The 288,358-nt window shown below is 38.5% G+C and overlaps 1 protein-coding gene and 1 pseudogene across 1 annotated transcript; one reads left to right on the plus strand and one right to left on the minus strand.

Annotated features, from left to right (window-relative positions):
• Positions 1–23,536: 23,536 nt before the first annotated feature.
• Positions 23,537–238,580, plus strand: CCDC192 (coiled-coil domain containing 192). The gene is made up of 7 exons (XM_060094388.1): positions 23,537–23,638; positions 54,636–54,929; positions 57,675–57,782; positions 86,030–86,161; positions 87,537–87,593; positions 173,023–173,155; positions 238,294–238,580. The coding sequence occupies exons 1-7, from the start codon at positions 23,537–23,539 to the stop codon at positions 238,578–238,580; spliced, it is 1,113 nt and encodes a 370-aa protein (XP_059950371.1).
• On the minus strand, positions 76,686–77,106 carry LOC132485390 (large ribosomal subunit protein uL24-like; annotated as a pseudogene).
• Positions 238,581–288,358: the final 49,778 nt, after the last annotated feature.

Below are 288,358 nucleotides of genomic sequence, written 5' to 3' on the forward strand. Positions count from 1 at the left end.
AACTTAAAGGCATGCTACAAATGTTTTAAGAAGAGATGCAATGATAACAAACATATTAGTTTGTGCTACTAAACAACCAATGGATCACTGAAGAAATCAAAAAATAATTAGAGACAAACGAAAATGAAAACACAATGATCCAAAACCTATGGGAGACAGCAAAAGCAGTTCTAATAGGGAAGTTTATAGCAATACAACCTTACCTTAGGGAACAAGAAAAATCTCAAATAAACAACCTAACCTTACACCTAAAGCAACTAGAGAAAGAAGAACAAACAAAACCCAAAGTTAGTAGAAGGAAAGAAATCATAAAGATCAGAGCAGAAATAAATGAAATAGAGATGAAGAAAACAATAGAAAAGATCAATGAAACTAGAGCTGGCTCTTCGAAAAGATGAAGAAAATTGATAAACCTTTAGCCAGACTCATCAAGAAAAAAGGGAGAGGGCTCAAATCAATAAAATTAGAAATGAAAAAGACGTTACAACTGACACCACAGAAATACAAAGGATCATAGAGACTACTACAAGCAACTCTATGCCAATAAAATGGACAACCTAGAAGAAATGGACAAATTCTTAGAAAGGTACAATCTCCTGAGACTGAACCAGGAAGAAATAGAAAATATGAACAGACCAATCACAAGGACTGAAATTGCAACTCCCAATGAACAAAAGGCCAGGACTAGATGGCTTCTCAGGAAAATTCTATTAAACATTTAGAGAAGAGCTAACACCTATCATTCTGAAACTATTTAAAAAAATTACAGAGGAAGGAACATTCCCAAATTCATTCTATGAGGCCACCATCACCCTGATACCAAAACCAAAGATACCACAGAAAGGAAAATTATAGGCCAGTATCACCGATGAACATAGATGTAAAAATCCTCAACAAAATACTAGTAAACAGAATCCAACAACACATTAAAAGGATCATGCACAATGATCAAGCGGGATTTATCCCAGGGATGCAAGGATTCTTCAATATTCACAAATTAATCAGGGTGATACACCACATTAACAAATTAAAGAATAAAAACCATATGATCATCTCAATAGATGCAGGAAAAACTTTCAACACAGTTCAACACCAATTATGATAAAAACTCTCCAGAAAGTGGGCATAGAGAGAAAAATACCTCAACATAATAAAGGCCATACATGGCAAACCCACAGCTAACATCATTCTCAATGGTGAAAAGCTGAAAGCATTTCCTCTAAGATCAGGAATGAGACAAGGATGTTCAGTCATGCCACTTTTATTCAATATAGGTTTGGAAGTCCTAGTGACAGCAATCAGAAGAAAAAGAAATAAAAGGAATCCAAATTGGAAAAGAAGAAGTAAAACGGTCACTGTTTGCAGATGACATGATATTATACAAAGAAAATCGTAAAGGTGCTACCAGAAAACTACTAGAGCTCGTCAATGAATTCAGTAAAGTTGCAGGATATAAAATTAATACATAGAAATCTGTTGTATTTCTGTACACTAAAAACAAAAGATCAGAAAGAGAAATTAAGGAAACAATTCCATTTACCATCATATCAAAAAGAGTAAAATACCTAGGAATAAACCTTCCTAAGGAGGCAAAAGACCTGTACTCAAAAAACTATAAGATACTGATGAAAGAAATCAAAGATGACACAAACAGATGGAGAGATATACCATATTCTTGGATTGCAAGAGTCAATATTGTCAAAATGACTATACTGCCCAAGGCAATCTACAGATTCAATGCAGTCCCTATCAAATTACCAATGGCATTTTTCACAGAACGAGAACAAAAAAAACCCCTTAAAATTTATATGGAAACACAAAAGACCTGGAATAGCCAAAGCAACCTGGAGAAAGAACAACGGAGCTGGAATAATCAGGATCCTTGACTTCAGAGTATACTATAAAGCTACAGTAATCAAAACAGTATGGCACTGGCACAAAAACAGAACTATTGATCAATGGAACAGGATAGAAAGCCCAGAAATAAACCCACACACCTATGGTCAATTAATCTATGACAAAGGAGGCAAGAATATACAATGGAGGAGAGACAGTCTCTTCAATAAGTGGTGCTGGGAAAACTGGACAGTTACATGTAAAAGAATAAAATTAGAACATTCTCTAACACCATACACAAAAATAAACTCAAAATGGATTAAAGACCTAAATGTAAGACCAGATACTATGAAAACATAGGCAGAACACTCTTTGACATATAGTGCAGCATATCTTTTTGCCTCTACCTCCTAGAGTAATGAAAATAAAAACAAAAATAAAGAAATGGGACCTAATTAAACTTAGAAACTTTTGCACAGCAAAGGAAACCAGAAGCAAAATGAAAAGACAAGCCACAGAATGGGAGAAAATATTTGCAAATGATGTGACCTACAAGGGATTAATCTCCAAAATATACAAGCAGCTCATACAGTTGAATACCAGAAAACCCAATCAGAAAATGGGCAGAAGATCTAAATAGACATTTCTCCAGAGAAGACATACAGATGGGCAAAAAGCAAATGAAAAGATGCTCAACGTTGCTAATTATCAGAGAAATGCAAATCAAAACTACAATGAGGCATTGCCTCACACTGGTCAGAATGACCATCATCAAAAAGTCTACAAACAATAAATGCTGGAGAGGGTGTGGAGAAAAGGGAACCCTCCTACACTGTTGGTGGGAATGTAAATTGGTACACCACTATGGAGAACAGTATGGAGGTTTATTATAAAATGAAAAATGGAACTACCATATGATCCAGCAATCCCACTCCTGGGCATATACCTGGAGAAAGCCATAATTTGAAAAGATACATGCACCCCAATGTTCATAACAGCATTACTTACAATAGCCAAGACATGGAATCAACATAAATGTCCATCGACAGAGGATTGGATACAGAAGATGTAGTACATATGTACTATAAAATATTACTAAGCCATAAAGATGAAATAATGCTATTTGCAGCAACATGGATGGACCTAGAGATTATGATATTAAGTGAAGTAAGTCAGACAGAGAAAGACAATATCATATGATAACACTTATGTGGAATCTTAAAAAATGATACAAATGAAATTATTTACAAAGCAGAAAGATACTCACAGACATAGAAAACAAATGTATGGTTACCAAAGGAAAAGGTGGGGGGAGGGATAAATTAGGAGTTTGGGATTAACATATACACACTTCTATATACAAAATAGAAAATCAACAAGGACTTACTGTATAGCACAGGGAATTCTACTCAATACTCTGTAATAACCTATATGGGAAAAGAAACTGAAAAAGAATAGATATATGTATATGTATAACTGAAATGCTTTGCTATACACCTGAAACTAACACAACCTTGTAAATCAACTGTACTCCAATATAAAAGAAAAAGAAAAATTTGGAAAAGACACACTAGAGATATTTTAAGAAGAGATGCAGTGATAACAAATGTATTATCTTTCAGTGCACAAGAAATTATAACAAAATTTAGTGGCTAAAAACAACAAATACTTATTATCCCAAAGCCCTGTGGGTCAGGAATCTGACCATGGATGGATCACGGTCTCTCACAGGGCTGCAAGCAAGTTGTTGATTAGCACTTAAGTCATTTCAAGGTTTGACTAGGTAAGTGTGTGTTTCCAAACTCATTTATGTAGCTCTTGGCGGGTCTCAGATCCCGACTGATTGTTGGCCAGAGACATTAGTTCTTTGCCCAGGTGTGTCTCTCCACTGGGTAGCTCCACAACATGGCAGTGGTTTTCTTTAGAGAGTGATTAAGAGAGTAAATTTAAGATAGAAACCACAGTCTTTTTGTCACGTAATTTCAGATGACATGCCATTGCTTCTTTATATTCTGTTTGTTAGAAGCATGTCAATAATCCAGCCCAGAAGGGAGAGGATTACATAAAGTTATAATACCAGGAGGTGGAGATCATTGGGGGCCATAAAGGAGGCTGTCTACTACATTCTGCACTTTAGGCCCCAATAATTCACATTCTTCTCACATTCAACATGCATACACCCCCTCCAAGGTCCCCAGAGTCCCATTCCTTAACATCATCAGCTCAAAGTCCAGAATCTCATCATCTAAATCAGGTCCAGGTGTGGATGAGGCTTCTCAGGTGTACAGGTGTAGTTTCTTTCTTTCTTTCTTTTTTTTTTTTTTTTTGCAGTACGCGGGCCTCTCACTGTTGCGGCCTCTCCCGTTGCGGAGCACAGGCTCCAGACACGCAGGTTCAGTGGCCATGGCTCACGGGCCCAGCTGCTCCGCGGCATGTGGGATCTTCCCGGACCGGGGAACAAACCCGTGTCCCCTGCATCGGCAGGCGGACTCTCAACCACTGCCCCACCAGGGAAGCCCTCAGGTGTAGTTTCTTAAATACAGTTTTTTGTGTGAAATTTTTCTCGACATACAGACCTGGGAAACTAAAGATCTAGGTTACCTGCTCCTCACACACTCAACATATAATGGTGAAACAGACCTATAGGATAACCATTATAAACATTCCTAGTCAGAAAAAGTGAAAAATGGGAGCCACAAAAGAGAATTCGATGCAGTGTAATTCTGAAATCTAACTGGGGAAATGTTGGAGATTCCTTGATTAGGCCCAGCCATCATTCTCTGTGGTTTTTGATGATGCCCTCTGGACTTGTATTGGGTGGCTTGGTCTACCATAACAATACCACAGGCTTGGTGGCTTAAACAACAGAAATTTATTTTCTCACAATTCTGGAGTCCAGAAGTCCAACATCAAGGGGCCAGCAGTGTTGATGTCTGGTGAGGCCTCTCTTCCTGGTCTGCAGACAGCTACCTTCTTGCCATGTCCTCACATGGTCTTTCCTCTCTGCATGTGCAGTGAGAGAGAGAGAGCTGGGGTCTCTTCTTCTCAGAAAGATGCTGTTCCTGTCCAACTAGGACTCTACTTTCATGACCTCATTTACCCCTCATGGCCTCCTTAAAGGCCATATATCCAAATATAATCATACTGAGGGCTATGGCTTCAACATAGGAATTTTGGGAGATATAATTCAGTTCATAACAGGGCTCTCAATTCAGCCTGCTGAGTCATCCTTCCTTTTTCATGAAAGATGTCACATTTGCTGATGAGTAGTTTTCCCAGCCTACTTTCTGATATCTTGGGGGACCTGTTTGCCTCTTTGTACTTTTAGATTGTCTGTGTCCTTTTCAACCCAAGGTGGCATGGTACATCTTTAATCTCAAAGGGACTTTTGTGTGACTGAATAATTCTCTGAGGCCCTACCTTTCATCTTACTAAGGTCCTAATAAAAGATTTTGCTGTCATATCCTTAGCTTCATCTCTAGACCAAGGGCATAATATTATGTCTTTGGTATTTTTGCCAAAAATGCACAACTGAATTTAATCATGAGGGAATATTAGACAAACCCAAACTGAGAGACATTCTACAAAATAACCACCCAATATTCTTCAGAGTCAAGGTCATGAAAGACGAAGAGAGCCTGAGGAGCCATCCCAGATTAAAGGAGACAAAAATGATGTGACAACTAAATACAGCATGGGGTCCTTTACTGGATTCTACTCCAAAAAATGGACATTAGGGGAAACCTGGCAAAATCTGAACAAAATATGTAGATTACTTAATAGTATAGTCATATAAGGAGGCTGGATGAAAGGTATACAGGCATAGTACAACACTATTTTAGAAACTTTTTTATAAGCATGATATTCAAGATAACAGGTTTTTTTTTTTAAAAAACTTTAAATAATTTACCAAGGAGTAGTTATACAGAGAAGGTGTAAATTTTAAGAGTGTAGACTAGGAAGTAGTTAGTAGTAGAGGAACTGTCAGAAGAACAAGCTAACAGGTAAAACATATTACTTAGCCATTCCCAACTATTCCAAATTTTGAGGCCTCCAAATTGAACTAATTGTGGTCATGAAAATTTGGTCTATGTTGAGCATTGAATATCTCTGTTGATTTTGTTCATTTTATTTATGTTTTATAGATAGAAGTGTAAAGATACAAAGATAGGAATCTCCCATCCCATCATTTAGATGTCAATTCAATATGTATAAAATTTGGGACAGATTACTCATTTGTAGACCATTTATCTTCATAGCTATTAAATAACAAGCCAATAAATATATAATATTACATATCCAAATAAGCAGTGATGGCATAGCAGAAAAATGTCTTATCTCTGTAAGTTTGAATGCTGGAATGCTGTTATGTTAGTGGAATGTGAATATGACAGTCTTATACGAAATGAGACAAAGTGAAACAAAGAATTTCCGTATCTGGAACCAGGGCCACAAATCTAGCCTTAGGACTGGTTATTCCAGAGGCACTGAAGATGGAAACTTGTGTAGCACGTGGGTGGAGACAGAGGAAGAAAATGGAGCTCTCCAAATTAAATTGTCGAAGGAATGTGTACACTGAGGCATAGTTTAAGTTTGTGCTGACATTCATCTCCAATCTGGTGAGTCTGCAAAACCAAAGGCATCTCTAGACAGTCCTGATTCAAAATTGAAGTCATATCATATGGGTTAGAGCAATAGAGACTATCCAGTTTAGCCAAGTGGGAAAGCATGGTATATGAATATGTTAACTCCCAGAGAATATAGTCAATGAAAAAAAGGGTACACAGGGAGAGTGGAGTACAGAATAGTCATTAGCACAGTTTTTATCATCATATAGTTTCTGGTGCTACCCAGTGATGTGAGGTTTGGAATGATAATTAAGTCTGATCCTTGGTTTCAGCATAGTACACCCTACCTCATAGAGTTACTACGCACAGTAAATGAGGAAATGTATATGTCAAGAACATGGCACAGAGAAAGCATTTGATAAATGGCAGCCTTTATTTATGTCATGATAATGATAATGATGATGATGATGATGATGATAAGCCACATCTAAGCAGACTGGTGTTTTGTGCAGAGGTATCCCACAAAGACACTGGATAACAAAGCAGCTAAAAGGATGAAAGCTGAAAGAACTTTCATGACAATTTGTCAATATTCCATGAGTAAGGACAAAAGTTATAGCTAAATAAGCCTTGGAAGTTTCAGGGTTCCACTCAGACACTACAGATCCATGGCTGAATCCAGAAAGACTATTTCTGGTCTCTCCACCCATAAGTAGAAGTGGAACTAATATGTCCATTTTATTGCTCAGTAAATGAAGATAATTCAGCTACAACTGTGTTTCTCAACAGCAGCACTACAGTTATTTTGGGTCAGAGAATTCCGAACCCTGGTTCCCTGAAGAATGGGTAGATGGGAAGAATGAAGTAACTGGCAACTAAGGGATCCCGAATATGAATTTATTAGGCTTGTGTTTCAAAGGTATGGAATGAAGTTCAAAAATATAATACTATTTGCTACAATTAAAATATATCTTCTGACTTTGAGTCTTCATGCACACAAACAGAATCATAATTTATTTTAGGTAAACTCAGTGAAAATATGGTAATTTCTCAGACAATCCTAGTTTATAATGCAGGCACACTCTGGATAGAACTTCCTCTTTGGCTTTTCTCCCTTCTCATCTCCCTGGATTTGAGCCTAAGTTGGAGGAATGGGGTGGGTTAATAAAGAAATTTGCTCCAAAGTCACGCAGTATATTGTTGGGAAGGAAGCCATTTGCTTCTTAGTTCTGATGTGTTTTGATCCTATGCAGATGTCCTTTGAGCTGTTACTAATCTGCTTCGATTTTCAGGCATATCTCATGCTTTACCACCTGCCAAAATGCACAATTTTACAGTCAGAGTTTGATCATTAGACTCTGCCCAGGGTTTATTTATTTAGAAGTTTGTGGTATTGCCATGGTCTCTGGTTGTCACACTACATTTTCCTTAGCCCAACCTCTAGGCTTCTTTTGGTCTTCCTTTCCATGTCCTAGTTTTTCTCCCCCCATCTTGAGATTCAGGGTTCAGGGATACTCAGAGGCTCTCACTTCATCCCTAACACTGCCTCTGACCCATCTCTGCTCTATTATCTACAAACTCTGCTCTCATTAAGGACACTGGCTTGGTGGCTACTCCTAGAGTTCAGACTGGACCTGTGAGGTATTCGCTTCCATCATGATGGTGTCAGGAACTTCTCTATGCAGTAAGCCTCACCCAGGATGCAAGAGATGTGTCCTTTTTGTTATCAGAAATCAAAATTTAAATGACAATTTCACTGTATTTTTCTCCATCTTCAGGTGTGGGGTGAGCGATGGGGAAGGGGAGGGGCAGGGCACAGAAACAGACAAAAGTCTGTAGGTTCTTGCTTCTCTTCCAGATTTCCTCTCTTTTCCTGCACAGCTCAGATGGTTTTCTGGTCTGAGGGCAAGGGTAGAAGCATGCATGAGCTTTACCAGATTGCTTTTCCTTTCAAGACTTTTTGGTCATACATTACACCTGTATCAATGCTTTTGAACCTAGGAGCCAAGAATTTGGAGTCCTTGCTCTCCGGCCCATCAGAGAGTAGATCTTAGGTGAATGGCAGCCCTATATCTCAAGACCCATCATGGAATGGGCACAGGAGGAAAAGATGAATTGGTATTAAATGATTCCCCTGACAAGTGAATATTGTTCAAGTGAATAATGTGGCTTCTAATAGAATTCCTTCCATTCATAGCTCTGCTAACAATAGCTTGCAGGGCACCCTGAAAAGCATTCTAGCATCTCATACATTCCTCTGATAGAGCACCACCAGCTCTCCTTGGAGGAGTATTCTGATTTCATTCATTCCACGTGCATTCCCCTCTCCGTCATCCGGTTCCTGTTGTTTCACAGACTGGAGATGTACAATCTTCCCTTCATTTTCCTGGTTCTTATCCAAAAGACATAAGGTCAATTTCAGCTGTCTCATGACATCTTTCTTAAGCATCTCTCTTCTTTAACTAGCTAAAACTTAATTCCTTCTGTTTTCAGTTGTTTAGGATTTGTTTCATGATTGTTACATTTTTTTCCCTACAAGAATATGTCATTTGAATGTAGTGATCATGCCACATACTCTATTTATATGCTGTGAATTGTTTATCATGGTGCTGGTACATAGTAGTTGCTAAACACTGATTCATCATTCTACACTGTTTTAAAAAGAAATATGGAAGTCTAAGCAATGTTGTCAATTGTTTTCTAAGTTTCAATAACAGTTTGATTTCTGTTTCCTGGAGACATAAAAGGCTTCTGAAAAACCAAAATTGAATAAAGCCAATTTCCTAAATTTTTACCTAATAATTTACAATGAAATAATGATCATAGATATGACAAGCTTTTAAAATTTCCAAGGAAACAGTCTAGTTTGCTTCTGTGTATTTGCCATTACTGTTTTTCATCATGTTATGATGTTTTCTGAGTCAGTTGTCCTTGCCATTTTAAAGTTCTCTTTACAAGGCATGGGTACAAAAATATGTTTAATAAAGCAAAGAAAGGCCAGTACAGCATGAGTATAGAGATTAGAGGAACAATTAGGTATGTTATTAATACCAACCATAATAATAATTTCTCAAAATGTCTTTCTTGTAGATAAAAATAACTAAATATTCCAATGAATAGATGAAAATTATGTTCAATTATAAAAAGAACTATATAATTGTATTATTATTCTATTATTATTTTTGTCTTACTAATAAGATGTGATTTTGTCAGTATTACATCCGTCTATTCATTCATTCATTCATTCAACAAATGATTATTAAATACTTACTACTTGCTAGGTATTGAGGTTACAATGGTCTCTGCCATCACAGAACTTAAAAACTGTAGTTTCTAATTCTGTTGACCAATTTTCTATGTCAGAAAGGACTATAATTGGATGGATCTAGAGACTGTCATACAGAGTGAAGTAAGTCAGAAAGAGAAAAACAAATATCATATATTAACGCATGTATGTGGAACCTAGAAAAATGGTACAGATGAACTGGTTTGCAGGGCAGAAGTTGAGACACAGATGTAGAGAACAAACGTATGGACACCAAGGGGGGAAAACCGCAGTGGGGTGGGGATGGTGGTGTGATGAATTGGGCGATTGGGATTGACATGTATACACTGATGTGTATAAAATTGATGATTAATAAGAACCTGCAGTATAAAAAAACAAACAGAAAAAAAGAAAATATGTTTTTTCATGCTTTGCTCCTTTTTTTCTTGGTGCTTGACATATCAATATTATATGTAGGTATGTTTATATCTTGGTTAATTTTAATAAACAATATTGTATGGCACTGAGAGAACTCTTCCAAATTATTGTTTGTCCTTTTTAGCTCAAGCAAGTGTTGTAAAATTTGACTACTACTTTTGTTCTTTTTTCCCCCAGATGTTATCTGTTAACAGAAATGGTAATAAGACTCTAAAAAACTTTGATAAAAAAAGGATTATAATCAAAATAAGAATTTTTTCAGGTATCTTGTAAACTCCCTAAATAGCTCTGTATTTGTAAACATTTTTAGAAACTCTAAAAATGTTTTATGAATATGCTTAAAAGTAAAAGAGCAATAGAATTTCCTAAATATATGACTATTTTAAATTTTGGCTTAAAATATGTATTTGCTTTTTAACTTCTGGCCAAGCAGACACTTGTGATTTGTGTTGAAAGAGGCAGCACAGTGACTTATACTTTTCAAGGATAATTGCCCTTATGGAAGACTCTAGAAGAGAAGAAATGATGCTCAGAAATTCAGACTCACAGTCGCCTGAATCAAGAGCTTTGTTTTAATATTAGCACTTAGAAGATAAACACTAGCAGCCTCCAGAGAGGTGATGTTCACTGGATATCATATGACTTCAAGTGGGAGGACAGAGAAACTACTCAACTGTTGAGAAGCAGAGGCAAGTAAACATTTATGCCAGAAATGTAAACATTTATGCCAGAAATGTACACATTTACCATCATAACATCACTCCTACTCAACTGCCTTGATAGATAAATAGACATTCTAGAGTCCTCCCAGGAATATGGCATTTGTAGGATATTATTTTACTTTAAATAATTTTCAGTAGGTTGTGAAAGAAAGTCTCTATACAGACAAATAAAACAGATATCTAATAACTCTTTGGATAATTTAACAGAGTCCTACCCAACATTCTTCATGGCCAGAGACTGTCATTTGACAAGGCTAGAATATTACCAGTATCTCTGCTTTTGTTGGTATGCTGTACTCTGCTAATATCTGTGGTGTTTTGTTAACCTGGGAGAATATTAGTAAATATTAGGAATGCATCGATACCCCATATTCATTTTGACAAATAAAATACAGTCCTGGAGGGAAAAATGGCATGGTGAACAGAATCCCATTACCTCTCTTTATTCCTTTGCTAGAAATGGCACATAAATTGCCAATCATCCTTCTAAAATTCAAAAGTAATCCAACAATTAAAATGTATCTCTGTTTAGAAAATATTAGAGCCCAGTTGCTCAGCTTTTTTTCTTTTTACTTCAAAGCTGAACAATGTATTTTCAAACAGCATTCTCATTAGAGGAGATTTTTGTAAGCTTGCTTTGATTCTTTGCCTTTGATTCTTTGAATACTCAGTTGGTTCCTGCTCAGGTTATTTTAGTTTGTTTAGTAAAGCTCACATTATGATTTTCTCAGTGTAGGCAAAAACTTCTAGTTAATTAAATCACATCAATCAATTGCATCCATCTCAATTACTTCTGAGATGTGATATACTAATAACTGTTCCTTTTAATAACTAAATTAAATGGGTCATGAGTGAAGGCTAAACCACTTGAAACATGACTGAGTGAGGAAAATTTACCACTGGAAGGGGGCTAAAAAGTAGAGGGATTTTTCTTGAATTTATAAATACTGGTTAGGTTCTCTGGTGGGAAGTATTAAAATATCAAGTTATAGGGGCCTCAACATGGCCAAGAAAATTTCCTTCACTGCAGCCCCAGAAGAACAAAGGAGAGATTTCTAATTCACATGGGGTAGGGGGTATTTTGCATTTCTCATCTGATTTGAATGGAAACACAGGTAGTTTTTTTCACCCAGGTCTTCACTTTTGCCAAAAATCTTAGATTGGAAGAAAAGCACAGTGTAAGTCAGGGAAAAGGAAAAATACTTGAATAATCATTTTCCATTGTGTAAGTTGTTATGAGATTCTCTGTTTTTATAATAGACACCACATAACATAAAGTGAATAGAAGAGAAATTGCCAAGGGTCTCAGAAGCCCACCTCAGAAAATGTAAAATGAGAAAAAAACTCTTGAAAACTCTCCTAATGTATCTTTCAGGATTGAAAGAACTATAACTATTTTAGGTCTGCCCTTCTGATCCCACTTTCCTTCTAGCCAGTCAACAGAATTCAATAATCAAATTCTCCGAAGGATGCCAAAGGGTCTGACATAATTCACAGGGACAGTTATTGGAGTTACTGCTGGGGAAAGGCAGAAACTATAGGTGCATCTTTGTTGAGTCTAGGTCTGATTCAAGACCAGAGGAAAGCCATAAATGCATCAGGCCAAGAAGACAATTGTATGTTTGCCCTTCCTGTAGAGACAACTGTAGGTCTATTAGACTTCCACAATGTCTCAAAGCAAGTTTCTGTATTTTATCTACCATAAATTCCCTTCCTAAGACTCGTAGAGCAGCCCACATTCAAGGACAAGGTGCTGTATAAAAACAAGATTTAATTAGGGAGCCAGGAGGTGGCAAAGATTTAGCATTATGCAATCAAATTAAATATTCTTCTGCAGCTTTTTGTTTTCTTAACAGCTTAGCAAAGTTACTTGGAATATAATAAATCCAATGGAGAATAAAACCAAGTGATTAATCAGTAGTGGCAAACTCTATGACCTTTTCAGAGGGCACTTGGTTGTCCATTTTTGTCTGAATCCATTCCAAGAAGAACTAACTTCAGCAATAATGTGGAAAATCATTTGATCCAGTGTGAAAAATTCAGGGTTTTGTTAGAAAGAATCAAATTGTGCCTTTATGTCTGAGAATCTAGGGAGTACTATTTCAGTGAGTTATTTACCTTTAAAAGTTTTTAAGTGTCCACTGTGGACTAACTGGGAAAGCACTGGGGTCTAGTTATAGCTTCATTCATTAATTTCTTTATTCATTCATTCATTTACTCACTCACATTACTCATTCTTTCTACAAATACTTGTTGGGAATTACTATGTGCTAGGCACTAGTGATACCATATTGATCAAAACCAGCCTCTGTCCTTCAGAGCAAGGAGGAAACATGACACAAAAGGATGACTATACTTTAAAGTTCTTTAAAGGGACATGATGCTATGACAGGACACCTCAACTAGTCTGGGCACCAATGGAAAGTCTCCTTGAGGAAGCAAGGTTTAAATTGAGATCTGAAGGATGAGTAAGAAGAGTTCACGATGTGAAGAGGAGAGAAGAGCACTCCAGGTAGAGGGAATAACATATACAAAAGCCCTAGGTAGGAGAGAACATGATGTTTGGGAAAAGGTAAATAAAGCCTAATGTGATTGGAAGGAGCAACAACCCTCAGAGTTTGATTCTTGGTTTCTAAATATCATGTATCAGTAACCAAAACCAGGACTCCCTGGAAAAATGTCCAATTCCAGGGCTAGGGATGGGAAAGTACAAGATGAGGCAAATAAATCTTGCTGTCAGAAAGTAAGGAAGTGCTCAGAGTATAGAGGAGGTCCTGTCAAAATAACACTGCTGCAAAGCCAGCTTTAAGAAGCCAGGATACAAGAGGGAGGAGATATGGGGATATATGTATATGTATAGCTGATTCACTTTGTTATAAAGCAAAAACTAACACACCATTGTAAAGCAATTATACTCCAATAAAGATGTTTAAAAAAAAAAAAGAAGCCAGGTAATGGAAGCAACCTAAATGCCCACCAACAGACGAATGGATAAAGAAGATGTGGTACATGTATACAACAGAATATTACTCAGCCATAAAAAGGCACGAAAGTGGGTCATTTGTAGAGACATGGGCAGACCTAGAGACTGTCATACAGAGTGAAGTAAGTCGGAAAGAGAAAACAAATATCCTATATTAATGCATATATGTGGAAACTAGAAAAATGGTATACATGAACTAGTTTGCAAGGCAGAAATAGAGACGCAGTTGTAGAAAACAAATGTATGGACACCAAGGGGGGAAAGCTGGGGGGGGGTGCATGGTGGTGGGATGAATTGGGAGAGTGGGATTGACATATATACACTAATATGTATAAAATAGATAACTAATAACCTGCTGTATAAAAAAATAAAATTAAAAAAAGAAGTTCCATTTGACAAATTTCTGGCAATTTGAGTATTAAAATAAGTAATAAGAGTAGCATATTATAAAACAATGAATAAAATAGAAACTCATGAGTCCATACTGATACAATTATTATACACAAATAAATTTAAAGTTTGGTAAGGAATGAGATATTTACATAGTCTCAAATTACCTTCCTACAAAATATTTATTAATTACAAAGGGAAGAAAAATACTTTACAATGGAGGATCTTGGCAGACACCACCTTGTTATCAAAATTAACGACACTAGTAATCATAAAAGTGGAAATTGTATGGTATTTTAAAGTAATCAGTGAGAAGAAAACAGTTTCATTTCTCCAATATGCACAACCGTCATGAAGAAAAACCAGACCAATCCAAACGAAGGGACATTCTCTGACATAACTGGCCTGTGACCTTCAAGTTTCAAGATGATAAAAGCCAAGAAAAGCATGAGAAAATGTCCCAAGTTGAATGAGTCTAAAGAGAGGTGACAGCTAAACAATATTTAACTCCAAATTGGATCTCTGACTCTAAAGGATATTATTTGGATACTTTGTAAAAACTGAATGGGATGCAAGAGATGAATGTGATATGAAGATTTTGATGGTTGTGTAGTAAGTATGCAGGTGAATTCTCTGTTCTGAAAGAGTTCATATGATTAGGTTAGGCCATTCAGATAATTTCTCTACCTTAAGGTCAGTTGATTAGTAACCTTAACTATATCTGCAAAATCCCTTTTGTTGTAAAACAACACAATCATGGGAGTAACAACAGGGGGCAAAGATTGTGGGGGTCGTTTTAGAATTTTGCCCATCACAAGATGGAAGAGAGAAATGTATTTGAGTCTTCTATCAAACAATATATGTAAAGAAGGGAAGGTGAAAATCTGCTTCTCAGATTCATGAAATGGGCATTGGGAAATTCTGGACTATGACCTTTGAGACATCTTCAGCAGTGAAATTCTTTGATTTGTCTTTATTAGGCTGTAAGAGCAGGTGCAGTATGTTTCTGATTTACTGTTGCATTCCCAGCACTTAGCTTAAGGACTGGCACATAGTAGATGATCAAAATTGTTGAAGTTATGAAGAATAAACTATGAGTGAAGAATTAGCTATGGCAACCAAAGATTTATTTCCTTATTTGACGAACCAAAATCTACAGTGCTGGAGGGAGGAACACTCCCAAACTCATGCTACGAGGCCACCATCACCCTGATACCAAAATCAGAAAAATATGTCACAAAGAAAGAAAACTACAGGCCAATATCACTGATGAACATAGATGCAAAAATCCTCAACAAAATACTAGCAAACAGAATTCAACAGCACATTAAAAGGATCATACACCATGATCAAGTGGGGTTTACTGCAGGAATGCAAGGATTCTTCCATATACACAAATCAATCAATGTGATAAACCATATTAACAAACTGAAGGAGAAAAACCATATGATCATCTCAATAGATGCAGAAAAATCTTTCGACAAAATTGAACACCGAGTTATGCTAAAAGCCCTCTAGAAAGTAGACGTAGAGGGAATTTACCTCAACATAATAAAGGCCATATATGACAAACCCACAGCCAACATCATCCTCAATGGTGAAAAACTGAAACCATTTCCACTAAGATCAGGAACAAGACAAGGTTGTCCACATTCACCACTATTATTCAACACAGTTTTGGAAGTTTTAGCCACAGCAATCAGAGAAGAAAAAGAAATAAAAGGAATCCAAATCAGAAAAGAAGTAAAGCTATCACTCACTGTTTGCAGATGACATGATACTATACATAGAGAATCCTAAAGATGCTACCAGCAATCTCCTAGAGCTAATCAATGAATTGGGTAGAGTAGCAGGGTACAAAATTAGTGCACAGAAATCTCTTGCATTCCTATACACTAATGATGAAAAATCTGAAAGAGACATTAAGGAAACACTCCCATTCACCACTGCAACAAAAAGAAAAAAATACCTAGGAATAAACCTACCTAATGAGACAAAAGATCCATATGCAGAAAACTATAAGACATTGATGAAAGAAATTAAAGATGATACCAACAGATGGAGAGATATACCATGTTCTTGGATTGGAAGAATCAACATTGTGAAAATGACTCTACTACCCAAAGCAATCTACAGATTCAATGCAATCCCTATCAAACTACCACTGGCATTTTTCAGAGAACTAGAACAAAAAATTTCACAATTTGTATGGAAACACAAAAGACCCTGAATAGCCAAAGCAATCTTGAGAAAGAAAAATGGATTTGGAGGAATCAGGCTCCCTGACTTCAGACTATACTACAAAGCTACAGTAAAGAAGACAGTTTGGTACTGGAACAAAAACAGAAATATAGATCAATGGAACAGGATAGAAAGCCCAGAGATAAACCCACGCATGTATGGTCACCTTATCTTTGATAAAGGAGGCAAGAATACACAGTGGAGTAAAGAGAGCCTCTTCAATAAGTGGTGCTGGGAAAACTGGACAGCTACATGTAAAAGAATGAAATTAGAACACTCCCTAACACCATACACAAAAATAAACTCAAAATGGATTAAAGACCTAAATGTAAGGCCAGACACTATAAAACTCTTAGAGGAGAACATAGGCAGAACACTCTATGACATAAATCACAGCAAGATCCTTTTTGACCCACCTCCTAGAGAAATGGAAATACAACCAAAAATAAACAAATGGGACCTTGTGAAACTTAAAAGCTTTTGCACAACAAGGAAACCATAAATAAGACAAAAAGACAACCCTCAGAATGGGAAAAAATATTTGCAAATGTGGGCAGAAGACCTAAATAGACATTTCTCCAAAGAAGATATACAGATTGTCAACAAACACATGAAAGAATGATCAACATCATTAATCATTAGAGAAATGCAAATCAAAACTACAATGAGATATCATCTCACACCAGTCAGAATGGCCATCATCAAAAAATCTACAAACAATAAATGCTGGAGAGGGTGTGGAGAAAAGGGAACCCTATTGCACTGTTGGTGGGAATGTAAATTGATACAGACACTATGGAGAACGGTATGGAGGTTCCTTAAAAAACTAAATAGAACTACCATATGACCCAGCAATCCCACTACTGGGCATATACCCTGAGAAAACCATAATTCAAAAAGATTCACGTACCACAATGGTCATTGCAGCTCTGTTTACAATAGCCAGGACATGGAAGCAACCTAAGTGTCCATCAACCAATGAACAGATATAGAAGATGTGGCACATATATACAATGGAATATTACTCAGCCATAAAAAGAAACGAAATTGAGTTATTGTGTTGAGGTGGATGGACCTAGAGTCTGTCATACAGAGTGAAGTAAGTCAGAAAGAGAAAAACAAATACCGTATGCTAGCACATATATATGGAATCTAAAAAAAAAAAAAAAAAGATCATGAAGAACCTAGGAGCAGGACAAGAATAAAGATGCAGACATAGAGAATGGACTTGAGGACACGGGGAGGGGGAAGGATAAGCTGGGACAAAGTTAGAGAGTGGCATGGACTTATATACACTACCAAATGTAAAACAGATAGCTAGTGGGAGGCAGCTTCATAGCCCAGGGAGATCAGCTCGGTGCTTAGTGACCACCTAGAGGGTGGGATGGGTGTTGGGCGGGAGACGCAAGAGGGAGGAGATATGGGGATGTATGTATACGTATAGCTGATTTACTTTGTTATAAAGCAGAAACTAACACACCACTGTAAAGCAATTATACTCCAATAAAGATGTTAAGAAAACAAAAAGAAAGTGAATGCAAAAAAAAAAGTGAAGTTTGAGGTTATACTAACTAGTATTTTTTCTTGAAAAGATGTGAGGCACTGATATGTAGGGAAGGGGAATCGTACCTACTTCTCCCATTTCCAGAAGTAAATGTGATTGCCAGGACTCTAAATATTCAGTGGGTGAATTAGAGTAGTCTACTTCACAACCTAAAAATATCCATGATAACATTTTGAGTGGTGGTGGGCTATAGGAAATATATTATAGCACAGTGGCGAAGAGTATAGATTTTAGTAACAAAAAGACATATATTTGAATTTCAGGCCCTCTAGTTACTAGCTGTGAGATCTTGGGTAAATTATTTAACTTCTCCAAGTCTTGGTTTCTTCATATGGGAAACAGCAATAATCATAATGGCTGTCACCACACTATTAAAATGAAATAATGTAAATAGAACTAAGTCTTGCACAGTCTAAGATCTCAATAAATGATAGTTCTGTTTATATTGTTATCATTTATGCATTCTTAAATTATGTATAAAAATGAAGATGTTGTGATATATTTTATTTTATTTTTTTATTTTTTTTTTTTTTTGCGGTATGCGGGCCTCTCACTGTTGTGGCCTCCCCCGTTGCGGAGCACAGGCTCGGACGCGCAGGCTTCGGACGCGCAGGCTCAGCGGCCATGGCTCACGGGCCCAGCCGCTCCGCGGCATATGGGATCCTCCCAGACCGGGGCACGAACCCGTATCCCCTGCATCGGCAGGCGGACTCTCAACCACTTGCGCCACCAGGGAGGCCAGTGATATATTTTAATGATATTCCTAAGGTTCTGAGTCCATTCATCCTCATAATCAATACACATATATATTTGTCATTTTATAGCAGCATTTTTCTCTTATGTGGGTATACCTTCTTTGGCAAAACAAATTAAATCAATATTTTGTAAATCAAATTACATTTGATAATGAGGGATGGGCATTACACTAAAGAAACATAATTTTTAAACTTTGGTGAAACATATAGTCTTTCAGAAATTCGAGGACAGCTCTGTGTCCTTTCTTTTGGCCAAATGCACAAATCCTTACATACACAAAACTTTATGTACAGTTAAGGGGGCACAAGGACCTCCTCTAAAAAAAACTGAGGTTTTTAATGAGGTGAATAAATAATTAATATTGCAAATAAACCAATCTTTAATTTATCTGTTGTAGAAATTCAAATTTTCACATAGTGACATTTAATGAAGTACCTCACATAGACTATTGATGTTTAATGTGGTTTGAAACATAATCATGTGCCATAACGTTTGCCAAAAAAAATCATTTTTATCCCAGGCTTATTAACTATGTTGTACCTAGCAGTTTTGTATCCAGTGAACAGTCACTGGTGTACCATTAATATTAGTGTTGGGGGTAATACTAAATTATACAATCTGATTAATACTTTTCTTGTATGCTTTTTCTGTATCAAAGAGCCAGCAGCAAACACAATGGTCTTTTTTTTGGTCCAGAACAGTTTTTTTAAACTTTATCTTTTTGATAAGTCTCTCTTAGAAATTTCTGTAAATTACTTATTTTTCTAGTATATCATATTTAATAAATACTAAAAAACATATCTAATGGGAGTAATTGAACATTTGAATCTTAAAATCAATCAGTAAGGTGACAAGTTTCCCACTAAATAACTTGACTTTGCTCCTATAGCCAATACTACATTAAAGTTAATATAATAATGCAGTGTTTCAATGTTTGAAAATAACAAACTTCAATAGACTTTAAAGACTTCCTTGCCAGCAAAATCTGTCATTTCTGCTAAAAAAACAAATCACAACAACTTCTGAATATACGTTTAAAGGTAAGTTTTGAAAGATACAAAAAATCTTGAGGAAATAGAGTTTAGCTACTAGTTAACTTTTACAGTCTCATTTCTGAAGTTGTAAATTAACCACGGAAATATTTTACTTTAAGGAGAGGTTTTCAACCTAGGATAAGCTACAGTATCATCTCATTTGTGTTTTTGATGTCCTTTATATTTCCAGCTTCAACTAAGGGAGTCTGAATTGTTGCTTCATTTTTTTCTTCATAAGCAAATTCATGAAACCTCAGTGTGAGATTTACGGGCTTTTAAATAATTGTCATTAGGTAAATTAATAGACACATGAAAGTAGTTCCCATAGTGATAACCGAGCAACCACCTCCACTGGCAGGAGTTTTGTTTGGTTGCTGATCTGTTGCATCTGCCATGTGTGAAATGATAGGAAGATCATTCAGGAAATTCAATATACCCACAGGAAGAAGCCAAATGTGTCAGCTTATTTTGGGAACCATTCTATCATGAGGATACATTTGTTCTTGGAGCGCCCTGAGAAAGCCTCCCTTTTACCACACTGTGTCTTGATTAAAAGGAGAGCTGATGTCTACTACATAGAGAATGGTTTTCTCTTGACAAACTGGTCTTATTGTCAATAAATATTTCATTGTTAAATATTTGTTTTGTCTGTTTTCAGCAGCACAGATTGAAAGATAGCTCCTGGAAGGCTCGGCACAGTCATCTCATAAATTACAACTAGTAAATCCTTATAATAATTCATATGGCATTTTAATCTTATAAACAATATACTTCTGAAGAAGCAGACATGGGAATGTAACTGCTATTTCTTTATATTTTTTATTTTTAAGTTTTTTAGACTTGCAGTATAGTTCACCAAAATTCATTTAGTAACTAAAATTTAGAAACCAATTTAGAAGCTATTGTGTTTTTACGAGTCTTTAGATGAAAGCAAATAATTGTATATTAATTGTAGTTAAAATTAAGAATGACATTTATTAAGGCACTTGGTTATGTTTTTTATTCTCTTGAATTATTTTCTTTCCTTTACCTATAATTTCTACCCAATTTTGGGATTTACAGTTCATGTACCTTCTTTCACTAATGCAAATCAGAATGGCCAAAATAATCCTTTGCAAATGGTGAGTAACAAGTGTGATATATTGAAAGTGGTAAGGTAGCTCCATCTTACCAGTTTCTGGGACTTCACACTCTTGCTGAATTGCTACTACAAATAGAACTACCATATGACCCAGCAATCCCACTACTAGGCATATACCCTGAGAAAACCATAATTCAAAAAGAGACATGTACCAAAATGTTCATTGCAGCTCTATTCACAATAGCCCGGAGAGGGAAACAACCTAAGTGTCCATCATCAGATGAATGGATAAAGAAGATGTGGCACATATATACAATGGAATATTACTCAGCCATAAAAAGAAATGAAATTGAGCTATTTGTAATGAGGTGGATAGACCTAGAGTCTGTCATACAGAGTGAAGTAAGTCAGAAAGAGAAAGACAAATACCGTATGCTAACATATATACGGAATTTAAGAAAAAAAATGTCATGAAGAACCTAGGGGTAAAACAGGAATAAAGACACAGACCTACTTGAGAATGGACTTGAGGATATGGGGAGGGGGAAGGGTAAGCTGTGACAAAGCGAGAGAGAGGCATGGACATATATACAGTACCAAACGTAAGGTAGATAGCTAGTGGGAAGCAGCCGCATAGCACAGGGAGATCAGCTCGGTGCTTTGTGACCGCCTGGAGGGGTGGGATAGGGAGGGTGGGAGGGAGGGAGATGCAAGAGGGAAGGGATGGGGGAACAGATGTATATGTATGACTGATTCACTTTCTTATAAAGCAAAAACTAATAAAAAAAATCACAGAAAAAAAAAGAATCTCACAAACTTTCTCATAGAATAATAAAATAATAATCAAAGTCTTACAAGGACAAGCAATAATTCACTTGTTGAGGTGTGTCTGGTAGATTGTGAGCATTTTTTTCCCTGTGTGGTATAGACTGGGTGTTCCTAATTAACACTAAGAACACTGACAAAATTGCTTGCCTTTTTGAGTTGCTCTATTTAAACTTTCTCCCTTATTTTTTTACCAGCCACACATTAACCTCACCAAGATCAAATTTATTCCTTAAAATTAAAATAATAAATATGACATTCTCAATACTTTTTAGTTGTTTAAGCTTAACTGATTTTTGAATAATTTTTGTATGTTGTCTAGGAAACACACAAATACTGTCCTGTGCTGAAATGGGCAGATTCTAAGAGGAATCGTTTCTCCACTGTGCTGATACTTCATGATGACGAATACTTCTAGAATGGCGAAACGTTCCCTGCATTGAATAAGTACAGGTGGTGCTGACTGTCTTTCCTACTTGTCATTTACTTTCAACTCACATTCACGTCAAGTTCCAAAGTGTTGTCTTCTTGGTGAAGGATAATGAAGATGTGACTTACAGTCATATTTAGACTCTGGTAATTGGAGTTGAGAACTCTTTCCTGCTACTCAGTGGTCTGATATAAGCCCTTTTGTAAGGAAAATGCATGTACTTTTCTCATATCTCCATTGTCTCCTGTCCTTATCCCAACTCTGAATCTTCTGACCTCTCTTTCAGTGTTCTATGTAGGAAGGGTATAGAAACCTCTCAAAATCCTTGTCCATTGTACAAGCAACACACACACACACACATACACTTTCAGTGCTCAGTAGTGCCTGGCACAGACTAAGTGTTCAATCAAGTGACTGCAGTCAATAAATGGTAGAAAGAATAAAGGAATAATAATGAACTACATTAAAATGTGAAGGAAGATTTCAGTGAATTTTTGAGCTGATCAAGATGTTTTGTTTTGTTGCTGGTTCTATGACAGTAAAGATGAAGTTTCATCATTCTCAGGATAGAGAGATTAAAATGGATGTCTTTTGCAAAGTAAATAAACACATCATTAGACATAAAAATTTCAAAATAATTTCTAATCTATAGCTACCAAGATGATTGGTAATTTCATGAATGTAATAGGGTTAGTGAGTACAATGTATTTTAAGTAGAAATATTATATTCTGAAAATAAATGATATATAAACTACTACATGGTTACTGTTTATTTACTACACAGTATTACCTAAAACAGTGCTTCTCAGATTATATTTCAGATAAAAATATTAAGTGTTCTTACCCTTTAACTTTTTGTTTCCCCTGCTGGTATATACCTCAATGAGAAAGAATAAAAACACAAAAATAGAGAAATAATGATCTTAAGGATTGTAATAGTAAATTAATCTTACTGAATATTTTTCTAGTCTAGATAACATGAAAAGATAGGTAAAGCACTTATATGGCAACATCCTGTATTTGTAAGATATAATCATTCTTATTTCTAATAAACTAGTCAAATAAGAAATGCATATGCAAATTATATACAAATTATGTGCAAACGTATGCCTGCACTGGCTAGTGTTAAAGCCTCCCAAATATATTTCATCCTCCCTCACTATGTAGTGGCCATGTGATCTGAATGGCATTGATCCCATCCCCAGTCCTAAGGGTGGGTTCTCATGGATCCTTTTCTGTTGCCATAGTAGTTGGTTTGAGGGTGGGTGTATATTTAAGATTTGAGTCAATCAACATTTTCCCAGCCAAAGTGATTCAGTTATTTAGGATCACCCAATTAAAACAAAACATATGACTTTTGTTCTAAAGTTTTGGAAGGCAACTCTCTTTCTCTGTCTCTAGCCATGAACAAAATCACCTGCAGTCACATTTACTACTGGCAGCCATTCTATGCCCACGAGGAAAGCAAGCCTTCAGAAGAAGCCAACACTGTTGATATAAGAATGGTAAGATAGAAAGATACTATGTGCTGATACCATCACTGATTAACCTTGAAGAACCTTTAATCTCTGGACCTTCTACTCACACGAGCCAGCAAATTCCCTATGAGTTAACTACTGTGCGTTGCCTTTCCTGTTACTTGTAACTGAAAGTGTCCTTCCCAATTAAATGTTCATCAAAACATGTTCATTCATTTGGCTGTGAGCCATGAAAAAAATCCTAGTGGAGAAGATTTTTCTGAGAAATGGCTTCTTAGGATTCTCTACTGTCACCTTGTTTGGTTTTACTTGTTTGAGTCTAGATTCTTTATTGGAAGTATAAAAAATCATTAAAGAGCTAAAAAATATAATATTTAAATAAATTATATTTCATTTTACAGCTAACAAATCTGTAAGAAATTTTAACAGAGACACAGTTAGAGTTATAAAGGACATAGAGTCTACAGAGCCTAGTGTAGCAAAGCGTTAGGAGAAACATGAAGAATATTTTAAAATACATTAAACTAAAAGAGAAGTTTTTTGGTAAGTGTACCAATCTAACAAATATGTCTTGGAACCATTACTGTTTTTAACTATGTCTATCTCCAATATCTTACACTGTGATAGGAACATACATAATAATAAATGTTTTTAAGTGAATGAATGATTTACTCTCAAGAAGTGAATAACTATAAATGAACAGTAGGTCAATCATAGAAGGAACACGAGTATGTCCTCAACAAGAGCACTGAATGTAAGCAAAAGAATGAATGAGGACTGTGCTGTAGGTTGAACAGTTGGGTTTCCTCGATAAAAATCAACAGTAATATGAAAAATATAAGTGCATGAATTAGACTTTAGTTCAAAGCAACAGAAACCAATGCTGGCAAAGAAAAGAAAAATGGAATTAATTGGCAGTATAAGGGCTCATGAAATCAGCAGAGGTTGCAGTTAGGGTTGGTTAGGAATGGGCAGAAACCAAGGCCATTCCAGAGACTAAGAAGTAGGACGCATAATAGGGAAAATTCAGGTCAGGATGCAGCTATTGAAGGGAGGTGATAAAGTGGAAGTTGGTGGTGGCCTGAATGAAAGCCATTCAAGAGGATACTATGAATGGCTGGAGAAGACTGAAGAGAGGTGGAAAAATAAGAAAATTTTGGATGCATTTTTCTGTGAAGGGGAGCACACAAAGACATGAGGTCAGAGAGGTTTTCATGCTGCTACTCAGAATGTTTCTATGACAATGGGACTAAACCACTGGCTAGAACACTCTTCCCTGCAAGGGTCCCTAGGCTGGTTTCTTCCCATCCTTCAAGTTTCAGTTTTATGCTGTCACCTGCTCCTAGCTGTACATCTTTGTTTTATTCTCTTTACAGCACTCATTTCTGTCTGAAATTACCTTCTGAATTTTTTTATTGCCTCCACCAACTCAAGTATGAAGTTGCTAAGGGCAGCAACTTTGTCTTCCTTATTACTACTATATCACCAGCACCTAGAAAAATACCTGTCATGTAGCAGAACCTCAATAAACATTTGTGGAAAAATTAATGAGCAAATGGATAACTAGAACTTCAACTACTTCTTTTATTCTTATATCACTTGTTTGAGATTCAAAGTCCCAGAATCCAGTTGGTGAATAGCCAAGTTCAGATGCTATGCAGTCCTTTGTCTGGACAGGGTTTGTCCCTCCTTGGGTTATATGGTGGGTGCTGAGTACATGAATTTACTGTCCCTCTAAAACCAAGTACAAGGGGACAGAGACAATTCCCACAGAGACATTAGGGCTATTTGGGATCTCCAAATGACAAATGCTCATGTAATACAGAATTGTAAGGAGGGAAAAGGAATATTTACTTCCTGCCATAAAAAAGCCATAAATGAAAAGTTTACATTCCTGCTCATCAGCTAACTGCTTTCAATTTATTCCTGTTTCCTGACAAAAGACTTTAGGACCAAGGGGTAAGCAAGTCTCTCTGCTCACACAGATAAACATCCCTTTCCATTAAAACAGGCTGGAAGCCTGGAAATAATGAGACCCACTGTGCCAAGCAATCAGCAACACAGGGAAGAGGTCACAAAAATGACAAGAGAGCTGGCTAATTCTTGAGAGAAACAGAAGGAAAATCATTGCAATCAGTTGAAAAATGTTTGGGTTGTTAAGGTTCATGGAATGAGCAATTCATGTACTTGTTTGTAAGATGTTACTGTGGTTTTTTTCTCACCTTCATGACCTCCTCTTGTCCTCCCATATAGCTCAGACACACCCTGACTCCCAGCCACGGGCACTGTCACCTTCTGTCCATTACAATGAAAACATAGTCAGCTTCCCTAGGTCAACTCTGTGAAAAGTGGTCATTTGTCTCCACAGGATGGTACCTCCACAGGAGGAATACCTATGAGGTACTTCTGTTTGCTTTCATTCATTTATTCTTTTTGGTGCTAGGGATCTGTTAAGTTAGAATACCCTTTGGGAAATCCAAGACTTTCTTCATTTGCTCTTTTTGCAATAGAACATTCATGGCTACTAGAATGACAACCTTGATGGAATGATCAACTGATCAGCTGAATTGATACTGAGAACAGGGACCGTATCAATTTTATTTATGCTTAGCACCATGCTTGGTACACAATGGGTCTTCAATATTTATTGAAGAAGTGAATGTACAATTGAAAGTGGGTGGACAGATAAAAGCCAAAGGTCTATTTCCCAAGCACAAACTCTAAAAAGCCTCCACTGCAGCTTTGTCTTCTCTCCTCAGCCATTCTACTTCATTGTAAATCTACTATCTGTTCTGTTTTGTTCTCTCCTCATTATATGTTTCTTTTTCTACCTTCCTTTCTGGTCTTATCTCAGCTCTGACCTAAGTTTGATAAGGCATCCTGATAAACATTAGGATGAGAGCACATAAAGTATGTCCTCCTTATATGCATATATACGATTTCTGATTCTAAGAAAAGATGCACTTCTGACAGACCACAGGTAAGTTTTCAAATTGTGCATAGTAGTCTTTAAGAGCCCTGATGAGCTGATGAGCTCACAGTGTTTTTTGTTCTTTTTGTTTTAAAATACTTTTAATGGTGGAAATGTCAATGATTTATATATATTTCTAGAAGTTTTGTTTTAACACCCCCTCTTTTCCTCTAGACTAGGGGAATTTGTAGTTTTTCTAAAAATTCAGCCCAACTTTTTTTTTTTAGCTGAGAGAACATTTAATATTATATTGACCATAATTATTAAATGCAAAACAAGTTCAGATTTAAGAAATATAGTCAACAAACTGATAATACGCATATTATCAGTTAATACACGTTTTATCAGATAATACGTGTATTAACTAAGCAATGGGCTATTCTTCAACCAGTTTCTTTATTCTACCAATAGTAGGATTTTTGCTTTCAGGAAGAACAGATCACTAAAATTCATGATGACTTTCAAATATTTGAATGTTTGGAACAATTTACTTTCAAATATTCCAAGACTGCACTGTCCCAGGCTGGTATTTCCAAACTCAATGGCTTGGTCTTATGAGCCTCATTCCCAACATTAACTGCAATCTTACCATTCTCCTCCAATAAGATTACAATCTTACCACTGAAATAAATTTTTAATATCTTTTCACTTTTAGTGAATGACTCACATTTTTCTAAGATATTCAGCATTACTGTTTTTCCCACTGTTTCTAAAAGTACATCTGATTCTGAACAAATAAAGGTATTTTGGATTAAAAAAAAGATGAATACTTTCACCAAAAAATAACTAAATTTTAGCATCCCTTTGGAAGCAAAATGACAGTCGAACTAATATCCAATATTTAACTTTATCTCAGGATTCTCAGTTCCTTAAAACACCTTGGAAAATCCTTTTAAAACATAAGTCTTGGGCTTCCCTGGTGGCGCAGTGGTTGAGAGTCCGCCTGCCGGTGCAGGGGACATGGGTTCGTGCCCCGGTCCGGGAAGATCCCACATGCCGTGGAGCAACTAGGCCCGTGAGCCACAACTACTGAGCCTGCGTGTCTGGAGCCTGTGCTCCGCAACGGGAGAGGCCACAACAGTGAGAGCCCCGCGTACCGAAAAAAAAAAAAAAAAAAAAGAAGTCTTGCACTTATAACCAGATACCAGGTACGGTCTCTTTGCCCCTTAATATTTTTTGTTTGTTTGTTTTAGAAGATGTTGGGGGTAGGAGTTTATTAATTAATTAATTAATTTTTGCTGTGTTGGGTCTTCGTTTCTGTGCAAGGGCTTTCTCTAGTTGTGGCAAGCGGGGGCCACTCTTCATCGTGGTGCGCGGGCCTCTCACTATCGCGGCCTCTCTTGTTGCGGAGCACAGGCTCCAGACGTGCAGGCTCAGTAGTTGTGGCTCACGGGCCTAGTTGCTCCGTGGCATGTGGGATCCTCCCAGACCAGGGCTCGAACCCGTGTCCCCTGCATTAGCAGGCAGATTCTCAACCACTGCGCCACCAGGGAAGCCCCGTGCCTTAATATTTAAGATGTTTTTTTGCATCCCTACAGAACAATGTCCTCTCAAAGATTGTGCTTCACATTCCCTGACTCTAGCATTTTCATGGTTTCTGCTGGCTCTGAGCTCCTGCTTTGCTCAGTTAATTAAATTTAGGAATCATATTGTATTTCACTTGTGTTGTCCTGCTTATACCTTAGTGAAAGTCAGGACTTTTATTTAATTTCTTCCCTAACAGACAACTCACATAGTATTAGTTTGCATTAAATATTTTAGGAAAAAAATTGGAAATTAGAGTTAAATATTCTTTTAATTTTTTATTTTTTTCAACTTTTAAAAAAACTTTATTAACCATATAAATGAGATTAACTGCAGGTTTCTTTAGACCCAACATCTAAAACCTTAGACAAAAACTCACTAATCCATATTATAACTGCTAACATCCCTCTTCCAATCAAGTGTGGTCATGGGAGTTGAGAGACATAAAACAACACAACACCAAAATGAACTTAATGATTAGACATAAAATAAGCCAGTAATTAGAATAAGAATGGCTACCATGGAGAAAATCCAGAATATGTCTACTCTTAACATAATATTAATTGTAGTTAACTATCAGATTCACCCATTTTTAAAGAAAAATTCTATTTGTATACCCACCAGCATTACCCACATCCTATATTTACTTTCCACTGTGGACTGACATACTAACATTAAATTACATTTAGACTCAGAAATGTTTATCACCTATCAATTTTTTCTTTTTTTTTTCACACACACACTGTATTTTATTTTTACAAGCGGTAAATAGACTGGCACCAAGCATTGTAAATGGATGAACACAACAAAAGCAACAATGATTGCAATTACCAAACGCGAAACACACTCATACTATGTCATAATATTGACATTCAGTCCAGTAACCCTGCACTGTAACAGCTCCTTTACTTTGCAGTGAAAATTGATTTGTATATTTTTGGCCTCTGAGTCCTTGTGGGATTTTTTTTTTATTCAAACAGAAAGTCACAAAAATTATAATCATCCTCATCAGTTCACTCAGTCCCATGTAATTAATTTTTTTATCTTGATCTTTTGTTAGCACTTTTATGAGTTCATCAGTTTTCCATTAGAGTTCTGAAAATGCTTATTCATTCAGTTCAGCAGTATAGTCAGTTACCAGAAACCTGTACTTGTCAGTCTTTTCCATGATTTCCTTGAAGATGAAACCCTTTTATAGGAACAACCAACTTTTAAAAATAAGATGATTTCAATGACTTTCATTAATAAGCACTTTCCTTTAACTTAATCACACAAGGATAGTACCATTTATTTCATTACTTAGCTTGTTCAGTCAAAAATTCTATAGACCAATATGTCTTCAATAAATCTGCTAATTTCTTCACCATCTCCTTCTGAAATCCTTCCCTATAGTATTCATTTAAGGAGGAGTAATAGTGGAAAAGTCACTTTGTTTTCAAGGACTTTTTGAAAGCCTGTTTTTGTACCAGCCATATCTCCCCACCTCTTTTTGATCAGTGAGATGTAAGATAAGATTAATAAGCATTATAAATAATTAGTGCTTACACTGCCTTTCACCAGCCATTACTGAGATGACCTTCCTTTCATAAATTGTTATGAACCAACTACATAGTGAACATCTGCACATTCCTCTAAAATGCACTGAAGTATAATCCACAGTGTGGGTTATTTTATAAGACGGGCTAAGGAAATGGAACAGAATATTAAAGCTGGAAGGGCTGACAGAAACAACTCAAGTGAGTCTTTTATAAATTAAAAGAAAAATGAAGTCATAGAGAGGTAAGACGATTTTCTGAATTCCACACAGGCTGCTACTTAGATGCAAGGCTAATACCCCAATCTTTATCTTTCCACACCTACCTAGTTAGTGCTGATTTTTCCACCCAGAACACCAGCTGCTCAGTAGTTCATAACTTTACTCATAGGGTTGTTTTACCAAGGATCTGGGTGACTTAAATTTCTATTGAAGAAGTAAATGCTAATTACACTCTTTAAATGATAAGTGTCAACTATTCCCACTCTTATTACTGCTATTTGGTCTATACGGTCCATCCCTAGAAACAAACTCTGTGATTAGAAAAATTTCTGTCCTACCAACTTAATTTGTTTTGGGATGGGCTGTGTGATTAGGTTTGGGTAGGCCCAGGACATAAGAGATCAAAACCCAGGAGTGATTCTGGTCTGTAGACTGCAAAGGTCCTATATGCACTTCCTGCCACAGCAGGAAGTGGAGTGAACACAAGCTGACCTGGGTCTACAAATGCTTCCAGGGAGAGATGTAGCAACTGTCTGGGAGAAAGTGCCTGGTGTCTTTCGGACAAACAATAAGGAAGAAGGAGCAGTGGCTGCAGATGAGGTGTGACAGTGAGCAGATCACCAGCTAATCAGCACAATTGATCACTTCTGCAATCTTGGCTCAAGAAGGAGGCCTTCATTAGGATGTGGCCAGGTGAGATCTTCTGTCTGGGGTCTGTGGGTCCCAGAAAAGGAAGATTATCACAAGGAGAGGTGGTCTGCTGCAAAAACCACTGCTAGCCTGTAAATCAATCCACTTCTGTGAATGCACCCCTCTCAGACAGTGTGATTGTTTCCTTAGCACTGGCTCTGTATGTAAACATGTCATGGTTTGAGCACAAAACCACTGCTTCTGGCCCACTTTGAATGCATTTTCCAGAAATGATGGATATGTAGTGATATTTTATCTATACTCCTGCCTGGATCTGATTTGTGAGATGTTTTTAGAGGTTACTGTGGCTTTGTAATTGAAACTTTTTTCTCTGGGAAGTTAACTGTCCTTTCCACAGCCATTGTGGTTGCCTAGCAACGGGGGACAGCAGAGCAGTAACAGGGATTCTAAACCTCTAAGGAATGGGGATAGTCAATGTCTGTCCCATGGACAGGGTACCTCAGTGGGCCTGATTTGAGATGGGAGACTGTTATAGCAGGACATCTGTGGCCCCAGGGTATGAAACTCCAAAGAGAAGCAGGTGAGTTCCTAGCTCCTCCTGTTCCAAAGGAATTCATGGGAATTTATAGATAAAGTAGCCTTCACTCTGTGCTTCAAAGAAAACCTTTCTTTCATGTCTGAGGAAAACAACAGACAGACTTTTTCTCCTTTCCTGGAGAATGATCCCTTTCTTTGAACACTGATGTCTTCCCAGATCATAGGGCAGGGTTTGACATGCAGTAGGTGTTCAATAAATATTTGTTGAATGAATAAAATGTCCCTCACTTGCTCATCTCAAAATCACATACTCACCCCAACCATTATACTGGTGTGGAAAGGGGGAGCTGAGCCAGCCCTTTTTCAGAACCACTGGAATGAAATGTCAAGAAGAAGCTAGGTCATTCCAACCATCCCCAAACAAAAACCTAAACCAACTCTGGCCACAAATATGGAAGTACAGTTCACCTTTATAATCGATCTATATAGTTAATCACTAGGAAATTTACATGTTGACAAAATATTTCTTTACCCTTAAAATGTGGAAATACCTTATATTTAGAATTTTCTTTTAAACCTTGAATGAGAGATGACCTTGCCTTTTCTATAGAAAGAGCTGTATCCTAGAAAATGGTGTCCTTGTGATATGTACACATGTAACTGTAGTTCTGCTTTGTTAAGATCTAAAATGTAATTTCATTACATGAAATGTGTGGGCCTGTTTTTATTTATTTTTAACCTTGTGTCTATGGTCCATAGATGATGTGGGAAATTCACAAATTCCTCCAAATTTTATGAGAAATGTTTCTATGTGCAAAGGAGCCTGTGACCCTCAAAAGAGTAACAATCTTTCCGAAGGAGGAAGTTTTTGGTGAACATAATGTTACCAAATAGAGGAAAAATGGCCTGTGATTAACAACTTTGAAATGAATAGCACAGTGTACCACCAGCAGGGAAGCCAAGTGGAAAGACTTTGCTCTCACTGTAAATTATCATTGGTGTTTCTGTTCTCCTGGCATATGGAGCTGAGTGTTCTGTGCAAGCATAGAGCAGGGCTTTGATGAAGGAGACAGTGGAAGACCATGAAACCTTGGTTCACCTTTAGGAAGGTTCGATTCAGCTCCTTCAGTTCTAAGCAGGAACAAACAGGTCCCAAGTATCTGTTTGCCTACCCTACTTTCTCTCCACTCCTCTTCTCATGCCCTTGAGATGGACCTTCTCCATAGTTTATATAAACCAGATGGGAACTTGAGCCTATGTTGTCTAAGCCAGGGAGGGTTAGACCTTGGATGCAATTAACCTAGGGAACAAAACAAAGCACTTTCCCAGGAAATCCCCTCCTAGAAAAACTGGGTTCTCAATAGAACCAAACCAATTTTATTAAAATATTTATTCACATGGACTGGTGACTGATTACAACTCTAACATAAAAAAAAAGGGTAAAAAGTTGGGAGAACAGATATAAAGATATTTCACTTAAAGGAAGGAAATATTTATGTTCTCATTGAATACTGAAAAAGAAAAAGCAACTATAAGGCTTATATGTCATATTATTACCCTCTGCCAAAAGAAATTTAAAGATTTGTTTCAGCTTTTCTATGAACCCTGAAGAAAACACTGCAATAAAAACGTTTCATAAATACATTTGTTAATTCTAATTTGTTTTCTCTCAAGGCTAATAGGCTTTCTAAAGCTTTTGTTCCCTTAATTATGGTACAACATGACTTATACTGTGTATGCTGAGTTACTATGGTTACTCTGAGGCCATGACTTATGACCTTTAAATATTATTGTCAGGCAGCCAAAGCTCCTTCACTTTTTTTTTTTTTTTTTTTTTTGCGGTATGCGGGCCTCTCACTGTTGTGGCCTCCCCCGTTGCGGAGCACAGGCTCCGGATGCGCAGGCTCAGCGGCCATGGCTCACGGGCCCAGCCGCTCCGCGGCATATGGGATCCTCCCAGACCGGGGCACGAACCCGTATCCCCTGCATCGGCAGGCGGACTCTCAACCACTTGCGCCACCAGGGAGGCCCGCTCCTTCACTTTTAAACTAGTAGTTTTGTTTCAGGCATTATTAAAAGAAGGTAGCTACAAACAGTACTTTTTTCTTGTCTATTTGTGGCACATCTGAATATGCACATGTATTGTACTCAATTTTTTTTTTGCTTGGCTTCATTCAGTGACCAAATATTAATTTCTTGACAAGGTATAGTCCTTGTTTTCTGGGAGGTGTCACTGAGAAATGCAAAAACATAGGTAGACAAATAATTGTACACATCATGAAATGTAATAAGAACTATAAAAGACAGACATTCAAAAACTGCTTGTGGACACAGAGGCAAGCAATAGTTCTGACTAGTAGGACCAAAGAGGCTTCAGGGGAGTCAGTTTTTGAGTCCTGGTGTGAAGAATGGGTAAGATTTTAACAAACAGAGATGACAGCATGAACATTCTAGTCAGAGGGAACACCTAAGAAAAGGATAAATACATTCCCTGGAACTAGCGGGTAGTACATTTAGTGAAAATACCAGTTTTGTGAGTTACATTGATAGAAGACAAAATCAGTTAGAAGGTAAAAGGGCCCACTTATTAGGGTTGTTGTCTTGTTCAAAGCATTTGTTGTTTTGCCCAGCAACTGTAATGATCAAAAGTGTGTTTTCCATTTCATGATAAAGAGGTACTGTCAAGTAGAAGGCACCAAAGTACCAGGTTTTGCTGATTTAGGTATGATGCAAGAAAAGCAATTACATCTCTCAAAACCCCAGCGTGTCCTTCCACTAAGTGGGAATTTAATTAATTTTGTTGAAGAGTCACTGATTACTTTGTGAACATTTTAAATGGTTTCAATTTTTTTCAAGTAAGAGACATGTACAGAAATATGAGAATAAAATAATACACTCCTCAGGGAGAGAGTAGAATAGAAAATAATAAAAGTACCCCAGTGTCGTAAAGTAAGGCTTATTGGTTGGTAACAGTAGAATGAGACTTACTAAGATTGGAGGTTTATCAAGTCATTCATTCAACAAATATTTACTGACCAGTCTAGCCCTCTTCAAGATGCTAAGGATAGGGTAACAAAAAAACAGCAGAAAAAAATTCCCTCTTCAAGGAATTTATATTTTCTGTTGGGAGGCAACATAATAAATATAATAAACAAGTAAATTATATGTTAGAAGGTGGTAAGTACTGCAGAGAAAAATCAAGCAAGGTGATTTAAAAGTATGTACGAGTGAGGAATTCAATTTTAAATGAAGCGCATGTGGTGGGCATGCCTGAGAAAGGGATATTTGAGCAAAGAAAAGAAGGAAGTGGGAAAGAGCCAGGTGGACAAGTGTGGATGAAGTGTTCCAGGCAGAGGTGATGGAAGCACAGTGAGGACGCCAGTGTGACTCCAGTGTTTGGGAAGGGAAGAAGGGTATGGAATGGAGTCCTATGGTTGGTGGGAAGGCTGAATGGCAGAGAAATCTGTAGGACCTTGTAGGTCTTTATATGGGCTTTGGACTTTATTCTGAGTGAAATGGAATCCTTTATTAGATTTTTTAGCAGAGGAGTGAAATAATTTTTCTATTTATTTATATTAATTAATTAATTAATTTTTGGCTGTGTTGGGTCCTTGTTGCTGCACGCGGGCTTTCTCTAGTTGCAGCGAGCGGGGGCTACTCTTCATTGCGGGGCATGGGCTCTAGTCACACGGGCTTCAGTAGTTGTGACTTGCAAGCTCTAAATTGCAGGCTCTAGATCACAGGCTCAGTAGCTGTGGCACACGGGCTTAGCTGCTCCGCGGCATGTGGGAATCTTCCTGGACCAGGGCCTGAACCTGTGTCCCCTGCATTGGCAGGAGGATTCTTAACCACTGCACCACCAGGGAAGTCCCATCATTTTTCTTATGGATGAAGTATATTGAAAATAGAAGGTAGGGGGCAAAGATGCAACCAGAGAGAGCCATTTAGGAGGTTAATGCAACAGTCCAGGTAAGAGCTGGATGGTAGCTTGAGGCTTGAAACAGTTCGTTAAAAATGAAGGTGGTGAAAATCGGCTGGGTACTGGATATATTATGATAGCAGAACCCAGAATTTCCTGTTGGATTGGATTTGGGTTCTGAGACAAAACGGAAGGTCAAGGTTTTAGCCTGAGCAACAGGAAGGATGATGTCATCATCAACCGAGATGGGGAAGACTGCAAGTAGAGCAGATTTGGAGTAGAAATCAGGAGTTAGGTTTTAGAAATGTTGAAAGTGAGATGTCCATTAGACATCCTGGTGGAGATGTCAGGAAGGCAACTGAAAGAATGCATCTGGAATTCAAGGCAGAAGTCTGCCCTGGAAATATGTATTGGGGAGTGATCAGCATATTGATACTATTTAAATCCCTGAAGTTGGAGGAGTTCACCAAGGGAGTGAATGTGAGTAGAGAAGAGAGAAAGCCCTGGAGCATGCCAATGTTGAGAGTTCAGGAAGAGGAGAAAGAACCATCAAAGGAAACTGAGAAGGAGCAGCAAGTGGGATGGGAAGGAAGCCTGGGACCTTAGGATGCCCTGGGAGCCAAGTGAAGAAAGCATTTCAAGGAGGGACTGTTGAATCATGTCAAAAGTTTTAAGTAAGATGAGCTGTGACACATGACCACTGGATACAGTAATGTGGAGCTCATTAGTGAATTCAATAAGTGCAATTTCTGTGGAATGGTACTTGTGAGAGTCTGAATGGAGTGGCTTTAACAAAAAATAGGAAGAAGAATTAGAGACAGTGAGAATATAGTTTTGCTTTAATGGGAGTCAGAGTAATCAAGCAGAAACTAAAGGGTTAAGAGGGCTCAAGATGCAATAAATAACAGCATGTTTGTAAACTATTGGAAATGATCCAGGAGAGAAAGAGAAATTGATTGAGAAAAAGTATAGAAGATAAAGAATTCCCTAAGTCTGCTGTTTCATAGGATATTCTTTCCTCTCTCTCCTTTTTTTTTTTAGTTGAAATAAGATATTTTGCAGGTTTTCAGAACAGATTGTACTGTTTGGACTGCTTACTCTCAAGAGGACCTTTAAAGGCTATTTTATCTTCTTCAAGTAAAGTTTACATTCCCTAGTTTTGATTTCCTTTAGAAATGTTTAGAAAATGACATTGGGAGGAAACGCTTTAGAAAATATATCTTCAATGTTACAGCATAAAGATCTATTTGATGTGGGGTGTGTATGTGTGTGTATGAGTGTGTGCATGTCTGAAATAAAATTTTGGAATTCTGAACCCTTACTTTATTTCAGCACCACATCTGGAAGTTCAGAGTCAAATACACAACAAAGGAACAAAATATCGGTAAGAAACAAAGTTTGCATGATTTCCTTTTTTTAAAAAGCATTACAGTTAGTGAAACTGTAACTTCTTTAATTAATGTTGATATTTTCCTAATATAGTTTCACTTTCACATTTTACTAGTAAACATTTAAAAAATAAAACATAGAATGTTCTTTTTCAAGTAGAAGGAGGTAAAGTGGCCAGAATGCCAACGAAGGGATGCTGCTGGGCAGGAGGGAAGTTGGTGTGGGGTGCCTGTCCCCATTTGTACTTGTGATCCCACACTGCTCTCTGTGGCCCTACACTACTGCAGACATCCTGGGTTACGTCAAAGTATTTGCCTGTATATGAGGAAATTCTGGAATTCAGACATGATATAGATTGGGTAACTCATCTTATTTGGTTTGTTTAGGCTTGGGTTTAAATCACAGTCTATTCCTGATATTCTCAGTTCATTCTCTTTCAAGTCATCCTGGGACAGGTGGGTCCTTTCTACAAAAGCCACTAATCCCTCTCGAGGCCTCAGGTGACAACAGGGTAGGTTGGTGAGAAGTGTTGAAGCTGGGTGATAGGTTCATGGAGGCTCATTATACTAGTTCTCTACTTTTATGTAAGTTTGAGAATTTCCCTTTAAAAAGAAAAAATTAAGCTATCTATATGCCTTCGATTCAGTTTTAGTAAGTATCCCCTAGTCTCCACCCATAGACATTTCTGGAACAACTTTTTCAGCTTTAATGTAGAGGCAGTGTGGTATAGAAGAAAGACTGTAGGACTAGGAATTAGGCCCAAGTTTGCCACCTGCAAGCTGTGTGATGATACACAAGTCATTTAAACTCTCTGAGCCTTGTTTTTCCTTCATAGAATGAGGATGAGACTTTAATAGTCTACTTCAAATAAGATGTTTGGGATGTGAAAATGGTTGTGAACATATCTACAAGTGTATAGGTATATAGCTACTCGGAATTGATTCAGTTCAACCAGGCTCCCCTGTGGACCATGGGACCTCGCCTTTTGATTTCTCTATTTCTTTCTAGATTCAGCATTCTGCTTTTCTACTCTGATCCCACCCCCACATCACCAGCTAAGAACATTTGATCTAGTAAGGTGCATATTCAGAATCTCACTTCCACACAATTATTTTTGTTCAAGGTTAACATCTCTTTTCTAAGAGTTCATTTAATCTGGCCCCAGACAGACTGGACATATATCTCAAACCAACAATAATTTTCAGGAGGAGGGTTTTTGTTGAAGAAGTATAAACCAAAGGGAAACCAACTTAGATTAGTAGAATATAATTTTAATTAAAATTTTGTTTTCTAACTCTAGTGATAGTTTAATGTTATATTACTTTTTTTTTCAGTGAGTTTTGTTTTATATAGTGGATCTACTTACGATTCTGTTGGCCAAAGAAAGAGTGTCCCTCACTGGCACTATATGAAAACACGTTTTCTCTGGTTAGTTGGAACACTTGAGCTAGTAGTTAAATTGGAGTTTTGGGGTTTCCCTGGTGGCGCAGTGGTTGAGAGTCCGCCTGCCGATGCAGGGGACACGGGTGTGTGCCCCAGGTTAGGATTAGGGCCCTGAAGGCCATAGGATAGTCATGATTAGTGCTGCCTTCTCACCCCACGACCCCTTTTAAGTCTTGAAACTGAAAGACTGGTCACTCAGCAGAACAGATTCTGCTCCATACCATGAGGAACCCAATTGCAGGTGGATCTCAGATGCCTCTTTTATTTTTATTTATGTATGTATGTATGAAGTATTTCACTCATTGCAAAACTAGGCTTGTTATAAAACCTTATAAGCCATTTAGTGTTCAAGTTGTAATTCAGTGATGGCTTCATTAAAGAATTATTATTTTAAGTGCCAAAAATATTAAAGCACTTTAAAATTTTAATTTGTAAGGCCAAACTCATAGCACACTATATAGGAAGTCAGCTTTATAAAACAACCTTAAATTAGCTAAAAAATATTACATTTGATAAACTGGGAAAGGCAAGCAATGCCTTAAATTGTGTCAAATTATATAACTTATGTTCTTCTAGTACTTGGTATAATATAGTATTATTTTTTCAGGAAGCGTATATTTGGTCACATTTCTGATATTTCTAAATTTTAGCATTCTGAAATGGCTTTCAAAAGATTCTTCCCTTTGATGAGCAAACTTTCAAATCATTAGTGAATTACAGTTGTTAATATATCACTTGTGCTTTAAATGAACATTTTAAATGATTTAAAGGAGACGTTCCTATTTATCTTAAAGTGAGATCAATATAGAATTACATTTCTGTGTATATTTAAATATAAAGATTTGTTGCTGTTGTAAGAAATAGGTTATTTATTTTGCCACTCTAATAGGTGAGAAATATCTCAGAACTTTTTGTTTTGGATTTTGTTTCTTTTCTTTCTTTTCCTTTCTTCTTTCCTCCCTCTCTCCCTCCCTTCCATCCTTCCTTTTTCACTCTCCTCTCCTCTCCTTTCCTTAAGCATACGTGAAAAATTTAAGGTGTACAACTTGCTGGGTTTTGACATATGTGTACACACGTGAAACTGACATCACAGTCAAGATAATGAAACTTTCCATCACTCCCAGAAGTTTCTCACGCTCCTTTGTAATCCCTCTCACCCACTTCTTCCCACCTCATTTCCAAGGAAGCACAATCTGTTTCATGTCATTATATATATTATTTTGCATTTCCTTGAGCTTCATATAAACAAAGTCATACAGTATGTACCCCTTTTACTGATGTCTGTCACTCAGTAAAATTATCTTGACATTCACCCATGTTTTAGTGTGTATAAATAATTCATTTTTATTGCTAAACAGTATCCTGCTGAACTGAATGTACCAGTTTGTTTATGCCTCCACACGCTGACATTTAGGTTATTTCCAGTTTTTGACTCTTTACAAATAAAGCTGCTATAAATATTCATGTACAAATCTTTGTATGGACATATGCTTTCTTTTCTCTTGGGTAAATACCTAAGAATGAAATGGCTGAATCACATGGTAGGTGTATTTTTAACTTTCTTAAAAACTGTCAAACTATTTTCCAAAGTCATAGTATCATTTTACATTCCCACCAGCAGTGTATGAAAGTTTTAGTTCATCCACATTCTCTCCAAGGTCAGCCTTTTAAATTTAGCCATTCTAATATGTGTGGTGGTATCTCATGGCAATTTCAATTTGCATTTCCTTAATAACTAATGGTGTTTGAGCACATTTTCATCTGTTTATTTGCCATCCTTATATCTCATTTGGTGAGGTATCTATTGAAAGGTTTTGTCCGTTTTTAAGTTGTACTGTTTGTTTCTTATCATTGGGTTTTGAGAGTTCATGTGTGTTTTGCAGGTATTTTCTCCAGTCTATGGTTAGTCTTTTCATTCGCTCAATAGTGTCTTTAGAAGAGCAAAAATTATTAATTCTGATGAAGTCTAATTTATCAAGTTGCACTGCCATGGATCATGCTTTTGCTATATGATCTAAGAAATCTTTGCCCAAGATCACAAATATTTTCTTTTTCCCTCCAGAAGTTTTATCGTTTTAGGTTTATACATTTAGATCTATGATTTACTTTGAGTTAATTTTGCCTGATGATGACTAACAGCTGAGTCTATCACCAGACATTTCCCTCTGATGAAGGCACTCCATTGCCCCAAAGTCATCCCCCTCCATGGGATCAAACTGCATCCAATAACTGGTTGATGCAGGGCTGCAAAACCTGGCCCCCTTCCTTTGAGGACAATTCTGAAGAGCCAGCCCAGCTCCAGAGCTCCCCTATGGAATAGGCTGAGGCTGCTGTTGCATTCCTGTTTCTTTCCTTCCTTTATAGGTGTTGCCCCCAAGAACCATTTCCAGTAAGACCTCTGTAGCCAGATCTCTCAGTCTGTGTCCCAGGGACTCTAACCCCATAGAATAACAAAATCAGAATAGGTCTAACTGAATGAATGAGGTTTTGGGAATGGAAATTCATAAGAAATGCAAAGCAGCCATTGTGCTGTCACTGAGGGCAAGACAAAAGACTCCCCTGGTGGCGCAGTGGTTGGAAGTCCACCTGCCAATGCAGGGGACATGGGTTCCAGCCCTGGTCCGGGAGGATCCCACATGCTGCGGAGCAGCTAGGCCCGTGTGCCACAGCTATTGAGACTGCGCTCTGGAGCCCGCGAGCCGCAGCTGCTGGGCCTGCGTGCCACAACTACTGAAGCCCATGCGCCTAGGGCCCGTGCTCTGCAACAAGAGAAGACACTGCAGTGAGCGGCCCGCACACCGTGGTGAAGAGTGGCCCCTGCTTGCCACAGCTGGAGGGGGCCCACGAGTAGCAACGAGGACCCAATGCAACCAAAAAAAAAAAATAGTTGTAACATTCATTTGTTCAATCTAAAATTTTTTTCCACAAAAGAACATGAATAGTATAGAAATTGAAACTTTACTTCTAGAGACATCTGCTAGTTATCTAGATAATATCTAACATTACAAACATTACTGTATCTGGGCAGGTAATGTTATCTCCCCAGATGTTGGGACTTGAGATGTTAGTTGGAGTTTCTACACATTGTTCAACCTCTCATATAACTACTTTCATATTGAGATCTTGTCATAAATGAGGGGCTGATCCAACATAATGCTTTCCTGCTCCCATCCCACTGTTGTCCCTATACAATCATCTCAAAGTTCACCTAGTTTAATAGTGTAAATTCTATAAGCAACAACTTCAACAGAGAGTTCAGGTCAAGCTGTACATAGAAAGGTAGTAGCGATGGAATCACTGGTGAGAAATATATTTTTTCCTTTGGCTACTATCAAGAAAGATCAAAACTTCATTAACATTTTGGAAGGTTATCCGTTGTAATTGGCTAATGGATTATCTTAATATTTTATTTTTCTGAGTAATTTATTTCTTCTTCACAATACCCATCCAAGATGGGAGGCAGAGGGACTCTATTCATCATAGTTACTAATGATGTTAGTAATCAGTTACTTAGTCATAGTTACTAATAAACTATTTACTATGGTAAATAGTTACCAATGAGTTATTCTGGATGGAATCTTCACCTGGGAGTGCACTTCTGCAATCCGGGGCAGGCAGCAGTGAGAGGAGGGGCCAATTGCACAAAGGGTGCTCAGGCCAGAAGTTACACACACCACTTTTCCTTCTTTTTCATTGGTCAAAGAAGTTGCGTGGCCAAAAAGGACTTCAAAGGACTGGGCAACTGAAATCGTACCATGTACCTAGTAGAATTTTCAGAAATGTATTGATGGACAAAGATTACAGCAATATAAGATTAAGTATAAAAATGGAAAATAATTAAACCAAAGAAAGCAAAAGGTATAGATAGATACAAAATAAAAAGATTACCTCCAGAATTTCTCATTTTAATAATAAGTTCTAGTTAACTTGAGAACAGAGGCCATAGAAAAGATCTTAGCTGTTTAAAATAAGATTGGCCAAAGAACTAGAAAGTGTCCTTTAGAAGATGATCCTTCATAAGCAGTTAGACAAGATGACCTATTTTGCTTTTAATTCTTCTGATAGAGTAAATGTGTAAGAAACAAAGGTTCAGAGAAATGGAGCTTTCTCCAACTTTTGATTAGAGTTTACTTCTTCAAAAATTTCACTCTCTTCTTGAACAAAGTTATGCATTAATGCACAAAGATGAAAAGATAATTGAGTCTCTGGAAATTCTATATCTCATAAGAAAACGTACCACTATTCCAACCCATATAGGAAGAATTTATAAATATTCAAAGTAAGTATTAGAACATATTTATAGCATCTATTACAACATAATGTCCTTCGTATATTAAGGTCTCATATAAATCGATGAGGAAAAGATTAGCCCTTATATCGAAAATGGACAAAGGACACAAATTACAATTTATAAGAGGACATGCAAATATCCCATAAGATGTCCAAGCTTGCAAGTGTCCAATAAGATGTCCAAATAGAAAGCAAAGAAATAAAAAATTTTAAAACTTAGATATCATGTTTACCTGTAATTTTGACAGATATAAAAAGTATTGAAGGGCCTCCCTGGTGGCGCAAGTGGTTGAGAGTCCGCCTGCCGATGCAGGGGATACGGGTTCGTGCCCCGGTCTGGGAGGATCCCATATGCCGCGGAGCGGCTGGGCCCGTGAGCCATGGCCGCTGAGCCTGCGCGTCCGGAGCCTGCGCATCCGGAGCCTGTGCTCCGCAACGGGGTAGGCCACAACAGTGAGAGGCCCGCATACCGCAAAAAAAAAAAAAAAAAAAAAAAAAAAGTATTGAAAACATCATTATTGGCAAGGGTGTAAGAAAAGTCTGATTCCCATGTACTGTGGTGGGAGGGTGAATTTGGGGGATGTAATCTTAAATATGTATCAAGCATATATTCTTTAAAATCCAGTACCCACTTTTTCCATTTATATTAATAAAAAACAAGTCCACAAAGATGCATAAATATGCTTATTACAGGGTTGTCCAATAGTATGGAAAATTGCATATACACATAGTAAAATTTATTGTGACCATTGAAAGTTATGGTAATTTTTAAAATTACAATTTGTGGAAAATGACATTCATTATTATTCAAATATAGTTACCTATGATATACTGTTAACTGAAAATGATCATAATTTAACCATATATAACCAGGTATAGTATGAATCAATGTTTTCTATGTTATGCATCTTCAGGTACACACACACAAGTCTAGAAGATTATACACCAAATATAGTGTCCTAGTCTGCTCAGGCTGCCATAACAAAATACCACAGACTGGGTGGCTTAAAAAACAGACATTGTTTGCTCACAGTTCTGGAGGTAGAAAAGTCAGAGATCAGGTGCTAGCATGATTGGGTCCTGGCTTGCAGATGGTTGCCTTGCTGCTATATCCTCACATGGGTGAAAGGGTGAAGGAAGGAAGGGAGGGAGGAAGGGAGGGGGAGGGAGAGAAGGTGACACAAGGAGAGAGCTCTCTGGTTTCTTCTTATAAGGTCATTAATCTCATCATAAGGACACCACCCTGCTGACTTCATCTAAATCTAATGACCTCCCAGAGGCTCCATCTCCTAATACTATCACATTGGGAGTTAGAGATTCAACGTATGAATTTGAGGGCACCTGGAACACACACATTCAGTCCATAGTGACATGTGGCAATCTCTGGGTGGTAGGATTCTGGATGATTTTCGCTTCCATTTTTTTTTTTTTTTTTTTTTTTTTGCGGTACGCGGGCCTCTGTTGTGGCTTCTCCCGTTGTGGAGCACAGGCTCCGGACGCGCAGGCCCAGCGGCCATGGCTCACGGGTCCAGCCGCTCCGCGGCATGCGGGATCCTCCCGGACCGGGGCACGAACCCGTGTCCCCTGCATCAGCAGGCAGACTCTCAACCACTGCGCCACCAGGGAAGCCTCTCGCTTCCATTTTTATACCTTTTATATTGTCTGAATTTGAGGGACATAATATATTGAAAAGTCACGGCCTAGTGATGATGCTCAATACCTGTCTTTTTTCCCCCTTCTCCTCTCTCATCCTTATAATATTGAAGTCCACTTATCTGAACATTTCTCCTCCCTTTCTCAACCTTTTTCACATTATGAGTTCCTGGAGGGTTGGGAATTTGATGAATTCACCTTTATCTCCAGGATTTAGCTCTGGACCTTACATATGAAAGGCACTCAGTCAATATGTGAGAGATTCTCATGTGTTTGTTATTGAAGAGCTGGACACATTTTTCAGTTAGGGAAGAAAATTCTCTTGAATCATATATTTAGTGCAAACGAAGATTAAATTGTAAAATATTTTAAAATTAAATGTAGTTCAGAAACATTCTTTGGCAAGGAGTAAGCCCTGTTTTGCCTGCCTCAAATGCCTAAGGAAAATGTTATAAATTCTAGAACAGTCTGCTTTCCCTAGGGGCTATTTCTACTTGGAATCTTTCTTAAAAAAGAAATATCTGTGTCCATGGTGGTGACTATATTCTGAATCCTATTAATTTTTCTCCTTCTGAATAAAGCAGCATTTGGCCTTGTGCCTTCAAATGTGTTCTTACATTCTTTTCTGATAATCACGTTACTGAAAATATACAAAAAGTCTCCCATAATACCTTTCTTTGTGACTGCTTAACATGTAATGCCGAGATCTAAATGGTCTAATCTCAGAACTGCTTTGTGGTAAAAACAAACAAACAAACAAGCAGTCTAGTACCCATAAGGTAACTTTCAAATTACTCAAGTTCTTAACCCTTAGTATACTAGGAAAATAGTCATCATCATTGACTACCTGAATTAAATAAACCCACCTAAATTTTTTATTTTTAAAATCATTTCCAAATAATTTACAGAAGAATAAAGACATAGGTGTAAAAAAAGAACCTCGTTAGAAATTTTGATCAGAATTTAAACGCAGCAAATCTATTTGTTACCAAGTAAAACTTTTGGCACATAAATGTTATAAAATATGGCAGAATGCTGTCACACATCCCCTTAACAAAAGAGGAAAGTCCAGGTTCTTGTCACAAAATTCTGTATGATATAGCCTGTCTTGTATGAGAATACCCTATTTCCTTTTTTGTCCTTAGAGGTATGTTTTTCACTTACTGATTCATGACTTTGAGGACATTCATCTAAGTCTCTCAGTAGTCATGATCTGAAGATGCATAGTCTATTTCACTTACATGATTAATTCCACCACTTAGAGCTGCACTGTTGAACAGAAATATGTAATTTAAAAGCCATAAATGTAATTTAAAATTATATAGTAGCCACATTAAAAATTTTAAATAAACAAATAAAAGTAAATTGTAATAATATATCTTATCTATCCTAATATATTCAAAATACTGTCACTAATATGTAATCAGTACAAAAATATATTGAGATCTCTCATATTCTCATATATTGTTGTACTAAGTCTTCAAAATCTCATATCTATTTTATACTTACAACATGTCTCAATTCAAACCAACCACATTTCAAATACTCAAGACCACACGTGGCTGGTAGCTACTGCATTGGACCAGGCTGGTCAAGAATGTTACTGTTCACATTCACATTCTGATTTGTCTAAGAATTGTGAAATGTATGCCTCTGCCAATTTTCTTGTCTTTGGGCATTATGAATGAAAAAAGAAAAAAATCAGCATCCTCAACTACATTAATGAAAGAAAAAATGTGCTATAAAAATGATGTTTTGTCAAAAAAAAAAAAAGGTGTTTCGCTAGTGGAGCCCGTGTTGTGAGGGGGAAGGGAAGGAGATGGGGTGGAGTGACTGAAGGCCATGCTGTGATGGTGTAGCAAAGAGTCCCTCTCTGTAGGAAACAGACACTGAGAGGTTCAGGGTGATGGGGCATAAGGGCACAACATAACTCACATGGAAAAAGAAAAAGTTCTCTGTATTCCAGCTGCTCTCTAAGTGTGTTATTTGTTTCAAAATTTAAAAAATTAAAATAAAGCAAATTTAAAAAATGGTATCTCCCCTTTTGTACCTTGAAAAGTGACATCATGCTTTTGACAACACAATAAGAAACTGAAGGATGATTATTAATTTTGCTAAGTCATAGTTGGAAATACTCAATGAATAATGATAAAAATAATTCCTAGGATGATTAAGTAGCAATATATTTCAAATATAGGGAAAACAAGATCACTGAGATCCCAGAATATATCTTGGATTATACAAAAGGCTCCAATGGATCTGTATGATAATTATAAGATAGAATGAATTTTATTCTATTTAAAAGAAAAAATATGTATATGTGTGTGTGTATATATATATATATATATATATATATATATATATGTACTTTGTAAGACCTCTAAGAAAGAATAAAAGCCATGAAATATAGATTTTTATGAAGAGAATGGCTCAGAAAAAGAAACTCAAAACTACATTCGGGTCCGATAAACTCTGATGGTATACTGAGGGTTAAATTTCACTAATTAAACAGTATGTGAGGAAAAATTTCAGAGATCCATTTTTTAAAAGTCCTTCTTTCCTTTTCCATAAGCATCTATTTCACATGACAGCTTTTCTGAAGTTTTCTCCTCAAAAGTTCTTTGGAGGGCCTCCCTGGTGGCGCAGTGGTTGAGAGTCCGCCTGCCGATGCAGGGGATACGGGTTCGTGCCCCGATCTGGGAGGATCCCATATGCCGCGGAGCGGCTGGGCCCGTGAGCCATGGCCGCTGGGCCTGCGCATCCGGAGCCTGTGCTCCGCAGCGGGGGAGGCCACAGCAGTGAGAGGCCCGCATACCACAAAAAACAAAAAACAAAAAACAAAAACAAAAACAAAAAAGTTCTTTGGAAAACTTTTTCCTTTAGCCCTAGTCCTCACCCCTCTTGCTCTTCTTTAATCTCCCCCCTTTCATCTCAGAAGCCCCAAAAACCACATCTACCAAGAAAGTCAAGAAAAAGAAGAAATGGAGCAGACCAAGTATAAACCCTATTCAGCAGGCAGAAGAGGGTACAGGCTGTGCCCTCTCCTACTACTCCAGTTTTGAATTTTTGCTCTTATGCTTAATGATTTACTTTTCCAACAAGGAGTAACCAGGCTAGGTGTGGCTGCATGATGCCAAGGCCACCAAAGATTCTAAGAGTTTCTGGTCCTTATGATCAAGAGCTCAGGCTCTTTCCAAAGCTGTGAGCTCCAAGAAGCTACACCACAGTCACATAAAATCTAGAGTTTTAAAAGAAGATTAAAAACAAACAAACTTTCTTCTGTGGGTCAGGCATTATGCTCAGCATTTTTCTGCATGACCACATTTAATCACCACAGCAACCCTCAATGAGTTAGCATTTCTTCCATTTGTAGAGGGGAGGAAGTAGAGGCTCAGGATAATTAAACTACTTGCTTAAAGTCACATGAACAACAAGTAATAATCAGTCAGATTTGCATTTGAAACCAAAAGAACACATTCCAGTTAGTATTAAGGAGAAAATGGATTTCAGAGGATCCCTAGGAGAGTCAGAGCATCAGTATTGGAGACTATACTCAGCTTCCCTTCCCTAGTGGAGGACCTATTACTGCCACCACAGGGCAAAGGCATCACAGCCCTACTACTACCCTTGAGTATGAGAGGTTACTTCTAAGTCTTCTGTCACTGCATCCTCTGAAAACAGAATGACCCTGTCGACCTGGCCAGATTCCATTCTGTTTGGCACCTTTTTCATATCACTCTAATTTATACTGAATTCTTAGGCTGATGTGTCTGATTGGGGGAGGCTAAGTCACATGCCTACGACGTGGTGCAAAGGAGGCTGAAAAAGGAGTTCCTGGTTTATACTTCAGAGAAATGGGATTAATGAGATGGGAAATACTGCAAACAGGGAAAGACATAGCATGACAAATGGCCACCGCAGAGTGCAAGATGAATTAGAAGTAATGATTTTCTCATTTCACAGGCGAGAAAACTGAGTCCCACTGAGTAAGCTCTGCCATCTTCTCTGATACTTTGGCCATGCCTCTTAGTAATATTTTGACTGGGAGACCTTAAAAGAAGTGGAAATTTACAGCAAAAAAGAGCTCTGTCATCTGTCCTGCGCTTACCTTATCACATTGGAATGTACTATGGAAATTGTGGCTGAACTTTTATCTGATCCAGAAAGATGCATAACACATTTCTCTTTCAGATCTTGGTAAAGAGGGCAGTCTGAGCAAATGTCAGGCTGGGTTGGGGGAAGGGTAGATTGATCATGGAAAATGTTTCTCATGGAACATCAAGTTCAACTAAGGACTTCCCTGCTAGGTTTTGGGAACAGCATCATTAGAGTCTTTAAGTTTTTATCATTACGGTTAAATTTTTGGACTTTTTAAAAAGTTTACTTATTTGGAGCCTAAAATTCACTGGCAGACAAAAAATTACTTTCACTTTGAACAGTGTCAATCATAAATCATTTGTTGTTTATTACACACAGAATAGCAAAAATTTATTCACAAAACTAAGTTTGAAAAACTTCAATTTGGGCAGTAAAATTCCATCACCTTACTCATAAGCTGACCTGAAAATCCTTCTTCCTACAGGCATGTGCATTAACTAAAATACTGGGATACAATGGGAGAATGAAAACATTGTTGGTCAACATGCCAAAGTATTCAAAATCTAAACTTATAAATGATGCAGAGAAAATAAGTAATCCTGTCACAAAAAACTCAGTTATACAAAGCATTAACTTTATAAGCAGGGAAAGTCTTTGCATTATTATATGTCCCACTAAATCAAAATTTAATTTAAAACAACTAGTATTTTTTGAATTTTTTTTTAAATTAAAGGAATCAAAATCTTTCCCTTCAGTAAGATTACCTTACTATATTTTTTCCTTTTCTTAAACTTTATAGTTTTTATTATGTGCAATCTTTTTTTTTAAATTCTTTCTCACAGCAGTCCTGTGACGCATAGGTAGAGTAGTTGAATTAATTTTAGTATTGACTAATTCCTTCACTCCATAATTTATCTGCTCTATACATTTGTTTTATAAGTTATTTAAAAATTTTTAATTGTGGTAAAATATGTGTAACATAAAATTGACCATTTTAACCATTTTTAATTTGTAGTTCAGTAGTGTAAGGCATGTTCACGTTTTTGTGCAACTAATCTCCAGAAGGTTTTCATTTTGCAAAGCTTAAGCTCAACACCTATCTATTAAATAATAAGTCTCCATTTCATCTTCTCCTTTATTTTTGTAGACAATAAAAATCATTTTTTCTGGGACCTAATTAAACTTAAAAGCTTCTGCACAGCAAAGGAAACCATAAACAAAATGAAAAGACAACACACAGAATGGGAGAAAACATTTGCAAAAGAAGTGACTGACAAGGGATTAATCTCCAAAATACACAAAGAGCTCATACAGCTCAATATCAAAGAAACAAACAACCCAATCAAAATACGGACAGAAGATCTAAATAGACAACTCTCCAAAGAAGACATACAGATGGCCAAAAACCACATGAAAAGATGCTCAATATCATTAATTATTAGAGAAATGCAAATCAAAACTACAATGAGGTATAACCACACACTAGTCAGAATAGCCATTATCAAAAAATCTACAAACAATAAATGTTGGAGAGGGTGTGGAGAAAAGGGAACCCTCCTACACCATTGGTGGGAATGTAAATTTGTACAACCATTATGGAGAACAGTTGGAGGTTCCTTAAAAAATGAAAAATAGAACTACTATATGATCCTGCAATCCCACCCCTGGGCACATATCCACAGAAAACCATAATTCGAAAAGATACATGCACATAAATATTCATTGTAGCACTATTTACAATAGGCAGGGCATGGAAGCAACTTAAATGTCCATTGGCAGAGGAATGGATAAAGAAGATGTGGTACATATATACAATGGAATATTATTCAGCCATAAAAACGAACAAAATAATGTCATTTGCAGCAACATGGATGGACCTAGAGATTATCATACTGAGTGAAGTAAATCAGACAGAGAAAGACAAATATCATATGATATCACTTGTATGTGAATCTAAAAATGATACAAATGAACTTATTTACAAAATAGAAATAGAGTCAAAGATGTAGAAAATAAACTTATGGTTACTGGTGTTGGGGGGAAGGAGGAGGGGAGGGATAAATTGGGAGACTGGGATTGACATATACATAGTACTGTATATAGAATCTATAACTAATAAAGGCCCTCCTGTATAGCACAGGGAACTCTTCTCAATACTTTGTATGACCTATATGGGAAAAGAACCTAAAAAAGAGTGGATATATGTATATGTATAACTGATTCACTTTTCTGTACACCTGAAACTAACACAACATTGTAAATCAACTATACTCCAATTTTTAAAAATAATTAATTAATTAATTTTAAAAAAAGCAGCAAATGTTACAAACATTGAAGCAATTAGAACAATGGGTCAGGGTATTCACAGAGGGGAAAATTCTGTTTTAACGTCTCTGGAAACATACTACCAATGTTTTGATAGATGTCTATAGCACAGATAACACGTAAGACAAATTGTTCATAAAATCACATAATATATAACATTTTAATACCTGCAAACATCTGAAATACATTCAGTAATTCTAATGTAAGTGGTAATCAATGAGGAATAATCAAAGGCCAGTCACAGTTCTCAAGATACTTGGCATACAACTTGATGATTAACCAAGAACCACAGGAAGTACCAAGTGCTACTTGTTTTTGTTTTAGAAACATCCAACACTGTCTAATTCAAAGTTACTCTCCCTGCTCCCAGTGATTTTAGAACTAACCCAGTCTAAACTGATTTATTGGGGAAGATCAATCTGCAGATATTCAGCAAGCAGAAAACACAATATTCATGGGCCCATACTGCCGGTACAGAAAAAATGACAAAATAAGACAATGTACACAAAGCTGCTGACTTTAGCCCTAGAGTTTCAAAGAGATCATCTGAAGAAATGAAGTCGTTACTAATGCTTAATTGCTAGTGTCATCTCTGATGTCAAAAAAATGTTTTTTTCCTCTGACAATAAAAAACGGGAAAAAAAATTTAAGTACAGGATAAATCACATGAAAGCTCTGTGAAAAGCTTACTTACCCGCAGTGTAAAGAGCTTCACATCAATGGAAAATAAATTGAAAAAGGTTATCAGTTATTTATGCTGTTTGTGGCAGACCCTGTTAGCTGCCTACCCAACCTCTCTTGTCATCTCTTCCTTGCTAAGAAAATCTTTATTTGGATGTTTATAATGAACTCAGGTACAAGAAGTAAATCATGATTTATACATAAAAAATAAAAATTATTTTTTAATAGCAAATTACCTTGCTATGTCCTTTCCCTTGTTTTATTATGAAAGAAATATATTCTCATTGTTAAAATCTTTACTTCACTGTCAGCAGGATGGGTTAGCACTGGTTGCTGTGTAGTTCAGTTACAAGAACCAGGCTTCCCTGGGAAGGTATGTTATTTGCTCTACTGTCCAGAAGGAAGAGCCATTTTGTTTCTTTTGAGTTTGGAGCATGACTCTAGGAAGAGAAGATTATTCGTTTGTTCATCTGCATGATTTACAGTAGAGGCACCAAGAACATATTAATACTCTCATTCATTAATATTTGGTCTTTTATTTTAGAATAAAAACTAAAGGTACTGGAATACACTATTCCCTCTAAACAAGGAATTCATAATTTGGGCTACATGAAGAGCCCTGAGAAAAACACTTAAGCACCCTGAAAGTATAGGCAAAATAGTGTGCATTTGTGCTTATTGTGTGTGTGTGTGTGTGTGTATACACAAGCATGTACATAGGCATTTTTTTCCTAGTAAGAGAATCGACATATATCATCAGGTAGTCCAAGAGATTTGTGATGCCCAAAGTTTTAAGAAATCCACCCATAAAATCAAAACGCTGGAGGGCTATTTTAAGTCACAGAACAAATTCTGTAATATAACATGACCCCAAATTCAGGTGTCCTCTAACCCAGTCCCTGTTTTACTGTTAACTTTGACTGAAATGATGGAAGGTACAAACAATTTACTAGGTCCTTTTCTCCTCTTATACTATTGGTTCACAGTCTGTAAGGACTTATAAATCAATATTGTTTGAGATAGATCTGGAATATTTGAAAACAGGTTAGGACTGCCTCTTACCTCCTTCTAACATCTACCAGAATCCTCATCAAAGAGAAAAGAACAAGGCCCCAAAGCACAGAGCAATATTTTATGAATGAGAATAAAAATACTAAATTAACCACCAAACTCTTGACATTCCTTTGATTTTTACATAAAACTAAATCCTAGGATTTTTGTATTGGAGAGAAATTCTAAACTGAGAATCTGGTGAGGGTATTAATCCTGTATGTCTGGTTACTATTTATTTCTCCATTGCTTAGCACAGTACCTGGCAAATAGTGAGCCCTTACTATTTTTTGAACTTAAATGAACTGAATTGCTTTGATTTGAACTAAAATGACTTGGCCTGTTAAGAGTTTCAGGTAAGCCATTATTTAAAGTTATTTATGAAGCTGTCATATGTCACAGGGCCATTTCTCTTTCTTTAACTTCCACGCCAACAATCTTTTTATAAATTAAAATCTGAGTTAACAATTCCTTTCAAATACCTTTTTCGTTTGTTCTATCGGTGGTGCTATAGAAATGGAAAAGGAGTTAAATCTTTCACAGGGTAAAAGGTTGACCTTTACAAGTGTGGGTTTTTTCCTAGAATAACTGTATCTTGGAACTGTGCTAAAATAACTTGATACTGAATTCAGGTCCATCTTGGACTTAGTCCAGTGGAATTCAGGGAATATAGCTCTGGAATAGCCACCTGACAAAACAGTTAATGTATAATTTAACATAGATCACTTAGATAGAGGGTCTCTATACTTTCAGATTTGATAAACTAGTAAAAATTTCCATCAAAAAATCATTAGGGTTAGTTTTTGTAAGACTGCCAATTTTTCAATTTTTTTCAAGAAGAAACAGTAAAACACAATAATTCCCATGTACTATCACCATCATTTGTTAAATAAACATCCTTTTAACACCAAAATATATAGAATGATCATAAGCTCAGAATAAAGGACAGTCATCTAAATGGAATAAATTTGGCTTCATGAAAAATTCACAATGTCCTTTTCAAAAGTTAGCTTTTATCATTTTCTTGCTGACTGGTGAAAATGTTATCACAAACCAACACTGATCTATGGGCTGGCACTTGGGAACCACTAATAGCATTAAACCCCTTTGGCCTGAGATATCTTTGTTGCCCCCTCCATTATCCACCCTCCACCCTTCCCCCACTCTGCTCTTTTCGAGGGAGCTGGTCTCTCTGCACTTCCTGTTGAAGCTCTCTTGCCCTCTGATTTCTCATTGGGTTCAGCCCGAGGAAGATATAGACAGAAGTACAGCGGGTGAAAGGAGAGGGTCAGGCTATTTATTCCACTGGTCCATCAACCACTACTGCCTGGGCACAGGTTGGCAGCAGCTGTATTTCTCTGCCCAAGGTCTCAGTTTATAGGATGGCCCTCTCCCAAGCTCTCTTTCTAGATCCTGTGATAATGCTCTCCTATTACCTCTCCCCCTACCTCTTCAGGTCAAGGTAAGGCAAAAAGCATCTTTGCACGCAGGGTGTGTCTCACCATCCTTTGTTGGCTTCCATAACTGTACCCATGCTCTTCCCTTCATCAAACTGCCCTCAATCACTCCTTTGGAATGACCATCTGTTTTCTTCTGGAACCTGACCAGTGTATTCTTCATTTAAAGATGAAAAAACTGAGGCCCCAAGAAGTGAAGCCCCAAAGTCACATAGCCCAAGACACAGTCAGTGAGACTCAGGTCAGGTAAGGAACGTGTCTTTCCAGAAGCCAAGCAGAGTTCCCCTTAGTCAGTGCTCATCTGTCATCCTCCCATGACCATCCCTTTCGGGGTCATATTGATGGGCACTTTCTACTTAGAAACCTTTTCCACTGGGCTTTGACAATAGTTGTAGTTTGTTCAAGTTTTGAATTTAAATATCTTATTTAGTGATTAATGACACAACCCCAAACACAGAGGGATACTGTTTTCACTTGAATGGACTGGAATCAAGAGAACTGAGTTGTTAAATTGTTGCCTAAATAGAAATTGGCAATTTAACCTAAGAAACTATTGCAAATGCTAAGCACAGAAGGACATGAGAGTGACAAACTTTCCACTGTAAAATGAATTCTGATCACCAGAGACTGAGGGAGGAATGGAAAAAATCTGCCCGCAGGTAAGGGGCTGAGGTGGGGGGCTAGCGTGGGCAATATGAGCAGGTCGTAGAGGGGTAGGGAAGTTTAGGGCCTTCGGCGCTTGTCAAGCACTGGGAAAGAGGAATGGACCACGGTAATAAATAGAGGAGACATCAAGCAGGAAGTTTGTTGCAAAATGTGTTGAGAGCGTGTTTTTTCTGGCAGAAAGTTACCGCACTATGGGGCAGGGGCTGCTGCTGGAACCCTGCAGGATAGATGCTCCAGACTGCTAGAAACATTTAATTGTCTTAAACTGACTCATGTCAAATTGCTCTTGTGTAAAGGTGGAATTTGCCATAACCACATCATTATTTAGCAATCTTGCTTTTAAAGAAATGCACCCACATATTTAACATATTAACTTTGTTCTAATTGCATACTTGACTGAATTTCCCACTGCTGTGGTTTGATCGTTTGCTGTTACAAAAGGGCCTCTATGGGAACTTTCTTTTACTAGGGTTTAAAAATAAGTTAGAAAGTTTTAATATCAAATGATTCTCCTTAAAGGAATTAGGAGAATAGAATTATTCAAAATAATATTAATTGAGCACTTCATCTGTCCAAGCATTTACCTGATTTACGTCATTTAATCCTCACATCAGCCCTGCCGTCATCACCCAACCCCACGGCCACCTCCTTGCCCTCTGCTACGCTGTCTGGCCACTGGCCTTGGCAAGCGGACTTTCTCTGGGGCTCTGATCCTTGTCAGTGTTCTAAGCCGGATGCAGGGGAGGTATTTGTTCAAAGGAGTCACTGTTACAGCCTCTCAGCATGAAGGACCACTGTATCTGGTGCAGTCTCCTTCTCTGACTGCTGAGCCTTCAATCAATCAACAACTCTTTATTGAGCTCCTACTAAACGCTCAGTGCAGTGCCCAGTCTAGCCTCTGCGTTCAGGTGCCTTTCTAAGTGCCGCACGTGGATTCAGAGGGATGTGGATGATTTGGATGAATCAGAGACCTTGAACCAGTCCTGAAGGGTGGAAGGGATTTGTTTGGCTTAGAAAGAGCAAGGTCATTGTAAGACAAAGACATAATGACTTAAAAGTAAGGAAGGGGACAATGAAAAGGTACTGAGATGGGTTAGAGAAATAAGAAAAATTAAATTAGAACAAAGAGTAGATTTTCCTCCAGATTCTCAAATGAGGAAACATTGCATCTAAAAGAAAATCTATTGTTACAATTTTCCATAAGGTTTGTCAATTAGTAGACTGTCAACTTTAACACACATGCATAGTAATCTAGTGTCTTTACTGTAACCAAAAAGTTTATAGAATTATTTATATTCTGTAATATTCTTTTACTTTGATCATCTTGGTTATCTTAGATACATGCACTTAGATTACTGATGGATATTTAGGTAGAAAATTTTAGGACAAAGAGTAGAAGTTAAAAACTGGAATACCCACTTGAAGTGTTGGAATTTACCATTTGAAAATCCACAGACACAGGTTCAATCCCCAAACACCTATATATATCATATGTTTTCAGTTTTGATTACTATAATTCACTCATCCATTACTTTAACCACCAAGACAGTTTCATGTTCATAAGAAACATAAATCACTTTATGTACTGTGTGTCCACATGTGCCTGAGGGAAAATGAACTTCATGGTATAAATCCTAACTTTCTGCTCTCGTACCACTGCACCCTGCAAAACTGGGGCAAGGACTGACTACACTTAAATGTTTAGAGTCCCTGAAAACACACACCTACCTCCAAAACTTCCAGCGCCAGGTATTTACTTACCTGCGAGATTACTCTTGATTTAATCTGTAGTCCTTTGGTTAATGGAGGTTGTCTCCTATTAAAAAGTGCTTGACTTTGTTTAGGCCATTTTTACTCCAGCGTAGATACATTCATGGCTCTTCCCCTTAAAGGAGAGGGGGACAGAAAGGCAAGTCAGGGAGTGGGGAGTGACAGCTGGGGTAAAGGTGGAGACAGGCTTTGTATTCCTCACAGTTTGCTCAGGACACTCCTTGTTCTATAACACGTGATGATTTCTTAAATCTACCTGTACAAAAAGTCCTATGTTATTTAATAACAGTCTCCAGTCAAGCCTGTTTCATTTGGCTTTGACTTGCAATGCTTTTGTCTTACTGGAAATGGTTGTCCTTCTTGTCAGGGAAAATTAGGGGTGTTTGGAGAAAAAGACCTAGAGAAATAGATTAGATGATCTTGTTGGGTCTACTTTTAAAAACTCCCCCAAAGTCAAACACCGGACAAGAAGATTCCCCCTGGAAATAGCAATCTAGATCAGGGATCCTTAATCTTTTTGGAAAAGTTTGGACTTTGGACAATTTCTCCTTTATGCATAAAATATTTTGTAGCATAGACTACCTGTAAATATAAATACACAAGAGTTTTGTTTTGAGGCTTTTGTTTTGAGATATTTTGGACTGACTGTTGAAATTATTGGAATCATATATGGGAGGCTGAGGGTCATTTGTTCATCCCAGATATCACTGTTCTAACCCAAGATGTTCACCCCCCAAAGGCTGACCTCGGGGAGATTATGCAGCCATGTGTGACTTAGAAGCCATGCTGTTTTTGAACAGAGCAACATTTATTTATATCAGAGGTCCTTGCCAGGGTCCTAAGGTTCAAAGGATGGCATGAACAATTATAGGAACTGAATAAATGCTTTGTTTTTATGGCTGGTTCATTTACCACCAGATGGCTCTATTGTATCGTCAGGAAATGCACATATGTATAAAATTGGTGGGCTCCTAAACCAAAGGGGAAATAAAGCAGCAGGGTGTTTTTTTTGTTCTTTTTTTTTTAATATGTAGGAACACAGTTCTTTTTTTCCTGTGGGGTTAATTGGAAGCAGCTGCAGCAGCCTGAACTTTCACAAGAAGACAGGACACATCCCAGGAAGCTATAGGAACATCATAATCCTAGCACATATGAGGTTTTCCTTTGAAGTTTTCATATTGCTGTGTCTTTATTAATTAATTGTCTCAATGGCCAAAGAGTAGTCAGGAAGTGCTCTAGTCCCAGTAGTGCTGGTAACTGATAGTCTCATACCAACTCTGCACATTTTTCTGCTTGTACGTGGGAAAGAGCAACTTAATTTTGAGAGGGAAAGTCTACACATCTGCTGATTTGAGTCATATTAGCCACGTTCTGGGGAAGAATGATCTGACTCTAAACCATGTAGTATCTTTGCTTTAATTAAACTTGTGATAAGAAGGTGACAATCAAAGGAAACAAGAGCTTCTCTGAATTCAAATGACTATGACCCCCAAGATAGGTGAATGTTAAAAATGTAGGCATTCTAGATGACATCTTTTATTGGGAATGTGAAATTTTGGTTCTACCCTCTTGAAGAAAAGCTCTGTTTGTATCAGGAATAAAAGTTGCAGACTAACCAAATTTCAACATGGACATTTTATTCTACCTTTCTAAAGCTGTTCATTGCTCGTTAATATGCATTTTTTTTACTCTGCCTTTAGACTCTAAACTGTTAAATAACACTATTGTTTTTGTAACATTTCATTGTTTTATTGCTATGTTGAAGAAGAAAAGGAGATGATTTATGTGAGTTTATTAAGACTGTCCTTAGTCCCCAGAGTTGTTTGAGATGCACTCAGGAAACTACCCATGTCAAAAAGTAATACTTGATTATTGTTTTAAAGAAAGAGTCCCTGGAAACCAGACAGATGGCGTTTACTTTGGCACAGCTCGAGGCCTTGGAGATTTGTCTGAAGGAAGCAGAAGAAAAGGCTAAAGTCTTATCCGAACAGGTAATACCTGTCACCGGGACTGGAAATATATGTTCCTCAGTGTGCAGTAGAGCAAGGAAAATCTAAATACATGTTTTAACCTCTGTACCTAATGACACACACACACACACACACTCACACACACCCCATTTCATTCATTTTAGTTATAACAATAATTACTTTAATCTGTATGGACCTTTTCAGCCTTTAAAACTCCTCTTATGGGGCTTCCCTGGTGGCACAGTGGTTGAGAGTCCGCCTGCCGATGCAAGGGACACCGGTTTGTGCCCCGGTCCAGGAAGATCCCACATGCCGCGGAGCGGCTAGGCCCGTGAGCCATGGCCGCTGAGCCTGCGCATCCGGAGCCTGTGCTCCGCAAAGGGAGAGACCACAACAGTGAGAGGCCCACATACCGCAAAACAAATCAAAACAAAACAAAAAAACTCTTAGATTTATATTTTGATTTTCATTCACCACAGCCCATGAGTTACGAAAGCCATCGTTAAGCAAGTAGATTTCTGAATAAGTGAAACATATTTGCATTATGAACAGATAAGCCCCAATGTAAGACAAAACCTATAGGAACTACACAGGAGCAACTTTCTCCAATTATGTGAAGAAAGAGACTTTTTCAAATCCTGGCATCCCTCTTGGGCTGTGACACTCACAGAAGCAAAGCAAGTCATAGGTGGAGCGTAGCCTCTACGGGCCGTCGGGTTGCCTTATAAGTCATCTGCCTACACACCAGGTCTCCGTTTGCAGAGATACGGAGTATGGCTCTCAGAAAAGCTCAGACCATTTCCCAACACAATTACACTTTGCAAACAGTAGTGTACGTGGTACAAATCCTACTGTTACCGTTGCCCTTGCCCCTGGGCAGGGGGGCTTGGCAGAGGGCAAAGCTGCCAGGAGTGTGTGTCCTCCCACAGCACAGGTCACCAGTGCTCACTGTTGGTGGCAGTCAGTGGAGGAAAAGGACACAGACCCTGAGATGTTATAAACATTGATTGATTTGTCATGGATTGAGACATTTTGCAAACAAATTTTTAGAAACTTTTGAAAAACAATTTTGAGGTTTTAATAAAAAAGGTCTGTATAGCAAAAGTTGAGTGCATCAGAATTTTATAAGAATTTTTGCAGAGACGAGGGGGAAAGTGTGCTTGTGTTATGAGAAAAAGAAGTACATTTAACATGTATTGTAGGGATACATGCACAAATAGCCTTCTTTTTTTTTTTTTTCAGCTTACCAAAAAAGTACATCTCTTACTTTGGGATGTGTTTATTGCTGACTACCTAAATGTGATAGACACAAGGGGTCACAGGGGCCTTCTGTCAATTAACAAAAGTGTGATGTCCTAGGCCCAGACCCACTGGGGAAAGATTCCATCTCACCCATGTGCCATAACGCTGGCTTGCCAACTCATCTTTTCTTTAAAACAACAGAAAAAGCAAGCTTCAAACTGTGGCAAAATTTGAATTACAAAGAATATAATGATAAACATGAGGTACCATTTCAAAGCATAAAAACTAAGGATTTCAGAGCATGCAAACTTGGAAGAAATTTTGAATGGCTAACTAAAAGAGGGCACCCTTGCTGGAATTAGGTTACACTAAGAAGATGTATGCTTATTTTGTAACTGAACGTCTTTTAATGATTTAAATCAGTAAAATTCAGTTCACCCATAAAAGTCCTCTTCCCTTTTGTTCTTTATAAAATGTTTTTATCCAACGCAAATAGCCCCTAATATTTAAGATTCTTAACTGGATGATCCCTTTATGTAACATCAAACAATTAGATACTTCTTTTCAGTGTTTAGCAGATTAATTACATAAAATGGAAACTGGATTTCACTCAACTTCTTTGTAACTACCGAGAGTAAGATGTTAGTTAGCAGTTTGAGGGAAGAAAGATAGAAAAGCAAAGCTTTTCTACCCAAGTAGCTCACAACCAAAAGAATCACTGTAGGGGCTGGAGAGTGAAAATAGTAGGTGTTTGTATGGTTCCCAGATAGACTGCAGCATAGTATTAAGTTGCAGGGTCTGTGTATGTTACTTTCCTGAAGTATTGCCCCTGGAGTTGCTGAATTTGCATATAACCAAGGCAATTTAATTGGAAGTTGGCAATGGTGTGAGGAAAAGGAGAATATTATGTGCGAAGAAAAGCACATTACAGGCATTTTCAATGTTACATTTTTAATTAAGCTGAATATTTTATTAGATTTGGCTGTCTCTGCTGTTACTGTTGAAATAGATTAATCAAGTATACACACTGTTCTCAGAGGATTTAATCCTGAAATTTTTGCTTTCTCCAGTGTTTCAGTTTAGTCTTATTTTTGAAGAGATAAAACCTGTAACGACACTCCCCTCCCCACTATTTTTAAATTCAGTAGATGTTTTAAACATGTGATGGCAGAAGGATAGGGAAAGGTAAAGGGAGCAAATAGCCTTTCTTAAAGCTAAGAAAGGAGAATATTTCTGAATGGGACACCTGTCTCAAACAATCAAACATTTGTCCACTGGGTGCCACTGTCTTCCTTACCAGGCTAGGCCACTTTGTGTTTGCAAAAAGAGAAACTGTCTGTAGTGGTCCAGACAATGATATATATGTATGTATGTGTATGTGTGTGTGTGTGTGTGTGTGTGTATGTGAAGGAGTATTTTTTCCTGTTTACGTGTATACATGTTAAGGCTTCTTTTTTTTTTAAACTTCTTTATTGGAGTATAATTGCTTTACAATGGTGTATTAGTTTCTGCTTTATAACAAAGTGAATCAGCTATACTTATACACATATCCCCATATCTCCTCCCTCTTGCATCTCCCTCCCTCCCACCCTCCCTATCCCACCCCTCTAGGTGGTCACAAACCACCTAGCTGATCTCCCTGTGCTATGCGACCTCTTCCCACTAGCTATCTATTTTACGTTTGGTAGTGTATATATGTCCATGCCTCTCTCTCGCTTTGTCACAGCTTACCCTTCCCCCTCCCCCTATCCTCAAGTCCATTCTCTAGTGGGTCTGTGTCTTAATTCCCATCTTGCTCCTAGGTTCTTCATGACATTTTTTTTTCTTAGATTCCATATATATGTGTTAGTATACGGTATTTGTCTTTCTCTTTCTGACTTACTTCACTCTGTATGACAGACTCTAGGTCCATCCACCTCACTACAAATAATTTTGTTTCTTTTTATGGCTGAGTTAAGGCTTCTTTTAAATACCATTAATTTAGGATTTGTCACAAAGACAGTGGGAATGCTAGCTGGCTTTCACTGGTAATCCAAATCATTTTGTCAGATGGGCTGGCCTGGTGGGCTAGAAACAAGTGGGAAAAGGAGAGGAGATGTCAAGGAGAAAGATTTGTGCTGGAACTAAGGAATGGAAGCTCATGGTATTGTCAACCAGTGGGTCCTGCCTTTGCGAAACGGCTAAGTTTTGACATTAGCTGAATTCCTACCTCCTGGCTCTGCCTCTTAGTGATGCACATAGAACTAACCCAGATAGATGCCTCGGGGTTCATCTACACTAAACGCCTGTTGATCCTGGGCCTCAGGTTACTTAAATTGAACCTTTCTAGGGTCCCTTCCAGCAAGGTCTCTGGTGGCTCACTATGCAAAAGAAGGAACTTAGTGAGGAAATAAGGAGAGTGTGGCACTTCCTCTGTGAGGTCACAGACTTCTTTGTTGGATTCCCTTAGCTAACAATTATTCTTTATTTCTCTGCAGTCATGCCACTAGTGTCAAAATAAAAGAAATATGACATCAGGATAATTTGCAATTAATACTTTTAATCTGGGCTGTTCACAGCTCTAAGAAGTAAGTTTGCAGCAAGTCAGCTGGCCAGAGTGAGAAAGGAACATAAGAATCCGTCTCTTTTCCTGGGTAATAATTGTAGATAATTCAAAACATTGCCAAGTTTTGCTAAAGGAAATACTTGATTATATTTCCTGCAGGTTAAGACCTGTGGAGGGAAATGCCTGGAAATTAGGTAGTAGAGAAAGGACTAGAAGGAGTCACAGGAAAGAAGGAAAAGAGTCAAGAGGAGAAAAAAGAAGAGTGAAAAGGTTTCAGGGGAAACTCATAAAAAGACAGTTTTTGCCTGTGTGCTGGCTTCTATCCCCAGTGCACATGGGAGGGACAAAGAAAGGGGCTCCGGGGGTTGCAGTTGATGACCGTACGCAAGCTAAGAGATTGCACAGCTTTTGTGCTAAGAGAGTGTCAGGAGAAACCACAGTGTCACAGTGGAGCACAGATGCAGAGAGCCACCAGCACAGAGGGACGCAGGAGGCCAGTTCCTGAGACGTTTCCTCTGGGAGCAGTGTCGGCCCAGTGTGTCTCAGTCATCACCAGCCTCTGGTTCCCGGCTCCCAGCAGCAGACCCAGGAGAGCTCCGCCTTTGTTTCTGCTCCAAGACTTGCTAGCTTTATGACCCTGGGCAGTTCACTTAGTCTCTCTGAGTCACAGCGGTCTTATGCAGAAGAGGGTGAACATATTGGTTTCATAGGGTTGTAGTGAGGATTGAATGAGATGAGCATACCTGGTTCTTAGTAGGTTCTCGATTAATGTTAATTTATCTCTACCGCTGCTAGTGGTCCTAACAGAGCTGTATTTTCTGAGTCGTATGTCATGGGCTTGTGTGTGTGTGTGTGTGTAAGTTTCCTTTTCCACTGATGTCTCTCAAAGTGTTTGAAAGACATCCACATTTCAACACAGTGGTTTTTCTCCAGTGCTCACAATCTCAGAGCCTTTCAATCAGGAAAGGTCCCCTTCCCACCCCAGCTCCCTTGCCCTAGCTGGCTTTTTTACCACCCAGCTTTCTCTTCTCTTCTTCCTCAGCTCCTCATTTGGTAAAGGGACTTCAGTACTTTAACCTTCTTTCTGCTTCATCTCTTAAGTCTTCTATCTGCTTCTGCCCATTCTCTGATTTTGCCAAGATTGGGAGCTGAATTGCCCATTCAGCTCCGGTATCTGGTCTTTTCAGAGTTTGGGGTGGGGGAGAAACTGGGGAGTGAGGGGAATCTGTGGTCATTTTCTCACCAAGGAGGTGAATCCAGTAACAATTACATAGTCAGAATTAGCTTCAGGCGTCTTTCGGAGACCATACCTAGCAAAACATTAGTTATATATTAAGTGTGGCATATACGCTAGCTGTGAAAGAGATGTCATGATTTGAAGCAGGAGCTAGGAGGTGGGAAGCTTGGTGGGGAACTTGATCTTTTTTTTCTACCAACTGTGTTTCCCAGGTAGGAATAAGACATAGACAAGTCACAGCAAGGGGCCCCTGATGGTCTTTGGAGCATAAAAATAATTTTGCCCTTTTTGTTTTCATAAAGAGAGATTTATTGGTGACACTCAAAGTGCACAGAAATTTCAATAGAGAAGAACATGTTAGTTTTATTTCTCAACTTTTGAAAAAAGCACATGGGAGTCTTTTTCTTACTTCTTAGTCATAGCTCATATGCCAGTTAGGCATAGTTTCCCCCTTACCTGATGAGAGAGACATTTCCGAAAGCCCCAAATAAAACTAGTAACAGCAGCTTACTGTATCCTCACTCTTTACTGAACTGGACCAATTATGTTATATTCCAAGACGATTCCTTTCCCTTTCTTTTTTCCCCTGGGATCTCCCTAAGGTTCTTTTCCATCTTAAAGAATAGCAGAAGCAATAATGGAGACAAAGCATGAGAGGGGGTGTAGTGGGGTGGTGGCTAAGTTCACATCCTACAGGGATTCAAGCCTGGTACCAGACCCCTGCAGTGTATTGCCAGTGGCAGGCAGAGTAGAGAAACTGACTTTCATTAAACATCTATAGTGTTCCAGGTACTGTGCTTCGATTGACAGATGTTTCATTTGATCCACACAAGAACCCTATTAGGGGCACTATTATTATAATCCCCATGAGGAAAATGAGACTCAAAAATGTTAAGCCATTTTCCCAAGGTCATACAGTTAATAAACAGTGAGGCTGATATTAGAACATAAGTATTTTTAAAATTCAAAGACCTTGTTCTTAAGAACGTGTGGTCATAGGTCAAAGTCATTTAAAGAAGTTTCCTACTCAAGCAGCACTGAACAAAAAGAACTCACCCTGGTTCCCAAACTGGAACCTAGAGGCTTGTTAGACAGATTGCTGGGTCCCACCCCCGGAGTGTATGATTCAGTCCATCTGGGGTGGAGGTCAAGAATGTACATTTCTAACAAGTTTCCACTCTCACTGAAGTGAATTTCCAGCCTTAACTCAAACCAAATGGTGAAGAAGAACCATCACTCTTGCTTTGTGCCCCCCAGCTCCACAGTAACTAAGTGAATCAGTGAGGATTAATCTTGGGTACATAAAACAACAACCCAAATAAGAGTGGCCTAAACAAGTAATCGAGTAAGTCTGGACACAGGGAGCCCAGAGTAGGCTCAGGAGCTCTGCAGCTCTCAGAGGCCTGGGCTTGGTCTCCATGCATTCACAAACATAGCTTCCATCCTCAGGGTCCAAGAGGTACCTGCAGCTGCAGCCATTCATGAAGTCAAGTAGCATGAAGATGAAAAAGGCAAGTGCAAAATAGGGATGGACAACTGCCAGCTGAGCAGCCTCTTTGAAGAGCTTTTCTCCAAAACTCACCTAATGAATTCTTACATATGCCTGACCATGGTTAATATCATGGGGGCTAGGAAATTTGGATTTTTAACTGGACACATGGTCACCCCAAGAGTATAAGAGTTTTTTTGTTTGTTTGTTTTTTAACTAAGAAGGGGAGAATGGATATTAGGTTAGCAAATATCTGCTTTGTCATCCAACCCCTTCACCATACTGTTGCATGTAGTGCTTTGTCTGGTCAAGGTTCTTTTGCATGTAAATATCCAGTTTTCCTAGAACTATTTGTTGAAGAGACGATTTTTCCCCATTGAATGGTCTTGAAAGCCTTGTCAAAAATCAATTACTCATAGATGCATGACTCTATGGACTCTCAATTCAATTGCAATGCTCTATAATGGAATAACTTTCAGCAGTTATTGCTGGTTGTAAATCTCAGGTGAATTTTTGAGCTGGAATTTAGAGTCAGTCTTCTGGGTCCTTTACCAATACTTTCTCTCAGTGTGAGAACTATCATGAACCCCTCTGACATATGCAATAGTTTCTGGCGATTGAACAAAGCTTCTAACTGATCTTTTAACTTTAAGACTGAGAAAAGTAAGCAGAAAACCAGAAAGACAAAAGACTAGTATGTTTGACTCTACTAACCAAAAGTTATTCATCATTTTGTACCTAAGCCTCTAAAATAAACTCCCATTATTTGCGTCTTAGTGTTCAATCTACGTTTTCTTTAAGTTTAGGAATAGAAAGAATATAGATCTCCAGCAAATTTTTAGATGCTGAATATGTGCGTGAGTAGTTAAAAGTGATTTGATACATATTGAGATTGCCACCAAAAATGTTCTGGTTCTTTTTCCATTGTTTAAATGCAACAGTGGATCCCTTGATGTCAAGTTTATTTGAAATAAGTAATGTGCCCTTGGTAGGAGTATTCATTTCTGCAAACGCTCAGAAATTATGCTTGATATGCCAATCTGAAATCATGAGTTTCTGTGAATGAGTTTTTGTTTTCCAATCCGTTTGGAAGTCTACTTTAATGCCACAAAATCACAAGCAGCTTGTTTGACTTGGAATGCGTTTCCTAATCACCATGAAACCAAGCAATTGAGAATTTTGTTAAAGAATTTGGTTCTAGTTTATTTTATTGCAGAAGAGTTCCCTCTTAACACACACACACACACACACACACACACACACACACACACACCCTCCTATCTAAGCAGTTGTCAATTTTAACCCTCTTACTGGATTGTTGCACACCAACTGGGAACCTCAGAGAATGTAAGGAAAGAATACAAGCTGGTGAAGAGATGTGTTGTTTTGAGTAAAGTTGAGCACAATGACAAATGGGCTTCTGTTGTCATTGTTGTTACAGGCGGGATGCGTGGACTTCTGGCCTGTTACATAACTAAAGACTTCCTTTTGCTTGTAAATGTCAAGATCAAACAGAGGTCAGTTTTAAATAGCTGACCCAGTGCTAATAAATGTGACTTTCTTGTCTAAGAAAAAGCAAATGCCTTGCCCCTTATAAGTCTTGGCTCTGCTGATAAGAGCAAGCATCTTTTTGCATGGGCATAACCTACATTTTCTTCATAAAATTTTCTCAGAGATGGCAAACTAACTTTCACTTTGCTTAACCTCTACAAGGAAATTAGTAAATTAGGTGTACGCTTTTGTTGAATGATTCATTTATTCATTCAATAAAATATTTATTGAGCCCTTACTGTGAGCCAAGTGTTCTGCAAGGTACTCCTACGTGTGTTAGCTTGTGTATTTTTCCCACTGGTCCTGGAAATTTGCATTCCCATTTTGCAAATGATGAAAGCTCTTTTGTGGGATTGCAGCCTTCTTGTCTGCTCTTTCTATACATTCTCCCTTAGTGACTTGCCTTTAGAGCACAATCCACCGAGAAGAACCAAGTTTTCATCATCAGTCCTGATCTTCCTCCTGACACCCGACCTGGATATCCAATTGCCTACTAAATAGGCCCACCAAGGTTCTCAGAGGCAACTCAAACTCTACCTGTCCATTAGCTTCCTGCCCCAAATCTGTTCCTGCTCTCAAATCCCCTAGGCCAGGGAGAGGTGCCACCTGCACCCACTGTGGCTTATATGAGAAATCTGTGCTCCTTTGATTCTTTCTTCTTCCTCACCCCACACATCCAATTGCTAAGTACTATGAATAATTTCTCTGAAACGGTTCTTCAGTCCATCTTCTTTTCTCTATCTCTACCACCATTACCCTTGTCCAGGCCATCAACTGCAGAAACTTCTCCCTACTTTACTTTCATTATGGTCCTTGTTTGATGACTCCTCAACACTATAGCCAGAGTGAAGATTCTATAACGCAGACCTCCTATTTCTCCTCGCTTAAATCCTAAATTAGCCCCCTAAATTAGCCCCCTGTCAGAATCAAATATATACTTCTTAACAGATTTTATAATCCTCTGTGGTCTAATACCCTACTTATTTCTCCAGTTTTATCTTATACCACTCCCAGCATATTACTATGACACCACTTTCAATTTCTTGAAAGGAATGAATTCTCTCTTACTTTCTTATCTATAAAAAAACCAGAAGGCCTTGTTCCTTACAGTCAAGTTTTAATTAATGCATCCCTTTCCCTCTACTTCTGCAGAGAATTGCTCTGCTCTGTTTCCACCACCTCCTTTTCCATTAACCAACAAAACCCAACAAACTTCTCCCTTCAGATCTTCAATTAGATGCACTTACTCCAAAATACTTTTCTTCCTCTTTCAAGTTTGAGTTAGATGTCCTTACTAGGTGCTCTCATAATCCTTCTCCCATTTTACCACCTTCCCACCCCACCCCCACTAACTGGAATGGTCTATATCTCCCATTACACCATATGTTCCATGGAATAGAAGTACAGACAGTGATTTCCCTGAGGTCTCAAATCAACTTAGGATTCATCCAGTCATCTCTCTGACATCAAACTATGCTCTTTCCATTATAACAACTGGAGTTGATCCTATAGGCAATGGGGAGCCATTAAAGGGTTTGAAGTGTATTTAGATTTGCCCTCAGACAGAAAACTCTGTGTCTACTGAGAACAGATTTATTAGGAGACCAGAGTCAGGCATATCACATATCTGGGCTTGCAAAAATCCAGTTTAGAAATGATAAGTGCCTATTAGTAGTGAAGAGAAGAAAGAGACAAGAAATATTTACAAGATGGTTTGGTAATTAATTAAATGGAAAAGTAGTATTCAAGACTGATCCCAACCATCACAGCAAAAAGAATAAAATATCTAGGAATAAACTTACCTAAGGAGGCAAAAGACCTGTACTCTGAAAACTATAATGAAGAAAATCAAGACAACAAAAACAGATGGAAAGATATACCGTGTTCATGGATTAGAAGAATCAATATTGTTAAAATGACCATACTATCCAAGGCAATCTACAGATTCAATGCAATCCCTATCAAATTACCAATGGCATTTTTCACAGAACTAGGACAAAAAATTTTTAATTTGTATGGAAACACAGAAAGTCCCAAATAGGCAAAACAATTTTGAGAAAGAAGAACAGAGCTGGAGGAATCATGCTCCCTCACTTCAGACTGTACTAGAAAGCTACAGCAATCAAAACAGTATGGTTTGAAAGCCCAGAAATAAACACATGCACTTACGGTAAGTTAACATATGACAAAGGAGGCAAGAATATACAATGGAGAAAAGACAGTCTCTTCAATTAGTGGTGCTGGGAAAACTGGACAGCTACATGTGTAAAAGAACAAAATTAAAACATTCTCTAAAACCATATACAAAATTAAACACAAAGTGGATTAAAGACCTAAATGTAAGACCAGATTAATTTCCAAAATATACAAACAGCTCATACAGTTCAATATCAAGAAAAAAAACAACCCAATCAAAAAATGAACAGAAGACCTAAATAGACATTCCTCCAAAGAAGACATACATATGGGCAACAGTCACATTAAGAGATGCTCAACACTGCTAATTATTAGAGAAATGCAAATTCTGCTCTCATACCAATCAGAACAGCCATCATCAGAAAGTCTACAAATAATAAATGCTGGAGAGAACGTGGAGAAAAGGGAACCCTCCTACACTGTTGGTGGGAATGTAAATCAGTGCAACCATTATGGAGAAAAGAATGGAGGTTCCTTAAAAAACTAAAAATAGAGTTGCCATATGATCCAGCAATTTCACTCCAGGGCATATATCCAGAAAAGGCGAAAACTCTAGTTCAAAAAGATACATGCACCCCCATGTCCATAGCAGCACTATTTCCAATAGCCAAGACATGGAAGCAACTTAAATGTCCATCGACAGATGAATAAGAAATAAAGAAGATGTGATATATATACACACATATATGATACATATGATACATAAGATGTGATATATATATATATATATGAATATTACTCAGCCATAAAATTGAATGAAATAATGCCATTTGCAGCAACACAGATGCACCTAGACATTATCAAACTAAGTGAAGTAAGTCAGATAGAGAAAGACAAATATCATATGATATCACTTATACGTGGAATCTTTAAAAAATGATGCAAATTAACTTATTTATGAAACAGAAATAGACTCAGAGACATTGCAAACAAACTTATGGTTAACAAAGGGGAAGGGGGGGAGGGATAAAATATATATATATATACTTCAATTTTAAAAAAAGACTGATCCCAAGTTTCAGGTGACCGGATGATCTGTGTTCACCCCAGTTATCTTATGTTTTTTTTTTTTTTTCTTTTTGCGGTATGCGGGCCTCTCACTGTCGTGGCCTCTCCCGTTGCGGAGCACAGGCTCTGGATGCGCAGGCCCAGCGGCCATGGCTCACGGGCCCAGCCGCTCCGCGGCATATGGGATCCTCCCAGATCGGGGCACGAACCCGTATCCCCTGCATCGGCAGGCGGACTCTCAACCACTGCGCCACCAGGGAGGCCCTCTTATGTTTGAATCATTAGATGTTAAAGGTGACATTTCCTATGGAAGGCTCCATGTAGGCTCAATGTACCCCATGTATGCCCTGGACTCTTCTCGATGCTTTGTAATTTGGATTTCTTTATTTAAGTCTTCTGAATATTTCAGTCGTTTGATACATCAGACCCTTAACCTATTTCCTAGAAATAGTTTTTCTTCTTACCGTTTTTCAGCGCCTGGGGCTTCAAGAAGAAAATTTTAGATGACCATGTGTTTTGTATGAAGATCTCATTTATTAGCTTCAGGAACAGTTTAGTGCTTAAATTTAGAGTTGTATAAATATGAGTCTCTTGCAGTTACTGAATGGATGTATAGTGACAGGCTGTCCCTGATACCCTTTAGGGGATATCCAAGTCAAAACTATTTATGTAATAATACTAATAGTTTATTGACCTTTTCTACTATCATTCTTTCACATGTAGACAGAGAAGTATTCTAGATGTTACATGAAAGACAACACAGATCAGGTATGAGAATCCAGCTGTCCTCTATTAAGTGGGACACTAAGGAGATTTGGGGAGAAAGAAAGACCCGTGAAAGAAACTCAAGGATAGCAGAATGCATATACCACAAGCCAGAGAGTGGAGAGTCGGTTCTGTGAGTCCTACCAGTAGGGAAAGCCTTTGCCCTGTTCCACAAAAGTGCTCTGAGAATGTAACAGGGAAGAGCCAAATCTGACTACATGTTGGATATGTTTATTTTACTTTAACCTTTACTTACCATTGCTCTTGTTCACTAAAAGGATACTGTCTCTACATAATGGCCTGCCTTGGGGAACCCTGCTCCTCTGCCTGAATGTTAAACCAAAGTGTCTTTGTTCAGGGAAACATCCAGACCCTGTCCACCTGTAGATGGATGCAAGAAAAGAAAATAACACATCCCCTCCTGGAGGCTGGAAACTCATGGCCTTTTTACTTTACTTCCTCATCTCCTCCCCCTCTCTGTGCTATAAAAGAAACTGGCATCCAAACTCTGATAAGATGGCTATTCTGAGACTTTAGTCTGCTGTCTTCTCGGTCTGCCAGCTTTCCGAATAAAGTCGTATTCCTTGCCTCAACACCTCGTCTCTGATTTACTGGTCTGTCGTGCGGTGAGCAGAGCAAGCTTGGATTCGGTAGCAAGAATGGACCAGAACTTAAAGGGACCAGCTGTACCTGAGGAATGGGTCCTAGGCCTCTGCAGTTGTTGGCTTTAATTTCTTAGAACCTGATACTACTGCTTTTTGACTTTTATAACCAAACACTTTATCTTTACATGCAAGTCAGCAATTAATTGCCTCACCTTTTCCCATGTCCCACTTCTCTCTGGTATATTTATCTATTCATATGGCCCAGAGGACTTATTTGAAGATTAAAGGCGTCTTAGAAATCTCTATGTCTGGATCCCTAACCTTATATTTCAACTATCGATTGACTTTTTAGTGAATATTTCTACTTTCAGTCAGAGCTTAAATGTTTCTTCATTACTCAGAGTTCCCTGCTTCCTCCCACTCCAATTTGGGGGTGTTATGGTTAAATTTGGTCCCTTCCAAATTCAAATGTTCAAGTTCTAACTCCTAGGACCTCAGAACACGACTTTATTTTTTGCAGATGTAATTAGTTAAAATGAGGACACATTGGAATAAGATGGGCTCCTAATCCAATATGGCTGCATCCACATAAAAGTGGAAATTTGGACACAGACATACAGGGAGAAAGTCATGTGAGGATGAAGTCAGAGACAAAGGTCATGCTTCTAGAAGCCAAGGAATGCCAAAGATTGCCAGCAAATTGCCCAAAGCCAGAGAAGAGGCATAGAACAGATTCTTCGTCACAGCCCTCAGAAGGAACCAACCCTCCCAACACTCAATCTTGAACTTCTAGCCTCCAGAACAGTGAGACAATAAATTTATTTTTAAGCCACTGTTTGTGGTACTCTTTAACAGCAGCCCTAGCAAACTAAAACAGGCCGTAACCATGCTTCTAAATTATAGGCCTTTGGAATTCTATTTTAGGATGTGCATAAACCTAGGAATGGGTGGAAATAACTTGTTAAAGTAGAAATATTAATAAATGTAAAAGTCTGTTTTGTGTAGGATGGGGGTAGCATGAGGAATGGGGGTAGCATGAGGAATCTGTTGTTTGTTTTTAGCTGTAAAACTGAAATGAGACCAAACCAGTTCTGTGATCTAAAAGTATCTTCAGACATAGGGGTTCCTGCCCATTCCACAGGTAGGATAGGTAATTTTTCCAGTGCTTGCCTCGGTTATTTATTGCCAAGGAATTTCATAGCTTGTAGTCCAACATAGCTTGCAAAACTTTTAGCACAAAGGAAGCCTTTGTTTTTCAACAAAGTCACTACTCTCTGTAGCGTAAGCTCTACAAGGGTTGCCAAGACTCAATTTGTTTTTGAGTGGTTTTTGAGTGACATTGGAAACCTTGTCTACAATATTAATTGCTGTGTTTGTGGGCATGGGTTGTGGAGGAGATGATCTAAGAGAACCATCAATAAGAGGAGATAAACATAACAATTCACATTACTTAATGGGGTGGTTTTAATAATTGTTCTTAGTGATGGATTAGGTGGACTGTGAGAGAAAGAGAAGATTTAAATACACTTGTGGCTTAAACATATGGACGGGTGGTTCCATAAGAGAGGGAAGTCTGGGGAAGGTATAGAATATAAGGAGTTCATTCTGAATACATTAATTCTTTTTTTAAATTTATCTTATTGAAATATAGTTTATTTACAATGTTGTGTTAATTTCTGCTGTACAGCACAATGATTAAGTTATACATATATATACAGTCTTTTCCATATTCTTTTTCATTATGGCTTATCCCAGGACATTGAATATAGTTCCCTGTGCTATACAGTAGGACCCTGCTGTTTATCCATTCTATATATAATAGTTTGCATCTGCTAATCCCAAACTCACAATCCATCCCTCCCTCACCCCCTCTCCCCCTCGGCAACCACAAGTCTGTTCTCTATATCTGTGAGTCTGTTTCTGCCTTGTAGATAAGTTCACTTGTGTCATATTTTAGATTCCACATATAAGTGATATCATATGGTATTTGTCTTTCTCCTTCTGACTCATTCACTTAGTATGATAATCTCTAGGTCCATCCATGTTGCTGCAGATGGCATTGTTTCATTCTTTTTTTTATGAATATATTAATTCTTAGTTGCCTAGTAAATATTCAAGTGACAATATTAAGTAGGTTGTTGGATATATGTATCCAACAAGCCAAGTGGTTGTATGTAAAAAAATTGGGAATCATAAACATGTGTATAACTAGTGTTTCAACAATGGCATCTAATGAGATCAGCTAGGACTTTCAGATTTTGATATTTAGAGGAGTGGAAGAGGAGGAAAATCTAGCCAAGGAAACAAAGAATCAGGAAGAAATCCAGAGACTCATGTCCTCTAAGCAGTAAAAAGAGTGTTTCACAAGCCATGGCATGCTCAAATGTGTAATATTTTACCAGGAGATTGAATAATATGACCAGAAATGTGTCCACCGCATTTGGAAAAATGAGAATCATAGGCAACCTAGGGAAGATCAGTTTCAGGGGAGTAGTGGAGGGCAGAAGGCAATCGAAGAGAGATTAAGAGAGAAAAATAATCCAGAGTAGCCCTCGTCACAGCCACTGGGAAATTTTTCTTTTCTTTTTTTTTTTTTTTTCTGTAGCATAAAAAGGAGTTAGGTTAGGAGAGAGGGAGAGAGAGAATTCTGAGAATCTAATTTAAGACTCAGAATTTAGGGGTGCCTCTACTTCTCAGTTAAATGAACCAATTAATTATCTTTTTAATCTAAAGCAATTGGCATTAGCTTTCTATAACACAACTGAAATCGTCTTGATAGATAGAGAAATAAGTGACATACCCAAAACTAAAACTTAGTACAACCCCTACCAAAGGAATACCCTCTGGCCTTTTTCTTGATTGTGACCATGGAAGAAAAGGACAAAGAAGGCTCCCAGAGGTCAGAAACAGAATCAATCAGATCAGAAACCTCCACTCACTGCACTGCCAGGACAGGTCTTAACATTGTTGACTAATATTGATAGAATGTGACATTTGCAATGGCCTATGACAACTGTAAGTTGTTTCTCTTTTCCCCTCTTTTTAAAAGGTAATAATACTGTGATTGTCCTGTTTTCCCTGTATTTTAGACATATTGGGGGGGGGACATTTAAATTTTGTCTTTAGGTGCCTATCATGATGAGTCTCATCTGGATTTGATTTAGAGAGATACACACAAAATGTGAAGCCAGATGTAGGAACTCGAGATGACTTTGGGTTACCTCCTTTTGAGAGAGGAAGTGCACTTTTAGATTAATGTAGAATAGATGCATCATATTATGCAGGAGCATTTGAGGAAAAGCACATCCTCATGAGCATGAGGATATAATTGTGCTGAACACCCAGAGGGTGAATTTTAATTGGCCTCTGTTTTCATGTTTACCTTTTCTGGAGAATAGCTCCTTTAGGCTCCAATCTTTTAATAATCCTGGGGCTCTCAACCACAGTATTCCTGACTAGAGGGAATGGTCTTTAAGCATATGACTGAGGTCCAGTCAATTATGATATCCCATTTTCCTGACAATAAAGAACAATCCAGGAGGGGCCATACGAACATAGATGGGGCCCATAAAAGGTCCTTTTTCAACTTGTTACTTGAGGACAAATTGTCTTACTATTGAGAACCTGAACCTGGAAGGAGATAGGTAACATCTTCCCCAATGTGTGAAGAAATCTTGTCTGCACTGGGAAATCATGAAGCCAACACACAGGACCAAGATATAGAGGTTAAAAAGAGACAGAATACTATGATTTCTTTGGAGTCTGTGGAATCTAGTTGGGAGTGAAAAAAATCTACTTCTGACTCCCCACTTATATAAGCCAATAATTTTTTCTTAAAAAAAACGAGTGAGAAGATTGTAAGAAAGTGACAACAGTGTAGGTAGGCAATCATTTTAAGAAGTTTGAGTGGGAAAGGAAGCATAGAAATGAGATGATGACTGGAGGAGGAAGTGGGGGAGTGTTCAATAGACAGCTTTTGTTTATGGGAATTACTATAACATGTTTATATGCTGAGCAGAATCATCCAGAAAGGGTGAGAGAATGAAGAAATGGATGGAGGGCGTGGGCTGTAGAAATTACAGGAGCAAAGCCTTTTGACAGATAGAGGAGATAAGATTCAAAGCCAAGCAAAAGGTTTGGCTTTTGATAGAGGAATATCTTCTCCATTTGTTCAGTAAGAATGCTTTTTCTTTCAATTACCAGAAACCCAATTAAAGTAACATGTTAAGGCCCGCTATCATCGCACATAAGATTAAGTCCAGAGATGGAGCAGTTCCAGGGCTGGTTAATTCTACAGCTCAAGAATGTCAGCAAGAACACAGGTGTTATCCATCCTTTGCCCTACCATCCTCAGTGTTGACTGTGTCTTACCACAATGTCTACAACAATTCCAAGCATTACATGCAGTCAGAACATCCTGTGAAAAAGAGATGTTCTTCCTCATGTATGTCTTTTTAAAAAATCTGGTAAAGTCCTTCTCCTCAGGCTCCAAGGGCCTCTACTGGATTGCAGGCTCATGCCTAAAATCATTTTTTATGCATGGGAATGAGACCAACAAGGCTGGCTGAGCAATTGTGATTCATTCCCTGGAGCTGGACAAGACCAAGTTTCCCTAAACACATGGCTGCTGGCTAATCCAAATTTGGTGTCTGGTAGTAAGGGATAAATGGGGAAACAACCAACGGGAAACAGATTAGCAGGGCCTGGTGCAGTAAGGTTTCAATACTGGCTGATGAGAAGGTGAGGGAGTAGTCATCTGGCACCTTCTATTTTTTCAGTGAATTATTGATGAGGTGATCATTTGGGGAGAGGATTGAGGGTGGAATTTTGAAGAGAAAGAAAGCATGAAATGATATTTGAGGAAAGAGTAGAGAGTAATAAATAGTTGTCTCAGAGAATAGGAAAGCCAATTTACTAGTAGTAAAATACGATATTTTGATGTCAGGGGAATGTAGAGTACCTGTCTGAGATTTGAGTTCATTAATTTAAAATTAAACCAATCCAATTTGTTATTTTTTTAAATAACATTCAGTGAATGGATGTAATGATGACAATTTTCTTACCCACTGAGAGCTAACTAGAAAGTCATTTTATTTTAAAGGAGGTGAAATTCACATAAATACAATTAACCATTTTAATGGATGTGATTCATTGGCATTTAGTGTGTTCACAATGTTGTGTAACCGTCACCTCTCTCAAGTTGCAACGTTTTTTCTTCATCCCAGAAGAATACTTTGTACCCATTAAGTAATGATTCCCCATAATCCCTACCACCCATCCCCTGACAACCGTTAATCTGCTTTCTGTCTCTATGGGTTTACCTATTCTGGATATTTCATACAAAAGGAATCATACAATATGTGACCTTTTGTGTCTGGCTTCTTTCACTTAGCATGATGTCTTCAGTGTTCATTCAAGTTATAGCAAGTATCAGTACTTCATTCCTTTTTATGGCTGAATAAAATTTCATTGCATGTATACAACACAATTTGTTTATCTGTTCTTCTGTTAATGGACATTTGGTTTCCACCTTTTAGCTATTAAGAATAATGCTGCTATGAGCACTTGTCTACAAGTTTCTGTGTGGATATATGATTTCATTTCTCTTGGGTACATACCTAGCAGTGAAATTGTTGGACCATATGGTCCATATAGTAATTCTATTTTTAACTCTTTGATGAATGACAAAACTGTTTCCCACAAGAGCTATACCATCTTACATTCTCTCTAACAACATACAAGTGTTATTTCCCTACATCTTCACCAATGCTTTCTATTTTTTTATTTTTTAAGTCATAGACCTATACACACTGTTATATTTAAAATAGATAACCAACAAGGACCTACTATATAGCACAGGGAACTCTGCTCAATATTCTGTAATAACCTAAATGGGAAAAGAACTTGAAAAGAATAGATACATGTATGTGTATAACTGAATCACTTTGCTGTACACCTGAAACTAACATGACAACATTGTTAATTAACTATTCTTCAATATAAAATTTTTAAAAAATCATAGTGGCTGTGAAGTGAAATGTCATTATGGTTTTGATTTGCATTTTCTTAATTAATGATCAATTATGTTGAACTTTATTAAAATTAGGAAACATCCAATTTTATTCATACAATTATTAATCACAATTGCAGAAATAGATTTATAGTGCCACATATCAATAACAAAATGGGAAGGAAATGAAACATTAGAGACATCTTGTAAAGTTGCAAAGAAACACACATTAGGCTAAAAATCTACAGTTAAACCATGGTTTCACAAGAGGTTATTTCATTTCTGCATTTTTACAATAAGCTATTCCTTATGGTTATTTTTCTCTTTACCAGCTTGTCCAGATTTGGCTTCATGTGTAAGAACTTTCTGGTCTTTGTCAAGTTTTAGCCTGCTGATCACTACCTTGCTCTGGTGAATGCCCGTATGAACAGTTGTGCCATTAGTCTTCTCACAATGCACCTGCTTGATGTAGATGACGTATTTTTTTTCTGCACACCTGGACTACCTTGCTGATTCGCTAACCTCTGTAGTGTCTTCAAACCACCCAGATCCCATTGTTCTTGTGGATGGGCATGAGCAGATGTACTTCTGCCACAGCTCCTTGGAGAGCAGGGACGGCATGATCTTCCTGTGCACATGAGGGGACACTGAAGTAATTTTTGTTGCCTCCTGAGATCAAAAAGGCGTCAAACTTCATGCTAACGACAATCTTGTACCAGGCATGCTTTCAAACACCTCTTCATGTGTTTGTTGGCCATTTGTTTACCTTCTTTGGAGAAATATCTATCCAAGTCCTCGCCCCATCTTTTTTTTTTTTGGCCTCAAGACATGTGGGAACCCACCAGAGATTGAACCCATGGCCCCTGCAGTGGAAGCCAGGAGTTTTAACCACTGGACCACCAAGGAAGTCCTTCCTCTGCCCATTTTTTAATTGGTTTTTTTTCTCTTTTTGTTTTTGGGTTGTAAGAGTTCTTTATACGTATATTCTGGATACTAAATCTTTATCAGACATATGATTTGCAAATATTTTTTCTCATTCTATAGGTTATCTTTTCACTTTCTTGATAATGTTTTTCCTGCACAAAATTTTTAATTTTGATGAACTCCACTTTAACTATTTTTTATTTTGTTGTTCCTGCTTTTAGTGTCAAATAATCCATTGCCAAATTCAAGACCTTGAAGATTTTCCCCTGATTTCTTCTAAAAGTTTTATAGTTTTCGCTCATATATTTAGATCCATGTTAAGTTAACTTTGTTTATGGAGATAGGGGTGGAACTTCATTCTTTTGCATGTGGTTATACAGTTGTCCCAGCACCATTTGTGAAGTGACTCTTCTTTACCTATGGAATGGTCTTGGCACACTTGCTGAAAACCAGCTGACCATAGATGTTTGGGTTTATTTCTGAACTCTCAATTCTATTCCATTGGTCTGTTTGTCTATCTTTATGCCAGTATGATACTGCTTTTAATTACTATAGCTTTGTAGTACATTTTGAAATTGGGAAATGTGCATTCTCCAACTTTGTTCTTCTCTTACAAGATTGTTTTGGCTATTCTGGGTCCTTGAGATTCCATAGAATTTGAGGATTGACTTTTCCATTTCTGCAAAGAAAGCCATCGTAATTTTAGAAGGGATTGCCTGAATCTGTGGTTAGCTTTGGGAGTTTTGTCATCTTAACAATATTAAGTTTTGCAACACATGAACATGAGATATTTTTTCATTTATTTAGGTCTTCTTTAATTTCTTTGAGCAATGTTTTGTAATTTCCAGTGTATCGCTCTTTCACCTCCTTGGTAAAATATATTCCTTGCTAGTATATTCTTTTGGATACTATTATGAATGGAATTATTATATTTCATTTTTGGATTGCTCATTGCTGGTTGTATTAATCATGCCTTTTATTTTCTGTAATTCAGATGATTTGACATCTGAGGCCTTGCTGACCCTGGAGAGACTGCCTCCCCCAGTGCTTGCCAATCCCTAGAGATAGTAAAAGACTTCCTTGTGAGTGTGCCTTTCTTATGAAAACTAACCAATCCAAAGCCTGCACCCCACCACCTCCTCTAACAGGCTCTCATACTCAGGGCCACTATTCCGCTGCCCTAATCACCCCAGGTACAGGTACAATACAACTAGGGACAACCCTGATGCTCCAGAGCCCACTGAAGTTATTCAAACTAGCTAATCCTAACCCTGCCTATATTTACTAACCCCTTCCTTCCCATGGAAACTACAATAAATGTTCTTGTCTACATTTTCCCCTTGCTTCCTCTACTTCCTTACTGATCCTGTAATTCCCATGTGCCCCCCAGCCGCCATAGCGTGACCCTCTCATTATGTGGCATGCCCCTTCCTCTTGGGGACTGTAACAAACTATCTTTCCAATGACAATCATCTCCTGATCTGTTGACCTCACTACACCTGAATAATAATAAAACCTACATTTTAAAACACAGGTGTATAGCAACGCAAATTGATTTTTGTATGTTTATCTTGTACCTTGAAACTCTACTAAATTCACTTATTAGATCTAGTAGTTATTCTTTTTTGAAGATTGTTTGAAATTTTCTATATATAGAATCATGTCATCTTCATATAGAGACAGTTTTTTCATTTCCAGTTTAGATATTTTATTTTTTTCTTCCTTAATTGGTCTGGGTAGGACTTTCAGTACAAAGTTGAATAGCAGTGGAGAAAGCAGGCATCCTTGTCTTGTTCCTGATCTTAAGGGAAAAGCTTTCCATCTTTCAACATTGAATATGATGTTAGCTGTGGGTTTTTCATAATTGCTCTTTATCATGTTGAGAAAGTTTTCTTCTATTCCTAGTTTGCTGATTGCTTCTATCATATCATGAATTTTGTCAAATACTTTTTCTGTACCTACTGAGATGATCATGTTTTACTTTTCCTTCATTCTACTAAGGTAGCATATTATAGTAGTTGTAGGTGTTTTTATGTTCGACTGCCCTTGCATTCCTGGGATAAATTCCACTTAGTTGTGGTGTATACTCTTTGAAAGTCTACTATTTCCTTATTAATCTTTTGTCTACATGTTCTATCCATTATTAAAAGTAGGGTAATAAAGTCTCTAGCTACTCTATGACTATATATTACTATCTATTTCTCTCATAAATTCTGTTAATAGTTGTCTCATATATGGAGGTTTGTTGTTTGACACATGTATATTTATAATTTAGATGAATTAACCCTCTTATCAATATATATCCTTCCCTGTATTTTGTAAAAATTTGACTTGGCATCTATTTGATGTTATCTGATATTAGTAGAGCCACCCCAGCTCTCTTTTGGCTACTATTTGAATGGAATACCTTTTTTTTTAATCCTTTCACTATTTGTGTCTTTGAGTTGGAAGCTAGTCTCTTACAAGCACAATATAGTTGGATCATTTTTTTATTCATTTTGCTAGTCATTGTCTTTTAATTGGTGGCTCAAATCCTTTTACTTTTAAAGTACTACTCATAATAAAGGACATAATTCTGCCACTTTGCTACTCGTTTTCTATACACCTTATATTTCTTTGTTATTCAATTCCTCCATGTTGTCTTCTTTTGTGTTTGATTTTTTCCTACTGTACCATTTTAATTCCTGTTTCATTTTCTGTATCTTCTTTAGTTATTTGCTCCTATAATATGTATGTTAGTATACTTGGTAGCTGTCCATAGTGTCCACAAATCCCTTAGGCTTTGTTCATTTCTCTGTATTTTTCTTTTTTTCTGTTCCTCAGACCAGGTAATTTCAGTTGTCCTATCTTCAAGTGTGCTGATTCTGTCATCTTCCCACTTATATCTGCTATTAAAACATTTTAGTGATTTTTTCATTTCAACTATTTTGCTTTCCAACTCCAGAATTTCTACTTCATTTTTTAAAAATAACTTTTATCCCTTTATTCATATCCCCTACTTGTGCATACATCATTCTTCTAATTTTCTTTGCTTCTTTGCCCATGGTTTCTTTCAGCTCTTTGAGCATATTTAAGATAATTAATTGAAACTATTCATCCACTAAGTCAAAAAGTCCAGTGTCAAGGTTTCCTCATGGATGGTTTTTATCAATTTATTCTTGATTTTTTCCATAAATGAGTCAAACTTTAATTTGTGAGCTTTGTAATTTTTCATTTAGAACGAGGCATTTTGAAAAGTACAATATTGCAACTCTGAAAATCAGATTCTTTCTCCCTCCCCAAGAATTGATGTTGTTGCTTATTGAACCCTACAATTGTATATTTGTTTAGTTACTTTTCCAAACTAATTTTGCAGAGACCATACTTTTTGTCACGTGTGATTTCTAAAGTCTCATATTCCATTACCTCAGCAGTTAGCCAGTGACCTGACAGAGATTTCCTTGAATGCCAGCATCTTTCTTCATCAAGCACTTCCCTGGATGCTGAAAGTGTTCTCCAGAGCTTGGAAATGGTTTGTTCTGACAGTTCTTGCCAGCTCAAAAATTATTTAAGTGGGAGGACCAATTCCTGGAGCTTCCTACTCTGACATCTTTTTTGAAGTCCAAGTCACTTTGTTTTAACTATCATCTTGAATACCAATATAAAATATATAAGTACCCCTTCTTGACTGCAGTGATAAACTGTGCAATGAATACAGTTTATCTTTCTTTGACTTTTAACTGTATTGCATTACCTTTATGATGATCTTTTATTGAACATTGAGGTATATATTAAAAGTTGAATTTTTAATGGATTTACACAGCCAGTTGTAAATGTTAGTGGATTTAAAACTTTCATGTATAATATGAAAGTTGTCACTTTGTTTTACATAATTCTTATGACAAATGTAGCTCATGCTTTTAAAATCATCTCTTCCCTCCAAATTTGTTAGAATCAAGGGCAGAGGAGAAGGGCCCTGCTCTTCAAAAATCAAAGGAAGAATATTAGCCTCCCAGCATCATGTGAACCATATGTTCCAGCAAAGATAGCTAATTAGGATACAGAAAAATTCATTATTTAAATAATAAGTGCATTTCTACCCTCTTTTTGTAAGCAGATACCTGTTACTAAGTTGGACTGAGCTTTTATTTTTATGCTCTTTCCAAAGAGTAACTCTGTAAAACCAAACAGTTCTTATGAAAAAAAGAAAAAGAGAAAGGAAAAAAAAAGCAATAAAAAGGATGCAATGACCAAGGTCCCCGAGTTTTTAAATTCAAATGTGATATCTTGCAGCTGCTAACTTGGCTGTCCTCTTACTTACTTTGATGCCTTGTTTTCTATCCCATAATCTGAATTTGAATTTAAGCAGCATTCCTAAGGGCTTCCTAAATTTAAAATTAAATTTTGAAAAGTTCTAAAACCCCCATCAAAACAATAGGGTGAATTCAAAATGGCAGCTAGTATCTTGCAACTCAGCAATAGAGTACTTTTAAAAAAATAAATAAATTTATTTATTTATTTTTGGCTGTGTTGGGTCTTTGTTGCAGGCTTTCTCTAGTTGAGGCGAGCAGGGGTTACTCTTTGTTGTGGTGCGCAGGCTTCTCATTGCAGTGGCTTCTCTTGTTGCAGAGCATAGGCTCTAGGTGCATGGGTTTCAGTAATTGTGGCACGTGGACTCTAGAGTGCAAGCTCAGTAGTTGTGGCACATAGGCTTAGTTGCTCCGCAGCATGTGGGATCTTCCTGGACCAGTTTTCAAACCCATTTCCTCTGCATTGGAAGGCGGATTCTTAACCACTGTGCCACCAGGGAAGTCCCTAGAGTACATTCTTCTATGTAGTACTTAAAAAAAATACTTAAATGTATAATTTTTATCTTATTTCATTTTATTGTCTCTCATTTTTTCTCTTCTTTCCTTTTGGATTAGCAGGCTTATTTGATAGGTCATTTTCAAAAAGGCTGGGGGAATATCAATTGTCCTATGCTGATAAACAGTTTCATCATTATATAATGGAATCCAACACTAGTTCTTGCCCCAATGTATCCACATGAGGAAGAGATAATAAGATCCCTTTATCCTGCTTTTGTGAGATTATGATACATATGTGAATTAAAACTCATAGCTTAAAACGTCAATAAATGGAATGTTCTTAGCAAATATTGCTTCTGGCCAATTTGACTGAGTCTTATTATAAGTTCTGACAGAATTCTCCATCCATCCTTCTGGGGAATTTATGACCTAGTTAGAATACACATGACTGGAGAACTACTCTGTAAAAATATAGCAAAGTACCATAGTAAAATGTTATTATGGGTACCTAGGTCATAGCATCAGAGGCTTGTGGGCTCAGGCCTAAAACATAGATCTGCTGGTTCCTTGTCAAGGTTTCTTAGAGTTAAACTGAATCTGAGCTAAACATATTTGACTCAAAGGGATATTCAGACAGAAACCCATTATAAGAAGAGAGGAAATAGATGGGATTGGTATTTATATAAGAAGGAAGCAAGATGGCAGCACAGAATTCTCAAGTCTTAGGAAAAAGGAAAATAAATTTCCTTCAGGTAAATAAGTAAACACACTGAGAAAGAATGCTGAAAGCCACATGATCATGGGGGTGGGGTGTGTGTTGGGGGGTAGTCATAGATCTCATATTTGCATGCAGCCTCAGAGTTAGGGTTTGGATATAATTTAGAACCCAGAGTAGGAAGCAGACCAATGTAGATCCAAATCCAACCTGTTCTTATTAGCTGTGGGTAAGCTGATCTGCCCCTAAAAGTACCTAATCCTCAATCTTTAAAATAGTAACAACAAAAAATATAAACAAAATGTGTGGTATGCTGTAGCTACCAAATAAATGTTAGTTACTGCTGTTTTTCCACAGACTTTACTCACTTGTGGTCAAGATCATGGAATTTTGGTATCAGATAATGTATCAGTAGAAAGCTTATGATAGCAAGTAAGAGAAAACTCAACTAAACTCCTAAATAATATGGAAACTTATAAGCTCACTAAGTGTAAGTCCCAAGGTAGGAGATGCTTCGAAGTTAGTTGATAAAACATTTCAATAATGTCAACAAGACCCAGGGTTTTTCTGTTGTCCACACTTCCATTCAGAGTGTAGCTTCATTATATAACTGGTTTCCTGGATGTTTGTAGGATGGCTACAGTAGCATTCATATCTGGTAGAGATATGAGAATGTACTTTCCCAAATCATCAAGGTTCCTTCTGTGCAGTGTGAGTGGTCCAAATTATGTCACATTTCTTCATACATTAACTGTTGCCAGAGAAAAGCCAGGATCTAATTGGTTTAGGCCTTGATTCCTAAGCCAATCAGCAAGAATGATGATGGGATTGTTATGATTATAAGGCCCCACTCCTGGGGTCAGATTTGGGCTTAGGGAATCAGACTCAATGTCCACTACTGAAAACTTGGGTTCCAATATTTACTTTCTATGTCCTTGGACAACTTATACAACCTTATTGAATTTAGTAAATTTCCTTACCTGCAAAATGATTATGAAGCTGAATTGAGATGAATAAATATGAAAACAAAACATTCTCAGAATATCTGGTATGTAGTAAGCACCCAGTAAATATTAAGTATTATTAATATTCTTATTCTTCTTCATCTATACACTTTCATATTATGTAAGTTTTTAAATTGTCTGCTTTTCTGAGTAAATTGTGAGTTTTCTAAAATATAAACAGTATCACCTTCATTTTTTACCCCCAAAGTCTTACATGTAATAAATATCCAACGTATTTTTTAACAATTAGTGAATAAATGAATATCTATTGAGTGAATGAATAAAGGCCTAAAAAACAATAGGAATAGATTTTAAAATGGTGACTGGATGAATTATATAGATCAGTCAGGCTATGGAAACAAAATAGGCCAGATTGAGAAAGAATATATTTGAGATTAAAGAAAATATCAGACCTAGAGAGGCCTCTTTTCCTGAAGACTAGAGTGGTTATAGGAAGTTAGCAAACAAAATACAGTTTCACTTTAGGGTAACCAGTTCACAGAGGCTGTGATGTCTTCAGATACTTTATTTTACAATTTGATAAATAATAAATATTGGGGTAGAACCCATATAAATGCTTACAGAAGTCTAGAGGAGGTGGAAGAAACGATAATAATAGCTACTGAGTATTTGATTTATTCCAGGCATTGTTCTAAGTGTTTCTCTTGTATAAACTCATATAAACCTCAAAACAAATGCATGAGGTAAGTACTATTCTTTTTATCCCCATTCCCATTTACAGATAGGAAAATCAAACTCAGAGAGTCTGAGCAGCTTGTCCAAATTACAGAGATAGCAAATAGCAAACTGGGACTTTTACCCAAAGGCTCTGACTCCACAGTCTGTGTCTTTAGCCATTACACTAAACTGTGTGATAAAATGGAAGGGTGCTCAGAGAAGCTAGACTACATTTCCAAAGCATCATATACCAAAGAGTTAGATGTGTTAGTGCCCATGTGGAGCACTGCAGGCCTCCCAGGTCACTGAGAGCTGAAAAGTAAAGCCAACAGTTCACAGCATATGTGTTCCCTCTGACCCTCCTGCTGCACTTTCATCATCGCATGCACATAACACAATGGTTGCACAGAGAGCCAACTAGACAAATATTTTTTGAGTGATTGATGGTGTGGATGGATGGATGGATGGATGGATGGATGGATGGATGGGTGGGTGGGTGGGTGGGTGGATGGATGGATGGATGGATGGATGGGTGGGTGGGTGGGTGGGTGGATGGATGGATGGATGGATGGATGGATGGATGGGTGGATGGGTGGATGGGTGGATGGATACCAGTATATATGATGTGCCCAACTTATTTCCATGGCAGATCAATCTCTTAATGCTTCTCCATTTGGTAAATTGTCTTTAAATATGTGTTGCCCTTTTCAAGATGAGACAGTATGCTTTGCAATAATACTTGGAGTAGTATGAAAGACATACTTATAGATAAGCCGTGCCTAAGAGAATGAGAGTTGGAATGCATACAAGGTTGTGTGTCCCTTTCCAGGAACTCTTTCAGAATTGTTGCTGAGCTATAGAGAAAAAGCACAATAAGCTTCCTGAATGAAAGAAGCTAGTCCAGGGGTTCTCCAGGGGAGCTAAGGGACTAGGGACTATCAAACTACCACTCTCCTCAAGAGGAAACAGCAAAACAGTCACTTCTAGACATTTTTTGGTTATGGTTTAGCATAGATCTGCCACTGATCAGACTTTAACTAGAAATTCCTGCATTTCCCTTCAATTCCTTCTACCTCACTGCTTAATGGTAAACATCCAAGGAAGTCAGAACTCCTGCTCTTTCTAGACAGCTGTAGTCCCCCAAGAGTTAAGTTTCAAAAACCCTATGTAAACCACAATAAAGATTTCAGGTTCAGCTGTACAAGTAAAGTGCAATGTTTAATCATAATAAAGATGACTGTTGAGATTGTTGCACCACAAATCTCTCTGCCTGCTGAACTATGTGGTCTCATCTCTTGCTCAGAAAGATCTTTATTATTAAAAATAAATAAAACCAACATTATTTCCTTAACTCTCTATACTAGTCATTTGTCATCTATGAGGAATGTTTCAAAAGCCATTTTCATATTTAATAGATATTGGTGGAAGGCAATTCATTTATAAGTCGGACTTTTAAAAGGAGCTTTAAAAAAATCATTGTACTTCCATACACTTACAAGCAAATGTCTTTAGCTTGCAGCCTCTGAAGGAACAAAATCAAAGCTGCTTGAACAAGTTTCCTGGCTGGAGAAAAAACTAGAGGCTCTGGACCAAAAGGAGGACAGTGGGGAACCATATGAAAAAATGGTCCTTGAAAAAGACCAGGTATGTTGTAGAAGAGAAATAATCTTTATTTCTAAAGATTACCTAAACTTATATGAACTGACAAATCTATAGTTATTTCTTGCTGGGTTGGAAGTCCATATTTAAGTTCAAGATGGTAAATAACAGCATTTGTATTTGCTCAATGTAACTGTATTCCCTGATGAATATTCACATACAAAAATTAACTTTCTTGGTGATATTTTTAAAGTTTGCTTGATATGTATTCTTTTGAACCATATTAGCTGAGTACTCTATTTATTTTGTACATGATATTGACTACATAAATGTTTTTTGGTTTTCAAGGTTGAACTTAATCAAGGAATAGCTTCTTTCTCTGTCGTGAAACAAGTGGATCAAAAAATTTTTCATTGACTTTTAATAAATCACTTTCTAAGAAATTACCAATCTCTGAATTTCTAGATATTTATATATGTCATTACATAAATTTTTCTCTTGTTTGTTTATCATATTAGTTTGTATCTGCCTTTGGGATAGATAGATAGATAATCTGCATCTATATGTAAATATGTATATTCACACAAAACATATCCATATATTCCAAAGGCAAATACAAATCCATTGGCTCCCACATATATGTATATATGAAATAAGGTGGGTTAACATTACCTGCAGTACATCAAGCAAACATTATTTTTCCCAATCATCTGCTAATTATTAATAATTCATGTACTCTGTTGTTGGATTCTTCCATAGAGTGGAAGAGAGAGAGGATGGGAGTGATGATTTCTTTCTTTCTTTTATTTTTTTGGGAGGGGAACGATGATTTCTTTTTTTTTTTTTTTTTTTTTTTTGCTGTACGCGGGCCTCTCACTGCTGTGGCCTCTCCCGTTGCGGAGCACAGGCTCCGGACACACAGGCTCCACGGCCATGGCTCGCGGGCCCAGCCGCTCCGCGGCACGTGGGATCCTCCGGGATCGGGGCACGAACCCGTGTCCCCTGCATCGGCAGGCGGACTCTCAACCACCGCGCCACCAGGGAAGCCCTGCTGTATTCTTTTTTTTTTTTTTTTTTGCAGTACATGGGCCTCTCACTGTTGTGGCCTCTCCTGTTGCGGAGCACAGGCTCCGGACACGCAGGCTCAGAGGCCATGGCTCACGGGCCCAGCTGCTCCGCGGCATGTGGGATCTTCCCAGACCGGGGCACGAACCCATGTCCCCTGCATCAGCAGGCGGACTCTCAACCACTGCGCCACCAGGGAAGCCCGATTTCTTTAATGATGATTTTCAAAACATCTAGCTGAGATAATGCTGCCATTCATAAGATATGAGAACTGGTACATGTTTATATCTGGAACACTTTGAACGTGTAAAAGGAAGAGTTATGTACTTTGTTTCTAAACTTTGCTCCTTTTCAGTGTATTGAAAAATTACAAGCTGAAGTGAAAGCTTCCCAGCAGCAACTTGTAGACTATGTAAGTGTTTTTCTCCTTTATTTATCCCTTAATTTATATCATTGTTATTCTAAAAATGAACACAAACTTTTCAGAAGTTATAACTTCGGTTTCTCTGCTGCAAACCAAATCACAAAGCTAAGAATCAGTATTTTTATTACCTCTACAAAGTTGCTTTCTCTGAATTCAATTCTGGTTTATGTTGATGATAAAAATTACAAAACTGAGTTCTTATATATAATCAGATGGTCTAATCAGGTACTATCAGGATAAGAGAACTGGAAACTAAGGGTAGAAAGACAAGCAAGTCAGGCTATTTTAGTGAGTGAATGGAAGTGGAAATTATAGATACCTCACATATAGGCGTAGGGAAGTTCTTCTTAAACTTTAGTATATCAAGAAGTATCTGGAAAAGTTTTAAGAACAAATTGCTTGGAGTTTTCTATATGCCTAGTATAGGACCTGAGGATATGTACTTCTAGGGAATGCTAGATTCGGATGCTGCTGCTGTTGCCCACCTTTACACCATATTTTGAGCAGCATTGTTTTATATATATTTATTTTGCCCCAGTCTTGTGATTTTTAGGCAAGTGCTCATATAAACAAATCAGACACGGAACTGTCCATTTTGTGCTACAAGTCCTCCCCTGAGAGAGAGATCCTCTGAAGTTCCAGGAAAATTTTCATTTTTACTTTAGCCTGTCTTCACTCAGAGAACAACTAATGAGCATCTCCTGTCACAATAGCCTTGTGTATCCACGTGCATAAACCAGTGATTGTCACCCTGCCACTGTCCCTCCCCAAGGATCAGAACAACCCTGATGCCTTAAGTGTTTCCTCAGAGTTGATCACCATTTTTTAGTTATCTCCTCCATCCATATCCTGGGTGTTATGGGATGACTTCTTGATTAAGAACAGTGGCCAGTCATGTTCAATGGCCAATCTGAACAACAACAAACTCAGACCCATCTGAGACCTCAGAGGCTGCAGCCCCAAAGTCCAACAGAAAAGACTGCAAAATAATAAATTCTGGTTACCATCCGTTTGGGATTTGCCATGAGCTGATCCGGATAAAATCATGGTGATTGCCCCATTTTTGTGCTGGGGTAGAGAAAAGCCAATCTGCTGTGGCAGTTAGCAGCATTTTAAACTCTAAATTTAGAATCTTTTTGGCCTCAATTGACCAATACTGAACATGACTAAGGCCTGCATCTGTGGCACTGTGACAGACTCAGAGAGAAGTATATCTCATTAGCCCAGCATTCTGTCCCAGATGTCTCTCCCCTGCCCTGCCCTTCAGGGTGCCAGATACTGACTTTTGTCAGAGCATGTCACCTCATGCCAGATGGATACCTACAGCCATTCGCTCGGGGAGTTTTTAGCTCAGAATTTTTTAAGGAGATATAGTTGCTAAGGTTCAGTTATTAGCCTCCAGCCTCTCTTCATGAAAAACTGATGGAAAAGCATGGTCATGGTTGCCTTTGGGAAATTCTTGTGGTGTCTTCTTCCACTGCCTAGCATCTGTGGATTCTATTCCTGTGCCACGCTGTTCCTGTCCCAGGCATGTCCGAACTGGGAGTGTTCCCTCGTCTTAGGGCCTTGATACCAACCACTGAGATTTCCTCTGTGGAATTGTTCAATGTTCAGATTATAATATAGCAGTATAATCATCAAAGTTTTGCCTCAACTCATTGAGAATATTTAAATGAAAATAATATTAATAAGTGTTTACTGAGAGTGGACTATGTGTCTCCTATGGGGTAGGTGCTTCATATGTTATCTATTTTGTCTCAGTACAACTCAAAAGGGTGAGCATTGTTTTTCAGATAAGAAAACTGAGTCTTAGAAATTAGATCATTTGTCACACACGTCGATTCTGAAATCCATACTTTTGCTGTCACAACTTGCTGCCTCTCCAAATTATATTCCCTACATGCCATTGGATGTGTCAAACGGTGTTGATAAAGGTTCTATCTCCAATCTCCTTTCTCCCCATATCCGTTCAGAGGGATTAACCAGTTCGTAATTCTTCAACTCATCCATGCAAATAAGCAACCCCTTCCACCCCCTCCAAGTTCTTTCTATCTTAATCATCTTCTGATTACATCTCCTTAGTGCTGTAATGAGCATTTCTTAAAACACTATTCCTGGAGAAAAACATTCTATGTTAATAGGTATTCTGCACAAAAAAATGAGAGGGGCATTGGAAATAAAGTTAAATTAAATGTGTTTATTTACTGCAGGATTTACCAGTGTACAACCAATCTCCAAAAAAGGCCCGCGTATGTCATTTTCCATTGGCATTTGTCCTTGAATGATATTTTAAACACACAACTTTGGAGACTGCTGGCACACTGCATCGAATTAAAGCACTAGGCTTGCTAAATATGACCTGAATATCTTGCTGATAACCTAGGTTCAGCACACACAAAGTCAAATTGATCATCTTCTCTTCTCATTTCTTCAATGTGTTCCTCTGTGTGTGTCCCTCAGGCATGGCGAATAACATCACACTGCTGTTACGTATTCTAGATCCAAACTACAAAACAGAATTAAAATCCCACCTGTCTCTGCTTCCGTCCTACATTTAGTTAACTGTCAGCCTCTGAGTATGTTTCTACACGTTATCTCTCTTCCGTGTCTTTGATACCATTATCCTGCCAATCCCTAGATCTTTTTGACCATCATATATCTCAGTTATTGCAACTGGCCCCAAATTATCAACATATTCAAGTTCAGAGCCCTCACTACCCTTGCCCACCGCCCCACCCAAACCACAGTGTAGCCCACTTGCTCTCACATCATCAAGCCCTGCTTGCAGAGGAGAGAAAGGATAAAAGCCACGTGTAGGATGTGGAGTGGGGACAGAAAACCAAACAGAGCCAAAGATTAACACTCACAGGGAGAATGAAATGTACTGGAGAGTCAGAGAAGAGAAGCGGGATAAGGGACCCAGGTGGTGGGAGGATGCCGTGAGGATGCTGTGAGGAGACAGGAGATCAGAAGGCTCCTGGGAGTGCTGGGGATGCTTAAGGTTAAGAAATAACCAAGAGTATTCATAGGAGTTGTCGGGCAGTTTGTACTTAAACCTCCTTAAGTGTGTGAAAGTCGTGTGCAGAGTCTGGAATTCCTGTCTGGGTGGTACCTCCCAAGTGTAACCCTGCTGCAGGATGTGACCTCTGCAGGGCTCTCCTGGCCTCCCTGCCACCGCCCTGGTGAGGCAACCACAGGACTGTCCCTACCCTTCATCTCCCTCTTCTCATTCACTCCACTCTCTGCCTCATGCCCAGCAGGCTAGTAAAATGGAACTGCTTTCTCTACATAGCCAATGTCGGTTGGTGTTCTGTGACTTTGCTCTCTGTGTTCTCATGGTCTAGGCTTTCCTTCTCTCTCCTCTTTATCCGAATAAACTTTACTCTTTTTATAAGACTCGTATCAGGGACCAACTTCTCCCTTAGCTCCTAGATTACCTTCTCTGAGCTCCTATAGCCTCCTGTACATATATCTATTTTAGCTCAAAATACTACATTTTATCGATGCTATCTGTTTACACCTCTGTCCTCCACTGGCCAGGAAGGTCATAGACGGCAGCACCAAGAATGTGTGTCTGCTACACACATTCTGGGCCCTAGGCCCTCTGCTCCATTACACCAGGACAGGGTAGGCTCACTGCAACTACTCAATACATTTTGCTGAACTGAATTGAATTTTACTCTGATCACATCATTTCCCTTGTTCCAATGCCTAGAGGAAGACAGTCATTGTCCATTTCCCCAGAATAAAGTCCAACCTCCTGACCACGGCATTTTTCACACTGAAAATAAGGACCTGACCCCTTCTCCTGTCTCCTCTCCATCACACACCTGCGACCCCCAAGGATGCCCACGCATTCCTGACCTGGGATGTTTGCTCATAATTTTTTGGCAACTGGACTCTCTGTCCCCACCATTGTGCTTGCCAGATTTTTCCCATTTTTTATCAAGATTGTTCCTTCTGGGAAGTTATGTCTGACCATCAAACCAGAAGTGATCTTTCCTTCCTTGATACTTTCATAGCACTTCTCAGCACCTGTCTTCTGTCACTTGTCACACTATGATCCAAAATAGAATTATTCGATGTGGCCCAGATCTTCCCCAAGATTGTGAGCACCTGGAGGATAGAGAGCAAGGTTGCTTTTCTTTATGCCTCTCACAGTGTCTGGCTCAATGCCTTGTACAGATTTCATTGAAATGAATTGTTAAAATGGCTAAATTAAAAATAAGGCTATTTTGGAATTTATAAGAGCCCACTTTAAGTCTCTGGGAAAGTTATTTTATGACATTTTACTCCTTAGAAATGCCAGTTACATGAGGCATTACTTTCATCTGAATTTGATACTTTCAAAGTATGACATGGAAGGGACAAAAAGTAATGATTCCTTAGAGTGGAAATAGAAGGACAAAAGAGCAGAGAAAGGAAATAGAGTTGTGGGAAACCTCGACTTCAGAACAAGTAAGAAGAGCATCGAAAGGAAATTATGGTCTTAACATGAAAATTAACAAGCCAAGGTCTTGGCTTCTTTTTATTTAGAGTTCACTCTTCTAGAACCCAATAGTTAAATTTTATTATTGTATAATTAAATTCATAGCTATGAAATGTAGAGAAGATACAAGCCTCAACATTTAAGAGTGAGTTGTCGCTGCTAACATTTTGAAGATTAAAATCTCATCCCATGAACGTGACTTTGCCTGGTCACAGCTTATACTTTTAAAAGATTACAAAGGGCTGCCCCTCCCAATGCACCCGTGGACACCCACTCGAGCCACCCACAGGGCTAACCTGCCCTGGGCATTTTTATCACTCCTTCCCACATGATTTTATCTGCTTAGACACCTATACGGGATTAAACAAATATTTCAAGGGAGTGTTTATAATAACTTAAAGATTATTGTTCACGTTAGGGTAGTTTGAATCAGGACTAGGTATCTTTTAAAAAATCCTTTTCAAATGAATGCCTTCCAAATTGTTGAATCTACTACTTTCCTATTTTTGGTATTTGGGAAATATAAATACTCAGCCGTGTGCATTTGCTCTGTCATTGGCGATGTGATTCTCTGCAGTAGGCCAGAGGCTTTACAAAGTAAGGATTTACAAGAGTCACCAATTTAGATCAAGGGCAGACTCCTCTCCCCTAAAATTCCAGGCCCTCTGTTAATTGGTCTTTTTCTACTATGATAGACAACATGAGCTGTTTTTGTTGTTGCTGCTTTTTGGCTGCCTAAGCACTCAGCAGTACCCTGATATCCTTTCCAACTGCATCTCTCCCATCATACGAAGTCTTGGAAGGACTATAATTCAAAGTACCTTAACAGCTACTATCTGGGAATTGGGCATGTGCCCTAAGGCAATTGGACTCTGAATATTAATTCACATGAAGAGAGGAAAAACACTTCGAACTGATATATCCTACAGTGACACCCCGGCATCATGGCTAAGGAGTGCGCACTACTTCACCAGAACTGCTCTAGCTCCTATTTCTTTTTATTTTTAATGAATTTATTAATTAATTTATTTGGCTGCATCAGGTCTTAGTTGCGGCACATGTGATCTTTCATTGTGGCATGAGAGCTCCAGAGCGCGTGGGCTCATTAGTTGCAGTGCACAGGCTTCTCTCTAGTTGTGGTGTGTGGGCTCCAGAACACAATCTGACTCCATTTTAGGAACCATCAAATAATCCTAATTAGTTTGAAGAAAAGTCCCTTTTTCTTTATGCTCATCAGAATCAGATTTGGTTGTTTACAGCTGAGAAGCTGAAATTCTTATACTATCCAAAGAGTTTTCAAAGTGTGGCCCCTGGACCAGAAGCATCAGAGTCACCTGGGACTTGAAATGCAAATTTTGAGGCCTCATCTCATACCTCCTGAATCAGAAAGTCTGGGAGTAGGATCCAGCAATATGTGTTTTTAAAGTCCTCCAGGGATTCCGATGATGGCTCATGTCTGAGAATCACTGCACAGTCCAATACAATCCCTATCACTTTCAGCCTAGGCCCTCTGCTTTCACAGGCAGCATTGTCCCTGACCAGCAACTCACTGTTGTCCTCATGCTCTCTGGGAAGCAGCTCCAGGCCTGGTTCTTAGTACAACCAGCTGGGATAGTGGCATATGCAGGACATGTTTGTCCAACTGACGAGCCAGAGGAGAATGATCTTCCTGCTCCTTCCTCTCTAAAGCCCACACTTCTATGTGCTCTAGAAGTATCACTTCATTCCTGCAGCTTGTCATGACTAACTTGAAGGTATTGTGATGGTAATTAATAATACCTTAGAGTAATACAACAATTTACAGTTTTCTAAATGCTCCCACCCACATTATGTCACCTGTTTTTTGCAACAGTCTTGTGAGGCAGGTGGTACTCCCCCTTTATCAGGTGAAGAAAGTGAGTCAGAGATAGTCAGAAGCCTGCTCACAGAAAACAGGTGCGAGCAAAGAGAAGACCTGAAGGTCGATATTCTGACTCCAGGGCCCCTATTTTCATAAACTTGATTTCAGTTTTAATTGAGAATTTTTAAATATATATGCCAACACACAGGCTGGTTGTATCAATAAATTAATTTTTATGATCTTTTAACTTTATTATAATCTACAGACCTAAGGCAGAGTGAATCAGCCTGAGAGACTTTGGTAGCAGGATCTGATAGAGCCCTACCTGGTTTCAATGAGGAATGGGGAAATTCCTTCCCTGTGGGCCATTCTTTTAGAGCCAGACATATTAATCTAAATGGAAAATTCCTCAATGATTATTTATGAACAAAACCCGTTGGTACTAAATGGCTGCATGTGGGATGAATCTCAGAAATATTTTTACTGCGTTAGTTGATTATGTTATAGTTAACCCTCTCTGCTGTCCTCTTTCCTTGGTTGCGTTATCTGGACTCAGTGACTATTTGAAACTTCATCTTAACCCTTTATGTGGTTATTCAATGGCGCATCTCACTTGTGCTTGATCTGGAGAGGCTGCAAATCATACAAGAATAACAGAGGTTTTCCAATCCCATTGGCGGGTGTTGCTGCCAAACTTCTTGGTGAGCTTGAGCTCACCAAGGGCTCTGAGCTCTCACTTCACACCAGCAGGTTGCTCATGACCTCTGAAGTCAGTACCCTCTGAACTGTGAGCCATTAAATGGCTTCTGCCCAGCAAGGCGTGGTTAAATAACTAATAGCACATGGCTGAGGTGATATTCAACATAACACTTTGGAGTGCCACCAGGATCTTCCTTAATTAAACTTACCTTTTTCATTTTTTTCTTTTTCTGTTTTTTGTTTTTTCCTCAAAAAGCCAAGGTACAATACATTGCTGTGAGAACCACTAATCTTAGCCATAGGATCCACTAGTGGAGGCAGATTGAGGGGCAGGGACCCAAGGACTTAGTTTGATCAGTCACATCAAGCAAGCCTGGATCCTGGCTGATACCCAGGAGGCTCATCTTCCCCTCTTTAACCAGATCTGAGTCCTGTCTGTTCATTTTCTATAGATGACAAATAAGTTTAAGCTGAACAAGCACCCAAGGACAATTCCTGCTACTCCAGCTACTTTAGAACTATTGCATATGTCTGATCTTTGTAAGCCGCCTAACTAGACACATGGTATACCCTTTCCACCTTTTCTGTAAATAACTATTAGCTAACTATGTATTTCTTCAAACATACATTTCATTTTTTTACTTGATAAGCTGGGACTTATACTGATATCCTCTCGAAAGAATGTACAGAGTTTAGAGGCCCAAGCACGTCAATATAGATTTTTGGTATAATCTCTACCTACTTGTCAAAAAAAATCAGGTGGGACTAATGCAGGATTGTTCCCAGCACTTTCCCCTTTGATGCTGAGCTGCATTAACCTTTATAAACTGCCAGCCATTAATGCTCACACAGAACTCACCCTATACTATTACTACAAGCATCTAATAGAAGGCCACTGGTTCTGGTATCGAGTTCCTGTCCGGCAGAAGAGTAGTAACAGAGAGCTAGGCACTGGGCTGGAAACTTAGCCCTGCTACCCCACCTGCACGACTGGACAAAGTTTACTAAAGTTCTGCTCTTGTCATCTGTGGAAAGAAGCTAATAACATTACTTAGCCTGATAGGGTGCTGTGGAAGATACAAAAACTCATGATGTGAGATAATACCTATGAAGTAGTTAGTAGAGTGCCTGACACATACCAAGGGTCAAAAAAGTTATTAACAGTTATTCAGAAATGGACTATGTCAGTAACAGTTCCACAATTTTTATGGGGTTATGGTTAATAACTTGTTAGAATAAAGTACCTCATTTTAGCTGCCAGTTTGTTTATAGAGAGTGCTAGGAAGTCGATTAATCAAAGACTCAAGATTAATTTCCAAGGAGAATCTTGTATCCTGTCAGTACTTCCTCAGCTCATTTCTTCCTCTGGAGAATGTCTTCTGAAGTCTTTTGCAGAACTATCTCCTCGTAATTTAATTGTGTGTCTGTCTTTATCCCTGATTAGACTGTAAGTTTCTTGAGAGTAGACCCTGGGTCTGATTCATGGTGTCTGCCAAGTGGTAGGTTCTCAATACACATTTGTTGAATGAATGAATGAATCAGTCAATCAATGAGTGAATGGGTAAAGGAAAGTGAGCAGCCTTTCAATACAAGAAAGATCATTTCAGGCTCCACAATTTCCAAAAGAAGATGTCAGTTCTAGCCCCAACCCAGCTGACCATTTCTACCAGACAGCTCTGTGCTTAACTGCATACCAGGGGCTGAACAGGAGTGTCATCCTGGGCTCAGTACTTAGCTTTAAAAAGTTTGAATGAAAGGAAGCATATCACAGAGGAGTACCTGAAATATGGTCCGCTTTTTCCTTTCAGGTAGATACCCTAAAATCCTTCCTGAATTAAGTGCGATCAGCAGAAAGCCACACATCTAGACTGCTCAAGTTGTCCTAGTATTGCTTTTATTGAATGACAGGGAGGTGGTATGGCATGATGCTAATGACTTACTTTAGGAACATTTTATTAAAAAATTGTCTGGTGGAGCTAATTAATGTATTTGCTGTCAGATTATTATTGAGGATATTTCTTATTCTACCAGAGAGTATGTCTTTCCACAATTTCTGCACCAGGAGTATTGTCACTTCCACCGAGCACAGGGCTTGCTTTTATTCCATGGATTCTGTGTTTCTATTAATTGTTATTTTGACTACCAGAAAGGCTGGAGCCAAGCCCTCTGTGCCTCACCTCTAACAAGTGATTATGTAGGATGTCAGGGCACAAACTGTGTGAACCAAGCTTCTCACCTGCTTCCTTACCTTTAGCTCCTTTTTACTGTATCTTTCAAGTTCTTATCTTAGTGGCTTCTAATTCAACTTATTTACCTTTTCAACCTACCCTAAATTCTTTCTGAACTGCATCGGTACCAAATTAAATCAACAAACCATAAGAGAAATAATAAGACTGATTCCATAATAGCACCCTGGATAGTTCTTCCAGGGTTGGTTCCATGATCTAGAGATATACCGTGTTCTTGAATTGAAAGAATCAATATTGTCAACATGACTATACTACCAAGGCAATCTACAGATTCGATGCAATTCTTATCAAACTACCAACGGAATTTTTCACAGAATTAAAACAAAATAAATTTACAATTTGTATGGAAACACAAAAGACCCCCAAATAGCCAAAGCAATGTTCAGAAAGAAAAACAGAGTTGGAGGAATCAGGCTCCCTGACTTCAGACTATACTACAAACCTTCAATCACCAAACAGTTTGGTATTGGCACAAAAACAGAGAAATATAGATCAATGGAACAGGATAGAAAGTCCAGAGACAAACCCATGCACCTATGGTCACCTAATCTATGACAAAGGAGGCAAGAATATACAATGGAGAAAAGGCAGTCTCTTCAATAAGTGGTGCTGAGAAAATGGGACAGCTACATGTAAAAGAACGAAATTAGAACACTCTCTAACACCATACCCGAAAATACAATCAAAATTTATTAAAGACCTAAACGTAAGGCTGGATATTATAAAACTCTTAGAGAAAAACATAGGCAGAACACTCTCTGACATAAATCGCAGCATTATCCATTTGGATCCACATCCTAGAGTAATAAAAATAAAAACTAAATTTTAAAATGGAACCTAATTAAACTTAAAAGCTTTTGCACAGTGAAAGAAAACATAACAAAACAAAAATACAATCCACAGAATGTGAGAAAATCTTTGCAAATGAAGTGACTGACAAGGGATTAATCTCCAAAATACACAAATAGTTCATGCATCTTTATATAAAAAACACCCCAAACAACCCAATCAAAAATGTGCAGAAGATGTAAATAGACATTTCTCCAGAAAACACATACATATGGACAAAAGCCACATGAAAAGATGCTCAACATCACTAATTACTAGAGAAATGCAAATCAAAACTACAATGAGGTATCACCTCACACCAGTCAGAATGGTCAACATCAAAAATCTACAAACAGTAAATGCTGCAGAGGGTGTGGATAAAAGGGAACTGTCCTACAGTGTTCGTGGGAATGTATATTGGTACAACCATTATGGAGAAGAGTATGGAGGTTCCTTAGAAAACTAAATACAGAACTACCATAAGGATCCAACAGTCCCACCCCTGGGTATATATCCAGAGAAAACCATACTTCCAAAAGATACCTGCACCGCAGTGTTTGTTGCAGCATTATTTACAACAGCCAAGACATGGAAGTAACAAAAATGCCCACTGACAGAGGAGTGGATAAAGAAGATGTGGTACGTATATACAATGGAATATTACTCAGCCATGAAAAGAATGAAATAATGCCATTTACAGCAACATGGGTAGACCTAGAAATTGTCACACTAATGATACTGACTAGTACAATCCTGTTCCATTGATCTATATTTCTGTTTTTGTGCCAGTACCATACTGTCTTGATTACTGTAGCTTCGTAGTATAGTCTGAAGTCAGGGAGTCTGATCCCACCAGCTCCATTTTTCCTTCTCAAGATTGCTCTGGCTATTCGGGGTTTTTTGTATTTCCATACAAACTGTAAAATTTTTTGGTCTAGTTCTGTGAAAAATGCTGTTGGTAGTTTGAGAGGGATTGCATTGAATCTGTAGATTGCTTTGAGTAGTACAGTGATTTTCACAAAGTTGATTCTTCCAATCCAAGAACATGGTATATCTCTCCATCTGTTTGTATCATCTTTAATTTCTTTCATCAGTGTTTTATAGTTTTCTGCATTAGGTACAGAAAAACAAACAACTGTATAGTTTTCTGCATTAGGTACAGTTTAGTCTCGTTAGGTATGTTTATCCCTAGGTATTTTATTCTTTTTGTTGCAATGGTAAGTGGAAGTGTTTCCTTAATTTCTCTTTCAGATTTTTCATCATTAGTGTATAGGAATGCAAGAGATTTCTGTGCATTAATTTTGTATCCTGCTACTTTACCAAATTCATTGATTAGCTCTAGTTGTTTTCTGGTAGCATCTTTAGAATTCTGTATGTATAGTATCATATCATCTGCAAACAGTGACAGCTTTACTTCTTCTTTTCCGATTTTAATTCCTGTTATTTTTTTTTCTTCTCTGATTTCTGTGGCTAAAACTTTATTGATAAGAGTGGTGAGAGTGGGCATCCTTGTATTGTTCGTGATTTTAGAGGAAATGGATTCAATTTTTCATGATTGAGAATGATGTTGGCTGTGGGCTTGTCATATATGGCTTTTAGTATGTTTAGGTAAGTTCCCTCTATGCCTACTTTCTGGAGGGTTTTTATCATAAATGGTGTTGAATTTTGTCGAAAGCTTTTTCTGCATCTACTGAGATGATCATATGGTTTTTATCCTTCAGTTTGTTAATATGGTGTATCACATTGATTGATTTGCGTATACTGAAGAATCCTTGCATTCCTGGGATAAACCCCACTTGATCATGGTGTATGATCCTTTTAATCTGCTGCTGGATTCTGTTTGCTAGAATCTTGTTGAGGATTTTCTCATCTATGTTCATCAGTGGGATTAGCCTGTAGTTTCCCTTTTTTGTGACACCTTTTTCTGGTTTTGCTATCAGGGTAATGGGGGCCTCACAGAATGAATTTGGGAGTGTTCCTCCCTCTGCTATATGTTGGAAGAGTTTGAGAAGGATAGGTGTTATCTCTTCTCTAAATGTTTGATAGAATTCGCCTGTGAAGCACTAGTCCCCTACACCAGGAAGCCTACACATCCCACTGAACCAACCTTAGCCTCTGGTGACGGACACCAAAAACAACAGGAACTACAAACCTGCAGTCTGTTAAAAGGAGACCCCAAACAGAGTAAGTTAAGCAAAATGAGAAGACAGAGAAACACACAGCAGATGAAGGAGCAAGGTAAACACTCACCAGACCAAACAAATGAAGAGGAAATAGGCAGTCTACCTGAAAAAGAATGCAGAGTAATGATAGTAAGGATGATCCAAAATCTCGGAAATAGAATGGAGAAAATACAAGAAATGTCTAACAAGGACCTAGAAGAACTAAAGAGCAAACAAACAATAATGAACAACACAATAAATAAAATTAAAAATTCTCTAGAAGGAATCAATAGCAGAATAACTGAGGTAGAAGAACGGATAAGTGACCTGGAAGATAAAATAGTAGAAATAACTGCTGCAGAGCAGAATAAAGAAAAAAGAATGAAAAAAAAATTGAGAACAGTCTCAGAGACCTCTGGGACAACATTAACCTCAGTCTTGAGAAACAAAAATGGAGCTGGAGGGCTTCTCTGGTGGCACAGTGGTTGAGAGTCCACCTGCCGATGCAGGGGACATGGGGTTCGAGCCCTGGTCTGGGAGGATCCCACATGCCATGGAGCGGCTAGGCCCGTGAGCCACAGCTACTGAGCCGGTGCGTCTGGAGCCTGTGCTCCACAACAAAGGAGGCCATGATGGTGAGAGGCCCGTGCACCGCGATGAAGAGTGGCTCCCACTCGCCGCAACTGGAGAAAGCCCTCGCACAGAGACGAAGATCCAACACAGCCAAAAATAAATAAATTAAAAAAAAATTGGATCATATATTCACCTTTCTCTTTAAAAAAAAAATGGAGCTGGAGGAATCAGGCTCCCTGACATCAGACTATACTACAAAGCTACAGTGATTAAGACAGTATGGTACTGGCACAAAATCAGAAATATAGATCAACAGAACAGGATAGAAAGCCCAGAGATAAACCCACACACATATGGTCACCTTATTTTTGATAAAGGAGGCAAGAATATACAATGGAGAGAAGACTGCTACTTCAATACGTGGTGCTGGAGAAACGGGACAGCTACATGGAAAAGAATCAAATTAGAAAACTACCTAACACCATACAGAAAGATAAACTCAAAATGGATTAAAGAGCTAAATGTAAGGCCAGACACTATAAAACTCTTAGAGGAAAACACAGGAAGAACACTCTTTGACATAAATCACAGCAAGATCCTTTTTGACAAATCTCCTAGAGGAATGGAAATAAAAACAAAAGTATACAAATGGGACTAATGAAACTTCAAAGTTTTACACACAAAGGAAACCATAAACAAGATGAAAAGACAACTCTAAGAATGGGATAAAATATTTGCAAATGAAGCAACTGACAAAGTATTACTCTCCAAAATATACAAGCAGCTCATGCAGCTCAATAGCAAAAAACAAACAACCCGATTCAAAAATGGGCAGAAGACCTAAATAGACATTTCTCCAAATATGATATACAGATTGCCAACAAACACATGAAAGGATGCTCAACATCACTAATCAGTAGAGAAATGAAAATCAAAACTTCAGTGAGGTATCACCTCACACTGGTCAGAATGGCCATCATCAAAAAATCTACAAACAATAAATGCTGGAGAGGGTGTGGAGAAAAGGGAACACTCTTGCACTGCTGTTGGGAATGTAAATTGATACAGCCACTATCAAGAACAGTGGATGATGGGACTTTTTTAATGGAAGTTCCTTAAAAAACTAAAAATAGAACTACCATACAACACAGCAATGACACTACTGTGTATATACCCAGAGAAAACCATAATTCAAAAAGAGTCATGTACCACAATGTTCATTGCAGCACTATTTACAATAGCCAGGACATGGAAGCAAGCTAGGTGCCCATCGGCAGATCAATGGATAAAGAAGATGTGGCACATATATACAATGGAATATTACTCAGCCATAAAAAGAAATGAAATTAAGTTATTTGTAGTGAGGTGCATGGACCTAGAGCCTGTCTTATAGAGTGAAGTAAGTCAGAAAGAGAAAAACAAATACTGTATGCTAACATATATATATATATATGTATATATATACATATATATATACATATATATATATATTATATATATCTTGGATCTGTAGGTATCCACAACATGACCTCAGAGTGAGAAACGTTAGAAATAGTTTTATTATAAGAATTATTATTATTATTATTATTAAACCAGGTAAAACTTGAGATTAAGTTATGCAATAAATTCCAGAGAATGAAAAGGGATGAAAGAGAGTGTACAATATCCCTCCACATCTTGCTCCATGATATTCAATGGACAAAAATATCAAATTGCTTTAAAAAAATACAAATCTGACAAGGCCCCCTTTTGTCATTGTTAGCAGGAAATTTGGTTTCAGGCATTTGGTAGGAAGAGTGGTCTTCTCTCCTTCTTGGGATCTGCCTAGGATCCCCAGGGATTTTATATCCCAAAGTTGGGGGGCACTATTTTCTAGTGAAGTATGGCTGCTGTTCCCTCTGCCTATTGGCCCTTCAAAGACCAGTGGCCTTTTTGTTCAGTGCTAAGCCTTACCAGAAGATTTGTGGGAGCTTCTGGTCTATGTACAGCAGTCAGGATTCATCCTTCCTTAACATACCTGCCTATTTGAGGTCATATTAACCAAAGGACTTGGGTAGAAGTGGAGTATGGTCCCTGCCATCTGAAGCACCCTCAGTACCTCATCCTCTCTATTTTGAATGAACCAACTTCCTCCCCTTGAGTTTATTTTCATTTCCTTCTCAAAACAATGAACTCCAGCCCCCACTACTTGATATTTGTAGGTTCTTATATTAATGAGGTCAGGCCTCTCAACCACAGGCTTTCCAGATGCTCAACACTCCATCAGCGAGTGTTAATTTCCTCTCCTTGCAGGACAGTGCTAGGTGGGTGGTGTCAGTCTTGGAGCAGGGGCAACTCCCCTTCAGGATGGTGAAATCTCCAGTTTGGATTTATTTGAAATTTAACAGATTGTCTAAAGAGTTGGGTATAAATGTATGCTTTGATAGTTGAGGAAAAAAATAGCCTATTTTGTAGTTTATTTTGTTGTTAAATGTGAAGTACTGAAATTATTAAGTAAAATAAACTCTGAGCTGTTAACTTTAGCTGTTAGCATTGAAATTGATTTTGACCAGTCACATGTTAGAGAACTTCTAATCCCCAATGATCGGTCTATCATCACTACTAGGTTTACTAGGCAGTAACATTCATAAGAGGAAATGTGAGCTCTCACACCAATCATCATGAGGTATAAGAGTCACTGTCAAGGTCTGAGAAGAAGAAAAGAGATGGGAAAAAGGCCTGTACCTCCCCTCCCCAACCTCTCCTTCACAATACCCATACACGCCCCACACCCGTCTCTGCCCCAGCAAATTCAGAAAATTGGTTAAATATTTAAGAAACGCTTGAGCATCAACTGCTTTTATAAGACATTTTTCCCTCTGAACTTTCCAGACAGACTGTGGAGTGAGAGCCCTGTTCCCCTGGCTCACGAGCTGGGTGACCTTGAGTAGGTTGCTTGATTCCTGAGGCTCAAGTTCCACAACTTCAAATTGATGATAATACGTGCATCTAGCTCACAGAGTTGTTGTGAAGATTAAATGAGTTAACACTTACCAAGTCCTTAGCACAGTACCTGCCACACAGTAAATCTTGTATAAGTGTTGGCTAACTAATGCAACAAAACAAAATCAATAACAACAAAACCCAGCAAACATCCCTATGGCTTTGTTCAGTGCTGACCTTAACAACATCAGAGTTGAGAGAACGCTCTGAGAATTCTGCATCATGATTATCTGTGAAACGGGATAATCATAGAACCTGCCTCAGTAGGGTTATCGTGAGGACCAGATGAGATGATACAGGTAAAGGATACAGTGCCTGGAACACAGCCAACCCTCATTAATCTTGACATTAATTATTTTTTAACTTTTTTTTTTTTTTTGGCTGCGTTGGGTCTTCCTTCCTGCATGCAGGCTGTCTCTAGTTGCAGTGAGTGGGAGCTACTCTTCCTTGAGGTGCGCAGGCTTCTCATTGTGGTGGCTTCTCTTTGTTGCAGAGCATGGGCTCTAGGAGCCCGGGCTTCAGTAGGTGTGGCATGCAGGCTCAGTAATTGTGGCTTGCGGGCTCTAGAGTGCAGGCTCAGTAGTTGCAGCACACGGGCTTAGTTGCTCCGCGGCATGTGGGATCTTCCCGGACCAGGGCTTGAACCCATATCTCCTGCATTGGTAGGTGGATTCTTAACCACTGTGCCACCAGGGAAGTCCCTTGACATTAATTTTACTGCTGCTACTTTATCCTGATCATCATTTGCAATAAGCGTTTTGACATTTTTCTAACAGTGTGAAAGCACATATTTTTCAGCACCAGATTCCCTTTTATTGAGTTTGACTCGTAAGTACTTCACTGTCTTCACAATGAATACATGTCTCTGTTGAACCTGGAAAAGTACATAATCCTTTTGCACACTGGGAGAACTGAAGGACACTGTCTGCACCTGCCAGAGGAAGCGCAGAGGAACACGGGCATTCTTGCTCCCCGTCACCTGAGTAAAAACACAGTGATTGCATGAGGCAGCTGTCAGTGCCATGGGGAATGGAAAACTGCTGCTGAGGAGCTGCAACTGGAAAAGATCATCTTTGATGCTAAGAGGCAATTCTGACCACACTCCTGTCCCTCTAAGTTCGCCTTCCTAACCTTTACTTACTCGGCCCCCTGGAGAATGTCATCTCACCTGATTCTATCCGATTCTTGCTTGACCCCATAGACAAACATCCCACCTGGGAGTTTTGATGATGCATATTCCCATGTGTAGTACTAAATGAAATGCAGCTGACTTAGCCAAAGTTTTTTGCCATTTGTTTTTGGATGCACATCTCTGAAAACATCAGTGTGCTTGTGGTAGGGGAGCCAGTGGAGGGCAGAGGAGGGTCAGCCGGCACACATTTTTCCACGTCCCTATTTTGCTCTTCTGTCCTTTTCCTGCTTTAGCCTTCACATTCTCAAATACCGTCAGGAATTCCTCTAGAATAGAAGCACCCTCAATTGAATTGAATAAGGAACCTCAGAATGGTCAAGAATTTATTTTTTAAGCAAGTACATTTTAAGATCATTTCCTAGAAATCATTGAAGATGTCAGTCTCCTCTTTTGCAAAATGGAAAAGGGAAATTGTTTCTCATTTTAAATGTTAATTTAAATAACTGCTTATGTGCAGATGTTTATCATTTGTAGTGTTTGAAATATAAATAATCCTACTTTTTTTTGCCCAATCTCTTTCTCTTGTTTTAAGTCCCTTTATTGAGAACTGACATAAACCCCACCGGGAGACTGCAGGGAAAGAGAAGGGTTCAGGAGAGTTCTCTTGAGCCTCTAGAAGTGAAAAGGTATTGTCATAGCCTTGGAACCTGCAACAATAATCAGCAACCATATAACATAAATGATTTGGACAGACTTGTTTAGATGGGTGTGTTTTCTCAAAGGAGGATAACCAGTCAGAGAGTTGACAAATGGTTTAGGTATGAGTCATCTTAAAAATGAAGAAAACCTAAAATAATAGCTCCACACCTTTTGAACTTTGTTTCATGAAAAATTTTTGGCAATTGTGTGGCAAGAACTAAGGAGAACTTGAGCTTCTCACAGAAAGAAGTCAGTCACAAGCTTCCAGGAAGAGGCTAAGGAATGCAAAACCAAAAGATATCGTTATTAATTGTTCATTCTTCAACTATTTGTGCTGATCCTAACAAGCCAGTCTCTCATCCTTCAGGCTTATTGGGTGCAGAGAGACTTTATTGTTATTGCTATTGAATTGTCCTTCTTGATTGAATTGTTATTGTCTGTCTGTACGGAAGAACCAGTTAAGAGGAAGTGTTAGGAGGAGGAACAGGACGAAGAACCCTGGAGATCAAACAGGGAGGCTGCTGTCCGAGGAGGGGAGAAAGCAGGGCGCACCAGGCTGTGGGTGGGAGCGGGAACAATGCAAACAGTCAGACTGGAAGTTCAGAAGAGGGACTGGGCAGAAATGAGAATAAGAGGCATTATTCTGCTTTGTGGAATTGCTAATGAGAATACTGCCAGATGTTGGCATTAAGCACTAAGAACAAGTTATGTCCAGTTTGAGCTCATAGGAATGTTTCCTCCTGAACACTCTTCCACACCTGAAACATACCCATCCCTGGAGATAGAAAAGTAATTAAAGAGCTTTATCGCAGTAACCCTTAAAACCCTGAGCTAGTCATTGCTGTAGACAAAAGTTACACTGGATGGAAACCTAGGACTGAGGTGGATTTCAGCCTGAAAAACTAGCATGTTAAATGCTCATAAATGTGTAGGGTTTTTTTAGCATATTGGAATAGTTCAAAGTTTAGTTGGAGAGACTCAGTAACATTTTGAAGATAGCTCCATGACTTCTCCAAAAGTATGTTGCCTGGGGTGTTTACTTTGCCTTTCGGCCGTGGATCTCAGGATAAGACTTTAGACTCCAGGATGACTTCCTAGCAAATGGATCTTTTGCTGGTCAGTTTCAAGTGTGACCCTTTGGGCATTCACACCAGTAAAATTATATGCCACTTGGACCCCACTGCTCCCCCATTCAGGTCTTATGTATCTGCAGGTCTTATATATCTGCATTGTTGAGGATAAACAATTGTATTCAAAATAAGTATGCCAACTTTGTTTTCTTAGGATACTTTAATTGTGATTAGTTTTCATGGATGAATTTTTATTTGTTTTATTTTTATTTTCAAGAACATATGTTCTGGGAAAATTTTCTAGCCTAAAAATATAATTCTCTACAGCCCTCATGAATAAACATTATGACAGCAGGGTCTCTCTCTTTTTGCAATGACTATGTGTTGCCTTAAAGATGCACAGTAGCAAGGCTCCAGGCTGGTGTTTCTCAGTCTGAAACTGTAGGTTCGCAGATGTATTCTTAGGTCTATATGGTGTATGCATATACTGTGTGCCTTGGGAGTTATTATAGACATCAGCTTCAATATATTTTAGAAAGTAACAGTTGATATTTGTGACATTTCCTGTGGACTCCCACATGCCAGAGCAAACCAAACCCAAAGTAGATAAAGATGAACTGTCAAAACATCAACCGAAGTACTACTTCTCTTCTGGATTTCATTTCGGAGTGATTTAAGAAACTCAAAACCTGGTCTCTTTGTTATGTGCAGTAGTCTGAGGATGGAGGGTGTTGGGGAAAGAATCAGGTTTAACAAAAACAGTACATTTCAGTACATTCACAGGTTCTTGCGTGGGATTTATCTTTGACATCACAGAAACCATCTTCTTATGGGCCTTTCAGATTGCCCACTAGAGTCTAAGGAGTTTCTTTATATCAGAAAGTATAGGAAGGAATTTGTTGAAAGCAATGGCTGGATATATTCTTGATTAGGTGTTATTAAGTATACAACATGTATATACAAAGTTCAAAAATCACGAATTCATATTTTTCCTTTGCAACTCCAAAATGTAACCAATGAATACCTGGCTAAAAGGTCAGTAAGATAAAGGTATATGAATTTTAAAATTTCCTTCTTTTTCTTCCTACCTTCTCACTACTTATGTCAATAGCATGTAATTTCTATACCCTGTAACATAGAAAAACACATATACACATGTAAATTTTTTAAAGTTGGTATGATTTTGTTTGTTTTTATAAAAATATGATCTTCCACATGTATCAGTTTCTAACTACATGTACCACCTTGGCTCCTTATCAATAAGTCATAGGCATCTTTATAATAATTCTTTTTAATGATCCACTCTTAAACTAGTGAAGTTTATAACAAGAATTAGTCTAAATATAGTCTAACATAAAAATGTCTCATTAGCTTTTAGATCATACTTCCCAGGCCCTCTGTTCACCTTACGGCTAATATTTTTTCAAACATCCTTTTATCCTCCTATCCCCATAATATACGCATATTACATATGTCTCCACACACATACACACAGACAAAGTCCAAGCAGGCAAACTGTCACAGTAATGTTAAGTGATGACTAAGGGCTAGTGATGTGCTGGTGAATGTTTAACTACCAGCTCTTGGGAGAGAGGGAGGAGCCCCAATTTATAGTGTTTGCCTATTTCAGTGGTTTAAATTCATACTCCCACCCACTCTGGCCCATTTTAAGATACCAATGTTAGATCATCCAGCTCCTAACTTTCCGGAAATTTAACAACTTGCTCTCGTGAGCCTGTACGAGCCGGCTCCAGAATGCCACTGACTGAGGCCATAGTGCTAACAGTAGAAGGTGCTGTGACTTGTGTAGGGCATCCTGAGGCTAGAGGAGTCATCTAAGGACCAGCCTCTTTTTTAAGAAATCCAAAAATCTTCTCAGCCCCTTTTCTTGATCCAGTTCTACAGGAGGTTAGAGAACTGATCTTTCTAAGGATCCCGTGAACCTCTTCTAAACTCCCTAGGGATCTTTAATGTGGGATTGGGCAACCAGGTTTTCCTGGACTTTATGGGTTTATCTCCATTTTACCAACATCGAAGCTATGAGTTTAACCAGGCATCCTGCAGGAAGTCATAAAGTCCACCTCAGAACTACTGTCCCTGGCATGTGGAATTTAGAGTGACAGAGAAGAAGGAAACTTGGAAGATCAGGTACCTCCTAGGTGGTCCTTAAGCCCTCTGATGTTTAAAGAAACTTTCCTAATGGCTGACTACTTTCTCCATGGCAGAATGACCATAACTGCCATGAGAGACTTCACATAAAAGACGGTATCCAGAAACCAGGGAACAGATGGGCTAACAAAAAATCCAGTCAATTATGAATCATACTATAAAACTTAATTTTGCTATAACTATACATATTTCCCAAGCTCTAGTGGCTATCTTGGTTTCCAAAATGTAAATCAAGGGACAGCAAAGGGAAGATTTAAATAAATTAAAATCTAGAGACAAGTCAGTAACTATTGGACTCTGGCATTTTCTAAGGCACAATTGAATCAACTATCCTGATTCTTTTCCCCTAAGGACAAGAAACTTACCATTGCCACTCCACCAAGGACAATATCCTGAGCTTGGTAGGACCCTGCCTTATCACCTAATATCACCTAATCAAGAAACACTGAAAACTGCTTGCCCTTCTCAGAATGAAGAGGTTTTCACTTTGTCCCGTGGGTACATTGTTTAACCTTGGGACCCTGGCCCCATTCAGATTACATCCTTTGCAAAAATTAAAAAAAGCCCTTTCCATCTGTCATTCCCTTGATGCCCAAACTGCCTAACAGTCTGAGGAAACTGAGAGAGATCAGAGTTAAAAGCTTTGCTTAAGACCTCACTCATTTATTTCCCAAATATTTAAAGGATGCCTATGGTAGGAAATAGCAGTAAAAAAAATAGGCTAAATCCCTGCCTTCATGGAACTTATATTCTAGTGGGGTAAGAAAGGTAATAAGCAAACAAACTAGTAAATGTATAAAATGTCAGATGGTACAAAAAGGCTTAACAGGAAAATACAGTATGGGAATTGGGTGGATCCTCGGAGAGGGGGGTTATTTTATATAGAGTGACAGGGAAAGGTCTCACTGGTAATATAATACCAAAGCAGAGAAGGGAGGGAGTGAGCTCTGGGAATGCCTGGGGAAGGACATTACACCAGAGGCTCCAGAAAAAGCAAAGACCACATGCTTGGTTTTAGAGCACAGATCTCTGCAGATGAAGAGTTCTGAAGCATGACAGATAAGATGGCCCTCAAGCAGAGGTGCTGCTACTGCAGGGCCAGACACTGCGACAGGTCCTCAGGCCCCTGAGGCACAGTGAGTGATATCTAGCTTCAGGGTTAGACTATGTCTGTGTTGCAGGCTGGATACCATCCTCAGAGTCAGGCCTCAAGGCAAGATTTCCAGGGAGAAAAGGAAACAGTATCCCTTAATGCTTCTCAAGAAGTGCCCCAACCCAATGAAATACCTTACCTATCGGCTCTGCATTGCCAGAGATAAATGCAGGCAAACCTGCCCCTCCCCTAATAGTATCTACGAAGACATTTGGTTGTTTTGTACTTGTTCTCTGAGTAGTTACTGAAATCGCTGGTGCACTTGGTCATCTGACCATACAGGTGTTTCTCCCACACTTTGTATGGGGAAAGTCCATCTTTTCACATCTGTGGGTACAGTTGATACTGACAAAGCCCGGGGCTATTTGCAACCACACCTCTTTCCTCTACCATCTGCCCAGGTCTTCAGTCAGAGAAAGGCCCTCTGCTTTTCTGCTTTTTTTGGAAATAGAACTTTTATTAAATATAGGCAAGTGCACATTTACAGCAAGGAATTAAGAAATTAAAAGAAATCTCTTTTATTCCTTTTTCTTCTGTGATTGCTGAGGCTAAAACTTCCAAAACTATATTCAGTAATAGTGGCGAGAGTGGACAACCTTGTCTTGTTCCTGATGTCAGAGGAAATGGTTTCAGTTTTTCACCATTGAGAATGATGTTGGCTGTGGGTTTGTCATATATGGCCTTTATTATGTTGAGGTAAGTTCCCTCTATGCCTACTTTCTGGAGGGTTTTATCATAAATGGGTGTTGAATTTTGTTGAAAGTTTTTCTGCATTTGTTGAGATGATCATATGTTTTTTCTCCTTCAATTTGTTAATATGGTGTATCACATTGTTTGATTTGCTTATACTGAAGAATACTTGCATTCCTGGGATAAACCCCAATTTGTCATGGTGTATGATCATTTTAATGTGCTCCTGGATTCTGTTTGATAGTATTTTGTTGAGGATTTTTGCATATATGTTCATCAGTGCTACTGGCCTGTAGTTTTCTTTCTTTGTGACATCTTTGTCTGGCTTTGGTATCAGGGTGATGGTGGCCTCATAGAATGAGTTGGAGAGTGTTCCTCCCTCTGCTATATTTTGGAAGAGTTTAAGAAGGATAGATGTTAGCTCTTCTCTAAATGTTTGATAGAATTCACCTCTGAGGGCATCTGGTCCTGGGCTTTAGTCTGTTGGAAGATTTTTTATCACACTTTCAATTTCAGTGCCTATTATTGGTCTGTTTATATTTTCTATTTCTTCCTGGTTCAGTCTTGGAAGGTTGTGCTTTTCTAAGAATTTGTCCATTTCCTCCAGGTTGTCCATTTTATTGGCATATAGTTGCTTATAGTATTCTCTCATGATCCTTTGTATTTCAGTTGTTACTTCTCCTTTTTCATTTCTAATTCTATTGATTTGACTCTCAGAAAAGAAGAAGTAAAGCTGTCACTGTTTGCAGATGATATGATACTATACATAGAGAATCCTAAAGATGCTTCCAGAAAACTACTAGAGCTAATCAATGAACTTGGTAAAGTAGCAGGATACAAAATTAATGCACAGAAATCTCTTTCATTCCTATATACTAATGATGAAAAATCTGAAAGAGAAATTAAGGAAACACTCCCATTTACCACTGCAATAAAAAGAATAAAATACCTAGGAATAAACCTACCTAAGGAGACAAAAGACCTGTATGCAGAAAACTATAAGACACTGATGAAAGAAATTAAAGATGATACAAATAGATGGAGAGATATACCATGTTTTTGGATTGGAAGAATCAACATTGTGAAAATGACTCTACTACCCAAAGCAATCTACAGATTCAATGCAACCCATATCAAACTACCAATAGCATTTTTCACAGACCTAAAATAAAAAATTTCACAATTTGTATGGAAACACAAAAGACCCCGAATAGCCATGCAATCCTGAGAAAGAAAAACGGAGCTGGAGGAATCAGGCTCCCTAACTTCAGACTATACTACAAAGCTACAGTAAACAAGACAGTATAGTACTGGCACAAAACCAGAAATATAGATCAATGGAACAGGATAGAAAGCCCAGAGATAAACCCACGCACATATGTTCACCTTAGCTTTGATAAAGGAGGCAAAAATATACAGTGGAGAAAAGACAGCTACTTCAATAAGTGGTGCTGGGAAAACTGGACAGCTACATGTAAAAGAATGAAATTAGAACACTCCCTAACACCATACACAAAAATAAACTCAAAATGGATTAAAGACCTAAATGTAAGGCCAGCCACTATGAAACTCTTAGAGGAAAACATAGGCAGAACACTCTATGACATAAATCACAGCAAGATCCTTTTTGACCCACCTCCAAGAGAAACAGAAATAAAACCAAAAATAAACAAATGGAACCTTATGAAACTTAAAAGCTTTTGCACAGCAAAGGAAGCCACAGACAATAAGACAACCCTCAGATGGGAGAAAATATTTGCAAATGAAGCAACTGACAAAGGATTAATCTCCAAAATTTACAAGCAGCTCATGCAGCTCAATATCAAAAAAAACAAACAACCCAATCCAAAAATGGGCAGAAGACCTAAATAGACATTTCTCCAAAGAAGATATACAGATTGCCAACAAACACATGAAAGGATGCTCAACATCACTAATCAGTAGAGAAATGAAAATCAAAACTACAATGAGGTATCACCTCACACCAGTCAGAATGGCCATCATCAGAAAATCTACAAACAATAAATGCTGGAGAGGGTGTGGAGAAAAGGGAACCCTCTTGCACTGTTGGTGGGAATGTAAATTGATACAGCCACTATGGAGAACAGTGTGGAAGTTCCTTAAAAAACTAAAAATAGAACTACCATATGACCCAGCAATCCCCCTTCTGGGCATATACCCTGACAAAACCATACTTCAGAAAGAGTCATGTACCACAATGTTCATTGCAGCACTATTTACAATACCCAGGCCATGGAAGCAACCTAAGTGTCCATAGACAGATGAATGGATAAAGAAGATGTGGCACATATATACCATGGGATATTACTCAGCCCTAAAAAGTAATGAAATCGAGTTATTTGTAGTGAGGTGGATGGACATAGAGTCTGTCATACAGAGTGAAGTAAGTCAGAAAGAGAAAAACAAATACCATATGCTAACACATATACATGGAATCTAAAAAAAAATAAAAATAAAAAATAAAAAAATTCTGTAGAACCTAGGGGCAGGACAGGAATAAAGACACAGATGTAGAGAATGGACTTGAGGACACAGGGAGGGGGAATGGTAAGCTGGAACGAAGTGAGAGAATGGCATGTACATATATACACTACCAAGTGTAAAACACATAGATAGTGGGAAGCTGCCGCATAGCACAGGGAGATCAACTTGGTGCTTTGTGACCACCTAGAGGGGTGGGATAGGGAGGGTGGGAGGGAGACGCAAGAGGGAGGAGATATGGGAATGTATGTATATGTATAGCTGATTCACTTTGTTATAAAGTAGAAACTAACACACTATTGTAAATCAAGTATACTCCAATAAAGATGTTAAAAAGAAAAGAAATCTCTGACTATAAGCGTTTGCTTGAATAGTTGTTTCTTGTATAAATAAAAATCACAATATTCTAAAAGTGGGGCCTCTGCTTTTTATTACTGAGTGCGAGGTTGACCCGTACACCCTTGGTATAGTCCAGAAGTCTCCATATGCCACCTTGTTAGAATTCACATTTTAATATGCCCTTAAATGTTAAATATATTCTGCTCCTCTCTCTACTTATTTTCTCAATTCAATAACCTACACTGAAGATTATTTTACTAGTGAACTAGCCTCTCTCCACGTATGGGTTAAAGTCTACAAAGCTGTACTGAGCCAACTTTCCCCCATGTTAACCAATAACTTCTATTCTCAAGCCTTTTTGAGGTCTCTGCCTTACTTCTAAAACAGCCAGTGAGTACATGATGCTGTCTTTGGAAGGAGCCATCCCCAAGTCTCCATTCACCTCTGACCTCTAGGGTCACCCTGAGAGTCCTTCTTATATGTTCCAAGGAGGTCACAGGATTTTCCCCAATTCTCCTTTACAATCACGTTTCAGAGTTTTTATTAAAATTGGTGAAAGGCTTTCTGTTCCAACTGTGCCCACACAAAAGAATCATTATTGATTTGACATTTAATTGCCAGCTAGCCAATTTTTTCTTTGCTGATGGAAATCATGGGCATTTCCAAAATGCTCAGTCCTCATGCCACCCAGCATACCAGGCCAGTGAGGGTTTCGTATCAGCATGTACCTCCAACCCAACAGCAGGATTCCTAACCATGAACATACTCAGGAAGGAAATGAGAGCCAACAAATGGAAGTCTTAAGACTTCTATTACCACCCCTCGCTCTTTGAGAAATGGTAGTAACACCTAAAAGAGCCTATCTTCAGGGACATGACCAAGGCTAAAAGCTGGGCTTCACTTAAGAAAACACTTAGCAGCTGTAGTTTTCTTTGAAACATTAACAATAATATCAACAAGTTATTTCCTAGCCACTCAAAAGGAGGGATAGAGCAAATAACATAACCTTTAGTTTTGACTGAGAAAGGGACTGGAATTGCTCAATGTCCCGTGAAATTTATTTGAATGGATACTGTTTAAATGTGCCAGCTGGGGAAAATATTATTTATAAAAGCAAACAAGCAACATTCAAAAAGGAAGCAGGACCTGTGAAATAATGTGGAAAATTTTTCTTTCAAAACTCCTGTTCTTAACGTTTTCCTCACTGGGGGCTCACATAAATTAAACAGGTTTTGTTTGAGCATTTCCAAAACTCCCCAAATCTTTCACTGAAGGAAGTTCTTTCTGAGCACTTTTCTCATGGAATTTCACAGACCTAAGGACAAAGATACAGTTGCCCAGATTTTAGAGAGCATTAATTTCAACATTGTCTTAGACAGAACAAGATGAAATCAGAGTCTGTGTTAAAAAACCAGTTGTGATTCATGGAGACGGGAGCCTTGTGTGTTCTATAGAATGTGGGGTCACCGCATAACTCACCCACCTTCTCTCCTCCTGCCCCATGGGAGATGCTGTCCTCCAGTCAGCGTCACTCCGTCTTGGAAAAGACAATGTTCAGGAAGTCACACAGCTCCTTACAAAGTAGCTTATTTTTTCACCACCTACATTAAAATAAACAAGGTTGTATTGGTGCCATATCTTTGAATTCAAACATATTTGTTTCAAGAGAAACAATGCAAGTTTTTATTAAATGGCTTTAATATGGGAGAGGACAAATTTGGTAGTTTTCAAGCACATGAGCTGACCTTTAAGATAATATGGGTATTTTGACAGGAATACCACGATAGAACTGTCCAGCTCTTTGACCAGTTTTTGGTACTCTTATAAAACTAAAAATTAAAGCATCTTCATTAAGTATTGTTCTGAAGAGCCATGTGAAGGACTAAGAATGGATAGTCACTTGGAAAGGGATTGCTAATAGAACTACTTCTGTTTTATCTATTAAAACTCATTCCCAATTTACAATGAATATAAAAACAAGTTACCCACAATGGCATCAGAGTAACAGTTCAGAGACACAGCCCAGAAGCCAGCAGGTCATATTTGTGGTACCTGTCTCCAAAACAGTTGGAAATAAACTGTATACCTTATAAAACTCTGGGCAGAAACATGTGCAGTCATCTCCTCATCAGTCATAAATGGTGACTCCTAGGGACAGCAGGAGCCTTGAAGGCCATCTGGTTGAAAGCCCATAAGCAGCTGAAATGTCTCAGCAGCAGCCCAGTCCTTGAGGGATGACCAGATATGCCCCATTAGGCAGGCTTCTGGCTCTCAGAAGTTCACCAGCCCTTCAACTCACAGCCCAGGAGGCTACAGCTGTCATTGGTTTGTTACACCTAGGTTTCTGACAGAATGACCCATAGCCCCAGGTTCTTTTGGCAGGGCCTTCAACTAATCCAAAAATACGAATCCTTTCTTCCATTTATTGCCAAAGATGTACAACTCCATACACATTCACTTTAATAAAGAATTGAAGAGTTTTTTACTAGTTAAACAGAAGATGAGTTAGTATGCATTACTAATATTTGATGTTCATAACCTAAACTTAGCACATTGTTAGAATTTCAGGAAGAAGGTATTTTATAAGTAGTCAGTCTGAGGCAACTCTTGCAATACTGGAAAGCTACTGGTATGCATGTAAACAACTAGTATGCTTTGTTCTCAGGAATTCATCAACCTTGTGGTTGATTTTTGCTTTGTAATTATAAATTAATGTCAATTTTGCTTTATAATTTTCAATTTAATTTACTGAGGATTTTTTGGTTACTGAGGATCATTTGGTTAAAGCTTATTTGGTTATGATCTGTTAATGAATATTTGCATTAATGATGTTTTTAGCTTATATCTTCCAAATAACTAGTTATTAGAATATGTGCATATTGAGGTTTAAATAGGAATCATCCATGTCGCTAATGCTAGAGAAGATGTATACAACCCACATACCACCACCTCAGCCCACCTCCATCAAATGGCTAAGTACATGCACCTTGTTGGTAGGTGTACTAATTGAATTTGTGCAGATTAAGTGAGTTGCAACACACTATCAAGGTGTGATAAAATAAATGTATCATTTTTTGGTGTAGAGGGCACTGTTTTATAGCACATGTGTATAAGCTCAAACTACAAGTTGTTTACTTTTTTCTTCTTCATCACTGAGTTCTTATCAATTGAAAAGGAGGAATGAACCAACTAGAGGAACTAGAACTTTTGGCTTCCCTCCATCCCCCTTCACTGAAGCAGGCCCTGATTTTTTTTTTTTTTAAGTGAAAGAACCGCTGCTTTAAATCACAATATATTCTGAAATGTATTAAAGTCAGAGAGGTACAAACATAAGCCTTTTATTTTTTACTGGGGACACAGTTGGATTGCCAAAGAAACCATTTTAGCATAGATGAAAATACTGCTTTAAATCACAATAAACTCTGAAATGTATTAAAGTCAGAGAGGTACAAATATAAGCCTTTTATTTTTTACTGGGGACACAGTTGGATTGCCAAAGAAACCATTTTAGCATAGATGAAAATAAACAAGTGACAAAATTCTTATCTCCTTTTGGCTGTCCTATGTCCAATCTGTGTGTTTTCTGAACCACAGATAAAATGGGCTGTCCATTTATCTTTTAAGAGCACGTCAAGACTTTAGTGAAAATTTGGCTTCAAGAAAATCTGGAATTTATGTCTTTGAGAAACAACTGTCTCCAATTCTTCTATGGTTTCAACCTGGTCATTCTTCTCCTTGCTGAGTTTTGACCCATAGTGATCTTGAACTGAATTCTGTAATGAACTTGGAAATAAGTCCCTTTTACTAGAGAACAAGAATAAAAACCACATCTCAGGTTTTTCTACCTCCAGTGTCCTGATGACATGGTGATAATTTTAATAAAGTAGTTTTTTAAAAGAACCATGTTTTGATCAGTATACCTTTCTATGAATAATTTGAAATCAACTATTAAAACATTTATACTTGTTTTTAAAATGTGATAAATCAAGATGAAACTGCTGAATAAAACATTAGTGAAGTGGAGGAAATAAGCCACTTATGTTCCCTCCAAGGTCTGTGGTCCAAGATGTTGGCAGCGGAAGAAGCAAGATATGTGTGGGTCTGGGCAGGCTTCACAAAGTCAGCCATGAAAATTCCCAAAGTGCAGAGCCTTTTTCAGAAGAGTTGAGTTGTGCCTTCATTTCTTCTAGGAAGAGTAAAAGGAATACAGGTTTTTTTGCAGGCACCAAATACACATTTGGTCTGTCAAGACCTTGGATCTTGGTAGTAAACTTCAAAGGCAGTTTCTAATGCTTTATTCTAGCATCTGCTTTTTGGGGGCCCCATATAACATTCACTGTGTCCTTTGGGAATAAAGCCTGAAAGAAGAGAATGTTGCCCTGGAGTCTTTCCCACTTCAGATATTCTTGATAGCAGCACAGAAAAAAACTCAGTTTCAGTTTAGAAAATTAGTTTATTTTTATCATTCTAATGGTGAATGATTAGCCCAAAGTCTTAGAGACGTCTGACATTTTAAAACTTTTTGATTTAGACTGGCATGTTTTATTGTCTTTAAATAAGGAACCTTTCTGTTCTTAAATATCTAATCAGTGTAAAAGCACTAGGCATGGTCAGCAGAAGAATTCTTTGTGCTGTTGACTGTCATTAATGCTGGCAAGTCTCCTCCGCACCAGACACAGCTGTGCAATGTACAAGGACTGTATTGAAACACTAGACCAACATATAAACATCAAAACAATAAAGGAACTCTTGCCTCCAACTTGATCTTTCTGTCAGATAGTAACTTCCTACTCCTTTGGAGTAGTCCTAACAGTTCCCAGACAGAAAAATAAGAGGCATACACAGACCTGGACTCTCCCTGTGTAAAATCTTTGATCAAGGTCAGAAACTTCCCGCACATTTATTTACTAACAATTTGCAGCTCTGATTCATCAATTCATTTTTTAAAATCTCCATCCAATCTTTTAAAGAAATTTATCCTTCACTTTCTATGCATGTACTCTGGAAAAAAGGCTAGACTTCTCTTGAATAATTAGGAACCATTGGGAAGAATACATTACACTTGAGAAGAGCAGTGAGTCATGGCACTTATTTATTTGCTCTATTATTAAGTAACAGGAATGGACTAAAGAGTCGATGTTTTGATCCATTTGGAATCAGAACCATCTAACTTTTCTCCCCTGTCATCACACTGTCCTTGAGAGTTGTATGAGGAGTGAGATAAAGGTTCACTTAAGGTAACCTCTGGATTTTCCAAGCACATTTGAGTAAACTGTTACACTTCTAAAACATTCAAACAAAAAGACAAAACAAGGAGTCCATCAGAAATAGTGTGATTTTTGTTTTCTAATTACTTTTTATCTGTTCATTTAATAAATACTTATTCATCGTCTATTATGTGCCAGGCTCTGTGCACCCAGAACAGTGAACAACATAAAGATTGCCTCTGCCTTCTGGCACTTTCAGACTGGTAGATGACATAATCAAGTTAAAAGGCATTTGCAATCCAGCATGAAAAGTGCTAAGACAGGGTAAATACACATCTTTGTGACAACACCTGAGAAGGGTCCTTAACTGAGGCTGAGAGCAGGTGAGGGGGTTTCCCAGAAGAAATGAACATATAAATTGAGACACAAAGTGTGCATAAGAGTACAGGTGAGAGAGACTATCAAGCAAAGGGGTATAATGTTCATTTCTTCAAAAATGAGCATGGGCAGGAGACTTCCCTTGTGGCGCAGTGGTTAAGGGTCCGCCTGCCAATGCAGGGGACTGGGGTTCAAGCCCTGGTCCAGGAAGATCCCACATGCCGTGGAGCATGTAAGTCTGTGAGCCACAACTACTGAGCCTGCGCTCTAGAGCCCGGGAGCCACAACTACTGAGCCCATGTGCCGCAGTTACTGAAGCCTGTGTGCCTAGAGCCCGTGCTCCACAACAAGACAAGCCACCACAATGAGAAGCCCTCACACCGCAACGGAGAGTAGTCCTCGCTCGCCGCAACTAGAGGAAGCCCGCATGCAGCAACGAAGACCCCAATGCAGCCAAAAATAAATAAATGAATAAATAATTTTTTAAAAAATGAGCATGGGCATATTTCGGAACAGAAAGGTGTCCAGAAATAAGTTTAAAGAGGTAGTATTGCTAAGAGCAGATGGTAGCCACTGAACAGCTGTAGATATAATCAGATTGGTACTTTAGAAATGTCAAACTGAGGGCAATGAAGAAAGTGAACTGGAGAGGATGAGGCCAGGAGACCTACTGCAGGAACCTGGGTGGGAGGTACCTCCCATGGACAGAGACAACAGGGAAGGAAAAAGGAAAGTAGACAGTGAGAACTGGAGATGTGCAGAGGGAACAGGGGAGAACGCTGTCAGATGCAAAAGCTTGGGGAGGGAGTGGAAGGTGGTGCCACTCACGAAGGGGGAAAGCTGTTGAAGAGCAGGCGAGGGAAAGAGAATTAATTTGATTTTGAACACACTGCCTTTGATTTGCCTGTGGGACATGAAAAGTACACTTGGTGAGAAGTAAGTTGAAACTGCAGATCTGAAGTGAAAAGTGAGAGCAGGGTTGGAAACAGTTTTAAGTACAAGTCAGGTAAACAAAATGGGCAATTTAGATCCTCCTTTACATGATTTTCTCAGAATTGTTTTATGGTAATTAACTTTATAAACATTTTCTGGAATCTGCAAAGAAGAAAACACAAACTACCTCCCATCTTTGTCCTTCAAATATCTGTGACAGCACTATAATTTCTAATGAATTTGTTTATTTTTAACATCATTGCTGGTAACCAAAGAGAAAAGATAGCAAGGAACAAAAGAAATTGCTATAGGAGGAGTTGGGCGAAGGATAGCTAACACCATGAAACGTATTTTTAAAATCCCCACAGTGGGGCTTCCCTGGTGGCGCAGTTGTTGAGAGTCCGCCTGCTGATGCAGGGGACACGGGTTCGTGCCCCCGTCCGGGAAGATCCCACATGCCGCGGAGTGGCTGGGCCCATGAGCCATGGCCGCTGAACCTGCACGTCTGGAGCCTGTGCTCCACAACGGGAGAGGCCACAGCAGTGAGGGACCCGTGTACAGCAAAAAATAAATAAAATAAAAAATAAAATCCCCACAGTGAAAATTTTCCGATTTCATAAAATATTTGCAATAAAAATTAGATTCATGAAGAAATAGAATATTTTACTGGGTTTTTATCTTTTTTTTTTTTAAAGCTTACTTTACTTCTCAGATAAATAATTTCCAGAATCAGGGCTTCATGTCTTTGTTGATTTCTATAGAGGCATTAAATACACTGAAATGTAGTTGCAGTATCATTTTCCCAACTGTAACCCCCATAACTGTATACTGATGGCAATATAGACACAGACAAGGATCAGTGACAAGTGAGAATAACACAGTGTGGTTTAACCAGAGTCATGAAGAAAAAAATATACTTTCTTTGCAACAAATTATCCATTTTCCTGGAAAAAATTGAAGTGGAATGAAAAATAAAATGTGAACACCTATTTCTTACTACATTTAGTCATTCCAAATTCATCTCTCAAACTCAGTTTTTAAAGCAATATACATGGTTAGATCATGATACATTCTGTATAGCAAAGAAACAAAAATAACCAAGTGCTCATATGCACGAGTTATACAGCTGCCTTTGCAGTCTCTAGAAAACAGAAATTTCCTCTAGTGTGCTTATGTGTTTTGTCCTGTTAATTTTTTGTCAATGGATACGTTCTTGTCCTTACCAGGCCTCTAAGACTAGTAAAGAAAGTGAACTCCGGCAGGGATTTCCATTAATTACTGTGGAAGACTGGAAAAAAAGGAGTGATTATATATTACTTTGCTAAGGCTGCCATAACAAAATACTACTGATTGGGTGATTTAGAACACAGAAATGTATTTTCTCATAGTTCTGGAGGCTAAAAGTCCAAGATCAAGGTGTTGTCAGGGTTGGTTTCTCCTGAAATCTTTCTTCCTGACTTGAAGACAGCTACCTTCTTGCTGTGTCCTCACATGGCCCTTCTTTGTTATGGGTGCCTGTTGTTCTTCTTCTAAGGACACCACTCAGAGTGGGTTAGGGGCCACTCTGAGGGTCTCACTTTAGCTTAAGCACTTCTTTAAAGACCTTACCTCCAAATGTAACACAGTTACATACTGAAGGCTAAGACTTCAACATATGATCTTCTGGGGGGGCAGTGGGGGGGACACAGTTCAGCCCATAACACCATGTTTGCCTCAAATTCACAGTCAGAGGGCTTGGGAGGCAAAAGGAAACGGGCACTGTTTCCTCCTACTCCTATGACTTTGTAATCCACAAATGAACTAAAAAATTCTTCTTTATGGAAAAGTAAAAATTTAAAGTTATCTAAATACAGAATGTTAAATGATAGTTTAAGGACATCATTTGGTAACCCATGGAAATCATAACTGAGTATCTGTTAATCCACTGTTTTCAGTAAACTCACCTAGCAAGCTTGGCACAGAGGCAAAACCTGAGGTCTGGTGAGTTGTTTACAGTTATTTCTGAGGGATGCCACTTCTAAATCTGTACAAGCTGTAGCTCATGGTTTTTTTGTTGTTTGTTTTTAAGGGCTAGCATCTTTCTAAATATAATTGACAGTTTGGAAGTTAAATCTGAAGAGCAAAATAAATTTTCTCCCCTAAAATTTCAATTATTTCTTCTGTCTCAACGTTTTTGAATTACTTATGCTGTCAAGAATTAAGAAATAGTATATTTTTTAAGTTCATAAGCATTTAGCACTAACTGTAGTAAAAAAGAGAAATGAATTTAAAATCAAATATGTAGTTATATAAAAATAAATTATGCTGTAGAATATTTAAAATGCTGTGTGTGTATATATTCACACATATATGTATATGTATATGTATACATATACATCTTCAATTATAGAATTAGCAAATAACCTTGCATGTGAGATAGTTTTGTAGTCTAAACTTTCTCACATAACTTTATTCCCATCAAAATCAACATGCATATTGTGTGCATGGGTTTTTTTAGATAGTTGTTATTAGAAATCAGATAATGTCAAAAAGGAAACGATTTTTTGAGGTATTAATCACTGAATATAACATATTGAGTTTTAAGAGTTTTGGAAATAAAATAATAACCACATAAAAGTGACTCCTAATGGTAGAATTTCAAATATTATGACATAGTAGTGAAAAATATATCCTTGATATTCTTCCTTAGTCAGTGACGCTGTCAAACTTCAAGTTTTTAAAAAATATTTCTGAAGATTTATCTCCATTAAAAAAGGATATTGAATTAGTAAAAATAGGCATTATCAAATAACTAGAAACTTACTCCTCCCATATTAGAATTAACTCCCTTAGCAGACTTTTGGGCAAAGAAGTAACATGCCAATGACAATGACCCAGGACTTTGAGCCTTTAAAGAAGACATATCGGATGCAGGAAATCTCCCAAGCTGCTGTGAAGATGTTGAAATGTTGGGTTATAACAATCCACCCACCCCATTAAAAAAAGCCTTGAATACATAATACAGATTGAAACTTAAAAAAAAAAAAGAGGAAATTCTCAGATGCCAGACATCCAGTGTAACTCAAAGTGAAAATGCTGAGTTGAAGCTAATGTCAAGAGGCTCAACAGAAATTAGGAACAAGTTATTGATTAATGGCTGGGGACCTGGATTACTGCCAGAAGGGAAACTAGACCATGGGACCCTGGGAGCAGAGAGCTGGAACTGACCTTCATGCATAAAGCTAGGAGCTAGGAAAGACTGTTCCACAAATGAAATGGAAACAAGAAATTTCTGGAATAACTAGGAGGAAGTTTGTTATCTACTCACAGCTGTATGTTGAAATATAATCAACCACAAGAAACTGAAAACCTAAGCCTGCTCTGTTGAAGAATAGAGGTCTGACTTCATGTGATACACAAGGCCCTATGTCCCCAAGCTGAGAAATTAACATTAAAAATCTACCAAAGACTAGGGCAAATATGACTGCCACAGAGATGAACCACATGAAAGAAGAGATTATAATAAAAAAAAATGATGACCTCTCTGAATAAAGTAACCACCATAAGAGTGAGTTGGCAAACAAACAGAGGGTTTGTACAGCACACTGGGAATGGAGATAATGAAGCAATTTTAAAAGGATTTCAAATCATTTACAATGTTCAAAAAAGAAAGGAAGAAAACCATAAAACAAAGGTGAGGTGGTATGAAAAAGAACAGGAAGATTAGAAAAATTACCTAACAGAAATTCTAGAAATTAAAAATGTAGCAATTATAATTTTTAAAAGCTCAAAAGAACAAATTTAACATTAAACTAACATAGAGAGACTAAGTGAATTAGAAGAGAGAAGATTCTCTTGGATCACACAGAATCCTGCACAGAAGGACAAATAAATGAAAAATATGAAAGAAATTTAAGACATATGGAAAAAAGAATGAAAAAAGCTAAGAATTCCTAGAGAGACTAGAGAAGAAATATTCAAAGTAATAATGAATATGAATATTTAGCATATAAGAAACATACACATCTCCAAGTTGAAGAATTTAAAGTTTCCAGTAGAAAAATGAAAGTAAGTTCACATATAGATACCTTGTAGTAAAATGTCAAAAAGTAATAATGTGACCTTTTGACAAATCAATGTCAAAAAAGAGAAAATCTTAAAAGCCACCAGAGAGAAAAGATATATGCCTGTAAAGAAACAAACTGATAGCAGACTTCTCATCAACAATGATGACTGGCAGAAAACAATGGAAAAAAAGCTTTATAGAGCTGAGAGAAAATAATATTTACCCCCAAATTCCATACACAACTAAATTATCACTCAAATAAAAGTGAACTAAAATAATTAGACAAACGGAGTCAGAAAGATTATACTATTTTCCCATGGAAAGAACTTCTAATATTCTTCATCAAGCAGCAAATTGAACCAAGAAGCACAGTAGCTGGATGCAAAAATAAATGGTGAACAAAAAAATAGGTAACAGGTTTTGGCAAATATAATTTACTGTTGACCACTTGAAAATGTTTTTGAATAGATTAATTTAGAGAGCCTAAAAAGTGAGGTAGGACCCCCTGTGGACTCCCCAGAATGCCTAAAATGGAAGAAATTAATAATATTAAGTGTTGGCAAGAATAAGGAGCAACTGGAACACTTAAACACTTATGTGGGCAGGTAATTTAACACAATGACCCTGAAAACTGAACTTGGGCATACTTTGTGACCCAGCTACTCTGTTCTGTTGGAACACTCCCAACATAAATAAAAATTTAACCAGAAGAAATGTACTAGAATGTTCACAGAATCTCTATTTATAATATCTCCACTGTAAACTACCCAAAACCCATAATAGGAGAATGGATAAATCATTTATATGTTCACACAGTAGAATATTAAACAGCAAGAAGAATGAACAAAATTAAGCCACCATACAGCAATACACATGAGCCTCATAAAAATAGTCCTGAGTGAAATAAGCCAGGCACAATAAGGTATATCCTGTGTGATTATGTTTAGTCACAGTATAAAATCAGACAAAACCAATCATGATGTTAGAAGTTCAAATAGTAGTTACCTAGGAAGTGCCTGAAAAAGAGTGTAAGGGGAGTTTCTAGAGTGCTGGTGATGTTCTGTATCTCAGGCTGGAGGCTGATTAGTTACATGGATGCATTCAATTTGTGAAACTTCATTGAGTGACACACTAACGATATGTATATTTTTCTGCATGTAGTATGCTGCAAAAAAAACCAAAAAATTAAAACAAACAAAAAAACTAAAGGACAGGTGCCGCTACAGATTACTTATTAATGAGAAATGGGGAAAAGTGACATTTACAATGGTGCTATCTGGAAAACACCGCCCTGGCCAAGTGATCCAGCCTAGCATCATGAGTAATATGACAACATGTTATTATGTACCTCCTGATAAGAGCTATAAAACATAATCTATAGAGTCTTCTGGTCCAAAACTTTAACCTAATCATAAGAAAAAAATAGTCAAGTGAATCCAGACTGTCAGACATTCTACAAAACAACTATGCTGAACTCTTCAAAAATGTGAAGGTTATGAAAGAAAATAAAAGGCAGGGAATGCTCCAAATTAAAGTAAACTAAAGAAACATGACAACAAAAGGCATTGAGCATATGATCCTTGGAATGATGTTGAATTTAAAAAGAAAAATGTACAAGGGCTATTTTTCAGAGCCTTTGGAGAAATTGGAAAGTGGACTGGATATTGTATCAATATGAATTTTGGTGGTGTAATGATGGCATTGTGGTCATATAGAAGAATGTTGTTTTCTTAGGAGGTGCTTGCTGAAATACAGGCATACCTCAGAGATATTGTGGGTTTGGTTCCAGACCACAGCAATAAAGCAAATATCAAAATAAAGCAAGTCACATGTATTTTTTCATTTCTCAGTGCAGACAAAGGTTATATACTGTAGTCTATTAAAAAAACAATGTATAGGGACTTCCCTGGTGGTCCAGGGGTTACAACTCGATGCTTCCAATGCAGGTGGTGCCGGTTCGATCCCTGGTCGGGAACTAAGACCCCACAGGTCATGCGGCACGCCCCACCCCCCAAATGTATATACCTTAATTTAAAAGTACTTTAGTGCTAAAAATGCTAACCATCATCTGAGCATAATCAGTGAGTCATAATCTTTTTACTGGTAGAGGGTCTTGCCTCCATGTCGATGGCTGCTGCCTGATCAGGGTGGTTGCTGTTGAAGGTTGGGGTGGATGTGACAATTTCTTAAAATAAGACAACAGTGAAGCTTCCCACATCAAGTGACTCTTCCTTTTACAAACGATTTCTCCATAGTATCCAGTGCTGTTTGGTAGCATTTTACCCACTGTAGAACTTCTCTCAAAATTGGAGTCAGTCTTCTCAAAACTTTCTGCTGCTTTATCGACTAAGTTTAGGTAATATTCTAAATCCTTTGTTGTCATTTCAACAGTGTTCACAGCATCTTCACCAGCAGTAGTTTCCATCTCAAGAAACCACTTTCTTTGCTCATCCATAAGAAGCAACTCCTCATCTGTTAAAATTTTATCTTGAGATTGCAGCAATTCAGTCACATCTTCAGGCTCTACTTCTAATGCTAGTTCTCTTGCTATTTTCACTACATCTGCAGTTACTTCTTCCACTGAAGTCTTGAACCCCTCAAAGTTATTGATGAGGGTTGGAATTAACTTCTCCCAAACTCCTGTTAATGTTGATACTTGTACCTCTTTCCATGCATCATGAATGTTCTTAATGGCATCTAGAGTGGTGAGTCCTTTCCAGAAGGTTTTCAATTGACTTTGCTCAGATCCATCGGAGGAATTGCTATATATGGCACCTACAGATTTATGAAATCTATTTCTTAAATAATAAGACTTGAAATTCAAAATGATTCCTTGATCCATAGGCTGCAGAATGGATGTTGTGTTACCAGGCATGAAAACAACATGAATCTCATGTTCATCTCCATCAGAGCTCTTAGGTGACCAGGTACATGGTCAAGGAGCAGTAATATTTTGAAAGAAATCTTTTTTTCTGAGCAGTAGGTCTCAACAGTGGGCTTAAAATATTCAGTAAACAATGATGTGAACAGATGTGCAGTCATCCAGGCTTTGTGGTTCCATTTCTAGTACAGGTAGCGTAGATTTAGCATAATTCTTAAGGGTCTAAGATTTTCAGAATGATAAATGTGCACTGGCTTCAATTTCAAGTCACCAGCTGCATTAGCCTCTAACAAGAGTGTCAGCCTGTCCTTTGAAGCTTTGAAGTCAGGAATTAACTTCTCCTCTCTAGCTGTGAAAGTCCTAGATGACATCTGCTTCCAATAGAAAGCTGTTTTGTTTACACTGAAAATCTGTTGTGTAATGTAACCACCTTCATTCATTACCTTAGCTAGATCTTCTGGAAAACTTGCTGCAGCTTCTGCATCTGCCCTTGCTGCTTCACCATGCATTCTGATGTTATGGAGACAGCTTCTTTCCTTTTCCTTACACCACATGAACCAAACTCTGCTAGCCTCAAAGTTTTCTTCTGCATCTTCCTCACCTCTCTGAGCCTTTATAGAATTGAAGAGAGTCAGGGTCTTGCTCTGGATTAGGCTTTAGCTTAAAGGAATGTTACGGCTGGTTTGATCTTCTATGCAGATCACTAAAACTTTCACCCTATCAGTAAAAAAGCTGTTTCACTTTCTTATCATTAGTGTGTTCACTGGAGTCACACTTTTAATTTCCATCAAGAACTTTTCCTTTGCATTCACAACTTGGTGAATATTTGGCACAAGAGCCCTACCTTTCTACCTACATTAGCTTTCCACGTGGCTTCCTTACTAAGCTTAATCATTTCTAGCTTTTGATTTAAAGTGAGAGATATGTGACTCTTACTTTCACTTGAGCACTTAGAGGTCATTGTAGAGTTATTCACTGGCCTAATTTCAATATTGTTGTGTCTCATGGAATAGGGACACCCAAGGACAGGGAGAGAGATGGGGGAATGGCCAGTAAATGGAGCAGTCAGAAGACACACAACATTTACCAAGTTTGCTGTCTTACGTGGGCACAGTTAGTGGCACCCCAAAACAATTATAAGGATAACATCAAAGACCACTGATCATAGATCGCCATAGCAAACATAATAATAATGAAAGAGTTTGAAATACTGTGAGAATTATCAAAATGTGACACAGAGATATTAAATGAGCAAATGCTGTTGGAAAAATGGCACCAATAGACTTGCTTGACACAGGGTTGCCGAAATCCTTCATTTTATAAAAAATGCAGTATCTGTGAAGTGCAGTAAAGCAAAGCATAGTAAAATGAGGCCTGTATGTAGGAGTAATATGCCATGATGTCGGCAACATACTTGAGAGAGAGAGAGGGATAAAGCAAAAGTTGCAAAATGTTAACAATTTCTGAATCTAAGTGAAGGGTACATGGTGCTTATTGTATTGTGTTGGTCTTTCAACTTTTCTGTAGGTTTGACATTTGTCAAAATAAAAAGTTGGTGATGGAGTAAACTTAGATGCAATTACCATTTTACACAACTTGAACATGAAATGTTGTAGGCATTGGAAGGAGATCTGAGTTTAAAATTTTTAATGTCCAATCTTTGACAAAGAAGGCAAGAATATACAATAGGAAAAAGACAGTCTCTTCAGCAAGTGGTGTTGGGAAAGTTGGACAGCCTCATGTAAATCAACGAAGTTAGAACACACCCACTCACCATACACAAAAATAAACTCAAAATGGCTTAAAGACTTAAACATAAGACATGACACCATAAAACTCCTAGAAGACATCATAGGCAAAACATTCTCTGACATAAATCATACCAATGTTTTCTTAGGTCAGTCTCCCAAGGCAATAGAAACAAAAAGAAAAATAAACAAATGGGACCTAATCAAACTCACAAGTTTTTTGCACAGGAAAGGAAACCACAAACAAAATGAAAAGACAACCTACAGAATGGGAGAAAATATTTGCAAATGATGTGACCAACAAGGGCTTAATCTCCAAAATATACAAACAGCTCATACAACTCAACAACAAAAAAACAAACAACCCAATCGAAAAATGGACAGAAGACCTAAATAGACATTTCTCCAAAGAAGAAATACAGATGGCCAATAGGCACATGAAAAGATGCTCAACATTACTAATGATTAGAGAAATGCAAATCAAAACTACAATGAGGTATCACCTCACACCAGTTAGAATGGCCATCATTAAAAAGTCTACAAATAACAAATGCTGGAGATGGTGTGGAGAAAAGGGAACCCTCCTACACTGCTGGTGGGAATGTAAACTGGTGCAGCCACTATGGAAAACAGTATGGAGCTTCGTCAGAAAACTAAAAATAGAATTACCATACAATCTAGCAATCCCAATCCTGGGCATATATCCAGATAAAACTATAATTCAAAAAGATACATGCACCCCTATGTTCATAGCAGCACTATTCACAACAGCCAAGACATGGAAACAACCTAAATGTCCATCAATAGATGAACGGATAAAGAAGATGTGTTACATATATATGGTGGAATACTACTCAGTCATAAAAATGAACAAAATAATGCCATTTGCAGCAACATGGATGCAACTAGAGATTATCATACTAAGTGAAGTAAGTCAGAAAGCGAAAGACAAATATCATATCACTTATAAATGGAATCTAAAATATGACACAAATGAACCTATCTATGAAACAGAAACAGCTTCACAGACATAGAGAACAAACTGGTGGTTGCTAAGGGGGAGGAGGTTGGGGGGAGGGATGGAGTTGGAGGTTGGGATTAGCAGATGTAAGTTTTTATATATAGAATGGATAAACAACAAGGTCCTACTGCTTAACACAGAGAACTATATTCAATATCCATAAGCTGGGAAGAAGTGAGAGAGTGGCATGGACATATATATACTACCAAATGTAAAATAAATAGCTAGTGGGAAGCAGCCACATAGCACAGGGAAATTAGCTCGGTGCTTTGTGTCCACCTAGAAGGGTGGGATAGCAAGGGTGGGAGGGAGACGCAAGAGGGAGGAGATATGGGGATATATGTATATGTATAGCTGATTCACTTTGTTATAAAGCAGAAACTAACACACCATTGTAAAGCAATTTTACTCCAATAAAGATGTTAAAAAAATCCTATGATAAACCATAATAGAAAAGAATATTTTAAAAAAGAATATGTATATGTATAACTGAATCACTTTGCTATGCAGCAGAAATTAACACAACATTGTAAATCAACTATTCTTCAATTAAAAATTTAATAAAAGAAACTTTTAATGTTCTTGTAACATTTGGAATAGGATATAAAGGTACTGATTAATTTTAGACTCTGTTAGTTCAGGTAAATGTGTTTTAAAAAATAATAAGGGTTAACATGAAAATGTAGGAACTAGAGTATATAACTGCCAAACTACTAATGAGAAGAAATAAGAGAATTCTGAGAGACAAAAATGAGAAAGAAAAAAGGAATAAATAAGCTTGATCAATCCAGCATAAGACCTGAAAGGGAACAAGAAAAAAGAGAAAATAAACAAAGTATTAAAAAATGTAAAATAAGGTGACAGAAATAAGTCCAAATATGAATCACAATAAAGGTATACATATTAACTTCAGCACTAAAAATCAGAGATGAACAGACTGGATTAAAAATATAAAAATCCAGCTCTGTGGAATTCACCTGATGTACACTTAAAGCAAAATAGCATGGAATGAAATAAAATAAAGATTTATTTATTTATTTACTTATTTATACTAAACAAAGATAAAACCACAACCACGACTAGCATAATAATAATAATATGAAACAAAATAGAACTAAAGGCAAGAGTTTTAATAGTGATATAAAGAGACTCTGCATAATGATAAAAAATTTCTACCAAGAAGACATTAACACTCAATGAACATGAATACTCTTTCGATGTGATCAAGAAGTATTTGTGTGTGCTGACAGAATTACAAGAAGAAGGAGAGAAATGCACTATTACAGTTGGATATTTCAATACACTTCTTTCAGCAACAACGGATAAATCAGAAAAATTAGTAGAAAGAGAAAAGAACATTTTTTAAAAATGCAACTGACAAATTTTTTCTAACATGTAGAATCCTGCATCCATTAATTAGCAAAAATATATTATGTTCAGGGATACATAAAACATTTTCCAAAACTAGTTATTCCTCAAAAGATTCAGTTATCACATAGACCATGATCTCCTATTGAAACAGAATTAAATTTGAAATCATTAATAAAGAGATATTTAAAAATACATTTGAAAACTGAACATACACACACAGACATGAGCACACACACTCACTCACTCCTGATTAACCTATGAGTTTAGAAAAATCACAGCAGACATCATGAAATACTTAGAAAAATATTACAATGAGAATGTTATCAATACTTTAAAAAATCTTGTGAATAAAACTTAGAGTGATACTTAGAAGGAAAATCACAACCTTACTGTATTTATTTATTTCTCATAAACTGAAAATAAGTTTATTTAACTGCTAATTTTAAAATGCTGAATAAAGAATAAAAGAGTAAATTCAAATAAGTGGAAGGAGTGAAATAATAGAAAAAAATATGAACTCCTACATGTCATTTTTTAAAAATGAAAAAGACCAAATCAGCAAGGTATGAAAAATAAAACTATGAAAACGTAGAACTTGCAAGTGAAACTGAATGGCCAATAAATATGTGAAAATATCTTTAATCTTATGGTATGTATCAGGTATGCATACATCCCATCTCATTTCATAAGAAATTCAGAGGTATTCTCAATTAGGTGGTACATTTGCTTAAACTGAAATAGTAAAGAGAAAATTGGTCTCACATAGCAGGAAATATTTCATATTTTTCAGCAGTCAACCTAGAATCTGCAAATTTTCCCAAATTCATGCTAATATTTTCCCCTTTGGACTCCCTTCTCATAAAGTTCCTTTTGCCCAATTTCTATGGCTAAATTCCTAATCAGTTTTTAGTCAAGTCCCCGACAAGCCCTTCACCAAACAGTCTTCCCTTCCTTTGAATGATGGTTCTCTCTTATGACCCTCCTCAGATAATGCCCTGAGTTATAGTGATTCTAGAGAAATCTCTCTCCCCTTCTTAGAAGGTACATGCTTTGTGCACAGGGATTATGCTTTAGCTATGTTTTAAGAGCCACCCTGAAAAATGGCACCATTACTATCAAAACAAATACTCATTGTTTAATACTGAATAATAGAATTAGGCCAGAATCCATACTGAATTTCTGAAATGTGAATTCTAGAAGCATTAGTTATACAAATATATTTTATCTACCTGACTCACCCCCATGTAGGTAAGAAGTCCCATTCACTCTTCTGTTTCATTTCCCTGATACCCAATAGGCTTTCAAACTTTGCAGCAGTTGATAGCCACAGGGAAAACAGTATTTGCACTTGGTTGCCCCTAGAGTACCTACACAGTGTCACACATATAGGTGTCAGGTAGCAGATACTGATGAGTGCAGAACAGTTACAGATAGTAGGGGGCTTTAGTTTCACTTAGAAAAAGTTATGATTACTTAGAGAGTTCTAGGTTGCTTAATTGAAAATTAAAAGATGTTACTGAGGACTTTTAATTGGGGATACTGAGAAAGTATCCCTCAGTCATCAAAAGACATTAATTTTCAAGACACATTCTAATCACCACAGTAAACATGAATGTACCCAGGGAATAAAATCCAGAGTTGACAGTAGTTATTTTATGAAGGTGGGAATATGTACAAAATTTCTTTCTGGGGATCAATGGATGAGCTGTCAAGAATGTGAAGTCTTCCCAAGGGCTCTCTTAAAACTCCCTTTATATGGTCCACTGTGACTTTTTTAAGGCTAAGCTCTGCTATAATGATTACTTGCTGATTTTCCCTCTCTCTTGTCAGTAGTGAGAAGAGGTAAAAAGAAAATGAGCCCTAGAAGTGCTTAGATCAAATTTCCTAGTTTCCAATTCCTGTATCCACTGTTTCTTCGTGCCTCAAACTCTAGAACCCAACATTGTGAAAGCAGTGTTCACTTTGTAGCCTCCACCTCAATGTCGTGACCAGAACTTGTACAGCACAAAGTTCCTATTGCTATGGTAACTCAACCTCAAACACACTGACGCCTGGGCCTTTTCTAGTGAGGATAAAATCCTCTTCCAGAGAGGCTGAATAATGCCAAGTAGCAGCTCCACAGGAAGCCACTGGTGTGCTCTTTGGGAAATGTTTCCCATCTGAGCTCTGGGTTTTTCAGATACTTCATGCTCACAGGTCTTCTTCTGTGTGGGGGGCACATACTCTTTTAATTCTACTGATAAGCTGAGGAGACCATGATAACTTAAAAAGAAGTATAAACAGTTCTTGGAATCCTAAGACAGTAATAAGGCTGCCCATCACATGTACTTACAGCGAACACTTGGCAAAAACCTAAGTGTTCAATTATAGTACAACCCTACAATGGTAAGTTAGAAGGCTATTCAAAGTGTTGCATTTATACAACATGTAAAAACATGGGGAAATGCTTGCCATACAGTGTTAAAACAGAGAGATACAAAACTGCATCACTGATATGTTACCAATGTTATACATACACAGACACTTGAACAACATGGGTTTGAACTGTGCCAGACCACTTCTACACAGATATTTTTCAACAGTAAATACTACAGTGCTACATGATCCATAGTTGGTTGAACCCAGATGAGGAACTGCAGATAGAGAACTGTGGATATGGAGGGCCAACTATAAGTTTTATGCAGATTTTTGACTGCATGGAGGGTCAGCACCAATAACCCCTGGATTGTTCAAAGGTCAACTGTATGTGAATGTGCATAAGGGGAAAAAAAGCCAGGAAGAAATATACCAACATTTTGACAATACTACTATCCTATAGTATTCAAAATGATTTCTATTTCATCCTTAATTTTTTTTGCTCTTCAAATTTTACAATTAATATGTGTTAACTTTTAAATCACAAAAGGAAAATAATCATTGGTTTTTAAAATGATACACTTAAATCTGATTATGAAAAGGAAATTATGGAGAAAAGAAAAGTATCAAGGATCACTGCCCTGAGTTGTAGAGTAGTGGTTAAGAGATTGGGCTTTGGAATAAGACTGTATGGCCTCATGGCCTTAAATTAACTTCTCTGAGCTTGTGTTCCTTGTCAGTTGGATGGGGATAATATATTTCATCAAATTGAAGATTCCATGGATTGTAAAATACATACACCAGCATTTTATGTGCCAATAAGATTCTTCAAATGCTACCAATACTCCATTTTAAGACACATTCCTATTTCGGAATGTGAGATAAACATGTCAGAGAATTGATGAATTATAGTAATAATTGTACCTACTTTCATAAGCTTTTGTGAGGACTGAATAATATAATCCGTGTAAAAATAATAAAATCCGAGACTTCCGGGTAAGATGGCGGAAGAGTAAGACGCGGAGATCACCTTCCTCCCCACAGATACACCAGAAATACAGCTACACGTGGAACAACTCCTACAGAACACCTATTGAACGCTGGCAGAAGACCCCAGACCTCCCAAAAGGCAAGAAACTCCCCACATACCTGGGTAGGGCAAAGCGGAGAGATTCCCGCACAGAGGAGCGGTGCCGAGCGGCACTCACCAGCCCGAGAGGCTTGTCTGCTCCCCCGCCGGGGCGGGCGGCGCTGGAGCTGAGGCTCGGGCTTCGGTCAGAGTGCAGCGAGAGGACTGGGGCTGGCGGCGAGAACTCAGCCTGAAGGGGGCTAATGTGCCACAGCTAGCCGGGAGGGAGTCCGGGAAAACTCTGGAGCTGCCGAAGAGGCAGGAGACTTTTTCTTCCCTCTTGGTTTCCTGGTGCGCGAGGAGAGGGGATTAAGAGCGCCGCGTAAAGGAGCTCCAGAGACGGGCGCGAGTCGCGGCTGAAAGCGCGGAGCCCAGAGACGGGCGTGGGACGCTGGGGCTGCTGCTGCCGCCGCCAAGAAGCCTGTGTGCGAGCGCAGGTCACTGTCCACACCGCCCTTCCGGGAGCCTGTGCAGCCTGCCACTGCCGGGGTCCCGGGATCCAGGGGCGGCTTCCCTGAGAGAACGCACGGCGCGCCTCGGGCTGGTGCAACGTCACGCCGACCTCTGCCGCTGCAGGCTCGCCCCGCACTCCGTGCCCCTCCCTCCCGCCGGGCCTGAGTGAGCCAGAGCCCCCGAAGAGGCTGCTCCTTTAACCCTGTCCTGTCTGAGCGAAGAACAGATGCCCTCCGGCGACCTACACGCAGAGGCAGGGCCAAATCCAAAGCTGAGAGCCAGGAGCTGTGAGAACAAAGAAGAGAAAGGGAAACCTCTCCCAGCAGCCTCAGAAGCAGCGGATTAAAGCTCCACAATCAACTTGATGTACCCTGCATCTGTGGAATACACGAATAGACAACAAATCATCCCAAATTGAGGAGCCAGGAGTCAGTGCTGTGCCTCTGAGGTGGGAGAGCCAACTTCAGGACACTGGTCCACAAGAGACCTCCCAGCTCCACATAATATCAAACGGCGAAAATCTTCCAGAGATCTCCATCTCAACACCAGCACCCAGCTTCACTCAACGACCAGCAAGCTACAGTGCTGGACACCCTATGCCAAACAACTAGCAAGACAGGAACACAACACCACCCATTAGCAGAGAGGTGGCCTAAAATCATAAAAAGTCCGCAGACACCCCAAAACACACCACCAGACGTGGACCTGCACACCAGAAAGATAAGATCCAGCCTCATCCACCAGAACACAGGCAGTAGTCCCCTCCACCAAGAAGCCTACACAACCCATTAAACCAACCTTAGCCACTGGGGACAGACACCAAAAACAACGGGAACTACGAACCTGCAGCCTGCAAAAAGGAGACCCCAAACACAGTAACATAAGCAAAATGAGAAGACAGAAAAACACACAGCAGGAGAAGGAGCAAGATAAAAACCCACCAGACCTAACAAATGAAGAGGTAATAGGCAGTCTACCTGAAAAAGAATTCAGAATAATGATGGTAAAGATGATCCAAAATCTTGGAAATAGAATAGACAAAATGCAAGAAACAGTTAACAAGGACCTAGAAGAACTAAAGATGAATCAAGCATCGATTAAAAACACAATAAATGAAATAAAAAATACTCTAGATGGGATCAATAGCAGAATAACTGAGGCAGAAGAACGGATAAGTGAGGTGGAAGATAAAATAGTGGAAATAACTGCTACAGAGCAAAATAAAGAAAAAAGAATGAAAAGAACAGAGGACAGTCTCAGAGACCTCTGGGACAACATTAAACGCACCAACATTCGAATTATAAGGGTTCCAGAAGAAGAAGAGAAAAAGAAAGGGACTGAGAAAATATTTGAAGAGATTATAGTTGAAAACTTCCCTAATATGGGAAAGGAAATAGTTAATCAAGTCCAGGAGGCACAGAGAGTCCCATACAGAATAAATCCAAGGAGAAATACACCAAGACACATATTAATCAAACTGTCAAAAATTAAACACAAAGAAATCATATTAAAAGCAGCAAGGGAAAAACAACAAATAACACACAAGGGAATCCCCATCAGGATAACAGCTGATCTCTCAGCAGAAACTCTACAAGCCAGAAGGGAGTGGCAGGACATAATTAAAGTGATGAAGGAGAAAAACCTACAACCAAGATTACTCTACCCAGCAAGGATCTCATTCAGATTTGATGGAGAAATTAAAATGTTTCCAGACAAGCAAAAGCTGAGAGAATTCAGCACCACCAAACCAGCTTTACAACAAATGCTAAAGGAACTTCTCTAGGCAAGAAACACAACAGAAGGAAAAGAACTACAATAACGAACCCAAAACAATTAAGAAAATGGGAATAGGAACATACATATCAATAATTACCTTAAATGTAAATGGACTAAATGCTCCCACCAAAAGACACAGAGTGGCTGAATGGATACAAAAACAAGACCCATATATATGCTGTCTACAAGAGACACAATTCAGACCTAGAGACACATACAGACTGAAAGTGAGGGGATGGAAAAAGATATTCCATGCAAATGGAAACCAAAAGAAAGCTGGAGTAGCAATTCTCATATCAGACAAAATAGACTTTAAAATAAAGACTACTAGAAGAGACAAAGAAGGACACTACATAATGATCAAGGGATCGATCCAAGAAGAAGATATAACAATTGTAAATATTTATGCACCAAACATTGGAGCACCCCAATACATAAGGGAAATATTAACAGCCATAAAAGGAGAAATCGACAGTAACACAATCATAGTAGGGGACTTTAACACCCCACTTTCACCAATGGACAGGTCATCCAAAATGAAAATAAATAAGGAAACACAAGCTTTAAATGATACATTAAACAAGATGGACTTAATTGATATTTATAGGACATTCCACCCAAAAACAACAGAATACACATTTTTCTCAAGTGCTCATGGAACATTCTCCAGGATAGATCATATCTTGGGTCACAAATCAAGCCTTGGTAAATTTAAGAAAATTGAAACTGTATCAAGTATCTTTTCTGACCACAATGCTATGAGACTAGATATCAATTACAGGAAAAGAGCTGTAAAACATACAAACACATGGAGGCTAAACAATACACTACTTAATAACGAAGTGATCACTGAAGAAATCAAAGGGGAAATTAAAAAATACCTAGAAACAAATGACAATGGAGACACAACGACCCAAAACCTATGGGATGCAGCAAAAGCAGTTCTAAGAGGGAAGTTTATGGCAATACAATCCCACCTTAAGAAACAGGAAACATCTCGAATAAACAACATAACCTTGCACCTAAAGCAATTAGAGAAAGAAGAACAAAAACATCCCAAAGTTAGCAGAAGGAAAGAAATCATAAAAATCAGATCACAAATAAATGAAAAAGAAATGAAGGAAACGATAGCAAAGATCAATAAAACTAAAAGCTGGTTCTTTGAGAAGATAAACAAAATTGATAAACCATTAGTCAGACTCATCAAGGAAAAAAGGGAGAAGACTCAAATCAATAGAATTAGAAATGAAAAAGGAGAAGTAACAACTGACACTGCAGAAATACAAAAGATCATGAGAGATTACTATAAGCAACTCTATGCCAATAAAATGGACAACCTGGAAGAAATGGACAAATTCTTAGAAATGCACAACCTGCCAAGACTGAATCAGGAAGAAATAGAAAATATGAACAGACCAATCAGAAGCACTGAAATTGAAACTCTGATTAAAAATCTTCCGACAAACAAAAGCCCAGGACCAGATGGCTTCACAGGCGAATTCTATCAAGCATGTAGAGAAGAGCTAACACCTATCCTTCTGAAACTCTTCCAAAATATAGCAGAGGGAGGAACACTCCCAAACTAATTCTATGAGGCCACCATCACCTTGATACCAAAACCAGACAAGGATGTCACAAAGAAAGAAAACTACAGGCCAATATCACTGATGAACATAGATGCAAAAATCCTCAACAAAATACTAGCAAACAGAATCCAACAGCACATTAAAAGGATCATACACCATGATCAAGTGGGGTTTATTCCAGGAATGCAAGGATTCTTCAATATACGCAAATCAATCAACGTGATACACCATATTAACAAATTGAAGGAGAAAAACCATATGATCATCTCAATAGATGCAGAGAAAGCTTTTGACAAAATTCAACACCCATTTATGATAAAAACCCTGCAGAAAGTAGGCATAGAGGGAACTTTCCTCAACATAATAAAGGCCATATATGACAAACCCACAGCCAGCATCGTCCTCAATGGTGAAAAACTGAAACCATTTCCACTAAGATCAGGAACAAGACAAGGTTGCCCACTCTCACCACTCTTATTCAACATAGTTTTGGAAGTTTTAGCCACAGCAATCAGAGAAGAAAAGGAAATAAAAGGAATCCAAATGGGAAAAGAAGAAGTAAAGCTGTCACTGTTTGCAGATGACATGATACTATACATAGAGAATCCTAAAGATGCTACCAGAAAACTACTAGAGCTAATCAATGAATTTGGTAAAGTAGCAGGATACAAAATTAATGCACAGAAATCTCTGGCATTCCTATATACTAATGATGAAAAATCTGAAAGTGAAATCAAGGAAACACTCCCATTTACCATTGCAACAAAAAGAATAAAATATCTAGGAATAAACCTACCTAAGGAGACAAACGACCTGTATGCAGAAAATTATAAGACACTGATGAAAGAAATTAAAGATGATACAAATAGATGGAGAGATGTACCATGTTCTTGGATTGGAAGAATCAACATTGTGAAAATGACTCTACTACCCAAAGCAATCTACAGATTCAATGCAATCCCTATCAAACTACCAATGGCATTTTTCACAGAACTAGAACAAAAAATTTCACAATTTGTATGGAAACACAAAAGACCCCGAATAGCCAAAGCAATCTTGAGAACGAAAAATGGAGCTGGAGGAATCAGGCTCCCTGACTTCAGACTATACTACAAAGCTACAGTAATCAAGACAGTATGGTACTGGCACAAAAACAGAAATATAGATCAATGGAACAGGATAGAAAGCCCAGAGATAAACCCACGGACATATGGTCACCTTATCTTTGATAAAGGTGGCAGGAATGTACAGTGGAGAAAGGACAGTCTCTTCAATAAGTGGTGCTGGGAAAACTGGACAGGGACATGTAAAAGTATGAGATTAGATCACTCCCTAACACCATACACAAAAATAAGCTCAAAATGGATTAAAGACCTAAATGTAAGGCCAGACACTATCAAACTCCTAGAGGAAAACATAGGCAGAACATTCTATGACATAAATCACAGCAAGATCTTTTTTGACCCACCTCCTAGAGAAATGGAAATAAAGACAAAAATAAACACATGGGACCTAATGAAACTTCAAAGCTTTTGCACAGCAAAGGAAACCATAAACAAGATGAAAAGACAACCCTCAGAATGGGAGAAAATATTTGCAAATGAAGCAACTGACAAAGGATTAATCTCCAAAATTTATAAGCAGCTCATGCAGCTCAATAGCAAAAAAACAAACAACCCAATCCAAAAATGGGCAGAAGACCTAAATAGACATTTCTCCACAGAAGATATACAGACTGCCAACAAACACATGAAAGGATGCTCAACATCTTTACTCATTAGAGAAATGCAAATCAAAACTACAATGAGATATCATCTCACACCAGTCAGAATGGCCATCATCAAAAAATCTAGAAACAATAAATGCTGGAGAGGGTGTGGAAAAAAGGGAACACTCTTGCACTGCTGGTGGGAATGTGAATTGGTACAGCCACTATGGAGAACGGTATGGAGGTTCCTTAAAAAACTACAAATAGAACTACCATATGACCCAGCAATCCCACTACTGGGCATATACCCTGAGAAAACCATAATTCAAAAAGAGACATGTACCAAAATGTTCATAGCAGCCCTATTTACAATAGCCCGGAGATGGAAACAACCTAAGTGTCCATCATCGGATGAATGGGTAAAGAAGATGTGGCACATATATACAATGGAATATTAGCCATAAAAAGAAATGATATTGAGCTATTTGTAATGAGGTGGATGGACCTAGAGTCTGTCATACAGAGTGAAGTAAGTCAGAAAGAGAAAGACAAATACTGTATGCTGACACATATATATGGAATTTAAGAAAAAAAAATGTCATGAAGAACATAGGGGTAAGACAGGAATAAAGACACAGACCTACTAGAGCATGGACTTGAGGATATGGGGAGGGGGAAGGGAAAATAAAAAACCACCCATATTTCAGCCAAAAATACATTTGCTTCCTTTAATTATGTAGTAAGTTATACTGAATCATATTTTTCTTTTGACTACCTTGAATTAAAATTTCAAAGATGAAAAAAAAAATAATAATAATAATAAAATCCATGTAAATGGGTTTTCTTGGGAAGGCCCATTACACTTAATAAATGCTTAACAAATGTGAGTCATATGGCAGACTCAGTTGAGATGACTAAGACAAACCCTGAGGGTGAAGGTAGAGATCTCAGCTTGAGAGGCCTGAGAAGGGCATGTAGATGGACATTTAAAACAAGAGCAAATGTGGCTGAGCAGTAAGGAAGAGTGACTCTCGTCATGGAGACCTGAGGCCAGAGCATCTTGCCCTTGCTCAACTAAGTTGGAGAGCCACAGGTAGAAAAAGCCTACAAAAAACAAATGTTAGTGAGGATGTATAGCAAAGGAACCCTCATACACTCATACACTGTTGGTAGGTTGCAAATTGGTGCAGCCACTATGACAAAGGGTATGGAGTTTCCTTCAAAAATATAAAATAGAATTACCATGTGATCCAGCAATATCACTCCTGGGAAAAAATCCAGAAAAAATGAAAACACTAATTTGGAAAGATATATGCACTCTAATGTTCATAGTAGCACTATTTCTATCAATAGACAATTGGATTAAGGAAACGTGAGATACACACACACACACAAAAACATACACAATATGGAATATTACTCAGCCATACAAAAGAATGAAATACTGCCATTTGCAGCAATGTGGATGGACCTAGGTAATATTATTTTTAATGAAATAAGTCCGACAAAGACAAATACTATATGATATCACTTATGTGTGGAATCTAAAAAATAATACAAATTAATGTACATGCAAAACAGACTCACAGATATAGAAAACAAACTTGTAGTTACCAAAGGAAAGATGGAAGGAAGGTGGGGACAAATAAGGGGTATGGAATTAACAGAGTCAAACTACTACATATAAAATAGACAAGCAACAAGGATATATACTGTAATAGCACAGGGAATTATACCCTTTATCTTGTAATAACCTATAATGGAGTAGAATCTGAAAAAATACTGAATCACTGTACTATACACCTAAACTAACACAATATTATAAATCAACTATACTTCAAAAAATAAATGAATTAATAAATAAGAAAACGGAGCCATTGTTTTAGAAAGCAATATTACATTAGGATCTTAAAACTTGAAATTCTCAAATAACTGGGTAAGAAGTTAAATGTTGAGGGTTGAGGAGAGAAAAAGAGGAAGAGGAAGAAAGTTTGAGGTTGAGTGACTTAAGTATTACAGTCATCATATTATCTCATTTATCTCTGTCTCTTGAGTAACCACAGGACACAAAGAGCCCTACGGTTACATGGGCGTAGTGGAGATGGAACCACAAGGAAAAACCACATCTGCAATCTCTTTTTGTAAGGACTTTCTAAACAAGTGAACAAAAGAAAGACATACATGCAGCATTATTTGCAATTCACATGCCTATAACAGTATACATTATAGTAGAACTGAATAAAGATGAATGCAAAAATGAGACATGCTAAAACAAAATTTTATTAAATTATTTCACATTTCCTGAACTGCAACAAGCCTCGAGGAAATTAATGCTTTTCTTCAAGTGTTTTTTTTTTTAAAGACCTATTGTGACTGAACATAAAGTATGCATACTTATCTTTGCTTAAGAGCAGCGATAATGAAAGAGTTATTAAAAGCATTAAAAAGCAATGTTTTATCATATTGGTCACTTAAAGAATAAATCTATTATGCCTTTATTTATTCATATATACAGTACTCATCAAATATTTACTTACGTGGGTGCTTAAGCTAGATGAATGCAAAAGTGTTGGCAAAAGCTACAGCTAGGAAATGAGGTAAAGAACGTTGACCAAGTGGGGGAAATCTGGTGGAATGAGTCAACCAGAACCCTGACCAATGAACCTTTTCAGGTTTGGTATAGAACAAATCTCGTATAGGAACAGACTTGGCCTGGAAAGGGCCCAGAAAATTGAAACACTCTATGATGCCAGGAATCGCATGGAGGTCAAAGGGAAAAAGGAACTGCTGACAGAAAGATGTTTCCTTTAGTTTTTATGTGTTCTTCGCAGGCAAATCTGTTTTAGAGTGCAGAACAGTGCTGCTGTGAGGCCTGTAATAAACTTCAAGCTTATGAATTTTGAAGCTCAAGAGAACAAAGCCCATCATTATGGGACATATTATCATTTAGGAAGAGCTAAATCCTTTGGATTTATCCTCCAAGTTCCCAAAGATTTATTCTTTTCAGAAGAAAGATTCATCAAAGTACATCAGGTGGGGTCGAAGGGGATGATCGATAGTTAACACTCCGTATGGGTGTTAATTTTAAAAGGGTGGTTTTTTAAAGAAGCATTTGTGCTTGCCATTTTTTTTGTTTTAGTTTTTAGAACAAAATCTTTTCGGTTTTCATAAAATGAAAGACTTTTCTGAAACCTAGAGTAGAAAGGGTTTCATCCATCTTCCAGTCTTGCATTGGTCCCTGTAATCCTTCTGGAGGAAGAGACGCATGTTGAGGTCATGCCAAGCTACCTCTTGACATATGCTCACCGTCCTCCCTAACTGCACTGTTTTAGAACAAAAAGCGTTGTCCAACCTGTGTGTGGGTGACTCCTACTTTCAATTAGCAATAAAAGCCTCAGAGTGGGTCACTGCCCCCAATGGGGAACAGTAAGCATGTCTTTGTATGGGCAGTTATAACCTTGGCACCAGAGGGCACAAACTTGTATTTCTGCAGGGGCCAGGCAGGTTGTATAAATGGCACAGTGAAGTCAGGGTGAACAAAATCAATTGAGCAAGTGCAATGATGAATGTTGACTGACACTTGGCCTCAATGTAGGAGGTAAAGGGAGTGAAGGAGGCTGTGACGACTGTAGGCAGGCAGGCTCCATTTTAAAGGGGCAGCTGCCATTCGGCTCCCACTGATGGTTACCTGAGGAATATGGGCCTGAGTGCCAGCTCCTCTGAATTTGCACGTGATGCTGGCTTCTTGGGCATGCCACCTGTGGAGGCACGCCAGCCCGGCACTTAGATGGGCCCATACTTGCTCTCATGCTCTTCTGTCACTGTCATAAAATTCTTAATTATTTTTGAACAAGGGTGGGTGGCTGCATTTTCATTTTGTCCTAGACTCCCCAAATGATGTGGCCAGTCCTGTTTTCAAAAGACACTGTGCATCCATACTTTTCTGTGGTATATTCCAATTTTTAAATATTGTCAATTAATTCAAATTTTAAAAGGTAGTGAATGGTACACATTTGCAAGCTAACTTGTCTAGCAGCAGGCAACAGATTTTAACCTTGTGGATCGTCTCAGTGATTATCCTGGAATCTTAGAACTTGGAGCTGTGAGCTTTTTGATGCAACCTGGCCAACCCCCTTACCCTCAAGATGAGGCAAGAGTCACAAGAAATAAAAACAGGAGCACTGGCTGTCATATAGAACATCCACTATCCTGGGCCTGTTAGGAGCAGCTGTTCCTAGACATGCTTCCCAAGCACAAGACATCTGAGTTTTATGGCATCTGTGACAGGGTGTGCTTTCTGCTTCATCATTTTAATTTTGTGGATGGTGGATCTGCTAAGAAAGTTTCTTTCAACTTTATGTATTTTCTCCAGTGATTGGGAGCCACTGTTGATTTTATTATGATTTACCCAGTAATTTTCCAAGTACTATCTCTTGACCTAGGCAGGGGTCTATACATTTCTAGGGCCTAGTCAGCTGCAGGAACTATACTATCAGATCACATCCAAGGGCTGCAGTCTTTTACGTGGCCAATTTCTTTCTTTTCTCTTTTTTTCAAGCCACCACCTGTGGTAACATGTTATGGGATGTAAGAGGGGGGAAAATAGCATGTACCAATGTATAATCATATTCTAATATGTGTTTTAATCTCCTTAATCATTAGTGCATTAGAAAGGTATGCATTCTTGGGTTACTGGACATTGTAAGGACTGGCTATTTTTTATGAATTTTAATTTTGTGTTGAACCCTGCCCTATTTCTTAAGAATGTGAAATAAAAACCACAATCTCTCTTCAAGAGTCCCCCAGTTTAAATGTCTTTTTTTTTTTCTGGCCCCATTTCTGTGTCTTTCTCTCTGTCCTGTTCTTTGGCATCCTGTGGCCTCAGAGAACTCTGGTAGGCTATTAGCAATTGAGTATGCGCTTTGAGAGATCCTGGAGCAGGCAATGATTACATTTCTAATAGTGAAATTTTATACCTGAAGCTGCTACTGTAATCATTTCATTCCTGTGTGCCTCAAAGTTTCATTTTCAACGTCGATTAAACTTTTTAATGGAGTAGTAGGATTTAGACACAACTTAATTGAAAAATACTGTGATGGATAAGACAGGTGTTAACAGGAATGGATTTGATAGACTATCAAGGAAAGTGTCAAAGACAAACAGACAACCTGTGTCTTGGATATTATAGAGCCCTAGTCCCAGCCAGATTAAGGGTTTGATTTAATTTAAGCAGTTTTTCTTTGGAATGCTCACCCTGCCCTGTGAGGGTGTCTGTTCTTCCCCAGGTCACTCCAAGTGGTTAGCTGATCTTTAACGCCCAGTGCTAGACTGGACTGGATTTCCCTCTTGCAGAGACAAAGGCTGGATTGGAAAGATCTGTGGCAGACAAGTGTGATGCTTTGGGGACGCAGCAGGATGTGGATGGCGTGGCTGCTCTTTGTGGATTCATGGTGGCAACCAGCTGGGCCACAGGGCCAACACTGCCCTGTGTTTGCTCCTTTGTTGTTTTGTACCATGTGGTGCCAGCAGTGCTCTGGCAGCTGATACCATCAGCAGGTGCCCCTAAGATACCCAGTAGCCCTGGGAAGACAGGAGGAAATAATGTTTGTGGTCACATAGGGCCTCGTGCCACCATTTCACAGGGCATTTGGCTTTTGTTACTTGTTTATTATTTTTAAACCAAAGGGTGCCACCCTTCTCTCTGTGGTACATTGAAGACAGCAAGATTCCATTGCTTTTCTCTGTTCTTAAGAAGGGTCATGTGTGAAAGATAAATAACCCCAAGATAATAAGAGGGAGCTGGATTGACTTGAAACAGACACACTTGTAATAAAACACGTGAATACCACCGTCCAAGCAAAGCAGGAAAGGTGGAGCTTTCATTTTAAGAAATAGCTGCTATCATCCAAAACACTATGTGACGGGTATAGGATGTCTCGGTGTATCCAGTGTGGTATTCCTCAAGGATGCATGATGTTCACAGGCAGAATGTGAGAAAGACTGCCTTTGGGATCTGGCCCCCATAAGCAGACTTAAGTCACTGTATACATGACCAGCAAACTCTTCCTATTTATCTACATGTTTCAGCCTTGTTCTATTAGTGAAAAACACTATAGCCCAAAATAAGGTACCTTGCAGGCACATCTGTGACAGGCATTGACTTCTTCTTTTGGGGAGGTAATAGCCTGAGGTTGAGAGCAGTTTCAATCACCCACAGTTCAACTCTATCTCCATATTTACTTCAAAATACTGGATCTATGGAACAGAGTCATTTTTCAGTCAAAACCTGGTCTATCAAAGGAGGGTATTTTTGCCTCTAGATTTCAGGAAAATGATCAGTTCTGAGAGAGGAAATGCTTTAGATCAAAAGAATATAATCAAGTATTTAGAATGACTTACCCAATGTAAACTATCCCCAAGAAAGAGTGATGTTGTTATATATTTCACATATAAAACCTTCTTAGTGTACATTCTTATAAATTATTTAAAATCTGAAAGTGGTCTGGGATATTTAATTTCATTCAATCAGTCTAATATATTTTCATTTACTCCACACCTTTGGATCAGACGTGGAGATGGGCCATTCTGGAGAAAGCTGAGGAGTGAGTGGGAGATGACAGTGGAAAATAGTGAGAGGGTGGGCAGCACTTGCAAGGAGTCTGGTTGTGATACAAAGAGCTCAGACAGCTCAATACCAAAAAGAAAAAAGAATAACCCAATCAAAAAATAGGCAGAAGTCCTAAATAGACATTTCTCCAAGGAAGACATACAGATGGATAACAGGCACATGAAAAGATGCTTAGCATCACTAAGTATTAGAGAAATGCAAGTCAAAACTGCAGTGAGGTACCACCTCACACCTGTCAGAATGGCCATCACCAAAAAGTCTACAAACAATAAATGCTGGAGAGGGTGTGGAAAAAAGGAACCCTTCTACACTGTTGGTGGGAATGTAAATAGGTGCAGCCACTATGGAGAACAGTCTGGAGGTTCCTTTAAAAAGCTAAAAATAGAGCCACCATATCATCCAGTGATCCCACTCCTGGGCATATATCCAGAAAAGCCAAAAACTCTAATTCAAAAAGATACATGCACCGCAATGTTTGGAGTGGCACTATTTACAATAGGCAAGACATAGAACCAACCTAAATGCTTGGCAATACATGAATGGATAAAGAAGATGTGGTACATATATACAATGGAATATTACTCAGCCATAAAAAAGGATGAAATAATGCCATTTGCAGCAACATGTATGAACCTAGAGATTATCATACCAAATGATGTAAGTGAGAAAGAGAAAGACAAATATCACATGATATCATTTATATGTGCAATCTAAAAAAATGATACAAATGAACTTATTTACAAAACAGAGATAGACTCAGACATGGAGAGCAGACTTGCAGTTGCCAGGGGGTAGGGAAGAGGGGAAGGGATAGATTGGGAGCTTGGGATTGACAGATACACACTACTATATATAAAATGGATGGACAATAGGGACCTGCTGTATAGTGTATAGCACAGGGAACTGTATTCAATGTCTTGTAATAACCTATAATGGAAAAGAATCTGAAAAAGAGCCTATCTATCTATGTATCTAATCTGAGTCACTTTGCTGTACACCTGGAACTGGTACAACATTGTGGATCAACTATACTTCAATTAAAAAAAAAAGAAAAAAAAAAGGTCTGATTGTGAAAGTAAAGAGAGGGTGATAGCTGGAGGGGGTGTGGCCAGGCTGGGCAAGCAAGGGAACGTGTCTGCTGCTCTCACATCTAACTGCCATCTTTTTCTTCTCATTGTCTACGCTTTTATTTTAGAGGCGTCACAGGGGAGGGGAGGACTATAAGTATTGCCTCTGCAATACTTATAACCTGTAAAATCATGTGTGCTCGGCTCTAGAGATTAAAAAGTTATGGTACCCAGTGAGGAATAATTCATTTCCTGGAGAGGAACGGTAGGGCACAGAGCACCATGAAGAAAAGGAGCCTGTGTACCCTCTGTCACAAGCATGCTCTTCCAGAGAACTCTGGAAACAGTGCACAGACATTAAAGAATTCATCACTAAGAACATATTTGTGAAATGCTAAAAAAAATAAATAAATAAAGGAAAAGAAAATTTAAAAACCATGCTTCTCAGATCACAGCCATTTTCCTTGTAAGAAACAGATTACTACAGCCCCTACTAATAAAAGTTGTAACATTACAAAAAAAAAAAAGAAGAAGAAGCCTGAGGTGGGCAGTATGAAGATGTGGGAGAAGGGATGATATGACTTTTTCTCGGGAGAGAAAAGTCCCTGAGAAACTAGGAGGCAAGGAAAGCCAGATCATATACGGGCAAAGGAGGAGGAATGAGCCACATGCAGAAGGAGGGCACCTCTTTCACTGCAACTGCAAGGGAAGGAGGATAGGGTGGAGTCCAAAGCAATAACTCTATGGCCTTCGGGGCCTGAATTTGAAGAGCTCCTGTCTCAGTTGTTTACCTGAGTGAGTTTTGTTATTTTTCCCTGTGTGGTAGGTGAGCAAGGTCAACTGTTGAGAGTGAGAGGAGGTTACGTAGTTTAGGAGATTTGTGAGCCTGAATGAAGGCCTGAGCAGGCCACTGTTGGGAATGAGAGGAAGCTGCAAGAGAGACTCAGAAGAATTGCTGGGCCCTTTTGAGAACTCAGATGAGACTAGAAACCAAAATGATAAAGTGTCATTAAAAGCAAGATTGTGAAGATTGTCTCCCACGGAACTCAGCAGCACCAATGTTGGTTCCAGAGGGACAAGAATCAAGGGCAACCTGTGAGGAAGGTGGCAACAGAAGGATGGCAGAAGAAAACTGTGCCAGATACTGAGAAGAGAGATGAAGTGACAGGACAAAAAAGTCACAGTGCTGACTTGACTTGACTGAGCTCAGGGAGGTCGTATCTGAGATCATTTCTACGAGCCCCCTTAGTGAACAAATAAGGAAATTGAGGCTCAGGGAGGTTATGCTTAATCACTGATTTTTCTGAAGACTATGTCATCAAACAAATCATTATAATGTATTTCCCAGTTTCCCATATGAACTTTGTAATAAATGAGGATTTCGTTGTGGGGCCAAACCTTGGCTTCAAATGGATAAACAGAAACAACAGTATGTAATAAAAGAAAATAAAACTATAAATCTTGATAATATTTTAATATACAAAAATTATGCTGACTCAACAGGACCATATGTGCCTTATGCATATTAACATATGTACAAAAGGCTTCCATATAGCTCAATGTACCCAGAGAATAAAATTTAATTCTTATACATCATAAATTTGTCCTGAAATTAATGTTCTAGCTACTTTCCCTAGAATATAACCTCTGTAGAAGCCAGGACTTTGTCTTTCCTACAGTGGTATCCCCAGAACCTAGAATAGGACCTGGATGAGTAGGTATTCAATAACGTTTGTTGAAGAAATGAATACATGAAACAGGGCTGACTCTTCCCCTTGACCTCTTAACAGCACCTTAAAGTCAAAACTGGATTCATTTTGTGCCCATTCTCATCTCACACACTCCCACCCCCACGAAAGAATATGATCTTTCTTTGTATTACCTAATTCAGTTAAAGGTGTTTCCATCCACCTAGTCAATAAAATGAAAAAACAGGGAACCATCCATGATTCCTCCCTCATTCCCATTTCTAGGACTAGTTGGTTCCCATATCCTGTCAATTTTGTCTTGCAAAAGTTTGATCAATACTTTCCCCTCTCAGCATTCCCGCAGTCCTGCTCTGTGCAGGTCTTTGTCATTTCTCAACTAGGTCTTTGTCATTTCTCAACTAGGTTCTCTATTTAGGTTCGCTGACCCAAATTTTTCCCCCATTGGTCCAGTGTTATTTCTAACTGCCCATCCACTGGCTAAAAATATGACCCATTATTTTCTTCAGAATAAATTTCCTTAGCATGGCCTTTAAGAGTTTCACAGTCTAATCCCTTGCTATGCTTGGGGTTTTGTCTATTTCCACTTTGCACATTTTCCATTCAGGATGGACCCGTACTTTTTTTTTTTTTTAACATATTCTTTCCTCATGTAGATGTCTAAAAATTCCACTACCACAGAGCATATGGGCTGCACTAACTTTCCCCTTTCAAACTCAGCTAGAGCAGACCCTATTGCCTCTCCTTGGACTAAAGCTTGGGCTCAACACTCCAACCCATACTTTCTAATTTTATGCCTTTTCTCAGGCTTCCTCTGCTTAGAAACTCTTGCCTCCTAGCCCATCTCATAAAATTATAATTATCCTTCACACTTTTCCTCTATTATTAATTCCAATAAGCTTCTTCCCTTGAAGTTAAAATGGTGACTTCTTAGTTACACCTTTGCTGCTAATAGTATTTCTCAAAAAAACCCTCCAGGGCTTCCCTGGTGATGCAGTGGTTGAGAGTCCGCCTGCCGATGCAGGGGACACGGGTTCGTGCCCCGGTCCAGGAAGATCCCACATGCCGCGGAGCGGCTGGGCCCGTGAGCCATGGCCGCTGAGCCTGCGCTTCCGAAGCCTGTGCTCCCCAACGGGAGAGGCCACAATAGTGAGAGGCCCACGTACCGCAAAAAAAACAAACAAACAAACAAAAAAAACCCTCCAATTTTAAAAAGATATGGAACAATATCTATTAAATATTTTATAAACTATTTAAAATATTTAAAAATATTTAATAATATTTAAAAATATTATTAAATATTTATAAATATTTAATAGAAAATAAACAATTTTCTATTAAATAGGAGTTTAATAGAAAATAGCAAAATTAAATTAATATTTAAACATTATATAATAATGGACATAAAATGTAAGCAGATAAAATCTTTTACTTCACTTGTAATTAGATTAAGTCAAAATAACTATAAAAAACTGTAAGGTGTCATTTTTCACCTTTCTGGTTAGCAAAATATGAAAGTTTGATTTAAAAAACAGGATAGGCTAGGAGATACACACTCTTAAATACCTTGTAAGAATGTGAGTTGGTACGCCTTTTGTGATAACATCTTTCAAATTTGTAAATGCAGGTATCAATTGGCATTGATAAGATTGTTTCTTTTGTGGGTCTGTTTGTTTCTAACTCCTCAGTTGCCCCCAGTTTCATTTTCACATTAGAAATTCAGATTCAAACAGGAGTGGGATCCTAACAGGAATGGGTAGATTTTTTAGTAAATAAATCTTGTTCCCTTTGGTTGTATGCCATGAATTTGTTTCTTCTGGACAATGTGGCTTGTTTTTCTGGAAAAGAAAACCTATGAAGGGTTCAAGTGAACAAGCTGTCTACAGCCAGAGGATTTGGAATGTCTGGTTAGGAAATGTGAAGCAGTATTTGTCTTCAGGCAACATGCATTCGTACATATGTGCTGACCTTATTGGAGAAGATTTGAAGGAAGTGGCTGTAAGGCTAGAGACATTTCTTCTGCAGTATGCCTATCAGTGACAGCAGCACAGGGTAGCTTGGAGAGCAAAGTGCCCTCATCCCCAAAGCCACCCTGGATAAAACCATGAGCTAACTTAACACTGGACTTTCTATGAAAGCACAGGCCTAGACCGGTGCCCTGGTCACACCCAGCCATCTGGATTGGCCTCAAAGCCTCTTGTCTAGAAATTCTGGAGCCACTACTGAGCCTCATTAAGACCTGAGTTTTACATCTCTACCAACATCATGGGAGGATCAAACCATAGGAAGTAATAAGAAGCGAGGGAGGGAGGTCTGGCCTTTTTGGTTGTGTTTTATTTTTAACCTGACTTGAAAAGGACAAAGGTATTTTCACTCAGGAGGACAACATATACCTGTCATTGGTCTTCCTTTAATAACCCCACTAAATAACACATTTCTTTTATTCTTTTTCATTTTAAGTTGATTTTCCTTTTCTATATATTAGATGGCCAAAATGTTGAGTGACAGCTGTTTTCTTGTCTTTGCTACTCCTAAGCATGGACCTGGTTCTTTCTCATGGTTGCAGTCTAGGAAGCATTTCTGCATCTTCCTTGAACTGTCCTGTAGTAAACCCTCAACATAGTCATAGACTCCCAAGTTTTTTTATTCTGAGGGTCATGAAACAACTTCACAACAGATGGACTACAGAGGAGTTCAGCATTTGTCCAACTTGAGAGTGAAATCTGAATTCCCTAGTTCCCTGAGTCTGTTTCCATATCTGTACTTTCCCTTTCTCAATCCACATTTTCCTCCCATCCTTCGGCTGTTCATACCTGACCCTACTTCCTCTAGCGTTCATCCTTTCTTCCTGGAAAGCCTGGGTTGCTTTCCTTTCCAGAGTCATTGTGGTATAAGAACCCAGACCTGGAGCCAACTTTTGGGGTTCAAAATCCATCTCTGCCACTTAGTAGCTATGTCCTCTTACCTAAGCTCTGCCACTCGCCTTGGCCAATCTTCTGTGCCTCAGTTTCCTGAACTGAAAAATAAGGATGCTAATAAGAGTCTCTACCATGTAGAATTCTTATGAGATTCTCATGAGTTAATATAAGTAAAGTGCTTAGAATGGTGCCTGACATAGAGAAAACACTGAATAAGTGTCAACTCTCACTATTACTGCAGAGACACTTAGTTCATTTTGGGAAGAAAGGTGGTGTCCATTGTAGAAACTGGAAAAACTTTAGTTATGTAAATTTCACATGGAAGCTAGACCATACAATAGAGCAATTCACCACCTACCCTGAGATAAAGGCTTTTGTGTAAACATTAGAAATACTTATTTCCTACCTCGAATTTATTTGAAATTAGTAAGTACAGATTGCCTTATTGTGCCTTAATACTTGAGCTGGAATTTCTACCTACTATTTCACCTTCATGGCACTCCCAGCCCAGCCACAGCCCACGGCACAGCCACAGGGGCTGGACGCTGGCTGCATCTGGCTTATTGCTAGGGGCCCACTCTGATCTAGGGCAGTCATAGCCCTGACTCACCTCTGTTTTGGAGAATTTCTGGAAGATAGTCAGCCTCATGAATACAAGAATACAGAAAGAGCTGGTTTTCCTGAGATGTTGTGATTTCAGTACCCCTGAGAGAACATTTCTCTACTGCCTAGTATACCTAATTTCCATCATTAGAGATTCATTCTCTTGGCCTTAAGTTTCTTCAGCTTGTAAAAATCAAAATGTCACCAAATGATTAATTTATCCCTGACTTGGGTTAGAGACACACAAGACCCATGACAGGTGGGAGAGATACAAGGTGGAGGGAGAGGAAACAAATCTTCAACTTCTCAGTAATACATTTTCCTAAAGCCAGTCCTGTTTCCTAGCCTGAATCAAGACCAACAGCTCAGGATGTTCTAAGCTAAGAAAACTTTCTTGTGAAGAAGAATCTCTCAAGACAGGACTCAGAAAAGCCAAGTAAGACCCTTCGAATCTTGAGTCAAAATAAGGTCACTCGAATTTATCATACTCAGCCAGACATCTGCACTCAGAAAATAGCAACAAGAGTAAAAAAGGGAATTTATCTGCCTTTTCTGATAACATTTGCCGATTGACTGTGAAGCAATAGTTTATGGCTTTCAGGATTATACAGCGTGGGATCAATGCTGCCGCCTAAGTCTGCCAGTTCTGTGATGTGGTTTCATGATCACATTTAATCCCTTTACCTTTGGCATTTGGCAGGTGTAGAGCCATCAGGAACATTGAGTATAGCTGGGTAGGTTATTCTGTGAACAAGGCCACCCAGCTGACGGGCAAGTGTGGTCTAGTATCCAGCTACATCCGGCTCGCCTAGCTGAGCACCTTGACTCGGTAAAGGATCCCCTAGAGGAATGGGTACTTTAAAAATTCTCTCAAAAGATAAACTCTCATGGCTAACACAAAGATGCACCTATCTCCACGGGGCACCTTTTACTAATTCCCACAAAGGTGCTCCATGGGATGCAGCAGCAATCTCAGAGGACATTTTGAGCTACCTAGAATTCTAATCCCCTTACCTAAGAGGGGGAATTCTCCATTATGTAGGTCTTCAGAAAAACCAGAGCCACCGGTTTCAATGATCATAGTTTTTATTTTCAAATTTTTGCTTGGTTCTTTTGCATACTTTTGCTTTTTCTCTATAATCCCTTATTTTTGTCTTAAGAGTCTCAAAATTATTTTTGAACATTAAAACCCCTTTAATTCCTCTATTGTCAATAGTTCCTGGGTGTGAGTTCTTCTATTTGTTGTGTATACTGACATCCTCTCACTCATTGCAGTAAGTCAACTTTTGTGCCTTGTGATTTTGGTCTGTGAGCTTATCTTCAGTGGGAATAGCTTCCATGGGGGCTCTAAACATTCAGTTCCAAGTTGGCCTCTCTTAGAACCCTTCATGTTTCTTTATTTCTGAACCATTTTAAAAAGTATTTTTGGCTAACAGTTTCTGTATGACAAGTATGAATCAGAATCACACACCATACATGACATGGATTTGAGATTCATATTTCTCCAGGATGATTCTTTGCCACACATTTCCTCCATTCTTGCATTGTCCCTGAATTGGTAGGTGGTATCTTTTTAGCCACTTTTCCCAACTGAAAAGCCTCTTTCTAGCTCAAGGGAATATGCAGGGGAAGGACAGCCCCGTTCCAGTTCCTAACTGTGTGCACAAGGCCTACAAAGCTTGACTCCCATTCCTAACTGACCATGACAACTCCCACCCCTAAACGTTTATGTCTGCTCACAATATCCCTGCAGGCTGCTTCATTTCCACTCCTGTTCAAGATTACTTGCTTTGAGTTTCCATTGCATTTTTAAGACCCAGATATTTTACTTTCTAGATTTGGAGCTATATATATATATATATATATATATATATATATGTTTTTAGATCTGTAATGTATTTTTCTGTGTTACCATATGACTTGAGTGGAAAGGATGAGTCCCCAAATCAATCCAATCTGTCCTATTGATCCATAGTCTGGATTGCCATTTTAACAAACTCACTAGGTACTTCTTATAGACACTAAAGTTTGGAAATCATACATCAAGTTAGGAAGTCACTGCATGATGGAATTCAATACTTTCTCTTTCACCACTACCCCCTCCCCAAACCATCCACAAACACAGAGCCAATCACTCAATCAAATATTACTTCCTAAATATTTTTGTCTTCCTATGACTCCTCAGTTCATTTGGACCATTGAAATGCTTTTATAACTGAAATCCCTGTATCTAGACTTTCTCCCTTAAAATTCTACTCACCTCAGGCCATGAGGGTGATCTATCTATAGAATGCATTTGTCCAAGTCTAAAATACTTCCATTCTCTGGAAAATAAAGCCCAAACTTCCCAGAACTGTATAACAGATCATGCATAATCTAGCCTTTATCACTCTTGCTTTTTACCTTGATATCGTGAGCTTGAGCTCATGAGAATTCCTACATAGACAATGTTTATGAACCTCAGTCTTGAGCATACTCGAATGAACTTGTCTACATACCCCTTTCTTCACTTATCTCACTCCTATTTGTGTTTCAAGATTCAGCTAAGGCAATATCTCCTCTAGGAAACCTTATCTGACCCTCCAGCCAGGGTTAAGTGTCCCTCTTCTGTGCTCCCAAAGGACCCTATATATACTCTGCCATAAAACATTATATTGAAACTTTGTTATATATTTGTTTATTTCACAAGACAACAGCTTCCAAAGAGAAGGGATTATGCTTTACCTTTGTATTTCTAGCATCTAGTTTAGAGGCTGGCACATAGTAGATAATGTTTGTTGAACTAAATTATTATTGAGGACCTCACAAAGCCAGCTCTTTCTAATGAGCTTGATTCTTTCTTAAAATTTTATCTACTTTGGAAAATTTTAACATGGTCAGAAAAATATATCCTCAAAAGTCTTAGACTAAAGAGTTTTCTAGTAGTTTATGCACTTGGAAAATTGGGATTAGTCCAGTAGAAACATTCAACCTTTGATGATATGCTCACTTGGCTCCCCCAGGTTGATAGAAATGTCACCTCTAGTATAATTTCTTATCTAATTTACAGATTTTCCCTCATTTACTCTATCATAGAAGATAGTAATAACAGTCCCATTGGAAAATAAGAGAGAAGCAATTAGATACCATCTTTTCTCTCTTTAAAATTATGCACAGTGTGACTCCAGTTTCAGATAGAAAAAAATAAACAGAAATAAATATCAAAGACTGTCTAGGAACTATACTCCACATTAAGCCTCTCAGTCAACTTAAGATTCCCCCTTTTCATATATTGGAATAGCTTGGCGTTACCTTGGAGTACTTTGAGGTCCCATAAAGTTTTTTTCCCCCTATAATGCACCAAAATTAAGCTAGCCAGCAAAGTTCTTTGAGGTGTTTTGTGCCACAAAAATGACGTTTCTTTTTCTTTTCTACTGTGTGTGTGTGTGTGTGTGTGTGTGTGTGTGTGAATGTGTGTTAAGTGCACACAGGGATTATCAAGGGATTTAGAACATTTGAGAAGCACAGGTTCCATTTTAAAAAAATCTTGAATTACTTTTAAAAAAGAAAAAGAAGATATAATTTTAAAGCTACAAAAAAGGAGATTTTCCTGAAGTGGCCTTTTCATTGTGTCTGTTCCCCACCTCACCCTGAACATTCGAGGCTCAAATCATTTAATCAGAATGAGTTAATTCATCCATATGTAAACCCTGAGGTGGTTTAAAAAATTCCATTTGTCATTAGACAGTGAATATCAAGGCACTCGCCTCAGATTTCTGTGTTGTTGACAGACTTGGGAACAGAACTTAAAATTTTCCTGCTAGATTTCTTTGAAGCTTATGAAAGTTGATGAAATAACTTTGAACAATGCAATGAGTGTGAAAGCAGGTGTGGGAATTTTCCTCAGCTGCTATGACCTGCAAAGAGTTTCAAGGGAGTTCAGAAATCAGAGGGACTGAGGTGTTTTTCACCAAGTCTGGGAGGGAGGGAGTGCTAGAGCTCTGAATGGCTTGGTGCCCTTTGGTACTTTGATTACTATCTCTTCATATTTACCCTAAGAGCGGAAGCTGATGTACTTCACAAATTCCTTAAGTGCACTGCCATAGGATAGTGTGATTTCCAAAACCAGAGATTCTTTTGCTCCAATTAGTTCCTTTCTTTCTACAGCTGAAACTGGTAAACTAAAGAAAAAATAGACGTTTTGTGGACCAAGCCCCCATGGAAACCTCCCCATCTGCAGCTTACTGTGATTGCTGCTCTCCCAATTCCCCAACTCACATTCCTGCCTGCCCTCGGATATATGAGCACACAAATGTCCACAGGAAACTCATACTGCCTTTGTGGCCAGCACTTGGCTCTTGTCTATAGGTACTCCTCCATTCAACCTATACAGATATGCATATCAGAACCAACCAGAAAGCTTAAAAACCAGATTATCAACCCCATACCCAAACTCTTTCCAATTCTGATTGAGTAGAAGTAGAGAGAAGCTTGAGCCGATGTATTTCTTTTCAAAACTCCTCAGATGGCTCTGATACGCAGATGTCAACGTATAGAGCAGGAGGGGAAGCCTTAACAGCCCCTTTTTGAAGGACAGTTGAAAGAGAGAGGCTCATCACTGAATTAGCTTGTCTGACAATCATCTGCTCCTCTGTGCTGCTTTTCTAACCACCACTAAATATCTATCAAAATTTACCTATTTCTTAGGCTACTGCATTTTTGAGTTATATCTGCCTGATGATCCCAGACCTGTTTGTCAGTGGGGTTTACATTTCCTAACAAAAGAGTTGTAAGACATATTGACAGTATCATTGGACTTTCCTTTATTACAAAGGAGGAAGGTCCTATGTCAGACATAAAATAAATGCCTGATTTAGAAATCTGTGACAGAAATCTTACCAAAATCATTTCATAATATCTGAGATGGCTTCTAAATGACTTCCCACTTTGGGACCAATGGAACATTGGTTGACAACAAAAACCAAAAGTAAACATTTTTAGTAAATGAAAATGGAATTTGTAATTAAAAGTTTCAGTTCATCTAGGAAAGACAAGTGATTACTGTACTACTGTGATCGCTACTTCAAGAAATGTCTTCAACACAAAGACAAGAAGTACAAGCAACATGTGTCCTTCAGTGGTTGAATGGACAAACAAAATCTGATACATACGTTCAATGGAATATTATTCAGCCTTTAACAGGAAGGAAATTCTGACACATGCTACAACATGGAAGAAACTTGAGGACACTATGCTAAGTGAAACAAGCCAATAAGAAAAAGACAAATACTGTATAATTCCACTTATGTGAGGTATGAGAGTAGTCAAGTTCATAGAAACAGAAAGTAGGAGGGGGAAATGGTGAGTTGTTATATAATGGGTATAAGAGTCTCAGTTCTGCAAAATAAAACAGTTCTGGAGATTAGTTGCACAGCAATGTGCATATATTTAGCACTACTGAACTGTATACTTAGAAATGCTTGTGATAATAAATTTTATGCCACTTGCTTTTTATGACAATTAAAAAGAAAAAAAATTGTCTTCAGTTGAAAAGCCAAGTGCATTTGTGACTCAGTAATTGATATTGTCAGTTTAGATAAGGCACTATAGAATTGAAATTAGAGAAAGTAGCTGTCAGTTTTAACTTCAACACATGATATTTGAGCAAAATTAGGGAGCTTATTATTCACCTATCCATTCTTTTAGATAGTTAAAAAGTATTTACTTGTTGTGCATCTCCTAAACTTTAGTTTCATAAAGGCTTGACTGGCACTGAGTCAGCCTCATTCTTATCTAGAGGGGATTAGATTCAGCCCAGGGTGTCCCAAGGATGTATTTCTGGGGACATGACATTTCCAGATCTGGGTGATCTCCTGTCAAGTCAGTGTTGTTCCCACTATTACTAAGGATGACCTGGAAGTTCAAATCTAAAGAAGCATTGATCAAATATTGCTCCTGTGGGTTTTCTGGGTCAGGACCAGAACAGACAACTCACCATTTGTCTAAATTGAGAAATCTTCAACTTGTTCCTGATGAACAACACATCTGATTATCCCTAAATCTTACAATCAGTCTCAGACTCTGGAGAGTGTGACACCAGAAGTCAATAGGGAGAGATGAGGCAACTAGCTTTAAGCCCAGTACACATGTCCCCTTCCCTATGCGTTATCCTCGCCTATCTCAGAAACAAGGGTGTGTTGATGGGAACAGGCTTAGAGGTCTACCAGACAGGACTTTGAGATCTACTTAAAGACTCCTGTTTGGAAGTTTAGATTCATATGCTATCTTTTCACTGCTAGCTTTCTTAACGGGATTAGAGAAAACACCTTGCAAGAGAGGGAAATAAGAGAGACAGACTCTTGAGTCCAAAAAACCAAGGAACAATCCATATCTGGTGACTTGTCTTAAAACAAAGACATTTGTCTAGACTTGTTGAAATATGCAATCTGAAACTTGCAAATATCTACATAGCAAAAGTTCCAATGATTGTCACACCTTCCCTCCCCCACAACCCTTGACTCGTTGCATACATTTCACAATGCCTCTTTCAGTGGGGTTGTGCCTTTGCAACATCATCTTGAATGCACAAAAGTCGATTCATATACAGCATGAGATTCTGAAATTAAACTTTTGTTCTAAGGACTATTGAAAGTAACTACACATAAATCCAAATATCCTTTCTCACCACCTGTGAAATGTGGCTTCATGACATAAACAAGACAGCTTCTCTAAATAGTGGAGGACAAGACCAAAGAAACTGGGGGGTTACCTTCAAGATGGAGGTGGCGTAAGACATGGATATCACCTTCCTCCCCACAAATACATCAAAAATACATCTACATGTGGAACAACTCCTACAGAACACCTACTGAACGCTGGCAGAAGACCTCAGACTTCCCAAAAGGCAAGAAACTCCCCACATTCCTGGGTAGGGCAAAAGAAAAAAGAAAAAGCAGAGACAAAAGAGTACGGATGGGACCTGCACCTCTGGGAGTGAGGTGTGAAGGAGGAAAAGTTTCCACACACTAGGAAGCCCCTTCACTGGCACAGATGGGGTCTGGGTGGGACGGGGAAGCTTCAGAGCCATGGAGGAGAGCGCAGCAACAACAGTGCAGAGGGCAAAGCGGAGACATTCCCGCACGGAGGAGCAGTGCTGACTAGCACTCAACAGCCTGAGAGGCTTGTCTGCTTACCCGCTGGGGCAGGTGGTGGGTGGGAGCTGAGGCTTGGGCTTCGGATATCAGATCCCAGGGAGAGGGCTGGGGTTGGCAGCGTGAACACAGCCTGAAGGGGGCTAGTGCACCACAGCTAGCTGGGAGGGGGTCCAGGAAAAAACCTGGAACTGCCTAAGAGGCAAGAGACCATTGTTTGGGGATGCACAAGGAGAGGGGATTCAGAGCACTGCCTAAATGAGCTCCATAGACGAGCTGTGGCTATCAGCACAGACACCAGAGACGGGCATGAAATGCTAAGGCTGCTGCTGCAGCCACCAAGAAGTCTGTGTGCAAGCACAGGTCACTATCCACACCTCTCCTCCTGGGAGCCTGTGCAGCCTGCCACTGCCAGGGTCCCATGATCCAGGAACAACTTCCCCGGAAGAACACACAGCATGCCTCAGGCTGTTGCAACGTCACACTGGCCTCTGCTGCCGCAGGCTCACCTCACATTCCATACCCTTCCCTTGACCCGGCCTGAGTGAGCCAGAGTCCCCAAATCAGCTGCTACTTTAACCCCATCCCTGTCCAGGCAGGAACAGATGCCCTCAGGCAACCTACACTCAGAGGCAGGGCCAAATCCAAAGGTTAACCACGGGAGCTGTATGCGAACAAAGAAGAGAAAGGGAAATCTCTCCCAGCAGCCTCAGGAGCAGCAGATTAAATCTCCACAATCAACTTGATGTACCCTGCATCTGTGGAATACCTGAAGAGACAACGAATCATCCCAAAATTGAAGCGTTGGACTTTGGGAGCAACTGTAGAATTGGGGTTTGCTTTCTGCATCTAATTTCTTTCTGGTTTTATGTTTATCGTAATTTAGTATTTAGAACTTATTATCATTGGTAGATTTGATTAGTGATTTGGTTGCTCTCTTCCTTTGTTTTATATATATATATTCTTTTTTTCCTTTTTCTCTTTTTGTGAGTGTGTATGTGTGTGCTTTTGTCTGTATAGCTGTGCTTTTACCATTTGTCCTAGGGTTCTGTCTGTTGTGTTTTGTTTTTGTTTTTTATAATTTTTAGCACTTGTTATCATGGGTGGATTTGTTTACTGGTTTGGCTGCACTCTTCTTTCTTTCTTTCTTTCAATTACTTTTTAATTTTTAATAATATATTTTTTAATTTTAATAACTTTATTTATTTTTTTAAATTCTTTTCCTTCTTTCTTTTTCTTCTCCCTTTTCTTCTAAGCCATGTGGCTGACAGGGTCTTGGTGCTCTGGCCAGGCTCTGGCTGGAGACTCTTAGTTGGTAGAGCTGAGTCCAGGACATTTGTCCACCAGAGACCTCCCGGCCCCACATAATATCAAACAGTGAAAGCTCTCCCAGAGACCTCCATCTCAATGCTAAGCCCCAGCTGAACTCAACGACCAGCGAGCTCCAGTGCTGGACACCCTATGCCAAACAACTAGCAAGACAGGAACACAGCCCCACCCATTAGCAGAGAAGCTAAAATCATAATAAGTTCACAGACACCCCAAAACACACCACCGGACGAGGTCCCGCCCACCAGAAAGACAAGATCCAGCCTCATCCACCAAAACACAGGCACAAGTCCCCTCCACCAAGAAGCCTACACAACCCACTGAACAAACCTTAGCCACTGGGGGCAGACACCAAAAACAACGGGAACTATGAACCTGCAGCCTGCGAAAAGGAGAACCCAAACACAGTAAGTTAAGCAAAATGAGAAGACAGAGAAATATGTAGCAGATGAAGGAGCAAAGTAAAAACCCAACAGACCAAACAAGTGAAGAGGAAATAGGCAGTCTACCTGAAAAAGAATTCAGAGTAATGACAGTAAATATGACCCAAAATCTTGGAAATAGAATGGAGAAATTACAAGAAACATTTAACAAGGACCTAGAGAACTAAAGAGCAAACAAACAATGATGAACAGCACATAAATGAAATTTAAAATTCTCTAGAAGGAATCAATAGCAGAAAAAATGAGGCAGAAGAATGGATAAGTGATCTGGAAGACAAAATAGTGGAAAAAACTACCACAGAGCAGAATAAAGAAAAGAGAATGAAAAGAATTGAGGACAGTCTCAGAGACTCCTGGGACAACATTAAATGCACCAACACTCGAATTATAGGGGTCCCAGAAGAAGAAGAGAAAAAGAAAGGGACTGAGAAAATATTTGAAGAGGTTATAGCTGAAAAATTCCATAATATGGGAAAGGAAATAGTCAATCAAGTCCAGAAAGTGCAGAGAGTCCCATACAGGATAAATCCAAGGAGAAACACACCAAGACACATATTAATCAAACTATCAAAAATTAAATACAAAGAAAAAATATTAAAAGCAGCAAGGGAAAAGCAACAAATAACAAACAAGGGAATCCCCATAAGGTTAACAGCTGATTTCTCAACAGAAACTCTGCAAGTCAGAGGGAGTGGCAGGACTATTTAAAGGGATGAAAAGGAAAAGCCTACAACCAAGATTACCCTACAAGGATCTCATTCAGATGCAATGGAGAAACTGAAACCTTGACAGACAAGAAAAAGGTAAGAAAAGTCAGCACCACCAAACCAGCTTCATAACAAATGCTAAAGGATATTCTCTAGCCAGGAAACACAAGTGAAGGAAAAGATATACAAAAACAAACCCAAAACAATCAAGAAAATGGTAATAGGGACATACATATCAATAATTACCTTAAATGTAAATGGATTAAATGCTCCAACCAAAAGACAAAGGCTGGCTGAATGGATACAAAAATAAGACCGTATATATGCTGTATTCAAGAGACCCGCTTCAGACCTAGGGACACATACAGACTGATGGGATGGAAAAAGCTATTCTATGCAAATGGAAATCAAAAGAAAGCTGGAGTAGCAATTCTCATATCAGACAAAATAGACTTTAAAATAAAGACTATTACAAGTGACAAAGAAGGACACTGCATAATGGTCAAGGGATCACTCCAAGAAGGAGATATAACAATTGTAAATATTTATGCACCCAACATAGAAGCACCTCACTACATTAGGCAAATGCTAACAGCCATAAAAGGGGGAATCAACAGTAACACAATCATAATAGGGGACTTTAACACCCCACTTTCACCAATGGACAGATCATCTAACATGAAAATAAATAAGGAAACACAAGCTTTAAATGACATGGTACTGGCACAAAAACAGAAATATAGATCAATGGAACAGGATAGAAAGCCCAGAGATAAACCCATGCAACTATGGTCACCTTAGCTTTGAAAAAGGAGGCAAGAATATTCAATGGAGAAAAGACATCCTCTTCAATAAGTGGTTCTGGGAAAACTGGACAGTTACATGTAAAAGAATGAAATTAGAACACTCCATAACACCATACACAAAAATAAACTCAAAATGGATTAAAGACCTAAATGTAAGGCAAGACACTATAAAACCCTTAGAGGAAAACAGGCAGAACACTCTATGACATAAATCACAGCAAGATCCTTTTTGACCCACCTCCTAGAGAAATGGAAATAAAACCAAATATTAAGAAATGTCATCTAATGAAACTTGAAAGCTTTTGCACAGCAAAGGAAACCATAAGCAAGATGAAAAGACAACCCTCAGAATGGGAGAAAATATTTGCAAACGAAGCAACTGACAAAGGATTATTCTCCAAAATATACAAGCAGCTCATGCAGTTCAATATTAAAAAGAAACAACCCAATCCAAAAATGGGCATAAGACATAAACAAACATTTTTCCAAAGAAGATACACAGATTGCCAACAGACACATGAAAGGATGTTCAACATCACCAATCAGTAGAGAAATACAAATCAAAACTGCAATGAGGTATCACCTCACACCAATCAGAATGGCCATCATCAAAAAGTCTACAAACAGTAAATGCTGGAGAGGGTGTGGAGAAAAGGGAACCCTCTTGCACTGCTGGTGGGTATGTAAATTGATACAGCCACTATGGAGAACAGTATTAAGGTTGCTTACAAAACTAAAAATATAACTGCCATATGACCCAGCAATCCCACTACTGGGCATATACCATGAGAAAACCATAATTCAAAAAGAGTCATGTACCACAATGTTCATTGCAGCACTATTTACAATAGCCAGGACATGGCAGCAACCTAAGTGTCCATCAACAGATGAATGGATAAAGAAGATGTGGCACATTTATACAATGGAATATTGCTCAGCCATAAAAAGAAACGAAATTGAGTTATTTGTAGAGGGGTGGATGGACCTAGAGACTGTCTTACAGAGTGAAGTAAGTCAGAAAGAAAAAAACAAATCCTGTATGCTAACACATATATATGGAATCTAAAAAAGAAAAAAAAATGGTTCTGAAGAGCCTAGGGGCAGGACAGGAATAAAGACACAGATGTAGAGAATGGACTTGAGGACACAGGGAGGGGAAAGTGTAAGCTGGGATGCAGTGAGAGAGTGGCATGGACATATATACACTACCAAGTGTAAAACAGATAGCTAGTGGGAAGCAGCTGCATAGCACAGGGAGATCAACTCAGTGCTTTGTGGCCAACAGTGCTTTGTGGCCAACTATCCCTCCTGGGATAGGGAGGGTGGAATGGAGACACAAGAGGGAGGAGATATGGGGATATATATATAAGTATAGCTGATTCACTTTGTTTTACAGCAGAACCTAACACACCATTGTAAAGCAATTATACTCCAATAAACATGTTAAAAAAAAAAGGCTCCTGGGTTAAATCGCACACACACACACACACAGACACACACACACACACAAAAGACCCAAAAATTTTAACTAAAATCATAGCTGGATTATGAGGAGTGAAACTGAATTTAGGTTGTAAATGTTGCTTAATGTTTCCCCAAATGTTCAGCCACCTTCACAGAGCAGGACTGACACCTTTTAGTATGGAAGTTTTCAGGTGTGGCAAACCACTGCTATTTCTTGGGTCATCTTTAAAGGTTTATGGTACAGGTTTCCCCAGTGGTCAAGAACAGAAACTGCAAGAAAGCCGTATGGGAGAGACTAAGCTAATGATCACCAGATTGAAAGGTTTTAGAAAAGCAAAGAAAAATGTTGTTGCAGTATTGGAAACATGGTTTTCTTGTCATCAAATGGACACAGACTACAGTGTCACCAATACTAGATAAAATGTCATCTATCACACATGCATCATCAGTACACATTCATAAGGTATCAGGAATGTGAACAGAATTGGGGAGGGGACTACAAAATGTCTTTGCAGTGAGACTCCCAAAGTGACCTTGCCTTGCAGCACTTGGACAAATGAACCCTAAAGCAGTTCAGTTTTGATCATTGGGTTATATCTACAGTCATCAAGACTGTATATTTGTAATTTATTTGAACATCAACTGTTTGCTTTGTTCCTGTAGCACCTTTGAAGAATTCGATTTTTCTAACTGAAGGCCAGGACACAGTTTTAGTGGCACTTGATATCCCCTCTGAGTTTTTTTTTTTACAATATGACTTCCTATTTATTACAGTGGATAGCTGAGAAGAAACTGAGAAGAGGAAAATCAAGAAAAGAGAATGTTGGGCCTCCCTGGTGGCGCAGTGGTTAAGAGTCCGCCTGCCGATGCAGGGGATACGGGTTCGTGCCCCGGTCTGGGAGGATCCCATATGCCGCGGAGCGGCTGGGCCCGTGAGCCATGGCCGCTGGGCCTGCGCATCCGGAGCCTGTGCTCCGCAACGGGAGAGGCCACAACAGTGAGAGGCCCGCATACTGCAAAAAGAAAAAAAAAAAAAAAAAAAAAAAAGAAAAGAGAATGTTTAGGAAGCAATAATAACTGAACTGTTAAACACCGTCTGAGGTTTTAGATAAAAGTAGTTGGTCTCAATGTATGTGAACTATGTATCGTTGATTCTGTTGTCACTTCCCAATATCTGCTTCAGCAATTTATCCTCCTCACTTGAATTTATATTGTCAGATTAGTTTAATATTCAAGTGAATCCTCCCTTTCAAGTAAAAGAGTTAAAAAGACAAACCACATCTTGAGCTAGGAGTCAAGCTGGATGCTTTAATTCCTGGTGATTTCTCCATATGCATTTAAATGTCTTTAGTTAAATTAACTGTCAAACATGGCTTGCAATGAACCTGACTGGAAACTTTAAATTTTCTTAGGGAGACACTTGACTTGAGATTCTTGCCTCTTATGAAATTATTTTTATTTCCAGATATATACCAGATTAAAGGAATTGAAAAATTAAAGAATGGACAAACTGCTCATTTAATTGCACCTATAGAATACTTGACTAATAGATAACACTGTAAAGCCCTTTGCTCAATAATTCATTGCCAAGAACCACCATCTCAGAAGTTCTACTTATAAAGAATAGAGATCCTAAAATAATAATATCACTATCAATATTAATTAATACAATGCCACTCAGCAATTTACAAAACATTCACCCATACACTCAGTGTCTTACTTTTAACATCATAAATATGTTTATATGAGATCAGATCCGTTTCACCTTAAACTTAAAAATTTCTGCTGTAAAATTGTTTCAATTTTGCATTAAGAAAGCAGCAGTTTTTTTTAAAGCATTGTATTTCATGGGAAAGTAATACACATCACAGAGAACTTCCTACTTTGCTGCTTTCTCTAGTTTCTCTTAAACACTGTACAAAGCTATTTCATGCTATATGAGAATCATTTCTCCTATGATAATTTTCATCTCCTCTACTTAGATTTCCTTATGATTTGTTAAGTTGTTTTGAGACCAGCTCCTGTCCTCACTAAGCCAATAACCCCTATAATTTCACTGCTCTTAGGGAAGAGTGGTGTTTCTGAAGGAGAGGGATATTTCTTGGGAAGGTTAACTTAATTAGGTTCTTTATCACACAGAAAAACCCTTCAAGGCGATTTAAGCAACTTGGTGCTTCAGGATCTTAATTTTTCAGTCCCCGAACACATGCTTGTGCTTTATGATTCAAGTTAAGTCACAGCTGGCCAATAGCTACAAATTTTTTCCCAGAAGGCAGCCTTAGTCAAGTTCAAAAAGAGTGCTGAGCACAGAAAAACAAAACAACTACTTGCCCAGTAATAAAGTCATTGCAGGAAAAAAGCTCTTCATTATTTTTATAACCATGTTGGAGATGAGCCGCCCTGTCATAAGGCAGATATAGGAATTCTTTTCCACCACCTGTGTATTCTGTCCTCTGATTTCTGTGCTCTTCCATTATGGATGTTTGCCTATGTTACCAACACCTGTAGAGGTGGGGCTGAGAAGCTGAAATTGCTTCACATACATCTTTGGCCCTTTGGGCTTTCTCTGTCACCAGAGAGGGTTAGACCGAAAAACAGGCTTCCTAGCAGGCTCTGTTAAGTGTGTGACTTAGGTGCACTCAGGTGCATGTCTCCCGCCATTCTCAGGGTGTGATTTGAGATGGTAAGCCCAAAAAGTAGATTTGGCTTTAGCAAGCACTGGCTACGTTTTCTTTTCACAAGACCCATTGAACACTCTATTTTGTTCTGTGCTGTGCTCAGCTAATAATATAAAAACCTATTTATTGCACTGTAGGTTCTTTCTCAAAAATCTCGGCTGCAACCATTGTAAAGCAATTATACTCCAATAAAGAAGTTAAAAAAAAAATCTCGGTTGTCAGCCTGATTCATGTTTACTGGGTAAGAATGTCGAGGCAGTGTTACACTCACATAAAGAAAGAACGTACAAGCAGTACCCGTTAAGCTCAGAAATGGATTTGTTTGAGTACAGATATTCTGATGCTATGTGAAAGCAAGTTGGTCGGTAGATATTGGTGCAGCTTATTTTGTTGAAGTTAGCAGGATCTCAATTACCTAAAAATTATTCTTTCTATCAAATATAACCCTCATATGTATCATATAGAATGACCTGAGTCCAGTACTTCCTGTTAAAAGAGGGCTTTAAGGGAAGGCTGCCTGCCTATCACAACCACCCATGCTATAAAAAATCATACTTCAATACTACTCTTTTATAACCAACTCTGTTATACTGACTTTCTACTTGTACTCACTCTGTAACTATCCAAGGTTACCTTTACGAACCTAACAAAATAATGGTGCTATTGATTAGTGAAGCCTCATGTTACCATTGAAAATAAAAATCAGCATCTGGAATTGAAAGACCTTGATTCAAGTCAATTTAGCTACTTCCTTACTAGACGCCATGATTAGATCTACTCAAGCTCTCTGGGACCTCAGCTCTCTCCTCTGCAAAATAGAGAGGCTAACATAGATGACAATTAGGTTTCATCAATGAGCAGTGGCTATTGGGAGTGCAGGTTAAGGATGATGAAGCCACAGGTGCAACCTGGTGTGAAGGGATCCCCACAACAAAGGCTTGCCATAGAGCACTAAAAAACATCCATGGAACATATTCATCATCCCTGGACTTTTAAAATATTCACCTGAGGCAGTATAAACATAAAACAAAACAACAGATGTGAAACTGATTTTTTAAGCCAAGTTTTATCCAAATGCTGCTCTCACTTTTAATAGTTTCACTATTAATGATGGGTTGTTAGAAGAGAAATGAAAGGAGAAAACTAGCTATACCTTCTGTATTCAAGCCATTCTCTTATATGTCCTTGGTAGTGAGCATTTTATCAGCAGTCCTCTGGAGACAAAACCTACCTGTTATATATGCTTTCTAAGTGAATGAGAGTGGGCTGAATGGGGTAGATTTCAGACAAAATGGGAAGAAGCTGTGCTCTGGCAGGCCCAAGACAGAGATTCCACAGGAAGCAAGAGGCAGGGCCTTAGAGCACTCCTCATACCATTCCAGGAAGGCAGCCACCTACTTTGCCTAGGCATCAGGCCAGCTCTGGCAGGAGATTGGATCAAGGCTATTTGCATGTCTGTTTCAGGACATTAAGTTTTGTCTCCCCATACAAAGTAAGGAGGAGATCAATGCAATCAGGCAGAAAATGTAATTTAGAAGAAGAAAACGGAGGAGGAAAAGAAGGAAGAAAAGACAAAATTTTGCTTTCAATGAAGTATAAATTTTATTTTCTGTAAAGTGTGACAATCATCTGTAGAGAAGATACTTTAGTGTTTTAGTGGCCAGTTTAGAATTTCCCTGATGTGTTTCAAGGAATAATGACAAAAACCAGAAAGACATACCCACTACATTGCAAATACAGCATTGGGTACTGTCATTTATGTGTTATGTCATTTAATCCCCACCAACTCTATGAAATGGGATCTAGAGCCTGAAGATGTCATGCGTCTGGCCTAATTTCTCACGGCCAATAATTGACAAAGCCCAGTTTTAGAGTCCGAGACCATGATTCAAAGTGTGTAGAAAGACCAAGAAATTTTAAACAGTGCTGGCAAATCTGTGTTGAAAGTCTTCTATAAATAGTTGCCTGATTATTCCTAATTCCCACTGACTTGGTATAATGCAAGCTATTCAACAATGTGATACGGATAAATATTTCCTTTTCAAAACACTGCACAAATACATGATTTCCTCCCTCTGTCCACCCTGTAGGAGAAGTAGGAAAAGAGCAAGGTAATAGGAATTTACCTCTAAGCTATAAATCCTTCCTATCCTTTCAGTAATCACTGAGGGGAGCTCCTGCTTACTAGGGAGACCATAACAGACTCCATCAGATTCAAGTACAACACTTGGGTTGCCTGGCTAGAGAATGCCAAAAAAGCAAAGGAAAATATTATTGTTACTGAAATCATTTGATGTCTATGACTAATAAAAAAACATGCTGGCAAACTGAATTTTTAGAAATGCCCAAAGGACTTGGTTAAAGCTATGAATTAATAGCATACAGTAGTTCTGTCTGGAGAAAATTTAAAAAAGAAAAAAAGACAATGCTGTTAAACTGTTTTAAACTTTATATGAATAACCAAAAAGTCCAAACAGAAATCTTAAGCAACCAATCTAGGTCCTCTATTCAACTTTAAATTTAAATTTAAATTTCCCCTCCCCTTTCTCTTACAGCTGAATAAGAAAGTTTATACATTTTGAGTCACATTATTCTTGAATTCTGAGGGACCCACAGGCCTTCTTGGCCTTCTTGCCCAACATCTCACAAATACCAGAATTATCTCTAAAGTATCTCTGACAGCTGTATCCACCTTAGAGACTATGAGGGCTGAGGTGTCCATTCATGCACGTGCTGTGTCCCTGGAGGGCTAGGGGTGGAAGGAGTTGGGGGTAAGCCAGACCTCCAGTTACTTCTTGACCCAGGTCCCAGAGGTTACTCTGGGCCTGCCTGAAGATGTCTACCCAGGCAGGCTGTGCCTGAGTCTGCCCAGAGCAGGAGGTCTTTGCCAGGACTCATCCTATCTTGTTATGGATTCAAGCTCTAACTGCTGGAGGGTGCTTTCTCATGCTGTGCCACAATCTGCCTCCTTGTGTTTCCTCCACATTGTTTCTCATGCTATCTCTGGAACAATACTGTTTGACTCAACTTCCTCTCCTCTTGACTACCCCTTAGATAACTGAAGTCAACTGTCATAACTCCCCTATATACTGTCTTCTCCAAACTAAATATCCTCAGCTTCTTTCTCAGATCATAAGGCAAATAGACAAATATTATAACAATAATAAGAGACAAAAAACAATAACAATAAGAGGAAGACAAAAAGGTGGTTTGGAAATGGGAATTTTTTAAAAGAGTTGTCTTTTTAACTGAAAAGCTGAAAATTTTAAATGATACCGAGGAGCGCTATATCTTTCCACTGAGTTCCTGTGCACTATACCTTAAGTCATCCCGTCAGGATGGAAATGTAGCTCGTTAAGAGTTTTACTTAATGACACCATGCCAGCTCCTAGGGATCAGCCAACAATTCTCACCAACTTGCATTTATTTTTTCTTTGTTTACTTAGTATCAATGTCTACTCTGAGAAAAGTTTCTGGAAGAATATTTACCTGCATATGAATAGATGTGACACGTTTTCAGAATTTGAATACCACCTATTAAGAATTAAGGGAGGTGGGGAGGGTGGGAGGGAGGGAGATGCATGAGGGAAGGGATGTGGGAACAGATGTATATGTATGACTGATTCACTTTGTTATAAAGCAGAAACTAAAAAAAAAAAAGAATTAAGGGAGGGACAATGTAAGGAAACTAAATCCTTAGTTCTTTCTCCTCCCAAAATTTTATCACGTAAAATTCCACATACAGAAAAGTTGACATAATTTTATAGTAAACACCTATATCCTTCATAGCTAGACACTACAATTGACACTTTGCTATCTTCAGTTTATCACGTATCTATCAGTTTCTCTATCCATCCATCAACCCGTCTTACCTTCCTACACGTTTCAGTGTAAATCGTGCTCATCAGTACACCAAATCCCTGACACTTCAGCCTGTATATCATTATCAGTTCTTTTTTTGATACTTTTCATTAGCACTCTGTTCTGAATCCCTCTTGCCATCCTTTCCCTCATTCCCTCCACTTTCTCAATTTTCGTTTCTACATCCTTCCTCCTGCTTTCCATCCCCAATGTTCTAAGTGGTAAAAGCAAAGTGTGAAAAATCTGAGCATGGAGCCGTCTTGAAGCAGCATCAGGAAAGGCCCCTCACAGGTGTGATCGCCATAGACCTGGGATAGAGGAGGTCTGCATGAACAAGCTAATGCAAACCAATTTACAAGAGAGAGAAGTACAGATTAGCAAGCCAATTTAATTTACTGTGAGAAACACAGCTACCAAATACTTAGGCACCTGCATCTCTTCATCAGCGCAGTCTCTCCCTGAACTCAACTGCATGACAGGCCAAATTGTGAAGGGTTTAGGTGAACAGAGAGAGACACAGAGAAAGACAGTGAGTAAGAAGGTCTTAGTGACATGGAGCAGAGATCTTATCAGCACTGTTTTAACAGCTGGCCAGCACGGTGTCTAACACCAAAGGGGTGCTTCATAATTAGTACAATGATAAAATGAGCACATGAATGCTAACTGCCCCTCTAGCAGAACGTCTGTGGCTCAGGGCGCCTCTCACCTGGACGGGCTGAGTAAATTCTGCCCACTTCCACCCCTCTAACGCTCATTAATGAAGTTCCATGACCACCATTCTCCTTTGAATAATGCATTTTCTTTTATCTGGGCATATGCCATTAATTAAGCTTTCATGAAGTCCTGTCTTGCTGTCTTTAAAATGAGAAGTCTGTGACTATCTAATCCCATCTTTGATAAACTGATTTTATTGGCTTTACTCTCAAAACAGGGAGTGATTCCCTGCTACCTGAGTCTACTCTTTTTAAAGACTGGGGAACACCATCTTCCCTGGTGAGCAAAAACTATTCCTTTCCTTATCTCAAGATTTATATCTGATAAGAAATGTTAGTCGTTTATTTTCTGGGCTTCCTAATTACCAGCCCACAAAGACTTGGCAAGGTGAGCTCTTCAGTGGAAAGGCAGCAACACAAAACTGCAAACGCAGCACTTTTCACAACAGACAGCTTCTCTGTAGTTGCAGAGAAATCCAAGTTTGATAAATCAAATCCATCGTGAGAACCATAAATGGAGCTTTCTAGTCATATAGTTTCAATGGGAATCCTTTGGTTATGTAACAACTTCTTAATGTAGTTCCTTCAAAGGTCTCAATGTCATAAATCAGATTATTTTATAGCAAGGAATTCCTGTCCTTGCTATTTCAATTGCTTGAAAACCCTCTTACCACTGACCACTTTCTCTAAATAGATACCATAGTAAATATTTATAAACATCAGCATTTCATGGTAGCATCACATGTTTTAGAGTTTGTTTGAATGCGAACCATTATGGTGTTAGGGCAAAAATGACAGAATCAAGGCGGTGATTATTTCATGTGAGTCTACTTACAGACTGGAAAAAAAATCAGACGTTTTTAGGTTTTGGCACTTCAATGGTAAAATGCAGACTGCCAACTAGAGTTCTTTTCTAATTGCCTCTATATATAAGCAGCCAAAACACAAGGCTCAGATCCAGATAAAAACCATTCAATAGGGTGAAAGATACTATGATGCAGAGAGTAAGCTTTTATTGTTGGTGATTCCAGTGCTCTGACAGGAGCACATGTACCTCAGACAGGACTCAGTCTAGATGAACAGGGAGCATTTCATCTAAGCCAGCTTTCAAAGGCCCTGTTTGTTCAGACATCATTAGTTCTTTTTATTCCTTTGATGCATCTGTCTCTAGTGACGGAAACTCTTATTTTTTTTAAGAAACTAAAGCACCAAAGGAAACTGGAAAAGCTACAAACTGATTTGGCAACAGCTAAGCAAGAGGCTGCCATCACAGTCCTGGAACTCAATGAGAAGATAAAGACTCTATGTGAAGGAAAGCCAGCCCCTAGAGGTCAGTATTACCATGTGACAGTCACACACTGGCCCTTGGTCGTAGGTGATGCATATAGCTTTCCTGGCAACAAAGCAGAAAGCAAGGCCACAATGCCAGACAGCACACTGGGTCAACAGTGTGCTGGCCTGGCCCGACCTCCATTCTGCATGATTAGAGACAGCATGCAAACTCCTAACTCCAGGCTGGGTGTGATTTCACCGTGTGAGAGGCAGGGGATGCATAAGCAGTTCCTTAAAGAAGAGTCTCTGAGACTGAAGAGGGGACTGAAACAGGTCTGATAAGTGTCTTGCTGGGTGGCAGTGAGGGAAGAGCAGGGCCCAAGGAGGAGACCTCAGGCCCCCAGGGATGGGGCTCTGAAGTGGGGCAAGGAGAGGGGCTTGTCTAAAAGTGTAGACGGGGGCTTCCCTGGTGGCGCAGTGGTTGAGAGTCCACCTGCCGATGCAGGGGACGCGGGTTCGTGCCCCGGTCCGGGAAGATCCCACATGCCGCGGAGCAGCTGGGCCCGTGAGCCATGGCCGCTGAGCCTGCACGTCCGGAGCCTGTGCTCCGCAACGGGAGAGGCCACAACAGTGAGAGGCCCGCGTACTGTTAAAAAAAAAAAAAAAAAAAAAAAAAAAAAAGTGTAGACGGGACGATAGACTCACCAAGACAGGCATGGGGAAGGAAAGAAATTTGTGTTTTAACAATAGGCTAATGAGCTAGAAACAAACAGGGAAGCCTGGTTGGGAATGAAATCTGGGTGGTTCAGAAAAATTTAATAGCCACTCTGGTTTGGATTTTTTAAAAAGTTTTCTCTCAGAGATGATAACAAACCTGGGGGAGAAAAACCCTCGGACTGTCATCATCAGCAATAATATGAGTTCACATTTAATACTACATGGCAGGCATTTTGCTCAGTATTTCATGTGCATTTAATTCTCAGAATAACCTCTGAAGCAAGTACCTTTACGGATTCCACAAGAAGAAGCACAGGCTTAGAGATGTGGATTATTACCTTGCCCCAGGACAGATGTGTGTGGCAACCTGGGCAATCACCCCAGGGTGCCTGCGCAGCTCTGGTGCAGTGAGGCTATTTCTCTGCTCTGTGGCAGCGATAGCAAACCTCGTTCTGCCTGGTGGATCTCTTGCAAAACTATGATTCCTTGGGATGAATGTCATCCTTTGATGTGCAGCACTCTTGTAAAGCCAGGAACATGCAATTGTTCTTACTCCTGCTTCCTTTATTACTCATAAGTAATCATGAAAAAAGAGGAGGAATGTGGAAATAGTGAAGGAGGAGAAAGTAGGTGACGTGGTGGCCGCAGAAAGTGAGACACTCCCAGCATCCTGACCACATGGGGAACTGTTTAATATGAGTTTGGTTTTAATTTTCGATTTTGAATAGCACTTTCCCGAGATTGAAATGGCATGTAACACCATCACTTTGAAATGCAGCCTTTTCTCTTTCCACAGAACAACATAAAGACAGTTTAATTTGCTTTCACCACCTTGAAACCTAAAAGAATAAAATCCAATAGAGAATATTATGCATTTAAAGGTCTTTATTCTAAGGCATCACGGCCATATTTCAAATTGGTTGCATAAGAAGAAACGGATGATGATTGTACGGCACATTGGAGAAAGTTCTCCAGCTCACCTGAGAGAAGCTTTCAACTTCTCAACTGTATTTTGAATCTAGTGGAAAAAAAGATTTTATTGCAAGGTACCTACTTCTCATTACTCTCATTTTTGACAAAAATAATATCATTTGCTATCTAATGATGATTTTGTCCCTTTGAGAGTTTGATGGGTCAAAATTAAAATAGTACTGAGGAACGAGGACTCTAATGGTTGTGGAGGGATGTTAGAAAACATTAAATCCCACCTTTGCTTCTTTGTCCATTTTTTCTCTATATTTTTGTTTAAAAGGGAAAAAAAAACTACCTGTACAGGAAAAAAACAAAACAAAACAAAAACCCTAATGTATTATGAACAGATATAAATTTAAATAAAGTCAAGTACTCCAAGGTCAATTATGGATGAAAGCAGGGACTCCCTTGTCAACCCATGTGTTGCTTCTTTTATTTGGTGGAGAATCTGAGTCAGTGGACTGACATACAGCAGGAAGGTCTTAAACCAAATATTGCACAATCTTACTCTCCCATGGGTCTCATGCAGCCTCACCCTGCATTCAATAACCCAGGAGACTGTCAAGGCCGTTGTGGCCCCAGAGTAATATGAACTCTCATTCTCAGAGACTTTGGTCACCTTGCCCTACCTCTCAATTGATTTGAAAGTAAAGTCTGAAAAGATGTAGGTAACTTTAACACACAATGAATCCCATTGAACCACTGGACAATTAGGGTTGACCCAGCTCCCACACACAGTCCTTGACCAGAACACCACTCCTTCCCTAGTTAGTCCTGTGTCCTTTTATAAAATGCTTGTTTTTGGTTTTCAGACATCTTTTTGTTAATGGCAGATGCCCCCAGTTATAATAGCTTAAGGAGAAAGGGTGATTTACTGGCACAAGTGTAAGCAAACTAAGAAAGTGCATGCCGTCAGCCTTAGAGTCCCATAGATTCAGGGTCTCAGATCCCATCAGGGCACCTGTGTCTCTCCACTCTGCTTCTCTCTGTATTGAGACTTTCATTCCCTCAAATGGGATGTCAGGAGAGTCTGGACACATGGCCACAATTAATTAAGGGCTGCCCTCCTTATCTCTCCTCCAGAGAGGAAAAAAAAGCATTTTCCCACCAGCTCCAGTTAGAAGAAGTACAAGAAAATACTCTGTCCTGTTTTGGGTTGGGTACTCATCCAGGGCCATGAATCAATCTTTGTAGCCAGGGGTGGGGAAGTATGGTTGGACAAGCCTGGTCATGCACCAGCTGCAGGGCGGAGGGGCACAGGGAAATAAGTGGGGGGAAGGAGGATGTTGTGACTAGTGGCTTCCAGAAGCACAGAGCTGGACTGGGAGAAGAATACTTCCTTAAAGGAAGGGATAGCCCATTGCAGGAAAGAAAGAGTGAGGCAAAATCAACATGTCCGATCCACTTTCAGCTGGTAATCAAGTTAAAATATAATAAAATACTTCATGAGTCACCCATCCATGTATATTTGCACTTTTTAAGTAAATTCTTCTTGATGAACAAAAGACCTTCATGATCCAAGAAATAAATGTCCAGCAGTATAACTTCAGACCCCATAGTAGATGGAGAGTGAACCATTTTGGGAAAGGAGACCCCTTCCAGCCTCCATCAAGGGACAGTGTGGTCACCTACTCTGAAAGCCAATCTTATTGTAACAATTGAAAATGCAAGAGGGGAAAAAGTGTTGATTCTAAGTGACATGCTATCTGGATTACCATGAAGCTACTTCTCTGCTATAGTTACACACCAGTGCCTATAGTTATAACAAACAGATTAAAGAGATGGATCCAAATAAATTAGAATTTATTTTTATGCAAATGTGCACAGTTTTCCCCTGTTTGGTTCATTTTCTAAGTAAGACTATTTATAAGGTTGCCATTCAACCTCTGATCAGAGGAATGTCCTGGAATACTAGGAATACTTCTTCTTTTTTTTTTTTTAATTTTGCGGTACATGGGCCTCTCACTGCTGTGGCCCCTCCTGTTGCAGAGCACAGGCTCCGGACGTGCAGGCTCAGCGGCCATGGCTCACGGGCCCAGCCGCTCCACGGCATGTGGGATCTTCCTGGACCGGGGCACGAACCCGTGTCCCCTGCATCGGCAGGCAGACTCTCAACCACTGCGCCACCAGGTAAGCCCACTAGGAATACTTTTAAGCATGTTCAAATTGAGGAAACAGTGAGCTACCAAGCTTTTTTTTTGACATGTAAACACAGAAAAACTATTTCATTGGCTATGTACTTAAATTATCTCCAAGGAAATAAATGATTTTAGTCAATGGAAAGTTCAACCAAAAAGAAAAACACATTTATTATAAAACTGGCGCTGCAGGAAACTTACTTACAGCCTTATCCTTGTTTGTTGATTTTACTTTGTACAGATAATCACGGCCCAGGGCAGATTCCTTGCCTCATCTCCACAACCTGCACCTGAAGTGCTCACAGTTTAATTCACTCACAGAATTCAGTGAAACGCCTATTATACCCGTTCAAAGCTTGAGTCCACCTTTTGGTAAACATTAGTAGGCAGGAACCTAAGGTTAGATTTCAAAACCATCTTTGCTCCCTTTGGTTTTGGAGCACAAAGTTACTTTGTAAAGGACCTTGGTGACTAAGTCCTGCTGTTGGCACATGAGCATCAAGTCACCTGCTAAGATGAAAGCTTGTATCTTTGACCAGAACATCCGGGACCTGGTTTATAGACTTCAAGCTAGCATACTAAGGGAATGCACTCTTCTGGATTTTATTTTCCTTTTAATTCTTTTCTCTTTATATACACAGCTGGTATATCAAATAACATATATCTAGTTCCCACAGGCAAGTTCCCATTGTCCCACTGAAAGCCATATTAACTTTAAGTCATCTCTTGGTTTTACTCTCATTAAGAAGACTCTCCCAGGTAGTACAGGTACATCCCAGGGCATTACCCAGGGCTCATGGTCTGAATAGAGCCAAACACACTTTTGAGAGAGGCTTGTAATAGGATTGACTTTTCAGTGGCACAAAATTTTTTTTAAACACTATCCCATTAATTTTAAGAATCATACTTGCTGTCCTACACAATTATGAAAGTCAGGAGATATATCTCTTTGCCAAAACCCCAGAGCCAACTCTAACTAGCATTCTAAAGAGTATCTTTTTATCATGATGTCCATCCCCAGGCACTCAGCCCAAACCTTCTCTCCCTCTTTTTATTCTCCTCCTGCAAACCTCCTTGGGATCAAAACTCTTACTGCAACTAGATGTTAAGAAAACAGGCGGGCTTCCCTGGTGGCGCAGTGGTTGAGAGTCCGCCTGCCGATGCGGGGGACGCGGGTTCGTGCCCCGGTCCGGGAGGATCCCACATGCCACGGAGCGGCTGGGCCCGTGAGCCATGGCCGCTGAGTCTGCACATCCGGAGCCTGTACTCCGCAACGGGAGAGGCCACAACAGTGAGAGGCCTGTGCACCGCAAAAAAAAAAAAAAAAAAAAAAAGAAAAAAAGAAAGAAAAAGAAAACAGGGATTTGAGGGTGATAAAAATGTTCTGGAATAAGATAGTGGCAACACTTGCACAGACATTGTCAATACAGTAAGACCACTGAATTGCACACTTTAAAATGGTTAACATGGTGAATTTTTTTTTTTTTTTTTTTTTTTGGTACGCGGGCCTCTCACTGCTGTGGCCTCTCCCGTTGCGGAGCACAGGCTCCAGACATGCAGGCTCAGCGGCCATGGCTCACGGGCCCAACCACTCCGTGGCATGTGGGATCCTCCCGGACCGGGGCACAAACCCGCGTCCCCTGCATCGGCAGGCGGACTCTCAACCACTGCGCCACCAGGGAAGCCCGACATGGTGAATTTTATGTTATGTGAATTTTATCTCAGTTAGGAAAAAAAAAAAAAAAAAACAGTGATTAAAATAATCCTCACAAAGATGTAATGCCCTGTCAAGTGTATTTTAATGAGAATGCTTTGGGCCTAAATAAAATCTTGCCTTGGTAGAATTCCAAGCTTTTAGAGAGCGGTCATGTTAATATTTATTGGAGTAAGGCTAGTCTTGAATAGTTCTCCATTTGTGTCTAGTTTTTTAAACAATGCCATCCTCTCCTCTTCTACGGTCTCTCAGCACAGCTCTTGGAAAGGCTGCTATTCCTCAAAGTAGGAACCAATTTCTTGACCAATAGTTCTGCATACAACCTTCTTTTGCCATTGAACACAGATTTTTTTTTTTTACCTGTCTACCTAGAGTTTTCTAAGAAAGTAACAAGGAGGGCCCTGGGATCTCACTGTTTCAACTGCTGGGACTTTGTCAAAAGCACTGCTCACCACCCATGGCATCAGATTGCGTGAAGCTCAGTGTGACATTTGATCAAAGCACAAACAGGCAGCCTGGACTTTCCTATTGCTGCCAACTGTGTTACTGCCTTGATGGAAAGTGACAAGAACTCAGGGAAACAAAAGGTGGAGATTTTCCCACCCACATAATTATCCTTACATTTGCAGAAAAGAGTTTTCTTTTAGGCACTCCTACTGAATCCTTAGATACAGAAACTGTTCCACAGTGGGATATTTTATATTTAGGCCAATAAACACCAGAAATTAACATTAGGAAAAATGAGAGAATGTAGGAATAAGGTGTGCTTTTTAAGTATAACAAGTTCCTAAGGAGTTGTAGTATTTACCTCATAGAAATAGTTTATATTTATCTTTATAATCCCTAGTCTCATTCAGAGATTACCTGCCAGGTTGCCTCTTCCTTTGTCCACTGAAGTCTTCCTGAAATAGAGCTGTTTCCTGGAATAGAACCCCAAAGCCAAAGTCTTCTCACTGATTTCAGAAGTTCCCTCAAGGATAAACAACTCCTCCAGGAGTCCCTGAAAAGCTTAGGGACTTATTGCAAGAAGATCCCAAGAAAAGTTACTTATTCAATATGTACAAGTTGAGGGTGGGTCTAATTTTCAAAAGGACATTCCAGAGGCCTCTAGGCCTAAAAATAACTCACATAAAAACTAGTCTTGGGCCTCCCTGGTGGCGCAAGTGGTTGAGAGTCCGCCTGCCGATGCAGGGGATACGGGTTCGTGCCCCGGTCTGGGAGGATCCCATATGCCGCGGAGCGGCTGGGCCCGTGAGCCATGGCCGCTGAGCCTGCGCGTCCGGAGCCTGTGCTCCGCAACGGGGGAGGCCACAACAGTGAGAGGCCCGCATACTGCAAAAAATAAATAAATAAATAAATAAATAAAAAACTAGTCTTCACTCAGGACTTTGTTGGTTGCAAGTGACAGAAACCAAAATGAAACTGGTTTAAACAGAAATGTATGAGCTGCTAAGGCTGGCAGTGAGGCTGAGCAGGGTTTCTGGACTGCTCATTTGGCTCTTCTTTGCCTATTGGCCCCATTTGAGCTATTGCAGGCACAGATCAGGAAAGGTCCCCTGGTTGCCCTGGCTTATCAATCTTTGGTGAACATCAGTTTCTGCCTGCTTAGAACTACTTCCCCCTTCTTTTAGTAACAGAAACATGGTTTTCCTTTGGGGAACTATGCCTCTCCTGTTCACTGCAGTCCAGGGGGACTGTCAATCAGTGTCCCTTTCCTACTTAACCTAGGTAAAGGCTTGTGACTAGCTGAGCCAATCACACTTGCTTTTTTTCTAGAACTTGAATCTTGACCTGAGTTGAATGAGGGAGGGCAGAAAAAAGCTAGAGCTAATTCATTCCGAAGGTTGGGCCCTGCTGCCTGAAGAAATTGTCTATTTTGATACCCATATTCTTGAGGCTGACTTCATGAGGTCAGGTTGTTAAGCTTTCCTTCAGCACTGAGAGATTTCTCATATCCTTACAATAAACTTTTTTTGCTTAAAGTAGTCTGCATTGGCTTATAATACTTTCAACCAAAGAAACTTAATTTGTACCCAACTAAAGGGAACAGAACTTCTTTCTCACAGAATCTATACAGAAATCTCAAGGAAGCCATTTGACTGACTCTACTTGCATCGCCCTTGGATCAACTGCTATGGCCAAGGCAATGGGATTTTATCACACCTGGGTCATGTGCCAGAGGTCAAGGGCTAGGGGACACTATCAGATAAAAGATGGGAAAATTTTCTGGACAGAAGCCAAAAAAAAACCCCAAATACTTTTCACTGTCCCCTTTAATCTATTTTAGTTAAAGCTCATAAACTTGGAGAATATGGCCATGAGATGAAGATCAGTTTTATCTTGTGAGGAAAGTAAAAAATTTCTCTTCTTTCTCTCCCTATCATTTTCAAAGTGCATATTTAAGCTCTATCTTTGCAAAAAGTCTGGAAATCTATTTATTTTATAATTAGCAAAGGGTAAGAAGATCCATTCTGAAATTTTTGGTTGAGGTCCAGTATTTGCTAGCTATATCAGCTGTGGGAATTCAGTGATGTCAGGGTCCCCTCCCTCCTTTGTTTGTAAGACTAATTTTGGAATTATACTGTTATCAGGAAATGGTGCTCCCTTCCTTCTGTCCATCCCTTAGGAATAGTTTTTTTAAATTATTATTATTATTATTTTTTAAGTCTCCTGGATTCTGTATCCAGAGAGTTTGGATGAAAGGGCAAGCACCGGCTAAATGTCAGACAAGGCACATGGGAATTGGAGCCTGATCAGTTTCAAAGGTTTCTTACTTAACCGTGGAAACTGCTATGATCACCAGAAGAGCATGTGCTATTTGGAAATACTGCTAAAAAACTCAGACCAGAGGCGAGAAGGAAGATGTTTCCTTCCAAGCAATGTGTAGAGAAATAGTGAGCACTCCTTTGTCACACACAGCAGATGGAGATTTCTTTGTCAACAGAAGATAAACTGGAGGGTCTGAGGTTGCAAACAACTGTCAGTCAACTGTAGATACTGGTGCAGCCGTTCCTGATACCAACTTCTTGGTGCCAAAGTACAAAAAGAGAACGATGTTCTCTCCTGTATTCCCCAGAAACCACAATGTTATTTTATTTAATGACTCAGTGTTTCCTGATAGGAGGTTGAAGTTAGAGGCTAGATACATTGGTCATATGCATAAATTTGGAGGAATGAGTGGATACTTGTGGGGGGCGTGAGCTCATCAAATCAAATTTAGAAAGGATGCCTAGGACCCGATTATCCTGGAGAGGTGGAAAACTTCTCTTTGAAGACACAGGATTTCTTTCTGGTCAGTGGGATTGGGTTCAATTTATACTCTTATGTATATATTAGATACATATGTGCAGTGTAGTAGTCTGGAAGAATATTTGTTTTTAAAGATATACTGCCTTGGACCAGATTACCCTACTATGCCTTTAATTTTTTTCAAATAAATAAAACCACAATTTGATACTGGACAAAGAACATAGAACTAAGAAGAAATAAAGAGCTAATGTAAGAGGCACAGCATTATTCCTGATTTGCTTAATATGCATTGGATCCAGGAGAAGTGTGTTAATCATGCTGGCATAATAATCAGTGCCTGCAAGATCTGAAAACATTATTGCTCTTCTGCAGATGCTTTCCTTAATCCCAGAAATTATCACTGAGAATGTTGCTATGATTTTCCAGTAAGACCTGAAGTCCTGCTATGACAAGCTGTCATTTCAACCTGGGCACACTGTTAGAACATCTGTTCCACAAAGATAGACAGTCTAGACATTGTCCAAAGGCCCCTTTTTTCCTGGGTCATTTCTAGTGAATAAAGAAGGAACCCTGTTCCTATTCCAGGGAATTTTGTATAGAACTTGTCAAACAAAGAGGAGAGGAGCCCTCAGCCACAAACAGAAATTGTATTCTCATAAAGTGATCATTTATAACTCCAAAAGGTGAATCTCTGAGGTCGAGGAAATAAAAGGATGCAAGAGAGATGGTGGAGAGATACACATATGCTTCATGCATAGATGAAAACAAGAATTCTTATGAGTCCTCAAAAGCAGAACAAGCATTACAAGACTCAGGTCAGTAGGATAAAACTTACTTAGTTCTATAGAATCATAATATTACCTTAAATCTTAAAAGCTCCTAAATTTAAAAAATAATTGAATGGCAAAATTTTTATCACACTGAACTGTCTATGACAGGATTCTGACCTCAACTGTTTAACAAATCATCCCTTCCAGGCCCTTATCCCAGCTGACCAGAGTAACAATTTTGATAGCTCTTTAGGGTGAATAGGTTTTTCTAATTCAAGATGAGTGCCAAGACCTCTCATCTTATGCCCTGTTGCTAAGTAAATTTCTGACAAAAGGTAGTTTCAATATGCTTTTACTTTTTGTAATTAATGCCACCACCAGAAACTATTCACTTTCATTTATAGTAATATATAATGTTAATTAATTCACATATAACTGTTTTTAAAATATTACCTGCAGTTTTAAAATGAGAACTCTTTTAAAATAAACTTCATTTCAAAGTTTTAATGTCTCATATATTTATAGTGATTATATTATTAGAACTAAAAATCAAAACACTGCCTGAGTTCTAACATATAAATTTACATCCATACTCAAAAATATTTGAAACCAGGACCATGCTACAGAATCCTAGATGTATTATCATGATACTGATAGTTAAACAGGATTGCATGAGAGAGTGGAAATGCCACATTTACCTAATTGATGTTATTTGTGGATCTGAGCAGATAAGAGCCTTGGGATCTTAGAAGTGAAGGTTAGTGGAATATAATTAACACCCCAAATTCAAGAGAACATCGGGGTACAATGAGGAAAATACAAAGCTGACTACTCTGAAAGTAAGAATCAGTGCTTATCTTTTTAAATTGTATCATCAGAAGAGAAAATATTAGAAGCAGACCTTGTATAATCCATCTATCTTAATGCTATAAACATCTTCAGATGCAAGTGGCTGATCTTTCCTTTTTTATAACCATAACTTTTCCATGTAAGTCCCAAGAGTCAGTAATTGAATTTGAGAAAAGATGTCCTTTTGAGGTTGCTTTGATCTAAAGCCAAAGGGAAGCAATTTATTTAGCAGAAACTGTGGGTTCTAAACAAAGATGTATATGTGGGAATATTGGCAAACAAAATAAAGTACCTTAATTTCTTTGCCAATAAAGCAGTATCAAGATGCTAAAAATTCACTTCAGAATAAATTCTTAAGAAAACAGAAACTGGTTGAAGGTTTTCTTTTTTCCTTCCCCATCAGTACATGTTAATGAACACTTTAATTTATATTATATAAAAAGGCTTTGGTCATTCTTTAAAAACATTCCCAAAGAAAAATGAAAGACTAGTCTTTTATTGCCTCAATTACATCATTTCCTTTTACTTAATTTAAGGCAATAAATTAATATTCTTATCCTTTTTAAATGACTGATTTCACACGTCTTGCTACATTAGTGAAAGTTTATGTATATTATTCCTTGATTTATTACATGCATCTACTGTATTAAACACATTGCTTATGAAAGTTAAGCAAGAATAAAAAAACTCGATTGAATTTCAAATCGAGGCAGGGTAAAAAACATAATACATAAAGATTACACTAGAGAAATAAAATCCACATGAAACAGATGAAGTCCAAACCTAACTGAAAATTTGTTTTAGCATCTTTATTGGAGTATAATTGCTTTACAATTTTGTTAGTTTCTGCTGTAAAACAAACTGAATCAGCTATATGTATACATATATCCCCATATCCCCTCCCTCTTGCATCTCCCTCCCACCCTTCCTATCCCACCCGTCTAGGTGGTCACAATGCACCGAGCTGATCTCCCTGTGCTATGCAGCTGCTTCCCACTAGCTATCTATTTTACATTTGGTAGTGTATATATGTCCATGCCACTCTCTCACTTCGTCCCAGCTTACCCTTCCCCCTCCCCTCAAGGCCATTCTCTACATCTGTGTCTTTACTCCTCTCCTGCCCCTAGGTTCATCAGAACTTTTAATTTTTTTTTAGATTCCATATATATGTGTTAGCATACGGTATTTGTATTTCTCTTTCTGGCTTACTCCACTCTACGACAGACTGTAGGTCCATCTACCTCACTACAAATAAGTCAATTTTGTTTCTTTTTATGGCTGAGTAATCGTACACATTGTACATATGTGTCACATCTGCTTTACACATTCATCCGTTGATGGACATTTAGGTTGCTTCCATGTCTGGGCTATTGTAAATAGTGCTGCAATGAACATTGTGATACATGTCTCTTTTTGAATTATGGTTTTCTCAGGACATATGCACAGTAGTGGGATTGCTGGGTCATATGGTAGTTCTAATTTTAGTTTTTTAAGTAACCTACATACTGTTCTCCATAGTGGCTGTAACAATTACATTCCTACCAACAGTGCAAGAGGGTTCCCTTTTCTCCACAACTTCTGCAGCAATTATTGTTTGTGGATTTTTTGATGATGGTCATTCTGACCAGTATGAGGTGATACCTCATTGTAGTTTTGATTGCATTTCTCTAATGATTAGTGATGTTGAGCATCCTTTCATGTGTTTGTTGGCAATCTGTATATCTTCTTTGGAGAAAGGTCTATTTAGGTCTTCTGCTCATTTTTGGATTGGGTTGTTTCTTTTTTTAATACTGAGCTGCATGAGCTGCTTATAAATTTTGGAGATTGATCCTTTGTCAGTTGCTTCATTTTCATTTTCTCCCATTCTGAGGGTTGTCTTTTGGTCTTGTTTATGGTTTCCTTTGCTGTGAAAAAGCTTTTAAGTTTCATTAGGTCCCATTTGTTAATTTTTTTTTAAATTTCCATTTCTCTAGGAGGTGGGTCCAAAAGGATCTTGCTGTAATTTATGTCAAAGAGTGTTCTGTCTATGGTTTCCTCTAAGAGTTTTATAATATCCAGCCTAACATTTAGGGCTTTAATCCATTTTGAGTTTATTTTTGTGTATGGTGTTATGGAGTGTTCTAATTTCATGTTTTTACATGTAACTGTCCAGTTTTCCCAGCACCACTTAATGAAGAGGCTGTCTTTTCTCCATTGTATATTTTTGCTTCCTTTATCAAAGCTAAGGTGACCATATATACGTGGTTTTATCTCTGGGCTTTCTATCCTGTTCCATTGATCTATATTTCTGTTTTTGCGCCAGTACCATACTGTCTTGATTACTGTAGCTTTGAAGTATAGTCTGAAGTTAGGGAGCCTGATTCCTCCAACTCCGTTTCTCTTTCTCAAGATTGCTTTGGCTATTCGGGGTCTTTTGTGTTTCCATACAAATTGTGAAATTTTTTCTTATAGTTCTGTGGAAAATGCCATTGGTAGTTTGATAGGTATTGCATTGAACCTGTACACTGCTTTGGATAGTATAGTTACTTTCACAACGTTGATTCTTCCAATCCAAGAACATGGTATATCTCTCCATCTGTTTGTCTTGTCTTTAATTTCTTTCATCAGTGTCTTATAGTTTTCTGCATACAGGTCTTTTGTCTCCTTAGGTAGGTTGATTCCTAGGTATTTTATTATTTTTGTTGCAATGGTAAATGGGAGAGTTTCCTTAATTTCTCTTTCAGATTTTTCATCATTAGTGTATAGGAATGCAAGAGATTTCTGTGCATTAATTTTGTATCCTGCTACTTTACCAAATTCATTGATTACCTGTATTAGTTTTCTGGTGGCATCTTTAGGATTCTCTACGTATAGTATTATGTCCTCTGCAAACAGTGACAGCTTTACATCTTCTTTTCCGATTTGGACTCCTTTTATTTCATTTTCTTCTCTGATTGCCATGGCTAAAACTTCCAAAGCTATGTTGAGTAATAGTGGTGAGAGTGGAAAACCTTGTGTTGTTCCTGATCTTAGTGGAAATGGTTTCAGTTTTTCACCACTGAGAATGATGTTGGCTGTGGGTCTGACATATATGGCCTTTATTATGTTGAGGTAAATTCCCTGTATGCCTACTTTCTGGAGGGTTTTTATCATAAATCAGTGTTGAATTTTGTCGAAAGCTTTTTCTGCATCTATTGAGAGGATCATATGGTTTTTCTCCTTCAGTTTGTTAATATGGTTTATCAAATTGATTGATTTGTGTATATTGAAGAATCCTTGCATTCCTGGGATAAACCCCACTTGATCATGGTGTATGATCCTTTCAATGTGCTGTTGGATTCTGTTTGCTAGTATTTTGTTGAGGATTTTCTCATCTATGTTCATCATTGACACTGGCCTGTAGTTTTCTTTTTTTGTTACATCTTCATCTGGTTTTGGTATTGGGGTGATGGTGACCTCATAGAATGAATTTGGGAGTCCTCCCTCTGCTATATTTTGGAAGAGTTTGATAAGGATAGGTGTTAGCTCTTCTCTAAATGTTTGATAGAATTCACCTGTGAAGCCATCTAGCCCTGGGCTTTTGTTTGTTGGAAGATTTTTAATCATGGTTTCAATTTCAGTGCTTGTGATTGGTCTGTTCATAGTTTCTATTTCTTCCTGGTTCAGTCTTGCAATCTTGTACTTTTCTAAGAATTTGTCCATTTCTTCCAGGTTGTCCATTTTTTTGGCATATAGTTGCTTGTAGTAATCTCTCATGATCATTTGTATTTCTGCAGTGTCAGTTGTTACTTCTCCTTTTTCATTTCTAAGTCTGCTGATCTGAGTCTTCTCCCTTTTTTTTGATGAGTCTGGCTAATGGTTTATGATTTTGCTTATCTTCTAAAAGAACAAGCTTTTAATTTTATTGATCTTTGCTATTGTTTCCTTAATTTCTTTTTCATTTATTTCTGATCTGATCTTTATGATTTCTTTCCTTCTGCTAACTTTGGGGTTTTTTTGGTGATTCTTCTTTCTCTAATTGCTTTAGGTGTAAGGTTAGGTTGTTTATTTGAGATTTTTCTTATTTCTTGAGGTTTCTAAAATCTTGAGGATTTTATTACTATAAACTTCCCTCTTAGAGCTGTTTTGCTACCTCCCATAGGTTTTGGGTCATCATGTTTTCATTGTCATTTGTTTCTAGGTATTTTTTGATTTCCTCTTTGATTTCTTCAGTGATCTCTTGGTTACTTAGTAGCATATTGTTTAGCCTCCATGTGTTTGTATTTTTTACAGTTTTTTTCCTGTAATTGATATCTTGTCTCATATCATTGTGGTTGGAAAAGATACTTGATATGATTTCAATTTTCTTAAAATTACCAAGGCTTGATTTGTGACCCAAGATATGATCTATCCTGGAGAATGTTCTATGATCACTTGAGAAGAAAGTGTATTCTGTTGTTTTTTATGGAATGTCCTATAAATATCAATTAATTCTTTCTAGTCTAATGTGTCATTTAAAGTTTGTGTTTCCCTATTTATTTTCATTGTGGATGACCTGTCCATTGGTGAAAGTGGGGTTTTAAAGTCCCTTACTATTACTGTGCTACTGTCGATTTCCCCTTTTATGGCTGTTAATATTTGCATTATGTAGTGAGGTGCTCCTATGTTGGGTGCACAAATATTTACAATTTTTATATCTTCTTCTTGGATTGATCCCTTGATCATTATGTAGTGTCCTTCCTTGTCTCTCATAATAATTTTTATTTTAAAGTATATTTTGTCTGATATGAGAATTGCTACTCCAGCTTTCTTCTGATTTCCATTTGCATGGAATATCTTTTTCCATCCCCTCACTTTCAGTCTATATCTGTCCCTAGGTGTGAAGTGGGTCTCTTGTAGACAGCATATATATGGGTCTTGTCTTTGTACTCATTTAGCCAGTCTGTGTCTTTTGGTTAGAGCATTTATTCCATTTACATTTAACGTAATTATCGATATGTATGTTCCTATTACCATTTTCTTAATTGTTTGTATTTGTTTTTGTAGGTGTTTTCCTTCTTGTGTCTCCTGCCTAGAGAAGTTCCTTTAACATTTGTTGTAAAGATGGTTTGGTGGTGTTGAATTCTTTTACTTTTGCTTCTCTGGAAAGCTTTTAATTTCTCCATCGCATCTGAATGAGATCCTTGCTGGGTAGAGTAATCTTGGCTGTAGTTTTTTCCCTTTCATCTCTTTAAATATGTTCTGCCACTCCCTTCTGGCTTGCAGAGCTTCTGCTCAAAGATCAGCTGTTAACCTTATGGGGATTCCCTTGTTTGTTATTTGTTGCTTTTCCTTTGTTGCTTTTAATATTTTTTCTTTGTATTTAATTTTTGATAGTTTGATTAATATATGTCTCGGTGTGTTTCTCCTTGGATTTATCCTGCATGGGACTCTGCATTTCCTGGACTTGATTGACTGTTTCCTTTCCCATTTTGGGGAAATTTTCAACTATAATCCCTTCAAATATTTTCTCAGACCGTTTCTTTTTCTCTTCTTCTGGGACCCCTTATAATTCGAATGTTGGTGCATTTAATGTTGTCCCAGAGGTCTCTGAGACTGCCTCAATTCTTTTCATTCTTTTTTCTTTATTCTTCTTTGAGGTAGTTATTTCCACTATTTTATCTTCCAGGTCCCTTATCTGCTCTTCTGCCTCAGTTATTCTGCTATTGATTCCTTCTAGAGAATTTTTAATTTCATTTATTGTGTTGTTCATCATTGTTTGTTTGCTCTTTAGTTCTTCTAGATCCTTGTTAAACATTTCTTGTATTTTCTGCATTCTATTTCCAAAATTTTGATTCATCTTTACTATCATTACTCTGAATTCTTTTTCAGGTAGACTGCCTATTTCCTCTTCATTTGTTCAGTCTGGTGGGTTTTTACCCTGCTCCTTCATCTGCTGTGTATTTCTCTGTCTTCTCATTTTGTTTAACTTACTGTGTTTGGGGTCTCCTTTTCACAGGCTGCATGTTCATAGTTCCCATTGCTTTTGGTGCCTGCCCCTAGTGGGTGAGGTTGGTTCAGTGGCTTATGTAGGCTTCCTGGTGGAGGGGACTGGTGCCTGTGTTCTGGTGGGCAGGGCCACGTATGGTGGTGTGTTTTTGTTGTCTGTGAAATTAGTATAACTTTAGGCAGCCTCTCTGCTAATGGGTGGGGCTGTGTTCCTGTCTTGCTAGTTGTTTGGCATGGGGCGTCCAGCACTGGAGCTTGCTTGCCTTTGGGTGGAGCTGGGTCTTAGTGTTGACACGGTGATCTCTGGGAGAGCTCTTGCTGGTTGATGTTACATGGAGCTGTAGGTCTCTGGTGGTCCAATGTCCTGAACTCAGCTATCCCACCTTGGAGGCTCACGCCTGACACCCGGCCTGAGCACGAAGACCGTGTCAGTCACATGGCTCAGAAGAAAAGGAAGAAAAAAAGGAAAAAAAAAAAAAAAAAAACAGATAGAATCCTAAACCAAATGGTAAAAGCAAAACTTTCTACCTGTCAGACTGGCTGCTGTTCAGGATTTCCAAGCTGTTGTAATTCTGAAAGTCATTCTCATCTCTGCTCTTCTCCAGTCCTTCTGAAAATTATGAACCAGGAACTAATCTAGATCCGTGGATTTCAGTAGTAAAAAGCAGTCCAAAATGTCTGGCTTCATGGAGTTTATAGAGGAACTGAATTAGCCGGCACTTTTCATCTTAGACTTCCCAGCCTCCAGAACTGGTCTTCCTAAAGCCAGGCCACCTGCAGCAGCAACTTCTTCTCGTCAGGGCTCTCTTAAATTAGATTTTCAATGCCGCTTCCATGAAACTCTTGGCTTAGCTGGGCAGTGTGACTGGGGGTCCGACTCTGGCCACCACCATCCACTCAGGCCTAATTGAAATGTTACAGCCATGTGCAACTATGAGAAATTTCCCCCAAAGTGCCACTCTGCTCGGTTCGTGAAGGCTCTGCACCAGCTATTTCCTCTTTGTAAGATGCCTTAACCCTTTACCTCTCTCCCAACTCTGTCCCCTTCGTGTCTTCTGATCCTTCTTCAGAAAGTCTTTTGCAACCACTTCCATGACCACTACCATCTCCCCACCCACTCACTAGCCTTTCCATGAATCTTGTGCATACCACAGTCATAACATCTATTATATAAATATCTCTTTATCTTTCTTTACTAACAGACCTAGAGTTTCCTTGAAGAGAAACAGAGATGGCATCTTACTTTTTCTTTGTGTCCACAGCCTAGCACAGTGTCTGATACTTAATGGTCATGAAATGTTGGATGGATAGACATTAAATAAAATTTAATGGAATTCTGTCCTATTGTTCTGTTGCCTAATATGGTTATGAACTCCTACGCATTGGAGAAAGTTTGCTTATAAAATTAAAAATTTAAAGCCAACCTGAGTGGCAGATTTACCAGGGAACAGATTGTACTTTCAGATTGCCAGTAATATCTGTAGGACCACTAGCACAGATGCTGGCTCCCTGGTAGAAGGAGATTATCAAATCCTAGGATTGATTTAAAGTATTACTGATTCTTCTACACTGTACTGTAACAAGCTGATATTGATTTATCTCCAACTATGTTATTTTATGACTCTTCACTTCACCATTTCAACTCATACTATGGTAAATACATATATTTAGATGGCATAAAATCTAGGACTCAGGGTTCAGATCCAAGCATTATCATTAAACTGGCCAATCCTGAAAAAGTAAGCTGAACATTAGATCCAAAGTCCTTTCTATTCTACTCTCTAACTGGCTGGCCTCCCTGCCCTACTTAGCACTTTTGCCCAGCACCCAGCATCCTTGTGTTGGCTGTAGTCTATGCCTTCTGACCCCGCGCATCATGCATACCACTTCCTGAACTCTTCGTGACCTCCACTGGCCCTATCAACGACCAACAGTTTAATGATTATTTATTTGGTTCCAATTCTCAAGGTGACTCTTAAGTTCTCACTCATTCTGCGATTAATCAATATGTCTCTTGATGTACATCTGTTGCCAGCTGCTTTAAGTAATATCCTGCCTAATCCCTGTCCAGCTTGTAGGATTCTCTCCCCTGTAACCTGATATTCCCATCAAGTTGGTTTAGTTCCAAAAGATACCAAGATCTCTTAAGAATTCAACCTTCAGTGGTCTGCTTCAAGTCAACTGTTGCTTCCTTTCATTTAGATCTTGATTATCTAACCCCTGGTCCTTCACAAATATTCTTGTTGGTTTTATTCTGTAACCATCTCAATGCCTTACATTAAAGGCAGGTTAATTATGCAAGAATATAGTTTTGGTAATGTCACTTTCATAGTGAGAAATACTTTAATGGCTTCTCATTGTCTGTGAAACAAAGGTCATATATTTTAGCCTGACATTCAGAGTTCTCCATGAACTGGCCTCAACATATCTTTGTAGATTTATTTCTTAAAACCTCCTTTTACCTACTCATATTCCCTCTCTCCATCACTTGCCTGACAAAATATCTGATAGAAACCCTCTATCTCTGTTCTTCATATCTGCTGACAAAATAACAAAACCTGTCTGATCGGTTTTACTTTGTTTGTATGACTACAGACCTCAGATGAGCATGAAACTTTTCCCAGCAGAACAGCTGTGATTTTTTTCCAGTAAGTTGCTTTCTCACTCTCCTAGACAACTATTCTGTACCCTCCTGTCTCTTCTCAAATCTCCCTCTCTTCCTGCACACTTACACCCAGCTGATGACCTCACTTGCAACTCACTGAGAATACACGGGTCATCAAATGGAGACTCTCACCTTTCCACTACTGACGGAATTTAATTCTTGCTTCATGTGGTCACCTGTGTTCTGATTGCCTTCTGTTTCCAGTGGAGAAAGTGTCCCTCCTCTCATTCAAGGTTCTATCCTCCTACTAGTGCTCCAGACCCCGCAGTTCTCACCTTCTTAGGTACGTCACTTATTTAACCTACCTCACACTTGCATCATATACTCTTTACTAGCTCATTCCTATCTGCATGGGAACATGTTGGTATCTCACATCCCTGCAAAAACTTCTTTGGTTCCTCATCACTCAGTACCATTTTCCCACTCTTATTCTAAAGTAAACAGCTCCAGCCTGTCTTGACTTCCTCACCTCCCTCCCATTTGCTGTTTAATCCACCTCAATCTTGTTTTTCACACCCCATTTAGATGATGGTATTCCACTGAAAGTACTCTAACCAAGGTCCCCAACTATCTTCATGATGTCAGACCCAATGTAAACTTTCCTGTGTTCATCTTACTTCAGTTCATAGTGTCACACCACACAGATGATCACTGCTTTGTTCCTGACACATTTCCACTCTTGGCTATATCAAACCACAGAGTCCTAGTTTTTCTTCTTCCTTATTCGTTACTTCTCTAATGTGTTGAATTCTACTTTATAGAACCTCTGAAGACTTTCTAGACCTAGTCCAGAGCCCCCTTTTTCTCTCAAATTTCAGTTTTTCCCTGGATTGTCTCATTCATTCTCATGGCTTTAAATATCACCTATCGTCTAATAATTCCTAAATTTGTATCTCCAGTCCAACTCTCTCCCTTTAACTCCAGATTCATCTGGTTTCAGGTCAACTTTACATTTTCTCTTCCAACCTAGCCATGCTTCAAAGATGGTCTTACACTGTCTTCTCCCATCTTAGGCTATGGCACCACCATTTACCCCATTACTCAAGATAAATAAATTGGTAAAAAGAAAAGTTACAAATTGGGATAAGTGCAGTGAAGAAACTACACGGAATTTTATGATATAAAATAAAAGTTGGAGTATGGTAGAGAACATTTTGATGAGGTAGATCAGCAAAAGCCTCTTTAAGAAGGAGATGACATTTCAACTGAAACATGAATTATGAGTAGTAGTCAAGCATATAGAGAGGAAGAGGACAAGCACACTCCAAAAGGAAATAGCAAGTATAAAGCTATTTCAGGGAAACAGTTTGATGTATGTTCACAGTAGTAACAAATCTAATATCCCTGAAGTGGAGTAAGTAAATGAAGGGGAAAGTGCAGGGGGTGAGTGTGTAAAGAGGGGCAGGGACTAGATCAAATGTAGTATTTCAATAGTCCAGGTGAGAGGAAGTGGTGGTATGGACCACAGAAGTAGAATTGGAGAAAATGGATTTAATTTAAAAGTGTTACTGTAGTATAATACACATAACAGAATATTTATCATTTTAACCCTTTGTAGGTATACAGTTCAGTGGTATTTAACATATTCACAATATTGTATAACCATCACCACTATTGATATCCAAAATTTTTTCATCATCTCCAACAAAAATTCTGTACCCATTGAACAATAACGCCCCTTCCTTCCAGCCCCTGGTAATCTCTATTCTACTTTCTGTCTTTATGAATTTGTCCATTATATGTACTTCATATAAGTGGAATCATATTTATCCCTCTGTTTCTGGCTTATTTCACTAAACACAATGTTTTTAAAGTCCACCCATGCTGCAGCATATAATAAAATTTCATTTCTTTTTATAGCTGAACACTATTCCATTGTATTGCATGCCATATGTATATGCATATGCCTTTTCTTAATCTAAAGTTGATTTAATTTTTATTTTGGAAAAAGAATTAGTGAGACATGGTGATAAACTGGATGTGGGGGTGAAGGAAGGAGATGAAGGTAACAAAGATGAGTCCTGGGATTCTAACTCGTGAAAAGAAGTGGCAGGAGATTAATTTAATAAAATGGAGAAAACTTGAGAAGGATATTCATTTATCCCAATCAAACTGAATTAGAATTCATAACCTCCTGGATGGAGGAGGATTCTTGATGGATGAGACCCCCCATTGGGTCTTAAATGATAAATACGAGTGTTAACCATGTTGAGAGATATGCATGAGACGGGGTGGATGCAAAAGAAAATTCAAAAAGAATGGACCAAATGATAAAAGTCATGAAGATCTTTGTTTTGTCTCTGTTTCTGGAACATCCTCCCCTAAATGTCTAAATGTTTCCTGATCTTCAAGTCCAAGGTGAAATGCCCAGCTCTTCAGAACCCCTTAAGCACTTATTTGTGCTCTTTTAATGGTGTTTATCAGCTTTTAGCTTATCTAACAATTTTTGTCCATCTCTTCCCTATTATACCATAAGCTCTTTAAGGGCATGCATTACATCTTTAGCATATTTGTGTCTTCCAACAGTATCCAGTATTGTTGCCTTGCATAAAGAAAACTGTCAATAAATGTTGGTTTTCAGCAGAGAATCATCATCAGGAATGATGATGATTTATAGCCAAGAGGCTATAAAGAATGTTGGTTACAATAGTTATTATTTGAAGATTTTTAATTGTGTTCTTTTTTTTCAGAATTAAGTTGTACAATTATCTGATGCCATTACATTTTTGGAGCAATGGAGGAAGCCCCTAAGTTAAAGAATAAATATCATAGAACCTCACTATCTCAAAAGAAAAGCTAGACAATCCCGAGATAATTAAGGGGCTGTTTTTTGTTGTTGTCATTGTTCTGTTTTGTTACTATGTAAATCTAATCATTAGAAAGATTAATTCCTGGATAGAACTAGCAGTAGAGAAAGGTACAGATGTAGTCATTTCCAACTTGTATAAAGATTGGTTTAGTATCTAAGATGCTGACATTAGTTGAGATGCAGCTTAGATTTCCAAATACCTTAATCTACGTGAATTCAAAATGTACTTCCATAATAAACAGAAGTACTTGCAAGTGTGTATATAGATTTCAAGTACATAGGTAATATGGAGAGAATTTAAATTTTATCTTCACTAACTCTAATAGTTCACTTGGCAACTAGCAATGTGATCCTCTGACATCATCTTATTATTATTGTCCAGTTTTACGTGGTATTGTTTTACATGATGTTCCAAAGAGAACCTAGATTACTGTGGATTTTTTAAAAAGACTTAGAAATCTGTATTATAGTTGTACAAATGTGCAAATAAAGATTTAAAAAGTCAAGAGTCTGGTTAAATATAAACCCATAGCTCAGGGTAAGGAAGAGAAAGAGTCTAGAGTAGGTTTATGTGAAAATAGAACAGAAAATAATGCTCTCCATTGTTTTGAGTGACAAAGAATTGGCAGGAATCCCAATACCACAAGAGACAAGATTAATATTAAGTATATCCGTCAACATCCTGTTTGAAAATCTCAGCCAGGATCTGAGGTATCTGAAAACATTCATAGTGGGTTTTGCCTAGGAATGAGTCATAGTCTCTGTAACAGAAAGCCCTAAAATATCAGTATAGGATGTTAAAAGTAAAACAGACTTCAGTGATCATACTGTCCAACTCCCATGTTTTACAGATGAGAAAACTGGGGCCCAGAAAACCCTCTCTCCACTCTGCAATACTGGGAGGCACCAGGAAGTAATGGACAAAATATGGACATTGGAACCATGCAGAGTTAGGTTCAGATCCCAGTTTGGTCATTCAGACAAGTCCCTTACTATCTCTGAGCCTCAATTTCCTCAGCTGTAATATGGGAATAGCTACTTTACAGGGTGGTTGTAAGATTATGAATAATGTACATAAAGTATCTGGCACAGAGAGAATCAACAAATGCCAGGTCTTATTACCCAAAATCCTGGATTCATGGCAGAACAAGGATGCCCATCTCAATCCAAGTGTGTCTTCAATATACCTTTAGAGATTCCCCAGTCAGTAAATCTCTTCTCAAAAACAGAGTGAACAGAGAGGGTGGTAACCCTTCTATAAATACTCAGGCCTTTAGTAATCTGGAAATATCAAGTGAGTCCATCAGTACTGTATAAAATGCTGAATGGAACTTCTAAAATTTTCCAGGACTTCAATATAGCAAAGGATAGTTCAACACAAGGGGTAGAAATCTAATAACTTTGGGATAACACCTCTTAATACAACTGAAGGAATCTTTCTGAACTTAAGCTTTTATACTTAAATATGCATGGGAATGGGGTGTCAATGTTGCAGATATGTATGCGAAAGGAGGTTTTGGCAATTACACAATGGTCTATTTTTTTTATTTAACTATAGTTGATTTACAATATTATGTTAGTGTCAGGTGTACAGCTTCAGATCCTTTTCCATTATAGCTTATTACAAGATATTGAATATAGTTCCCTGCGCTATACAGTAAACCCCTGTTGTTTATCTATTTTATATATAGTGGTATGCATCTGTTAATTTCATACTCCTAATTTATCCCTCCCCCTTCTCTTTTCCCTTTGGTAATCATAAGTTTGTTTTCTATGTCTGTGAGTCTGTTTCTGTTTTGTAAGTAAGTTGATTTGTATTGTGTTTTTAGTTTCCACATATAAGTGATATCACATGATATTTGTCTTTCTTTGCCTGAATTACTTCACTTAGTATGATAATATCTAGGTCGTCCATGTTGCTGCAAATGACATTATTTCATTTTTTTATGGCTAAATTTTATTCCATTTTATATATATACCCCATCTTCTTTATCCACTCATGATAATGTACATTTAGGTGCTTCCCTGTCTTGGCTACTGTGAATAGTGCTGCTGTGAACATTGGGGTGAATGTATCTTTTTGAACTAGAGTTTTCATCTTTTCCAGTTATATGCTCAGGAGTGAGATTTCAGGATCACATGGTAACTCTATTTTTATTTTTTTAAGGAATCTCCATACTGTTCTCCATAGTGGCTGCACCAGTTTACATTCCCACCAACAATGTAGGAGGCTTCCCTTTTCTCCACACCCTCTCCAGCATTTATTATTTGTAGACTTTTTGATGATGGCCATTCTCACCAGTATAAGGTGATACCTCATTGTAGTTTTGATTTAATGGCCTATTTTTTTTAATTCAACAAAATTGCATTAGATTTATCTAACATTTAAGTTGGAAAAAATCCAAACCTTCAAAGATCAAATGAATTATACAGAGAGGTAAAGAAAGATTCCTAAAGGCTTTATGATTTGTAAAAGAGTGAGAGAGCAGAAACATTTATTTGTCCTAATTAGTTATCTTTACTGTATATGTACATGACATGGAAACATAAGCCCTACAACTTACTGGATGGACTTAAAAACTACAGGCAATCTGATTGCTCAGATTCTTTAGTCCTGTCTAATCTTAACTCACTTATATGGACAGAGTCATTAGCCATGACATGTTAAATGAGGATGGACAATTTAAGTTTCTACAACCAGGCATCTGCTCTGCTATATATCTTCTTAGTATTGTCCCTTTGAAACCAATATGAATGTCCTATGCTGAAGCAGAATTAAGTCTATAAGGAAATACCCTGTAACTAGCTTCTTAGTTATTACTTATGTTGTCTCCAGGTGCCTAGAGTTGACAATATGATAATATAGAACTGGAGACCTGTGAAACGTAGAGGATATACAGGATTTGGGAACTAGAAAGGATCTTAACAAGGCCACAACTTAGCCTACAGGCTAAATCTAGCCAACCAAAGTGTTTTAATTGTTCTTTAAAGTATTGGCCCATGCTATATGTTAGATATTTTGCATTAGTTGCAACCATTTAACAATCAGATTTCCTATTACAAGCAGGATTTCCAGCTTCTCTTGAAAAGTTGGACACTCAGGCAATCCTGAGTCTGAATTCTTTCCTGGCAACTTTTGGTTAGAGCTGAACAGTGCCAGCCCCCTTTCCAGTAGCCCCATCTCCCGTCTCTCCCAGTAGGTTAGCCAGGCCAACTCTACCCATGGTCCTTAACTTCACAGCTCCTGATTTAGTCTAAATGATATTTGACAGAAGAGAAAAACCAAAGCCCAGAGAGATCAAAAGACTGAAGCTAGCTCTAGAACCCAGATGTCCTAGTCAACTATGGCTCTCCCATTTGAGAAAGTCTTTAATGAGTATTAGTTTGTTAACTACTTCTTAAAAGATGAATAAACACAAAAATACAATCTAGAGCAAGATTTATAAGAAAGGAAACATTTAGGTAAAAAGCTGTGCCACCTCAGACAAAATATTACTGATTATCAGTGGCTACTTAGCTTGATATTAGGTTACAAATGTATTCTTAGAATAAGGCCTAATTATTATCAGGCAATTGGCTCTGTATGATTTTTTTAAATAAAAATCTCTAAATTGGCTTTATTTGGATTTCAAATGTTAATATACTAAAAAGTCACCTGGAGAATTAGTGGAATTTAAATTCCTAGGCCCTTTCTAAAGACATTCTGAGTTAGCATGTCTGTGTTGAGATGCAGGAATTTGCATTTCTGATGATATCACAAGTGATTTATTACATTTACTCATTAGACTTTCACTTCTGTTCTGATCTTAAGCTCTAGATCTTAAGCATGGTACTCTGTTCCTCTTCATTCACAGAACAGAAGTTTCCTGTGGTCCCTGATTCTTTTGGTTCTTTTTCTATGTTCTCTGCTTTGTGCTTTATGGGGGGAAATACAGAAACAAAGAGACATCATGACTGGTGCAGTATGAAAGCTCTAAATGTAACTACCTAAATGTAATTGCTCAATCTGAATGCTTTTACCACAGTGACTAGGTTACTAATATACAATATCGCCTACCCACTCTACTGCTCCTCTTTCCAAAGAATGGTTTCTCTGAATTGAAAAAAAAGATTCAATTCAAATTGAAAAAATTTTCCCTTATGAACAAAGTCTACCAGAAGATTTTATAACTTTAGTTTGAAACTTCAAGTCAACTTCTTTTGTGTTTCTTCCCTAAAACTTGTGTTCTTTCAAGGTTTTATACTTTATCTTCTACACCTTTTAAGCAGATGTTTAATATAATCAAACAAACACTTTTACACAGTAGTTCCCTCACATATGACCATTATTTGTTTCCACCTAATTGAACTGGATCTCATGTGCTATATTATATCAGAAGCCACTTAGCTTACCTTATTTAAACAAATTTTAAAGACAAAAATTCTATATTAAGTCCCAAAAAGTAAAAAAAAAAACAAAAAAACAACACAAACAAAAAATTCATTTCTTAGAGGGAAGAGATTGCAGAAAAGGACTATGTCTGTCCACAATCAATCCATATGGAAACTGCAGAAATAACACCATATTACAGATAAAGAAGAGGAAGAAAAAAAACTTCATCAAAGCATTGAGCTGAATTCCCAGTAGAATAGTTCTGAATGTGAAAGTTAAGGCTCTCAGGTTATGAGTGCTTACAATAGAGTAATTCTTTATGTAAAAGCAGGCATATATCATTAGGTCACTCTTATAGCAAGAGGTAAGGTCTTGAGGATTTTTAATATTATCTATGGAAACAAAACTTCTGTATATATAGAATAATACAGTTTTAGAAAAAAGGCATATATATTGTTTTCTTTTTTCAGTTTTTCTCCTAGGACTTAGCCTTTGGAGAATTTTCTCATTCCCTTTTTACCTTTCAAAATTTTACCTTAGAATGGGGGTTCTACTTTATGAAAGTACTTTTTTAAAAAATCATTTCAGAATGTAAAAATATTTAATGTATTTTACTTCAAAAGTAAATTTTATTTCAATAGAGCACAAGTTAACGTGCTGCAGAAGTAATTAACTGATAGGATTCTATCTAGTAATTAAGACCCTCCCTATTCACAAAAGAGAAACAGACTCACAGACTTTGAAAACAAATTTATGGTTACCAAAGGGGAAACGTGGGCAGGGGGATAAATCAGGAGCTTGGGATGAACATACACACACTACTATATATAAGATAGATAACCAACAAAGACCTACCATATAGCATAGGGAACTCTACTCAATATTCTGTGATAACCTATATGAGAAAAGAATCTAAAAAAGAATGAATATATGTATATGTATAACTGAATCACTTTGCTGTACACCTGAAACTAACACAACATTGTAAATCAACTATGCTCCAATAAAATAAAATAAAATAAAATAAATAAAGACCCTCCCTGATATCAAAGGAGAAGCTTAACGTACTGGGTAGTATAACAGTAATGAGTTACAAGAGTTAACTTCCAACTTTATCATTAACACAGGAATTTCGGAACTGGATAGCTTAAAAACATGTTAGAGAATATTTTAATGGCCTGAAAGAGTTCCTAATATGGTCCAAGTATCAGTTAGTAGAGGAGAGCTGACTTAAGTTACTTGATTCCGAGTTCCCTATGTAATAGTTTGTTTATACATGCAGTAATTTAAGGAAAAAAGAAACCCCTGAAATCATGCCCTACTTTAGGCAGCAATAAGTAGCCTGTTTTGCAGGAATGAGGAGGTAGAGGAACAAGGGGCAAGTAGGATAGAGAGACGGGAGATGGGCTTGAACACAGCCCAGCAGGCAAGAAGCTTGTTTGACCCTATGAAATACCCAGGATATGGAAGGACCTGTCTTCTAGGGGAGCCTATTCCCAGCTCTGCACAGCACTCTCCATCCTGTTGACAGGGTCAGGGAGGGAAGGTAGAAAGATGGTCACTCGGACTGAAATGGTTCCAGGGTAAATCTGTAGCAGTTCAGTACTTAGGACAGAACTAATGGTTTTCTAATAATCCTGTGGCTCTAGGGCACATGGGTCACATCTAATGAGGAGAGATTGGCATTGTGAGCAGGGGTCCCTGGCCTCAATTTTGCTTTCTTTGTGGTGCCTGCTCTGGATTCCAGGGCAGTGATAAAAGAGTAGTTTCCTTAGAGTCAACTAGCTTTTTAGGAAGAAAATACAAAGTTTATGAATGAGGAATGAGTCACAGACATGTTTTGGAATTTGCTTCCCAAAGTTATAGAATGCTGATAATTTTAAGCTCCAGAGTAAAAGTTAGGAATTATGTCTTTATTTCTCTGTTCTGCATTTTGGGGGCATAGAGGGACTTCTTTCCAATAAAACAAAAGAAATGTTTAATACATAGGTGAAGAGAGAACCACAAAGAACCATTCTAAACAGACCTTTGCCTGAGGGGAGGAAGGTGTGCAACGAGAGCGGTGGAAAGGTTAAGGCATCTTCAGAAGCAGAAAAACAGGCCCTGCACTGAGGCTGCTGACCGGGCCCGTCAGGACACACATGTTTGCAGGAGAGGAAATGTTCGGAGAGAGAGTTTCTGGGATGACAGGGATGCTGGCTTAGTCATAAAGCTGCAGTGTCAACAAGACGAGGGCCTGTTCCTGAACTTAAAGGACATAAACACGGCCTCTCAGCTGGCAGACATAAACGTAAAAGTTGCTCACACAAAACACACGTGCACACTCACACACACACACACTCACACAGAATGAGAAAAAGGATCAATGAGAAAAAGGAGCCTTAAACTGCTGTGCCTTCAAACCCGATCACTCAGCAGGGCATCTGCTCTCTGCTCATTTGTGAGCTTGCAGGAACTCAGGTTAAAGACTCAGGCCTGATCTTGATCTTGCAGGGCCAGACTCCCTATTTGTAGTATCTTTTTAAATATAGAAAATTCTCAAAACAACCTGCATGTTTACCTTTGAATATTTACCCAAACACCCTGGATGTATGGATGTCCCATAGAATGGCATAAAAGGGGCAGGGGCTCTGAACTCTGTGTGGGATGGCAGATCTCCTTGATGGTTACCCTCAAGTTCATGTTTCCACTGACATTTAAGTAATAGCTTCGGATCGCCAGCAAAAACTCCCCAGCAGTTCCACAAAGCACCTGCATCCACAAATGTTTAGTATAACATGCAGGTATATCCACTATCTGTCAGAGACATTTTAACATTTGCCTTGAATATCTAGGTCTCAGGAGAAAGAGAGGAGAGAAACAGAAGAACAGGGATCCAAATCCCCCAGCTCTGCTAATCTAATATTTGGCTGTGCCTTGGTTTCTTCATTGGTCTAAAACTGGAATAGTGTTGTAAGATTTTGTTGACAAAAATCATCTGAAAACTCCTGCATCAAGAGTGCTCCTTTCCTTCTTTTTCTTGAAGGTGTCTCTTTTAGAAATGCGACATCCTAAACTCAGATGTATAAGCACAATGGAATTGTGTGTATTCTATTAGTTGTAAGAGTCACTGAGGCCAGTTCAGATTCAAGGAGAGAGGAATTAGATTCCACCTCTTGAAGGGCTGTGGCCGGTTCACATTTCAGAGAGCATGTGGGACAGGACATATTGCTGTGGCCATCTTGGGAAAATACTGTCAGCCACAAGTGGCTTGCTTGCATGACCCAATTTTGAAGGTCAAACACTGACTATAGACTGTTGCAAATTTTTTATAACAAATTCCAGTTTCTCCAGAGTCAGACAAATGATTACAGTAGACTAGATCAAAGGATTTTTGGACTCAGGAAAACAAAAGAAAAAAAACACATTAAATATTATAAAACATTCTCACAAATGCACCTATGACTCAGATAAATTGACAAGATTCCTGAGCCATGACCTCATGGACAGAATTGCCTGGCTTCCTACAGGATTAACTAACAAGTAAGAGGGGTAGCCCAAACTCTTATATTCAATTAGGTTTTCTTTAAGATCATTTTTTAATTAAAGCAGTGCTATATAAAGTTGATATTACTTTGTAGCTCAAGTCTTACTAAATAATAGTCTCTTCTGGAAAAGGACTGATTTGAGGAAAAAGACTTTAAATTCTGGGTTCAGAATAAATCTTGTTTTCCCCAGAGAAAACACAATTTGGTTTTTTAAAAGTTTAAGTATTTAGAAATTATTTTTTAAGCAGAAATGTAAAATAGTCTAAACAATGAGACATGGCTTAAATTATAATCAGTTGTATTCCCCACAATAAAATTGAGCATCTACTTGCAGTAAACAAAAAAAAAAGTGTTCCTTTCTTCCATGAAGCTTAGGTAAAGAAACTCATTCCATGTTATTTCATTGAAATATTCCTCAAGGAATTAAACTGTTTTGTTAAATCATAATATTGCTAGGTAATGACATGAAAAAGAATTCTGATTCAAATGGCAAAAATCAGTCAATCCAAAAATCATGATGGCATGAATAATCATCAGTGTTCTGCAGTTATTTTGGATAAACCTAGGCCAAAGAAGGAATGCTTAGGAGGTTATTATCAAGACTATCTCCCATTTGTATTTTTACTACTGATTAGTAAGAGTTTTTGCTAATGACAAAAATATGTATGTGAGGTAATGGGCATCTCATAAATTATATTCCCTATGAACTTGACTGATTAGAAAAGTGAACAAATATAAATAGCCTGAAAATTAATAAAGAAAATTGAAGAATTATTATTTAGATATGAAAAGCAAACACAATTAAAATTAAACCAAAAATAGTTAAATAATTACTGAAGGACTGAGAGAAGAGAAGAAGGTTGTTTTTCTGCTGCAGAGAAAGCTTAGGGGAAGAACATTACCTCCAAGAATCTTCCTCTATGCTCCAAATCAGTCAGGCCTTCTTTTCCTTTATCTGTCCCCATTCCATGCATTGCTACTGGTTCACCTCAAACCCCACTACCCTGCAGCTATTGCAACATCCCAATCCTATTTTAACTTAGTCCCTTACTGATCTACCTGCCATAGCCCAGATCATGTGCTTCCTTCCTATTTTGGCCCTTGATTTTGTTCTAATTTTTATCATTTCCTTATTGTCATATTTATAAGCTTTGTCAAATCAACTAGTTAGTCTACATTCAGGACCAGTTGGTCAACAGAGAGTCAAAGGAGAAATGAGTATCCTTGTTTTCTCAACATGAAAACATGTCAAGTGAAATGAGGTACAAATAAGAGTATCAGGGTGGGCAGGATAAAATCTGTGAAATTCTCTCAAGGTATTCTTTTTATAAAGGTCCTTGGAGCACATTCCTGCTCTAAGGCCAAAGTCTCAAGTAAGCAGCACTAACCAGGCACCATCCCTAGCCTTAGTCCAGCAAAACCAAAAAAACTTCCGTTTTCCCCGACCTCTCTCCTCACACACATCTTGCCCAGGGATTTGGAGACTCATTGTTGTGCCACATATAGATAATGGTCTTAAATGGTTTAGATAAGGTGGTCAGGGAGCTGGCAGACAATTTACTCCTCAGATAGGTGAATACTAGTATAGGAAAGCAAAAGCTTTTGCTCTATACTCTTATGTTTAGCTCCTGGAGCCTGCAAATTAAACCTTCAAAGGACAAATTAACAGGAAAAAAAGCATACACATGTATTTGATGTTAATATTTTTACATGACACAGGAGCTTTACAGGAAAGAAGTGAAAACCTCAAAGAACTGGCTAGGCCTGAGAGCTTATATACCATTTGAACAAAGGGGTTGGGTTTTTTAGAGTTGATAAATTGTTGGAAGGTAAATATATGGGGGAAATTAATGGAAGATAAGGGTCATTTAGTAAGGTTTGTTGGTACAGATTCATCTCAGCATCAACTCCCTGTCTCCAGTGATAAGAATGGTACAGGGAGGGCACCTTTCTCATGGGAAATTTATGCTTTGCTTTTAGGCAGAAAGGGGAAGGGTAGAGAGCGCTTCCTGCATCTGCTGTTTCTCAGTTCCCTTCAGCTCAAAATAATCAATAAGCCAAAGCAGCATATTTTGGGGTGACATTTTCTGATCCCTTTCACCAGCTACCAGTTAAAGCCTGAAAAGTTCTGTCTGATCACTCATTCACTATCTTTTAAGAGTGTTTTTTTAAAGAATGATGCTGGGATCTTCTGTATCAAAATTACTTTGGATGAGAGACACAAATTCAGAATCCTGAGCCTACCCCAGATCAGATGAATTGGAATATCTGGGGTAGCCCCGGAATTCACAGGTTTAACAAGCTTCCAAGCAATTTTCAGATTTTTGGGGTTTTTGTGCACAGGGCTGGTTTCATGCCCAGTGAGAAATGGCTCCAGCTGTGTGGCCACCTCCTTTCCATGGGGTGTGAGTGCCAGAGTTCACTACAATCCTTGCTAGCCCCCTTCACTCACTCACGTTTACCTGACTGGCCCATGTAGGAACTTGTATTTTCAACCCCTGATTGAGAGCCTTCTGGGTTTTGTGATGAGGAAGGACCAGCAGCCTCTGAAAAATCAGACTTGCTAACAAATGTTTCTGGAAAACTCTTCTGCTTAATTTTCTTCAGTTCAGAAAAAAATTCAAGTTAGAAATGCAGCAACTCTAATATGGCAGGTGGCTATTTTCAGTCTCTCGGAACTTGGGGGAAGCTTATGGCCTGTCTCTCTAAGTGCACCAAAGAGCTGTCAGCAAGCAGTCCAAGAACTGATTCCCAAAGCTTTGTCCTTGTCTGATGGTTGAACAAAGGAATCAATACAATATACCTTTATGTCACCTCTTCTGCAGCTGCTAGAAGTCATTAGGGAATTTAAGAGGCAAAACTAGGACAGTTTCTCAAGACTATGTTAATTCTGACCCTTGGGAAACAGAAGGCAGGAGAAAAATGCTTGAAAATTAACAATAGTCTACATTAAGTCAATGACCCACAATGAAACTGCTACATACATCCACATAATCAGATCATAGTTTGACAAACATTCTTACACATAAGCTGGTTATCTCTACCAAAAATATAGTACCTAATGAATATATTATTAATAATATTAACCAAAATTTTAAGTAAGATTAAAAATTACCCATCCTATTGCCCCAATAAAATGTTTTTTCATATCAGCTCTCTTTCTACATAAATATATTTATACACATACATATTGTTATGATCAAAATATTATATTTTGTGTTCTGCTATTTTAATAAGATCTTTCAAATTTTATTACTGGGGGATCCCAAAATGATGAATAAATCATATATATAAGAGAATAATTGTTGAAGAATATAAATCTTTAACAATAATAACTAAATAATCTAAAGAGAACATAACAGCAGAAGCTATAAAACAGTTTTTTCCATTCTTGGATCTCGGTCCTGACAGCCACAGCATGCTTGTAAAAAAAAAACTTCCTGTCCTCATTCAAACAGTTTATTAAATGCTCTTCAATTAACTTTCACAAATGTTCCTTACTATATCATCACCCCCAGTTTTCACATACCTCCTATCTGTATGCATTCATGAAACATATATCACACTTGGCAGTGAAAGTCAAGTGACATATCCATTGTTGGACTGGTCTTCAGCAGAGCATTCAACACCCTGCATGGATTGCTGCCTGCCATAGCTATAGACAATTCTCTGAGTTTATGTGACATCACAGGGGGAATAATCTACTGGGCAATCAGCAGCGGTACTTTTATAAGATGACACCATTTATTCTGGGCAGGTCAAGCCAATGAAGTAGCCTAGTGCTTCAGTGATTGATTTCAGTGTGTGGGTCAAAAATCTTACTTACCTGAGGCTGTTCTAGAGCATGTGAACTTATTACCACTATCTAACTTTATCGCCCCTATCAGTCGAGACTTATGTGATTGCAAGTGTCAGGAACACAAATTAAACTTGCTTAAACAAAAAAGAGGATGTAGAGACTTCTGTAATAAACATCTGAGGCATGACTAGTTCTAGATGCTTGAATAATGTCACTGGGAGCCAGGACTCTGTCTCTTGTCTTCCAGCCCTGCTTTCCTCCACAGTGAGTTCATTCTTAGGCATGTTCTTTCCCTTGCTAGATTGAGAAGGACACCAGCGGTTCCACACTTACACTGTACACTCTTTGCAACCCCAGTGGGATAAGAACTCTTAGAGCAATCTCACCTAAGTTCTGCAGTTCACTGTCTTGGAATTTTTTGAATGAATCATTGTGAATGGGTGATGTCAAGCTGTGGATGGGCATGCTTGGTTCATATGGGCACAGGTAGAGCCTTGAGTAAGGTCAGCTGCACCCAAGTCATATAGCCTGAGAGCAAAAACGGGAGATTACCCAAACAAAATTGGAATAGTATTGCTAAGAATAGGACTACCTGACAGAAACAGACCAAAAAAAATAGCTGTCCACTACAAACAGAAATGCTAAAAAGTTGATCTCAAATTTGGTCTTATGTGACCAAATTATAAACCAATAGTTTTTAAAAGAAATAAAATCCAAAGAAACAGAAACTTCTATTGAAAACTGTTTTGTATGAGGACGTAATATACAGCATAGGAATATGGTCAATAATATTGTAATGACTTTGTATAGGGACACATAGTTACTAGACTTATCCTGGAGATCATTTCATAATACATGCAAGTGTCAAATCACTACACAGTACATCTGAAACTAACACAATATTGTACATCAACTATATTTCAATTAAGAAATAGAGTAGCAGAACCCTCACAAAAAAAGGAGCAAAAAATATAAATAAACAATGCCAACAAAAAAGAAACCTGTTTTGTTCTAAGGAGACAGCTACTTATTAATATCAAATGTAAATGAGTGAATTTCATCATGATAAACAGTAGATATGATAGGTAGAATAATGACTGCCACCTAAATGCCCTCATCCTAAACCCTGGAACCTGTGAATATGTTACCTTACGTAGAAAAAGAGACTTTGCAGATGAATTTAATGTTAAGGACCCTGAGATGGGGAGAGAATCCCGGATTATCCAAGTGAACCTAATGTGATCGCAGGAGTCCTTAAAAGTGGAGAACCTTGCCTGGCTGTGGTCAGAAGCTGTGATCATGAGTGAAGGGAGAAATGCAACATTATTGCTTTGAAGGTAGAGACAGAGGAAGGAAACCAGGAGTCAAGGAATGTGGGCAGACTGTGGAAAATGGAAAAGGCAAGAAATGGATCTAAAGCATCCAGAAGGAATGTAACCCTGCCATCATCCTGATTTTAGCCTGGTGAGATTTATGTTGGACTTCTGACCTACAGAATTGTAAGAGAGTAAATGCATGTTGTTTAAGCTGCATTTGTGGTAATTCATTAGAGCAGCAATAGAAAACTAATGTAGCAGCTATTTTGGCACTATCTTACATTGTGTGGTCTCAATTCTCAGGACATGATCAGTTCAGACCACTTGGAACAGCTCAGACCAAAGAACCTCATTTTGGCAGAGACATTTAATGCTCACTGAATACAGATGTATCACTCCTAGCCTCTGTGCAGTTAGGTAGGGTCAATATCATTTTCTCTTTTCAATGAATTATGAGCTTAAGTAACATATGTAAAGTCCCAGACAGATACAACAAAATGCCCCTGCACACCTTCCCCCCAGCTCTTTTGTTCTCTGCCTGGGAGAACTGCAAGGCTCGTGCTGCGATGGTGGTATCACAAGATGCAAACATCCTGGATCCCTGAGACTCTGCTGGGGAGGAGCTGACTGCAGAACCACTGGATTTAACAACAGATTTTGTATGAGTGAAAGATAAATTTTTATGTTTTAGACTACTGAAATTTCCAGGTTTAATTGTTTCTGTAGCCTAACAAAGTCTATCCTGACTAGTGCACTTGCTTAGAATAAGACTATCCCAAAAGGCAAAGAATCCAAGCTATCAAGTTTAACAAAGAAACTACTTTCTAACCCTCTCTTATTAACCTATTAAATTATATCTTCTATGCCTCAATTTCCCTGCACATGCAATTGAGAGATATGTAATTTTATATAGCGCTTGAGGAAAGATTCAATATTATATAAATAATGATTCCTTTCATTTCTGCTGTTTATATCATACAATGATGAATTTTAATTTAGAAAATAAAAACAAGTTTTGCATTTTATTAATAAATAATTTTTCAGTTTTCTGCCATGAACAGGTAATGATAATGCAGATATTATGCTTTCATGTCAAGCTTGTATGATAGAAATATAGTTCTATGATGAAAATTGTACTTTTCTATCAATATTTTACATTTAAGACATTTGCCAAGATATTAATGAACCTTAGTAAAACAGTCTTCTTATGGCCATCAAAAGGTACAAGAGACAAGGAAAAGTAAACTCACAGTCTGTAAAGCTTTCCTAAGAGAATTGGACTGCAAAAAAGTAAACCAAAAGCACAGTCTATTTTAAATAGAGTAATGACTTAATATTTTCCATCTAATCATCCAAGGTGATAATAACAGCTCGAGTAGAGCTACAGATTGCCCAATTTCTCTTCTCCATTTGATGGAAGAGAAAACTGAGGACCACAAAAATTAAGTAATTTATTTCACTAGCCAATGGGAGAGAGATAATATGTGAGAGCAAATGTAAGTGTAGGTAGAAAGCAGCTATTTTGCTAGGGGCGAGCTAGATTTACATGATCAAAAATACTATCTATTTATTGCAGTAAAATATACAAAACACAAAATTCACCATTTTAACCATTTTCATATGTACAATTTGGTGGCATTACATACTTTCACATTGTTATACAACCATCATCACCACTGTCTATCTCCAGAACTTTCCCCTCATCCCAAACTGAAACTCTGTACCCACTAAACAATAACTCCTCTCCCCTAGCCCTCAGTAACAACTATTCTATTTTCTGCCTCTACAAATTTGACTAACTTAGGTACCTCCTACAATGCAATCACACAGTATTTGTTCTTTTGTGCCTGGCTTATTTCACTAAGCATAATACTGTATCTTCAAGATTCATCCATATCATAGCATGTTATCAATTTCTTTCCTTTTTACAACTGAGTAATATTCCATTGTATGTAAACACCACATTTTGTTTAGCCATTCTTCTGTCCATAGACATTAGGGTTGTTTCCTCATTTTGGCTATTTGGTAATTTAATGTTTCACTTTTTGAGGAATTGCCATAGTGTTTTGCACAGAAACTTTACCATCTTCCATTCTCACTAGGCAATGTGCAAAGGTTCCAATCTCTCCCTCCATACCCTTGCCAACATTTGGTGTAATAGTTTCTCAGATTTTAGGGGTGTTTCTTCTTTGATTTCATAATAGCCATCCTAAGGGATGTAGTAGTTTTGGAAAAATCACATCGTTTTACTACTGAGAAGCCCTACCACTTCCTTTTTATTTTAATGTGCCATTCCTTTTGAATTTGGAAATGTCTGAACTACGACTTACAAGAGGAATCATACCAAGAACAAAGTCCAACTAGCCCACAAGTTTGCAGTCATTTTAATCCTTTTAAAGCAACACAAAAAAATAAATAAAAATAATTCATTTAAGGGCAAATTTTTTTCAAATTTTCTCTTTTAGAACAAATTGAAGTATTTTACCTAATTTGAGACCTCAGATTTAGATTAAGTTATCCCAAGAAATTTACATTGAAAAAATTTTTGCATATTATAATTTTTAGTCATTATAATTCAGTGTATCACAGTATTTTTAGATATATGACAAAACCTTTTAACTATTTACTTTCCTAAGAGACTGATACAGATAGACGTTAAAGTCTGACAACTATTTCACTTTTTTACCTTAAACTGACTTTATCTTAATCAGCTATTTCAAGTAATTAAAAATTTTACCTCAATTTTATTTCAAGAGGTTTTAAGTTTCCATTAAGTATACTGCCAGCAGCTGAAACTAGTAGACACAACATGAACAATGAAATCACCAAGAATCTTTGGTATGATGGTGACACTTCTCTAAATGGCACAACCAAGAAAATTTTTAAGAATTCTTAGCCCTTTCATAATCAGTTGAATTAATATAAAGTGACAAGCCTGATATTTTATTCAGTAACCCTCAGCATTCTGCCTTTCTAGACACAATAGGAACAGTGTAAAACTCTGCAGACAGGGTAATCGGGTTGTAATAAATAGGAAGTATAGTTGTGAAGGAGTGCAGATTATTGTCTACTCAAGGTTGGCACTTTCTCAGAAGAGAATCACAACTCAGAGTGGTTTAATGCCATAATTTTGCTCTCCTTTAGAAGAGTCATACCACAGGATGCCTCATCTTATATACACACTGACTGTACATATCTCACAGCTTATTCAGCTCTGGGACACACGACTTTATGGTTCTTTCCCAGGACAGATGATTATATTGAGGAGGGAAATACTCAAAACATACTAACAGTCTAAGCCTAGTCATTTCCCCTGGTCATGTAACTTAACAGCGCCTTAACTTGGGCCAAACCAGTTTCTCCATTAAAAACTTGAGATGTTTTTACCATGAACTAAAGTTTATAATGAAAAGTTTTCTTAATCTTAATATTTACAGAAGTATAATGGAATATTATTCTTAAAACTACATTACCAGTCATTCTTGTCTCATCTTTCACTTTCCCAAAACACAATATAAACTTCAACTAAATTAGCTCAGAAATAAATTTTAGCATCACTTCTTCTTGATAAAATATAGGTGCATTAATGCTATCATATCACTTTCTCAACGAAAACTTAGAACTATCACATCAGTTTCTGATCTGAATTTTTGTAGTGGTAGAAAAATAATGTTTTGAAACACCCTCTGATATAATTTCTAATCTCAGCAATTTAGTTTTATTTTTATTTCTCCCTTGAATTTCCTTTTGCCATTAAGTATAGGCTTTGAGACTGAGGGTTACTCCTCAGGATAGGGCAGAGTAGCAATTATATAGTACAAAGAATAATTGTTTAACTTTGGCATTCAAACTGAGATTTTTAAGTTCTATAGGGAGATAATAATTTTGAAAATCAGGCTTTGATAAGAATAATTTTGTCAGACTCTCAAAATCATATTCTTTATAGGTTGAATCACATGAAATTTCTAATATTTAACCATTTTTTACCTACAAAAGTGGAAAGTTATTATTATTCAACCTGTAATATATATCAAAAACCCAAGCTTGGAGAAGTGGCCCTAGATTGCGTTATAGAGAAGGAAGGGAGATCATGCAATTTGATGCAAAACAAAAACAAAAACAAAACCTAATTCCTTAATATTGCTGGGAGGAGGAGACAAAGAAGAAAAAGAAAGAAAAGGTCTGTCAAGACAGAGACAAGGTCAAACCTCTGGGAGGAAGAAATGGGCAGTGGTATAAACACCCAGTTAAATTGTGGGCTAATTCGCCACTTTACCACATAGAGCCTGAGGAGTTTGCCCTTCGAAATAGCCCATGCTGACTGGCCAGAAGTAGGAGCACTTCTGGTTCCCAGGTGTCACACATACATACCATCAAGGAGATATGCAAGTCAGTGTGTGTCCTGACTAGGGTAGAGGGTAGGGGCAAAAGCTGAGACCTGAAGAGGTCTAGGGTTGGGACAAGGAGATGGCATGAAGCCCTAGAGAAGATGGGCTATGTCAGAAACCAGGGCCTTCCACGTCCAGTTCCAGAGCAACATCTAAAAAGCAGGTGAAAACAGCCAGGGCTCAACAGACACCAATCAGCAAAGAACACAGGCAAACCTTGGGACAGTACTGACCACAGGGGACCACACAAGTACCAGGCATCTTTCTGCCAAACCCTAGCAGTATGGTGTATGAACTTCTTAATGAATTTATCATGGAAAATTATAGGAGAAGGTGGGTGAAAAGACCCCAGAGCTGACTAACCTAAATCCGGTTGGGATTGAGAAGTTTTTGTTTTAAACTGCAAGGACGTAGTCACCCTATGTGGGCAAGTTCAAGTTCACATTTCCCCCCTGCTACCAAGAGAAAAAAGGAGACCAATAAAAAGAATAAATCAGTTAAATTTTGAGGTATGCCACACTAGATTTGGATAAACATGTTCTTTGAAATGGATTGCATTTAGGAAACATTTTTTTTCTATTTTTAACATTTGCAACTTTTAAATTTGCTACCTAATTTAGTCTTTTGTGCCCTTAGTATATGATGGTCCCAATCTCAACAGCTATAAAACTGTAACGTTAAACGATTTGTCCATTGTTGCTGGCTAGTTAACGAAAGAACTAGAGGCAGCACTCGTATTTTCTGACACCTGGTCTCTTTCTAATAAAGAGAAGGTTTTTGTTTGTTTTAAGTTTTAGTTGTAAAGTATCTAAGACAATGGTGCACTGAAATTTACTGAAATGGTAAATGACATCTTTTATTTTTTTAAGTTTTCTGGTCAAGATAGAGAAATAGAAAAGTTCAAAACCTGATAGAATGGTTTATATATACTTTTTTACTTCTCAGAGAAGACCAGAATCGCAATTCAGCTCTAAGATGTTTTTTATTGCCTCTCCTATGAAAAAGCATCAATATTAGGATCCAATTTCAGTATTTTCAAAATGTGTTCATTTTAATTTGGCACAGTTTCCTCATTTCCTCTGTGTCTGCCAAGTCAAGCGCCTGCGTGAAAGAGACATGTCAAACTTAGACCAGAGGGAGTGCCTATAAGAAGATGAAAATAATCAGAATGTGTTACAAAGAAAAGTTGATCTTCCTGGGTCTCCGAAGGTTCAAAGTGATCTCAGATCTGCATCTTCTGCCTGAGGTTATGGGCTAGATAGACCCTTCCTGTCTTGTTTGTACATCTGCAAAATGATATGTGCCTTTATGGCTTTCCAGGTGATGTATTACAAAATCCTCTAACTGCCTTTAAACTGGGTCACTGTGTGGTGGGTCCCCAGAAGCCCTTGGCATGCTCACTAAATAGAAAATGCGAAAGTTCAACAGGCAAGAATGGGTGGCAGCTCTTTATACAGATTTCCTAAATAATCACAAAGAACTCACATTCAAATGAAACCAATGCTCTACACTTCTCAGGTTTGATGGTTAGTGTATCCATCTTTATTAGAGAGTGATCGATGTAGAATGAGGTAATATAAAAGGAAACTTCCAGCTGTGCTTCTGAATGGTTGGGTGTGTAATAGGGAAATCCAGACAATAATCAACTCCCAGGGTTGTGCTAGTCATTGTTCAGAACTGAATAAATATGCCGTTTAAATAGTTGTATGCAGCACAGTACCTCCAACCATTCCCATTGTTTTCCCATTTGCATTAAACCTGGGGCATTCTTTTCCCATGCAGGAGCCATAAGAAAGGTGGTATCCAGCAGTAAACGGTGGACCACTGACTGTCCAGATCACAGTATTTCACATGACCCCATGCACAGGCTCATAGCAGTATTCTGCCAAAGTTTGACCCATAGGGAATAGATCTTTGAGGTTGTTTAAAAGTGGCAGGCTGTGAGAGAGAAGCCTATTTCTTTTCTCGGAGTCTAATTTAGCTGGAAAATGGAGACAGGCAGAATGTGAGTTTCCTGTAGCTTCCTGCATGATGTAATTTTATTAGACACAAACAAACTTGCTCTCAGTGACTTTTATTAGTCAACTGAAATATCTATTTTTATGTAAAATGTGACCTTTAAGCTGTATATGGCGCATCATCCACTAAGAACACAAAATAGCTCCCAACAATGTCCCTCCACAGTCAGTCCAATCATCAGATCCAAGAGCAGAGATCACTTCCTTAAATTTCACAGGCATAACATACCCTGAGTCTGACAGCACCACTAAGAGTCCCAACATTGTGGACCACCACTGTGGGCCACGTAATGGTGCGAACCCTGGAGATCAGAAACCAGGTGACACCCTGTCTCAGTCCCCAAGGAGTCACAGGCCAGAGGAGGGGTCAGAGATTTAGACGGGCAAATACTAACAGTAATCCACAGTGCACTGATGGCTGTCGAAAACCTGCTGCTACTGTATAAATTTGGGAGGTCCTCGTGATTCTGGACGTGTTACCGCTTACTTATAGTCTAAATGGACCCTCAAACTATACCCTCTCCTATAACTTGATCATGGGGAACTAAAACAGAACATAATGTATTCCTCTCAGCACCGTCAGTTGGTGTGCTCCATAATTTATTTGTATTTATTGATAGAAATAGAGATATAGAGGGAGCATTTTTTTCTTCACGGTCCACAGAAGGGATGACAACATACAGTAAAACTGAGAAAGAGGGGGGGAATGAATACTACAGTTCCCTATTTTTACCTTATTTCAAGCCCTTCACCCATTAGTTTAAGACCTATACCCACTTAGGTACACACCCACTACCTCAACCTCTCACCAGAAAACGTTTTTGTTGGCAAACAATATCCAGCAGGAAATGTCACTGACCTGAGATGGTGTCTTCAGGCTGTTCTTCCAGGAGCCCCCTTTTAAAGCATAAATTGCACACCCTCATTAATAGCATACAGCAATGGCTTATAAAGCTGTTTTCCTGTTATCTCCAGTGTGAACACGTTCCTGGGTTTAGGAAAAAGAGAAGTGATATTTTACTGTTTTCTTTTTTTAAATTGAAGTATAGTTGATTTACAATGTTTTGTTAATTTCTGCTGTACAGCAAAATGATTCAGTTATACACATATATACATTCTTCTTAAAATTATTTTCCATTATGGCTTATCACAGGATATTGAATATAGTTCCCTGTGCTATACGGTAGGACCCTGTTGTTAACTTTTTTAAGTGTGGTGGTTAAAGGTTATACCAAAGAGCTTTTGAAACTTAAGTAGCCCAGGAAGCCAAGGGCTTCTGCCTTTACAGAAACCACGGGAGAAAACTAGCTCCTAGGTAATGAAAATCTTCTTGAAAGGGATGCGGGCAGTGAGTCTCTTGTCTTAAATGGATTCCTTTTGGTGATAAGGAAGTATTCCTTGGAGCCATCATATCTGAGACACCCAGGATTGCTCCAGAGGAGGGACTCTCCACTCTCTGTTTAGATTTTTGTAAGCAACTGAAATCTCTGCTATAGTTTTTCCTCTTCTGTTCAGCTCTCAATGAGCTCCGGATGCCTTCAGTGGGACTTCCTAAGGTTTGCCATGTGCTACCCTGTAACCAGGTTTACCTTCTACCACAGAAAAACCACAGCCAGCTGCAGATTGCCCTACCTGTTGACACCCTGTTACTTAAGTCAAAGTAGTCTTTTAGATTTAACACTGTGCTCTGCTTGTAGCCCTGATCAATACCAGGTTCCATCAACAAAAGTTAAACAGTCCAAACGCTCTCTCCTGCTGTACTGACAGCTACCCATGGTTGTTTAGCAGCAGAGGGAGTGTTCTGTTTTACACATGAACTTTCTAAGGACCGCATGATACAAGGACAAGATCAGTGTTTTTAGAGTCAAACAGATATAAACTTGAATCCCATTCAGTAATCTTCTTCTGTGACCTGGGGTAGTTCTGCAAAAGCAGATATTATGATGCCTATGGTACCGATCAAGAAAATGAAGCCCAAAGAAGATAAAGTAGGACACACAATGAGTAAATGGCCCAGGGAGAATTCAAATGCAGATGTCTCTTTACCATATTTCCTTCAAAATTGGGTCTCTGCCTCATTGGGGCATGAATGTTCCACCTGTTTGGATTAATATCTGTCATAAACCTTCATTTGCCTCTTTACTGTTGGCCTCCTTAGTAACGAAGTAGTTCTACATCTTGAGGCCTCCTTGACCACAAAAGGGAAAGAAAACATCGTGAGTGCACTGGAAAAGAGATTTTTCAGGTTCACTTCTAGCTAGACTGCTACTTTCTGTTAGTAACGTGACGGGGGGCAGATTTTTAAACCCAGCTGTAGTTATTGTGGTTAAATCTGATGTGGAGATTAAGTCTATTTTGGAGAATTTTAAAACACATGACTTCAGACTCCCTGGAGAAAGAGAGGAAGGAGCCTCAGAAGAATTTTCTCCTGGACAACTCTGGAGATCTTAAGAGCTGTTAACAAGGATAGGCCTTTTAGATTGGGATCTACTGTCAACTTTCTGGGACAAAACCAGACAAAATTGCCTAAAGACTAGACAGTTCTTCCAACCAGTGGCTCACTCATAATAGTACATGTGCTGGAGGGCAAAATGGAGTTAAGAGGCTTGGCAAGACACATCCTTCTTGAGTGCTTGCCTTAATCCCAGGTGGAGGAAAATGGAAAAGGCAACCAGGAAAGGGGCTGAGGGGACATATACCCACACCCAAAAATTTGAGTTTGTTTTGACCTCTTTCTGATGGTGTATATGTATGAATGTGGATAGAGAATGGGAAAGAGGGGTAAGAAATTAAAATAATTGGAGGAGGGATAGAAGTATGTATCTTGATAAATGTTCTCAAACCAAAATAACTGCTCCTTGGAAATTATAGCAGATGTAATAAGTAGGAGGGAAGATTGATCTGGTGATCATGAATATCATGGAAGAAACGAGTTGCACATTTTTTCAGATCTGGAGAGCTGACTGGTTCAAGATGTTTATAATTGGAGAAACTCACATCCTCACTTAATAAATCTTGCCTTACAGAGCCAGAGATGGAAATTTCTTTTACCCTCTCTGTCCTCACTAGTACAGCTCTATAATTACTTATCTGAAATTTGGGGGCCAAATATGTTTCAGAATGCAGAAGTTTTCAAATCTGAAAGGTAATTCCAACAGGGGTGGGGATAATATTCATACTCAGATATAATAATATTTACACTGAATGGGATGTATAAATACTATAAATAGCTTCCTATCAGTTCAGATCAGATTTTGCTGCCAGGTGAATTCAGATCAGGTAGGTGAGATTTTGCCACCAGGTGAGCTTGAAAAACTTTCATTTTCCAGAGCTTTTAGGATTTTGGAAATAGAGCTATGGGATTGTGAAACTGTACAAATGAAAACTTCTACTTGACCATTCTGCTAAATAGAAACATCAAGTGATTTACAGGAAGATGGTGAACTTTGATTTGGGGAATGTGATTAGAAACAGTAGGTAGACATTAATAATGATAGTTAACATTTCTTGCACATGTGCCAGGCATTATTCTAAGATTTCAACATGAATTAACCCACATAAGTCTCTTATAATTCTATGAGATACTGTGTTGATGTATTGATAGGCCTAGTTACAAATGAAGAAACTGAAGCACAGAAAGTTTAAGTAACCCTGCACAGCACACAGAACAAATGATCTGAGGGGCCCTAATTTGAAAACAGATTGTTCCCTTCTCTGAATATTTATACTACAGTTTTATATTCTACACAAAGAAGACAGTTCTTATATATCATTCTATTCACATTCCTCTCACCTGTAGGAAACTAAGGGGTGTATTTTACATTTAAAGTTACTATATTTCTCAAGATGCTTGCTTTCATGCTGAAATGTCTTTTGTATCAGGGCATTTGTAATTCTTTATCTTGAAACTGAGTCAGTTAACAGATTATTGACACAAACAAGTTTACTGTGAGTAATGTAAGAGGAATTGAGCATTTACATTTTTCCTTGAAGGTAGAGACTGATTTCTAGTCACTGTTTTATCCCTAAGGCCTATCTTAGAGGTTTGTGTATAATAGGCACTTTGTTATATGAATCAATGAGTTCAAATCTCCAAAACCCCCCAAACCAAATGAATCCCACTCCAAAATGATAACTTGTATTATTCCATTTATTTACATTTTTCTCTTCATTGATGTTAATTCATTAGAATTTTTAATGTGATCAAAACTTTATGTTGATTGGTTTTTTTGATTTTTGTTTTTGCGGTATGCGGGTCTCTCACTGTTGTGGTCTCTCCCGTTGTGGAGCACAGGCTCTGGACGCACAGGCCCAGCGGCCGTGGCTCATGGGCCTAGCCGCTCCTTGGTATGTGGGATTTTCCCAGACCGGGGCACGAACCCATGTCCCCTGAGTCGGCAGGCGGACTCTCAACCACTGTGCCACCAGGGAAGCCCTGTTGATTGGTTTTTATATAAAAGTATAGCATTAATGGATGGGAGGTAAACCACTTTGCATTTGGTTGAATGTAGATATTATTTTAGCTGGGCTCCACTGACTCCTGGCCATGCTGATACGTATATGTATTTACAATGTACATATGCACATGGAATGTGTGACACATCCAGATAGCATCAGGCCTCACACAAGCAGCACTTGGGAAAGGGTGCTGCCTATCCAGTTTTACCACTCCAAATACTGGATTGCTACAGTCAGGTGCTTCCACCCGGTTTCCATGCCTGTCTCTGACAACATCTGAAGAGTTCCTTGACTCAGAACTTTGTAAAGATGAAAGGATTGGGAGTGCCAGAAACCATCCTATAAGCCATACTATATACAGTTTTCTAAATTTACCTTGAGCAAACTGTTCAGTTTCTCCGATTAATTTTCAATCCTATTCATTAAGGAATTTGTGGATGAAAAAACAATTCCTTCCTGGCCCTGGCCATATTTTGCACCATTGCCATGGCTCCACAGGATTCTCCTATGTCTTTCACTGTTCTAGTTTCAGACTTAAATGGTAGAATCACTTTTTTCAGGGCTTCTGTACTCACACAGAGAATTCTCAGTCTGTCTATCTGCAGTTGTTCAAAGTTCTCTCTTAAAGCACAAAGTTTATTTCATTGAGGTTCTATAGCAGATTCTACTTTGCTACTGTATAGGACAGTGCTGGGACTTTAGAGAGTCACTTTTTTCCAAAGCATCCTCTGCAAAATTACCCATAACTGCTCATTCTTATAGCTTTTCCCTCTGCTATGGTGCCATGCTAGATCTCCCTCTCCCTCTCCCCTTCCTTCTCTCCCTTTGTCCCTCTGTACTTCTATCTATTCTGTACTGCAGGGGCCAGATGGGCTATCTTGACAGAGAGTGCAGCTTTCAGGTGGGGTAAGTCCAGACAAAGGACTCCCCATTGAATAGTAGTCATTTACCCTATTTCTTCCTGTTTCACATTATCTACTTCTCTGGATATTCTTGGACCACACAGACATATGCGTACACATGCAGAGATACACACGCCTGCACTCCTATACCATCCCTGCCGCGAGATGATAATTTGAAGATTTAAGCTGTCCTATTGGCTTTACAAACATTTATTAAACCAGCCATTAACATAGAATCATTTTTAAGAATTTAGTTTTCAATTTTCATTGAAATTCTTCCTTGGCAACTTTCTTATTTCCCCCATATGGGAGACTCATATTCATATGTAAATATGTAACTTTGTGGTTTATCATCAATAGGGTTCATAAATTCCAGGCAGCTGAAAAAAACTAAAGAAGTATTACTCATGTTATTTCTGCTCACCCTTTGGCTGTTTTTCTATAAGAAAAGATTGACAAGTAGTTTGGGGGGCTACTAATTAAGGAGGGAGATACTAAATAAGCCATTCACTCCTACCATTCATCTGCCAAAGAAGATTGAGTCATAATCACCATCGTCGCCTCCAATTTCATGCAACAAGATCTGGCACTTACCATGTACCCACTACTGAGGAATATAGATGTAGAATGGGCTGTTATACCAGGTTTAAGAAACTTAAACACCAACTTGTAAACTAACAGCACATTAAGTCCCAAAATAGTTTAGAATATATGCCCAGAAGTCCAAAGTCCCTAATACAATCATAGAATCCTAGAGTCAGGAGAGTTTTTCATTGATTATATAGACTGACATTTTTGTTTTATAAATGAAGAGGCTGACACACAGAGAGGCTGATTTGTCCAAGATTTTAGGAAATTATTGCAGTGGCCACCCAAGTAGTGTAGGCCCTGAGCCCTCCCTCCCTCCCTGTGCATCTTTTGGGAGCTGCCCTCTCTTTCCATGCTGAATCATAAAATTCACTTTTTGGCTCTTACACACTATTAATTTATCCAAGGGTATATTTTAGAATGTACAAATATATATTTTTTCTAGTCTGTGATGTATATTGTAGACATTTTAGAAATGTTGACATTCCTGGCATTAAACATCACTGTGTGCTAAAAAGTACATGCCACTAAAAAGATTTCTTATTTATTTAGATTTTAAAAGTCTCATCAAATGATAAACAAATATCAAAGCCAAATATGGTTTTTTGGGGGGAGAAGGATATTTTTATTTATTACTTGTTTACTTATTTATATTATTGGAGTACAGTTGCTTTACAATGTCGTGTTAGTTTCTGCTGTACAGCAAAGTGAATCAGTTATACATATACACATATCCCCTCTTTTTTAGATTGCCTTCCCATTTAGGTCACCACAGAGCACTGGGTAGAGTTCCCTGTGCTGTACAGCAGGCTCTCATTAGTTCTCTAGTTTATACATAGTAGAGTATACATGTCAACCCCAGTCTCCCAGTTCATCCCACTGCCCCCCCCCAACCTTGGTAATCATAAGTTTGTTCTCTACATCTGTGACTATTTCTGTCCAAGCCAAATTTGAACCTAAACTAATTCTGCATGAGTTCTTTAGTCAAAGAATAATTAACTCAATTTCCCCAATATCAAAATGTCACCATGAATAACTTCATCTTTTTCAAAACCAATAAATTCCATCCAAAACAACCAGTTTCTCATTCTGCTAGAATTTTAATACTGGTGTGGCTATTACTAGATGTTTCCTATAAATCTGATTTTTACGATTTGCTTTATTTTAAGCTGTCTTCCAGACAATGATTATTTAATTTATTGGAACTCTTGCTAGGGAAATAGCTGCAATATGAAACTCATAATAATTGGGAAAGGTCTTTATTTCCTCATTATTCATTCATTCATTTGCTGGTCTGCCTCACTTCCTTTCACTTCTGTCAGAAAATCAGTCATAAATTGTGTTGTTTTAAATGCATTACAATGTTATAAGCTTAAAAGTCAATTGTACAGCCCACCCACTGGTTCAGAGATGAGCTTTTTGTAATCAAATATGAGCCAGTGAGGGATATTTGCTGAGGCTTATGGGAAAGAAAATCCTCCTACTTTTCTGTGTTGATACAGGTAGATGCTCTCTTTGACATTAGACAGAAGGAGGTTTATCCCTGGAAGACAGTGGCAATCATCTGGCTACCAGAATACTACCAGGCTTAGGAAGAAGTTGACATTATAAAGCAAAAGCAGAGAGGCCAAAAGATCTCCAGTCACATTCCTGGGACTATTAGTTTAAGTCTTGCCTGAAATTAGTCCTATCTCAATACATTCCTTCTATTACGTAAGCCAGTTAGAGTTGGGCTTTCAGGTTTTTTGCAATAAAAATAGTACTGAATGCCACATTACTATTGGCATTTTGTATAACAATTTTATTCACTATGACAGACACTATTAGTCACCTACACACATCAAAAACAAAAAACAAAAAACATTATTCTTTTTCCTTCTTAATGGAATCCCAGTTTTATTAGTAATTTAGGTAGATAATGTGTTTCAAAGGTCCTCCCCATCCACCCTAAAATGTTAATGTTTATTAGTCTTAGCCAATCACGGGGATTCTATTTCTGCATCAAGGGCTGCTTTAGGAATGTGATATGATCATAGACAAAGACACGTAAGGTAAATCTGCTGTGGGCAACATGGAAGATTTCCTAATTCTTAAAAAGACAAGACTTTCCTTTGTCTTCCAACTTTTAGACAATGCCCTGTAAAGAACAGCCACCTTGCAAATAGGAGGGAGAAACAAGAGAATCTAGGACAAGCCAACCTGGCTTCTGTGAGCCACAGAATGAGCTAACTTTGGAATTCCCCAGACTTCACCTTACGTGCAATAATAAACTCCCCATTGTCTAAGTTGCTGCAAGTCACATGTCCTGTTATTCCGAGCTGAAATCACCCTGACTGATATATTCACAGATGATATTGATTCTTTGAAGCTAATCTCAAGTAAAAATCACCTTACACGATTGACTAAATCCAATCTGAGTCTTTAAAAAAACAGAAACGTTTACAATTTTAGGCACATTTTCTCATTTGAAGGTTCAATTTAAGTGGTTTAAAGAATAGAAGTTACCAAATAATACATAATACAGATTAAATTTAAATAATTTCTATATCTTAAACCAGAGACAAAATGAGAACTTGGCCTGCTGAAAAAGAACGTGTCACTAAGCATTTGTTTATCCAGGTGGTTAGAACCTAGGGACACTGGGAGGGTCATCTTGGAAAGTGGCCAGAACAAATGCCCACAAGTCTTAATGGTAATCCTGCTGCCAATTCCTAGGATTCCTGTTATCTTAGCATTTTTCTGATCCGAAATTAATAATAGATGAAAACAAAAAAGAACGAGACACCTGGCTTGTTATTTTATTATTGTAAAGCCAGAAATATTCCATAATCAACTGAGAAGTGCTCAGTAAATGACCCCTATGGACATGTTGTGACCCCAGATCAGGAGGATATGCTAATGGGCCAAGGCTTGCATGGATTTACATGAATACCTGACAGCAGAGGTGGAGTGGAGTGATGAAATTGAAAAGTGGCCTGCATATTTCAGATCTGGTCCTATATAAGGATTCTAGTGGCATCAGTCATAATAACAGAAACAAAACATAAAGATTTACTCTGCTTTGTTATGATTGCTAAACAAGTGCTTAGTAAAATGACATAAAGTAAGTGCTCCGTAAATGTTCATTCTTTCCCCACTTCCCTTCCCTCCCCCCCCTTTTCCTTCTCTTACAAGTATGGAGGAGGGGGCTATGGAAAAAAGAAAAAAGTGAAATCATAGTTATGGAAGTTCTCTGACATCTCTAAAAATTATAAATATTATTTTTCCCAAGTTTATGTACAATACATCCAAAATACATACAAAATTTCCTAGTATCAGGATGGAAGCATTTTGCTAAGTGTTTCACTAGTCTCCTAGACAATTTTCTGTGCTTCTCTAAAGTGCCTTGGACTTAAGCCCAACCTGAAAATAACTCCTTTACCATTAGCTTTGATCATGTTCTCAAGGCATATAATTTACGTGACAGCGTAGGTGACTAATGAGAAAACATCTATGAATTTGCACGAAATATCAGAAGTTTCCTAAATAAAGAACAGCTTGTTTGAGTTCCCTCTTGGGGAATTTCTCCATCGCTTTTGAATTATCTTTTGTAATTTCAAGATGAAATTACATCTTGAAATTTCAAAAAAATAAAATCAAGCTGATAAAATTGGAATGGCATTCCACTGGGAGGAGGAATTGAAAGAATCATGCTCCACAGGCTGTCCTCAGGAACAGGGCATTTTTATGCTGCCAGTTTAACTTAACAGAGGCACGCCTGGTCCCCACTCATCCCTGAGTCAGGTACCGTTAACTGTTAATAACTTACTATTGTCTAATTTCTGTGAAATTTAAACTAACACCGATTGCACAAAATGAAAGTGAAAAAGTTAATAAAAATAAAGGTAGGTACAATGACTTGTATAGGAGGTAAGACTGATAAGCATTTGTTTCTGTTATTCCTCTCAAGTGTACAAGGGCCTCCCTCCTTTGATATTTTCTTACCCATTTCAATTCTACTATTGCTTCTCATGCACTTAAACCACTTTTATGGTTCATTCCCTAAAATGCACTTTTCACTTGGTCTCTTCTTAATTGGACCCTGTAGATTCCAGCAATAAATGTCCAAGTGCTTAGGTGTACCACTCTAAAGCCCATATGTATCACCTGATAAGCTGTCCCCAGCAGCTTGTTAGTTCCTTTTGTCCATAAAGGACTATAACTGAGGGGCAAATAGTGGAGTTTGGAAAAGTCCTTGATAAAATAGTACCCCACAGAGATTTAAAAAATAATTTTTGAATAAGAATTACAAGGCCACAGAGGTGAAAGATGTTGCAGGAGCGTCTTGCCTGACCTCATGGGTATGGAGACAATCAGACAGAGTTAAGCATTATTTAGAGGTTTGAATCTACAGGACTTTGTGACAAGATGGATGGAAGAGGATGGGAGTAAAGGAGAAATCTAAAGTAACTCTCAGGTTTATGTCCTTAGCAAGTAGATGCATGGTGATGCCATTTTACTCAGCTAGGAAATACTGGAAGGAGATCAGTTTTGTACGTTAGATAACGAGTTCAGCTGGGGACATTTTATCTGAGATGTTTATGAGATATCTCAAGAGAGGAGTCCAAGGTCCAGAGCTCATGGGTGACCTAGTGTTGTAAATTTGGGCATCATTCACACAAATAGATTACAACCATGGCCACAGGAGTAAATGAAATTATCTATAGAGAGAAAGAAGAAAGTTTAAGACCAGGAATGTAATGATCTCCCTGCAGTAATTGCTCTGAGGAGGAGCCCACAAAATGAGACCAAAGGTGTATTCAGAAAGTTTGGAGGAAAACAGAGCATCATATTATAGAAGTCAAGTGAAGAGTGGTTTTTTTTTGTTTTTTTTGTTTTTTTTTTTTCCGGTATGCGGGCCTCTCACTGTTGTGGCCACTCCCGTTGCAGAGCACAGGCTCCGGATGCGCAGGCTCAGCGGCCATGGCTCACGGGCCCAGCCGCTCCGCGGCATGTGGGATCTTCCCAGACCGGGGCACGAACCCGTATCCCCTGCATCGGCAGGCGGACTCTCAACCACTGCGCCACCAGGGAAGCCCAAGTGAAGAGTGTTTTAAGGGGTGCTGTCAACAGTGGCAAGTGCTCAGAGGTCATTCAAGATGAACACTGAAGCAAGTCCATTGGATTCAGTGACATTAGTAACTTCAGCAAATCCTAGCTTAGTAATGTCATTAAAAGCAAAAGCTAGAGTGCTTTTAATGCGTTAACATGAGGCAGGTATGCGGAAAGGGAGTCACAATATAGACAACCTTTCCAAGAGATGTATCTGTGAAGGGTAATACAGTGGTAGAGCAACAGCTGAAGAGGCTTCAAGTAGTAAAAAGATTTCATTTCCTTTCTAATATGGTAGCAACTGGTTACATTTAAATGCTAATCGCTTGGAGCCAGTAAAAAGTTAACATTTACAAGGAAGAGGGACTAACAATGGCATAAGATTCCATAGGATACAGGAGGGCCTGGAATCCAGACCTCTATCCATTTGGGAACCCTGAGTTTCCCTGAGTTGAAATCCAAGTCCCCTGGCTAAGCAGCTTCTGGGCCTCCGATAATGGATGGATTTCTCTCATTACTCACCAGATATCACCTGGGGTGGAGGAGGATAAGGAATCCGATCAGAAATTGAGGGTGATCAGATACCAAGGATGGGAGATTCTTGCTAAAGTAACTTAGCAGGAGTCTTGCTACAACTGGATTCTTGAGGACAAGGCTCAAGGATGAGGTCTAGTCAAGAAAACGGCCCAGAGGAGCCTGACTAAAGTTTGGTCAAGGAGAGAGAGAGTCTTTGCCACTGTAGTCTTTTTTTGCAATTTATTACACCTTATGAATAGATTCCTTAACTCCAGTCAAGAAGTACTGAGTCCAGACCTAGCACTGTATCTAGGGGACTGGAAGAATTCAGTGGGGCCATCACAGTCATCCCAGGGCTAATCAATCAAAAGGAAGAAAATGAGGGGCAAGGTGAGAGGGAAGAAAGAGAGCTGTGTGTTGTGAAGCAGAGCTGTACAAGTCACTCAAAATTTTGCACAGGAAAATGATTGCACCCAAGGGTCCTGTTGTCACAGACATGTAATGGCAGTGTCAAGTCAGTGACACTAAAATGACTTCTACCTCCTCTCCACAAAGCCCGTTCCCCTACATAGTTTACACAAGCAAAGTCCTGGTCAACAAAAATGACGACTCCTTTTATCCCATCTTTCTCCACAGCTAATTTTCATTAGCAAAAAATAACCCTGCCAATACTATTATTACTACAGCATCATTTTATTTCTCAATGCCATACAACACCAGAAACTATATTATCTTTTGAAATTAACACAAACAAAGTAAATTGGCCTTCCTCATGTGATTAGGACTTAGGCTCATATAACCCCTGTTCACCCAGGAAGAAAAGCAGGAAAGTCTCACTGCTGGTCACTCTAGTGCAACACGTGGTTCAAATGATGGAAATCATCTTTATTTTATTCCTCCAAGTGACTTTCAGTCCATACGGATTCACTTCAGTAGAATCCATATGGATTCCACTTCAGATAAGCATAGAAATTATCCTTCATCTATTGTCTCTTCCTTTTCTTCCTTTCTCCCAAACTCCTGGGTCTCCCGTTCCCTTGAATTTTCTGTTTCCCTACCAGGAGCCATATTTACCTTTCAGCCTCTGGCCAGGCTGTCAGTCATTGTGTTCATCCATTATTCTCTTCTGAGGAGCCAGACCTATGGGAGGGGACTTCAGGTCTGCTCATAGGAAGAGGTGAGAGAGATTCCAAAACACCTTTCTTCTGCTTAGATTGATTTCCTCTTGGCATAACTCAGGTGCACTGTTATGCTGACAATGCTCATGTGTCTTATCAAAGAACCCCTCTGTAGAATAGTCTGCTGTGATCTGAGACCCTGAAGTGGGTGGGAAGGAACCATGCCCCGAAAGGGAGTGATGGAGTAAGTTAACTTATGCTGTCCTACCCTCACCCTAGTAAAACCTTTGCCCTACTGGTGTAGGTAGGAGGTGGAACACAGCACTGCATTCTGCCCACCCAGCAATTTCTGGCCACTGGGTGTTCCCCCCTCCATCATGACCCAGCCTATATTCATTTTGTGGCACCATCTTTGAGACGTCCTCACTTGCTTCCCTATACAAACAACTCTCCCTCACCTCCCAAGCTAGTGCCAAGATATTCACATGTCTTTCTGCAACAATGTTCTTATCAGTTTTCTTGGACATATCACGACTCCAGCAAGCTCCAAGAAGAAAACCCTGGATTCAGATCTGCAGAGGGGATTCACTTGCTCCCTATATGGCCATGGTGGCTGTTAAACACTTATGGAAGCTGGAGGTCACCATGCTTCCACCCCAAGGTTTGATCTTTCCCTTCCCTTCCCTTCCCTTCCCTTCCTCTGACTCACTCCCCCTCCCACTCACTCCTCATGGGAAGGAAAAGAGAGACTCCTCTCCAGATCAGCTTTTGAGGAAATGGATCCATCCATGCCCTGGGAAACAGAAGCAAAAACAAAAACTCCCAAACACTCACCATTTTCTCTGGGTATTTTGGAGATAATTTAGCCATGTTAGAATGGGCAAGATGAGATTTAAGACAATTAGAGGAGGAGCAGGGCTGTGAGGACCACGGATGCACTGGGTCAGCTAGTTACATTTGTAGGCAGAGCCCTTTCGGGTAAACAGGGAGAAACACAAAGAGCACATCAGATGTGACCTCTCTCCTCTAGCTGTGTGCATAGCAGCCTTGTCAAGAAGGGGCTTGCCTAGGGGACTCCTGGCCTGCCTCTTAGGATTTCACCAAAAGCTTTGTTCGCCATGTCTACTGTAGGTCAGCAGAAATTCAAGTGCAAAAACCAGTTGATCATCAGAATTACTCAGGGAGCTTCGTAAAAATATAGATTCCCAAATATCCTCCTAGATTCACCTGAGCAGAATTTCAGCAATGAGGCCCTGGATTCTCCATATTGACAGGGCTTGCCAGGTGCCAACTTGGAAAACCATTTTTTTTAAAGACATTTTTATTGCCAAGGTAAACCCACATATACCAAAATCTGTTTTCAGAATTTACCTTTTCAAAAGGGACAAGACTGAGAATGAGAATGGTTATCCCAGGTTTTAGATTAATATATAATGTATTTATAATAAGAGGAGAAATCTTATGGACATATATATATATATGCAAATATATACAAAAAACTAAAAATGTGGAAATATTAGCATCATTAGACTATGTTCAGTGATGATATGGTATTGCTATTATAATTTCCTTGTAATTTTTGTATGTTTTAAATAATCAAAGTAAAAATACACTTGCAAGTGAAGATTACTCGGTATTATGGATTTGTCCTAATCCATTTAATCATTCCCTTAATGATGGATGCTGAGGTAGTATCTAGCTCGCAATTTAAACTCTCGGAGCTTTGGGGAAAAGCTCACTTTTATGAGCTCACATCATCAGGAAGTACAGCATCCCTTCATTTTCTACACAGTGAACTAATTTCAAGTTTGCCCTCTCATGATGCCAGGAGGGAAAGAAGTTCTAATATGTTCCTCAGAGATCTGTTCTTGCCTGAGTTAGGTTACAGTTCGTGGATTTTCCAGACTGTGGGGGACGTGGTGACTACAGACAGAAGGTCATATTTGTCAGTAAAATACTTTTTCTCTGCAAGAAGTCAGCAGACATGTCCACCACCTAGTGCCCATGGTGCTTCCAGAAGCAGTGTGGAGCTTGGAAACAATCCTTCACTTAGTGGAGTACAGAAGGTAACCACTGCCCACAAGAAAAACAACCTCCATGTTGGTTTCCAAGTGGTTTTTCCTTTCCCCTGCTTTAGTTTTGCCCCTGACAGGGTGATTTCCTTATTCATTGTTCTTTAAATTGCTCTGATCTGCATCAAAAAAAAAAAAAAAAAAAAAAAAAGGAGGCCTGGATCAGGTTCAGAAGGCTATTTTCTTCCTCCTGAAGCCCAAGCCCTGGTGAGCTTTGCCCAGTGTTCAGAAGAGCCTGAAAATCCTGGAGGGTCCTCTTCCTGGGGATCAAGATTAAAAAAAGTTTGTACCTTTTACTGACAATCTGTGGATGGCAGGAGTTGACCTGAAGGCTTCTTGAGGTTTCTATACACTGCTGGTGCTGTTGGCTGAGGGCATGACTCTGTGTGCTGTGACCACCAGTCTGTCTCAGTGGGTCCCTTTTTGAGGATCCTACTCTGCAATCAGAGCCTGGCAGCACTCATTCCACCACTGCAGAAAGTAAGATAGGTCCACCTGGCCCAGATCCTGTGGTGGTTGTTTTTTGTGCTCAGCTTGAGGCTGAGAATAGTCTTCCAACTGCAGTAGTCCCATGTCAGTCTGTTCTTGGTGATCCTGGTGTTCTTCTTGGTATTGGGGCCAGAAAGGACACTGAGTATCTGGGTCTCCTCCTATAGTCAGCAGTACTGGCACGTAATTCCCAAGTGTTAGAGTAGAGGAGGGTTCTCTCCTACCTGCACAGCCTGCATGGGCTGCATCATGACACTTTGTCTTTGGATCACACAAGGGACAGAGGATATGTGGGGTGGGAGAAAGGTAGGAATGGTTGGTTCCTGCTGAAAGAACTGGAGGAAGGAAAATGATGAGATCTGCCTGGGAGAGTGCACAGGTTAATTTCGTGCTGCAAAGCTGTCAGACCAGGTCTCCCATTTGGGCCATCTACCAAGGAATTCACAGGCTCACTTCTGCTCTGCCCAGGGTACAGAGATCTTGGGTCTTGAAACCACATTTGAATTTTCGATTCTGGAATGCCTGTTTGGCTAGTGTTTTCCTGTTTGCAGTATCAAGGAACTGGTTCCTCTTGAAGGCTTGAACTAGAATGTTTGATTGAGATCTTGGGACGGATGTCTGGTCTCGTGTGGCTCCTTTTGGTAAGTATTCTTCAGTATAAGGCTGAGGCTGGTTCTGTCCATGGATTTGGTCTTCTCCTAAGGAGGAACTGAACCCCAATCGTCTCTGTCTTGCTCTGTGGTTTTTAAACCAAATCTGAATTCTTAATTCTGGAATGCCAATTTCCTTGGCCATTTGTTTCCTGTTTGCTTTTTCAGGGTAAAGGTCATGTTCAAGCCATGCTTGCAGGATATTCTTTTGACTCTAGTTGTAAATAATCTTGCCTTGCCAGGTTTCTTTTTGTAATAGTATGTCATTTGCAGTGCTGGTCAAATCCTTCTTGGGAAGAGGTATCCAGGTTCTGCAAAGATGAGTGGACAACTCGGAAAACCATTGTTATAGCTTATAGAATCTAAGCCATAGATCTGGAAGAGATCTACTCTAACTTTTCCACTTTTCTATTAAAAAAAAATTAAACTCGGAAAAGTTAATTGCAATGTTGTACAATCATAACAGCTTATTTTGTTTAAAAATTGCAGTAGTGAAAAATTTTGTTTGAAGAAAAAATGTGCCTGGTGAAAAAACGGAGGGACCAGCCTAGTGATATACAAATTGAAACCTCTGGACTGATCATTGCCATGGTGATTTTGTATCATTTATGCACTTAACTTTCATTCATTTATTCACTTAACAAATGAGTATCTACTATGGGCCAAGGCTGTTTCAGGAAAAGAGGATGCAGTAGTGAAGCTACTCTGCCCTCACCGAGCTTTTATTCTAGTGGAGAAGAGAGACTAGCGACAAGATAAAAATATAATATAGAGTAGTCAGATGTAGCCTGTCAGTAAAACCAAAGTGGGGAACAGGGATTTGAAGTGTTCAGCAATGGGGGTTGGGTTGAAATTTCAGACACAATGGCCAGGGAAGGCTTCATTATATGAAGGTGACTTTGGAGAGGAAAGACCTGAAGGAATTGAGGGAACAGGCCATGTGTAGATCAGGGGTACAATTATCACACAGAGGAAAGAGCAAATGCAAAGGCCCTGGGGTGGGAATATGCTGGGTCTGGTAGGAATAGCGAAGATGTTGGTGGGAATGTAGCAGGGTGAATGAGGAGAGGAGGGTGTATAGGAGGTGTGTCAGCGAGGCACAGAGGGGCCAGATCACACGGGTCGGTGTGAGCACTTGGGTTTTTAGTCTACATGAAATGAAAAACTATTGAAGAATTTTGGACAAGAGAGTGTTTACACCCAACGTATGTTTTAATGGAACCTCTCTAGGCAGAGTTGAAGGCAGACTGAAAGGGCAGTAGCAGAAGCAGTGTGGCCAGATATGAAGCTATTGCAATACTTCAACTACATGTTCTGGGTGAGAGACCATTAACCATTTCCATAAATGCTAAGCATGGAGATCACAGTGTGTTTATGCTTCAGAGTGACAAAGGAAGGAGACTGGGGATCTGCAGTTCCCTCGGCCTGCTTGGCTCCCACTCATGTCTCACGGTGAGAGCATCCTGCCAGCACAGGAGTGACACTAGTGGTTAGTGAGTAGTGCTTTTCATTCTACCTGGTACCCAAACACTAAACAGGTCCTCAAAGCATCCATATCAGCAGACCCCACATGCTGGCTTGGGGACTGGCGCAGGAACAGCATCTGCTTGAGACCAAGGAACTTGAAGTAACAAGTGCTTCCTACACAGTCTGTCTCACTCCTTGCTTTTCCTAAGTGGTTTTTTTTTTTTTTCCATCAAGTGTTCTATAGGCTCTCTGATCCCTTTGCTCTCCGGAGCACTTCCCCATATCATCAGGGCTACAGCCTTTCCATCAAGGTTTCAACTAAGTATGTTGTCCTTCCAAAGCACTTATTAAAACAGACAGATATTTTTAAGCTCTTAGGTATGGGACTGTTGGGCTGTTGCTGGGTGAAAATGTCTATTTGCTCCAGTCTACAATTGCACCTTAAATTTTTCCTCTAAAACACAATCCTGTTATAAGACAGGTCATCATTATGATACGGGGAGTTTTGTGATACATATCAAAACTTCCTAGCAGTTGCAATTGTGCTAACATTAAAAAAAAATTACACGTTAAAAAAAAAAAAAAAAAAAAAAAAACTTCCTAGCAAATATAAGGCTGATTTTTAATTATTTTAACTGACTAAACTTATTTGCCAGGTAAATCTGTTCTTATAATGCTACTTGGTTTTTTCCCAAGTCAACAAATTTGCCAACTTCAAATGTATTCTAAGTGTTCAAATAAAAACATTGATGGAGGGGGATACACAAGTCTGCAGGATGTAAGACAAACCTGATTTTCAAGAGGTAAAACATTTGTGCTACAAGAACGCAAAATGTAAGTGAATCATTTTATTGCAGAGAATTACCATTCTCAAATGTTCATTGCAACAGTCTAGAGAAGGATAGAAAATTAGGAAGGTTTTTGTCATTTTGGATTTTATCCAAGTAAAAAGAGGGATATATTTACAAGGATGTGCCAATTTTCAAGTCCAAGTATGGCAACAGATGAAATTGGACTCCCTTGTGGTTACTGTGAAATATACACAGCTTTCAAAACCAGCATGAAGGTGAGTTAGAGTGATGAGCATTTGAGCAGAGGAGGAAGCTGACATAGTCTTTTAGGCCAAACAGTAATCCTGGGTGCCTCTGAGGGAGTGAGGTATTTAATCACCTCACCAGTGGGAGTCTTTCTTATTGAGTAAATACTTAGCAGCCTCAGCAGTCAGCTTGAAAGGCAGAGAGAAAAGTAAATGTCCACATATGAGTACCCAGTGGAGGTGCTTGTTTAAGCTAAATCCTGTGTGTCCTCTAGGGCCTAACTCAGTGTAGCCTCTCCTACCCAACTGTGGAACTGTGACTGGAGCCAGCAGGCATCTGATTTATTCTCTATGTGCAGGATCCCAGTTACCGAACTAATTATTGAATGAATGAATGAATGAATGAATGAAAAAGATGACCATGAAGGATGCTTGAGATCTAACTGGGAAGAAGTGTTTCCCACTGTTAGAGGTATTGGAATCAGATGCTTGATCAGTGATTCTCAGCGTTTCTCTGTTCAATGAACATTTTTGGGTGGTGACATCAGTAAAGGGATCGAAAGGGGAATACCCCTTTTTAGAAAGAAATATTTATAAAAATTTAAAAAAGCTTTCCAGCCATTTATTGGCCACTTTTCACACTACACCTCTTTCCTCTGATTAGCTGTAAGCTGTACCCTGCTCTCCTCCAGTCTGTCCATGACAGCCTTCCACCTGTCAGATAGCTCTATAACAACAGGCAGCTGCACTTGTGGCAAAATGCAAATTTCATTCTTTGAATTGGCAGCTGACCCAGGAAGAGCTTGAGGGACACCAATGTCTGCAAGCCACTTAGAAAATCATCATTTAGGGATGCTGCAGAAATAATTCCTGTACAGGTGAGATCAGAGCACCCCCAAAGGGCACATTCCAACTTTAAGTCCCTTAGCTTCTCAAAGTACAATTACCTCTGCTGTTGTCAATTTAGTCATTTTTGACATGACTCTCATGTGACCCTTGGCTAAGAGCATGAAGGTTTTGAGGGACTAAAGAATGGGAAGCTGGAAGTGGCCAAAGGCAGTTTGTCCTTCAAGGGTGACATAGAAACTTGAACGTAGCTTGGCCCAGCTGGAAGAAGAAGGTTCCTATTGTCTGTCCTCTTTCTAAACCTGCACAACTATCACCATCCCTTCTCCTGCCTCCTCTTTGCCGTGACCCTAAACCCGCAGTCTCACTCCTGCTTCCCACCTTTGTAAGGCAGAAAGAGGGGAAATCCTGAAAAATAATGTATGCTTGTAAAAACCTCTACAATAGTAGCAATTGTGATGATGTCATACCCTGACTGTCGCTAGTCAGGTTTGCCCCCTCTGTCTGACAGAGAGAAGATTCTCTCTTGTCTCTGGGTCTCTTACTGCCTCTGGGTATAAGGTTAAACCTGAGATTATCTGGTCAGCAGACAGGATCCTCCACATCTCAGGCAGCCATGGCCTTGGCAAGACTATCTGAGCTTCTAGCAAAAGGCCATGGAAGACAACAGGTGTTTGAGATCTGGGGGCATGTAGAGTTGTCAGGACTTTAGGGACACACATCCCTTCTTATTAAAGATGAGGGAGTTTGGAGTAGGGAAGAGCAGTGCAGACCAGATTATATGAAGGTTAGTGGTAGAGTCTGAAAAACTTACTGGAGTGGCCTTGGGCTATTTCTAATACAAATAGGATGTGAATCCTGGAGTCCCTCACTTTATTGAAAAGTTTAAAACACTTTTATTATTCATATGTGTTTAGAAACAGAAAATATTTTTCTTATATGTGTAAAGAGATCATTTAATGGTAAAATATACTTGTATGAGAAATCTCCTTTTTGGTGCACCCATTCTTTAGCTTGTCTCCTTATCGGCATTTTCATGTAATACATGAAAACATTACAGTAGAATCAAAGGTCTCATGCCATCTCTCCTTTTTTCAGCCTCATGTTTCTTCTCTACACTTTTTCCAATTATCTTCTCCCTGTGCTATGGGCAGAATTGTGTCCCCCACAAAAATCCGTATGTTGAAGCCCTAACCCCACAATGTACTAGTATTTAGAGATGGTGCCTTTGGGAGGTAATTAGGTTAGATGATGTCATGAGGGCAGGGCCCTCTGAATGAGGTTAGTGCCCTCATAAGAAGAACTTATGACCTCTTTGTCTACCATGTGCAGACACAGCAAGAAGGCAGCTGTCTGCAAATCAGGCTGAGAGTCCTCACCAGAACCCAACCACACTGGCACCCTGATCTAGGACTTCCAAGCTCTAGATGTATGACAATAAATTTCTGTTCTTTAAGATACCCAATCTATGGTATTTTGTTGTGGTAGCCTGAGCTAACCAAGACACACTTACTCTCTTTCTCTCATTGTCATTCTACTTTCTCCCTCTATTACACTCTTCCGAGAGGGCAGAGACAGAGGGTATAGACCTGGTGACTGTGATTGCTTATGTAAGGCCACCCTGCTACATTTTTACCTCTTTATCATTAGAATTCAGTGAACAAAGTATCTTACCTATATTGCGTTATTTTTCAAAAAAACAAATTAAAAAATTATTTTTAACCAGTTTGCCTTTGGGAATGATGCTAAACTCCTTTCTTCCCTGTGCAATTGGTAGAAAATAACTTCTCCTAAAAAGAGAGGGAAAACTGGGGAAAGAAAATATTGAAGGAGAGGTCAACAAGAAAGGAGAATCTGACAGACATAGACAAGGAGAGATGCTTCTGATGCCCCCTCTGTCCCTGAGCCTCACAGTGCCCAGCCCTCTCTATCCTGCCTGCCATTCCTTTCCGTAACATCTTCCCACTGCCGCTTGCTGCCATTTCCCTTCTATTCTTTCCTCTCCTGTTGAAACTCACTTCAGCCCCTAAGAACCCATTCTCCCAAGCCCAGATTTCCATGCCTCTACCTTCTAGAGTAATAGAAGACATGATCTTTGTGCTAATAGTTGAGGGCCAGCAATCCTCCCTCTCAAATAACAACTGTACATGTTAACTAGAGCCATCTGCAGGGAACACATCCACCTGTGTTTCAAAGACTGCTCATCCAAACCTAAGTGTCCATTGGCAGATGAATGGATAAAGAAGACTGGCACATATATACAATGGAAATATTACTCAGCCATAAAAAGAAACGAAATTGAGTTGTTTGTAGTGAGGTGGATGGACCTAGAGACTGTCATACAGAGTGAAGTAAGTCAGAAAGAGAAAAACAAATACTGTATGCTAAAACATATATATGGAATCTAAAAAAAAAAAATTGTTCTGACTAACCTAGGGGCAGGACAGGAATAAAGACACAGATGTAGAGAATGGACTTGAGGACACAAGGAGGGGGAAGGGTAAGCTGGGACGAAGTGAGAGAGTGGCATGGACATATATACACTACCAAATGTAAAATAGATAACTAGTGGGAAGCAGCCGCATAGCCCAGGGAGATCAGCTTCGTGCTTTGTGACCACCTAGAGGGGTGGGATGGGGGGGTGGGAGGGAGACGCAAGAGGGAGGAGATATGGGGATATATGTATACATATAGCTGGATACACTTTGTTATACAGCAGAAACTAACACACCATTGTAAAGGAACTATACTCCAATAAAGATATTAAAAAAAAAAAAGAGTGCTCATCCAAAAGGAAACTCCACCTCAGCACTATCCAATAGAACTATAATGAGAGCCACAAATGATACTTTAAATTTTCTAGTAGCCACATTTTTAAGTAAAAACAAATGAGTAAAATTGATTTAAAAATATATTTTAGTGCAACGTATATCTAAAATATATCATTTTAATACATAGTCAATTTTTTAAGCCTAATGAGATAGCTCACGTTATTCTCAAACTGTCTTCCAAATCAAATATGTATTTTATACCTGCAGCACATCTCAATTCAAACCAGCCACATTCAGTTGGTTAATGGCAGCATGTGGTGAGTGGCTACCATAGTGGGCAGCACAGCTGTAGTCAGAGAAAAGGAAAGGTGAGGCCCAGTATATCAGCAAATGAGGAAGCCCCCGCCCCCCATCCTATGGACTCCCTCTTCTGGGCTTGAAAGCACAGGCCTCTTGAAGAGGGCACAAATTAAATGCTTCTTTGCGATTTGAGATTTTTTTCATTGCTTTTTAAGAAAGATACCCAAACTACCATCTCTTTAAATATTATCATTAGAATCTCATATGTTCAGAACAAAGATTTCTCCATAGATTCTTGAAACGTAGTACATTGCTGACGGTAATTTCTAAAAGCAGAGAACAGCCTGATCTCTCCTCTCATCACTTTTGTGAAGCCAAAGCATTGTGTCCAGTGTGCAATGTGGTGCTCAAGCTTTCACCCCATGACTTCTTGAGAAAATCATGGCTACAAATTAGTTTTATTTGCTGAGAAATGGGTGACTCCCTGCCTGCACGGGCTATCACAACAAAGCTGCCCCAGCTTTAACAGGTGTATAGGTACACAATAGTAGCAGCCCTTTGTACCCTGGACTTAATGTTATGCTTCTTTCAGGTGCAGCTGTGGGTTTGCTTTCACTGCGGTTTGAGTAGAGGCTGGACCTTCAGTTACATCAATTAGCTGTTGACACCATGTGTCAAGTTCATTCATATGCTATTAGCTCAATTAATCCTACCATGGTACCCAAGCCCTTGATGTCCCTTACTTTTTATAGCTGAAGTCTGCCTTTTATACAACGTAGAGAAATTATTTTAATGGTAGAAATTTCAGGATGAGAGTGATGTGGAGGGTGGTACTGCTAAAATCTAGTAGAATGAGGTTTCCTTTCAGTAGTTAAATTTTTTTGACCGTCTAGTGATATTTGTTTTCAAGGATTTCCTGCTGCCAGTCACTAATCTTTTCTCTCTTTGACACAGCCTCTCTCTCTTTCCTTACTCAGACCTTTATCCTTATCTGAGGGGTTAGCTGATAGAAATTGATAAAGATAAGTTTTTACATTCAGGAGGCATTTGTGATTTTATTGACATGCTGAAAAGTATTCAGACCTAAAAGAAATTAATCTCTATACCCTGCTACAGAGTTTTCCTGATCACCTCAAATTACACCCCTGCCAACTCTAAAGCTGACTTGGGTTAAGAAACTAGTCTTTTCTCATTATCACTTTTCCCAAAAGGGACAATGGCAACTTTTTTTTTTCCAGTCAAATTAAAATTCACATTGAAGTGTATTTCTACTTGATTGTAGCCCTTGTGAAGAATTATTAAGAAGAGATAACATGAAATCTGGGATGGCTATTTTTTGTAGATTGGATTTTCAAGGACAGCTTATTCCCATGGTTAATTGAAAGTTAAATGCGTATAAACAAGAGTTGGCAAAGACTGATTCTCCTCCCTCTCCAGAGGCTTCTAAGATTTCTTTTCATGAGCACCCGGAGTCTTTCCCCACACTGGTCCAGATTCCGTTCTCAGTATATCTGGCCAGATGACGCAACATCTATGTTCTCTTTTAAGAACGTGAGAAATGAAGCTTTTTCATCTTCCCTTTCTTTGAGTTCTGGGAAATCCAATTAAAACTGTTCAGACTTTCCTTTTCTTGTTTGCTTTAGAAGACAGCTCACTGGAAGAGTGCTATGGTGGTCTCCCGCCTGTGGAAGAAGGTGACCGAAAAATCAACCTGATTGTGGAGTTGTCGACCCAGGTTTCCCATCAGACTGAGAAGATCACTCAGCTGGAAGAAATTTTAGAAGAAAAGGAAAGGAAGATTCAGCAGCTGGAAGCCGAGCGGGAGGCCCATCCTTTCCCAGAGGTCAAAGACTCTCCAGAATGTTTACAAGAGGCCCCAATTTTCTTTAGTAATAGCGTCACTCCTGTGGTCTATGACGAGGATATTTAAAGATTCTTAGTAAAAAAATAATAATAATAAAAGTTTATTAAGTGTTGTCAAGGTGAAGTCCAGAGCCCAAGCAGACTCACTGGCAAACTCAAGTTCAAGTTCATGGGTTTGACCTATTCTATAAGGTTCATATTGGAAGGAAACAAAACAAAGGGAAGTCCTCAGACGCAAACACTGAATGTTTCCCCTTTAGACATTTGTCACATAATCCACACAGCTGTAAAATACTTTGTTTTCAGACATTCCTGATAACAGAGGGAGAGGAAAAAACACAAAGCTAGAGAGATGGTCAAAGAACTTAGCATTATCCTCTTACCAGAGGTTTGTCACACTGCAAGGGAGGGGTGGCACGAATCCCATTTTATTATGCAGCTCAACTCTGAACAGAAAGCAGTCATGGAGGGTGAGCTTCAAACTGGGGAATGTTGGGGTACTGAGAGCAGAATCATTGCCAGCAGATTAAATAGCCATGAGGTCTGTCTTTTCGTATCCTCTAGAATATATTTCTCGATGGTATGTATTTTATTAACATTTAGCAAGGGTAGAAATGAAGTAAAACCAAACCAATCAAAAGAAATAAAGAATGGATGAATCAGAGCCGCAGTCCTTTGGGAGAAGTGTCCTGGGACAACATCTCCTTGGGAAAACACATAACACTGATTTTTCCCTTACGAGCAACATTAAGACCAAAGCAAAATATACAATTACAATTGTACCGAGGAGCTGTGGATGGCACAAAATAACATCAGGAAAAATAGAGGATGGGCAAAGGAAAGCTGCCCTGTAATTAATGGAATAGAAGACCTCATCTCATATTCTTCTCCCACTCATCCCCTTCAAATGAACTATTTCTCATCCATAAAGACCAGCTAGGTACTAACTTTAAGACCTTGCTGCTTAATTCTTACTCTCTTGGTACTGCGGACTCAGGCAAACAGCTATAGCTATCCCATGAGTCTGACTGTATTGTTACTTCTCGATTTAGTTCAATCAGTTCAACAACTACTCATCAGAACTCTTCTATCTACCAGGCACAATAATAGATGTTAGCAATATCATAGAAAACATGAAAATCACAACTTTTATCATTCAGGAATTCACAGACACAGTTAAAGAGTCTCCTTAAAACAAAGTTTTTAAACCTGTTTTTTTTTTTAAGGAAGTATTGAGTTTTGGACTCATAATAGCTTTGCAATATTGACTCTAGAGGTTCACTACAAAATAAAACCATGGTTCTACCAGTAGGTTCTATGTTCATATAAAGCTAGAATCTTCCCATATTTGTACATAACCTCGGAATTTCACCTGAAATGTCTGCAAGTATGTACAGGTGCAGTCCATTATCAGCAATGAAACCAACTTACAATTCTATGATCATGAATACACACCTACCCCAGAAAGTGACTTGAAGCACTTTTCCACGGTTCCAAAAGAAGCTTTTCCATGGAGTCTACATCAGTCCCTCACTTCAGAAATCCCTTCTCTCTGGTCCCTCCTTCTCACCTCTTCAAACCTTATGATCCCCTTTGTCTTTCCTGTTTCTCTGGTACCGATGAGGGTACCCTGTTCCAGTCTTGAAGTTTTGCCCATTGCATCTGACACCATGGTAAGAATGAAAGTTGCCATGTTTTTACTGCATATTACTGTGAGAAAGCTTTAAATCTTTGTTAAGAGTGGACTATCTCCAAGACAAACTATTCTCTGCAATTTTGTTGTGTTATTTTGATCATCAAGTCTCCATTTCTTTATTTTACTGAAGATTATCTTAATCCCATGGGATACTGAGGCTGAGAAAGATGAAAAGTGGGGGGGGGGGGGAACCTCATTACACCCCAAATAGGAGGGTGTTCACTTCTAGATCAATTTCCCCTGGCTAATGCCTTGGCCAACCCTCAGCATGAAAGTAGCCTTACAGTGGAGATAAAATAACAGACAGAGCTGGAGCTGCTGTTAATAATTAATAGAGCCTGTCACCTCTACATATCTAAGGACCAGCCACTGAAGAAGAAAGCATCAAGAGTCATATTACCCTGCAAACCCATCTTTACAAGAAACTGATCTTGGCTCAGGTCTAGGTTATCCTCAAATCAGAATCGGGGAGGACGTTTGGTCCAAAGGTGAACAGACTAATCTCTGTTACCGACACCTAAGCAACAAGAATTCTTTAGATATCCAGGTTTTATGAGGAGGTGGGAGGTGAGAAGAGTTGTTACTGGCCTCTGGCCTCTGAGACATTTATAAGTACAAAGTTTCACATTCCCTGCTGAACATTTATGCCATTGTGTGCCCCCCAAATTTCATTTCCATTTTCTGCCATTCCTCCAGAGAACTGGGTAGTAAACTTCAGATTGTGCCAAATACCTGGTTCAGACAAACTACAAATCGGACTATAGCCCACACTGTAAAGCCAGTCTCATTTTCTAAGAGCCAGTTGGATTGCTGAAACAGTTTACTGATCTTTAAAATATCTGTTGTAAATATCACAAGACAGCATGCTGATGCCCTTATTCTTAAAGAAAATGTAGGCAATCATCAGGTAATATACCTGGTTCAAAATAATTGGAAATTAAAATTTTAAACTATTTAACAAGTAACAAAAACCATTCCCTAATAGTCTAAAAACATTTACAGAAATATATGCAGAGTTTTAATTCTCCTTTTTCACCAGTCATTAACTTTTTTCAGGGAGGAAGTTAAGTTGAATGTGAGGTATGGCTAATCAATTTAAATAAATGTTGGATTTTTTAACAATTTAATTTCATTATTACGTGCATGACAAGCTGAAATCATAGTAATAGACTTGTTAAAGACTAGCAGAAAAGTAAGTCACTGGAGAAACTGACCCGGAAATGTGAAGGGGGTGCCTTAGGTTTCAATGAAGTTCAGCAAAAGCAAAGAAACTATAATATTTTTGCCTAAATGCATTTCTGGGAAAGAATGAATTCAGTCAAGTTTTAGTTATCTCTTACACTCTCTGCTTATCCCCAAACCCAATCATTTGCTTCTACATTACACTGAAGTAAAGAAGTATTACACTGAAGTATTTATTTGCTTTAATGCAATAAATAGAGAAGTGCTGATGAATGTTGCAGGCCTAAGTCAAAATAATATTTATTTGGCAATTATCAAGTATGGGGGTTGCAGAGACAAAACTATTCCAAAAGACATAAGAAAAGAAACATATTTAAAGGACTTGGAAAATCAGCTTGAGATTCAAAAATTCGACTCTCATAATTTGAAAAAATTAGACAAAAAAAGAAAAAAGTAATTTATAAAGGATAAAGTATTACTATAATTTCTCCCCTGCTATTACAACAAAATCTTTTGTTAAGATTTCCCATACACAAGAGAACATTTTTTGCTCATAGAGGAAAATCAAGTTCAAGTAGGAAATAACCTTTTTAAAATAAAGTACTAGTACACTGGGACAAAGTTCACAGCAAAAGATAGGGTTGGCCGTGAGATTTCCCATACCTAATGAAATTAGGTCTTTTATGGTAAAACAAACAAACAAACAAAAAACCACTAAAGACAGTTCTTATCAGGTTCCCAGAGAAATTGAGCATCTGAGTTAGATACTCAGTACATTCCCAAAAACATGAACCTGCGGCAAGATGACATTTAATGAATTGTCTGACCATTTCCATCCCAAAGGTTTAAGTTTGCTTTTTATTTAACAAGAATGACCCTTAGTGCTCAAATCCAATAATACCCAATCTCTTGTTCTTGGGTGAAAAAACTCACATGATGTATTGTCTAATAACTCTTGAATCCATTTTCTTAAAAGTCACAAATAAGCTTAAACAAAAATTTATTTTCTGATGTCACATTTTTCAAAGAATGATGTTATCACAGGCAAAAGATGACAGCTGAAGGGGAGAGAAGGAGTTAGCCTAGCACCAGCTCTTTGTCATATGGGGTCCAAACAATAATAACAGTGAGTTCTAGTTAAAAGAAAAAAGCTGATAATATAATCTTTGGTCCTGTACTAAAAAGGTGTGCCTTATTTTTTTTTTTATAAATTTATTTTATTTTATTTATTTTATTTTTGGCTGCATTGAGTCTTCGTTGCTGTGTGCAGGCTTTCTCTGGTTGTGGCGAGCAGGGGCTACTCTTAGTTGCGGTGCATAGGTTTCTCATGGCGTTGGCTTCTCTTGTTGCAGAGCACAGGCTCTAGGCGTGCGAGCTTTAGTAGTTGTGGCACATGGGCTCAGTAGTTGTGGCTTATGAGCTCTAGAGTGCAGGCTCAGTAGTCGTGGTGCACAGGCTTAGTTGCTCCGCGGCATGTGGGATCCTCCCAGACTAAGGCCCAAACTCAACGTCCCCTGCATTGGCAGGCAGACTCCCAACCACTGCGCTACCAGGGAAGCCAAGGTGTGCCTTACTGCATAGCTCCTATTTGAATGAAGTTGGTATGGTGACAGTGAAAGAAACAATAAACAGTTATAGTGGATGCCCTATTATCTTGCTAGGGACCTGCATTTGTTAGCCAACAGTTATGTATATAGGAGTATAACTAATATTTACATAGCAATTTATAGTTATCTAAACATTTTCAAATAGATTATTTTATTTAATTTTCATGAGATAGGTTTTAGCTAGGTAATTAATCCCAGGCTTATAACTAGGAAATGCCAGAACCAGGGCCCACGTCCCCCAGGCCAGTATAACTTTCACAACACTCACCACCTCTAGGCAGTTATATAACAAAGACATTCATTGTCTACACATCTTTCTCAGGTCAGCCCTCATTTCCATTTAAAGGAAAAACAATTTTCCATGGGTACCTTCTTTCTCAAGTTTATTCCACAAGAGGAGTCAAAAAGCTGTCCAGATTCAACTGATCAAATTAATTGGTTTGGTCAAAACTGTGTTTTGGCTTTGGTTTGTTCATTGTGTTTTATTTTAAAGTAATTGCTTTTAAGAAGAGTGGGGCCGCACTCTACAGTTTGCCCTGGGTCACACCATTTCCTACTGTCTTATACCAGGCTGCTTAAGACATTTATCTTAACTGCCTTGCCCTGTAGATAAATGGTTTGGAATCTCTGCCTGGAGTACAATGCTTATGCCAGGTCCAGTTTTGTATGTTGTTACCATAAATTTCAATGTGTTGAGTTTTGATTTATAGTCATATATATATATATATATTCAAAATAAATTTTTAGATAAAAAATTTTAGACAAAATGAGTACATTACATCCTATATTCAATTGTTAATTAAAACATTTTCAAATAGATTATTTTATTTCAGTTCCATTTTGTATTCAGTGGTAATGCATATTCCCATATGCATGACAGAGGCAGCACAATAAAGACCTAAAGAAAGTAACCAAGAGTTCACTGCAGCTTCCTCATCAGTTCAGGACAGTTTCTATATCTCTGGGGTTTTTTAAATCAATTTTTATTGGAGTATAGTTGCTTTACAATGCTGTGTTAGTTTCTGCTGTACAGCAGTGAATCAGCTATACGTATACTATATCCCTCTTTTTTGGATTTCCTTCCTATTTAGGTCACCACAGAGCATTGAGTAGAGTTCCCTGTGCTATGCAGTAGGTTCTCATTAGTTATCTATCTTATACATAGCAGTGTATATATGTCAACCCCAATCTCCCAATTCATCCCACCCCCCTCTTCCCCCCTTGCTATCCATACATTTGTTCTCTATTTCTTTCTTAATGTGTGTGCTGTGTAGAAGGGAATTCTGACAGAAAAAACTCATTTGACCCACACCACAAAGCTCAAGTAAGTAGGTAAATGATGATTAACAGAACTGGTATTTTCTAAAGGAAGAAATCCAACACATAGACGTTCTACTTATTTCATCTACAAAACTCCCCTTTGCATCCAGTGGCATCAGTTCTATTTCATGCAGATGGAGAAGCAAAGACAACCAACGGACATCTGCAAAGATTGTTCGTTCTATTTCTAGTTACTTTTTTCTCCTATTTAGATGAAAACTTAGGCATTAGGTCTCCTTAGCACATTTAGCATATTTAGTAGTAATGCCTTAAATTTATAAAGCAGAATTAAAAATTATGCCTCTGGGGCTTCCCTGGTGGCGCAGTGGTTGAGAGTCCGCCTGCCGATGCAGGGGACACGGGTTCGTACCCCTGTCCGGGAAGATCCCACATGCCGCAGAGCGGCTGGGCCCGTGAGCCATGGCCGCTGAGCCTGCGCATCCGGAGCCTGTGCTCCGCAACAGGAGAGGCCACAACAATGAGAGGCCCAGGTACCGCAAAAAAAAAAAAAAATTATGCATCTGCTTGACTGACAACCCTGTGTTTCCTATTTACAGATGGGAAAACTGACCTCCAAACGTTAGAGCTAGACTTGTAGAGTCCAGAACAGGGGTCAGCAAACTATAGCTACAGGCCAAATCAGGCTTGCCACCTGTTTTTGTGTGGCTGGTGAGCTTAGGGTGGTTTTTACATTTTTAAAAGGTTGAACAAAAAAAAATCATATTCATGACACAAAAATTATATGAAATTCAAATTTCACTGTCTATAAGGTAAGTTTTATCTGAACACAGCCATGCTCATTGTGTAGGTATTGTCTCTGGGCTGTCTTCCTGCTATGGTGGCAAGGTTGAATAGTTGTAACAGAGACCTATAGCCAGCAAGCCGAAATATCTAGGCCTTGATGGAAAAAAATTGCTGACCCCTTGTCTAGAGCAAATTAAATAAATTGCCTGAAGTCATACAGCTAGTAAGTTTCAGAGCTAGGCTTGAGTGTGATGTTCTTACTCCAGTTTGACTCCTTATGATACAGACACTTTTACACAGATTCATTCTCAAATTGGCATCACAAGGAAAATATGTTACCCAGGGATTGCCAAATCTCACCAGGTTATGGCTAAAAAATAAGCTCATATGTCTTTTACTACCCTGTAACAGAATGCTTTTTCAGATTATTAATGCATTTTCTCCCTGTATTTATCTCATTCTATTCCCACATTAAAAATGTAGCTTGCTCTCTGCTCTGTTGTCTAGAACCCAGGAGTTTTGTGTAAAAACAAACGGAGAAGCTAGCTATGAGAGACTTTCTTTCTATGCTTTTGTTTCCAAAGCTTAAGTCCATTGCAGAAAGAAGGGTTGAGAAAGGGTCTCTGAGGGGAGTGTGAGGAAACAGGGAGGGATTCCCTCCACCCCTGAGGGGAGATCAAGAGAGGCATGTGTGCCTCATCAGCAAGAAGAACCTGTCCCTTCTCCCTGCCCTTGCTTTAGGGATGCAGCAGGATCTCAGAGGGATCAGCCACATGGAACACCAGGCAGGTTGGATTCTGAGGACCAGGATTTCAAGCCCTGCCATGAGTTTCATACCCATGTGTGTCTTCAATGTGGACAAGCAGCAGACTTGAGGGGGCCAAGCTGACTGGGAAGACAGGGGACTCAGTATCAGCAAATGACAGAGAAATGTCTCAGGACCAAGAATCCTGGCATGAAGCCAGGGGAAGGGAAGACTCAAAATGAGTCAAACTTCCTGCCTCCTTCGTGGGATAGGGACTCAGAGTCATTATTCAAATAATTTATAGAAAATAAAGAAAGGAATTTGTGCAGACTTGAGTTTGCAAATTGAGATTCACGTGAGTCCTACTGTTTAAAGTCTCCATTAAAAATGCAAATCACAAAGACTCCACACCTCCACCCAAAAATTCTTGCTGGGGCCAACATTCCATTGGGTTCTGCTCCCCAAGAAACTTATGGAAATCCCACCTTGCTGGTGACTCAGCACCTCCATCTGCTGTTCTCACCCCTAACTGTAGGTACAATTAATTATAATCATTAAACACTGAACAGGGAACTTCCAATCTGAACTGCTTATCACTTTCCCAGATCAAGGAAATGAGAGAGTTAAATGTTTTGTGTATTGCCAGCTAGTACAAGTTACACTAAAAGGTTTGTTTTAAGATGAGTTTGGTGGAATTTTCCCCAAAATGAAGTTGATTAGAATTTGCCCTAAAGTTAGATAACTTGGTAAAGCACATGTCTTATATATATTAGATGCTCATGGATGAGTCCTCATTCTTCCTGATGATCTAAGTAGTGTTGGAACAAAGGAAATATTATGGCAGCTTTATAAAATAAACAATTTAATTTTGCTCCCAGTTTGAGAGCTTATTACGAGATTCTTCATTCTGTTACATTTTTTTTTTTTTTTTTTTCTAATTTTATTTTATTCTTTTTTTTTTCTTTTTTTCTTTTTTTTTCCATTTTTTTTATTAGTTTCTGCTTTATAACAAAGTGAATCAGTCATACATATACATCTGTTCCCACATCCCCTCCCTCATGCATCTCCCTCCCTCCCACCCTCCCCATCCCTCCCCTCCAGGCAGTCACAAAGCACCGAGCTGATCTCCCTGTGCTCTGCGGCTGCTTCCCATTATCTATCTACCCTACGTTTGGTAGTGTATATATGTCCATGCCTCTCTTTCGCTTTGTCACAGCTTACCCTTCCCCCTCCCCATATCCTCAAGTCCATTCTCAAGTAGGTCTGTGTCTTTATTCCCGTTTTACCCCTAGGTTCTTCATGACACTTTTTTTTCTTATATTCCATATATATGAGTTAGCATACGGTATTTGTCTTTCTCTTTCTGACTTACTTCACTCTGTATGACAGACTCTAGGTCTATCCACCTCATTACAAATAGCTCAGTTTCGTTTCTTTTTATGGCTGAGTAATATTCCATTGTATATATGTGCCACATCTTCTTTATCCATTCATCCGATGATGGACACTTAGGTTGTTTCCAGCTCCGGGCTATTGTGAATAGAGCTGCAATGAACATTTTGGTACATGTCTCTTTTTGAATTATGGTTTTCTCAGGGTATATGCCTAGTAGTGGGATTGCTGGATCATATGGTAGTTCTATTTTTAGTTTTTTAAGGAACCTCCATACTGTTCTCCATAGTGGCTGTACCAATTCACATTCCCACCAGCAGTGCAAGAGTGTTCCCTTTTCTCCACACCCTCTCCAGCATTTATTGTTTCTAGATTTCTTGATGATGGCCATTCTGACTGCTGTGAGATGATATCTCATTGTAGTTTTGATTTGCATTTCTCTAATGATTAATGATGTTGAGCATTCTTTCATGTGTTTGTTGGCAGTCTGTATATCTTCTTTGGAGAAATGCCTATTTAAGTCTTCTGCCCATTTTTGGATTGGGTTGTTTGTTTTTTTGCTATTGAGCTGCATGAGCTGCTTATAAATTTTGGAGATTAATCCTTTGTCAGTTGCTTCATTTGCAAATATTTTCTCCCATTCTGAGGGTTGTCTTTTGGTCTTGTTTATGGTTTCCTTTGCTGTGCAAAAGCTTTGAAGTTTCATTAGGTCCCATGTGTTTATCTTTGTTTTTATTTCCATTTCTCTAGGAGGTGGGTCCAAAAGGATCTTGCTGTGATTTATGTCATAGAGTGTTCTACCTATGTTTTCCTCTAAGAGTTTGATAGTTTCTGGCCTTACATTTAAGTCTTTAATCCATTTTGAGCTTATTTTTGTGTATGGTGTTAGGGAATGATCTAATCTCATACTTTTACATGTCCCTGTCCAGTTTTCCCAGCACCACTTATTGAAGAGGCTGTCCTTTCTCCACTGTACATTCCTGCCTCCTTTATCAAAGATAAGTTGGCCATATGTGCGTGGGTTTATCTCTGGGCTTTCTATCCTGATCCACTGATCTATCTTTCTGTTTTTATGCCAGTACCACACTGTCTTAATTACTGTAGCTTTGTAGTATAGTCTGAAGTCAGGGAGCCTGATTCCTCCAGCTCCTTTTTTCGTTCTCAAGATTGCTTTGGCTATTCAGGGTCTTTTGTTTTTCCAAACAAATTTTGAAATTTTTTGTTCTAGTTCTGTGAAAAATGCCAGTGGTAGTTTGATAGGGATTGCATTGAATCTGTAGATTGCTTTGGGTAGTAGAGTCATTTTCACAATATTGATTCTTCCAATCCAGGAGCATGGTATATCTCTCCATCTGTTTGTATCATCTTTAATTTCTTTCATCAGTGTCTTATAATTTTCTGCATACAGGTCTTTTGTCTCCTTAGGTAGGTTTATTCCTAGATATTTTATTCTTTTTGTTGCGATGGTAAATGGGAGTGTTTTCTTGATTTCATTTTCAGATTTTTCATCATTAGTGTACAGGAATGCCAGAGATTTCTGTACATTAATTTTGTAACCTGCTACTTTACCAAATTCATTGATTAGCTCTAGTAGTTTTTCGGTAGCATCTTTAGGATTCTCTATGTATAGTATCATGTCATCTGCAAACAATGACAGCTTTACTTCTTCTTTTCCGATTTGGATTCCTTTTATTTCCTTTTCTTCTCTGATTGCTGTGGCTAAAACTTCCAAAACTAGGTTGAATAAGAGTGGTGAGAGTGGGCAGCCTTGTCTTGTTCCTGATCTTAGTGGAAATGGTTTCAGTTTCTCGCCATTGAGGACAATGTTGGCTGTGGGTTTGTCATATATGGCCTTTATTATGTTGAGGAAAGATCCCTCTATGCCTACTTTCTGCAGGGTTTTTATCATAAATGGGTGTTGAATTTTGTCGAAAGCTTTCTCTGCATCTATGGAGATGATCATATGGTTTTTCTCCTTCAACTTGTTAATATGGTGTATCACATTGATTGATTTGCGTATATTGAAGAATCCTTGCATTCCTGGAATAAACCCCACTTGATCATGGTGTATGATCCTTTTAATGTGCTGTTGGATTCTGTTTGCTAGTATTTTGTTGAGAAATGTTACATTTTTTTTAAAGAATTTTACAGAATTATAGTCAGTTGTATAATGAAATGGCATTGACATACCCTTCACCTTTAAAGCAGTACACACATGATTGAGAGAACTATCATTTCAAATGCATTTGAAAATGTGCAATTCTTTCCCACAGCAAATAAGAGACTTTAATAAGTAATGTATATATAATGTAATATCTAGACTAACCACTAAAAATGCTATACAAAGAGAGACAGATGAATCAAAATAGATTTTTTTAAAATGCCCAAATAACCCAAAAGAAAGCAGAAAAACAGAAAATAGAGAAATAAGTAAACAAAGAGAAAATTTAAAAATAAAATAGTGTTAAACTCTAACATAGTAACAGTTCCATATAAATATAAATGATATAAATATACCATTAAAACACAGGGAATGGAAGAGCAGATTTAGAACATGACTGAACTATATGCTGCCTCTGAGAAAACCAGTTCAAATATAATAATATAGGCAGGTTGAAAACTTAAAAATGTAAAAAGATATATTATACAAACACTGCTCAAAGGAAAGAAGTAGTGGCTATATTAATATCAGATAAAGTAGACTTCGGAGCAAGGAAAATTACCAGAGATAGAGAGGGACATTATATTGTAATAAAAGAGTCCACCAAGAAGATATAGCAATGCTATATATATTGGCATATACAACAGAGCTGCAAAATGTGAAATAAAACATGATAGAACTGAAAGGGAAACAGACAAATCCACAATTGTAGTTGAAGATTTTTAAAACCCCTCTCTCCACAATTGATAGAACAACAAGAAAGAAAATCAGCAATGATATAGAAGAACTCAACAACACCATTAACCAACAGTATCTAATCAATACTCACAGAACACTCCATTTAACAAGAGAAGAATAAAATTTCTTTAAAAATCAATAAAAGAGATGGTTTTTTGAGTAGATCAATATAATTGACAACTTCCACAAGTCTGACAAAGAAAAAAGAAAGGAGACACAGCATGTTATATCAGGAACAAAATAGTTCCTGGGAAGGATAATAAGAGAATCTGCACACTGAAATTTGACGATTTAGAAGAAATGAACCAATTCCTTAAAAAAGCTCAGACCACTACAACTCAGTCTATATAAAATAGATAATTTGAATAGTGCTACAAATATTAAGGAAACTGAATTAATAATTTTAAAACAAAAAATAAATCTCCAGGCCCAACAATTTTACCAGTGAATTCTAAATATTTAAAAGAAGTATTAATACTAATTTTATGTAATCTCTTCCAGAATATAGAAGAGAAATGTATTAGACAGGGTTCTCCAGAGAAACAGAACCAGTAGTGTGTGTGTATGTGTGTGTGTGTGTGTGTGTATAGATAGATAGATAGATAGATAGATAGATGTGTGTGTGTGCATACATTCATGGAGACAGAAAGAGCGAGCGAGGAAGAGAGATTTATTTTAAGGAATTGGCACATGTGAGTATAGGGACTGGTAAGTCCAAAATCTGCACAGTAGTCTGGAGACCCACAGAAGAATCACTTGTAGTTTAAGTTCAAAGGCAGTGTGTTGACAGAATTCCCCTTCCTTCAAGGGAAGTCAGTCTTTTTCTATTAAGGTCTTCAACTGCTTAGATGGGACTCACCCATAACATAGAGGGTAATCTGCTTTCAAACTCAGCTGATTTAAATGTTAATTTCATTTAAAAAATATTTTCACAGAAATATCTAGAATAATGTTTAACCAAACATCTGGGTACCATGGCCTAGCCAAGTTGACACACAAAATTAATTATCACAAGGAGAGAATACTTTCCAACTCATTTTATAAAGTTAGTATTACCTTGATGTCAAAACCAGATAAAGAAAACTAAAACCAATATCCCTCATAAATATAGACTCAAAAAATTTTAACAAGATCTTAGCAATATAGTATTCAGCAATAATGAGAAATAATTATACATCATGACCTAGAGAGGTTTATTCCAGAGATGCAAGACTAGTGCAATACTCAAAACTAAATCAATGTAATCTACCATATTAACAAGCTAAAGAAGAAAAATCACATAACACATCAACAGATACACAAAAAGTATCTGACAAAATTCAATACCCTTTCATAATTTTAAAATTCTCAGAGAAATAGTGGTAGAGAAAAATTTGTTCAACTTATTCCCTCATGAACTTATTGTCTTGATGAAGAGCACCTACAAAAAACTTACAGGTAACATTACAGTTAATGACAAAAGACTGAATATTTTCCCCTTAATATTGAGAACAAAGCAGGGATGTCCAGTCTCACCACTCTTACTCAGCACAGTGATGGAAGTCATAGCCAGTGCAATAAGGCAAAAAAAGGAAATAAAAGGCATACAGATTGGAAAGGAAAAAATAAAACTGTCCCAAATTACAGATTTGTAGAAAATCCCAAGGATCTAGAAAAATACTTATAGGAATAATAAGTGAGTTCAGCAAGGTCTCAGGATACAAGATAAAAATACAAAAATTAATTGTATTTCTATGTAGTAGCAATGAATATGTAATTAAAACACTGCAATAAAAAATGCATTACCATTTACAATCACCTTATTTCTTTAAGTAAAAAAAAAATGCTAGGGCTTCCCTGGTGGTGCAGTGGTTGAGAATCTGCCTGCAAATGCAGGGGACACGGGTTCGAGCCCTGGTCTGGGAAGATCCCACATGCTGCGGAGCGACTAGGCCCGTGAGCCACAACTACTGAGCCTGCACGTCTGGAGTCTGTGCTCCGCAACAAGAGAGGCCATGATAGTGAGAGGCCTGTGCACCGTGATGAAGAGTGGCCCCTGCTTGCCACAACTAGAGAAAGCCCTCGCACAGAAATGAAGACGCAACATGCAAAAATTAATTAATTAATTAATAAACTCCTACCCCCAACATCTTAAAAAAAAATGCTCATGTAAATCTAATAAAACATGTACAGGGCTTGTATACTGAATATTGTAAAATGATAATAAAAGAAATCAAAGATCTAAATAAATGGAGAGGCATATTGTGTTCACAGATTGGAAGACTCAATATAGTAAAGACATCAACTCTCCCCAAAATAATATAAAGTTTTAACACAATTCCTATAAAATCTGAGAAATATTTTTGTATATATAGAAAAGATTATTCTAAAATTTGTATGTAAAAGCAAAGGAACAAGAAGAGCTAAACAATTTGGAAATATTTGAGGTAACAATGACTGAGAACTTTCAAAGTTAATGATAGACAACAAATCACAGATCCAGGAAGCTCAGAATATACCAAGCAGGTTAAATGCAAAACACACACACTTGTGCATATCATATTCGAACTTCAAAAAGCAGATACAGAGAAAATCTTTAATAAAGCCAGAGGGAAAAAAACACCTTACCTATAAAGAAATAAGGATAAGAATTATAGTGGACTTCTTGTCAGAAACCATGCAAGTACAAAGAAAGTTAAATATTTAAAGTGTTGAAAGAAAAAAGCCATCAACCTAGAATTTTATATCAGTGATATAATTCTTCAAAGATTAAAGGAGAAATAAAGACTTTCTCAGAACAGCAAAATTATAGAGATGGAGAACAGATTAGTGGTTGCCAGATGTTAAGGGTCAGGGAGGAAAGTGCATGTGGTTATAATAGGGCAACATGAAGATCCGTATGGTGATGGAAATGTTATGTACCTTGACTGAATCAATGTCAATATCCTGGTTGTGATATCATACTGCAATTTTGCAAGGCATCACCATTGGGGAGATTGGGTAAAGAACATACAGAATCTCTGTATTATTTCTTACAACAGCATGTGAATCTGTAATGATCTCAAATAAAAAATTTAATAGGAAAAAACACTCAGTCTGTTTAGGATTGTTTCTTCTTTATCCTTATCCTGGGGTTGATGCTAATAAGCTCTGAGAGGATGTAAGCAGATGGCACCCCTGCAGCAGCGGGCAGCAGGTGTCTATTTATGTGTCAGGCCCATGCTGGCTTTCTGCTCCAGGTGTGACTCATCCTATCTTATTCCCATGGTGTTTGGAGGGGCTGCTACCTTGACCTGGCGCCCACATAGGATCTTGTTGTCCATCTGCTAACATGTGGCCTCAGTCCTCTGGTCGTGATGTAGCCCCTCAGTCCTGCCACAGGACCTACCCAGTGGCTCCCCTCAGCTTACATCAGTGACCTGCTCTTGGGAGACTTTTGAGTGCTTTTGCTCGTAACTTCAAGTGCGCATAAAACTGAGAAACTGTCTGTGGCCCCTCCTCCCTAAGTACATTGTGCCACCAGCTTTCATCAATACCTGCCACTTGCCACATCAGAATGGCATGGGAGGGAGGGGCCATTTCCCTGAGAATTGCTGACCCATGGTCCAAATCCTGGTCGTACGTTTCTATTTTCCAAACTGCACACTTTACAGGGGGTTTCCTCATGTCCACATTCTCACAGACTTGACCACAAGAGAAACTGGTTCTTCAAGGATGCTTGTAAATTTTTCTGTCTTCTATCTAAACCAGCGATTTTGAACCTAAGAACCAAGAATGCGCCACCTTTGTTATTCAGGTTTCATAACGTCTTCCCTTCCCTAAAGCAATGTGCAACTTATGTCTAACTTATTTGGGCTGAAGGGAAAAATCTTTGGGTAACCAAGTGAAGAGAAGAGATTTAAACAGCCTGACAAAAAGGACAAAGCACATCAATTAATACATTGGGGAGTCCACCCTCCCCAAAAATACGTTGGGGTGAGGGGTTACATCACTACAGTAAAGTATCACTGTGTTGTGTGAAGGGTACATCAGCAATGCTCCCAAGGTATCATCCCTCCCACAGCATGCAGGGCCTCAGCTACCGGGCTGCCACTGTGAACACTGCAGACAGTTTGTTTCCAAAGATAATTCAAACCTGCCATGACCTTAAGACTCAGGAACCTCTTTGGAAATACTTATTAATGTGAATGTTTTCATGTTTCTTAAAGAAAAAGGAAGAAATACATGACAGAAAAAAAAGAAAAGTACAGGAAAACCTTGAACAGAAAACCTGAAGGAAATGGACCTTTTGCAAACCCTCGTCTTAATTTTATCTTTACAATGAAGCTTCCCTTTTCCTTTCCTCTGTGCTGCCTCCAACTTCCTGATACATTTCACTGCACTGAAGCCCTGTTTCCACGCAGACCCTTGTGATGTCTTCTTGCTGCACAATACAAAGGTCCTTTTTAAAAGCTCCGTGCTGGCAGTATACTTGTTTGGTACTTACCAGCTGCTTACTAAGTCTCTTCACATCCTGGTGCACAGAGCACTATAGATAATAAACGCTGTGAATTCCTTATAAATACCCAAGCCAACGTCCCCTTGGTCAAAGATTTTAAACACAAGAAAATCCTTTGTGTGAACAGGAAACTGATTTGCGTACTTACTGTTAACTAGACAAAAAAACATGCAAGTGAATTGCATTTGTTCTCTTGGCAGCTCTGTTTGCATAAAGAGGCTTAACTGGAAGATTAAAACAAACTCTATCTTAAAATATTGAGCTATAAAATCATACACCTGCTCAGAGTTCAAAGAACCATGGTCTTATTACATGTTGTATAAGCGTCTAGAAAATTTTACACAGAAAACGGTTCATAGTAACAAACCTGGACATCTTAGGCAAATCCTGCCCAAGTCCAAGGTTTCCCGGGCTGGCAGACTGAAAAGAGAAGGCTAGATGTATCAGCTTCCTCAAGGAAAGCCAGCTAGACTGATAGCGTGGAGTGCTTTGGAAACTTGCACAGTATCATTGACGCGAAGAACTGCTGAGTTCTAAAGGGCAGGGAAAACATGAAGCCACTTTTGGATTCTATGACAGAAAGGTTTTGCTAATTCCAGAATAATTATGGTTATGAGGAAGAATGCTGCTTCCTGGTCTATATGGTGATTACCCTTTATTTTCCATTAAAGATAAGTGTGGGCCGAGAGAACAAAAGTAGATGGGAAACATAAGAAATTTTAGAAAGGCCATGGGTTGTTCGAACTTTCACCAAGACTGAAACTTTCTGGGAGGCTACCCACACACAAGCTAATATTAATATGACCCAGGGGTGCAGAGGGTGATGCAGGGAGAAGCCCATTCATCTAGGTGTTAAGAAAATGACTATTGTTTTTATTACTACCTACAATTTTCAAATAAATGACCTAATGATGCACAGGATGAATAGACCACCTCTTAGAGGACAGCTGGCTTTTCTTTTTTAACCTGAAGAAGGAAATGCTCCTCCTGGGCTCTGTCCCTGTCCTGAAGCTGCTCTGGGGCCCCTGCCAAGGATTGCTCGCCAGGCCCCTATCGTGTTTTTGATCTCATCCAATCCTTCTGCCTTATGCTCTCACTTCTTTTCTCTTTAATGTTAGGTGATAGAAGTGACCTGCACTCCCTGGCTGCCTGCTTAGAGCAGGGAAGATCGCCTTGGGCCAATGTGAAAAATCAGTTGTTGGTTTTGTCTTCAAGACACAGAGACACATAAAAATCCACTAAAAGGAGACCTTCAAGATGGTGGAAGAGTAAGATGTGGTGATCAGATTTCTCCCCACAAATACGACAGAAATATATCTACATGTGGAACAACTCCTACAGAACACCTACTGAACGCTGGAAGAAGACCTCAGACTTCCCAAAAGGCAAGGAACTCCCCAGTACCTGGTAGGGCAAAAGAAAAAACAGAGACAAAAGAATAGGGATGGGACCTCCGCCTCGGGGAGGCAGCTGTGAAGGATGAAAGGTTTCCACACACTAGAAGCCCCTTCACTGGCTGAGACAGGGGGTGGGGGGGGAAGCTTCAGAGCCATGGAGGAGAGCACAGCAACAAGGGTGCAGAGGGCAAAGTGGAGAGATTCCCACACAGAGGATCGCTGCTGAGCAGCACTCACCAGCCTGAGAGGCTTGTCTGCTCCCCCGCTGGGACAGGTGGGGACTGAGAGCTGAGGCTTAGGCTTCAGAGGTCAGATCCCAGGGAGAGGACTGGGGTTGGCTGCATGAACACAGCCTGAAGGGGGCTAGTGCACCACAGCTACCTGGGAGGGAGTCGGGGAAAAAGTCTGGAACTGCCTAAGAGGCAAGAGACCATTGTTTTGGGGTGCACTAGGAGAGGGGATTCAGAGCACCGCCTAAGTGACGTCCAGAGATGGGCGCGAGCCGCAGCTATGAGCATAGACAGCAGAGGGGCAGGAGATGTTAAGGCTGCTGCTGCCGACACTAAGAAGCCTGTGTGCAAGCACAGGTCACTATCCACACCTCCCCTCCTGGGAGCCTGTGCAGCCCGCCACTGCCAGGGTCCTGTGACCCACGGACAACTTCCCCAAGAGAACACATGATGCGCCTCAGGCTGGTGCAACGTCATGCTGGCCTCTGCCACGGCACGCTAGCCTCGCATTCTGTACCCCTCCCTCCCCCGGGCCTGCATGAGCCAGAGCTCCCTAATCCGCTGCTCCTTTAACCCCGTCCTGTCTGAGTGAAGAACAGATGCCCTCAGGTGACCTACACACAGAGGCAGGGCCAAATCCAAAGCTGAACCCCAGGACCTGTGCGAACAAAGAAGAGAAAGGGAAATCTCTCCCAGCAGCCTCAGGAGCAGCGGATTAAATCTCCACAATCAACTTGATGTACCCTGCATCTCTGGAATACCTGAATAGACAATGAATCATCCCAAAATTGAGGCGGTGGACTTTGGGAGCAATGATATATATATATTTTTCCTTTTTCTCTTTTTGTGAGTGTGTATGTGAATACTTCTTTGTGTGATTTTGTCTGTATAGCTCTGTTTTTGCCATTTGTCCTGGGTTCTGTCTTTTTTTTTTTTCAGTATACTTTTTAGCGCTTGTTATCATTGGTGGATTTGTTTTTTGCTTTGGTTGCACTATTCTCTCTTTTTTTTCTTTTCTTTTTTTAATGACTAAAATTTTTTTACTTTTAATAATTATTTTTTATTTTAATAATTTTCTTTTATTTTCTTTTGTTCTTCCTTTCTTCCTTTCTTTTCCCTTTTGTTCTGAGCCATGTGGCTGACAGGGTCTTTGGGCTCTGACTGACTGTCATGCCTGTGCCTCTGAGGTGGGAGAGCCAAGTTCAGGACATTGGTCTACCAGAGACCTCTCAGCTTCACATGACATAAAATGGCGAAAGCTCTCCCAGAGATTTCCATCTCAATGGTAAGGCCCAGCTCCAGTCAACGACAAGCGAGCTACTGTCCTGGACATCCTATGCCAAACAACTAGCAAGACAGGAACACAACCCCACCCATTAGCACACAGGCTGCCTAAAATCATAATAAGGTCACAGACATACAAAAACACACCACCTGACGCAGACCTGCCCACCAGAAAGACAAGATCCAGCCTCATCCACCAGAACACAGACACTAGTCCCCTCCACCAGGAAGCCTACACAACCCACTGAACCAACATTAGCCACTGGGGGCACACACCAAAAATGACAGCAACTACGAACCTGCAGCCTGAGAAAAGGGGACACCAAACACAGTAAGTTAGGCAAAATGAGAAGACAGAGAAACACACAGCAGATGAAGGAGCAATGTAAAAACCCACCAGGCCAAACAAATGAAGAGGAAAAAGACAGCCTCCCTGAAAAAGAATTCAGAGTAATGATAGTAAAGATGATCCAAAATCTTGGAAAAAGAATAGAGAAAATACAAGAAACATTTAACAAGGACCTAGAAGAACTAAAGAGCAAACAAACAATGATGAACAACATAATAAATAAAATTAAAAGTCCTCTAGAAGGAATCAAAAGCAGAATAACTGAGGCAGAAGAACAGATAAGTGATCTGGAAGATAAAATAGTGGATATAACTACTGCAGAGCAGAATAAAGAAAAAAGAATGAAAAGAATTGAGGACAGTTTCAGAGACCTCTGGGACAACATTAAATGAAACAACATTCGAATTACAGGGGTCCCAGAGGAAGAAGACAAAAAGAAAAGGACTGAAGAAATATTTGAAAACATTATAGTTGAAAACTTTCCTAACATGGGAAAGGAAATAGTCAACCAAGCCCAGAAAGTGAAGAGAGTCCCATACACGATAAATCCAAGGAGAAAAATGCCAAGACACATAATAATCAAACTATCAAAAACTAAATAAAAAGAAAAAATATTAAAAGCAGCAAGGGAAAAGCAACAAATAACATACAAGGGAATCCCCATAAGGTTCACAGCTGATCTTTCAGCAGAAACTCTGCAAGCCAAAGGGGAATGGCAGGACACAGTTAAAGTGATGAAAAGGAAAAAGCTACAACCAAGATTACTCTACCCAGCAAGGATCTCATTCAGATTCAATGGAGAAATTAAAACCTTTACAGAGAAGCAAGAGCTAAGAGAATTCAGCACCACCAAACGAGCTTTACAACAAATGCTAAAGGAACTTCTCTAGGCAAGAAACACAACAGAAGAAAAATACCTACAATAATGAAGCCAAAACACTTAAGGAAATGGGAATAGGAACATACATATCAATAATTACCTTAAGTGTAAATGGACTAAATGCTCCCATCAAAAGACACAGATTGGCTGAATGGAAACAAAAACAAGACCCATATATATGCTGTCTACAAGAGACCCACTTCAGACCTAGAGACACATACAGACTGAAAGTAAGGGGATGGAAAAAGATATTCCATGCAAATGGAAATCAAAAGAAAGCTGGAGTAGCAATTCTTATATCAGATAAAATAGACTTTAAAATAAAGACTATTAGAAGAGACAAAGAAGGACACTACATAATGATCAAGGGATCGATCCAAGAAGAAGATATAACAGTTGTAAATATTTATGCACCCAACATAGGAGCACCTCAATACATAAGGCAAATACTAACAGCCATAAAAGAGGAAATCGACAGTAACACACTCATAGTAGGGGACTTTAACACCCCACTTTCACCAATGGACAGATCATCCAAAATGAAAATAAATAAGGAAACACAAGCTTTAAATGATACATTAAACAAGATGGACTTAATTGATATTTATAGGACATTCCATCCAAAAACAACAGAATACACATTTTTCTCAAGTGCTCATGGAACATTCTCCAGGATAGATCATATCTTGGGTCACAAATCAAGCTTTGGTAAATTTAAGAAAATTGAAATTGTATCAAGTATCTTTTCCGACCACAATGCTATGAGACTAGATATCAATTACAGGAAAAGATCTGTAAAAAATACAAACACATGGAGGCTAAACAATACACTACTCAATAACGAAGTGATCACTGAAGAAATAAAAGAGAAAATAAAAAAATACCTAGAAACAAATGACAATGGAGACACAACGACCCAAAACCTATGGGACGCAGCAAAAGCAGTTCTAAGGGGGAAGTTTATAGCAATACAATCCCACCTTAAGAAACAGGAAACATCTCGAGTAAACAATCTGATCCTGCAACTAAAGCAATTAGAGAAAGAAGAACAAAAAACCCCCAAAGTTAGCAGAAGAAAAGAAATCATAAAGATCAGATCAGAAATAAATGAAAAAGAAATGAAGGAAACGATAGAAAAGATCAATAAAACTAAAAGCTGGTTCTTTGAGAAGATAAACAAAATTGATAAACCATTAGCCAGACTCATCAAGAAAAAAAGGGAGAAGACTCAAATCAATAGAATTAGAAATGAAAAAGGAGAAGTAACAACTGACAATGCAGAAATACAAAAGATCATGAGAGATTACTACAAGCAACTCTATGCCAATAAAATGGACAACCTGAAAGAAATGGACAAATTCTTAGAAATGCACAACCTGCCAAGACTGACTCAGGAAGAAATAGAAAATATGAATAGACCAATCACAAGCACTGAAATTGAAACTGTGATTAAAAATCTTCCAACAAACAAAAGCCCAGGACCAGATGGCTTCACAGGTGAATTCTCTCAAACATTTAGAGAAGAGCTAACACTTATCCTTCTCAAACTCTTCCAAAATATAGCAGAGGGAGGAACACTCCCAAACTCATTCTACGGGGTCACCATCACCTTGATACCAAAACCAGACAAGGATGTCACAAAGAAAGAAAACTACAGGCCAATATCACTGATGAACATAGATGCAAAAATCCTCAACAAAATACTAGCAAACAGAATCCAACAGCACATTAAAAGGATCATACACCATGATCAAGTGGGGTTTATTCCAGGAATGCAAGGATTCTTCAATATATGCAAATCAATCAATGTGATACACCATATTAACAAATCAAAGAAGAAAAACCATATGATCCTCTCAATAGATGCAGAAAAAGCTTTTGACAAAATTCAACACCCATTTATGATAAAAACCCTGCAGAAAGTAGGCATAGAGGGAACTTTTCTCAACATAATAAAGGTCATATATGACAAACCCACAGCCTACATCGTCTTCAATGGTGAAAAACTGAAACCATTTCCACTAAGATCAGAAACAAGACAAGGCTGCCCAATCTCACCACTCTTATTCAACTTAGTTTTGGAAGTTTTAGCCACAGCAATCAGAGAAGAAAAGGAAATAAAAGGAAACCAAATTGGAAAAGAAGAAGTAAAGCTGTCACTGTTTGCAGATGACATGATACTATACATAGAGAATCCTAAAGATGCTTCCAGAAAACTACTAGAGCTAATCAATGAATTTGGTAAAGTAGCAGGATACAAAATTAATGCACAGAAATCTCTGGCATTCCTGTACACTAATGATGAAAAATCTGAAAGTGAAATCAAGAAAACACTCCCATTTACCATTGCAACAAAAAGAATAAAATATCTAGGAATAAACCTACCTAAGGAGACAAAAGACCTGTACGCAGAAAATTATAAGACACTGATGAAAGAAATTAAAGATGATACAAATAGATGGAGAGATATACCATGCTCCTGGATTGGAAGAATCAATATTGTGAAAATGACTCTACTACCCAAAGCAATCTACAGATTCAATGCAATCCCTTTCAAACTACCACTGGCATTTTTCACAGAACTAGAACAAAAAATTTCAAAATTTGTTTGGAAAAACAAAAGACCCCGAATAGCCAAAGCAATCTTGAGAATGAAAAACGGAGCTGGAGGAATCAGCCTCCCTGACTTCAGACTAACTACAAAGCTACAGTAATCAAGACAGTGTGGTACTGGCATAAAAACAGAAAGATAGATCAATGGAACAGGATAGAAAGCCCAGAGATGAACCCACGCACATATGGTCAACCTATCTTTGAGAAAGGAGGCAGGAATGTACAGTGGAGAAAGGACAGCCTCTTCAATAAGTGGTGCTGGGAAAACTGGACAGGTACATGTAAAAGTATGAGATTAGATCATTCCCTAACACCATACACAAAAATAAGCTCAAAATGGATTAAAGACCTAAATGTAAGGCCAGATGCTATCAAACTCTTAGAGTAAAACATAGGCCGAACACTCTATGACATAAATCACAGCAAGATCCTTTTGGACCCACCTCCTAGAGAAATGGAAATAAAAACAAAGATAAACAAATGGGACCTAATGAAACTTCAAAGCTTTTGCACAGCAACGGAAACCATAAACAAGACCAAAAGACAACCCTCAGAATGGGAGAAAATATTTGCAAATGAAGCAACTGACAAAGGATTAATCTCCAAAATTTATAAGCAGCTCATGCAGCTCAATAGCAAAAAAAAAAAACAACCCAATCCAAAAATGGGCAGAAGACTTAAATAGGCATTTCTCCAAAGAAGATATACAGACCGTCAACAAACACATGAAAGAATGTTCAACATCATTAACCATTAGAGAAATGCAAACCAAAACTACAATGAGATATCATCTCACACCAGTCAGAATGGCCATCATCAAGAAATCTAGAAACAGTAAATGCTGGAGAGGGTGTGGAGAAAAGGGAACACTCTTGCACTGCTGCTGGTAATGTGAATTGGTACAGCCACTATGGGGAACAGTATGGAGGTTCCTTAAAAAACTAAAAATAGGACTACCATAAGACCCAGCAATCCCACTACTAGGCATATACCCTGAGAAAACCATAATTCAAAAAGAGACAAGTACCAAAATGTTCATTGCAGCTCTATTCACAATAGCCCGGAGATGGAAACAACCTAAGTGTCCATCATCGGATGAATGGATAAAGAAGATGTGGCACATATATATAATGGAATATTACTCAGCCATAAAAAGAAACGAAATTGAGCTATTTGTAATGAGGTGGATAGACCTAGAGTCTGTCATACAGAGTGAAGTAAGTCAGAAAGAGAAAGACAAATACCGTATGCTAACACATATATATGGAATTTAAGAAAAAAAATTGTCATGAAGATCCTAGGGGTAAAACAGGAATAAAGACACAGACCTACTTGAGAATAGACTTGAGGATATGGGGAGGGGGAAACGTAAGTTGTGACAAAGAGAAAGAGAGGCATGGACATATATACAGTACCAAACGTAAGGTAGATAGCTAGTGGGAAGCAGCCGCATAGCACAGGGAGATCAGCTCGGTGCTTTGTGACCGCCTGGATGGGTGGGATAGGGAGGGTGGGAGGGAGCCGCAAGAGAGAGGAGATATGGGGATATATGTATATGTATAGCTGATTCCCTTGGTTTTAAAGCAGAAAGTAACACACCATTGTAAAGCAATTATACTCCAATAAAGATGTTAAAAACAAAAAAAATCCACTAAAAGTTGAGATGAGGCTGGGCATTCATGGAACTCTGGGGTGATTGTGTTTCTCTAGATGAAACAAATAGTTTTTGGGAACTTGAATTATTCCTGTGGATCCTTCCTGTGGGGTATGCAAATAGGTGGGCCACTTGTGGGTTCAATGCCAATGAACGTCCCCCCAGCCAGGGAAATTCAAAGAGTGCCCATTGGCAGCTTTCAATCTCTTACAGAATAAGGGACCCAATCTCCTGGTAAAATGGGCTCCCTTTCTTTCAGGGAAAGATTTATGTCTTAAATATTCACTTTCCGGAGAAACTTTTTTTATAAAAGCTCCCAAGTTTAAGCCTCTTGGCAGTTTCTGGTCAGTTTTAGCAGAGGTTTCAAACCCAAACTGGCTAAACTCAAAACACATTCATTACTCCGTCTGTCTCTCAAGTTCCCCTTTTCTTCGAATGTCTGTCCTGCTTCTGGCTCACTAAATGTATTTAATTTTATAAATTCAGCTAAAATCCCTAAAAATAAATTTGCAGGGGTTTAGCTCAGGTGAGTGGATAATAGCAGCTTCATGGAGTGGTACTTGTTGGAGTTTTCCTTGTTTTTACTGTAGGAGAAATCTGTACTGCATGAACTCCTCTCCAGGAAGCAGCCTCTACCCATCTCCATGTTGCTCACTCATTCATTTCCTGCTAGTTCACCAAACAGCACAGCACTCATGTTCAAATTTGGATTGCACCAGTTCCTAGCTGTGTAACCTTGGGGATAGCTCTCTTTACCTCTCCAAGCCTTGGTTTCTGGCTTAGCACCATGCCAGACAGTCTTATCTGGTCTTCCTTTCTGGATTTTCCCTTGGAGTCAGAGGCCATTTCCCCCTAAACTGAAAAAGACAAAGCACTGCCACGCAACTAACAAAGAATTGAAGCCTGTTCCTTGACCCTCCCTTTATAAGATTTCCTATTTCCTCCTGCAGCTGCTGAAATTAGGGATTCACTGACTTGAACAGTTGCTATTGACTCATATCTCATCTTCCTATGACGTCCACAAAACTTACTATATATGTATGGAGAGAGAGAGAGGGAGAAGTACCTTACATGTGATGATGAAAACTTAATAAATGCTTGTTGTATGAATGAATTAACGCTCCTTAATGAAAACCTGAGAGGATACAACTTTTTAATAACTAAGATATGTCTGGATCCACAGATGTATTATTTAACAAAACACTTTGCAACACCCAATACCAAAATTGCTCACTGTGACCAACTGACTTCACTGAAAAGATTCCGTGTTTTGAACAGGAATGTTCCCATGTCCATTAGGTTTCCCTGTCAACACTGTTCAATGATGAACCCAGACAGGCCTGATTTTCCTGGTTGAAGGAAGGTCAGGTTACCTTGTCTGTGACTCTCATCATGTGTTTCCTCATACCTTGTGTCAAAGGCTATTTTTATGCAGATGCAGACGTCTTTTGTTGCTACAGTAAAGAATAGTAGAACAAAATTCCAGATGTGAAATTAGTTAGAAAACACTAAAAGTATAAAAACTTATAATAATAGCTATTTCAAATGGCTATAGTGAGGATTAGATGAGATCACATAAGTCACATAAGTTACCGAGCACAGAGCTTAATACATGGTAAGCACTCAGCAAACATAAGCCATTGTTATTTTTACCAAAGTATAAAATAGCATTTTGAAATCTCACAGAGACTGCAACTAAGCTAAAAATATGAAACTGTGTTTATAAATATGTACTAATAACAAGTGTCTGCTGTTTTTTAATATCATGTCATCATAAAACATCCATCTTGGTAGGGATTCCTAAATGTAGGGCCTAAGGGAGGGAAAAGGATGCCTGTGAATTATTGAGGAAGTTCTCTTCAGGAAAAACCTGTAAAGGTGGTGAGGAAAGTAAGAGACGGGAGGAGAAAAAGCAGAGCAAGGATGTGGTCTCAGATGAAGTCTAGGCTTGCGTTGAACTGCAGGGAGGCTCTGGAACTTAAACCACACCGCAGGGTTGTCGCCCTTCAAGGCAAGGAGGCTGGTCTGGAATTTACACATTCATCAGTAATTTGCTGTGGGCTGCACCTCCTTTCCTCTCACATGAAAGACACGGCATAATCAATAGGAAAAGGAGGCCCCCTTTAGCTGAGGGCAATTCTCCAGAAAGGAAAGCCTGTAGCAGCTACCGGTTACAGTAGCTGAGGCATGGGTACAAACACATGTGGTCGATTGTCTGCAAAAATTAGGCCAATTATTCTCCTCTCTGTATCCATGTCCCTTCCAATGTGACTTTGTAGCCCCATACCCTTTGTATCTGGGTTGGCTTTATGATTTATTTTAAAATAAATATCTTTGTATATAGTTGACTTATAATATTATATTACTTTCAGGTGTACAATATAGTGATTCAAAATTTTTATAGATTATATTCCATTTAAAGTTATTATAAAATATGGGCTATATTCCCTGTGCAGTACAATCTATCCTTGTAGTTTATTTATTTTACACATAATAGTTTGTACCTGTTAATCCCCTACCTCTATCTTCCCCCTCCTTCCGCCCCTGCCTCCCCACTGGTAACCACTAGTTTGTTCTCTATTTCTGTGAGTCTTTTTTAGTTTTGTTATATTTATCCATTTGTTTTATTCTTTAGATTTCATGCATAAGTGATAACATACAGTATTTGTCTTTCTCTCATTTATTTTATTAAGACCCTCTAGGTCTATCCATGTTGTTGCAAATGGCAAAATTTCATTCTTTTTTATGGCTGAGTAGTATTCCATTGTACATATGTACCACATCTTCTTTATCCATTCATCTGTTGATGGACACTTAGGTTGCTTCTATATCTTGGCTATTGTAAATAATGCTGCTGTGAACATTGGGGTGCATGTATCATTTTGAATTCTTGTTTTCATTTTCTTTGGTTGTATACCCAGGAGTGGAATTGCTGGGTAGTTCTATTTTTCGTTTTTTGAGGAAACTCCAAACTGTTTTCCATACTGGCTGTACCAATTTACATTCCTACCAACAGTGTACCAGGGTTCATTTTTCTCTTTATGACTTATTATGACTAACAAAGTATAGTCAAATTGACATTATGCCAATTCTAATTATAGGGCTCAAGAGACCTGGTGAGCTTTCACTTGCTTTCTTGGAACTCTGATGCCACCACATAAACAAGCCTGGGTCTGCCTATTGGATGATGAAAGACATTGCTCCAGCCAATAGCCAGCCAGCCAACCACGAGACATGTGAGTAGAGCAGCCAACTCCCAATCAACACTCAGGCTGAACAAAGACACTTGACTGAGCCCAGCTGAGATCAGCTGAGCCTGGACAGATCAGCAGAACTACCCAGCCGACTGGTAGACTTGGGAGCAGTAATAAATGGTGGTTGTTTTAAGTCAATGAGCTTGGGGGGAGGGTCTTTTTAAAACAATAGTAGGGCTTCCCTGGTGGTGCAGTGGTTGAGAGTCCGCCTGCCGATGCAGGGGACACGGGTTTGTGCCCCGGTCCGGGAAGATCCCACAGGCCGCGGAGCGGCTGGGCCCGTGAGCCATGGCCGCTGAGCCTGCGCGTCCGGAGCCTATGCTCGGTAACGGGAGAAGCCACAACAGTGAGAGGCCCGCGTACCGCAAAAAAAAAAAAAAAAAAAGTAGATAACTGATACGGCCGATAAAGGGAAACTGAGCAGAAATATGGAGTTAATGCAGGTGACCAAGCAACTTAAAGCAATAATTTCCATAATTATGCTTGAAATTGTTTTTCTCAGGGGAGATTTTTAAAGGAGTAATTGGCTCTATGACTTTTAAAAATAATATAAAAACCTAATCTGTCATAATCAGGCACGTTTTTCTTAGTAAATATTGGGTCCAACCCCTACAGTCTAGTTTAATTCCTGTCTAGCCTCAAGGATACATACCTAGACTTAAAAATCAGTTTTGTCTAAGGATACTGATCTTACCTCGGTCATTAAAGAAATCCACATGAGGTGTACTCAAGAGAAGGAATTTCAGGGTTTGAGGACTGGGCTCCTGTCTGAATCAACCTCCTCATGTGGTAAATGAGGGTAATACTACATATCCACTGAGAAAATTTGTCAGGAGGTTCAAATGAAATATCAACATGAAAGGCTAGGTGAAGTTAAAAGTGTTCTACAAACATAACTGAATTCAAAGTGGCCTAATCTGTATAACCTCCTTGAAAACTCCGGGGTGAAAAGATAAACAACCAGGAGTCCTTACTGTATAAAGTTCTTGAAACTTCCTGAGATAAATGTGAAGTAGATTTCGAGACACATGTACAAAGTTTGAGCCTTTGTGATTATATTCCCTGCAAGGTGAGAAAAGGTGGTCTTTAAATTCTCACCCTGAGGAAGACGACATCTGAAATATGTCTCAGCAAGGAATTCTGATTGACTGTGAGCAGGGCAGAGTCTTTGGGGCATAACAGAATACTTCTGACCTGGCCTTGAGGCATTTGTTCTAAATTCTTCAATAGAGGGAACAATCAAATGGAAAAGTCCTGGTTATATATAGAAGCCCTAAACGACAAGTTGGCTTCCAGTTCAAGTTGGCTAACTGCACACAAGATTTACTCTTTAAAAAAAAAATCCCATTAAGGTGACAGAAAAGTCATTAATATACATATTAAAAAATAAATCTTAGCAGAGTAGTAAATTTGAAAGAGATACACCAACTGGATTTCTGGAGGAGATATAGCAGTTCAGACCAGATTCCAAGTAAAACCTAAAAGAACTAAGGAAGTCACAATCTCATACAGAAGAAATAGAAGGTCAGACAGAGTGTGTTTTCCCAAATGTGCCCCAAAATAATCCAACGAGCAGGAACAGTGGGAACTAGGGGAAAGAGCAGGACAAAGACAGTTGGTGAGGTGATTAATTAAGGACGACAAAACGTTTACATCAGTATCCACCCACATCCCTCTCGTCATGAAGGGAGTGGTTACTTACAGCTACAGACTCTTGATTGGTCTGCAGATTCAAGTCACAACGTGGCTCTCTAAAGTGGGGTTTGAGGCATAGGAAATTCCAGAAAGGTTGAGGCTGGAGAAGCAGTCCTATGGACAGCTGGAGGGACTGGACACCTGGTGCTCTGGTCCCACACACACTTCCCCACCTCCCCACACAAACTACTGGAGCCGGGCTCCTGTAATCAGAACCTGTTTCAGTGTTATATGAACACTGTGATTTTTCAGTGATTTTCATTTCGGGTAAGACACATATCTACAGCTGGGAACAATCAGAATGTCTAAATGTTTGAGGAAAACTAGAGAAAAGACATCAATTACAACTTAAAAAAATAATAATAACAAGTTCTAAACTCAACAAGTAGAAGAATGAACCTCTGGGGAAATGATGGAATCACAGCAAATAAAACTACAAAATAATATAAACATAGGAAATTAAATAAAACTGAAAAATAAACATAATTAATTCCCTCAGATTGGTTGGAAGGGATATTGTGTTTAAACAAAAGAATAGATTACAATGAAAAAGTAACAAGGGAGATCTCAGAAGTTAAAAATATGATCAAAATATGATGGTCCAAATAGCAAAATGTACCTAGCGAAACAGTCATATAATCAGCTGGAAGATGGAGACAAGTGATTCTCCTACCATGTAATGCATAAAGAAAGAGGTGAAAAATGTGGGAGAAAACATAAGGAACATGAGGAAGAGATCTGAGAGAATAATTATCCATTTAGTAGGAATTCAAAATTGCAGAAGAAAGAGAAAGAGGAAGAAATAATAATAGATAATATTAGTAGATATTATAATATATATAATTAGTAGACATTATAATATAGATAATAATAGTAGAATGTTCTTATCAGATCTTCAAATGCAAAACTCCAAATTAAAACAAAACAAAACACTAGGCTCACCCTGGTGAAATTTCAGAACCCAAACACTAAAGAAACTATCCTAAAACACGTCCCAGAGACAAAGAGTTTATCAGTAAGGAAACAGAATCAGATTAACATTCTGAACCTAGAATTCTAGGTTTGGATCATTTTTCAATTTTAATATACTCTTATAAGTGTCTTTAAGGCTCTGAATTTTCTCCTGCATATTGCTTTGGTCACATTCTATAGGTCATTTTCTCCTTGTGATTGTCTCCTTGTGATTTTCTCCTTGTGATTCAGCTCTAACTTGCTTATACTTTTGGCTTTTTCTTTTGATTTTACTCAGGTTTTATTACAGAAAGAAGCTTAACAATTTTCAAGTGAATGGGTTATTTTTGCTCTTCATTTGTTGATAATTTATTATGTACTCAAATTAGAAAAATGTGGCTGAAATAAATTCTCCATTTTGAAATTTATTGAGCATTTGTGTATATGTGTTTGTGTGTCGACTAATACATGGCCAATTTTTATAAGTATTCCATGGAGCTTGAAAAGAATGTATATTCTCTTACTGTTAACTACACTGTTTTCTCCACGTTTATTAAGAGATACATATTCACTGTGATATTCAGAATTCTTTTAGAGTTTTTTCAATGGTAATTTTTTTTGAGTAAAGGTGTAAGTACATGATCCCCAAGTATTTACCTTTTTCTTATCTTTCAGTGAAGAATGATTCAAGAGTGAGTAAAGTACAGGCTTTGATACTAACTGAATGATAGGTGTAAAGAAGACACAGGATAAACAGGTTTGGGGGTAAAAATGAGTATTTCATGTTTGGACATGTTGAAATTGAAGTACCCTTAAGTTACTCAGGTAGAGATGGGCTGTCAGACCTTCAGATATACAGGTTGGAAGAGGTCTGGCTTTGATATATAAATATGGGTTTAATCTGGATCCAAGACTGATTAATTAATTGTGCATCCAAGAACAGATTTGGTGCCAAATCTGATCAGTCCATAGTTAGATTGAAGACATGTGTTTGGAAAGACTGTGAGGCCAAGTCAATGTTGAGCAGTAATGAGTACAAGAACAAGTCAGCGATGTGTGCCATGGCATACGTGCAGGCATGCAGTACATTCACTCACCCTGTTATAAATAGTAACTGAAGTCATGGGTGAGGATGAGTTTGCCTCCCAATAGCATGTAGCATGAAAAGAAAATAGTGATTAAGATGAATCCAATGGATCGCCAATATTTAAGAAGTGGATAAAAAAGAAGGTCTGTCTTCACACAGGTTCAGCATATTTTATCAGCCTGGGTTTTTAAGCATTTCACCCTTATCACAAGGAGCCACAAAGAGTTGCAGGAGTTGTACCTATAAATTAGTGAGACAGTTTGAAAGCTACATGTATCAGTTGACTTCACTTCGTTATATACAGCTACATCCACAAGGAGTTGAGGTGGAAGAATTGTTACCAATAGTGCTTGGGTTAATTGTCCCAATTTTTATTAATACAGAACTCCTATCCATTGCCTTATGCCTTTTATCTAAGCTTCATATATTTTAGATCCTGTACTCTGGTCCTAAATGAATTTCCAAAACAAATGCTTTCTTTGGCTATCCTCAATACAGTTCATTGATTTTTTTTCTCAATCTGATAAAGACAGAAATAGCCCACTATCCTTATTAAATTTGAATTAGGTTAAATTTTGTGTACTAATGCTGAGTTCTCAGGGATAAGATGGCCTAAATCAGAAGTGGGAGAAAACTTTCATAAACATTCTAGAACATAAAGTCAAACTGATCATTACAGTATTGTAGAACCTTTATATGTTGTTCATGAATGAGGAAATATTTTTATTGCATTACGCTGGAAGTCAGAAAGCATGGGTTTTAGTTTATAATGTATCAATAACTACTATGAAACTTTGAGTTAGTTAATTGGTTGTTTGGATGATCAACTTGGACTTTCCCAGTTTTAGCACTGAAAGCAAGGTAGCCCAGGAAACCTGCAGCCCAGGGCAAATCAGGACAGTTTGTTGGTCACCATACTGATTGCTATCTCTGAACCTTAATTTCCTCATTTGTAAAATGGGATGACTAGAATGCATGACCTGTTATATCTCAGTTAGCTTTAAAATTCTAAAGACAGATAAATTCTATATGCAAAAAAGGTAGCAACTTGCATGATAAAATTTTCCCTGCACTAAGAGGCCAACGTATTCAAATATACTGCTTATGTCATATAAAACAGTTATTTAAATCCCCCAAATTCGATTCAACAAGATTATATAGATGGGTCACAACCTAACAAAGAGAGCATGATTAACATTTTTCAGAGGTCTGAAACTAGAAGAAATGAGGAGATGCAGAAGCAAGGGGAAATGCTTGGCCCAGGAGAGTGCCCCATTTTGAGACCAAGAAGCTTCTACTTCACAGTTCTGTCCATCCTGGCCCGGCTAACATCAGATCCCTTTTCTTTTATTTGGTGGTCATCAACAACAAAGGTCCTGAATAGAGATCAGCCTCCAATGAGAATGAAAGCAAGGCTTTGTGAAGACGTGAATACAGGATACAGTGACCTGATTAGTAGAGGGCTGGTCAAAATAGAAGGGATGTTTTCTCTAGCTGAGACCAAGAGTTTGCTTATCTCCATGACTCTCGGTACTGAGTCACTCAGAAGGATAGCAGGTCCAAAAGTGTATGCTGTGTTTTTTTGCCCCCCTCCCCCCGCCCCTTCCCATGAAAAACTACCTTCAGACAATTTCATTCTTCTGAGACACAGGTTCTCAGTGGGGACATCTGAGTTTTACTAGTGTCATCTCTCTGGGAGGCATTTTAAAGCCCCAAAGAAAACTGACCTGTTCCTTTCCAACAAAGAGTTCAGCATCTAAAAAAGTTTTCAATAGGAGGGAAGAAAGGAAAAGGAAAACTAAATACTGAGCATTAGAATTCTATGGTTTATACCTCATAGCCAGTGACTGGTTGAGTCAGCTTAATTGCTGACAGTTGAGTCAGATATTCTTACCTGAACATCCCCAGCAGCAAAACAAAGACTACAGTGTCTTTTCAAGGCTCTGAATTGTGGTAAATGTACCCTTAAAAGAATGGGAGATGGATTCAGAGATGCATCTAGTTCCAGGAAGAGCTGGACATAATTTAATAATTAGCATCTGATAAATTAAAATGTTAGTGCATGGAAGACAAAAGCTAACAGCAATCTTTTGTCTGCTGAGAACCATAAAGAGAGTGGGTCTAAATTTATCATGTTTCTCTCTGGCTTCAACATAGCTTCCTACATCCCACACAACAAACTCCAAATTCCCTGAACTGGTAATATTCACGATCTACCACTATTTATTCCAGCCTGGATTTCCAATCACATCTCCCCTTTCTGAGCTCAAACCTTGCTCTCTGTTGTGTTCTAATCATCATTTCCCAATTTCTCATTTGCCTTTCCATCTCTGTGCCTCACCTGCAATGGCTTCCACCTGGACAACCCTACCCACTTCTGTCTTCCTCTTGGCATCCTATTTATCCTTCAGTCTCCATCCCTTCACAAAATCTTTCCTGAATTCTCCAGCCCACAGTGATTTCTCCTGCTTCTGAATTCCTACAGCACATGTTCAACACCCTAAACTAGGCAGTTAATAACCTAGCTTGCAGCTTTCTTTTCACATGCATGTGTCTTGCCTCCCCACCTAGATGCTTATATCCTTGAGGGCACTGACTTTTATACCTTGCATTTCCCCTCGCTATTACTAAATTAAAACAGTACAATTTACTGAGTTCTGGATTAGGTCACAAGAACATCTCCTTCCCTGGAGATTAGGAGACTTGTCCATTGGTCTGAAACAACTTGAAGGAAGAATAATTGAATCTGGAGGGACAATAATAGACTCCAGAAAGACAATAATAGATAACAGATAGATAATAAGACTAGATTTCAGAAGGATTCTAAAATTCTAAACTTAGATACAACTGACGAGCCATTTATCCTAGGCCAAACAGAAAATAGGATGGAAAATCTGGGTTTATATGACAATAACCATTGACTGAGGGCTAGAAATATTTAGCCAAGGAATATATTGGGTTGTAGTTATTATGTCAAACACTGATTCAGAGCTATTGTTAATTTTTTTAATGAACTGGCATAGTCAACTATTATTAAAGGCAAATCAGATTGAAGGCTCTACTGCAACCCAAGCCAAAGCTAGAGTAAGTTCAGTTTCCTCCTTTCACTTTTCTTATTAAATGGATATTCACAGGAGACTGTGTTTTTGGCAGAAAACTTGAGTGTATTTATTGCAAGATTGAGGGAAAATTAGAATCTGCAAGCAGATGATGAAATGTGCTCAATGACTATTAGCAAATTTATGTTAAGACAGGAAGACATGAGGAATGTAAAAGAGACCAAAAAGTTTATAAATGAGCCTTCCCAACATTCTGGTAGGGGCTCATTATGAGGTATGTTGTTTTACATACAGCCCCATAAAGATTCCATGTGTCTTGCTTTTTTTCTCTCTTTTTCTTCCCCTATTATTAGTATATCATTTTCTACAAAACATATAGAGCTATATGGCAAAGCAAAAGTAAATTTAATATGCAAGCTCAGCAGCTCCAAATGTAAAACAGAATTACTGGTGAGAGAACATTTTTCCAACAGAAAGGAACTAGGTGACCAGCAAAAAGGAATCACTTTCAAGAAGGTGCACTTGGTCAAAATTTTTTTAAAGATTTGATATTTATAGAGCAGTTTTAGATTTACAACAAAATAATAGGGAGGTACAGAGATGTCCCATATAACCCCTGCCCCGACACATGCATAGCCTCTCCCATTATCAACATCATTCAGCAAAATGGTACATTTTCTTTTGCTAAGGATTAACCTACATTGACATATGATAATCACCCAGAGTCCATAGTTTACTTTAGGGTTCCCTCTCGGTGTTGCATATTCTATGGGTTCGGACATATGTATAATGACATGTATCCACCATTATAATAACATATAGAGTGTTTTTTTACTGTCCTAAAAATCTTCTGTGCTCCACCTGTTCATCTCTCCCTGCACCATCCTCCCACCAGCAACCAATGATCTTTTACTGTCGCCATAGTTTTGCTCTTTCCCGAATGTCATATAGTTGGAATCACACAGTACATAGCCCTTTCAGATTGGCTTCTTCCACTTAGTAATAAGCACTTAAGGTTCCTCCACATCTTTTCATGGCTTGCTAGATTGTATCCTTTTAGTGCTGAATAATATGCCATTGTCTGGATGTATCACAGTTTATTTATCCTTTTACCTACTGATAAATATATCAACAAACTGATTCTAAAGCTTATACAGAGAGGCAAAAGACCAGAATAGCCAACACAATATTGAAACTGGAGGACTGATGCTTACCTGACTTCAAGACTTACTACAAAGCTACAGTAATCAAGACAATGTGATATTGGTGAAAGATTAGACAAATAGATCTGTGGAATAAAATGAAGAGCCCAGAAATAGACTGTTATAAATATAATCAACTGATCTTTTTTTTTTTTTTTCTTTTTTTTTTCTTTTTTTTGCGGTATGCGGGCCTCTCACTGTTGTGGCCTCTCCCGTTGCGGAGCACAGGCTCCGGATGCGCAGGCCCAGCGGCCATGGCTCACGGGCCCAGCCGCTCCGCGGCATGTGGGATCCTCCCAGACCGGGGCACGAACCCGTATCCCCTGCATCGGCAGGCGGACTCTTAACCACTGCGCCACCAGGGAGGCCCTAATCAACTGATCTTTGACAAAGGAACAAAGACGATAGTCTTTTCAACAAATGATGCTGGAATAAGTGGACATCCACATGCAAAGAAATGAATCTAGACATAGACCTTACCTTTCCCCAAAATTAACTCAAAGTGGATCATAGACCTAAGTGTAAAACACAAAACTATAAAACTCCTGGGAGATAACATAGGAAAAAACTTAGATGACCTTGGGTATGGTGATACATTTTTAGATATAGTGCCAATGACACTATCCATGAAAGAAATAATTGATAAGCTGGACTTCGTTAAAATTAAAAAGTTCCGCTTTGTAAAAGACAATATCAGAGAATTAGAAGATAAGCCACAGACTGGGATAAAATATTTGTAAAAGATACATCTGGTAAATGACTATTCTCCAGAATATACAAAGAACAGTTAAAGCTCAACAAGAAGAAAACAAACAACCTGATTTAAAAATGAGCCAAAGACCTTAACAGATTCCTCAGCAAAAACGATATAAACATATGAAAAGATTCTCCACATCACATGCAATCAGGAAAATGCAAATCAAAACAACAAGGTACAACTACATACCTATTAGAATGGCCAAAATCCAGAACACTGACAACTCCAAATGCTGGTGAGGATGTGCAGGAACTCTCAGTCATTGCTGGTAGGAATGCAAAAAGTACAGCCACTTTAGAAGGCGGTTTGATGGTTTCTTAAAAAACTAAACCTACTCTTATACAATTCAGCAATCACACTCCTTGGTATTTACCCAAAAGAGCTGAAAACATATGCCCACACATAACCTGAACATGGATGTTTATAGCAGCTTTAGTCATAACTGCCAAAGCTTGGAAGCAATCAGACTAACTCTAACATCATTTAACACATTTGCTCTCAGGAGCATCATATTCTTCTACGCCACCAGCCTTCCTCTGACCTTGAACTTCTCCCTCCTCATGGTAGAGGCAGACTTTTGTCTACTGGTTCAGTAATGGACTTTTCAACATCTGATATTCTACACCACCTTGTCATATTACTTTGTCTACCTTTTAAATGCCCAACTCTACACTAACCCCTTTTACTTCCTGCTCTGAAAGAAGGTGTTGCAGATGGCCTGGCCAGCGAACCAAGGGGTCACCTTATAAATCATGGGCTGTAATTTTTGACTGACAGTCCTTTCCTTCATCTCCTCCAGACTTCTCTCACTGCAACACATGATCTTCAAGCCCCCAGCCCAACTTACGCCTTTCTCAGTCTCTGGAGTGACTTATCCTGTACTTTACTTAGATCAAAGCCATTTGACAGGACATACTACAAATTCCCTTCTCTCTGCCAACATATTTCTGCATTTTCATCCCTCCCTTCCCCATCTCTGTCTCAGGCAAAGTGCTAGCTATCTTTCCGAGCTGAACCCCGTCTCTTGTCTCCTTAATTTATCTCCTCCCATCTCTTCACCAGCCCGGCTCCATTAATCATTCCCCTTTCTTGCACCTGTCTTTTTTTTCTTTTTCTTTTTCTTTTTTCTTTTTTTGGCCATGCAGCTCGGCTTGTGGGATCTTAGTTCCCCGACCAGTTGTTGAACCTCTGGCCCTCAGCATGAAAACACAGAGTCCTAACCACTGGACCTCCAGGGAATTCCCTAACATTCCCCTCTCTCACACCTGTCTCTTGAGGTCTTTCTCATCATTCTCTCCTTGTTGTCTGCCTACAATTGTGTGTATGTATTTCTATTCTCATTTTTTAAAAAATAGGGACTTCCCTGGTGGTCCAGTAGTTAAGACTCTGTGCTCCCAATGCAGGGCGCCCAGGTTCGAACTTTGGTCAGGGAACCAAGATCCCGCATGCTGCATGGTGTGGCCTTAAAATTTTTTTCAACCCTGTGTGATAGGAAAATATTTTTAGCTTTATCTTCTGACTTCTTTATACCCTCTGGCCTTTCTTGCATTTAATTAGCAAAGGCATTCTGTGTTTATTTCTTCAGGGAAGAGATGCTACAATAATTTTTTTCAAATTTGAATTCTTAGCTTTTCTATTTCAAAAGTCTAATTTAATTCGGGATGAAACACAGAAATAAATAGGATGTAGCAATACATTTGGGAGAACACTAATGAGAAAAATCCACATCCTGGGAAAAAATATTCATATAAATATTTCTAACTTAGGACTATATCTATAATATGTAAAGTAATAATAAAATCAACAATAAAAGACTGGCATACAAATCACTGGTGAAAATGTGGAGCATTAAACTTCTCATATATCATTGATGGAAGTGTAAAATAGTACAACTATTTTGAAGAATTGTTTGGCAGTTTCTTATAAAGTTAAACATAAACTTATTTTATGACTCAGAAATCCCATTCTATGTCTTTACCCAAGAGAAATGGAAAAAAAAAGTCCACATAGAGACTTGTATAAGAAGCATAACTATAATAACTAAAAACAGCCCAAATATCCATCAATAACTGAATGGATAAACAAATTCTGATATATCTATGCAATGGAATGCTACTGAGAATTAAAATGGAACCAATTATTGTTATACTCAGTAATATGGATGAATCTGAAAAACATAATATGAAGGAAAAAAAAAAAACCCAGAAACCAAAAAGTACATACTATCTGATTCCATTTATATGAAGTCCAAGAACAGACAAACCTAATCTATGGTGAGAGAATTTGGAACAGTAGTGGACTCCTACTGGTGGGAGTCCTACTGGGGAAAGGTGGGAATTGACTGGATGGGGGAAAGAAACTTTCTGCGGTAATGGAAATGTTCTTTATCTTATTAGAGATGCGTATTGTATAACCATATGCATTTATCAAAATTAAACTGAAAACTTAAGATCTATCCATTTTATTTCATATAAATTATACCTCTATAAAATAAACTTTAAAAATAAAGCTAACTCAAAAGTAGAAAACAGTAAAAATGTATGTGTGTATATGCTATATATTCCTCAAAGATTGCATCTGGGTTCTATTTTTGGTATATCTTATCATATCCAATAACTCACACCCTGCAGGTACTTTACAGATAAATGATTGATTTCAAGGTATAGTCTGTTTTTTAAAATTCTTTTTTAATACAGCATGTTCTTATTAGTTATCTAGTTTATACATATTAGTGTATATATGTCAATCCCAGTCTTCCAATTCATCACACCACCACTGCCACCCACCCTGTCAAAGTATAGTTTTATGAGCCAAATTATTTCAGCCTTTAAGTAGGATACATTGTATGTGCTGTTTGAAAGTACTGATATCCAAAGGAAGGAATAAGCTCTTTTTCTTATTTTTTTAAACAAAGCACTTAAAGAAACCAGTAGATGTTAAGCTCCAGAATGATCTAGCCATGTCTGTCCATTCACCACTGCATTTCTAATGCCCAGCATGCAGCATTATGTGCTTGTAGGAATTCACCAGCTGTGGAATAAATGAACAAGCCAGAATGGATAGAAAAAATAAGTAAAGAGCATTACTGGGAAAGAAATAAGGGTGTAATCCCCAAAGGAGTTATACAGCCAACAAAATAACTAGTATTAGACATATAGTTATATTATATAGAATATATTATGGATTTTGAATCATCGTCACTTTCCTAAACATGTTACAGAAGGAGAAGAGTGCTAGATAATAGGAGAATGCCAAATGCTTTGGTTTAGCTATGCATGAATAATGTAAAGTTGATTTTAGGCATTTAGGAGGAGACACGGATTATAAGATCTTTAGAGTTCTTATCAAACTTGATAATCATATTATCAAGGTATAGTGTTGATAATTTAGTCAGTTATTGTCCTCATAGAAAACATGTTAGCTCACCTCTAAATTATATTTCAGTCTCCTCTGGGGCTATCATGTTACCGAACACAAATTTATTTTAGTTTGCTTGGGATCTACCACGATCTCCAGTGTTGGAATGCACGGCCCTTCTGGTACACCCTAACCTGTATCAAATTATCTCAAAAGGCATTTCAAGTTACTTAAAAAGTTTTCAGAGAAATATTCTTTTAAATTAACTCTAAAATAAAAACCTCTTGCATTTAACCCTTTAGGAGAGGTGAAAATGGGCATCTCTAAACGTATCAAGTTCGGAAAGTCTTGTGTGAGTGTACTAGAAAGGAAGAAGAGAGAGACTGGAAATTTAAATAGCTGGAAGGGAGGACTGCAGTGATAAATAAAGGCAAGAATAAAAGAAGATGGCAGGCAAAAGGAAGACACATGAAATAGTCATGTAAATGAGATATAAACAGCGACACCTTTCCTCACACTGCTACTTAAAGTAGCCGTGAAGGAGGCAGAAAGAGAAAAGACAAATGGGACTTCAGATTTGCTTTATCTTTCCCATTCCTAATTCTGGCTTTACTACCTATCACCTCAAGGGGAAAATATTCCACTAAAGACCTTCTTTCAGTTGTTCAATTCTCCAAGACAGTTTATAGAGATCAAGCAACAGTGCTAAGCCTCTGGGTAAATATGTAAATCAGGAAACAAGAAAATAGGGGAGAGCTCATTTCCCCATCTGGGGACTTTGAGTGGGTTCTGGCTGAGTGTCCTGTTTGGGATGAAGCATTTTCTTCTGAATTTAAACTGCAACACCCCACAAGCTCAGAGCAGCACACGGGGAACATGCCAGCAGCTCTTGAGCAGAGGCTCCCAGGACTCCTGTCTATAGGAGGCCTCTACCACGAGGGCTTACCACCCTTCCTCTTCCTTTCCCTCTTCGAAATTAAAGCTCATTTCCAAAGCTAGCTCCTGCTGCAGGGCTCAGCTGAGATGAGCAGCAGACCTAGGGCCAGCAACACAGGTGACCCCACTCTTCAGTTCAGCTCCTCACTTCTCTTTTTTCCCCCAAGGCTCTCCCTCCCTCCTCAGTCCCACACAGGATCCCACACTATATTCAAGGAAAAAGTTCAAAGGCATTTCAATTAAATTTAGGAAGCCACTCCTTTTTTTTTTCTATAAGGGATATTTTCAGATTTTTTAGCTCCATATGTACATTTTTTTAAATACGAGTTTTCTTAAAATTTTAATCCTTTGTAATGTTTAGTTATCATCCCCCCTTCTCTCAGTAACAATCTTGAAAAGGTTTCCCTCCTTAACCTCCAAAAAGCTAGGGTCTTAGACATTTCCTACAGCGTTTCATAACCTATTTAAATAGGCTCCATTGCAGCATCCACAACCCCTCAGTCTGTTTGGCATTTTTTCCATGTCCACTAATGCCAGGATTATCTCAGAGTATTTTACACACGCACTGAAATATCTGCAGGGAAGCATTTTTACCTGCAGGTGAACAGTCAGTACAAATTGAGTACATTTGCGTCTTTCATACCCTAGGGGCGAATGTCCTTGTTCAGGCTTTCCCCCTCCATATTTTTTTTATTAGTTTTTTAAAATTAATTAATTAATTTAGTTTTGGCTGCGTTGGGTCTTCGTTGCTGTGCGCGGGCTTTCTCTAGTTGCATAAAGCAGGGGCTACTCTTCATCGCGGTGCGCGGGCTTCTCATTGCGGTGGCTTCTGTTGTTGTGGAGCACGGGCTCTAGGCGCGCGGGCTTCAGTAGTTGTGACTCGCGGGCCCTAGAGCGCAGGCTCAGTAGTTGTGGCGCATGGGCTTAGTTGCTCTGTGGCATGTGGGCTCTTCCCAGACCAGGGCTCGAACCCGTGTCCCCTGCACTGGCAGGTGGATTCTTAACCACTGCACCACCAGGGAAGTCCTCCCCCTCTATCTTTTGCTCGAAAGGAAAAGAAGAGAGAATTTTGTTCCCTGTCCAAAAATGCATGACACAGCCTCAGATTCAACAGGAGAAAGACAAAGTAAACTAATAATGAATGCTTGCTCTGTGTGAGACATTGGTGCTAGGTGTTTCATCTACATTGCTTCCATTTAACCCTCACAATACCTATATGAGGTAAGTATACTTATTCCTATTTTACAGAGGATGGGACTGGAACATTGAGAGGTTAAGTGTTCTTTCAGATTCCACTACACCATGTTACTTCTTCAGTTCATCAGACTAATTGTAACAAACCCAAACAACAGCAGCCTTAAGGACTTAAATCTGATCCTGCTTTGGCTGGTGATTTCATAAAGGCTATGACAATGAGAAGTTAGCCATATTTTCCTCTTCTGAGCTGAGCAAGATCACAGGGCAGTGACACTGACTGAAAACATGCACTGAGGCTGCAAAGGGCACAGGCATTGGTCAGACAGCTGAGTCTGGGTCACAGTTGGCTATGTGACCTTGGGGGTTGTTTGTGTATTCATTCATTCATTCTGCAAGTATTTACTGAACACCTGCTATGTGCCAGGCATTCTTCTAGATGCTGAGAATACAGCAGCGAGCAAAACAAGTCAGACTCTTAAAGAGCCTACATAGTCAGGGAATGTACATTATGCCTCTACTTTCTTCCTGTGTGAAATGGGAATCGTAATTCCTCCTTCATGCAGTTGTGTTAAAGATTAAGTCAATATATACAGTGCTTTCTACAGGTACATAGTAAGCGATCAGTAAGTGTCAGTTGTTACTTTAAAATGGAAATTCTTATCTTTGGCACAAATTGATCTAAAATCAAGATAAGTGACAACAGTGAGACTTTGGGTATACAGAGATGGGGGGGTGGAGAACAATTGTCCCCTTAAGTGTCAGGAGTAATTTCCTATTACATTTAGTTGAAGACTGGAGGGCTCCAGTGGGAGCTGCTTGGCCATCATTCATTTGAACACTAATGGAAATGTCAGACTGCATTGAGAGTCTTTTCTCTGCAATTTTTCTCTGCAAATTTTCTCTGCAAATTTCAGAGTACAAAGTGGTCCTGGGGTTTATTTTTACCTAGTACAAAAACTTGAGGTCTCCTCAGAGAAAGCAAAGTGCAGGTGTTACGGTAATTATTTTAAATAATGCAGGCATAAGAGGGAGAGCTTTCCTACAATACCTTTTGAAAACTAGGTTTTTGCCCCTTTTTTTTTTCTTTCAGAAAGCTGGAACTGTACCTAATCTTCTATAAGCTTCAGGAGCTAATGGGAGTGCACAGAACAATGATTTGATTGGTTAACAGTTTCCCAGCCATTCCAAGGACTTCCTAGCCAACACAGCACCAAGAGAGTATAAGGAATCAAGCCAACGCGATAGTGAGAGGCCCGCGCACCGCGATGAAGAGTGGCCCCCGCTTGCCACAACTAGAGAAAGCCCTCGCACAGAAACGAAGACCCAACACAGCCAAAAGTAAATAAATAAATTAAAAAAAAAAAAAAAAAGGAATCAAGCCAAGTCTCAGATAATCAACTTCCTAAATTCAAGGGGGACACCAATAAGAAATGACCAATGGTTACAAAAAGCTTATTAATCTTCCCAGCATCTCAGTAATAAGATGTACCTTCCTAATGACGCAAACAGTGATCTCAATCTCTCCCTTTGATTGCAGACCCTAGAATTAAAAATCCAGACATTTTGTTCAGTTCATTTTTGAGAATATTTTGATGTTCTTGATCAAAAGAAGGAAAAAATGTCTGTTTTATTTTAAACCTATTCACTGGAATTTTAAAATGAAAGAGAAAAATTAAAGCAAATCATTTTATTTACCCTTTGTCTTAAATAAATATTGACTGATTGATCTGTCTTTGATTCAGGGTTAGAAAGTCAGTCTGGTGGTTATGGTTTTTGATACCAGTTTCAATTTGGTTTAAATTCCAGCCCAAAATGCCTAAAAAGACACTGAAATGAAGTGACATCTGAATAAGGACAATGAGGAAGGACGTGAAGGATATATTCAGGAGACATTTTTTTCCAAACATTCCTAATGATAAAAGTCCTGGTTATAACATAATAGTTATATGACATTTCCATTTACAGGAAGCCCCTTTCTCCTTATACAAAATAATGCAAATATGACTTTCCTGTCTCCTCAGGAGTCTCAAGGTAGAGCCAAGAGCTTCATGTATTTTTCTGATGTCTGTAGTCCAGACCCTCCAAAAAAGTAGAAAATATTTGGCTGAGACTTGGAGAGGCCTGCACACCTCCCTCTTAAAAGGGACTCTGGGGGCTTCCCTGATGGCACAGTGGTTGAGAGTCCGCCTGCCGATGCAGGGGACACAGGTTCGTGCCCCAGTCCGGGAGGATCCCACATGCCAAGGAGCCGTTGGGTCCATGAGCCATGGCCTCTGAGCCTGCGCGTCCGGAGACTGTGCTCCGCAATGGGAGAGGCCACAACAGTGAGAGGCCCACGTACCACCAAAAAAAAAAAAAAAAAAAGGGACTCTGAAGGCTTCTTTTAACTGACTATGCATGTCTTTTTACTACATCAGTTCAGGTATTAGTTTTTTTTTTTTACTGGAAACCAATGCTATATTGATTTTCAACCTCTGAGTTTTCTGAGTTTCAGGGGGTGTTCATGGCAGGGAGCTGGATGGGCTATCTAAGCTGATTCCCATGAGCACTAACTGCATGTCACTTGCACCTGAATCTAGTTGTTGGCTGGTTTGCTTCTTTGACAGGGGATCAAAAATCACTCGATTGTTCTCTATGTATGTGTGTGACTGCAAAACTTAGATTTTCTGCTAATACTCCCAAGAAATATCCCAGAACTTTAACAACATGTAAAAGGAAAGGGAAGGAATTAAACATGAAATGTTATGAGGTCGGCTTAATTTAAGCCATGACTCTTCCCATAAACGGAAACTGTGAATACACAATAGAAATTAAACACAAAGAATGAGTATTTACTCAAGAAAAGTACACTCCCATATTTGCTAAGGATGAAAAATAAAGATGTGATTTTTTTTTTCCTACTGAGTAAGAAAGCGTCACAGGCTTTTCAGGGTGACCTTTGTAGGTCAATATCATGGACGGCAGCTACCAGGCTAAGCCACAAAATAGCCTTTGAATCTACTGTTGCAGAGTGGACTCTTCCAAAGCCACCCAGGGGAAAGGGCCTGATCCTGTGGCATGTAGAAGAGGCTCTGTGGTGGCCCAGGACCTGAGTTTGAGTCCCGACTGTGTGATCTTGGATTGTCACTTAGCCATTCCTGGGCTAAATTTGATCATGTCTGTGAGACTGTGTGTGCCAGATGTCCCAGTAAGCCCAAATTAGAACTCAGCGTCTGCTGTGTCTAGAAACTGGGAGGTCTGGTGATTCCCAAGTCTATTTCATGAGTTGATTTGCATTCAAGTAAGAGGTAGTTCAGTTATAAACTTGAACAGGAAGGTAAGTCAGGAGGGAGAAGGAAAATAAGATTATAGAGAGGAATTTATGTCTAATCTCCACCCTGAAGTCTACAGGGTGAAGAGTTAGAGGCTGATGAACTGTTTTATTCTAAACTTTATGAGGGCTGAGACCCGTGCATGAGCATTTGTAGAAACACCTGGGAAGTTCCAGAAATACCTGGAGAAAATTGACACAGAGCAAGGAAATTGTTGGTATGTTCAGCAGTAAATTTTTCAGAAGATCTGATCCAGGGAAGTTGGGGTAAAAATGTCAACATGACTTTGTTTCCCCAAACATAAGAGGCCATTTAATCCTCATAATAGCATAAGGAGGTAAATAGTACTATCCCTGTTAACCCCATTTCTGAGTTTCAAAGCGTGTAGGCAGGCAGCTGAGGTCAATGCTGTTAATACGTGTGTAATAAGATTTGAATCAAGGTCTTACTAAAAAGTAAATGTCCCTTCCAATAGATCACGTTACCCTTAAGCCTTAAATCCTATTCATTTGCCTATTCATAGCCGTAAAATTCTTAAAACAGACAATTTAAAGTGATGCTCAATTGTTTTAGATACAGCAGAATTAAGAGTCAAAAAGAGGGTGAGCAGCAACTGGGTTTGAGAACAACCCAGGCATAAAAATCAGGAAGTTCACATCCTTATACTTTCTGTATAAACACCTTCCTTTTTTAGATTCACAAGAAAACAGAGTGGAAACACTGAGAGTGAGATCCCTCTCTCACTGCTCTTCTAAAAGACAAACACTTTATTATCGAACTCTGATTTTCTTGTGTTGAATGGAAATTGGTGAGCTTGGCTTCATCATGGATGGTCTGGCACTTCATGCTGGAGATGTAAGCCATTGTGGCTGATGCCTCAGTTTGCCTTGGAGTAACAGAGTAAGCAGCTCTCCCAACTAGTGGTTTGGATTGTTTCTAGTGTGGTGACCTTAGTTTGTAAAGAAAAACCTCAACAAAGATGAGACACTCTCTAGGGCTTCCCTGGTGGCACAGTGGTTGAGAGTCCACCTGCCGATGCAGGGGGCGCGGGTTCGTGCCCCGGTCCGGGAAGATCCCACATGCCGCGGAGCGCCTGGGCCCGTGAGCCATGGCCACTGAGCCTGTGCGTCCGGAGCCCATGCTCAGCAACGGGAGAGGCCACGGCAGTGAGAGGCCCACGTACCACAAAAAAAAAAGATGAGACACTCTCTAGAAGTTTCACTTTTACCTCAGGCCACGTTTGAGATATCTGCATTTCTTCAATCCTGAATAGAACCACACAAATCTTGTCTCTCCCAGAAGAAATTTCAGTCATTTATCATTAAAGAGAAGAGAGTTCTTTTCATGTTTCACAGACTTAGCATGTGGTTCCACGGGACCAGGATCTCCTTTCCCAGGAGATGGTCCAGCCAGCTTTGCCCAGGGAAATCATTAAGCCTATTTGACGTCAGAAAGAAATATCTGTATATTGACTCAAAACTTAATCATCATATTTATGTTTATGCATCTCTTCATATTTATGGAGAGCTGTTTACACTTCCACATCAATTTTCACAAAGTGCTTTCACATAATTTTCTCACTTGATTCTCACCAATTCTCTGTGGTTTTGGAAAGGCAGATAACACTGTCCCCATTTTATAGATAAGGAAACTTGAGTCTAAGAAAGCTGAATTGATATGATGAAAGTCTCAAGACTAACAAATGGCAAAGTTATTATGACTTCGTATTCTATTCACTGATTCATGAATCTTCCACTACCTATTGCTATGTAACACCGTGAACTTAGTGCTCATAGATTCAGAGCATGAGGCATTTGGATAGGGCACAGTGGGTATGGCCTGTCTCTGCTCCTCAATGTCTGGGACCTTAGCTAGGAAGAATGGCTGGGGATGACTAAGATGACTGGGGTTGGAATCATGTGGAAGTGTTCACATGGCTGGTGCCTGGGCAAGTATAATTAAAATGCTCATCTGAGGCTGTAAACCAGAATACTGGCACACCATGGCTTCTCCATGTGGCTTGGACTCCTCAAACCATGGCATCTGTGTACTCAGGAGCTTCCCAACAGGGAGCATCCAGAGGGAAGGGTTTCAAGAGAATAGGCAGAAACTGAACGGCTCAGATGTCACACAGCAACCCTTCTGCTGCATTCTACTGGTTCTAAGTAAGTCACTAAGCCCACATTCAGTGGATGGGGACTCTTGGTGGAGGAGTGACAATGTCATATTCAGAAGAGCACATGGGATGGGAGATGCTATTGTAGCCATCTTTAAAAAATACAATCTTCCACAGTAAGCATAAATATATTTCCTACACAAATAACATGAGATGAAAGAAAAAAATCTGAAATAGGGCTCTAAATGGTTATGAAACAAATATTGAGTTATCCTACATACTAACAATAATAGGTAAGGAAATAAAGTGAAAAAAACATATCTCATTTACATCAGCTCAACAAAATATAAAAGAATTTTGAAAGCAGTTAACCAAAAATTATACAGGATTCATATGAAGAAAATATTAAATATTCTGAAATATATTTAAAAGCTGAAATAAATGGAGAGATACATTATGTTTCTTAATAATGTCATTTCTGACCAAAGGCAGTATATCAATTCCTCAACAATATTATTTCTGCTACAAATGTAACTTAATCCCAAGAAAAAGTCTAACATAGAGTTATGTGAATTTGATAATATTAAGTATTAGAATAGTCAATGACCTTATTAAGTAAAGAACAAAGGAATAAAAAGCATACCAAATATTAAAATAGTATCAAGTTTCAATAATTTAAATAAAAGACTTCTGATAGTTAATTGGATAATCATATGCCTGAGACAGTCCCAGTTTATACCTCTTGTCTCAGTGTAATTATAATTCCTTTTACTCTCAAAAGTGTCCTGGTTTGGATTATGAATTATATGGCCACCCTATAGATTAATCATATGTATTTATCTCTACTTCCTCCCCAAACACTTCAGAAATGGCAGTAAATACATTTTTTAAGTACTGGTCACAAGGTCAAAGAGAAGAGATGGATGAATAGATGGAGAGACTGATGGATGAATGACTGGATAGGTACATTTATACGTGAATAGATAGGTAAGTGGATGGATGGATAGGTAGTTGAGTGGTTATATAGGCAATAAGTAGACTGCTCATTCAACCAACAATGAACAAATAAAAAGAGGATCAATAGTGATATGTGTGTTATGGTGAGAATTAAAGCTGGGTGTGATGACCAAAATTACAGTGACTATTTTTGGTGGGAAATATCCTCTGAAGATATTAAATGTAAATTGTGATTTGAATGTCAAGGAGCAAGTCGTTCAAAGAGCTGGAAGGGGTGCTTTCTATTCAGGGACAATAACCAGTGCAAATGCCATAAACGAAGACTAAACTTAGCTTTTTTGAGATACATAAATGTTTAGGTAGCTGAAACATTGTAACCATAAGAGATGAAATCTGAGAGGTAGGCCAGACCATTTAGAACTTTGTAAGCCAGAGTAAGAAATTTGGATTTTATCCTAAATGTAATTTGAGGAAATTAAAGAATTGTAAGAAGACAAGTAATATCTGATAGACATTTTCAAGTGGAGGAGGTGTGGAGAATGAATTGTGGAGAACCAGGAGGTAGAAGACTATTGCGGTGGTTCTGGCAAGAGAAGGCAGTGTCTTAGACAGGAATGTTAGAAAGAAAGGTGGAAAGAATTGTTTGGATTAGGGAGGAAGAGTTGACAGAACTTGCAAAAGATCAGTGGAGATGGCTCTATGGAAATATAAATCCTGTATATCAAAAGGGCCATAAACATAATTAAAAATTAAACAACAAATTAAGAGAAAATTCAGTTTGTTACTCTGAAAACTATAAGATGCAAATGAAAGAAACTGAAGATGACACAAACAGATGGAAAGGTAGTCCATGTTCTTTGACTGGAAGAATCAATATCGTCAAAATGATTATACTACCAAAGGCAATCTACAGATTCAATGCAATCTCTATCAAACTACCAATGGCATTTTTCACAGAACTAGAACAAAAAATTTTTAAATTTGTATAAAAATATAAAAGACCCCTAGTAGACAAAGCAATCCTGAGAAAGAAAAACAGAGCTGGAGGAATCAGGCTCCCTGACTTCAGACTATACTACAAAGCTACAGTATTCAAGAGAGTATGGTACTGGCATATAAACAGACATATAGATCAATGGAAGAGGATAGAAAGCCCAGAAATAAATCAGCACACCTATGATCAACTAATCTATGACAAAGGAGGCAAGAATATACAATGGAGAAAAGACAGTCTCTTTGATAAGTGGTGCTGGGAAAGCTGGACAGCTACATGTAAAAGAAGTAAATTAGCAAATTCTCTAATATCAATCACAAAAATAAACTCAAAATGGATTAAAGACCTAAATATAAGACTGGACACTATAAAACTCTTAGAAGAAAACATAAGGAGAAAAAAAAAAAGAAAACAGGGAGAACACTCTTTAACATAAACCACATCAATGTCTTTTTGAATCCACCTCCTAGAGTAGTGAAAATAAAAACAAAAATGAACAAAAG

Source organism: Mesoplodon densirostris, chromosome 3 (genome assembly GCF_025265405.1).
Source record: "Mesoplodon densirostris isolate mMesDen1 chromosome 3, mMesDen1 primary haplotype, whole genome shotgun sequence".
Taxonomy (NCBI): domain Eukaryota; kingdom Metazoa; phylum Chordata; class Mammalia; order Artiodactyla; family Ziphiidae; genus Mesoplodon; species Mesoplodon densirostris.

Excerpts from the sequence above, each read along its gene's own strand:
- CCDC192 (XM_060094388.1), top strand. The coding sequence starts at position 23,537 with ATGAACAAAATCACCTGCAGTCACATTTACTACTGGCAGCCATTCTAT. Across the intron at positions 23,639-54,635 it reads ACACTGTTGATATAAGAATG|CCCTGCCGTCATCACCCAAC; the intron begins GTAAGATAGAAA and ends TCCTCACATCAG. Across the intron at positions 87,594-173,022 it reads AGCAGCAACTTGTAGACTAT|AAACTAAAGCACCAAAGGAA; the intron begins GTAAGTGTTTTT and ends ATTTTTTTTAAG.